General features: G+C 42.4%; 3 protein-coding genes, 1 long non-coding RNA gene and 1 other non-coding gene across 13 annotated transcripts in view; 2 read left to right on the top strand and 3 right to left on the bottom strand.

Annotated features, from left to right (window-relative positions):
* zbtb16a (zinc finger and BTB domain containing 16a) overlaps nucleotides 1-55,968 on the bottom strand; it is a 276,188-nt gene extending 220,220 nt beyond the window's left edge. Inside the window, exons 1-2 of one of the 5 annotated variants that reach the window (XM_043676535.2) lie at nucleotides 55,705-55,968; nucleotides 39,706-41,025 (exon numbers count right to left, since the gene is read on the bottom strand). In XM_043676535.2, coding sequence (XP_043532470.1) covers nucleotides 39,706-40,928 — 1,223 coding nt within the window. In that variant the 5' untranslated portion in view covers nucleotides 40,929-41,025; nucleotides 55,705-55,968. Of the gene's footprint in view, nucleotides 1-39,705; nucleotides 41,026-49,766; nucleotides 49,907-50,745; nucleotides 51,084-52,079; nucleotides 52,344-55,704 lie in introns of those variants that run through there. The other 4 variants (XM_043676534.2, XM_043676533.2, XM_043676540.2 and 1 more) reach the window with 4 other exon arrangements.
* Nucleotides 55,969-130,924: 74,956 nt separating this feature from the next.
* LOC122540604 (uncharacterized) lies at nucleotides 130,925-175,223 on the top strand. 2 transcript variants are annotated; one of them, XM_043676532.2, is made up of 8 exons: nucleotides 130,925-131,192; nucleotides 151,286-151,434; nucleotides 158,251-158,449; nucleotides 162,896-162,955; nucleotides 163,194-163,256; nucleotides 165,645-165,771; nucleotides 170,096-170,147; nucleotides 174,100-175,223. In XM_043676532.2, exons 1-8 carry the CDS (start codon nucleotides 131,141-131,143, stop codon nucleotides 174,382-174,384), a joined length of 987 nt encoding a protein of 328 aa, XP_043532467.2. In that variant the 5' UTR covers nucleotides 130,925-131,140; the 3' UTR covers nucleotides 174,385-175,223. The 2 variants fall into 2 exon arrangements, with proteins under 2 accessions (XP_043532467.2, XP_087832475.1); XM_087976349.1 differs by lacking the exon at nucleotides 162,896-162,955.
* A 13,052-nt stretch (nucleotides 175,224-188,275) lies between these two features.
* trnal-caa (transfer RNA leucine (anticodon CAA)) lies at nucleotides 188,276-188,395 on the bottom strand. Its single transcript has 2 exons — nucleotides 188,358-188,395; nucleotides 188,276-188,321 (listed from the first exon to the last, which is right to left on the bottom strand). It is a non-coding gene; the product is annotated as a tRNA-Leu (tRNA).
* Nucleotides 188,396-191,745: 3,350 nt separating this feature from the next.
* LOC122540542 (uncharacterized) lies at nucleotides 191,746-206,107 on the top strand. Its single transcript, XR_015752038.1, has 5 exons — nucleotides 191,746-192,046; nucleotides 201,346-201,419; nucleotides 201,509-201,562; nucleotides 203,646-203,782; nucleotides 205,207-206,107. It is a non-coding gene; the product is annotated as an uncharacterized LOC122540542 (long non-coding RNA).
* A 1,415-nt stretch (nucleotides 206,108-207,522) lies between these two features.
* bco2b (beta-carotene oxygenase 2b) lies at nucleotides 207,523-279,519 on the bottom strand. Of its 4 annotated transcripts, none has more exons than XM_087976348.1 (13): nucleotides 278,811-279,519; nucleotides 273,994-274,105; nucleotides 238,013-238,217; nucleotides 233,540-233,751; nucleotides 233,341-233,456; nucleotides 229,105-229,207; nucleotides 225,667-225,795; nucleotides 224,648-224,808; nucleotides 223,048-223,215; nucleotides 218,087-218,224; nucleotides 217,134-217,316; nucleotides 212,069-212,179; nucleotides 207,523-209,690 (listed from the first exon to the last, which is right to left on the bottom strand). In XM_087976348.1, exons 1-13 carry the CDS (start codon nucleotides 278,871-278,873, stop codon nucleotides 209,577-209,579), a joined length of 1,815 nt encoding a protein of 604 aa, XP_087832474.1. In that variant the 5' UTR covers nucleotides 278,874-279,519; the 3' UTR covers nucleotides 207,523-209,576. The 4 variants fall into 4 exon arrangements, with proteins under 4 accessions (XP_087832474.1, XP_087832471.1, XP_043532463.2 ...); XM_087976345.1 differs by lacking the exons at nucleotides 273,994-274,105; nucleotides 278,811-279,519 and adding exons at nucleotides 242,770-243,649; nucleotides 255,200-255,314; XM_043676528.2 differs by lacking the exons at nucleotides 273,994-274,105; nucleotides 278,811-279,519 and adding an exon at nucleotides 255,200-255,436.
* Nucleotides 279,520-288,358: the final 8,839 nt, after the last annotated feature.

Genomic DNA, 288,358 nt, shown 5'->3' with positions numbered 1-288,358 from the left:
AGTGTCCAGACATGTGTAGGTTGGCTATAGGAAATGCAGAGAGATAGGAATGGATTTAGGTGGGATATTTTTCAGAGGATCAGTGTGGACTTGCTGGGCCAATTGGCTTGTTTCCACACTAAAGGGATTCTATGATTCTATTCTATGAGAAGCAGAATCTTGCAGATGCTGGAAATCCGGAATAAAAACCGAAAGTGGAGAAACTTAAGTCTGACAGCATCTGTGGAGGAAGAAACAACCGCCATGAGTCAAGTGTGACTTTATTTCAGAATAAGAAAGAAAAATCTCAATCTCTTTGCAAACTCAATGTTCTGCATAATTAGTGATGTAGGGCAAAAGCCAAATAATAAGATGCTGAATTAGAAAGGAAACCACAAAATACAAAGTCAGTTGAGATTGGGTTTCATTTATACATTGTTTTAGTCAGATAACAGCTCAAATATTATACCAGGTTCAGATGGCTAAGGAATGACAGACATCTATGTATTGGAGGCAACAGAGATAACAGCCAATGCTCCCACCCAGCCTTCTATAAATACCTGATATTTATTGACGTCAGCTCCCTTTCCCACTTTTGTCAACGTAATCCTGATGGTTAGTCATCAACCATCAGTTTAATAATTCAGTGGAATGATTTTAATTTATTGAAAGCTAAATGAGAGGTGATCCCAAAATCCCACCCACCCAGAAAGGTTGAATTATTCGGCCACCATGACACGATGGGCTCCAGTCTATCATTGTTCTTAACCAGTCTCGTAGAAAGTAGGTCAAAGGTAATTTCAAAACATACATTTGTTTTCAAAAAAACATGCCACACCACAAAACAAGCATTTCAAATGTAGTCAATTAATAGATTCTAATTAATTCTTCAAAATAAAAATCACTGATTTATGTTTTGCTCTTCTCTTCCCTCAAATAGTATGTTAATTATCTTCCTCTATTGTGACTGCTTATTCCATCCAGCTAAATCACTTTAAATCAAGGAAGCCAGACTTGGGAGATTGATTTTTTTTACTCAGTTTGCCACTGAGCTGATCAGAAAGGCCCCCGTTTAAATCTTAGTCTGTGCAGTGTCAAATTTTGAGTTGTTTAGCACTAACAGCTCTAGAACTTGGAAAGGGACAAAGAACAAACAATAAGGGTTTACTTTCTATCCATTACCTCTGGCTGCATATTTTAATACCAGGCCCAAAATCTGCATTTTCCTTCATCAACACACAAGTAGCTGGGAATTTGTGTTGCAGACGTTTCGTCCCCTGTCTCGGTGACATCCTCAGTGTTTGGGAGCCTCCTGTGAAGCGCTTCTGTGATCTTTCCTCCAGCATTTGTAGTGGTTTGAATCTGCTGCTTCCGGTTGTCAGTTCCAGCTGTCCGTTGCAGTGGTCGGTATGCAGTGGAACTGACAACCGGAAGCGGCAGATTCAAACCACTACAAATGCCGGAGGAAAGATCACAGAAGCGCTTCACAGGAGGCTCCCAAACACTGAGGATGTCACCGAGACAGGGGACGAAACTTCTGCAACACAAATTCCCAGCTCGCGAACAGAACCACAACGAGCACCCGAGCTACAAATCTTCTCACAAACTTTGAACACAAGTAGCTACTGGACTGTAATCTGTGTGATGCACAACTTTACTTCAATAGTACTTCCCTCTTCTGTAACAAAGATAACACCACCAGCAATGAAGTTTCCATCCAAGTCTCTTTTGGTCTGCGGGTTCCTTATTGTAGCAGCATGGTAGAATGTCAAAACCTCGGAACTTTGGCAGTATTGTGGGGCAAGAACAGGAAGATTGGGAAAAATTGGCTTGCTCAATAAGCCAATACCACCACAAATAGGCTGAATGGCCTCTCCTTTGTAGAATTCAAGATGAAGATGGAAGAAATTGTTTACTATTTTTTAAAAAAAGGGCACATAATTGGAAAAATGCTGAAATTCCACAGCAGATAATATAGCAAAGTGAAAGCAAGAAGATTGATCAACAATTCACGTGTACCCCTTTCAGTAGTCCCTGCACATGAAGGCAGCATCCGAGAGGGAGGTGAGAATCTTTCCAACCACTGACTGACCTGTATTCCCAACTCTCATGTTTATGTCACACTTCCATTCTGCTTCCTGATGGATACTATTTACGGTCAGGTCGGAAACCACTGCACATCCTCCCCATGCAACAACTCTAGAAGTTTACTCTCCTTCCCCCTCCAGAGATGAAGAATCACATAGTCCAGCAGCTGCCTACTGAGCTGACCCTCACTGTAAAGCATGAGCTTGGAGCTACATGACACACCATAACAAATAACTGGCCAGAAGATAGCTTCATCAAGAGATTATCAAATGAATGATCTTTTCAGCAGATCTGCATTGTCCAGCCAACATGCAGCAGATGTTGCAAACAATGGGAAATGGCCGAAAAGCAGCATATTCATGACTTGGCTTCATCACCCAGCAACCAACCTTCAGTTGCTAGGCAGATTTTGTACATCATTTACAACCCAATAAAAAAAAATGTCTTATTAGAAATTGTTTAAAGCCAGTAAAACATTGAACTATCCTTTTCGCAAAATCTTGCCAAAGAGGTACTTTAACTAACTGAAAACAGTTGGCAGGTATTTGTCCATTTCACACTTTAATAAAGGAGGTGCATTGTCACACATTCTAAAACTGTGTTTAAGGGGTTCAAAGATGAAATTTGGACAGGAAAAGGCCCCTTGACTTGCTCTAGCCACGATCTTATTAAATGGCAATCTTCGACATGAAATTCAACCTCATCATGATCTTTGCGCATTCAAATATTATTTGATGGCAAGTAATTGCCAGTTGATTACAATATTGGAGTAAATAGGAGGTACCTACAACAACCAGAAGGCTGACAACCTTGTGCCCAGGCACGCTAAGGATGAGTACAAATGATAATTCAGATTGAATCGAAGATTGAATGGAATCTTGAGGTCATTCATTCATCTCAGTGTCTCATGGCACAAACAGTTTATAAATGCTTGGCAATGTGGAATAAACATCATTAAAAGGAGATGGAGGACAACATTTTTTTTGTCTTGTGCTCATCGGGGCTAGAAGTCAAGAAACCAACTTAACAAAACCAAAAGGGACACCCTTGTACAGGATAAGGCGGCTGCTTTGGGTCATCGTTGGTATGATGATGCAGCAGGAACAGTTAACTATCATAACGGTCAGGTTAGACTGAATGGATTGGTCAGTGCCTACCCACAGAGATGTAGCCAAAATTGACAATCCACAGAAGCCATTTTTCTCCCCAAAGAAAATATACAATGTATGTACATGGCCCTTGCCTCCTAATACTGATCAAAATCCCCCACGCAGCCCTCCCCAATAGTTTGTTTTTTTTCTTCAGTGAAAGGGGAAATCAATGCTATGGCACGCAGAGTGCCCAGAACCTCGGAGCAGTTACGTGGTTAGACAGAATGTTGGTCCTGATGTGTATAGGACAAAATGTTTAGATTCCTTGTCTCCTTTTAGCAATGCTTAAACAGTCAATTGTAACAAGTTTAAAATCTTGCTTTGACAGTAACTAATTTATTTTTGATTTTAATGTCTTTTTGACATCAGGCATCCTGTGTTCTATTAAAGGGGTGGACTAGTTATGATCAATGAGATCCTCAGTTCTTGATAGACTCAGATCAAATGTCAACTCCCCATGACATTCCTTTTCTTCTGCAGATCACAGGAATATTCTTCCATAACTTCGATGGAAACCTCCCTTTTGGGATGCGAACAAGTACACTTAGATTCATGGAGTGCTTCAGAACTAGAGGGAGATATCTAGTGCTAGAAATTGCAAGAATAGTTTGGGGTCAATAACTGCAAAGTTGCTTCAATGGGGCATTTTATCCAGTACCACCTCAATGCATAAGAAAATCACACAGAGCTGTGAAAAAAAAAGCAGACAGGAACTAACATACTGGATTTAACTATTGTAAGCAAATAGACCTTAATCATTACTGTAGATGTTTAACAGCATTTGATGTTGGTGCTGTGGACAAAACGGTTGTGATACTGCATGGAACTCCTTTAATCTGCCATACTGTCTCGTATTAGGATGAAAACCGATCAATTTTGATCAAGCACATACACAGGATCAGGACTGAGCGAAGGCTGCTCAGACAGTGCAGAATTTATAGACGGAGAGATCAGTTCATCTACCGGGGGAATGGATGAAAACAAGCCTTGTGGCTGACTTGAAAGCAGTGAATGAAAAGGCACCTCTATTCAGGTTAACAGACTGTACTACAGTCACCTCCATTTGTAATGAGAAACTTCACACTCTCTGAAAGTCCTTTGCCTGTATCCCATTCGCCCATCTCCTATGTTCACTGATCTATGTTAACTGGCAATGGCTTGATTTTAAGGTTCGGATCCTTATTTTCAAATCCCTCTATGAATATTGGCAGTTCAAAGGTACTCTCTCAAAGCTCAAAATGGAGTGGACGGTAGAGCCAGTGGTGAGCATTCACTATGGTCTCAGCCCTCTCCATCTCTGTAACCTCCTCTACCACTAACATAGACGTTTCTGCTCTCCAGCAATTCTGACTTCTTGCACATGCACAAATTTGCTCTGAGTAACTGGATGCAACAAGAACACAACCCCAGCAGCAATCACTTACAAACTAATGTCCCAAGATCACTGCTCAAAAAGTTTTTCTTTTCTCCCACATGATGGAAGTGTGGAAACTGTGTGGAAACTGGCCCTTTGGCCCAACAAGTCCACAACGACCCTCCGAAGAGTAACCCACCCAGACCCATTTCCATCTGACTAATGCACCTAACACTATGGGCAATTTAGCATGGCCAATTCACCTAACCTGCACATCTCTGGATTGTGGGAGGAAACCAGAGCACCCGGAGTAAACCCACACAGACACGGGGAGAATGTGCAAACTCCACACAGATAGTCGCCCGACGCTAGAATCGAAGCTGGGTCCCTGGTGCTGTGAGGCAGCAGTGCTAACCACTGAGCCACCGTGTCGCCCCAATCAATTATTGTTTCAATTATTTTTAAAATCATATCACCATACCATAATAAAAAGCTATACATCCAAATGGTGATTTTTTTTAAAAAAAGTATGATACTGCTTAGGAATAAATTCAGGGCCCGTGTTTACCTTAATAGACATCATCAGATAGTAGGACGGAGATGAGACCAGTGTGAGTTGAAATCTCCAGCTGTGTCTGAGCTGAGTAACAAAGCAATCCTCCGTATAAAAGGCACAGCAGCATTCGCAACTCTCTCATTCCTACCACATGGAATTGATGCAGATGGCACAAACAGATATGAACAAGTATGGTGCGATCACCAGAGAATCAGTTGCATGTTGATACATTGGGATCTGAACAGCACATGACATTCAGAAAGGACAGGAATCTGGGTAAAATGGGGACCGGTGGATCTGTTAATTAACAGTTTCAGCACAATTCCTAAATTCAGGAAATCTGGATATGGAAACAGTTTGGGTATAGATGACAAATAAGGCAAGAAGTGGGAGTGGTGTACATACCTCGAACAGAAATCACTTGGTAACAAGATATTAAGGAAGAAATAATTAGTCCTTGCCAGAAAGAATCAGTGATAAATTTAATTCGAGATTTTAAACTATCTACCTACTGGAAAAGACACACAAGGATAACCTGGAGGAAGAGATGACAAAATAATTTTTTACATAGTTTCTTAGGACAGAACATTCTGGGGCCAAGCAGAGACTGTTGTACAAGACCTGATAGTGCAACAAGATGAAATTAATGAATGATCTCATCATACAGGTGCCCGAAGATAGCGGTAAAAAAATAATTAAATTTTATATTCAATTTGTGGGAGAGAAAAGTGGGTCTGGAATTAATGTCAAAATAAGTGTACAGGCAGTTCTTCCAGAACACAATAGCTGAGTTCTTGTGTGACCCTGCGCTATACAAATAACACTTAAAGTGCTGGCAATACAATCTCACTATAGGCAACACATTTAAAAGTTTGCGCTTTAGAAACAGCATCCTCTATTCATCAATCGTGTTGCAGTGAATTCATGTTGACAAAATGTGCATTATATCAGATCTATAATTATGAAGATATGAAAGCAGAGCTCATTAAAGTGAAATGTCAAATTAGGCTAATGAATTGGTCAATAGAGATGCCGTGGCAGACTAACATTTAATAGGATATTTTAGAATAAATTCATTCCAACAAGAAACATTCAAGGGGATTTCAGCACTAATGTTTTTACTCCTTTTTAATCACTTTAGATGTTTCACTTGCTGTCTCTCATCATTTAAATAGAAAACACTTACCAGTCAGTTTTTTAAAAAATTTGTAAAGCAAGAATTGGTCCTATTAAAAGTGAGTCTGGGGAAACTGAGTGGATGGCAGATGAAATGAACAGGTAATTTGCATAGAGAGCATGAAAGTAACATCTCAGAAATAACTGAAGAGCAAGGAATGGAAAGGGAAGAACCCAAGGAAAGTAAAACCATCAAGGAAGTGATACTGAACATGTTTTTGGAGCTAATAGTCTCTGGGTCCTTTTGGGATCTTAAAAGAAATTGGCTAGCAAGATATTGAAGCATTGGTTTTAATTATCCAAAATTCCCTAGAGTTCGGAAAGGTTTTATTAGATTAGAAAAGACCAAACACAACTCAAGGGGATCAGAAAGCAGGAATCTACAGGTCGACTAGCTTATTATCTGTTTTAGGAAAAATATTAGAATCTATTAAATACATGACAGCAGGGTGCGTAGAAAAATTCAAGTCAGGCAGAGTCAACATGGCTTTGAGAAAGTTAAATCATGCCAAACCAATCTATTGGAGCTCTTTGTGTTGGTACATCCAATTGATAAAGGGGAACCAGTAAGATGCACTGCACTTCAACTGGCGAAGATATTTAATAATGTGCCATAAAGGTTCGTGTAGAAATCAAAATGTCATGGTGCTGGGAGTGACATTGTTATGCAGTGAAGATCGGCTAACTGGAAAGAGTAGGCATAAATGTGCCATTTTCTAGGTTGGCAAGATGTAACAAGTAGCATGCCACAGGGATCAGTGCTATGGCCTTAGCATTTTACAATTGAAGTAAGTGATTGGAAAAGAACGGAAGGTATGCTCACAAAGTTTTCGGATGACACAAAAATAGGTCAGGAACTAAGCTGTGAAGAGGACATCTATTAAGATTAAGGGAGTGAACAAAATTAAACACGTAGAAAAACGTTAAAAACAAAAAGCATTTTATCTAAATAGTGAGTGATTACAGAATTCTCAGCTGTGGAAGGATCTTGGCCTCCTAATGTTTGAATGGCAACAAATAAGTGTGCAAAATACAGCAAATAATTAGGAAATTTAATATTGTTATATACATAAAAAGAATTGAAGATTAGGCAGTTATACTTTAGTTATACTGGTAAGATTACAGCTGGAGTCCAATATCCAGTGGATACAAGCCTGGTCTGTTAAACCTTTTCTGAAAGACAACTAACCCATTCTAGGCATTAGTCCAGTAAACCTTTTCTGACTGCTTCCAGTACGCACTTATCCTTCATTAAAATAAGGAGATCAATATTCATAAATGTATTGGTCTCCTTAATTTAATGAATGATGGGAGTGCACTGGAAGCATCAGAAAAGTTTTCCTGGACCAATACTCAGAATGGGTTAGTTGTCTTTAAGAAAAGGGTGCAGTTTCAGCTTGTATCCACTGGAGTTTACAAGGTAACTTGACTGAAATAGAAGATACTGAATCTTGATCAGGTTAATGTGAAAAGGACATCTCCTCTTGAGGGAGAACCTGGGGGGTCACAAATAAGCTGCTGACCATTTAAGTCAGAGAAGAGGGATGGACTTTTCTGAGGATAATGAATCTTTAGAACTCTCTTCCTTAAATGGAATTGGAAGCAGAGTCCTGGAATACTTTAACAGAGATAAGTCCATTCTTGCTAAGCAAAAGGAGTCAAAAGGTTATCAGAGGTAGGCAGGACTGGGGAGCAATCAGAGCAGCCATAATCTTACAGCATGATGGAGCGAGTCAGAGGGGCCGAGTAGCCAACTCTTGTCAATTCATATTATTATTTTGGAGTACAGAAATAGATTCTGTAAACATAGAATGAAAATACCCTGAGCCTCCACTATATATAATGCATTCCAATTCATACAATATATATTAATTACATAATTGTGATGTATGGCATTCACAACTGGGCTACCAAATACAACTATTTAACCTAAAAAGTTAACAGTGTGACCTTGAACAGTTTATCTTCAGAGATATTGAATACCTCCAGAATGTATCTTTCCCCTGGCATCAGGAACTGTGGTCTTTAACAGCTCCCTATCATAAATCTTCCATCTCTTAATCTTTCCAATTGTGAGCACACAACAATCCTGTCTTCCCAACCTTCCTGTTAAACCAGACATGACTTCCTCGCCTGCTTCACCCTGACCCAGAACTGCCTTGAAATGTGTGGCTCCTGTTAAGACCCAGTCCAACAGCTGAAGCAAGAGATTCCAACATAAACACAGGCGTACAAGCAACCAACAAAACGTTACACACGTCGCAGGTAAATATAATTACAGTGCTCAAAACTACTGAGAGAATAAGAGTGTTCAAGAATCCCAACTACATACAGCCTTTTACCACTCCAAACAGTTAAAACCTGTATGTGCCTGGCTCTCCCACTACAGTACAGTGCACACTTTATTCCATAATATTTATTAAAACAGTTGACTGTTCAAAATGTTGGCTAAGGTCAAAATAAGCAGAGTGTATGTATTTAGAAATAAAGAAGAGTACTGTACCAAAGGAGCCCATTTGGCCCTTTGAATTTGTGCCAGCTCTTTCTAAGAGCACTCAGCTTCGCCTGACTCTGCTGCTCTTTCCCCAAATCACCGGAATATTTTCCAACTTCAAGTATTTATCTAATTCCCTTTTGAAGACTAATATTGAATCTATATCCAGTGCCCTCATAGGCAGTGCATTGCAAATCCTAACCATGATGTGGAGGTGGTTCTGTTGGACTGGGGTGGACAAGGTCAGAAGTCACACAGCGCCAGGTTTCTCAGGAGCAGCACTCAAAGCGTGTCATTTCCAATGATCCTGTTGGACTAACTCCTAACCAGGCACTGCATGCTAAGTTTCTTCCACATCCTCTGATTCTTTAGCCAATCACTCCAATCTGTGCCACTGGTGATCAAGTCTTTAGGTATTAGAAACATTTACACCATTTAAACTCTCCATTGATTAAACACCTCTACCACATCAGATCTGTGCATGGCATTCTCTGCTTGAAAAATGCCACCATCATCTTCTCTGATCTATCCACATAACTGTAGCCTCTCATCCCTGGAATCATCCTTGTAAATTGCTTTCTATCCTCTCCACAAGCCTTCATTTCCTCCCTAAACGGGGCTGCTCAGAATTGGACAGAACACTCCAACTTACTCATTTTTACTTTGACAAGTAAAAACATTGGACACATCTAGAAGTTGGAGGTAGTAGGCCATTCAGCCCATTGAGCCTGCTTCGCCACTCAATAAGCATGTGGATTATCTCTTTGTGTTTTGAATTCTGCATTCCCATATGCCCCCAGCAACCTTCAATTCCACTGACTGACAAGAATCTACCTACCCTTGGTCTTAACAATATTCAATGATCCCACCTGATGCAGTAGCTCAAACATTCCTCCTGTACAATATTGTGAGGATAGCGAGTGTTTTCAGCTGTTCTACTAAACATTAGGCTTTACCAGCAGCACAATCATTATGGCATTTGAGTGACTTCCATGAGCAGTAATCAGGAGTAGGATTATTGCCTAATTTTCACCTCATTGTCCCGGGGATACAGGCACTAAATGGAGGAAAACAATGGCATAGTGCTAATTTCAGTGGACAGGCAATCTGAAGGCCGTGAACATGCTCTGATTGGGAACAGTTTGAATCCCATCACCACTGCAATTAAATTTAGTTAACAAATCTGGTGTTTAGTATTGGAGATGCTAGTTAACATCAACAGTTGTAAAAACTCATCCTCTGGGGAAGGATATTGTAAGCCTGGCCTCCAGATACCGAGCAATGAGGTTTACTCTTAGCTGCTCTCTGAAATGGTTTAGCAAGGCAAAGGCAATAAAGGATGGGCACCAAATTACTGACCTTGCCAGCAATGTCCACATACCATGAAAGTATATGGAAAAAGACTCTACACTCCACACTGCCTAACATTTCAGAAACTTAGCAGCAGCATTACTTTGTGAGAAACACAGAAACAGGATTGTAAATATTTTTACTAGAAATTAATTGCAATTTGTTGTATTCATTTATTTTTCTAAACCACACACACCATATTGGTGTATTTCAGAAATACTTGCTATAAAGTATTGTCAGAAATTGCAAGATTGTGCCACATAAAATTACAACTTCTTTCAACCACTCTTCACACGCCCCAACATCTACATCATAACTTGCTGTAAAAGTACTTAAATGACCATAAAGGGAGAACAGAATTGGTATTAGTAATGATAACTTTTTATTTTAAGATGAGATTAGATTCCCTACAGTGTGGGAACAGGCTCTTGGGCCCAACAAGTCCACACCGACCCTCCAAACAGCAACCCACCCAGACCCATTCACCTAACACTACAGGCAATTTATCATGGCCAATTCACCTAACCTGCACATTTTTGGACTGTGGGAGGAAACCCACGCAGACACGGGAAGAACGTGCAAACTCCACACAGACAGTTGCCTGAGGCGGGAACTGAACCCAGGTCTCTGGCGCTGTGAGGCAGCAGTGCTAACCACTGAGCCATCAAACACTCTCCCAATATTCAGTTCCTTGGTTTACTCAAAAGAAAAGGTCTCTTAACTATCAAAGCTCAGAATTAGCCTGGTTAGAGCCAATACCATCAGGGGAAGAGAAAATTAAATGGTCAAAGTTGGCTGGTTACAGGCAAAGAGAGAAAAGTGATGGCAATTCCATTTCATTCCTAGACACACAAATAAAAACAGGCTGAAAATTAATTAATAATTAGAAACAGAAGATAGGTAGCACTTTTCAAAGATTAGAGTCACTAACTTCAATCTTTAGACCAAATTTTCAACACGGAATTCCTGAAGTCATAGAGATTGACAGAGACGTACAGTTTTAATTTTAGTGGTGGCTCTGTAGGATGAAGTGCCTGTTGCTGACTCAGAAGGTGGAGGCTTTGTACAAAGGTCTAGGTGGACTCAAAATAACATGGAGGAGAAAGTCAGGTCTGCAGATGCTGGAGATCAGAGTCGAGTGTGTGTTGCTGGAAAAGCACAGCAGGTCAGGCAGCATCCAAGGAGCAGGAGAATCAACATTTCGGGCCGGAGGCCTTCATCAGGAATGAGGGATAACATGAAGATCACAGCAAGTCAGTCAGCATCCATGGAGGCAGAGTGCAAGAGTAACACTGAGTACACGTGACTCTGTGGTGCATTGCTGAAGGATGGGTGCACTGGCAGAGAATTACAACAAGATCCTCCTTGCCCTCTCAGGTAAATGCAAAGATCCCATGACAGCAACTGCTTTATCTGGGAGTACTCTTTTCCTAGAATTATGTAATAAGGTAGAAGGAAAGGAGAGTTCCAAACAGAGACCCCCACACAGGCTAAAAAAAACCTTTTGTAAACTATTTTTGAAAACTACTGGAAGCATATACTACTTTATCAGTGCTGGAGGGTAAATGTACTTTTTAAGTAAAGATTCTATTCATGTCTGCAACAATATCCCAGAATCTTTGCTGTATTTCAGGACTTCAAGATTCCCAACTCCCTTCGTGTCCAAGTTCCAGTTTTTGTTGGACTGAACAGACCACATTTTAATTTTAAATGTTAACTTCTGTAATAGCTTGTGGGTCAACTGAAATACGATACTTTGCCCTTTAAACAGCAAAAAAAGGAGAAAATCATGACCCCTACCACTGCAATTGCCTTTTTTAAAAATAAATAAATACAAGCCAGCTAATTAAGAGTTTCCAGAATGATATAATTAAATCTTGCACTAATTTACTGACCGGACAATGACAGCATTCTGGAAGCTGTACAATTTTGACAAAAGGTGGTAGATATATTTTGGAGGGAATTTGACCCTTGCTCTTGCACAGATACTTGACACAGCCCCCCTCCCCCATCTCAGAGACCCATTGTCCTGTTCCAAAAGGAGTCCCACACCCTCGTCAGGCCTGACTGCCCTGTACAATGAACTGTTTTGGTCCATTTTGGAGCTAGCCAACCGCCCAGCTACCCAACCCCCCACCTCAACCTTTCCCTATGCACTATGCTCCCAATCCCATAAAGGCCTGACTGAACAAACACAGTGCCCTTTCCACATGGCCTCCCAGGCTCCCATTTCAGTCTAGGAATGAAAAGGACTACTGTAAGTAAGAGAGGCCGCTTTGACCTGCTATTGTCTACTCTCAAACCCCTGCATCCACTCTACTGTAACACAGCCACACTCTATACAATAGACTCTCTGATGCTGTGCTAACCTTTGCTGGAAAGGGGTAAACCCATAGTTTTAGGATTTAAAATGAGCACACTGCCTAATAGTCTCTACCCACTGTGCGCTCAAATTCTTAAACTGCAGGTATCCCCACTGATGTAGACTCTGTGATAATAAAGTCCCACTAAAAATGTTTTGTTTTTTTAAAAAAGGTCTTCTACAATGTTTGTTTTTGCAAATTAAAGCTATGCCTATTTTAGCAGTCAAATTTAAAAACATGACTTAAGCAACATTTAAGATTTCAGTCAAAAGGAATCATGGATTAAAAGCGTTCAGGAGTTTCATTCAAATTAAGTTTTCCTTTTTCAATAAAAAGTGACAAAATGCAACCATCCATAGCACTCGAAATAAAGGCAATGTATCCCAAAGGTTGCAATCGGATTTCTCCAATCCAAAACCAAAACTGGACACTATGAAGTATTTCAGCTGCGCTGTTGGATTTAAGAAAGTCTGCAAAGAGTTTGCTATTCACTGAACTTCAGAAAGCTGAACTGTCCCTAACCCTTATGTAGTGTTTTTAACATCAGAAACAGTTCTATTTGTCAAAGTTGTGTTTTGTGCTCTGAACTCTGTCACGCTTTACACACAGAGTGTATTTCTTAGAATTGGCAGCAATGGCTAAACACTTATTCGGACAAAGTTCTTTCAAAACTCTCAATTGCAATATCCATTCCCCCCAGCTGGACATTCGGACACAGAACTGAGCAAATGTGTCAAAACACTAATCTCCTTCTTGTATAAGGAGAGGCAGGGAAGGCAACAGCAACACACAAAAAAAAAGAGATTGATGAGAACAATGCCAGAATTGAGAAGTTGCAAATATCAGGAAAGATTGAACAGGATGCTTCTTGAAAAAGAATTTACAAAGAGGCTCATCAGGGAAGAGACAATACAGCAATGACATTTCCAACAGCAATGAGTCAAAGCCTCAAAACACAAATATAAGGGGCTATTAACAAATACTAAAAAAGGAATAGAGAAGAAATGTTTTTACCTAGTGTGCGCAGAACACAATAACAAGTTGGAGCAGTTGAGATGAACAGCATACATGTAAAGAAAGCTGCCTAGGTACATGAAGGAAGGAAGGAATAGAGGATAGAAATTAATTCACTCCATAGTAAACTCATTAACCCACAGGAACCCACCAGATTGGGAGGGGGAGGGGCTTTATTGGCCAAAGGCAATTAAGAACAAACCTAATTCATGAATATACACAAAAATTAAGGTGCGTTAAAAACAGGATGGAGGGAGTGGTGATTGAGCAAGAGCTACTGGACAAAATTGGATGCTCAGATCGCACACTGTTTTAATTTCCCCTTGTGTAATAGACAAGCATTGCAGGCGATCACTTTATTTGGGGACTGTACAAGGTAGAAAGGAAGTTCTAAACCAGCAGGGGGAATCAATTTAATGTAGGAGAGGATTTTGCCTAACCTTCCAAATTACGCCATTACTCATAAAGCACGAAGGCACATATAATCACACGCTCCAAATCAAAACCAGACTGAAGGCTATCGTAAAAAATGGCCAGAAAGAGTTTCCATTTTTAAATCATTCAAAACCAATATTACAGCAAGAGCAGGTGGAACATGTGAATTTAGTGGAAAATTCTAACCTTTTATTATTTTCCTCTCCACAATAGCCAAAGTGCTAAGCTGGTTTCGAAGGGTAATCCCCTTTACAGCTAATCAGATCCCTGCCCCCACAGCCCCAAACTGCATACAGATCAGGTAACAATGTTTATCAATTCCGTTTACAAACTGGATGGAAGCTAGGTTTCAGGAGGGAAACTGGTTGGGAAAAGGAATGGGTGGGGGAGCAACCGGTCCTTGTCCCTGGCCCCAGTCATATGACCATTGTATTAGGGCGAGCAAATGAAAGCTGGGTGACGGTGGGTTCTAATTCTGTGCAACAATGTTGCTGTGCGGCAATTGTTAGCTATTAGCCATTCCTCCCCCAGTACTGCCATGGCGAAAGCAGCCGGTTTCCACAGTTGCCTCTTGGCTGTCTCTCACACACCGACTCATTCAGCCATCCACAAGGAGCCAATGAGACAAAGATCTCCCATTTTGTGCCAGGGTTGAGATATTGCGCTGACGTGCGCAGCACTACGACATATTTCTATAATGTGCTCCTACCACTGAATGTGAAAATAAAGCCAATCATGCCATGTATCAAGCACAAGAGAAGGGGCTTGAAGTACTGTTTTGAACAACTAAAGTCATTTCTAACAAAGTCAGTTTGCAGGCCATGGAAGGCCTCATTAGACCTGACTGCCTTTCTCTCCTCTTGGAGTGGGGCTACACAGCTCTCACTGATATGCTCAAGGCCTTCTGCAACTAATGGGCATAGCAGGGACTGGGGCCCATTCTCCCCTCCCCAAAATATTATTCACATTTAAGAGGGTTGGTTTAGCTCAGTTAGCTGGATGATTGGTTTGCAATGCAAAGCAACACCAACAGCATGAGTTCAATCCCCACACTGGCTGAGGTTACCCTGAAGGGCTCTTTCCCAACCTCTCCCCTCGCCTGAGGCATGCTGACCCTCAGGTTAAAGACCACCAGTCATCTATCTCTCATGAGACAGCAGCCAGAGATCTTTTATTTTAGTTTAAAATTACATACCCTCTAACTGTCTGTTTTTGTTACAATGCCCCTTCAATGGGGTTGTGTTAGTTAGTTAATTTAACGTGTTTTAAAAATGTTGCTCATAGCATCTACATTCTCTTCTGCATGGATCAGTGAATGGCATGCTTGGCTAGACTTCCATGTTCAGTGTTGGCCCAAGAACACTAAAGCAGGAAAGCAGAGAAAACACTCAAATAAAAGCAAAGTACAGCCGAGACCGGAAATCTAAAACAACAAAATACTGGAGAAACACAGCTGGTCTGGCAGAGAGACAGTTAGCACTTTGAGACTGATATGATTCCTCTTCAGAAGAGAAGAATTGTCATACTGGACTCAAAAAGTTCAGAGTCTCTCATTTATACAGCACCTATCATCATCCTGGACATCTCAAAGCACATTACACCCAATGAAATAGTTTTGAAATGTGGCCACTGTTGTAACAAACAGAGCACAAAACTCAATTTGCCACACAGCAAGGTCCCACAAACAGCAAGGTGATCAAGACCGGGCAGCCCGTTTCAGATGTTGATTGAGGAAGAATCATCAGGATATCGCAGGGAAATATTCCAATACTTGTCTTCAAAAATAGCACCATGGGATCTTTGTGTTCAGCCTGATAGGTGAAACAGTAAATTGAGACCCTAAAAGACAACTCTAAACTGTGCAGTGCTCTTCCATTTCTACATTATTAGGGGAGGCATTGGTGTTGTGGTAATGGCATTAGACTACAATCCAGAACATCAGGGAAATAGGAGTTTGAACTCCACTATGGCAGGTGGTGAAACTGGAATTCAACAAAAATCTGAAAGTTTATAAAAAAGATAGCCACTGATGGTGACCATGAAACCATTGGCGATTGATGTAAAAATCCACCTGGCTCACTAACATCCTTTAGGGACGGACCATCCTTACCCATTGGAGACTCCAGACCCACAGCAATGAGGTTGATGCTTAACTGCCCTCTGGGTAATTAGGGTGGGGCATAAACTGCTGGCCTAGCCAGAGGCAGCCTCAGCCTGAGATTGGAATCAAACGAAAAAGCTCAAGAGAAACTATTTCACCCAGAGATTGGAATTTGGAACCACACAGGTTGGCTGAAGTAAATGGCAATTATTTAAAAGGTACCTGGATCAGCACGTAAGGAAGGACGAAAGGGAGAGGTATGCTCCTTGGGGCAAGTGAAGGTGGTTTGGAGGAGATGCAACTGAATGTAGAGAATGGCACGTCCAGTTGGGCTGAATAGCCTGTGTTGTACATATGAAGGAATTCTCTGTTGAAAAGCAAATTAGGTAGCCAGCCTTCATAGCTGAGGGCCATTGGCTCTGTCAGGCTGGAGGGGAGAAGCAACAAAAGGGTCCGTTCCAGAGGTTCAGGAGTAGCCTATTCAGCCCCTTGAGTCTGCTCCATGCCTGATCTTTGGCCTAACTCCATATACCTGCCTTTGGCCCACATCCCTTAATACCCTTGCTCAACAAAAGTCTATTTACCTCAGGCTTAAAACAAAGTAATCTGGAATCCACTGCCGTTTGTGGAAGAGATAGAAGTCTTCCTAACATCTCTCCTGAATGGTCTGTCCCCCATTCTCAAACTGTGTCCCCATGGAAAACATACATCTTTCTCTCCCATCGTTTCCTGTTATATCTTGAAAACTTCGATCAGGTCACCCCTTAACCTTTTAAATTTTAGAGAAAACAAGCCTACTTTGTATAATCTCTCCTGCTAACTTAATCACTGAAGCCCAGATATCATTCTTGCAAACCTAAACTGTACTCCCTCCAAGGCCAATATATCCTTCCTAGGTGTTGCCACGTCAATGCAATACTTAACCTTTAAACCTGGCAATCAGGGCATTATGGATAAATTATCAATGCACACATGGAGCCAGGTCATTTCACAATCACTTGGCCAAATCTGGCTGCATCTGGATGACATGATGCTTAATCAAACATTAGATGCTCCAACTTCCAAGATGGCAGTACAGAGTTCAACGTGATTAACCAAATGCTAACAAACACAATGTCAGGAATGGTTATTGCAACAGACTTTGCTAGAAGTCACAGAGTACACTGCATTTATAACAATTTTTTATTTCAGTGTTCTCATCTAGGTACCTTGCATTTCGACCTTCACCTAGAAACAGAGTAACCAATTCTGTAACCACTTCAGTCTCTTTCTCTCTCACAAACTATATGTCTTTTCACTGATGCATAGATGTACATAATCAGCTAATTGCTTCAATAATCTTGATGTCTAAGATATCTAAACAGAAGAAAACTACACATCACTGTGATCCTTTAGATAAATTGTCCCAAAATAAACAATTCCAAAAAGGATGAATAAACTGGGTAAATCAACACAAAAGAGCTTGCTGATATTTAACAGCTTATGGCAAATAAGATTGGAATATTTCAAATGGAATAATGAACAGGCTTAATAAACAAAACAGTTACAGCTGTGATCCACCATCGCACCCAACTCTAGCCAATTTGTTCCATTTCCCTGGTTTTAACTCAAACTTGTTTTGTTTTTGTTTCCTTCCTTCAAGTATTTATTCAATTCTGCTTTGAAAGTTATTGTTGAATCTGCTCCACTGTTTACTGACAATATGCGCCAAAAAAATTGCAACTATTAGCTGTTGAGCAATAAACCACATTTTGTGGTTCAAAACAATAATGGGTCAGCAAGCTTACACAAGTCTGTTTTTATTATGTCCAAAGGATACAATGTCAGAACATCTAGCAAGCCTCTGAACCGAGCAACTAGTCACAATGATGTGAATCATCTTGGTCTAGTGTAACCAGGCTAAGACTTTCTAGCTTATCGATCACAAGTAGTGACCCTAGATTACTTGGTTATCAATTAAATATCCTATAGGTGCTCGTTCCATGTCTAAATGCAGGCAAAGTGACAGCTTGAGGTGGAAGACAAGTGGTCCATAGGATCCCCAGTGTGGAAGCAGGCTATTCAGCCCATCAAGTCCACACCGACCCTCCAAAGACCATCTCACCCAGACCCAGCCCCCCTACCCTATCCCTGTAACCCTGCATTTATCATGGCCAACCCACCGAGCCTGGACACCATGGGCAATTTAGCATGGCCAACCCACCTAGCCTGCACATCCCTGGACACCATGGATAATTTAACATGGCCAACCCACCTATCCTGCACATCCCTGGACACCATGGGCAATTTAGCATGGCCAATCCACCTAACCCATTTAGTGCATGAGGCACAAGACATGAGGAAGGTTTTGGAAGAAGTTGGGATTGTTTCCCTGAGAGGGGAGAAAGCCAAAAAAGGTAGAAATTTTGAAAATCATGGAGTCTACCACAGCACAGATGGGAAGAACCAGTTCTTATTTGTAAATGGATTGTGAACCAAAGGGCAGAGTTTTAAAAATAAACTGTGAAAGAAACAGATGTGAGGAGAGAAAACAATCTTTTTTCCTCACAGCGAGTAGTTTGGACACAGTGGAGGCATCTTTCATTGAAGCAAAACACATTGCTACTATTGATATAACCATCCAATGGGAAGGGGCAGGGGGGTATAAAGACAGGAGAGGGGTACAGAGTTAAAATGCTCATACAGCAAGAGCAGAAGTGATGGACTGAATGGCCACTTCCTGCTACAATTCTGTGGGGGAAAAAAAGATCGATGAGTAGAAATTAATGTGCGTGGAGGATTTAAAAAGCTAAGTGTTTTGATGTTGGCATTGCGTTTCCAATGCAAAAATCTCACTAATAGACAAAATGCAGCCCTGGGTCAGTATTGGTTAAAAAGTTGAAGCCAGGATAAAAACAAAAAAAAAAGCCCTATTACACTAACTAGATGGATAGCAAATTCAACTTACAGGTCGTTCTGCTATAATACGTGCTTTGTCAGCACAAATTGGCTATAACACGATTGACGAATTGTGGACGCTGTTTGGATAATGCAAACATTCTACTGAACTGGGGTAGCGATTTTCTATTAGTGATCTTCAACAGTGCAGTTTTCTATAGCGGTTTTCCATAGCGGGAGGGTGCAGAGAAACAACCTATACTTTGCACTTTGACTTTGTAAAGAAAAACTTTGAAAATTCTTGCTTTAAACACAAAGTTACTCAAGTGTGAATACTGATTCCTGTTTAAAATTATAATTGCTCTGCAAGTACTTCCCCAACTTCCCCAATTTTAGTTGAGAATGGTAAAGGCTGAATAGCATCCAAGATCCTCTGCTCTCTATTGGGGGCTTGTCTTTTGACCTGCTCTTGGGAGATACGGCCTGTTGCAGCTCTTCATATGACAAGGGGTTGTGGGTGGCAGAGTAGGAGGGGGTACACACACAGGGTCCAGGAGCTTGATCCCACAAGGCAAGATTACTGCCAGAGAACTGACTGGCATAGAGAGAGCCACTTCCCTACAAATTGTGAAATTTAGAGGGAGGGGTCAGGGAGGTGGTGACAGGGGGAGAAATCAAAGTGGGCAAAGACAAAAAAAAAGATTTACAAAATAAAATTAAACTAGGCACAACACATATTGGCAAGTGTACCATATTGGAAGAGTTGCGTCAGAGCTCATTGTTTCAACAAAAATCGGTGAAAGACTGCTCCAGCAGAGATATAGAACATGCTGATACTGTTTCTTTATCTCTTAACTTCCCTAACTAACCACAAGCGCACGGGTTCTGTGCCATTTGGGCTGTTTCACAATTAGCACCCTCACTAGGAGGAGGCCTAAATCCCCATTGAGGTTTCAGTAATCGGTTCACGTTGGAAAGAAACTAGCCTAGAATTAAAACCGTTGTTGCACAACGACACCATTTTATCGCTCCCTGGACCTCAAATATCTGCACTACTTCAACAAACCACATTCTATAACCAGTCTGGGTTACCAGATTAAGCGTCACATTTCTAAACTTTAAACAATGTGTAGCTGTCTTTGGTCAATACATTGAGCTTTTATCTTGAAACTAGAAATTAAGAGATAACTACTTCGTCAGAGCTTTTTATTGTATCAAGCCGTTAATAGTGCAAACCCACATTTAAGTTCAGAGAAAATATTTTTCTAATGTCTGCATCTTTGGTCTCATCTTATACCAGCATTCCACTCCCATGCACCATTCTCTCTTCCTAACTTGACTTACCCTTACGGAGTTCTTCTCAACCCATAATTCCATTTGTTTAAGTTGTCAAATCTCGCTCAAATGCTACAATGAGAAAGGATGGATTGGCACTGGAGGCGGTGCAAGGGAGGCTCACTACGTTCATTCTTATGTTGACAAGATTGGCTTACGGAGAGAGATTGAGTAGACTGGGACTATGCTCATTCAAGTTTAGAAGAATGAGGAAGGATCTTACAGAAACATAAAATTATGAAGGGAATAGATAAGAGAGAAGCAGGGAGGTTGTTTCCATTGGCAGATGAAACTAGAACTAGGGGCCATAGCCTCAAAGCAAGAGGAAGCAGATTTAGGACTGAGGAGGAAACTTCTTCAACCAAGGGGTTGTGAATCTGTGGAATTCCTTGCCCAGTGAAGCAGTTGAGGCTTCCTTGTTGAATGCTTTTAAAGCAAAGGTAGATAGATTTTTGAACAGTAAAGGAACTAAGGATTAAAGTGAGCAGGCAGGTAAGTGAAATGGAATCCAGGAGAAAATCAGCCATAATCTTATTGAATTGCGGAACAGGCTTGATGGGCCAAATGGCCTACTCTGGCTCCTGTTTCTTATATTTTTACGTTCAATAAGAAGCCCGCAGAGAGGATGCAGCTTTTGGAACATTGCTACTAGTGTTCAAGTTCAAATCCTGGTCTTCGTTGATATTTCTAATGGAATTCTCACGAAAAATGGCTTGGAATATTTCACTGCATTAAAGGCACCATATAAATGCAATTTTTCCTCAAGAGACAAATGGATCAGATACCCATCTGCCGCATTCAGCCCACAAGCAACACTTCATTCCTTTTGATACAAAATCTTTGCTGGTCTATGATACATCCCCTCATGGCTTGACTGACTGCATAGCACACTGTATCTACGTATTGTTGTTCACACTCCTTTTTAGGTTAAGCTATCTTCAACGTTTTTGGGAAAGGGCTCACGTCAGTCTGCACTCTTCTTCGAGGGGGGAGATCTCTCCTGTCTTGCCGTCATTCAATTCAACCACACAATGAGCCTCCAAACCAGTCTCCTACACAGTCTCTCCTCTCCCAAAGCAGTCAGTTTTGCTTCATGACCAGGACAGTGCGAGGAAAAGTGGAGACAGAGGATCTCGGCAGCCTCGTACAAAGTCCAGGGAATCGTTAACTATTGTAGCACCAATAAAACAGACAAGTGTTACAACTGAATGAAAGGCAAGGAATCGAGCAAAGCAACAGCTGTACAGGAAGTTTTTTTTTTAACCCCGTGCCTTAATTCTTCCAACATTAAGCAACACTCCAGCACTTCAATGATTAATGGGTGTTTTTGACAAGAGGTTTCTATTTAAAAAGACATGAAACGTATCCAGTTTTCTCCAATATTCCAAAGGCAATTTTGATAAATAATAAAAACACTTAGCAACGTGAAGGGTAGAATGACTGACTGTTGATCATAGAGAAAAAATACTTTTTTTCTAAACACTGGGTGAGCTGTGGTCATCCACATGAAGAAAGGCATTAATTTAATGTTAATTTTGAACTCCATTTGAATCTCTGCTGCCATGCAGCCCAATGTTCACAAGATCCTGTTCATCCATCCCTGTGCTCACAAGAGGCCAGAATCATGAGAGATATGGGAGGATTGAAGTAGGATATTGAATTGGGGGCAGGGATTGTGGAAGAATTAACAAAGAAACACAAGAATTATAAAAAGCAAACCATTGCTGGGCCAGCAGCCAACGTCAATTAACAAAGGGGTGTCAGAACGTGATGCGAGTTAGAAGAATCAGCTATGATCTCACTGAATAACAGAGCAGATTTGATGGGCTGAATAGCCTACTTCTGTTTCTACATTGTACGAGGAGAGCTTTAAATAAGCTCAAAATCAATTGTTTAACGTGCCCAAAAGGGTGACCAAGTGCAGTAATCCACAACGATCTTGTGAGGACTTACTGGGAGAGCAGTGTAGGATCGCAGACAGAAACCGAGCTCAGTTGGACACACTCAAAAGTCTGTGCGATCATGTAAAGTCTATTCTGATACCCTACAAATAGTTGCAGACTCCATTAAATAATACCTTGTCTACTCTACAAGACTCTCATCAGACCTGAAGTTGGCTACTCTCACACAATAAACCAAATCCCTAAAGCAGCCACACGTGGAAGAAATAGATGGCTGCTCACACAAACATATCAATCCTTTCCAAACCATATCAGTCACACTCCTCCATCCTGCCTTCCTTCAGTTGAGACTGGGATTGCAGTAGAAACTAATACTGAAACCAGAAATCCTTCTCCAATGAGCCTCCATGACACAGAGTGAGAAGTTGTTGCAGCCAGAGTGCATCCAATTGGTGTCCACACTTCATAAATATACTGAAAGCACGTCACAACAGTTCATTTCCTACACGTGGAGATTGGAATTTTAAATAAAAAAATAAAAGGAGAATCGGAAAGTCTAACAAGTTCAGATCAGTCCTTTGAAGCTTTCAAAAAAATCTTCTGCCCTCGGGATATCTGAAATGACCTTGCAATTCCACAATCTCCTACATCCCCTGCTCCCCAAGAAAAAGAGAATAGAATTGAGCACACAGTAGGTGCGACCCAGGCTACACTCTGCTATCGGTGTGTAACCATTTTCACAACAAATACTTCCTGGACATCAGCCAGGTTGTGCTCCACAGCTTTGGAACCAGAAGTATTCAAGCAAAGTTTCAAACTGGTTTGTCAAATCTCTTATTCCTATGTCTTCAGTTATCTAGGTCTATGCTCTGGAATTTTGTCCTTGCACTTTTCTGTCTCGGTCTCCTTCTTTTGTTAACAGTGGTCCTTAAATCTCATTTACCAAAGCAAGCTCAAACACCAATCCTAATATCTCATGTGGGTTGGTGTCATATTGCTATCCAATAATCATCCAAGTACATTTTGTGCTTTCTGTATTAATTAGAGATAATACTCAGCTCAGGTTTTTTTCTGCATATTGGTGGATAGTTATTTGCCTCTTGGCAAGATTAGTCAATATTGGATTTCACATCTGGAGGTTCAGGGACAATATAATTTATGGTCGGATATCAATGGTGACATTTTTACAGTCCTTGCTCATTCACAGAGTAAGGTGAAACAATCTCACTGATCTTCTGAAACTTGGCCTGGTGTAAAAGTCTTCTTGGAACTCTCTCTTTCCTGCTCATATGGACTACACTTTCCCCCATTACCACTACCTTTTAGAATCCCAGGACTCTTCCCCATTTTATCAGCCTTCGCAAATTAAATCAAGATTACTATGTTCTTCTCTTAGTTATTCAAGAGTCACCAAATCACGACTAGTGCTATGATTTTATTATGGGGTAGGTCAAGGTGGTAGGTTCAAAGCCAGTTCTGCCAGAATGGAGATGGTCTAGTTGGTGTTATTCTGAACCACACACTAACCATCTTACCAATCGGGTTAACTGGCTCGCCAACCCAACTTTTTCTTCCAAAGTAAGGTCAATTTTTCTCATTTATCAGCAAATTACATGAATGCTGAACTCAACCCAGTTTTCAACACACTTCAAATTGGGCAAATTCCACAAAGTGACTTGGTTTTATAAAAATAATACAAGTTGCCACAACCATTATCTTCCTAGGTCTAAAACACATACATAACAGCACAAGTGAATCCTGAGGAAGAGGACGTATCTGAAACACACCATCTGTTTTCTCCTGGGCTGCTGTCTGGGAATTATACTTGGAAGGCAGATTACTCGTGCCAATATTGCGAGTGCAATCCAGTTAAAGCCCCTGCACCTGCTCTCGAGTCACTTTCTCCAGCCAGCTGGTTTTAATAGTTTTACTAGCAAGTTATCCAACGTCACGCACAAGCCTATTGCAAAATGGCTTGATGTCTAAACCCCTAAAATGGCACTTTAGACAAAGTGTAACATCCCTGTGTAAATAACACCAACACACATACGTGTTCCACATCAATCGACCTTTTGAAACACAAGAGAGAGAATTTGATGATATAGCATTTAGTATGCTGACCTTTCACCTCAACTGGGTTCCAAGAGATCTCAAATGGTAGGCTGGAAGTCTCATCTCCGCATGGACGGTTAGAAAGGGCGGAGTCTGGAAGGGTGCCACTGAACTTTAATGCAGAGATGAAGGCCTTTTGGTCCACCAGCGCAGTGCTACCTCTCAAAGTCCTACCTGCTTGGACCATTCCCTTGCTGTCTCATTTAAAGAAAAAAGTTCCAACTTTATGAATTCTGACTGTCACTATTTCTGGTATTTTGCAGGTTAACAGACCACTATGTTAAAAATATATTTCTATGCCCCACCATTTGTTCTTTTAATTATCTAATCTCTTCAAGTCACTATTTTGCTGAACAATGCGATTGGTGAGACCCTTTTAAAATGCTCATGATGTAGTCTGGTTCAATCAGGTTTCCTCTATTGGAACAAAGAGAGTTCCAGTTTCTTTAGCCCATGCTCATAACTGAAAGGTATCAACCTAATTATTAATCCAGTGGAACTCTGCCACACACTGTCCATTGTGTATTAACCTCAAAAAACTGGGCAGTATTCTAATTTGAGCATTACTGAGACCTAACATTAAAACTTTGTCTTGCATTCATCAGAACAGAATTGCAAGAATGTCTACTCTCAAATGAGGACTATTATAGCACAGGGTTCGCTTCCCTACTCTGTTTTAGAACATCTGGATTCAAGTCCCATTTGCCCATTATGTGCCATACAAGGTCTGACAGGTTGGGTAAAAAGATCTATCAAATCTCAAAAAGGGAACGACAACCTAAAATGCATGAGAAGAGGGCTCCAAATGATTGGTGAAGGCACTGCCATGGGAAACGCACCAAGATTTAGGTAGCATCTGTCAAAATAATCCTTATTGTGCTTAACAGTCCACTTAAGATTGGACTGGACTTGTAGTGTGGCATTCTTACATATGTAGCTACATTCAAATGCAAGGTCCTAGCTTTCACACAGAGGAAGCAGCAGTCCACATGTTGCATCTTTTTCAACTAAGCAAAAGCTTGGGAAGCAGTCAATTCCATGTTGCATTCCCCATGGCAACATCTTTAAATTCAAACAAGTCAGTTCTGATTGGTATAAGTTGCCAGTTAACTGTTGCCCAGTGTTTTTGCGAAGGTAACTCCTCTACTGATCACAATCTATTCACACATCATACAAATTGATGTTCCCTCCAAAGAACTGGCATTCATAGGATCCCAACAGTGTGGAAACAGGCCATTCAGCCCAAGTCCACATCGACCCTCCAAAGAAAACTAACACAGACCAATCCCGACCCTGTTATCCTACATATACTTTTGACTAAATGCACCCAACCTACACATCTCTGAATGCAACGGCAGTTTGGCATGGCCAGTTCACCTGACCTGTACATCTTTGGATTGTGGGAGGAAACCGGAGCACCTGGAGGAAACTCACACAAATGAGGAGAACGTGCAAACTCCACACACAGTCGCCCGAGGTTGGAATCGAACCCAGGTCCCTGGCGCTGTGAGGCAGCAGTGCTAACCATTCTATCCTTAATGCATGCTGAAAGGTTTTGACAGCAATTCAGCAATACCCTAGTCCTGTACAGCCAAGGGACTACTTAATCTAAATGTTAATCCAAAATTAGAATAAATTTGGTTTAACACCATTTTATTTCACTCAGTGCCTCCACTGGAAAGGTCCATAATTCACCCTGAATTGTATCATTATTTTTAATCATCCTCTCCTGAGATGTTATGACACAGATCCAAGGAAGGTGGCATATAAACCCAAGCCTTCTGATTCAGTGATAAGGATACTACCACTGTGCCATAAAGAGCCTTCCCCAAAGATGTATAAACTAGCTCCAATCCCCTGCTGACATGAACCCCACAATACCAATTAATCTCAATGAGTCAATATTTCCTAATCTGACAGACCTGTTCAGGTAGAGCCAAAACCCAGAAGTGGAGGCTTTTTGTCAAAAAAAAAACCTCCACAAGTTGTGATGTCACTAGGTTGGCCAACATTTATTGCCCATCCCGAACTGCCTCAGATAGTTTTGGTCAGCCTGCAGTCCATGAAAGTACCCGGCGCTCATTCCTGCCTGGGATTTTCCCAGTTTTGGGATGAGGTACGTCACTGGATGTTTAGTTGCAGTTTCATGAGAATGGAATGAGGCTACTTGGCCAGCTGAGTCTGTTCTGCCACTCACTTATAATCATGGCTAAACTGTGAAGAACTTTCATTACTGCTTTGTTGCTGAAAGCTTGACATACTTGGGCCACACAGAAGATCAATTTCAGTTTTCGATGCTTTTTAAATTGACTCCAATACACAACTCCTCTTTGCAGAAGGTTCTAGATTTTCACAAATCTTCATAGTTACATGCGTGTGCAGTTGAAATGCAAAATGGTGTAGTCCCTGGAATGAATCATTCTCACCTGGTTTGGATTTATCTTATTAATCCTGTGCCTTCAGTTAAGAGATAAGCAAAGTAATCAAGGCTGCATACAGTGAAACATAAAATGATCACTTGCCAATTAATTAAAAGAAAACCACAGTGGAACCACACAGCTGTGGTAGAGAGCAATGCCTATTATTCAGTTCCTAAGTTATGAAGTTTGAGGTCTCCACAAAAGGGAGTCATCATATTTGCAGTTCACCTTTTAACAATGGCACACATGCCTTTATCAGAGAAGCAGCTCTCCATATATTGTATAACAGACCACAAGGTTATCAGTTAGATTGATAATATGTCTGTGGAGAACCTGTTACTCAAATATATGCACAGTCAAAAACTGGGGCACATACCAAATAAAGTACCAGTTATAAGCTATTCCTGTCCAGCTCTCTTCAGCATGCTCAATTCTGCAGGGTACTTCCACAGTCTCCAGGAATTAAAGATTAATTTCCAAGGTGTTTCATCACTGGAATACTTTAAATTGTATTTCACCTCCATACACACAACCCTATTTTATTTGAGGAGAAAGTGAGGTCTGCAGATGCTGGAGATCAAAGTTGAAACTTTATTGCTGGAACAGCACAGCAGGTCAGGCAGCATCCAGGGAACAAGAGATTCGACGTTTCGGGCACAGGCCCTTCTTCAGGAATCAGGAACCTATTTTATTTGAACCAATGGATGTCTTACAATATTTTGGAGGAGATGAAGCCAAGTTGCTGGGTATGGCAGGATTGTGTTAGAAGAAAAGGTTGAGAATTTTTCTTCCCACTGAAGGTGGTTGAAGGGTGACTTTGCAGAGGTTTATAAAACCATGAGGGGCATAAATAAGGTAAATGGCAGGTATCTTTTCCCTCAGATTAGGCATTTCAAGACTAGGAGGCATATTTTTAAAGGTGAGAGAAGAGAGATTTAAAAAAAGACATGGACTTTTTTTTTAAACAAAGTGCTTCGTGTGTGGAATGAACTTCCACAGGAAGTGGTGGATATGGGTACAGTTACAATGTTTAAAAGACATTTAGATAGGGACATGAATAAGAAATGTTTGGAGGGATATGGGGCAAGTGCAGGCAGGTGGGACTAGTTTAGTTCGAGATAATGGTTGGCATGGACTGGTTGGACCAAAGGCTCGGTTTCCATGCTGCATGACTAAATCAAAATGTTTGCACATAGATTTCCTAAATTGAAGGGGAAAGTAGGGGGATAACCCATGAAAGATTTACAAAGCACATGACCAATAATGAGAGGAGTGGGATGTGCAGAGTTAATATTCAGACTTGCCACACAAGAGACAGATCACAAACAAGCCTCACTATTTGGAACTGTGGAAATAAAAGCATTTAATGGAGGTGGTGGTCACATAAGCAGGTGGCTAGAATTTAGAATGATCTGTCTGAGGGGGTGCTGAAGGAAACAGGGTCAGTAAGAGGTTTCAGGAGAGTTCAATAAATACATGGAGAAAAATACTGTCAGGAAGTGAACCTGACTGGGTGGCTCTTTGAAAAGCCAGTGCAGATCAATAGGTTGATTGGCCTCCTTATGGGCTATATCATCCCAGCCTCTCTCATACAGGAGAAAGTGAGGACCCTCCAACCACAAGGGATGAACTCAGATTTCTCCAGTTTCCTCATTTCCTCTCCCCCCACCATGTCTCAGTCCCAACCCTTGAACTCAGCACCACCTTTCTAACCTGCAATCTTCTTCCTGACCTCTCCGCCCCCACCCTCACTCCAGCCTATCACCCTCACCCTAACCTCCTTCCACCTATCGCATTTCCAACACCCCTCCCCCAAGTCCCTCCTCCCTACCTTTTATCTTAGCCTGTTTGGCACACTTTCCTCATTCCTGAAGAAGGGCTCATGCCCGAAATGTCGATTCTCCTGCTCCTTGGATGCTGCCTGACCTGCTGCGCTTTTCCAGCAACACATTTTCATCTCTCAATGAGCCTAACCAATGAAATATGGCTGGGCTATTGCATCATGGTCAGTATAACAGTTGGCAGCCAACAAAATGGTAGAGACTTGTCACCTCGTTCATGCCCAATATCCTCACTACACAATAATGTGCCAATCTAACTGTGCAGACCCAACAAGAATTAATCAACTCAACAGGAATGGAACTTGGAGTCTGACTTGTCAATTCATCTTAGGTCACATAAAAGCATCGGAGGATCCTGTTTCTGTTTGCGCTCTTGAACCATTTTAGTTGGTCAATGTTTCTATGTTAATGGCTGTTCAACACATTGAATAGGTTGAGTTAAGTTAAACGAGGCCAGTGCAATCCAAAAGTAACACGACTTTGAAACATGAACATTCAGAAATAATTCCACATAAAGAGAGAGAGAGAGAGAGAGAGAGTGTGAGTGTGAGTGAGTGAGTGAATTGTGGGAAATTAGGAGACGAAAGTAATCGGTCTCCAAATTACAGAAGGTTGAGATCATAGATTGAAGACAGAACACTTCTAGTCACATAGAACAAACTGCTCCTTCTCAAGAGTGACAACACACACTGCGTGCTCCACTCCAAGTAAACAAATCCAAATGAGCCAAAATAAACAGAGTAGGAACATTTCTGCTCTAAAAATGAGAGGTTAAGGTAGCTGCAAAAAGAAGTGAAAAGGCCTGAACAGCAAAACAAATTGTTTTTACTTTATACATTCTCTTCCTCAGTGATTTTCATGACTGCTTTGCATGGTTTTGGGTACACATATTCATAAGGAAAGGAAGGTTCAGGTTTTTTTATTCCCCAGGTTACTGAGTAATGCATCATGTACTAGATTCCAAGCCACTACCAATTCTGCTCTTACACAATAGCATAATCTTTGCACTTTGAAATTTCCCTTCTTCTTTTCCCTCAGCTTCAGTTCCCAATGTCCCAACTCCTCTCCCTTTGCAGTTCACCCTCTTAGTGTTGAGAAGCAAGACTCAGTGCACTATTTTCTGAACTTCTCTTCCAAAATCTCAAGTTTAAACATTGTGTGTTGGTCAGCTTTCTTTTCCTCAATCCAGAGGAACAAAACAGGCCTATTCATCCCTTCAAGCCTGCTTGCCCACTCATTTAATTAGATTCTGGCTGTTCTCACTCAATCATTTATCCACCTTAGATTGTCAGCGCCCAATGTCATAAACAGGCAAAAGTCTAGTAGCCTAAGTTTTGAAAGGGTTCAATTATTTGCCCTCCAAAGTGGTCTGGTTCAAACGTTAAGGCTATATCCCAGGAAAATAGTTTCTCCCTTCATACCAAATCCTACAACAACCTCCATCAAATCATATTTCTACCTTCATATTCAACTGAAAACATTCAAATGCAAAACTTTGCTGGTGCTGGAATAATATACATTAAATTGGTCTGGTCTTTTACCTTTATGTTATCCATTGCATGACAGCCAAGATAATGAGGCATTTTATGAACAAATTCTTTCATTTCCCCTGCATCCCCTATTCTGCACCTCCCATGTTCACGTTCCATTCATTTTAAAAATATATGTACTTGGGGAGACAAAATGAATCCAAGATAAGTCCCAGTGCAAATTCCTTTGTGGACAAGATCGCTTGAAACAACCTAACCAGCAGCAAACATCTACCCTTCAAGAGGGTCATGAGCGCAACCCTTTATTCAATAACTTGCACCTGGGAGCTCCGACCTGCACACGCATAACCACAAGTCTAGCAGTTCTTCAAACAAAAAAACGCACTATCACTCCGCCTGCCTTCAGGAGCTCTTACAGGGATTACAAGCTGCTGATAATTGCTGGCTTTCAGATCTTCGAGATGGTGCATACATCCAGGAGGGGATAGAAAGCCCGAGTGTGTGTATGGAAGAGAGAGGAATGTAAATATTGGGCCCATGCCAGAAAAACTAAAACTCAGCCACAGAAGCTGTAAAAAGCAGTGCTCTGACATACAAATGCTACAAGTGGCAATGATCTCAGCCGTTCAGGGAGGGTGCTGCAAGTGGGGCAAAGCACTCTACGGGGCTTAGCATAATAGGAAGTGAAAAAACCATTGCTTGAATCTTTGAAAAGATAAACCATGCAGACTGTGCAGTCTTAACCCATTAGTTTCCAAATATCACTTTTAATGTTTCCTAAAATTTATCACCAATTTTTACAATGTTCAATTAAGTTGTGGTTTTAAAAAGGAACAAATCCCTTTTGCTCCCTCAAGTCTATATTTCTATATCTATCAAATTGAACTAATGCTTTATGTATCCCATTTAACCCTTGGTTTCAATCAGTGTTAAGCATGCACCCACAGACAGGTTACTCATTGCATAGGAATATAAAATGAATGACCGACAAAATCATTTTTATATCCAGAACGCCATTGGCAGATAAGACGATGTACACATCCTGCAATATGAAAAAAGCATGATACCAAACAGAAGATAAGTGAAATTCCATTCCCACATCTTGCGGTGGCCATTCCAACTCCATAGCATCTTTAAAAGTAGCAAAACGTCCCACAGCACTTTGTGGGCATCTTGTCAAAAGAAGGTTAACAATCCATGTAAGATGTTCGGACAGATGACAAAAAGCTTTATCAAAACAGAAAAGCTTTAAGAAGCACCTTAAGGAAGCAAGAGACATTCAGGAATTTAGGGAAGAAATCCCAGAGCTTGTGGTCTGGACATCCGGGCCACGAGTGACAGAGTCATAAATTGGCCATGAGCAGTGGGCCAGAAGGGGAAGGGTGCAGACGTGATTGACAGGATAGTTAGGGGCAACACCCTGGAGGGATCTGAAAATAAAGAGGGGAATGGTCACCTGCTTCCCTACCCTCTCCAAAGATGTGCAGGCAGGGATCTGCATGGGCTGCTCTTTGAAGGGTCAGTGAGGACTCGATGGACCGAATGGCCTGCTTCCACGTTGTAGGGATTCTAGGATTCAATGAACAGAGTGGAGCATTGCAAGCAACTCCATGGAAATATAGAGGGTTAAGAAAATAAAAGTCAACATTGAAAATGTAATGTACACATGCTGTTAAAGGCACCTTTTAAGATTTTCTGCTGAAATTTCTGATTAGATTAGATTAGTTACAGTGTGGAAACAGGCCCTTCGGCCCAACAAGTCCACACCGAGCTTCCGAAGAGTAACCCACCCAGACCCATTCCCCTCCATTTACCCCTTAATCTAACACTATGGGCAATTTAGCATGGCCAATTCACCTGACCTGCACGTTTTTGGACTGTGGAAGGAAACCGGAGACCCGGAGGAAACCCACGAAGACACAGGGAGAATGTGAGGTTGCAGAGGACAGTAAACTTGCAGCTACTGCAATACAGAGGCAACAACATAGGAAAGCAAGATGAAAAAATGTGATTGACAAGTATCCTAAGAAGAAACAGCAACTTAAGGATTGAAGGCAAACAAAATTAGGACAAAATTGTTGAATTTTGACTCGAACTCTTTAGTTTCTCTCTTCTGGAAATCACAAAGTTATTTGAAATCTAGTCAAGTTATTAACTCAGTCTGAATTAATTTGTGCTCTAGCACTAACCTGGAAAACACTTTTGAAAAAGAATGACAGAGTCCAGGACTGCCCAGAATGAATAGAATAACCAAATTTACACAGGAAGCTAGCACTTACCAGACCCTTCATTCTAACACACATAACCCTGTGTTATATCTGGAAGCAATTACATAGAGTTGAACATGATATACCTTCAAGCTGCCATCCAATAAAATTAAGTCCGAAGAAATATTTTAAACATTTGTAAAAGGAGTTGGCGTGGCCCGTACAGACTGCCTGGTTACGTTTGCTAATTTGCCACTCAAAACAAATCGACAATGCAAGATTCCATCTGCATAACTACCTAAATTTTAACAGAAATTTTGCCAGGTCAATTGTGGAAGTAATTAATAGGATTCTGTTTTACATGTTGTACGATGCAATTGATACATCCACCATTATATAAAAGTTACAACTTAAAGACAAATCAAAGGCACTAAGAAATTAATGATTTTCTCACTTTCATTCTTTCTAATATTTTGATTATTTAAATTTTGAAGATCATTTCTCCTGGTCAAAATAATTCATTAGTCTGGTATCTCGGAATGCTTAAATTCATTCAAATATATTTGAAACAAAGTGCAATTTTATATTTTAAAATTACAGCTATTTTCAACAATCCAGTCCTGATAATAATGGGTGGGGGTGCTGATTAAGACAAAATTTACTTGAGGTTCAGTAATTAAGTCATCATTAAATCTTACTTGTACAACAAACTTCCTTTCAAACAGCACTGAATTGACACTGAACCAAATAAACATGAGCATTTCAGCTAAAAATGTTTCAAATAAATAAGTTTATGAGGTTTCAGTACCTTACTACAAGCCCGCATCATCATTTACACACACTGAAATCCCTTTCAAGAAATGTTCAAAGAGAGACAAATTAGGGAAATGCAAGTCAACAGCAAAGAGCATTAAATTATACCATAACCCAGACTACAGGAACAGAGAAGCAAAGCTGCCTGAAAACTATTATTTCCTGAACTGAACTAATGTGAAAGAGAAAACAGCTTTTAAATTTAACCTGCTCAAAACCTGTCAAGTATTTCTAGGGCTCAATTTTTCTATGGACTTTACTGAACTCTTTAATGCGCTGTTAGCTTTTCACCCAACAAAACAACAAATCTGCTTCTCACTCATCAGTCTAGTTTATTTCAGAAAATACCAGTTTGACCTTGTGAATCCCAGATTCTGTAATGCAAATCCCAGATTCTGTAATCTCAGAGAAAATGCAAAAAAAATTATCCTGCATTTGCAATTTTAAAATCTATCCAAAATCAACTCATTGTCCCCAAAATAAAGTTACCAAAACCAACCTAGTTGGAATTCACAGCCCATCCTTTTGAATGAGTAAATGCTTAATTCAGCAGCACTCCATGAAAAATAGTGCAGTAGTTGTTTCATTATAAAATCGCAACGACGCGGCACAGAAACAGGCCACAACTGGTCTATACTGAGGTTTATGCTCAACACAAGCCTCCCCACAACTTATTTCATCTCCTGCCCTTTTATTTATTCTTCCCTCAATTTTATCTAGCTTCCCTAAAATGAACAATAATGAATTGATGTGGGAAATGAATTCCAAATTCTCAATATTTTACAGTCTCTATATTTCACATTTCTAACATTTTCGATGAGCATAAAAGGGAGACAATCTGCACAGTCTGATCGATGGAAAACATAGAAAATGCTCAGATTGAACTTTTCCAGTGGACAATTTAAGGACAGCGTCAATACAAAACCAGAGTTTTAGAGGAAATAACTAATCTCCAGACACAATGATTTATGAAGTAATGCCTTTTGGGTTAGAAGCATAAAAGCAAATTTTGAATGAGTTGATCTCCTTTACCAAATATTCCAGCCTGAACATATATATAAATATATAAGGTGACATGGGCAAGTCAGTGTGTATCAGTATCCTGGTAGATATCACCACGAGGTGGTGAAGTTGGTGATGGTAGTGGTGGAGGTTGGAGCAAGAGTGTACTGGTGATAGTGGGGGATGGGGATGAGTTATGGAGGGAAGAGAATATTTGAAAAAAAAAAATTCAGTGGGATATGTTCTGCTCTACAGTTCTATTTTAACACTATTTGAAAATCTAAGTGGCTACATTACCACAGGTCTTAAATTATACATCAAGTTTCAAAAAAAAAATAAACACCTCATGCTTCTCGTAGAAAGAATAAATCAGAGGTCACAAGCTGATTTCTTTCCAAAGGAATGTCAATCTATAGACTTTTTGTTAACCTCAGGACTCCAGACGAGAACCAGAGTAACAGAAATCCCCAGTGTGTTGACAGAGGTCTTCCCAATGACCAGGGGTTACACGAGCAGGTCAGGATTTTGTGCCTAACTGCAGCACTCATTTCCTGAACAGCTCAGGATCTTCCAGCAATAAAGCTAATGGGACTTCCTAGCATTGCATGTTCGGACTGACAAAGCTGTCTGTCACCGGCCAGGCAGAAAGAAAGAGAATCCTGGTTTCGATTAGGAGGCTCCATTACCAGGTGCCACTAATAAGGCGAGCAGTGAAAACACAGGGAAGGGAATGGTAGCGGGAAGGGAGAAGATTAAGGGGGGGTGGAGATTAAAGGGGTTTCTCGAAGGAATCTCATTCAAAATCCGGAAATCATCAACAGCAGAGGTTACACATGCCGAACGGAGAGAGTTCCCATAAAGCTGCATCTTCAAGCAAATACCAATGCATTTTAATTTGCAGCTTCACAACAGCAAGTGACCCTGTATCCTAAGCTCCTAAACAACCGCAGAATCTTGCAGCACAGGAGATGGGCACTCCGTCTTGCATTGCTTTTTGAAAGAGCTATTCAATGAATCCCATATCCCTATGGTTTTCCCCATGACCTTCAATAGTTCTGTGTTTAAACATATATTCACCTGTCCTGTTACTATTTTATCTAGTTCCAGGGTCTCTTCAGGGAGTGCAGCCCAGACTATTACCACGGACAGCTGAATAAAAAGTGGGTATGCTGCGTTCTTCAAGCAATAAATTCTGAGTTCCCTGATGAGATCACATGCCAATTGCTCTTAAAACGGTGATTTTTCTTCTCCAAAATTGTTACATTTTCCACTGATGCATTAGTTCAAGTTTCACATTAGTGTGTAACTCATGATACAACTCATATGCAAAGTCGCTCAGCCGAATGAGATGCTATCCTCAGAAGATATGACACCATCAGAACTGCCCCCAGTGAAATTCGCAAGAATTGGAGCAAGATTTCAGTCTGTCATAGAAATGTATAGTACGGAAACGGACCCTTCGGTCTGTCTCGTCCATCCTGACCAGATAGCCTAAATTTATAGAGAATCCCTACAGTGCAGAAACAGGCCCTTCAGCCAAACAAGCCCACACCAACCCTCCACCCAAACCCATTCCCCTATCCTGTATTTACTACTGACTAATGCATCTAATCTACACATCCCTATACACTATAGGCAATTTAGCATGACCAATTCACCTAACCTGCACAATTTTGGACTGTGGGAGGAAAACGGAGCACTCAAGAGGAAATCTACGCAGACACCAAGGGAACATGCAAACTCCACATAGACAATCGCCCAAGGCTGGAATTGAACCCGGGTCTCTGGCACTGTGAGGCAGCAGTACTAACCACTGAGCCACTATGCTGCCCCAATTTGCCAGCACTTGCTCCATATCCCTCTAAACCCTTTCTATTCAGGTACCCTTCCAAATGCCTTTTATATGTTGTAATTGTACCAGCCTCCACCACCTCCCCTGGCAGTTCATTCCATCCATGCACCACCCTCTGCATGAAAAAGTTGTCCCTTAGGCCCCTTTTAAATCTTTCCCCTCTCACCCTAAACCTATGCCCTCTAGTCTGGACTTCCCCATCCCAGGGAAAATACTTTGTCTATTTACCCTATCCATGCTTCTCATGATTTTATAAACCTGTCAGGTCACCCCTCAGCCTCCGACGCTCCAGGGAAAACAGCCCCAGCTGTTCAGCCTCTCCCTATAGCTCAAACCCTCCAACTCTGGCAACATCCTCGTAAATCTTTTCTAAACCCTTTCAAGTTTCACAACATCCTTCCTATAGAAGGGAGACCAGAATTGCACGCAATATTCCAAAAGTAAGGATGATCTGATTGATCACATCTTATCACCTTGAGAAGTACTGACACTGGTATAACCATGATGTGGAGATACTGGTGTTGGACTGTGGTGGACAAGGTCAGAAGTCATATGATAGCAGGTTATATGACAACTGTTTTGGTTGAAATCACAAGCTTTTGGTGGATTGCTCTTTAGGGGCAGCACTCCAGAAGCTTGTGATTTGAAATAAACCTGTTGGACTATAGCCTAGTTTCATGTGACTTCTCAACTAGTATAACCAGATCTTGCAAATACTATCTGCAGTAGACACACAGACATGACGATGACGTACCCAGCAAGATATTATGGAGTTGGCACTGTTACCCCACCATGGTCCTGACTATTACAAATTAGAGTTTAAAAGTGTGGCATTGGAAAAGCACAGCATGTCAGGCAAAACCAGAGGAGCAAGAGAGTCAACGTTTTGGGCATAAGACCTTCATGAGGATTCTCCTGCTCCTGGGATGCTGTCTGATCTGTTGTGCATTTTCAGCGCTACACTTTTCGACTCTGACTCTCCAAGATCTGCAGTCCTCACTTTCACCTATTGCAGATTAGAGTCACCACAGTCCAGTCCTCGGTAACTGGATTCCAAAATACAACACTGCTCGTTGTAAACTGTGCTAATTAGACTAACTTACACCATCACCCTTGGCAGCAATATGAGGAACAAATGAAACCAAGGCATTTGCTCAGGAACAAGAAGCAATCTGCACCTTCAGCAAGGCCTTAGCGACCAGATATCAGGGTTCCAGTGGCAAGCAAACCCAACCTGAAAGTGGACTTCCACAAACTAGCTTTGGCTCTACTTGCTGACCAGCCCGGGAATTAATAATGCCTCCATTTCAAACCCCCAAAATCCCCAGCCTACACTCCCCACACTTATTTCTCAACTCCAACGGTGGAACATGCTGTCCTTCACAAGTCAGTAAAGAAAGGTCTCACAACGTCTGCAGATGTGTTAAGAGGAGCCACATCATTTGTGGGAGGGGAGGGGAGGGCTGGAAACCCACATCCTCCCCGTCTAGCGTATTTGTAACCATTCGCTCTGGCGTGAGACAGCCCAGCGTTGTAAACCTGCCTGTGCGTGCTGCACATTTCACACCACACTCTTAGCTGTATGTTCAGCCACCTGTCACAGGTGAAGAGATTGGAGAAAACCTGGAGCTGACCTCTCTGAGGAGGTTTCAAAGAATCAAATTGGACTTGTAAAGTTAACTCTTTCTCCGCTGCTTTTGCCAAACAAACCTACGGAACTTCTCCACACTGGGTTTGTATTTTTAACAATCACATCATGCTGCTTCTATTGAAGCTCAACTCTGGTGGGTTATACACAAATGTCTTTGACTCCAGGTGCAAAGTCTCCACGCCACCGCTCGCATCTGAACATGGTCAAATCAGAGTGGGCAGCACAGAAGATGGCTATTCAACCTCTTCCTCTGTGTTGCTCAGTATTAATGCTGCAAGAGAAAGTATTTTCAATGTGGGTCACTTCATGGTCCACATTACATTGTCAGCAGGAGGAGTGTGCCAGACTCCAGCTCAGAGTGAATGAACGCTTGAGTTGGAAAAGGCACAGCAGGTCAAGCAGCAGAGGAGAAGGGGAGGCGACGTTTCAGGTTAGAATCTTTCATCAGGATTCAAAACTATTCTCTACTGCCCTAACAGAGATATGTCAGACTGGTGTTAGACTGTCTCAAAGCAAGAACGTTTGGCGTTGGTCAAAATTAAGCTGAACCACACCCACCAGCAAAATGGACAACGCCTCTATTTTCGACTCAGTCAATTAACAGGCTCCAAATCTCTGACAGGGAGATCTGTTACAAGGCAAATCTGGTTGATGGTGGGAGGCGTGCATTGCAAAATGCACAAGGGCCTCTTCAAAATTGGGGAGGATGCTGACAGTAAGCGCTTTCTAGAACCATTAAATTGACAAACTGATCCAGAAAAATCCAATTTTTGACCCCTTGCTCAGAGAAATCTGAGCTCATTTGGTTCCTGTTTGAGTGACATTCTTGCTTACACCACAAACATATCCCAGTGTTGTACAACTGTAGATGTGTGCCCAACAACACTGTGCCTCCATTCAGAGAGCACCCTGTTTTACTGGAATTGACTTATACCCATCAGTGCTGTCCCCCAGCTGGTACACTGCAACAGAGCTGAAGTCCTTTCGGAACATTGTTCCATTATTGCCTCACATTAGAGAGAAATTTGATCAATGAGAGACTGAGAGAAACAGTGACACAACATTCTACTGCCTGCTACATACAACCTGCATCCTTCAGAATACATGCATTTTGTACTCGCTAAACCTTCCTTCAATAACGAAACCAACCAATACCAGTTTTTCACTGTGCAGTCCTGGATCCCACGAGATAATATCCAGGAAAAGTTGAAGGACAGTTTGGTTTCAGGATTAAGCAATGGTTGACAGACTGTATTACCCTCACTCATCCCAAGGAATACTACTAACAGAAACAGATCTTAAGGATAACAAGTATGGACAAGGAAAACCATCTATTTGGATGCCCGTACAATTTCTATGCTGTGCTACCTTTGGTTGGACCCATCAGTTCTTGAGCCTAGGAGCACTCCTTCTACTGAATCTTCAACAAATCCTACGGCATTCATGGAGTACATATGCGGTTTCATTTTCCATCTTGTACTTTACGTTCATCTATGTTAAACAGAGTCTTTTACAAATCTTCTCCCACTCCAAGCTGAATGCTAATGAGACCATAGGAATAGTAGACCATTTAGCCCCTTAAGCCTTCTATACCTAACCCATCTAAGAGGCTCCCATTAAAACGAAAACACCGGTCAGTTTTAGTTATATTTTAAAAAGATGTTTGTCTATCTCCACTGTTGCTGGTTGTAGACTATCGGAGAGACAAATGGGGAGGTCAGAAAAAAAAAGAATGATTTTTGCACAGAAGCTGGTTAGAGCAGAGAGTGGTATGCTATAAAACATGTCGTGGAGTTCATAAATTATTTAAAAGGGTATTAGACAGCTGCTTGTAAAACGGGAAACTTAAAAGGGCCTAGACTGTGAGCTGGCGACCAGGATCAGAACTGACAGTTCATGGAGAAAGATACAGGAGCAAGATTGAGGAGATGGACAGGCCTTAAATTTCAAATTAAAGAAAAAAGCCTCTTAACATCCTATGACTCTGTAAAGATCCTTCTCATTTTTCTCGTAGCTGCCCATTTGTAACCTCTCATCAGTTCCCTTTGCCAGCACCCAATAATCGGAATAAGGACTGGGTGCATTGCCACTGGCTAAACAACCCTTCAAGGAGTGCCACAAGGCATGGTCGCAATGTCTTTACCTGTGTTGTTCAATGGCGTCATTATCTGATAGCTCCATGCCACAAACGTTACACCTCTCACTGGCAGATCTATTCTCTGTCTTCATGCCCACTGCAAGCTCGCCCAATTTGTTGAAAAGTTCCCTCTGAATGAAACCTTGAGGCAGAAGCCCCCCATAACCAGTAAAGTCCATAGCCACAGAGAGTGTAGGCTGCACGTGGAGAGCAGAGGATAAGGAAGTAGGCACCTCCAACAGACCGTCAGTTCTGCGGTTGAATTGGACAGGGTACAACGTGCCATGTTTCTCAGCCTGCATGTTGGGGTTGCTCTCCAAGCTGCCTTGTATACCCAGCCCTGCCTCGTGAGCTTGCTCTCCAGAGTTTTCCTCACGAACATAGTGCAGCTCACGGGCACTGGTGATGACACTGCTACGTGTTGGCGTGCCAGGGGCTTCTTTGTACCTATCTGTGTCAGATAACTTTTCACCTGCTGAAGAGCCCGATTCGCCAGTCTTGGGACTGGATCCCTCCTCTACCTGCATCATCTCGTGCTTGACTTCAGTTAGCATGGTATGCCTCTCCCCAGCAGTGAATGCTTCATCTGCTGAGGCTTGTTGTAAAGACCCTTGAATAATTGACTGTCCAATACTCATGAGACTATCTACAGCAGCTTTGGTGGGGCTCATTGCTGAAAGCCCAAATGATGTGGAGACAGAAGGGCTTTGTTCTTCCATTGTCCTGACTGGTACAGCCTGATTACTCATATAGCCAACCTCTTCACCAGACAGTTGTTTTGTCACCAATATATTCTTGTTAAACTTGGTCTTGCCTCCATCCTCGTCTTCGGTGACTGTCATTTCTGCATCATTATCATCTGTGGTCTGGATAGTCTCTAGAATCTTCAAACACTGTTCCTCCAGATACTCAATCTCCAAGATCTCAGCCGCATACAGTAGATCGTCCAAGTCTTCAACTTTCGCCTGGAGCGTGGCAGTGTAAGCATACTCGAGAATCTGTTGGAAGGTCTTTGGTGAAAGGAAGTCCAAGGTGTAATGCTGACTGTTGCGAAGAAACAAAATCTCAAACATCTTGCTCGTACAAGCTAAGACAGTCCGATGGGCATGAAATTCTTGACTATCCACCAAGATCACCACATCACACAGAGTCCCCAAAAGTCGCATCTGGTTGGCCTTGTGAAGGAGCGCCGAGGGATGGCTGGGGTTCTGAAGCTTTATTAATCCCATTTTTAATCAAATCCACCACTCTGCTGTACGCTGGACCAACTCATGAGGATGTCTGTGGCAGTTAGTTACACGGCTTAGCGTACAGGTGTTCAGTTATCTGCAGGAACAAAAAGTCAACAATTTTAGAACTGACTAATACTTTGACGGAAAGCAAGTTCCACTGTCAAGCAACTCCCTCTCACCTCCCCCATACCCCACATAGCCCACCCAGACTCCGAGGCAAATTAGATTTAGATATTTGTCTCCAAGTCCTTTCATGACCCCACCCCATCCACTTCAGCGCGACTGCCCAATCCTATGAAATCCTCCATTCTGTTGCTCAGGATTCTCATACAATTCAATACCCCATTCCCTGATCTCAAATCACACCTTCAGAGGCAAAACCTTGATATAATGGTTCCTAAAAAAATACTCTCTCCTCTTGTCATCTTCCCCTCCTATTTCAAAAATCTCTTATTTGGCCATTCTTCTTAATTTCTCCTTTGCTGCTCAGGTGGTGGTTATTGCCTTAGCACATTTGTGATATGCCTGGGATTGGTTACAACATCACGAAAACTCTGCCACCCCATACCAGAGCATGAAACATCTCCCAATCACCCATCACCCCCTGATGAGCAATATTGGCTCCTGGTCCAGCAACACTTCCAATTGGAACTTGTCCCTCTTATTTACGTTGCCTCACCTCTCTCCACCTTCTCACTCTCCGTAATCCCTCAAGTCCTTTAGGGAAAGGAAATTTTTGTCCTTGCCTAGTCTGACTTACATGTGACTCCAGACCTACAGCTATGTAATTGACTCTAAACTGTCTCCTAGGCGATTGGGGATCAGTAATAAATGCTGGCCTAGTCACTGATGCTCACATCCTATGATTGAATTTTTTCAAAGTGAACAAACACAAACTGTAGCCTTTTCTAGAAAATGAGAATTTTTAAATAGTTGTTTAAGGTAGCCCTTTAATTTAAAGTACCAAAACTGTGCTATAGTTTTATTTCCCCTTGCAGAATTCATCCTAAACTCTGGTTATTGTTTATCATGTGCTGGACTGTAGAACATTAAGTGCTTTAGTCATAAATCAATATAGCCACAAATATAGTATTTAATCCATGGTGACAAATGCTTTTCGTGAAGGTTATTTACTACCCTGCTTTTTTCCCAGATGCAGCACTAGGCAAAACCTTCCATCTTCCTAAATTAATTACCAGCCAATACGATCACTATCCCTGATAAACTTTGATAGCCAAGATTAATTATTTGAAATTTCCACAGGACAAAGAAAGGTGGTAATTTGATTGAAGTATGGCATGAACAAAATGCAATTTAGTGAGTGCCCAGAGATATTATCGGAATCCAGCGTAGGGACAATACCCACCTTTATTGACCACTGCAATCCAACTAAACCCCAAGAAGAAGGTGTGCAGAATGCAAAGAACAAGGGCGTGAAAGAGAAGAAAGAGACAGCACGAGAGGCAGCAGCCACAAAAACAGCAGTTTTAAAAGATAGTTGGCAAAAACGGTGCGTTTTTTGTGACCTGAACTGCACTGCCTGCAAGAGTGGGGGAAACAAATTTAATCATTAGTTTCAAAAAAGACACACTTAACCCTATATTTATTATTCCTTTTTGAGAAAAGAGCAGAGAAACCGGATGAATTGATAGCTCTTTTAGACAGAGTGTTAGCAGTAAAGGGCTGAATGCCTTCCTTCTGTACCATAGAATTCTATCGTGTGAAAGACACAAACACAAGTGTTACATAAAACCTGAAACGAAGGAGTCACGTATCCCCTGATGCTTTCCATTGGTACCTTCACTTTCAGTAATTTGATATGGCTCCATTCCAATTGGCTCCAAATCGGCTGCTAACATTTGGCTCATCAAAGCCAAATATTCTTGGGTAGAACAACTAACTCATCTTGGCCTGTTGTATCCAGCTCCTGATTATACTATCACCACACGGAGCATGTCTTGAGAACAACCTTCAACCCACGGAGCCATATTTCGATTAGAATTCAGGCGGTATTGCATGGTCACTTGGTGGTGGGATCACATCAGAACAACGTGGACCACAACATGGATTTTAACACCCCAGCAACAACAAAAACATACCAAAGGTCACTCAGCATTACTAATGGTTAAGTTCACAGTGAGAAACTTTAATTGCATAAAATGGAGGAAAGGTGTGGGAGCAAGCAATACATAGCGTGAGCAAAACAGGCCATTTGCCCCACCTGCTTTACATGAATGCCTCCCCTTCTCCTATCAAGTTACCCGTCTAGCTCTTTCCCACAATCTTGTCTAGCTTTCCCTTAAATGCATTACCCAATTTGCTTCAACTATATCTTATAGCAACAAGTTCCATATTGTCTGGGTGAGAGGACTTTCTGTCCCATTGGATTTATAGCCATCATATAAATATGGTTCCAAGTTTCAAACCCCTGAGTGGAAACACTTCTACAGTTTAAACCTTGTAATAGGAGTGACATAGTATGAATAGATTTCCATTTTATCACCCCTTCATCTATCTCTCTTCTACAGGAGAGCCCCAATGTCTTCAATCTATCCAGATCTGATCATGTTATTCCACGTTATTCAAAAGGACAATCACCAATTCACACAACCATCTCCAGTTATCCACTGGCTGAAAGAACTGAGTGATTACATGTGAATGCACAATACAGATGGGTGCCTATGCTCTGACACTGGTTTCACACCATCTCTAAAGAGGTGAAAAACATGACCGGAACAGACAGGACAGAAAGGATGGCAATAGCAAACATTGCTGAAAGTATGATGAGCGACAGTTTTGCACAGCACACAGTCATTGATGTCTTGTCAAGGTTTTCACCAAACTAGCCAAGTTCATCAGCAGAATCCCCAGCAGAAAAATGGAATCTTTGAATGCCCTTCATCCAGGAAGAATTTACAAGGAGTTTGAGACTCCAGGAAAAGTGAGAATATTGCACAAGTAGATTACATCAGAAGAGTTTAATGTGTAACACCCACACAACTCACTAGCAGCGTTACCAAAGATTTTGCTACTCTCCAAGCCTACAAACTCCACCACCTCCAAGGACAGGATGCAACAGGTACACGGAAATGCCACCACCCTCGGGAGACAAATCATCTATAATAACCATTTCATCACAAATTTATAATTCTGAATCGCCCTCCCCAAAGACACTGTGGGTGTACCTTCACCATCTGATTTACAGCAGCTTAAAGACGGCACCCACTGTAAGCTTTTTAAAGGCAATTAGAGATGGATGTGAACGACTGGCTTTGCCGACAATACTTAAATCCCATGAATAAATGTATTTTATTTTAAAATGTGGGATCCTGTGTCTTCATGGTGACACAGTAAATGTAGAAAAAGATAAAATGCAAAGCAGTAGTATTTCATCAGGCTCTGTGAATTATTGGTTGATGAGCGATTTCTGGATTGTGCAACACCGGTAGAGAATGGAGCGAGATTAATGTTCAGTGGGAGCATTTCTGCTGCAGAGTCCAAACAGTTCCACCAAGAGCTGACAATGGTCCCACTCAGAATTCAGAGTTGATATCCAGGATTCTTGGGCTCTGTGGGTTCAATCTCACTTCCCTGCTGCATACACGTCCTCCACTCCTACCCAACTGTATAGTATGGTATGTATACTACTTACCCATCATATTAGCCTGCAAATTCCTCTCTGATCCACCGTCTCCAAAACAGAAGATTGAAAAAAATATGAAAACCGCAAACTATTAATATTGGTGACGGAGTGAGAGATAGAAAAACTGACCTCAGTCAAAACGTACATGTCCCACCAACATTGGAAATGTATCATGTTAGTGGACTCGTACTAACTGAACCTAAATTGAAGTGACATTCAGCACACACAATTCCCTTACATCCAGTCATTATTACTGACATGACCTTGATTAGCAATATGCTTTGTAGACACTGAAGAAAACAAGCTTTCCAAGCAGCAGGTTTCATAGAATAGTCCGGGTTGGAAGAAGGCCATTCTTGAAACAACTGCTCTGCTCACTCCCTCTTTTCTTTAAGTATTATCCATTATTCCCAAATTAGAAAAAGGTTACTATTAAATCTGCTTTCACTGGCCTTTCACACACCATGTGCCAGGTCACAACAACTCTGTATTGCATTCAATTTCTCATTCTCTCGTTCTCTATCTAATTCACAAGAGTCTATGTACCCTGCTCAGCACAAAAGTTTCTTAAGTTACTCTATTAAATCCTTATAAGCATGGAGTATTAAGTGGAGCCTTAACCTTCTTGACTCTAAAGAAGAGCAGTACAACGCCACCACAATCCTAACTTAGACCATTTAAAAGATGCAGAAGCAATCTTGCTAAGTGTAAGTAAAATCCACGCAACTTCATTTGTTTCCAACTCTCTCATTTAGAGAAAGTATTTTCACTCCCAGTATTTTCATCCAACTGAGTCAAACTCTCACCTTTGAGAATCAGAAGATTGTGATTTCCAGTCCCACACCAAGGCTTAGATTGTTGGACATGCTGTCAGAATGTTATGTTGAGACTCATTTACCTAGAGCTACTTGGTGTGGAAGGGATGTTCTCCCTGGTCAACATTTCCACCTCAAAAACCTTAAATGGGGATTCATCATTCACATCACTAGTTAAGATGATTCTTGGTTTTCAAATCCCTCCATACCCATCGCCATCCTCAACTCTAACAGCTTTACAATCCTCAAAGATCGTGGTGCACCTCTAATCAGAATCAGAGAGATGTATAGCACGGAACCAGACCCTTCAGTTCAACCTGTCCATGCAGAACAGATATCCCCATCATGAGGGGCATGGATTGGATAAATAGGCAAAGTCTTTTCCATGGGCTGAGGGAGTCCAGAACCAGAGGGTATAGGTTTAGGGTGAGAGGGGAAAGATATGAGACCTAAGGGGCAGTTTTTCATGCAGACGGTGGTACGTGTATGGAATGAGCTGCCAGAGGAAGTGGTAGAGGCTAGTACAATTGCAACATTTAAAAGGCATCTGGATGGGTATATGAATAGGAAGGGTTTGGATGGATAGGGGCTGGTTGCTGGCAGTTGGGACTAGATTTAGTTGGGATAATGTTGACTTCTTAAGCAAACTTGACTTTTACAAGAAAAAAATCCACAAATGGCGTCCATGTTATCAGCTTTTTGGATCTTAAACTCTAGAATGCCCACTAAACCCCACATCTGACCAGGCTTTTAGTCATCCAACCAATATCTCCTTACATGGTCAGTACTAAATTTTATTGCATTTCCCTCCTCAAATCTATTTGATGTACTACTCCATTAAAAAGGCTGCTTTATAAATGCAAGCCGTTGTTGGAGCTTGGTATATTGGTGTCCACAAAATGCATTTATGTTTATCCAACATATCCAGTAACAACTTAATAGTTTGTGAAATGCTTTGGCATGTAATAAGGTGCTGTATAAACACAAGAAAATGGCTAAACCAAATGAACTGGATAAGAGTTGCATCTTCCTGGAAATGACTTCTTGTCTAACCATTCCTTTATTTTTGTGATGAGACACAATCAATATTTACATAAGCAATTCCAATAACACTAAGGCACATATTCTGCAATGAAATAAAAATAATTACTAATTTCCAGGGGGGAGAAAAAGAACAGCATCTCATTTTGAGCACAGGCTGTAATTTCCTTACAAAAGGAACAAAAACATGCAATATGGATGTCTATTAGGAAAGGTCATTGACTTTTTAATTTCTAAAATCTACTGGTCATGGAGCTCGTGAAAGACTTGTTGTTTTCTCATTCACTAGGACATTACACTCTCGATATTTAAATTTTGTCCGTAAAACAGGACTGTTTCAAGACACCCCAGGAGTACAGATGGTGCAAGTAAAAAAAACTATTTAGAAATTTGATCATGTCTGTACATTGTAATATGGATAAGCATCCATCATTCCTCAATGTGTGCACCTTGTTACAAAAGAAACCACTGCTTCCAAAAGCTGTATCCTCAAATCTTTAAAATTATTTCTAACTCAATAGCCAAGTTGCAATTAACAAATTTACTGTTAAATCTCATGTCCTTGTTCCGATAACTCTCCTTCCTTTTCTCACCCTTCATGCACTCAATGACAAAAACTTTTCAACTTCCTGTTCAAGCACTATTATTCCTGACTACACACAAAACTTTAAAGACAATGATCACTAAAAGTATATTGTAAGGATTTCACACCATGGAACAGCGTCTCTCACCTGATACCAAAACAATCCCTCACCAGTGGAAAAGCTCAACTGTTTTCATTAGGTAGAGAAATAACTAGAATTTAATTTTTTAAAACATCAAATTTTATTATGGATTTTACAAATTTAGTTGACAAAATGGAGCAAGATTTTGGCCCCAAAAAAAAAATCTTAAAGCTTCCATGCTCTACAAGAAACAGGGACTACACTTCAGATAAAAACTTTGCACAACACTTTGGAACACAAGGTCAAGACAGACTTTATAAATGCATGTATTGAAAATCATGCACTGAAATAACCCCAACATTTTTGCCTCCATAACATTTTTGGGTAGGTAATTGCAAGCTTCTTTCTAAAATTCTTTCAGAGGATCTGGGTGTCGCTGACTGGGCCAACATTAGTGGTCAATCACTATTGGCCCTGGAGAAGTTGATGGCAAATTGTACTCTTGAACCACTGCAGACCTTGGGGAGTAGATAAACCCACAGTGCTGTTAGGGAGGGAGGGCCAAGAGTTTGACCCAGCAACAGTAAAGGAATGGTGATACAGTTCCAAGTCAGGATGTTATGATGTGGTTTGGAGGGGAACTTGTTCATTTCTGGAATTCTTATTCTTTATAATAAACAAGTTTTTCTGAACAAACTGCCCTAAATTGGCCCTTCACTCATTCCCATTTAAGTTCCTTAATCTGTTTGTGATTTATTGTAAGAATGTTACAGTCTTCATTAATCTATAATTTTTGATATTTCACTGTATCTTATGCAAGGAATTTTTTGTTTAATCATTGCTCCAAAGAGAATTGAATCTCTTTCAAGTTTTCCTTCCCAAATCACCCCCTTCACATTTGGGAATCTGTCACATTGCTCCTTTGAGCAGGTATCAGACTTGCTTTGGGAATCACTTTATTTGTAGCCTAAAGGAATGCGTCAGAAGTTATTCAACCACAAGGTGCATCACAGACTCAAACATTCAGTGACAGTACTTTCCCAACAATCACAAACAGTAGAGATGTCCATCCATGGGAGCACAGAGCCAGGTACACAATTTTCAAATAATTGAGCTGGGAAGAGTGAGGACAAAATGGGAGGCTGGATAAACAGGGGGGAGCGAGAAAATAATTTGCAGATTGGGACATAGCACAGATTTTTTTCACAAAGCATAATGGCCATCTTCAATTTCTTGGGATGCATAGACTACCTAAACTCTGAATATGAATAATCTTCACATCATTCAAATATTTTTAAATATCCCTGGGTTTCCACTTTGAGGACAGGGATCACAGAAGAAAAAGGAATGTCTGGGACAATTGAAAGTAATAGAGGTGAGGGAAATAATAGAGAAAGAAGGGTCAGAAAGTTGGAAAAGACAGAAGGCAAAAGACAAAAAAAATTGAGAAGGCATTAAAACAGTAAGAAACAGCATGAATATTTTCAATTTGAAAATAATTCCATCTGCATGTTCACAAGAACACCAAAACAAAAAGGTCTTGGTATTCTTGTGTTTTTTTTGGGGGCCAAAGACCGTAGAACGTGAGGGAAACATCAAGTGGAAGGAAAACTAGGGATGGGCAATAAATGCTGGTCAGCCAGCAGCACCCACATCCCACAAAAGAATAAAAAATTCTCTAACACAGTAGTTAGAGAGTCAGGAGTAAAAAAGGCCCTTCGGCCCATCCTTTCCACAGCAGTCATCCACCTATTCTGGACAGTTTTTCGTCACTTGCCTGTCGTCTTGCACACTCTATCATATTTCAAGTTCTCGTCCAGATAGTTCTTGAATGCCTTGAGAATTCTTTCCTCTACCACCCTTTTAAGGCAGTGTGTTCCAAATACCCACTAAATGAAATACTTCAAATTCTGCCTAAACCTCCTGCTCTTTATCTCAAAACTGTTGAGGTGACTGACATTGAGTCACTTAAGTCATGAGAGAAAAGAAGGAAAGTGCAGAGATTAAGATAAAAAGAGATAGGAGGGATGTGACATGACATTGATGGGCCAAACAGCCTGTTTTATGTATGTATAATAAAACAGTAAAGATCTGATCAGATATTGGAGCATTGATGAGGTTTGAGAAAGGCTAACAAGTACACACTGGGCTGAAAAGGCAATGCTATCCTCAGGGAGGTATTTATTACAGTACTCTACCCTGTGTCATTGCAGTACCAACACATTACACAAAAACAAAGCTTCCACTTAAATCTAATGTCCTTCCACAATGTTGAAAGAGACTAGCATCATAATTATGCAGTACAGAAGAGAACCTTCGGCCCATCTGTGCCACCAAACTACACAATCTACAATAGATTCTGCTGCTCAATAGAATCCAAAAGGATGGCACTGGAAAAGCCTAGCAGGTCAGGCAGCATCCGAGGAGCAGGAGAGTTAACATTCCGGGCATAAGCCCTTCATCAGATCTCCAGCCCATCGGACGCTGCCTGACCTGCTGGGTTTTTCCAGCTTTTCGACTCTGACTCTCCAGCTTCTGCAGTCCTCACTTTCTCCTACCTGCTGCTCAATAGGTTCCACTAGTGAGGAGTCTCTGGCCTCTTCAAACATATTGTACTCTGAAGGTGAGAAAAGCCACAAAGCTGGGCAAAAAGGCAATGGGTCATCCATACCTGTGAGTGATTGATTGATTGATTGACTCCTGGCTGCAACTCAAAGCGTTGGAGGGAGGGAGGGGAAGCAGGGAGAGAGTAACAGGTAGAAAATGAGGAAGGTATTGGCTGCTGTTGGTGAGCCCCCGACAGAGCTCAGACCCGGGGAACTGGCCCCTCAATGGGAGAGACTGAGATGGAGGGAGAGGGAGCGAGAGTCAGAGATCAGCTTTACAAATCCATTGCATCTCCAAAACCACACACTCTACTGACAACAGATTCGTTTATTAACATATTTGTGAGCGTTTAATGTTGACAGGGGTTGGGGGGCGGGGGTGGAAATCCGCCCCATTACAGAGACGGATCCCTCAAGGAGGTTAGCTAAAGCAACATTATAGAGCAACTTCTCCCACAAGCGGAAAATGAGGGTGAGGGTGGGGGGCGGGTGGGATTAAAGTCAATGACAGATGAGCATGTGTCCTTCCCGGGCCTCCCCTCAATCTTTGTCAGAAGGCGGGGGATTTCCCCGTCTTCTCTCTCCGAGTGTACCGGAGAATCCCAGGCAGGCCACGGTGACCCGTTCACCCACCCAGCAGGCGGCCGATCAGCCCATCGCGGCTGCTGGCAGCCCTTCAAAAAGAGCAGCGTTCCCCACCTCCTGCTTCCGTCCCTCTACCCCCCCCCCCCCCCCATACCCCGGGGGAGTTTGAGTAACAACGATGAGGGGAGTTCAAGCTCTTTCTCTCCCCCCCTCCACCCCCCCGTAACTCGTTAATCATCAGTTCATATCCCGGACGAGCACCTCTCCTGGATTCGGAAGGATTGGGGCGAAAATGGAATGATACACAATGAACAGAAATGGGTAAATGATTAAGTTAAAGTCGGCACATCTCGCACTCAACACGTAAACTCTCTCACTGTAAATTGTGATCATTAACTGAGCCAGGAAGATTTCAACCCTCCCCTGAATGTAGTCTGCCACCTGTCTGCGGTGGGTTACCTCGCCTCGTCACCCTCCAAGCGCAAACACATCGCGTTTTAGCTCCGAAATACCATAACCCGGCGAGGCTGGAAGTTATCCTCAAAATTCAGCGACTCTCTTTTTTTTTAAATGTCAAAAGCTCCATCAGATCTCCAATTCTGATTGAAGTAAAACACATCCTGAAAACGCCCAACGTTTTACCCCAACAGCGGCAAAGGCTGCTGTATTAAACAGTTGCAAATTCAGATCAGCACTAAGTTCGCAAGTCCTGTGTGTGTATGTATGTGGGAGACAGGGGAGAGAAATAAAAATCTGTCCCCGACCACAGGCACTCGGCGGAGCTAGCTGTAGCAAGTGTGTGTGTATCCTCGCCCCGTCTCTCTCCCACTCACTCCATACCCATCCCTCTCCCGCATCCTTAACCTTCCCCGTCTCCCTCCCTCCCCTAAACTCACCCGAGGTACATTTCAGGTCAGTTTCACACCCGGTGGGATTCGATTCTTGTTGATTTCACAAACACAAATCGGACGTGTCAGATCAGCACCGTTGAAAAATACAACGGGTGGGGGAGTGAAGAGGAGAAAATAAGAGGGTCGTAGCTGGAGAAAGGGAAAATAAACAAACATTGTACAGAAAGAGATGTACAAATCTGACTTAGCTCGCAACCCTTCCGAGATGTCAAAAGGGATTTAAAAGGACTACAGGGAAATGTGTTTATAACGGTACTTTCCCGGGGGGGCGGCTCAATCTCAGCAGCAAGAGATTTAAAAATCTAACACCGTCCCCACACACAAAGATGCTGAAAGGCCACCGGGATCTCAGCTGGGGGATCTCAGCAGCGGCTTCTCGGTCGCCCCTCTCCCGGTACTAGTTCTAAACGGGAGAGCCTCCGCCATCAGATTAACAGACACACACACATACATACATCCAGCCAGACACAGAGACACACAAGCGGCTGTAAACAGGAGCCGGCTCCGCGTCCAAAGGCTGAACACAGCCGCAGGATGGAACTGGGAGAGAGACAGAGCGGAGAGACTCACAGAGGGAAGAGAGATCCCATATCTGTGCCGGGAAACAGCTTCAAATTCCAAGTGCCGGCTAACAAAGACGGATCCGCCAGCTCTCACAACACACACATTTACAAATGTACCTCACTGTTTTTTTTTTAAAACACACTTTCACTGTTGGTTATTGCAGGGATGCACACCGGTATCTCATCAGGAGAGTTCCCCGGACAAAAATGTATTTCCTTCGCAAACAAAGCGAGCCAAGAGCAAAAAAAAGGCAGAAAGTCAAACACCATTAAATTATCACAAAAGCTAAATAGTTGCATTATTTTGGTTTTTGCATACCTTATCTTTTTGCCTTCCCCCTCTCTCCAAATCAACACGGTTTTTTTTAAAAAATATATATTGATACAATCGTTTTTTCATTCAGTAGCGGCCTCAGTCTGGAGGTACTCACCGAATTATGCACGCTATTATTAGCACAGCATACAAAACAGTTCACAGTGCGCGCCGCACTCGCTCACATCCACCTCTCCGGCTCCATGTAGCAAATCAGCAGATTGGAGACGTCATCGCTCCGCGTGTGTGTCTCTCTCTCCCCCTTCCTCCCTCTCTCACTCACTCAAGGCCACATCAGAGAACCGCAGCCGAGCCAGCCCCAGCTCCCTGTGACAACTGCTGCTTCGCCATCTTTGATCCTGGCACCAGCTGCCACTACACCAACTCACCCCCCCCACCCCCCATCCCCAATCCTCACTCCACTGTGTCATTCCCCCATCCCCCAAATCTCCAATCCAGCGCGAGCCTCAAACACGTCCCGCATCTCTGCGGGATAACCTCGACAATCCTATCCATTCAACAAAATGAAACGCAAAAAGTGCTGGGAGAAAGAAACTGAGCAATTCAGGCAGCGGAGTGTTAAACGTTTGCAATCTAGTGACTCCTCATCAGGACTGCCTTTTAAAATATAATCACACGTTTATTGGAAGAGTCTGTCAACCTTCCCCAAGCTTGGGAGGGAGCAGAATCTCGGGGTGATGATATTATTTTGCTACTGTTTCAATCCACAACGGAATTTATGACAATAGACAATAGGTGCAGGAGTAGGCCATTCTGCCCTTCGAGCCTGCACCACCATTCAATATGATCATGGCTGATCATCCTTAATCAGTATCCTGTTCCTGCCTTATTTCCATAACCCTTGATTCCACTATCCTTGAGAGCTCTATCCAACTCTTTCTTAAATGAATCCAGAGACTGGGCCTCCACTGCCCTCTGGGACAGAGCATTCCACACAGCCACCACTCTCTGGGTGAAGAAGTTTCTCCTCATCTCTGTCCTAAATGGTCCACCCCGTATTTTTAAGCTGTGTCCTCTGGTTCCCACTTTTCGTCCCACTTCTCAGACGCTTTACTGGAGAATTCTCACATGTAGCTAATTGGGTCAGATATCCAGCCATTATTCCTCGCCTAATACAAAGCCAAACTTCAGGGGTGGAAACTTCATGATTTTCAATTCCGCCCTCGCAAACCCCGTTTTTAATCTTGGGCTGTAAGTCGGGAACATATTCCAATTCCGCACTGTCCAAAACACGGTGTTTCTGTAACCGTACAGACCTGTCGCTGTATCCATGAGTGAAAATTGCATTCCCTGCACAGTAAGTAAAATATATTTTAAAGTCATACCCGAAACTGCGTTAGTAATAACCAGCTCCATATCTAATGAACCCACGCTAAACACGTGGCTAAATCCTGACCAATTTAGTTATCACTATCATTTACTGTAGCCCATTATAAAAATATCTAAAGAAATAAATCCGATATCTTCAGGAACACGCACTCAATAATCACATCTATCGAATTAAAAAAAACACGGAGGGTCACTGGAAGGACTCGATTATTTTAGCTTTTTTAAGAAAAACAACTTAATAAAAACATTTCGAGCCAGTATTTTTGTTTTTGTCTGCGTATGAGGGAGTGTTAGAAATCACAACACCAAGTTATAGTCCAACAGGTTTAATTGGAAGCACACTAGCTTTCAGAGCGACGCTAGTCTCTAAATCATGAGAGAGAGAAAATATCGCTGGAGTGTTAATTCCAATACAGGAGCTCAAATAATGCAGTAGGCTGCCTTATGACAAGGCGCTAGCTCTGTGGAAGTAGATTACACATTGTTCACGCAGGAAGTCCGTGGCACGAATATACAGCAAGATGCCGTGAGCGAGTGTGTGTCTGTGTGTCAGGGCCAGACCAAGTTTCACTGAGTAGGTGGACGCTGTGCTTGTAAGTGGCCAAATGAGCTACTCACAACTTTAATGAGGCCAGTCATGATGTTTTATTGAGAATGTCATATTAGGAACCATCCTGGGGAGTCACTGACTACAATCACACCACTGCGCTTTGAACGCCCGCTACAGAAACCAGAAGAAAACAAAATTACCGCGAATCGGAAACATTTTAAAAAAGTGAAATGGCTGGATAAACTCAGCAAGTCTGGCAGCATCTGTGGAGAGAGAAACAGTTAACGTTTCGAGTTCAGGGACCCTCCTTCAAGGTGGTATATTCCCATTACACACACAGCTTGGCCAATGGCTTCTTCTATGTGGTCAAGAGTGTGCTGCTGGGAAAGCACAGCAGGTCAGGTAGCATCCGAGGAGCAGGAGAATCGACATTTCAGGCAAAAGCCCAGACAGTCTATTTAAGCAGACCAGTTTTTAAGTGCAAGTATTCTGTATACTACTCAAGGTCCAATACTATTAACAGGTTTTTTAAAAAATGGATTATTACACCGTAGCTGATTGGATGGACCGTTACACTAGCCCTATTTCCCACCCGTCCTGGAGTTGAAACATCCGGTGGTCCTACATTGCATCACAGTAAAATACTGCCAGACCTGCTGAGTTTCTCCAGCATCGACAATTCTGTCTTACTTTAGCCCCGTTGGTAGTGTGTCAGGACAGTATGTGTGAGAGAGTTGATGGGTTGGCGTGCACAAGCCAAGGCTGAATCTCTCTAGAGTCATTTGCTACCACTTAAAGCCTGGCGCTGACACGGTTTATCACGGGGGGGGGGGGGGAGAAAAAACACCGTACGAACTATACATCAAAATACACGCGAAACATGACCGAAAGCAATTGAGGCAGGTTTTTTTTTAAAAAAGACTTCTCTCCTGGGCCAGTATTTATTATCTTCCCTAGTTGCCCTGGGAAAGATGGTGGTGCGCAGCCTTCTTGAACACCCTTAGTCCATTTGGTGTAAGGACACCCACAACTTAGTTACTGGGAAAGTTCCAGGACTTTGACGGAAAACAGTGAAATATTTCCATGTCAGGCTGGTGAGTGACTTGGAGGACAACTTGCAGGGTGGGTGGTGTTCCTATGTATCAGCTGCCCTTGGTCCCTCGAGATGACAGAAGTCACGGGTTTGGAAGGTTTACATGGGGGCAGATAGTCCGCAATGAGGAAGGAATCCTCCACCAGAAACAGGAACTCGGGTTGCTCTCTCCACACCTGCTGAGCTTTCCCCAACTATTTGTTTGGTTAATCAGGTTCAATATTGCGGGCTCAAACAGAAAATACATTTGAATCACTTCTCCACTTGAGAACCAAGAGGTGGGGGAAGGGGGAGACAAGAGTTGGGATCGCTTCATATCCGAATTAACCCATTCTGTAACTGTTTCCATCTCGTTAGTTCGGAATTTAAGAACTCGAATTGAGATTCCCTCTAGTCAGTAATTAATCCTCAGTTTCTGTTGGACAGCGCCCTCTCCATTTAAAACACGTACTCCAGAAACATGAATAGCGTGGAGCATGTTGCTGATGTACCCCGTGACTAGAGTTAATCACTAAACGATTTAATTGTATTTTTAAATAATTTATTTGCCACTTGACTTTTGCACCCGGAACAAATATAGAGACACAGTTGTAGCCCCCCCAAAAACAAACCCTGGACGAATGAATTGTGTAACTTACAGAAACCATCCCTGAAACGTTGGAAGAGTGACCAGTTTTAAAACGAGCTCGAAGAAGTTCAAATCACTTAACGTTATCCTGAACGAATTAATTGTAAAACATTTACTAGGCAATATTGCGTTGTCACCTCAATTTCTGATTTTTTTTTTAAATCAGGGGAAGACTAACAAAAATTTTTCTCTCCCCTCGGAGTCTTTTTTCAAAAGAAAAAACTTGTTTTAAAAAATAGCCAAATTTGAAATCAAAACCAAGTTGGGGGAGTCTACTAGAATTCCTACTTCATCTCAGTACTTTCCGAAACCGTCTCTCTCGAGAACGCCTACACAGCAAATGGAATTGAAATGACGTTTCCTATTATCTAACCTGCTTGTCCACTTCCAGATTTTAATTTAAGGCGTAAAGTTTCTCTCTGCTGCAGTCTTTTCATAGATTCCTAAAAGAGTAAAAAGGAGTTGTTGTCAGTCGATGCGGTTGCTATTTCAGAAACCAATGGTTTCTATGCATCCCCTCGGCTGCCTTGCTCCCTTTACTTGTTGTACCAGCCTTAGTAGAGCTTGCTTCACTTTGTGTAATGTGGAGCTGCCCCTTTTCTTCCTTAATGACTTTGAACGCCACACTGACAACCCCCATATGTTGCAAGACTGAGGATGTGCTCCAAGCGCTTCTCCTGTGATCTCAGCTCGTGGCTGCAAGGATAGACTATTAATTATTAAGCCTTGTTCGATCATGCACGTGCCTCTGCGGGGGTCATGTTCACTTATTTCAATGGTTCAAACACCTTTAGCATTCATGTACGATTTCCAGCATCCTCCTCAGCCCAGTTTCTGGGTTTTTTTTCCTTGTCCCAGAGCCAGTGATTTGCTGACTAGCAACTGTCGATCCCTAATTGGCCGTAAAAGAGTCAACCCATTCGCTTTCGGCCTGGAGTCACGTGTTGACCAGGGCCGGCAAGGACAATGGAGTTTCCTCTCTGAAGAGCCAAATGGGGTTTCATGATAAGCAGCAGTGATCACCTGAATACTATTAGGCCAGCCTTTCGGGTTTTTTTCTAATTAAGTTCCACCATTTGCCATAGTTAATCAACAAGAAACAGATTTTTCAGTCCAACACACATCCTAAATTAATCTAGTCCCATTTGAACTGTATCTCTCCAAATCCTTCCTATTCATGTATCCATTCAGATGCCTTTTAAATGTTGTAATTGTACCTGCCTCCACCATTTCCTCTAGCAGTTCATTCTATCCAAACACCACTCTGTGATAAAGTTACCCCTTGGGTCCTTTTTAACTCTTCAAACCTAGAACAGGAGTTTGGGATTCTAGATTTCTAGTTCAGTGACACTGCAACTATTTTCCCCCTGTGCTCAGTTATGTGTACTGTACAATGTGGCACTGAATAGGTGGATATTGAACACAAATGTCATGTTCTGTCCATTGTGTTGGGTTGCTTACCTTCAGGTTTGTTAGGAGATTGAGCAGAAACTTTTGATATTTTAAATTAGGATTTTGAAAGGAAATGCAAGGATAGAGAGAGAGAGAGAAAAGCATTAAAACAGAAGGAACTGTGCATGCTGTAAATCAGACAAACAAAAATTGCTGGAAAAACTCAGCAGGTCTGGCAGCATCTGTGGACAGAAGTCAGAGTTAACATTTCAGGTTGAGTGACCCTTCCTCAGAATTGTGTTGGTAAAGGAAAGCATTGTTCTCTATTTCTCTATGGGGGAGTCTAGCCCAAGGGGAATATCAAATCTTAAAACCAGAGTCGTACTATTCAGGAGAGAAATTGGGGATGCGCCTCCTCCCACACAGACTATGCCATAACCAAAGGTCCCTTTTAAATCTTTCCCATCTCACCTTAAACCTATGCCCTCTATGCTTAGACTCCCCTATCTTGGGAAATTCACCCTATTCATGCCCCTCATGACTTTATACGCCTCTCTAAAGTCACCCCTCAGCCTCCAACGCTCCAGGGAAAATAGCCCCAGCCTCTCCCTATAGCTCAAACCCCAGCAACGTCCTTGTAAATCTTTTCTGAACCCGTTCAGGTTTAACAATATCTTTCCAATAGCAAGGAGACCAGAATTGAATGCAGTATTCCAAGATTGCCCTAACCAATATCCTGTGCAGCCATAACATAACCTTCCAACTTGGTTAACAGTTCAATTAGTGGTGATTTCTTATGGAAAGTTCAAATAAAGAATTAACCACCTCTTGCAAAATCCAGGTTTCTGGGGAATAACGTGTAAACTGACAACATTTATCAAGAAAAGTATTTCTTTATCCAGTAAAGCAAACTGATCAAGTTCTTGTGATAAACCATCCTTCATTTTGGATTCAGTCTATTGTTCTGCCACCAAAGTATGATAGACCAGGTATTAAGAAAAAATCTCATTGTCTATGTGGCATAATGTGACAGTTACAATAGAAGAAATACTTAACATTCAAGTATGCAAACATTATCCAATGATAGAAGCTCATGAATTGATTTTGAAAACTATTTAATGATTTACCAATGCAGCAAAGAAACCAAATATGCATCAATTATTAGGATTCCTGTAAATTCAAGTTGCTTAATGAAGAGCTGATTTATTCCATTGGTATTTATGCTAATGTTCAGAAATTAGAATTTCAAGTGCCCAAAATAGAACATAATGATCATTTGCAAAATCTTCCAAATTGAATCTTTGCTTTTACATTCTTCGTAATACAGGAAGGTAATGATTGAGATTGGCGTAACTACTGAGTGAAGCACATGATGTAACTCGTTTATGAGCAATTAGAGGAATTTATATTTTCATTCTTAAGAAACTGAGGTGCATGACTAAATGCATGGAACGTTTACTAATGTTGAAAGGAATTTAAACAAAGATAAATTACTTTGGGAAATAGTCAAGATGATGATTAGATTTGGTTCTACAAAAACTTGCATGATAAGAATTTGATTTACTTTTGTCATGTGTACCTAGGTACAGTGAAAAGTTTTGTTTTGTGTGTAGTACAGGCAGATCATACCATACAAAGTGCAGTTGGGTAAGAGAACAGAGCAAGGACTACAATGTTATGGCTGCAGAGAAGGTGCACGCAAAGCGAGATTAACATTAAATTTAAAATTTGAGAGATCCATTCAGAAGTCTAATAACAGCGGGGAAGAAGCACTTCTGAAATCTGTTGGTACATGTGTTTAAGCTTTTGTATCTTCTGTTCGATGAAAGAGGTTTGAAGATATTAAAATTGGGGTTGATAATGTTGACTGCCTTCCCAAGGCAGCAAGAAGAATAGATGCAGTGAGTGGATGGAAGGTTGGCTTGCATAATGGACTGCGTTGTGTTCACAGGAAATTACTGCCCTGTGTGGAAAAGGTTAGAGAGGTCCTACAATCAACAATGATCTAAATTTTACTAACTTCTTTATTGAAGTGAAAGGCCAGGGCACATTGAAGGAGCATTATCAAATAAAATTTAACATGAAACCACATGAAGAAATTTGAGTGCAGCTGACTGAAGGCTTGGTCAAAGAGGTAGGTTTAAGGACTATCTTATTGAAATATGATTTTCCCAGATTGGGTAGAGGTGATTGTTTGTTTCCCCATTGATTCTGCTGCAGCATGTTCAACATTTTCTTTTTTCAGTAAGAAGCCATTGCGCCAGTTAACCAATGGCTTGTTTGAAGAATTGGGTAATAACATTATGCTTCTTTCAAATGTATTCATTTGTTGTGTGTGTTGCTGGCTGGGCCAGCATTTATTGCCCATCCCTAGTTGGCCTGGAGAAGATGGCGGTGACCTGTCATCTTGAACCACTGCAGTCCATGTTCTGTAGATAGACACATAATGCCATTAGGGAGGGGAGGGGGAGGGGGGGATTTCAGGGCTTTGACCAGTTCAAGCTCATAAATCTGAGTAGGAGTTCACAAAAGTAGTAAATTGAAAGAAGGCAAATTTTAACATACAAATAGGTTGAAATCTTAATTTATTTTATTTAATGATTAGCATCTTGACGATAAAAGAAACAGGCCCTTGCCATCTCCAAACGATAGAATCTGTCCATCAGGCTAGGAATTCTGTTATGAGTACTTGACTTTCTGTCTTCCAAAGCCTATCCCATGTCTAGAAGGTAAAAATGAAAGTGTATGATGGAATACTCTCCACTTCCCTAGAGAGCTCTAACACCACCCCAAAAGCTCAGTGTTATCCAGAACATAGCAGCCTGCTTGATTGGCACCCTATCCACTACCTTTAACATTTACTCCCTCTAGTACCAGTACACAATCATTGCAGTGTGTATCAATTTTAGGATACAGTTTTACAATTTTAGGATTAATTCACTAAGGCTCCCGTGACGGTACCTTCCAAACTCATGACCTTTACCAAATAGAAGGACAAAAAGGCAGCAGACACATGGGAACACCACTTCCTGCAAATTCCTCTCCAAGACCCACACTATCCTGACATGGAATCATATCACTGTTCACTCCCGCTGGGTCAAAATTCTGGAACCCCCACAACCAAGGATGACTGCAATTCAAGAAGGCAACTCATCACCACGGTTCTCCAGGCAATAAAAATGATTGCTGCCCCAGCCGCTGATGTTCATGTTCCCATGAATACATTTTTTAAAAATTCAATAGTCAGATGAAATTGACACATGTTTTAAAAATCTCCTGCTCTCAGCAAGGAATTCACAATGCATTGGGTACAAGGTATGGGCACATGTCTTATTATGCAGATGAGAAATACCTATATTTCCGATTAGTTTCCTCACACTATATAGTCAGCCATAAAATTAAACTAACAACAGAAAGACAAAATTATGGCAGGGCAGAGCAATGACTACACTCACTGGAAGAAATTAATGTTACTTTCCCCTTACCCTACAAAGCTATGGCTGGTTAATTGCTTCAAAGTGAGATTAATGCTGGCATTTACGAGCTATTCACAATAAACACAAGCAGACAGGAGGCTACATGCCAAGATCTGGCACGACTTGAGTTGCAGTGATTCACAGGCTGGGCTTTGGCCAGTCTGATAAGCACTTATTGGCACAGATTAGACACCTAGTCAAGCAGGATTGCTCAACAGCAATAGGGTGTGTGTGGCGAGTGTCACAAGGTACACAGCAATGTTAGTTAGTGAGCTTCAGCTAATTATTAGTCTAAAAATGTTATGATTTGGAGATGCTGGTGTTGGACTGGGGTGTACAAAGTTTAAAAATCACACAACAGCAGGTTATAGTCCAACAGGTTTAATTGGAAGCAGGAGAAAGTGAGGACTGCAGATGCTGGAGATCAGAGCTGAAAATGTGTTGCTGGAAAAGCGCAGCAGGTCAGGCAGCATCCAGGGAACAGGAGAATCGACGTTTTGGGCATAAGCCCTTCTTCAGGAATTGGAAGCACACTGGCTTTCGGAGTGATGATCCTTCATCAGGTGGTAGTGGAGGGCTCAATCCTAACACAGAATTTATAGCAAAAATTTACAGTGTGATGTTAGATGAAAGGCTTAACAGACAATCAATTTTTCACTGTATAATTTCAGTTACATCACACTGTAAATTTTTGACATAAATTCTGTGTGTTAGGATAGCCCTCCACTACCACCTGATGAAGGACCGTCGCTCCGAAAGCTAGTGTGCCTCCAATTAAACCTGTTGGACTATAACCTGGTGTTGTGTGATTTTTAACTTTATAAAAATGTTGTTAGTTTCAATGTCGACCATTTAGCAGTGTTTTTTTGGGGGAATGTGATGTATTAGTTCATCGCATTCGGTGCGTTTTCACTGTTTTATTGTTAAATCAGATGTAAAATTAAATGAAAGTGGGACCCATGATTCACATAGAAAACAACTACAGAAGAAGTCACTGTAGTCTCAGAAATCCATAGGGCTATCTCTCATCGGAGAGAAAGATGACTGGTGGTGGTTTAACCCGAGGGTCACCAAACCTTAGGCAAAGGAAGAGATGAGAAGAAGTGTCTTTTCGTGGTCATCTCAGCCAATGCAGAATAAATTTAATTCTTGGTTTCTTGATATGATCACATAGATATAATCTTAAAAAAAAATGGGAATGTTTTCATCCATGTTTCCTGCATCACAATTTTCATCATTAAATATCAATTTGAAAGCACCAAATGTCAGGAATCTCAGTTCGAAAGTCAGGCTCCCACTATATATGTTCAGTCATCCAGACAGTTTCTATTGGAAATCTCCTCCAGCCCCTCTGAGAACTTTGCATTACATCTTAGGAATCCCCTAGTTCTGTCACCTCAGCATGGAATCCCCTACTTACAGAAGTCTCGATCTTGAGTTCAGGAATCTTGCCCTAAACATCTCCACTTTGCCTCCTTCAGGACACATGCTAAAAATCTACTCTTTGAGGAGCTGCTGGTCACCTGTACAAATATCTCCTTCCTTGGTATAGTGTGAATTTTTGTTGGATTTCTCTCATTTTAAAGTGCCTTGGTTGAAGTGTTAATTGTGCCTATAAACACAAGTTGTTTATTGTTGAGTAGGCAAAGACCTGCGACAGAATTGAAGAATCCGAAAAGTTTATATCTTGCTTCCAGGAGTCCACTGTCCATAATCGGAATGTGTTGATTGATTTAACTTTAAGAGCATCTTGCTTGAGCATCGAACCAATGCTCATGGTGATTATTATTCTCCTGTAATTTACTGTTTGTGATAACATCAATCTGAGAATCCAAATGGGCATTAAATAGCACAGTCTGCAATGTACCTCTGGAAGCTATTGGGAAGAGCAGGGTGTTCCTAATATTTTGCTCTGGACTTCTTGCTCCTGAAGAAGGTCCATCACCAGCACTTCAAGATCTGAGTGACATGTAAAATTTTTTAAAATATGCATTCACAAGATCAAGTGTCACTGGCTAAGTCAGCATTTATTGCCCATCCCAATTCCGTAAAGACAATTAAGAGTCAATCTCATTGCCGGAGTCACATGTAGGCCATGCTAGACCATGTAAGGATTTTATTTTTCATTTATTCATGAGATGTAGATATCAGTGGCCAAGGCAAGTATTTATTGCCCAGGGGGGAGTTGAGAGTCAACCACACTGTGGGTGTGGAGTCACATGTAGGCCAGATTGGGTAAGAATGGCCAATTTTCATCCCTAAAGGGCATTTGTGAACCAGATGGGTTTTTTTCACAAATAATAGGCATGATTATCATTAGGATCTTGATTCTAGATTTTTATTATTCCAGCTCCACTATCTGCCCTGCTGGGATTCAAACCAGGCCCCCAGAACATTACTTGATTCTCTGGATTAATACTCTAGCGTAGTGAGAATACCGTCTTCCCCAGTCATGTGAGCCCTCCCCTAATTAGATGGTGTGGGTGTGTCACTAGCTCTGTGGTTGGTGGGTGAGAACCCCCCCCCCCGCCCCCATTGCCTGCCTGAAATATCACCCATAGGTGTAGAAATCAGTAGGTGCTGTGGCCGGTTTCTTTGATGGGGAGACTTGAAAGAGAGCTCGATCAGTAAGATGGGTTTCACACGGGGTCTTAAGACGAAGCTGGCTAAGTACAGAGATGAAATGATCTGGAAAGACAATGCCGTAATGGAGGTAGGAGGGACCCGTATTGTGTAAGGCAACAATGATGAAATAAAGAGAGAGTAATGTCCACAGAAGGCCAGAATCAGAGGAATCTGGTTTGGAGGAGTAGCATAATATCAGAGAATGAAACAGAGACTGGGAAGAGTCAGAGCTGTGCCAGGATTTAAATACAACAAAGTGAATTTTAAAGATCAGGACTACAAAGAGACAAGGGGCTAGTGTTGGTCAGCAAGTACAAGGGTGACGAGCAACTGGAAGTTGCTGTGGAATAGGATACGGGAAGCAAAGTCTTGGATGAGCTGAAGTTTACAAAAGGTGGAGGATGGGAGGCCAACCCAGGAGGCTTGAGGAGTAATCAAGTGTGGAGTTGACAAAGGCATTGCTGACGCAATCTTCTTTACTGCAATGCAATCACTAGATCACGTGTAACATTAACAGTCAAGGCGAGTTTGGCACAGTTGGTGATTCATAAAGACAGACACAAATGCTCCTACATGCTACATGGATACCATTACAAACAATTTATTACATTTAAATATTTTTATTAAGTGCATAACTGTACGAAACAAAGTGTTCTTTACAGCTCATATTTTAATAAGAAAAAGTACAATTTATTTTTACTTTCATTGAGATGTACATTACATATTGGACATTACATTACAAATGTAGAGGCTGCAGATGTCAGTTCCTGTACTTTAGATTCATCAAGTTGTAGAGCACAAAAGAAGGCCAACCTGTCTTTGAAATAACTATCAAATTCTGCCCAGTCAAGCTCTGATGAAGTGTTAAGGATTTTTTATCTTGTTAAAAGCACTATATATGTGCAAGGCGTTACTGGAGTTTTGCTCCTTTCATATCTTCTTGTTATAAACAAGATTAAAAGACTTCACAACGTTTACATTTCCCTGACTGTTAAACACTAATGATTTGTGACACTTTATAGTGTCTTCTCAGAACAATGTGCTGATGTCAATTTAAGTCATTTATTTTTTAGACATATTAGTCATGGAATTAGCACTTACAGTTGACTATTTCATTCACCAAATCATTGGTTTATTTGACTGGATGTGTCTTCATTTAGTACAGAGTTATTCTTCATGGATACAGCCAAAATCTTCATTGCTTTCCCAAAGATTCAATGCCAGAATTCATTCTCCAGATGTAAAGAACAATGAACAGAACTTGTTGCTCTTGAAGAAACATGATTTGTATTCAGACAGTGATCTGGTCAGTCAACCCACTTGGCTAACAGGGTGATGCCAACAGACATCAGCTGAGGCTACCTTAAAGGACTCTGTTTCTCAACCTCTCCCCTCACCTGAGGCATGGTGACTCTCAGGTTAAACCACCCCCAATCACCTCTCTCTGATGAGAGAGCAGCCCAATGGTTACTGTACTTTCCTTTTTCTTAGGAAGGAGTTGAATTCCTTGAAATAAGTCTGTGTTAGCATTTGAGGAATAGAAGAGAAACATTCCTGTGAAATCATTCTAAACCGTTTGCATATGAAAAGGAATTTAGGATGCAAAAAGCAAATGTCATTTCCACAATTAGATTCTTGACAAATGCAAAAAAAAGAGCAAAAACATGTTCACTGTTTTTGTTACAGTTCCGTTTACTGCACTATGTCTTACTTCAGTTCTACGATGCACGTGAATTACATTACATTTGAAAAACATGGTCTTATTTCTGCTACATCGAGGGAAAGTCAATACAAATATAAATATCAGTCTTTTTTTCAAATACTTCCATATAAGAGATTCTTTAAACAGAAATAAAAAAAAATCCTTTTCTCTTGGATTCCTGTAAAATATTCACTGTTCCTTAACCAAGGGCCATGGGAGATATTTATCCTTTTGAACCTGAACAGCTAATCAACTTGGTTATTACTACTCAGTGACCCTACTCCAGATATCCACCTTCGCCCCACATCTGTTGGTATATTTCAGTTTACTAAAATATCATATTTAAACTGAATTAAAGATTAATAAAAAAGAACAATTCAGGGAATACAATTGATTTGTACTGTAGTATTTGTAGCTCATCTGGTTGCGAGGAGAAAGTGAGGACTGCAGATGCTAGAGATCAGAGTTGAGAGTGTGGTGCTGGAAAAGATATATTGGTTTTTGAGGGACAGCAATGTTGACTTTTTAAAAATGGATTATTTCAATGGATGTGGGCATCAGTGGAAAGGCCAGTATTTATCAGCCATTCCTAATTGTCTTGGACTGAACGCCTTGTTACGGCCATTGCAGACACCAGAAAAGAGTCAACCACATTACTATAGCTCTGGTGTCATATGTATGCCAGATGGGTCGAGAGTGTGGTGCTGGAAAAGCACAGCAGATCAGGCAGCATCCAAGGAGCAGGAGAATCGATGTTTTGGGCCCTTCTTGATGAAGGCGAGGTGATTAGCCATAGGGAGATAGTGATATAAAATCCATTAATGCCTCTGCTCTTGAGAACTATCCAGATGTCTCAGCTGGTGAGGGATACTGACAGAGCTAGGATCACAGTGTGTGTTGGTATTGACTGTAGAACTCACCATATCCACCCAAAAATTGTCCGTGACCTCTTCAGATTGATCACCCCTCATAAGCAGTCAATAAATCATCTTTTAGATGAATTTTGTCCATGAAAATTAACCATCTGTCTAAATCTTCATCCATGTTCAAATGATCAGGCTCCAATTCTGAAAAACTCTTATTGTGCTTCTGTCTGGTAATGAAAATGCTAAAGCTGAAGCTTGCTTTTTCTTTGGTAGAAGCAGCCCAGGTCCATATTGTAACTTAATTCTTTCACTGGTCTTGAGACTCATTTTCAGAAAACAGGGGTGGATAATCATGCTCTCAATCTTGGCTCAACCATCCTCTGCTACCAATGTTATACATAAGAAGAGCCTTGAAAAGCTCCATGGAGCTTTATTTCTGTTAATGACACACCATAAAACTTGCACCTCGCTATCTACTAACTCCCTATATTTACATAACTAATTCAAAACTTCTTAACCATTCGTTAATATATCCATCACAGGTTCCCTCATTCTATTAGGTCTCAGACATTCCTTCAAGACCATATTAAAGATAGCACCTATGGGACACTTTCATTGGGTCAATATTCTGGAACTCCATCTTCAACAGCTCTATGGATGCATCTACACCACAGGGACTGCAGTGGTTCAAAAAAGTGCATCACCTCCATTTTCTCAAGGACAATGAAGTATTAGGTACAAAGTTTGCATAGATAGCGATGTCCACATCATATACAATAAAATAAAGTCTATATTAATTGAGACACAGAATAAAAAAACTGGGAAGTTCTTCTCAATACACCAGTTAGACTGCAGCTGCATATAGTTATAGTCCCCACATTACAGATTGGGTATTGGGCCCTCGATGACACTACCTCAGGGGAGGACCAGGTTCAAATCCCACTTGCTCCAGAGGGGTATAATAATATCTCTGAGCAGGTTGATTAGCAACATAGATATAGAATGGATGTGGATGGCTCTTCTGTTGCAGCTGTTGTATCCCTAACTCTGAGCCAGGAGGCCTGGGTTCAAGTCCTACCTGCTCCACATGTGTCATAACATCGCTAACATGTTGTGATTGTGGTAAAGAGTTGACAAATTTGCTGCTGGTTAGAGAGTAGCCATGCAGGAAGTCTATGTAGGTTGGAACTATTTCCTTTGGAACAGAGAAAGTGGTAAGATTTAATTGAATTTTCTAAAGTTGTGAGATCAGATGGTCAGAAACCAAGAGGCAGAAATGTAAACTACTTTCTGTAATATTAAAGTGGAATTTCAGAAATGTTTTCACCCAGACAATAATGAGAATATGAACCTGCCTCAAACAGGTACCTTTAAAAATTATTTGGATGTGTTCTTGATTTGCTGTACTGTTGTATATACACCGGGCTGCAGACCAATAGCTGGAAATAAGATTGTTTTGGCATGGATATTTGGAGCCAGAGGTCTCCCTTTGTTAACATACATTTCTGTGATTCTGTGATTTTTAAAGAAGGAGATAAAAGTGGCAATGTTTAGGGAGCGAACTCCAGAGCTTGGCAACTGGGCAGGTGAATGCAGATTTACCAATGGTTGTGTATGTAAGAGAGAAGGGAGCATAGATATTGGAGTTGTGTAAAACTGGAGGATTTTGCAGGGATAGGGAGTGGCAGTTGGGGGGTGGTGGAGCAGTGGAGGTAGTGAGGCCATGCAAAGACTTGAATGCAATCCTGGGAATTATAAATTTGAGATATTGTTGGATTGGCAGTCGCAGAGCTCAATAAGCACACAGATAATGGGTGATCAGGATATGCAGAAAGTCACGATTAATTGCTTTCAGGAAAAATTGAAGAAAATGCAAAGATTCTGTTTATTCTCAATTAAGAAACAATATTCCTCTGCCAGGCATCATTCATCTGTTATTGCTGTAAAGAATGCCTTGGTGGAATGTTGCTGCCCCACAGGCCATGCAAAGGTTCCCATTATCCAATGATCCCATTTAAACAAACATTGTCAGATAGATACGGAATGAATTGGTTTGATCAGTAAATATTGCCTTTAAACAAATGACTCCATTAACAGGGCAACTATTGACTGACAGACATTGAATGTTTAAATAGTAACCAGTTACACCTGCTGTTCCTGGTAACTTTTGCTTAGAAATGCATTTGAACTGGGCGATAGTGAGTGATTTTCATTCTTGGTGAGTGGGGTGTTGCTGGAGATGTCTGCCCCATTTTTGAGGTGGGGTGTGAGATTGGGGAACAGACAGTCAGTTATATGACTATCTGATAGTGATAAGCTTGTGAATAGATCTTTTCCACCTGTGTGCACAGGTAGGGTTCTCGGGTGTCAAATACATTCCATTGTACTCTGACCCCTGACACCTGACCCCAGTCTTAATCCCTCTGCTACAAACACATTTACATTCCGGCTTGATTTACACACCTGAAATGCCTCAGAATTTGAAACCCCAATCAGATTGCAAACCCTAGCAGGTGAAGTGACGGAGACGTTTTTTAATGTGTCATTGGTACATGTGTTTCTGGCACAGTTGACCTTTTCAGTAATCCTAACCTGTGAGCACCAATTTTTTTAAATGATAAATGATTTTTCAATCCAAACATTGTCTTTACATGACAATTGAGCACCAAGTTGGCATTTCCAGTGGTTGTTCTCAGTAAGGACGACACAAGTCTGGATTTTTTTGTCTTCTTCTGTCAGGGTGGTTTTCAATCCCAGATGTACATCAGGGGCCATGGAGCGGCTTTAGAGCAGTTATCAGCTTTGTTCATTAAGCTTGTTGTCTGCTTAGTGACAACCCTCTATTTGTGTTGCAGTAGAAGCAGTTCCAAAACATGGCAAAGCCAAATGTTTCCAAATTCTCCTTATTCATAACATAGGGTCCACTTCCTGCATTACAGCAATCCACATCAATAGAATAAAGTATCTGATCATTATCACGCTTCCATTGTGGATGCTGCTGTGTGCAAATTTGCTATTGTGTTTCCTACAGCAACTACACTAACAAAGCATTTTACAAATTTTCAACCTGTAAATTCTCACAATCAACACTAAAATAAGTGATCTGTTTTAATAATATGTGGTTATATGAAAAATGCTGGCTGGGATACAAGTTGTGGTTCCTGGATACAGAGCTGTAGGTAATATCCTGTTGGGATTAAAGAGGACCAGGTTAGTTTTGTACACGGCAGTTGGCCAGAAAGGGTTAACTTATAAGTTTTGGAATAGTTCCACCTACTGATCTATAAATGACTATATCTGAGGGGAGCTAGTCAGTTGTAATTTGTTTTACCACTTGCCAGATTTCAGTCACTGTGCTACCATGAGTGAGTTGAATAAAAGCAAAATATTGTGGATGCTAGAAGTCTAGGATTAAAAATGGAAAGTGCTGGAGAAACTCAGCAAGTCTGGCAGCATCTGCAGAAAGAGAAACAAAGCGAATGTTTTGAGGCCAGTATGACTGTTTTTTAAAGGTAGTTTAGGTCTAGCCTTGTATCTGTTAAGAGATAGCACTGTCCCTTACCTAATGCTAACGTTGATAAGCAGTTAAATGTTAACTTAGCATGTTCATTATTACCAAGTACTAAACCAGCTAATATAACTTAAGCATGTGTCACTTCTGCTGAAGACATGTTGTGGTTACTGCTTCACTATTTAGTTCTTAGTATTACCAGAAGTGTGAATGGCAACAAATCTAACCAAAGAGGATCCTATTACATTTAGTGGTCATCCTAGGTAACCCTTACAAGTTAGGGAGTATTATTTGTTCATTTTTTTGTGAGGTGCTTATGGAAGGGATGTACCATTTTGTCAGAATATTGTGGAAAGTTGTTCTCATAAGATCTCAGTATGAAGGCATTTTCTTGCTTGTTTCTGTAGATCACCAGTCACACACTGACCAGCTTCTTACAAACGTAAATTACTTATGATCGTTTGCATGAACCACCTTGTTCTTGATTTTGTTGCATGTTATCACTGCTCATAATTAATTTTAGTATTTTTAGATTTGGGGCTGTTGTTTTAAGTCCATGGTCTTTTTCATGTAAGAACTCTTCATTTACAGCAAGATTCTCTTCACACGAGGTTAGAGTTTCTGATCTCTCTAACTTCTTCTATGTCTGTCATGGTCATTGTATCATCTTCATGATATCATCTCCTGATGTTCACCCCATTAATCTACAACAATTCCCTTATTGTAAGATGTTGGAGCAGAAACAGGCCAATCAGCCCATAGAATCTGCTGCACCATTCAATGAGATCATGGCGGATCTGATAACCCTCAACTCCACTTTCCTGCCTTTTCCCCCATAACCTTTGATTCCCTTACTGATTAAACATGTTTCTTAAACTTTGAATATATTTAATGACCCAGCTTCAACAGACAATGAACTCCACAGATTCACTACCGTCTTAGAGAAGAAACTCTTCCTCATTGCTGTTTTAAGTGGATAACCCTTCACTCTGAGATTATGCCCTCTGGTTCTAGACTCTCTGGACAAGGAGAAACAACATCTACCCTGCCAAGTCCCCTAAGAATCTTATATGTTTCAATAAGTTCACCTCTCCTTCTCCTAAACTTGATGGAGTGATTCTTGCTACGAAGCCAAACGAGTTTTCTCGTTATATTTGACAAAACTTATCGCATCAATTGGTGTTTAATCCCTTGCAATGAGAAACACATGTGATTTCTGCCCCAACTTATCACACACCATTCCCAGAGCAAAGTGCCACTCACTGGAGATCCTGGGATTGACAGGAATCCTGATGCCATGGGCATTTTTTAAAAGCCCGTTGTCCATCCAGAAAAGTACTCAGTCCTGACGTGCCCTGCATGGTTCCTGACGTTTGTCCCAGACATGGCAAGCAGGGGGGAGTCGACACCCTGTTTTACAGGAATGGTTATGGTTTTCTGCCAGCGGTGTGATGCGCAGACAGGACTTCCCCTACCCCGACCTATGACTATCTGTGGAGACCACACCATGCCAGCCTGGTCCAAGGTTAGAGCAGTCTGTTGTCTGGAGGAATTCCCAGCACTGTAGACAGAATTTCAATAGCCATTTGCAGTCCACCAGCATCAGTGCCACCATCTTCTCTCTGACACTGGACCCACTCCTACCCAAGATTCATGCTGCAACAGTCTCACTGCAGCCCATCACCCTGCTAACCCTGAATGCACCCTACATGGCCAACTCACTCCCTCGGGATAACTCTCTGCCTGTGCCACCCGTGATGGCTGTGCCAAAAACAACAACAGAAGTTGCTGGAAAAGTTCAGTAGATCTGGCAGCATCTGTGAAGAGAAATCAGAATTAACGTTTCAGATCCGCTGACCCGTCCTTAGAATTGTTCTGAGGAAGGCTCACTGGGCCTGAAACGTTAACTCTGATTTCTCTTCACAGATGCTGCCAGGCCTGCTGAGCTTTCAACAGTTTCTGTGCTTGTTTCTAATCTAGAGTATTCACGATTCTTTCTGTTTTTACTTTGTAATAGCGGTGTCACCCACTCTTCTCTCTGTAATACCTGCCTCTCTCACTCAAGGAGCAAAACAGTTCAGAATTGGGCATGATTTGGAGATGCCGGTGTTGGACTGGGGTGTACAAAGTTAAAAATCACACAACACCAGGTTATAGTCCAATAGGTTTAATTGGAAGCACACTAGCTTTCGGACGCAGCTCCTTCATCCGATGGTGTCAAGATGGATGGTGTGCTGACTGTCATTTGAACAGAGGATATGGGTTACTCAAAGCAGGAACTGGACTGGTATCAGAGACTGCCCTAGACTTAACATGCTGGGAGCCCCTAGGGTAGCCTATGCTGCACTGGATAGAGGCCTGAAGACAACCCGTAGTAAGCTCCCTGGCTTTGAGAGCAAAATGACACAGTTAGAGCAAAGTAACATGAACTTGGTATCTCCAGCTGAGTGGAGAAAGCACAAGCAAGGCAATGCAAGACAAAAATATGGTGACCAACCAGGTAGGCTCAGAGTATGACAGCAAGCAAACAGCCCAGAGATGCAGCCTGGTCAGTCTCTGGGCTGGGTATTTGTCCTTGAGCATAGAATCACACAATCCCTATAGCTTAGAAGGAGGACATTCTATCCATCGAGTCCACACCAACCCTCTGAAGGCATCCCACCCAGACCCAGCACCTACCCAATCCCCAAAAACTCTGCATTTCCCATGGTTAACCCACCTAGCTTGCACGTCCCTGGACACTATGAGAAATTTATTATGGCCAAACCACCTAACCTGCACATCTTTGGACTGTGGGAGGAAACCAGAGCAACTGGAGGAAACCCACACAGACACGGGGAGAACATACAAAGTCCACACAGACAGTCGTTCAAGAGTCAAATCGAGCCCAGGTCCCTGGCGTTGTGAGGCAGTGGTACTAACCACTGAGCCACCGTGCCACCGAAAGCACACTGTGTTCTTGCTGCAGCATCACATTGAGGGGGTACCCCAAGGTGTAGCATTGAAGTGTAGAATTGTGCTGTAATTGGATCAGAGATTAGAACATAAGAGCGTCAGAACTAGGAGCATGAGTGGGCAAGTCAACTCCTCAAGCCTGTTCACCTGTCGAATATAATATTCTGAGAGAGTTCATAAAGGTGTGTGAGTGTGAGTGATTGATGAAGCATGCATGAATACAGTCTTTTTACCATCCTTTTCCTGTTGACCCTAATTGCTGCTGTTCTTTTATGTTTGCACACATTGTCCCTTCCTGTGCTCCCAGGTATCATTACTTAAATAGATGCCCCACAATATGGACATATCCTTTAACTTTGTAAACCAATGAACACCGCCCCCCCCCTTACAAACCAGAACATCCCAACCTCCCATTTAATTTGACTTTAGCTGTTTTGGTTATAACCATGTGTAAGTAGATGTTTTATCACAAATGAATGTAATTCTATTCTGCCATTCATGTTCTGATCATGCTCATGGCCTTTGGACCAACAGGTAAGAAAGGAGTGGTAGGGCAAGATGTGAAACGATGGGGTAGATTGTGGGTTCCAGCTTGTTTTGAGATGTAGGCTATGGGCTTCAGAGGTTTGAACGAGATTTGTGATTGAGGGAGAGATTGGAAATCGAGACAGCTCAGAAACAGATGGGGGCATCAGGTCTGGTAAAAACTGGAAAAGGAAGGCTTTCTTATGGTTTGGGATTTTTGGGGGGGTGGAAGGAACTGTAATTTCAGAGCTATTTGAGTAGGGAGGGCATTAGAGCAATGTCCAGAATGACCAGAGGTTGGGGTTTACATAGTTGGGCACCATAGCACTTTACAACATCCAGACAAAATCTTATTTATCTTGTGAAAAATTAATAAATAATCCACACACTTCATGCCAACTTGCATGTAGTCAAATATTGCTGGGTGAGAGGTACACAAGTAGCTAAGGGACGGACAAGAGAAATCAGTACTTTTTAAGAAATTAAATCTTTTAGCATAGGTTTGCTGGGACCATTCAAGTCACCTTGTTAGTTTTGATTTGGCTGAGATGAGCACAGAGCTAGGACTGTCCAGGAATCCTGCTCTGTATATTCAGTTTCACATTGAGCAAGACATTAATCAACTGAGGCATCAGACACTGTTCCTGTTTTTCCATCGTGCTAATCGCTGGTTAAGAATTTGAAACAAAATATTTCCAGAATACAGTTCTTTGTTTCCTTCCCTCCTACCTCCACTGACCCCTTTGCAGACTGTGTACAGCTGTAACAGGAATTACAGACACTCCCCAAACTCTAGGTAATAAGTAATTACTGTACATACTGTTGAACAATGATGCTTATCTCTGACCCCAATAGAACGGAGAGCCCAGTGGTGAAAGATCACAGTGTAGCAAGTCCCTAATGGCTGACCCCACCTGCACATTCTTCAGAAGGTCAGTTAAATAAAAGGGAACTTTATCTCAGTGAAGGATAAAGAGACTGAATGTGGGGAGGGTGGTGAAGGGCGGGGGTCAGTGGGTGGAGGGATGTGGAGTTTTGGGTGGGGTGTGGGGGATAAATGAGGAACATTTTTGCTTTACAATCAGGTTTGAAATGCTCCTCCTTCAGTCCTCGCAGTAATCCTAACAGAAGTGGGGCATTGCTTCTTGGGAGAAGAACATCTTTGGTAACATTCAGGAGGAGCCTGTGGAGTAGGGGAAAACCCCTTCAGAATTTCAACATATGGTGAAAAAAAGCAACTGAAGGAGTTCACCAATGCTATAAAAATTCCAGCACTGATATGCACACCTAACTCTCTGGATTTCCCAACAGGAATCTGGGAATTATTTTACTTTAGTAATCTTTTCTTTCTTTCTTTTCTCCTGCTCCTCTTACCGATTTAATACCAGATCTATATATCGAGGAGGGCTGCATTGGTCTAACTATTTGCCCAGAGTCTGTCCTTCGTTGCTGAGGACAGCACGTCACTGAACTATTCCACATAGAAGCATCGTAACTTAACCCAATGAAGCCCCGATATGAAAAAAAACAGAGATTGCTGGGAAAACTCAGCAGGTCTGGCAGCATCTGTGGAGAGAGAAAGCAGAGTCAGTGTCTTAGGTCCACTGACCCTTCTTCAGAAGCTTCTATATGAGAATTTTTCTCACCATCCCACCCCTTACTCAGAGGTCATTCAATTGCAGCTCTCCATCTGATAGTTTGAGATTAGTTAATTTTGCGTAGCACCTACTTGGATGTCACTGAATATATTTAATAGAGTCAGAGGTCTATAGTGCAGATCATGTATTTGAATTTGTCCCTTTCCCTGTTATCTGGAAGCTGACATCATCCTGACTATTATTATTAATTCATGGGATTTGGGAGTCACTGGTTAGGTTTGCATTTACTGCCTATCCTTAACTCTCTTAGAGAGATGGTGGTGACCTGCCTTCTTGGGCTACTGCAGTCCTTGTGACGTAGGTACATCCCACAGCGTTCCATAGGAACACGAGCAGGCCATTCAGCCCTTTAGGCCTGCTCCATCATTCACTGTGATCATAGCTGATGGTTTTGCTTACACCCTGCTCCTGCTTTTCCCCCATATCTTTTGATCCCTTTAGCCCCAAGGACTGTATCTAACTCATTCTTGGAATCATTCAATGTTTTGGCCTCAGCCACTTTCTGTGACAGAATTCCACAGGCTCATCACTCTCTGGGTGAAAACAATTTCTCCTATCAGAACTCAGTCCTAAATTGCCTATCCTGTATTCTTAAAGAGTGATCCTGTGGTTGTGGACTTCCTGGTCATTGGGAACATCCGTCCTGCCTTTATACTATCTAGTCCTGTTAGAATTTTGTAGCTTTCTAGGAGGTAACCCTCATTCTTCTAAACCCCAGTGAATACAGTCCTAACCAATATAGTCTCTCTTCATACATCAGTCCTGCAATCCCAGGAACCAGGGCAGTGAATCTTTGATGCACTCTGTCCATAATCAGAAAACCTGGCCTTCCCTTTATATTTGGTTTGTTGCTTTAGATCAGAAAGAGCACCTGGGATAGTACTGGTAGGACAATGGTTGATGTCTCTGAAACATTCTCCGTGGCTCAGTTGATGTCCTTTCAGCATTGGAGTTGGAATGTTGTGGGTTCATGTTCCACTCCAGGGACTTGAGCAGGCAGTGCAGGTCTGAGGGAGCATTACTGTCAGAGGTGTCAATTATCAGATGAGATGCTAAACGTAGGCCCCCTTGTGCAGATATAAAACATTGCACAGTGTTATTGCAAAGAAGACCCAAGGAGTATCCATAGTGTTCTCGCCAATATTCACCATTCCGAACTGAACAGAAAATGTGGTCATGATCACATTGCTATTTGTGGGAGCTTGCTCTATGCAAATCAAATGGTGTATTTCTTACATTACAAGAGTGGCAAGACTTGAGAAGTATTTAAGTGCTCTGAGGTGTTTTGGGATATCTTGAGTGAGGCCTTGAACCACAAGAAACACCAAATTTGCTGAGGTTCACTAGTGAAGGGAAAGCGAGTTGTAGTGGACCTTGGGCAGTGCTATGACTGGTATATATTATGCTGTGAGTTTATAGAGGCAACTCTGAAGAGATCTCTACAAACTTTAATTGGAAAGCTTACATCTGAAGAGGGAAATAATTAAGCAGAGCACAGTTATTAGGGGAGCCTGTTTTAACTGATCTTGCCAAGTGTAAAGATGCCACACTCCATTAAATTTAATTTTATTCTTTGAAATGGGATACAGTAAACTACATCGCCATCATACAAGGGTAATGAGGTGTGACCCATAATAATGCTCAATTAAGGTATTCTCATTTACAACATGCTTGTACAATATATGCACAACTCCTGGATTCTAAATAATCTCTCAACAAAAACAGCAGTGAGATTGATTTTAATTGATTATTCTCATTACTAGAAAGGCTGACATTTATTGACCATCCCCTAACTGTCCTTGAGAAGTTGGTTGTGTGTCTCCTCAAACTGCTACAGCCTGAGCAGTGAATGTGCTCCAGCAAAGCTGTTATTGGGAGCAAGTTTCACAATTCGGACCCAGTAACAGTGAAGGATTATGATTCATATAATTCAATAATATATATCCAAAAGTCATTGTGCAACTATTTAGAAGTGAGTCAGAAAAGATTTACAAAGTTGTTGCCGGGGTGGAGGGTTTGAGCTATAGGGAAAGGCTCAATAGGCTGAGGCTATTTTCCCTGGAGCATCAGAGGCTGAGGATTGACCTTATAGAGGTTTATAAAATCATGAGGGGCATGGATAGAGTGAATAGCTAAGGTCTTTTCCCCAGGGTAGGGGAGTCCAAAACTAGAGGGCACAAATTTAAGGTGAGAGGGGTAAGATTTAAAAGGGATGTAATGGGTAACATTTTCATGCAGAGGTGCATTTTTGGAATGAGCTGCCAAAGGAAGTGATGGAGACTGGTACATTACAAAATTTAAAAGGCATCTGAATGGGTATCTGAATAGGAAGGGTTTAGAGGGATATACGCCAAGTGGTGATAAATGTGACGAGATCAGGTTAGGGTACCTGGCCGGCATGACCTATTTATCCTATCTGTCAGTACAGTGCAGGCTCAGAGTGGATAACACATAAAGAGAGGTGGTCACAATGCAGGCTCATACTCTGGAGGCAGGAAGGAAGTAGGTGACCACCAGATAGAGCAAGAGAGATAGGCAGGTTATTTATTCGTTCACAGGATGAGGGCGTCACTGTCGAGGGCAGCATTTATTACTCATCTCCAGAGGATTATTAAGACTTAACCACATTGCTGTTGGTCTGGAGTCACATGTAGGACAGACTGGTATGTTTCCTTCCCTAAAGGGCATTAGGGAACGAGATAGGCTTTTCCCCACAACTGACAATGGTTTCATGGTCACCAATACATTCTTAATTCCAGACATTGATTGAATTCAAATTCCACCATCTGCCATGGCGGGATTCAAACTCGGGTACCCAGAAGGTTATCTGGGTCTCTGGATTAACAGGTTCCTGAAGAAGGGCTTATGCCCGAAACGTCGATTCTCCTGCTCGTTGGATGCTGCCTGACCTGGTGCACTTTTCCAGCAAAACATATTTCAGCTCTGGATTAACAGTCCAGCAATAATATCATGAGGCCATCACCTCCCTAGTGTGTGCAGGAATCCCCTGATGCCATTCCCCTGCAAAACCGATACATCGTTTTGGATTGAGGGGAATGGCCTCTCAGGGGCAAGCAGCTGCATCCAAATGTGTTGCATCACGGTTGGTTGTGCTGCAGAGGGGAAGGTAAAAAGTGTGACAAGGCAATAATTATAGGGGACTCAACTGTAAGGGGAATAGACAGGTGTTTCTGTGGTTACAAACAACAATGGTAGGTTGTCTCCCTGGTACCAGGGTCAAGGATGTCTTGGACTGGGCACAGGTCATTCTGGCCAGCATGACCTATTTATACTATCTGTAAGTACAGTGAGGGTGAATAGCCAGTGGTCGTTATACACATTGTTACAAACAACATAGGTTAAAAAGGGATGAGGTCCTAAAAGCAGAATATAGGGAGCTAGGAAGAAAGTTCAAAAACCAGACCTCAAAGGTGAGATGCCAGTCAGAGTAGAAATGATAGGAGGGGTTGGATGAATTCGTGGCTGAAAAGATGGTGTGGGGGGGAGGGATTCAGATTTCTGGGATATTGGGAAGTGGACCTGTACAAATTGAATGGGTTACACCTGGGCAGGACTGGGACTGATGTCCAAGGGGAAGTGTTGGCCAGAGTGGTTGGGGAGGATTTAAAGTAATATACCAGGGGATGGGAACCAATATAAGGAGTCGGAGAAAGAGAGAGCAAGGATAAAAAACAAAGGGTAGAAAAGGGAATAAGAAAAGTGATAGACAGAGAAGCCAAGAACAAAATTCAAACAGGGGAATTGACAAAGTATTGGGAGCCAGACAAACAATGTTAGAAGGACAAGCTGAAAGGGTTTCTGTCTTAATGCGCGGAACATTTGCAATTAAGTGGATGCACTCATTGTGCAGATAAATGTAAGTGGGTCCAATATAGTTGGGGTTACGGAGACATGGCTGCAGGGTGACAAGTGATGGGAACTGATTGTCCCAGCGTATTCAGTATTTAGGAAGGACAGGCAAACAGGAAAAGGTGGTGGAGTGGCATTTCTGGTTAAAGAGGAAATTAATTCAATAGTGAGAAAGGATATTAGCCCTCCAGCCCGGCACCGCCTTCCTGACCTGCAGTCTTCTTCTTGACCTCTCCGCCTCCATCCTACTCCGACCTATCACCCTCACCTTGACCTCTTTCCACCTATCACATTTCCAACGCCCCTCCTCCAAGTCCCTCCTCCCTACCTTTTATCTTCTCCTGCTGAACACTCTCTGCTCATTCCTGAAGAAGGGCCTGTGCCCGAAACGTCGAATCTCCTGTTCCCTGGATGCTGCCTGACCTGCTGTGCTGTTCCAGCAATAAAGTTTCAACAAGGATATTAGCTCGGACAATGTAGATTCTGGATGGATAGAGTAGAGAAATTTCAGGGGGATAAACACCTATATAGACCCCCAAACTGCAGTGGTGATGTTGGGAATGGCATTGAACAGGAAATTAGAGATGCATATGATAAGGGAATATCGGTGATCATGGGTGATTTCAATTTGCACATGGATTGGCAAATCAAATTAACCACAATGCTATAGAGAAGGAATTCCTGGTGTGTATTTGGGAAGGTTTTCTTGACCAAATATGTGGAGGAACCAGTTAGAGAGCAGGCCATCTTAGACTGGGTACTGTGTAATGAGAGGGGAATCATTGCCAATATAACTGTGTGAGACCCCTTGGGGATGAGTGACCATAACATGATAGAATGTTTTATCAAGATGGAGTGTGAGCTAGTTGACTTGGAGACGAGGGTGCTGAATCTTAATTAAGGAAACTATGAAGATATGAGGCATGAGTTGGCCTTGATAGATTGGGGAGAGTTACTTAAAGGGAAGACAGTGGATAGGCAATGGCAAACATTCAAGGAATGCATGGGGGAACTGCAAGAACAGTTTATTCCTGTCCTGAACAAAAGCAAAATGGGTAAGAGGGCCAAATCCATGCATTACAAAAGAAATTAGAGTTAATATCCAATCCAAGGAAGATGCATACAGATTGGCCAAGGAAAATACTTGGTCTGAGGATTGGGAGCAGTTTAGAATTCAGCAAAGAAGGACCAAGGGATTGATTAAGGAGGAGAAAATACATTACGAACGTTGGCTGTCAGGGAATATGAAGACTGACACTAAGAGTTCCTACAGGTACGTGAAGAGAAAAAGATTGGTGAAGACAAATATAGGTCCCCTGTAGACAGAAATGGGGGAGTGTATAATAGGGGACAAAGAAATGGCTAAGCAACTGGATACATAATTTGGTTCTGTCTTCACAAAAGGGGATACAAATCAGACACCAGAAATGTGAGAGAATGCAAGATTTAGTGAGAGGGAAGGACTGAGGGAGATCAATATTAGTAGAGAAATGGTGCTGGGAAAATTGAGGGGTTAACGATGGATAAATCCTCAGGGCCTGATAATCTAGATTCCAGAGTAATGAAGGAAGTAGCTCTAGAAATAATAGGTGCATGAGTGATCATAGAGTCATAGAGTCACAGAGATGTACAGCATGGAAACGGGCCCTTCGGTCCAACCCATCCATGCCGACCAGATATCCCAACCCAATCTAGTCCCACCTGCCAGCACCCGGCCATATCCCTCCAAACCCTTCCTATTCATATACCCATCCAAATGCCTCTTAAACGTTGCAATTGTACCAGCCTCCTTCATATCCTCTGGCAGCTCATTCCATACATGTACCACCCTCTGCATGAAAAAGTTGCCCCTTAGGTCTCTTTTATATCTTTTCTCTCAACCTAAACCTATGCCCTCTAGTTCTGGACTCCTCGGCCCCAGGGAAAAGACTTTGCCTTTTTATCCTATCCATGCCCCTCATAATTTTGTAAACCTCTACAAGGTCACCCCTCAGTCTCCGATGCTCCAGGGAAAACAGCCCCAGCCTGTTCAGCCTCTCCCTGTAGCTCAGATCCTCCAACCCTGGCAACATCTTTGTAAATCTTTTCTGAACCCTTTCAAGTTTCACAACATCTTTCCGATAGGAAGGAGACCAGAATTGCACACAATATTCCAACAGTGGCCGAACCAATGTCCTGTACAGCCGCAACATGATCCCCCAACTCCTGTACTCAATACTCTGACCAATAAAGGAAAGCATACCAAACGCCTTCTTCACTATCCTATCTACCTGCGATTCCACTTTCAAGGAGCTATGAACATGCAATCCAAGGTCTCTTTGTTCAGCAACACTCCCTAGGACCTTACCATTAAGTGTACAAGTCCTGCTAAGATTGCTTTCCCAAAATGCAGCACCTCGCATTTATCTGAATTAAACTCCATCTGCCAATTCTCAGCCCATTGGCCCACCTGGTCCAGATCCTGTTGTAATCTGAGGTAACCCTCTTCGCTGTCCACTACACCTCCCATTTTGGTGTCATCTGCAAACTTACTAACTGTACCTCTTATGCTCGCATCCAAATCATTTATGTAAATGACAAAAAGTAGAGGGCCCAGCACTGATCCTTGTGGCACTCCACTGGTCACAGGCCTCCAGTCTGAAAAACAACCCTTCACCACCACCCTCTGTCTTCTACCTTTGAGCCAGTTCTGTATCCAAATGGCTAGTTCTCCCTGTATTCCATGAGATCTAACCTTGCTAATCAGTCTCCAATGGGGAACCTTGTCAAACGCCTTACTGAAGTCCATGTGGATCATATCTACTGCTCTGCCCTCATCAATCCTCTTTGTTACTTCTTCAAAAAAACTCAATCAAGTTTGTGAGACATGATTTCCCACGCATAAAGCCATGTTGACTATCCCTAATCAGTCCTTGCCTTTCCAAATACATGAGGAGAAAGTGAGGTCTGCAGATGCTGGAGATCAGAGCTGAAAATGTGTTGCTGGAAAAGCGCAGCAGGTCAGGTAGCGTCCAGGGAACAGGAGAATCGACGTTTCGGGCATAAGCCCTTCTTCAGGAATGAGGAAAGTGTGGAGGAAGAGAGCTTCTTCAAGGAAGCTCTCTTCCTCCACACTTTCCTCATTCCTGAAGAAGGGCTTATGCCCGAAACGTCGATTCTCCTGTTCCCTGAATGCTGCCTGACCTGCTGCACTTTTCCAGCAACACATTTCCAAATACATGTACATCCTGTCCCTCAGGATTCCCTCCAACAACTTGCCCACCACCGAGGTCAGGCTCACCAGTCCTATAGTTCCCTGGCTTGTCTTTACCGCCCTTCTTAAACAGTGGCACCACTTTTGCCAACCTCCAGTCTTCCGGCACCTCACCTGTGACAATCGATGATACAAATATCTCAGCAAGATGCCCAGCAATCACTTCTCTAGCTTCCCACAGAGTTCTTGGGTACACCTGATCATCTTCCAGGATTCTATACACTCTGGTACAGTCCCTGCAGTAGCTAATGTCACTCCAATATTCAGAAGGGGAGGTAGAGAGAAAACAGGAAATCATAAACCAATAAGCCTAACGTTGGTAGTGGTGAAAATCCTCGAATCCATTATCAAGGACTTTATAGCAGAGCATTTAGAAAGCAGTGGCAGAATCAGACTGGGTCAGCATAGATTTATGGAGGTCACATGCTTGTCAAATCTGTTGGAATTCTATGAAGTTGTAACTAGTAGAGTTGACAAGGGGGAAGCCAGTCAATATTTGGTCTTTCAGAAATGTTTGACAAAGTCCCACATAAGAGATTATTGTGCAAGATTAAAGCGCGTAGGAATAGAGGAAGTGTAATGAGATGGATAGAAAACTAATTGGTAGAGAGGAAACAGAGTAAGAATTAATGGGTCCTTTGCAAATTGGCAGGCAGTAACTGGTGGAGTGCCACAGGGATCGGTGCTAGGACCCCAGCTATTCACAATATATATTAATGATTTGGATGAGGGAACACAATGTTACATCTCAAAGTTTGCAGATGATACCAAGTTGGGTGGAGGGGTGAACAGTGACGAGGATGCAGAGATCCTTCAGTGTGACCTGGACAGGTTGGGTGAGTGGGCAAATCAATGGCAGATGCAGAATAATTTGGATAAATCAGGAAGTTATTTACTTTGATAGTAAAAACAAGGTGGCAGATTACTACCTGAATGGCTGTAAATTGGGAAAGAGGAGTGTGTAGCGAGATCTGGGTGTCCTTGTGCACTGGTCGCTGAAGGTAGGCATGCAGGTGCAGCAGGTGGTAAAGAAGGCCTTCATTGCAAGAGGTTTCGAATACAGGAGCAGGGATGTGTTGTTGCAGCGATACAGGGCTTCGGTGAGGCCACACTAGAATATTGCGTGCAGTTTTGGTCTCCTTTTCTGAGGAAGAATGCTCTTACCCTGAGGGGAGTGCAGCAAGGGTTTACCAGGCTGGTTCCGGGGATGACTGGACTGATGTATGAGGAGAGATTGACTCGGTTAGGATTGTTTTCGCTGGAGTTCAGACGAATGAGGAGGGATCTCATAGAGACTCATAAAATTCTAACAGGATGAGACAGGGTAGATGCAGGAAAGATGTTCCCAATTGTGGGTGTGCCCAGAACTGGGGGTCACAGTCTGAGGATTTGGGTAGACCATTTAGGACGGAGATTTGGAGACATTTCTTCACCCAAAGAGTAGTGAGCCTGTGGAATTTATTACCACAGGAAGTAGTTGATGCCAAAACATTGAATGTATTCAAGAGGCGGCTAGATATAGCACTTGGAGTGAATGGGGTCAAAGGTTATGGGGAGAAAGCAGGATTAGGCTATTGAGTTGGACATGATTGTGATGAATGGTGAAGCAGGATCGAAGGGCCAAGTGGCCTCCTCCTGTACCTATCTTCAATGTTTCTATGTTTCCTTTGACTAAGAGCATGTGTGCATCAAAACATTAGTAAAAATACAATCAAACAAGTGTCAACACACCTTATTTTCATTTAACAAACGTATTTAACAGAAATCATCATCCAAACGATTTGGAAACCATATAGATCATCTGAAGAAATATTTTATTGATCCACTGCACTGATTGAGAGTGAGTTTGAATGAGAATCAAAAAACTCAGTATTATTTCCAAAATCTCAGAGCCCAAAGGGAAGCCATTCACCCCCTCGTGCCTGTTCTCTAAAAGAGGTAACCAATTGGTCTCACCTTACTTGCCTTTCATCTATAACCCTGCATACCTTTTAACTGTTAATCCCATTCTATTTGAAAGTTACTGCTGAATTTGCTTCCATTGCCATTTTGGACAGTACAGTTCAGATTACAATTCACTACACTTAAAGAAAAAAAGATTTCCTTCTGTCTGTTTTGCCGTTTCAGATGGTTTTCCAATTCCTGCCGCTTATCCTGGTTGCTGTGGACTCCAATGGCTTCAATTGTGGGCTCCTGCTCCCACTCTTTAAAAAGGTCATTCTCTGCTCGAGTGTCAATCTGAGCCCATTTCCAGTGAGTTGTTAATTAGGACTGCACCCATGAGAAAACCCTAATGGATTCCTTCTCCCCCAATTTATCAGGGGTCTATAACTCTGCCAGTTCTGGACTGTCTCTCAGGTAACTAAGCACAAACACCGAATCTAGGATCTTACTGGTTTGAATATCTGGATTCTGGTTGGTATCTATTTGAATAAATGACCTTGAGATTATTTTTTGGGCTTTGTCTCCTTAAAAGCAAACAGTGTATCTGGGCAAAGATACAGTATCTGTCTGCAGACAATTTGCCACTGCACATATATCACCAATGAGTCCTTATTTAAACTGCATGACAGTCACAGGATTGGGCAATGCATCATGTGCCCCAGAATCCACCTCAGATCTTAATAACAACCGCCTGCATCTACATAGCACCTTTAATGTTAAATTTGACTAAAATCTCGCAAATTGACAACTTTTAAGGAGAGTCTTAAGGAAGGAGAGTGACTTGGAGAGATTTAGATATTTTTGACATGTAAATTAGCTGCTATGTCACACTGTATTAATGATTACAACACTGTATTCAAACAGGACCTCAATGGGTCCAAAGTGGGTTTCTAGGGCTACAAAGTGGTCCTAAGGCTACAAAAGGTACTATAGGAATGCAAGTTTTCCTTCTGTGCTGCATATGCCCAGCAGGATATTTGAGGATTACACATAGAGTCATAGAGATGTACAGCATGGAAACAGACCCTTCGGTCCAAACTGTCCATGCCGACCAACTATCCCAACCCAATCTAGTCCCAACTGCCAGCACCCAGCCCATATCCCTCCAAACCCTTCCTATTCATATACCCATCCAAATGCCTCTTAAATGTTGCAATTGTACCAGCCTCCACCACATCCTCTGGCAGCTCATTCCATACATTTGCACATATATCACCAATGAGTCCTTATTTAAACTGCATGACAGTCACAATGTATCATGTGCCCCAGAGTCCACCTTAGACCTTAACAACAACCACCTGCATCTACGTAGCAACTTCTAATGTTAAAAGCTGACTAAAATCTCTGGCAAATAGGCAAGTTTTAAGGAGCGCCTTAAGGAAGGAGAGTGACTTGGAGAGATTTAGATATTTCCTACATGTAAGTTAGCTGCTATGTCACACTGTATCAATGATTACAACAGTGTTCAAACAGGACTTCAATGGGTACAAAACGGTTTCTGATACCCTAAGGCTACAAGAGGTACTATCGAAATGCAAGTTTTTCCTTCTGCGCTGCACATGCCCAGCAGGATATTTGAGGGCTACACATTTGCCCTTACGCCCTTTCCAGTAAAGGTCACTGGATACCAAACACATGTTCCTTGCTCTTTGTAACTTAAAGGGGGCTGTGGATAATGCCAGTGCAAATTGCATCTGTCTCAGCTGCTAATTCAACTCTGACCCATAATTGACCTTGGCTGTGCAGTTTTCCTATTTTTGCACCAATTGATTTTGTTTGCATAAGTTGCTGCCTTTTCTTTCCCTCCTTTTTTTAATTTATAAGTTTCCCTCTGCAACTTCTTGGTCTATTTTCTGTGATAAGCTGCACAATGGCACCGCCTGTGGTTAGTCAGGGAACTGCAACATTTTCAAACACATCCACATTCACATACAGTACAGTACACAGATGGGCAGGGAGAGATTTTGAAATTGTAATTACAGTGAGACTCTCAGCGTACATCATTGTGGCTCCTGTGGCAGTTCTAGAATCTGCAAGCATGCACCTGGATGTGAAATCCCTGAGGGTGTGCCCTTTGGTTCTTTGCTGATCTGGAGACGGCACCGTTGGAGGAACATTTTTCTATTGTCCGTTCTGGGCATGTGGGCTTTGCTGACTGGGTCAGTAGATATTGCCTATTCCTGGTTTTCCATGAGAAGATGGTGGTGAGCTGCCTTCCTGAAACCCTACAACCCACATGCTTTCCAACAAGTAGTCTATCTGGTTTCATTCCCTTCTTCAGAATTTCCATAGTTTGATACAACTGAGTGCCTTGCTGGCCCAGTTCAGAAGGAAATTAAGAGTCAGAGAACCCCACTTAGCTCTGCACTGACCCTCCAAAGAACATCCCACCCAGACTCACCCTATCGCCATAACCCTGCATCCACCATAGACAATCCACCTAACCTGCACATCCCTGGATACTATGGGCAATTTTACCTGGCCAATCCACTTAACCTGCATCTTTTGAGGATACCAGAGCACCCGGAGGAAACCAGCGCAGATATGGGGAAAACATGCAAACTCCACACAGGCAGTCACCCAAGATTGGAATTGAACCTGGGTTCCTGGCATTGTGAGGCAGCAGTGCCAACCACTGTGCCATCATCACCTGAATTCCTTGATACGTTTTTACTGCAATCAGTTATGCTTTTATGGTTATTAGAATTTTAATTCCAGAATTTGTTTAAAACTCAAAATGCCTGGTGGAATTTGACCCCAGGTCCCCAAACCATCACCTGGGTCACTGGATTACTAATCCAGTGACAATACCACAACACCATCATTTTCCTCATAGCCCCTCCCAAGTGTCTAATAAATTAGAAATCTCTGAATGGACAAAAGTGTATCCTTTACTGCCATTATAGTCTTACTGTAAATATTGAAAAGGTCACACCTTATTGAATGAAGTGTAACTGGATTTATAATATAGTTTTTGGAGAGTACTAATTTTGTAATTATGGGCAAATAGTATTACTGGCTGAAATCATTTTTGCTTGTGAATTATCAAATTTATTGATGATATAAGAACACTTTTTTATTGAAAGAATACGTCAATTTAAATCTTATTCCCGTATTATGGCCCTATCATTTATTCCCATCTCTGTAGGATGCATGAAAACTCAATACAATTTACTTCCTGGTTTGCTCTCTGTGAATATATTGAATACAATTGGCTCCTTTTTCTTTTTGATGATATTACTGCTGCTGGATACTTGGAGATTCTCCTCACTTGGCATCAGAGGGAAACTGATATTGGGAAGGGGAAATCCATAGCACAGAAGCCATTAAGCACTTGACTGCAGATTGTGAAATTCAGACCATAGAATTTCCAGCAAAGCAACTGGCATTTGGCCCAACAGTTTCATACACATGTTTATCCATCACATACCTTTCCTCTCCCTATTCATCTCATTCACTCAGAATATCCTTCCAATCCCTTCTGTGTCAGTTGTTTGTCTAGCTTCTCCGGAGGTGTATCCAGAACTAATCACCTCAAGTAATGCATGAGGTACTGAGCTCCCCCAGTCAAATCTTTCCGTGAGTAATAACATTTCTCCTAAATTATTGGTTTTATTTGTGACTACTGTCGATGCATAACAGGGTCCAGGGCTGGAAATCACAAGGCCCAATGCTGCCCCTGACCCAGCCACCTGACCTAACCACTACGGCACTTCTCCCAACCCTCGCACGTTGGATCCTAACTGTCCCAAGCACTACTGCAAACCGCCACCCCTTTTCTAACAAGAACATGGTAGGGTTCCTAGAATCTGTTCTATGTTATTGGTTCCTGCTGTACCTTCCAACCACCCCCCCCCCCCGACACTGTCCTCAACCTTGACTTATGACCTCTAGTATGGTCTCACCCACCATGGAATCGAGTCGATCAATCCCCTTCAGAATATGGAAGACTTCTTTCAGGTTAATCTTCAGCTGTCTCTCTTCTTTAGGGAGAAGAACCTCAGCCTGTTCAATCATTCCCGGCATTATAACCGTGATCCAAATCATTTTGGAGAGGAGCAGATGATCTGTGCTTGCTCTCAGTGTCTTGACCATCACAAACATTGTAGATCTCCAGTTGAAATCGTCAAAGTACCAACGGACCAAACAGGTATTTCTGAAATTCAGATGAAAGAGTTATCATGCTTTACCATTAGTTGGAGGCTTTGTCACCTGTCTGTCCCCCTTGTCGTCATAGACAACACAAGAAATACCAAGTTAGGCTGTTCCACCCATCAAGCTCCTGCTTTCCACAAACCATGTATAATCTGATTTATCCTCGATTCAAATCCAAACTAGGAGCCATAATAAGGTCGTCATCAAGAAATCCAATGGAGGATTAAGGAGAGATACATTTTAACCGGAAAGTGGTTGGAATGTGGATGTGGACCTTTACCACAGGAAGTGGTTGACAAAACAACATATGCATTTAAAGGACAGGTAAACAGATATGGGAGTGAAGGGTCGGAAGCTCATGCTAATTTATCATGTTATTTGGTGTATGTCTGTGCTATAAAGTCTATCTAATTCCATTCCAATTAATTTTTCTTGCAAATATCCTTCAGAAATGGGATAAGTGGAACTGTTTCCATTGACATGCTTTGAGCACCCGTTCAGAGCCAACACCCCCCTACCATTCTCTCCCCATCCGTAAAAGGGTGAAGGATTTGAATTGCTGGGATCCACCATCCTACCCCAATTGGATAGTTATCCAGCTCCATCAGCTTGAAGCAATCGTTCAGCAGAGTCAGTGTCACAGGAGTCCAGACATTTTCTAATTAACCTGCTTGGAAGTGCCACTTCACACCTCTGGAGCAGGGTTATAAGTGACATTGAATCTGGGTATCCTGGCTCAGAGGTAGGGACACTACATCAGCATCACGACAGTCCTGTCCGTGGGAGTATAAATGATTCATGTTTCGGGGTAATTGAAATTATGGCTGTTAGAAGGTATTCAATTCATACACTCCAGTTTGATAACAATAAAGCCAAACAATTGCCCTTAAGACGCACACCATTCTGCCTCGTAATCTGTTCTTTTATCAGCTCTGGCCAAAACCTCTACCATCCAGCAGTTTGGGTATAACTAGACCACATGAACTGTGAAGGTGCAAGGAGGCAGATCGCTACTGCCTCTCAAGGGCAAATAAGAATGGGAGGTAAATGCTAGCTGTATATGTTGTGTGTTTGGGGAGGCAATGTTGAGAGGTGACTGCAGTACATCATGTAGTTAGGCCAACTGCAGCCACAGTGGTGGGTTGGAAGCTGACGATGCTGGATGGGGTGTTGATTAAGTCTGTTCCTTTGTCCTGGATGGTGTCAAGCATCTTAAATGTTGTTGCAGCTGCACTCTGTCAGACAAATAGAGGATCTTCTATCATTGCACTGCTTCAGTAAGTGTTGTTTGGAGACCTACTGCTACTTATAGTGCAGTCCCTTTCATTACAAAGTATAAATTCTGTTTTTACTTCATTACAAAAATAACCTTTCCTTCCTACCTATGGAAGCCATTGAATTCTGGCCTCCTGACATACACTAAGAACACTGAAAAATATATCAGCAGAATTTAAAGCTTTACATTTCCACTACTGACTAAAGCTGATTAGTGTGAATATATCACAGCTGACTTCACATCGAGACATTAAAAGCTGAGTGGTAGATAAAAAACACTTTATTAACAACAGATTCTTTTTTTCTACAGTACGAGTCACTTATCTTTACCTGTGTCAGTTCTTAATGCTGCTTTAACCAGATCTTTGTGTGTTCTGTCATCGTTTGTACAACAGCTTGTAAGGTTGATTAACTCCATGGAAAGGGATTGTATAAAGGCACTCTCTGGCTTAATCTCTGGCAACGACTACACCTCCTCATAAATCTTTTGCTCCCATTGTGACACTCGCACTCAGGAAACACTGACAAAAACAACACTTGCCATTTGGTTCCGATACACGTTCAATAAAAGAGAAACATTCGCTCTGAAGACGTTGGGAATCCCTGCTGATTGTCCAGATGAAGAATTTCACAGTTTGCCTTCTGCCCTTTGAACACTTCATTGTCTCAACAGAGGAATTCTGTTTGGATGGCTCTGCAGTGGAATGGGCTTCACTCTTCAAATGCGTCCCTGTGTTAATGACATTATAAGAGTCATAGAGATGTACAGCATGGAAACAGACCCTTCGGTCCAACTCGTCCATGCAGACCAGATATCCTAAATTAACCTAGTTCCAGTTGCCTGCATTTGGCCCATATCAGAGGAATTCTAAACCCTTCCTATTCATATACCCATCCAGATGACTTTGAAATGTTGTAATTGTACCAGCCTCCACCACTTCCTCTGGCAGCTCATTTCGTACACGCACCACCCTCTGCATGAAAAGGTTGCCCCTTAGGTCCCTTTCAAATCTTTCCCATCTCACCTTAAAATCTATGTCCTGTACTTTTGGACTCCCTGACCCTGGGGAAAAGCACTTGACTATTCACCTTATCCAAGCCCCTCATGATTTTATAAACCTCTATAAGGTCACCCCATAGCCGCTGACTCTCCAGGGAAAACAGCCCCAGCCTATTCAGCCTCTCCCTGTAGCTCGAACCCACCAACCCTGGCAACATCCTTGTAAATCTTTTCTGAACCCTTTCAAGTTTCACAACATCTTTCTTATAGCAGGGATAGCAGAATTGAATGCAGTGTTCCAAAGGTGATCTAGCCAGTATCCTGTACAACTGCAAAATATATAAACAAACAGCAGGAATAGACCATTCAGTTCCTCAGTCCTGCTCCACTACTCATTAAGAATATGGCTGATATGATTGTGGACCCAACTCCACTTCCCATCTGACCTCCAAATCCCTCTGGTCCTTCTTCATCAGACAACACATAGTTTTGATTTTCTCTGAAGCCATTGAGCTTTCTTTGATTATTATTGTCACGTTTTTCTTTATCGCTGCTGCTCTTTCACCCTCTTCAGGCAGAAATCACACACATCAATCCTCCCCCCTGACACTTTCAACCACACCACGTACTATACTAATTGGAAAGAAGTGGCCTGTCCAGTTAACTGGTGATGTAGCACATCGGACAGAAGTCTGCCTACCCACATGTTCAATTGCCAGCCTCCTCCATTCCTTGAGGCACTGATTCTTGCTGAAATTTGGACTCTTGTTGGTCATCATGAGACCAGTCTTTACACGTGAGTCCAAGGAGTCAGTACTCTTTGGCTATCCAACTATTGGTGTCATCATAAAACATAAAATCTCCTTGCAGGCCATTCAGCCCAACCAGTCTCCAAAGAGCATCCCACCCAGATTCGCCTCCCCTACTGTATCCCAGTAACCTTGAACGTCCCATGACTAACCCACACACCGCTGGACACTATGGGCAATTTAGCATGGCCAATTTACCTAACCTGCACATCTTTGTGACTGTGAGAGGAAACCAGAGCATCCAGAGGAAACGCAGGCACGGGGAGACATGGGGAGAATGTGCAAACACAGGCACGGGGAGAATGTGCAAACTCCACACAGACAGTCACCCAAGGGTGGAATCGAACCTGGGTCCCTGGCGCTGTGAGGCAGCAGTGTTAACCACTGAGCCACCGTGCCACCCTTTGGTGGTACCTTTCTCTCTGCTAGGGTCTGTATGCTCTGAGAAGCAGCAACCAGGAGCTAATTAACATTGTTTTGCACAGCTTGTGGGCTACATCAAATATCGAGTAAAGAAACAGGCCACCCTGGCTGCTCTAACCTCTTCCTTTATCTAAATCTATTAGTTTCTATTTGTTTCTTCCTCATCAGCATGTCTAGTTTTCCCCTTTAAATATTCACTTCAACCACCCCCTACAAGTCCCAGAAAAGCATATCAGAAAAGTTTCACCAGACACAGAGATGGAACAAGTGGATTGCTATATGAGGAAAGACCAGACAGGCTGCATCTCTGGAGTTTAGAAGAGTCCAAGATGATTTAATTGTAACAGATTAGATCCTGAGGGGATTTGACCGAGCGGATGTGGAAAGGATGATTCCACTTGTGGAACAATCTAGAACTAGGGCTCATGGCTTAAAAATAAGGAAGGGCAGGGCACATTAAAAACAGATTAGGAAACTTTGTTTTTCTTTCAGAGGGTTAAGATTTTTGGAATTGCTTTCACTGAAAGGCAGTGAGTGTTAAAATTTTTAAATATTTAAAGGCAGAGATCGATACATTCTTGATTCCTACGGGTGAAAGGTTTTTGGGGATAGACAGGAATGTGGTGTTGAGGTCATGATCATTAGATTAGATTAGATTCCCTACAGTGTGGAAACAGGCCCCTCGGCCCAACAAGTCCTCACTGACCCTCTGAAGAGTAACCCACCCCCCTCTGGCTAATGCTCCTAACAACTACGGACAATTTAATGATGGCCAATTCACTTGACCTGCACATCTTTGGGATCATTTTGAAGGGCAGAACAGACTGAAAAGGCCGAGTGGCCTACTCCTGCGCCTTTTTTGTACATTTGCATTCACACCTCTCTTCAAGTGATGAAGCTGCTTCTGAGGTCCCTGCTGGGTTTCCTGTGTCTATCGTGTATCGACATGGTCTTCCCTGAAAGAGGGAATGTTCTCTCAGTATCCACTCTATCAAAACTTCTGATCATTTTAAAGATCTCCAATATGTCGCCAGCCAGCCTCTTTTCTTTGTCAAATCTTTCCCAATCTGTGTTATTCCCAGTTTTTCTGGTGTTACCCTTCTCTGCACCCTCTCGAGTGCCTTGCTAGGTTATCCTATCTCAGGTAAATGGGCAAAAGTGAGGACTGCAGATGCTGAAAATCAGAGTCTAGATTAGAGTCTAGATTCTGATGAAGGACTTTTGCCCAAAACATCGATTTTCCTACTCCTTGGATGCTGCCTGACTAGCTGTGCTTTTCCAGCACCACTCTAATCTATCTCAGGTAAATGTCCACCACAGCATGTGATACTGTAACTGTGCTGAAAATGTGTTGCTGGAAAAGCGCAGCAGGTCAGGCAGCATCCAGGGAACAGGAGAATCGACGTTTCGGGCATAAGCCCTTCTTCAGGATTCCTGAAGAAGGGCTTATGCCCGAAACGTCGATTCTCCTGTTCCCTGGATGCTGCCTGACCTGCTGCGCTTTTCCAGCAACACATTTTCAGCTCTGATCTCCAGCATCTGCAGACCTCACTTTCTCCATACTATAACTGTGGCCTAGCCAATGGTTAGTAGGGGCTTGGCCTAACCTCACCTCTTTTAAAAATTTTATCCTGCCAGACGCAAAGGTGTTTGGGTTGCTTTTTTGGTTGTTGACTTGCTAACATTCAGCACATTATTGAGCAAATAAAAACCGAAAGAGCTGTAAATCAGAAACAAAAACAGGAAATACTGGAAAAGCTCAGTGGGTCTGGAGCATCTGTGCAGAGAAATCAGAGTTAACGTTTCAGATCATTCTGAGGAAGGGTCACTCAACCTGAAAAGTTCACTCTGATTTCGCTGCACAGATGCTGCCAGACCCACTCAGCTTTTCCAGGAATTCCTGTTTTTATACACCAGGTTTAACGATGGGTGCATTTGTACTGAGTAGACTGTCATACTCAGCTCCACTTCGGATCAACAGAGTTGGCCCACACACCCAGAATATCTCTGCTCTCTCTCATGGTCAATAGCACATGTAGCAACCACTGCATACATGTGGCACTTTGCACAGGCTGTTTAGTGACGGCCTGAGTAGTCAAATAGCCCTCCTTCATAAACAATAAGGGGCCAGTGTCTTGGGACAATTACAGGAGAGGATCCCATGCCTCAGTGAACTGCGCTCTCATCTAAATTGGATCTGCAGCAAAGGTGGGAAAATAACCAAGGAGGAGTTAGAGGGTGAGGATGGGCTGCTATCACACACCCTCTTAATGGGAAGCTGAAGAACAGCAAGAAAATGCAGGAACTAGGTTTCGTCAATGGGTGGAAATGAATGCTTTTGAAGGACACTTTAATTGAAAATTAGTTTTCTTTGAAAACTTTGCCAGATTTAATAACAAGGATCATTTCTTGTCAGCAGTCAGAAAAGCTCTGGGTTCAAATGTCACTCCAGGCACTCAATCATGAAAATCAAGGTTGAAGTCCTACTGCATTACTATGGGAATGTTGCACTGTCAAAGGACCCACCTTTCAGATGAGCCACTAAACCAAAGCCTGGTCTACCCTCTCGAGTGAATGTAAAAGATCTCATGGCACTGTCTGAAGAAGAACAGTAAAGCTCCCCATGGTGTCCTGATTAATATTTGTTGCTCAATCAGATAGATAATTCATCTCCCAATTCCCCAAAGCTCACCATCTACAAATCACAAGTCAGGAGTGTGATGGAATACTCCCAATGTGCCTGAATGGAGCCAGCTCCAACAACATTCAAGAACTTTGACACCATCCAGCACATAGCAGCCGGCTTGATTGGCACTATATTCACAAGCATCCACTCCACCATTGACGCTCAGTAGCAGCAGTGTGCATTATCTACAACAGTGTTCCTCAACCTTTCCGTATTCAATGCCCCCTTCTTATCCTTGAAATCATGCAACGCCCTCCAAATCACCAAAGTCTGTTTTTGCACATATAACTGCAATACATTGTAGACAATACAAGAACTAGTTGGATCCTCGTTATTTTGAGTAAAGCCATCTCGCAAATAGTCTATGCTATACTGCCTGCACTTCTTCTTACTCGATGAGGCCATTTTTACACTGTCGCTCGAATACCCTGATGGAATCTTGGGTATTACCTTATCACGATGATTTTAAGATGCTCAGACAAGTGGCAAACTTTGATTGGCTAATTAGCTGTAACGTGCATTCATTCTGCCGCCCAGTAGAACAATTGAAAAGCTGCCTTTCGTCTTCCTAGAAACGACACGAGTTCGGTGATATTGATCTCGGCAGTAGAATCAGTGCCAACTGCGAACAAGTTCAAATGGTTTGCCATTCACAGAGAAGACTATCAATAATAGCTCAGCAACCAATCAGAGCGCACGCCTCTATGGGTGCAGGGAAAATAACAGACTCGTGTTATGCGACTATCCATCTGCACACAGCAACGTCCTTCAAGGACACAGCAGTCTTCCAAGTGATTGGTAAGCTCTCTACAAAGTCATTCAGTGCCCCCTTGCCACCCCCTTTGACTTCAACGCCCACTGAAAGAAGGCAAACGCCCCTCAGGGGGCGCTTCTGCCTCATTGAGAAACGTTGATCTACAAGATGCACTGCAGGAATTCACCAAAGATCCTCAGACAGCACCTTCTAAACACACAACCACTTCCATCTAGAAGCAGATACGTGGGAACACCACCCCCTGCAGAATCCCCTCCCAGCCACTCACCATCCCGATTTGGAAATATATCGCTGTTCCTTCACTGTCGCTGGGTCAAAATCCTGGAGTTGCCTCCCTAACAGCATCGAGGGTCTACCTACAGCACACGGACTGCAGTGCTTCAAGAAGATAGCTCACCTCAACTAAGGATGGACTATAAATGCTGGCCTAGCTGACAATACGCACATTCTGTGACTGAGTCAAAAAAACATAAATTCACATGCCGAGGAGAAACAAAAGCAAAGAAGAGCAGAGGCTGGAATTCTGAAACGATCACAAAAAATGCTGGACAAACTCAGCAGGTCTGGCAGCATCAAGAGGAAAGAGGGATGGGTAATAAATACTGGTCCAGCCAGTGATACCCATGTCCCAGGAGCAAATACAACATATCAGTAAAAACAGATGATTTGGTGATTTATCTCATTTCTGTTGTGAGAGCTTGCCGTGAAAATGGGCTGCTTTGCAACGGTGACCACGCCTCAAAAATTCTTCATTTGCTGTAAACTGCCCTGGGACATCCTTAGGTCAGCAAAAATGCTATATGAATGCAGGTAGTTTTTATTATTTTCAGTAAATTGTTGAGATGATCGCTTGTTTTTGAAAATAAGATTTTGGGATAATTTTGGACACCAAACGTAGCTTTTCCAATTTTGGGTTTTGGATTTCTGTTTAACTTTCTGTGATTTTTTTTTATTTACAGCTGCCTTTGAGGTAAACTGTCCTGGCAGCTTCAAACTAACTAGAGTCTTCAGATGAAATTCCTAACAGCAGCAAGGAGTCTATTGACGCAAAAATAGCCCTCTCCATGATTGTAATTGAACAGACAGCATAGAAGGTTTTGTCTGATGTCTTTTTAAATCATTTTCGTCCCTCGCTACCCTAATCCCAGCTTCCTTGCAATGGCAAATCCCCCAAGGAAGGATAGCATCATAACAAACTCATCATTTACAGATGTGAATCGATATCACAGACTTTTTACTAACATCTATAGAATAATAACTTGCACTTACATACCACCTTCCGACCTGTGATTTGTACTGTCTAGAAGGATAAGGACAGCAGATACATGGGAACACCACTCTGCAAGTTTCCATCCAAACTATTCTACATTTAGACTTGGAAATGTTTAGCTGCTCCTTCAGTGTCACTAGGCAACTCAGGCACAGCTGTCAATGTGAAGTGATTAAAGGCAGAGATGGGTAAGAGCCCAGAATTAAAGGAGTGCCAAGATGCTAGAATAAAGTCAGAAATTGCTAGAGAAAGAAACTCAGTAGATGTGGCAGTGACTGTAGAGGGAGAAACAGAGTCCACTGTGACTCTTCTTCAGAACTGAGGAGAGAGGTGAACAAGGAATGGGTTTTACACTCGCGCTAAAGGTGGGGGAGGAGCAAGTGTAACAAAAGGGGAAGGTTCGAGGCTGAGGGAGATGAGAGATCACAGGTATCACATACCAAAGGGTGTGGCAATGATTGTAGAGAAATGATAAAGCATAGATCCAGATTAGGTGTTTAAAACAGAATATAAATCTGAAGCAAAACCATGAAAACAGATGGAGGGGGAGAAAAAATGTCACAATGGAGGTAGAGTTCACAGTCTGAGACAGAAATGCTGGAGGATATTACAGTAATGGCATTGGCGCTGGTAGCATTTTCTATTTACCTCAGTGTCTGATAGGATGGTCGTAGGCCAGAGTTTAACAACAGCTGTGCTCATAAGCTCCCCTTGCTGCAAACTTGGCAGCACATCATTGGAGGACATGACAAGGGCAGAGGATGGACATCAGTCTGTTCAGAACTGAGTAGAAGCCAGCTCCAAGGGCAGCAGCAGCTGGAACACCGCACGGACTGAGGTGGAGTGTTAGCGGTGGATGGGCAGGGAGAGCAGCGTGTGTTCCTTGCTGTCTGGCGTCAGTAAGAGTCACGAGATTTACAGCATCCTCTTTTCACCTTTCCCTGCACTGACTCTGAGTGAAGTATCACAGTCTCCTATCGGAGGACTGATCGCTACACCATGCCAGGACTCACCGGGTCATTAAACTGCCATTTTCCACAGGGTAACCCCTTGCCAGGCACCCTGAGTCCAAACATGTCGCCCTGTCCAATGGAAACCATTCCCTCACTGCTGCAGGTGAGCCACAGGACTGACTGTTCTTATGAAACAGCAGCTTGTCTTTGGCATGGATTTCTGAATGCTGGATTCTTCCCACATGTTTACAGCGTTCTACCTGAACAGTCGCTGAACATCAATTTATAATAACAAGTAGCAAGAGAGCTGGTTGGAGATATGGCCAGGTAGCTACTAAAGCAGCTAGAGGGCCCCCTTAGGGTGACACGGTGGCTCAGTGGTTAGCACTGCTGCCTCACAGTGCCAGGGACTCGGGTTCAATTCCACTCTGTCTATGGGGGATTTGCACATTCTCCCTGTGTCTACTCGGGTTTCCTCTGGGTGCTCCGGTTTCCTTTGGACCCACAGTCCAAAGGTGTACAGATTAAGTGGATTAGCCATGGGAAATGCAGGGTTACAAGGGTAGGGTGAGGGATGCTCTTTGGAGGGCCGGTGTCGAAGTGATGGGCCAAATGGCCTGCTTCCATACTTTAGGGATTCTATGATTCTTTCTGAATCCAGCTGTGGCTGGACAAGCAATTGCACATCTGCAAGAATTCTGTTCAGTCCTGGGAATTGCAACAGAGGAGAGGGGTATATTGGTCTTGTGCTGGGAGGGGGTATTGCAAATCCACCAGATGGTACCAGTGGTAAAAATGGTTTTCTGTTACCTGGTTAATGCTAGATATCTAATACATGGTTAAAAGGGTTGCATTATGAGAACCAATTGCAAAGAAGAGGCTTATATACTCATTCTGAGTAAGGACTAGACTCGAAATGTTAACTCCGTTTCTCTCTCGATAGACCTGCTGAGTTTCTCCAGCAATTTCTGGTCTTGTTTCAGATTTCCAGTGTCTTTGTTTTAATGTAAGTGTAGATCTCGAGTAGGTGTATATAGCTGAATATAAATCAGCTCTGCTGAACGCAAAAGACCAGAGAAACCAGACACTGGAGGGAGAGAAAAAGAAGGCAGATTTGGAAGATAGATAAATACTCTGGAATTTAAAGTCACAGTTCACCCTGAAATCGTGTTTCACGTTTAATGAGGGAGCTTGAATTCCCACAGTACTTACCTCATGAAATCTGGGCATCTTAAAATTCAGTGAGGCAAGGTTCCATTCTGCAGAACTCTCCAAGCCTGTCCCAACATCACCACGACTTCAGATCACACTGCTCCAAGCAAATTTAGGAGAAAAAAAACATAAAACAACCCAACACTGAAGCATTGGGAACCAGATGCTAAGTGGTTACCAGGGAACCATCAGTAACCGATTACCAGGATCCAGCACGGTGGGCAGCACGGTGGCCCAGTGGTTAGCACTGCTGCCTCGCAGCGCCAGAGACCCGGGTTCAATTCCCGCCTCAGGCGACTGACTGTGTGGAGTTTGCACATTCTCCCCGTGTCTGCGTGGGTTTCTTCCGGGAGCTCCGGTTTCCTCCCACAGTCACAAAGATGTGCAGGTTAGGTGAATTGGCCATGTTAAATTGTCCGTAATGTTAGGTAAGGGGTAAATGTAGGGGTATGGGTGGTTTGCGCTTCGGCGGGTCAGTGTGGACTTGTTGGGCCGAAGGGCCTGTTTCCACACTGTAAAGTAATCTAATCTAAAGTAATCTAAAGTAATCTAATCTAAGCACTAAATGGGTAACAGGATTCTGACATTAGCCAGGCACTTGGAACCTAGTGTTAACCAGGGTACTCAGAAACAAGCCTAGCAAGCGCGTTGCTGAACAAAGAGACCTTGGAGTGCAGGTTCGTAGTTCCTTGAAAGTGGAATCCCAGGTAGATAGGATAGTGAAGAAGGTGTTTAGGGTGCTTGCCTTTACTGATCAATGCATTGAGTATTGGAGTTGGAAGGTCATGTTGCAAATGTACAGGACATTCGTGAGGCCACTTTTGCAATATTGCATTCAATTCTGGTCTCCCTCCAATATGAAGGATGTTGTGAAATCTGAAACGGCTCAGAAAATGTTTACGAGGATGTTGCTAGGGTTAGAAGATTTGAGCCACAGGGAGAAGCTGAACAGGCTGGGGCTGTTTTCCCTGGAGTGTCAGAGGCTGAGGGGTGGCCTTATGGAGGTTTATAAAATCATGAGGGGCATGGATGGGTAAATAAGCAAGGTCTTTTCCCTGGGGTGGGGGTGTCCAGAACTAGAGGGCATAGGTTTAAGGTGAGAAGGTAAAGAATTAAAAGAGACTGAAGGGGCAACTTTTTCACGCAGAGGGTGGTGCATGTCCTGGATGGGATTTATCCTAGGATTCTCTGGGAAACCTCTGGGAGGAGATTGCAGAGCCTTTAGCTTTGATCTTTATGTCATCATTATCAACAGGAATAGTGCCAGAAGACTGGAGGATAGCAAATGTCCTCTTGTTCAAGAAGGGGAGTAGAGACAACCCTGGTAATTATAGATCAATGATCCTTACTTCAGTTGTGGGTAAAGTATTGGAAAAGGTTATAAGAGATAGAGTTTGTAATCATCTGGAAAGGACTAAGTTGATTAGGGATAGTCAACACAGCTTTGTGAAGGGTAGGTCATGCCTAATTGAGTTATTCGAGAAGATGACCAAACAGGTGGATGAGGGTAAAGTGGTTGATGTGATGTATATGGATTTCAGTAAGGCATTTGATAAGGTACCCCATGGTAGGCTATTACACAAAATACGGAGGCATGGGATTGAGGGTGATTTAGTGGTTTGGATCAGAAATTGGTGAGCTGAAAGAAGACAGAGGGTGGTGGTTGATGGGGAATGTTTATCCTGGAGTTCAGTTACTAGTAGTGTACCGTAAGGATCTGCTTTGAGGCCACTGCTGCTTGTAATTTTTATAAATGACCTGGATGAGGGCATAGAAGGATGGGTTAGTAAATTTATTTGCAGATGACACTAAGGTCAGTGAAGTTGTGGATAGTGCGGAAGAATATTGCAGGTTACAGAGGGACATAGATAAGCTGCTGGGCTGGGCTGAGTGATGGCAAATGGAGTTTAATGCAGAAAAGTGTGAGGTGATTCACTTTTGGAGGGAGTAACAGGAATGCAGAGTATTGGGCTAATGGTAAAGTTCTTGGTCATGTAGATGAGCCGAGAGATCTTGGTGTCCATGTGCATAGATCCCTGAAAGTTGTCAGCCAGGTTGATGGGTTTGTTAAGAAGGCATACGGTGTGTTGGCTTTTATTGGTAGAGAGATTTAGTTTCGGAGCCATGAGGTCATGTTACAGCTGTACAAAACTCTGGTGTGGCTGCACTTGGAGGATTGCGTACAGTTCTGGTCACCAGATTATAGGAAGGTTGTGAAAGCTTTGGAAAGGGTTCAGAGGAGATTTGCTAGGATATTGCCTGGTATGGAGGGAAGGTCTTACAAGGAAAGGCTGAGAGAATTGAGGCTGGTTCCATGAGAGAGAAGGTTGAGAGTTGACTTAATTGAGACAAGTTAATCAGAGGGTTAGATAGGGTGGACAGTGAGAGCCTTTTTCCTCAGATGGTGATGGCTAGCACAAGGGGCTTTAAGTTGAGGGAAGATAGATATAAGACAGATGTCAGAGGTAGTTTATTTACTCAGAGAGTAGTAGGGGTGTGGAACACACTGCCTACAACAGTAGTAGACTTGCTAACTTTAAGGGCATTGGATAAATATATGGATGAAAATGGAATAGTTTAGGTTGGATGGGCTTCAGCTTGGTTTCACAGGTTGGTGCAACATTGAGGGCTGAAGGGCCTGTACTGCGCTGTAATCTTCTACGTTCTATGTGTACGAAATGAGCTGCCACAGGAAGTGGTGGAGACTGGTACAATTACAACATTTAAAAGGCATCTGGATGGGTATATGAATAGGAAGGGTTGAGAGGGATATGAGCCAAATGCTGGCAAATGGGACTAGATTAATATAGGATATCTGGTCAGCATGAACGAGTTGGACTGAAGGGTCTGTTTTCATGCTATGCATCTCAATGACTCTGTGATTTTATTAACTGCGTGCTGGGAACCAATTTTTACCTGGTTAACAGGAATTGGACACTAACTGGGTACTAGGAAAGAGACTGTAACAAGGCAGCAGGAATTGGACTACTATTCTTTATTAATAAGAGTATCAGAAGGTATATACAGAAGGTATAGAAGGTGCAGAAGGAGATGGGATTTAGATGCAGAGCAGCGATGATCTAATTGAATAGTGCATTGGCTTGAGGGACTGAATGGCTTCTACTTCTTTCTATATTCCTGCGACATCAACTCCTTGGCTAATCATGTTGTGAAGAGTGATGCTGCCTGACTGTGACGCATCTTACTCCTGGAGCAATGTCCCATGTCATGGGAAGCTGCTGAAAATGTGTTGCTGGAAAAGCGCAGCAGGTCAGGCAGCATCCAAGGAACAGGAGAATCGACGTTTCAGGCATAAGCCTGAATGAGGAAAGTGTGTCCAGCAGGCTAAGATAAAAGATAGGGAGGAGGGACTAGGGGGAGGGGCTTTGGAAATGCGATAGGTGGAGGGAGGTCAAGGTGAGGGTGATGGGCTGGAGTGGGGTGGGGGCGGAGAGGTCAGGAAGATGATTGCAGGTTAGGAAGGTGGTGCTGAGTTCGAGGGATTTGACTGAGACAAGGTGGGGGGAGGGGAAATGAGGAAACTGGAGAAATCTGAGTTCATCCCTTGTAGTTGGAGGGTTCCCAGGCAGAAGATGAGACGTTCTTCCTCCAACCGTCGTGTTGCCATGGTCTGGCGATGGAGGACCTGCATGTCCTTGGTGGAGTGGGAGAGGGAGTTAAAGTGTTGGGCTACGGGGTGGTTGGGTTGGTTGGTCCAGGTGTCCCAGAGGTGTTCTCTGAAACGTTCTACAAGTAGCCGGCCTGTCTCCCCAATATAGAGGAGGCCACATCGGGTGCAGTGGATGCAATAGATGATGTGTGTGGAGGTGCAGGTGAATTTGTGGCGGATGTGGAAGTGTCCCTTGGAGCCTTGGAGGGAAGTAAGGGGGGAGATATGGGCGCAAGTTTTGCATTACTTGCGATTGCAGGGGAAGGTGCCGGGAGTGGAGGTTGGGTTGGTGGGGGGTGTGGACCTGACAAGGGAGTCACGGAGAGTCTGGTCTTTTCGGAACGCTGATAGGGGAGGGGAGGGAAATATATCACTGGTAGTGGGGTCCGTTTGGAGGTGGTGGAAATGACGGCGGATGATACGTTGTACATGGAGGTTGGTGGGGTGGTAGTTGAGGACCAGTGGGGTTCTGTCCTGGTGGCGGTTGGAGGGGCGGGGCTCCTGGGCGGAGGAGTGGGAAGTGGAAGAGATGCGGTGGAGGGCACCGTCGACTACGTCTGGCGGGAAATTGCAGTCCTTGAAGAAGGAGGCCACCTGGGTTGTACGGTTTTGGAACTGGTCGTCCTGGGAGCAGAGACGATGGAATTGGGAATATGGGATGGCGTTTTTACAGGGGGCATGGTGGGAGGAGGTGTAGTCTAGGTAGCTGTGGGAGTCGGTCGGTTTATAGTAAATGTCCGTGTCGATTCGGTCACCCGAGATAGAAATGGAGCAGTCTAGGAAGGGGAGGGCGGAGTCTGAGACGGTCCAGGTGAATTTGAGGTCGGGGTGGAAGGTGTTGGTAAAGTGGATGAACTGTTCAACCTCCTCGTGGGAGCACGAGGCAGCGCCGATACAGTCATCGATGTAGCGGAGGAAAAGGTGGAGGGTGGTGCCAGTGTAGCTGCGGAAGATGGACAGTTCCACATATCCTACGAAGAGGCAGGCATAGCTGGGGCCCATGCGGGTGCCCATGGCTACTCCTTTGGTTTGGAGGAAGTGGGAGGATTGGAAAGAGAAGTTGTTCAGGGTGAGGACCAGGGTGAGGAAGCTGCTGACTTGCTCAGTGATATATCGCCAGGAAATCCTGTTGGCAACAACTGAGAGGAGAGTTTCCAACTCTTCGCCTTCCAGCTTCTCTGATTTTACACCTCAATGCGGGTTTTTCACTTTCACCATCTCCTGCTGTCTGTCACCGAATCCTCTTCTACCAACCTTCGCATAAACCAAATCATCTGCCGACATTTCCGCCACCTCCAAACAGACCCCACCACCAGGAATATATTTCCCTCCCCACCCCTTTCCGCCTTCCACAAAGACCGTTCCCTCCATGACTACCTGGTCAGGTCAACGCCCCCCTACAACCCACCTTCCCATCCTGGCACTTTCCCCTGCCACCGCAGGAACTGTAAAACCTGTGCCCACACCTCCTCCCTCACCTCTATCCAAGGCCCTAAAGGAGCCTTCCACATCCATCAACGTTTTACCTGCACATCCACTAATATCATTTATTGTATCCGTTGCTCCCGATGCGGTCTCCTCTACATTGGGGAGACTGGGCACCTCCTTGCAGAGCGCTTTAGGGAACATCTCCGGGATACCCACACCAATCAACCACACCGCCCCCGTGGTCCAACATTTCAACTCCCCCTCCCACTCTGCCGAGGACATGGAGGTCCTGGGCCTCCTTCACCGCCGCTCCCTCACCACCAGACGCCTGGAGGAAGAACGCCTCATCTTCCGCCTCAGAACACTTCAACCCCAGGGCATCAATATGGACTTCAACAGTTTCCTCATTTCCCCTTCCCCCACCTCACCCGAGTTCCAAACTTCCAGCTCAGCACTGTCCCCATGACTTGTCCGGACTTGTCCTACCTTCCCAACTCCTTTTCCACCTATCCACTCCACCCTCTCCTCCCTGACCTATCACCTTCATCCCCTCCCCCACTCACCCATTGTACTCTATGCTACTTTCTCCCCACCCCCACCCTCCTCTAGCTTATCTCTCCACGCTTCAGGCTCTCTGCCTTTATTCCTGATGAAGGGCTTTTGCCCAAAACGTCGATTTCGAAGCTCCTCGGATGCTGCCTGAACTGCTGTGCTCTTCCAGCACCACTGATCCAGAATCTGGTTTCCAGCATCTGCAGTCATTGTTTTTACCTCTTCTAGTCATGTCTATTGTCTGAGATTGTCCACTTTTCCCTCTTTGTGGTCAGTCCTAATTCCATTGTGTACCTCACTTTCTGTCCTCTGTCTTTGCTCAATAGATGACAGTAACGTTTCAATCTTTTCGGGGCTACTTTCTTCAGTGCTCCCACAGTCTTTACCTTCCCAGTGATGTGTTGCTTCCTGATCATTCCCTTTATCATCACTGCATACATCCCTCTCAGTATCCTCATCCAATTAATGTCCCCTTATCATTTTTGTCTTCTGGAATTGTTTGTCTCTGAGCTGCTAACACAATTACAACAGACAGTTATGATTGGGAGGTGCCGGTGTTGGACTGGGGTCACACAACACCAGGTTATAGTCCAACAGGTTTAATTGGAAGCACACTAGCTTTTGGAGCGACACTCCTTCATCAGGTGATTGTGGAGGACTCGATCGTAACACAGAATTTATAGCAAAAATTTGCAGTGTGATGTAACTGAAATTATACATTGAAAAATTGATTGTCTGTTAAGCCTTTCATCTATTAGAATACAGTGATAGTTTCACTTCTTTGCAGTTTTTGAGCAAAGTGCAATGTAACTCTGCACGGACACAGGTACACACAGACACGCATACAGACACCCACACACACACTCCCACACTCACACATGCACCCCCTCACAGACTTAAGACACTCTGCACTCACTACACACACACACACTTTCTCACACTCACAACCCCCACCCCAGACAGACACACACACACAGACAAAGACCCACATGCACACATATATATTGTGGGGTGAATTTTTACTTGCAGAGTTACATTGCACTTTGCTCAAAAACTGCATACATTCATGTCGAACTCTAAGCTCAAAAACTGCATGAATTTATGTAAAACTCTGTTATTTCACTTTTTAGATTAGAATCAATCTAACCATCAAGTCATAGACAGAGAACACAGGGGGCTAACACCTTCAACACATTGTCTAGCTATCACCATTGTTAACAGCTAACCTGAGAATGCAACTTTAAAATAAAGGGTTTTGTGATTTACATATGAAAGAAGTGAAACTATCACTGTATTCTAACAGATGAAAGGCTTAACAGACAATCAATTTTTCAATGTATAATTTCAGTTACATTACGCTGCAAATTTTTGCTATAAATTCTGTGTTACGATCGAGCCCTCCACAATCACCTGATGAAGGAGCCTCGCTCCGAAAGCTAGTGTGCTTCCAATTAAACCTGTTGGACTATAACCTGGTGTTGTGTGATTTTTAACGTTGTGCAGCAGACAGTGACCTCTAAAGGTGAACTGGAGAGCTGCAACCATATGAACATTGGGACTCTTCGACTGAAGGTGATTTTGCAATCTGCGCAGATTAGGGATATAAACATTGTTTTACACCAGTTCACAAATCCGCAATGCCAGAAAGGAAATCATTCCATCATCTGTGCAAATGCACAAAATTAGCCCCTCTAATTGAACATAGGAATGCAGAATGAACTTAGATTGAAGCTAATTTGACCACTCAGGAACATTGTGTGTAATTGATCATTATAGGGAACCTGAAACCCATTCTAAAAGATGAAAGACTTAATAGCAATCTAGGTTTGAGAGTGTGGTGCTGGAAAAGCACAGCAGGTCAGGCAGCATCCGAGGAGCAAGAGAATCGACAGTTTGGGCATAAGTCCTTCATCAGGATTCTCCTGCTCCTCGGATGCTGCCTGACCTGCTGTGCTTTTCCAGCATCACACTCTGAAATGTGACCTCTAGCATCTGCAGTCCTCACTTTCACCTCGCAATCTCGGTTTGTTCAATACATCATACCAGTTGCATGCATGACACTGTGATCTTTTGCTGTAAATTCTTTGTCTTATGATCCTGCTCGACAACCACCTGAAGGAGCGATGCTCCGAAAGCTAGTGCTTACAAATAAACCTGTTGGACTATAACCTGGTGTGTGATTTTTAACATTCTGGGGATGTGAGTGTATTTGCACTTTTTATTATTAATTCACGGGATGTGGATTCTGAAGATTCTAAATATAAAACATTAACTCTGTTTCTCACTCCATAAATACTGCCAGACCTGTTGAATACTAGGACCTCCCCCCTTCCCCCTCACCTTCCACCCCACCATCCTCTGGAAATATCACATCATCCTCTGCTATTTCCACCTCCTACAAACAAACCCCACCACCAGGAATCTATTTCACTCCCCACCCCTATCTGTGTTCCGGAGAGACCATTCCCTCCATGACTCCCTTGTCAGGTCCATGCCCCCCACCAACCCACCCTCCACTCCTGCCACCTTCCCCAGCCTCCGCAAAAAGTACAAAATCTCCTTGCACACCTCCCCCCTCACCTCCATTCAAGGCCCCAAAGGATCCTTCCACATCTGCCAGAGATTTACTTTTACTCCCAGACATATCATCTACTGTGTCCGTTGCTTTCGATGTGGTCTCCTCTACATCGGGGAGACAGGACGCTAACTTGCAGAATGTTTCAGAGAACATCTCTGGGAAACATGCACTAAACAACCCCACCGCCCTGTGGCCGAACACTTTAACTCCCCCTCCCACTCCGCCAAGGACATGCAAGTCCTGGACCTCGTCCACCGCCAAACTCTCACCAACCGATGCCTGGAGGATAAACATCTCATCTTCCACCTTGGGACCGCTCCAACCACACGGGATCAAAGTGGATTTCACCAGTTTCTTCATTTCCCTACCCCCCACCTTATCCAGTTCCAACCTTCCCACTCGGCACCGCCCTCATGACCGGTCCTACCTGTCCATCTACCTTCCCACCTATCCACTTCACCCTCCTCTCCGACCTATCACCATTACACCCACCTGCATCTACCTATCGCCTTCCCAGCTACCTTCCCTCCATCCCCAACCCCCTCCCATTTATCTTGGGCCACATTCCTGATGAAGAGCTTATGTTTGAAATTTCGACTCTCCTGCTCCTTGGATGCTGCCTGAGCTGTTGTCCTTTTCCAGTACCACACTCTCAGAGCTGCTGAGTACATGTGACAATAAATCATAATTCGAATTCTGAGTTTGTACGGCATTTTTTGAGACCTTTCAGAATTCTGGAATCTGCAATATTTATCCACAGAATGTGAATATATTTCTTTTTACTTATCCACAAAATGTGGAAATTGTTGGCTGGCCCAGCATTTATTGCTCAACCCTACTTGCCCTTGAGGTGGCGACAGTGAGCTGCCTTAGAATCATAAAATTATAGAATCCCTACAGTGCAGCAAGAGGCCATTTGGCCCATCAAGTCTACACCAATCCTCGGAAGAGCATGCCACTCAGACCCACTCCCCCCAACCTATTCCCGTAACCCTGCTGCAGTCCATGTGCTGTAGGTTGACCCACAATGCCATTAGGGAGGGAATTCCAGGATTCTGACCCAGCAACAGTGAAAGTACAGTGATATATTTCCAAGTCGGCATGGTGAATGGCTTAGAGGGGAACTCGCAGGTGTTCCCAGGTAACTGCTGGTCTTTCGTGTTCAGGTTTGGGGGACTGATGAGTCTTCCTAATGCAATGTTACTCTGTGAAACACAGAGGAAGGCATTGCTGCATCGGGGAGAGCATGTCGTGATGTGCTACACAGTAAATGATAGACACACGTGTAAACTGTGGGACAGGATCACGACGCAGCCCATACTGACTCCATCTCTCACACATCACATTTCCAGACGTAGTGTCTTCTGTAAGGTGTCAGAAAGTCATTGGCACAGGTAGAACTTGAAATAACTCTATGAAGGCTGGTATCCTCTCAACACAGTCACCCCTTATTTATATGTGCTAGTACATGACACTGACCCAGCTAGCACAGAGCTGGCTCCTAGAGTGAGCAGAACCCCTGACACACCTGTTTAATGCTGTCAGCCGGGATTCCCAGATTGGACAGGTTAACAACCCTAACACCACAACTCATATTAGAGTCATAGAGATATACAGCACGGAAACAAAACCTTTGGTCCAACTCATCCATGCCGACCAGATATCCTAACCTAATCTCGTCCCATTTGCCAGCACCTGGCCTGTATCCCTCTAAACCCTTCCTGTTCTCATTCCTGATGAAGAGCTTATGCTCCAAATGTCGACTCTCCTGCTTCTCGGATGCTGCCTGACTGGGTGTGCTTTACAAGCACCCCATTTATTGACTTTCTTACTATTCATATACCCATCCAGATGCCTTTTGAGTGCTGTATTTTGTTCCAGCCTGTGAAATCCATCTGGCTGACCTCATTCCAATCACTACAGAACCCAACCCAAATAAAGTAGTGCTGCAACAAAAAGAGTGACATAATGAGGAAATTCAGTCCTCAGAAAATGATCAAAATAATCTGTTTTACTGCTGCATTGGATGGCCAGGGAGGCAGTGCCACCTGGTGGTGCTTTTGAAAAATGACAAGCAACATTATGAACTGGGGTTTGCCTGCAGTGCCAGTTAGGGGCAGAGTCACCCCATGCAGCCCCAGTTAATGGCATCGTCTGTTACATCAAGAACTCTGTGTGGTCAAAACTGTTGCAATTTGAGTCTCAGTGAATAAATACAGGTCACAGTGTGGAATGGTCAAGAAGATAGGGATGGAATATATAGCCCAGGTTGTTGAGTGAGACAAGGGAGGATATAGCATAGGCACTGGCAATCATTTCCAGTTCCTCTCCGGCCACAGGGAAGGGTGATAGAGGAATGGAGGACAGCCGATGTGGTACCGTTAGTCAAGAAAAAAGCAATGGATAAACCAGTCAGTCGAACCTCAGTGATGGGGAAATTACTGGAAGCAATTCTGGAAGACAGAATTAATCTGCATTTGGAAAGGCAGGGATTAATGAGGAACAGTCAGCATGGTTTTGTTAAGGGAAAGTCACATCTGTCCAACTTAGTTGAATTTTTTAAACAGGCGACCGGGTATGCAGATGAGGGTAATCCATTTGATGTAGTCTACTTGGACTTCAGCAAGGCTTTTAATCTGGTACCATATGGGAGACTGATAGTGATGGTAAGAGCCATAAAGATCCAATGAAATTTGGCAAATTGGATCGAGAATTGGTTGAGTGGCAGGAAGCAAAGGGAGATGGTTGAGGTGTGCATTTGTAACTGGAAGCCTACGTCCAGCGGGATTGCACATGGGTCAGAGTTGGGGCCCTTGCTGTTTCTGGTACATATTAATGAATCGAGGAGGTTTGATCAGTGAGTTTGTGGATGTTATGAAAATTGGTGAGGTGGTTATAGTGAGGAAGATAGCCTTAGACACAGGAGGATCACATCAAATGGCAGAACAAGCTTGAGGAACTGAATTGCTTACTCCAGCTCCTCATTCTGATGTTCTGTGTTCTTATATAGACAGGCTGGTCGGATGTGCTATGAAATAATTCCACAAAGTCTGGTGTCCCATCACCAAGTCACCTTTTATTTACATGTGCACAGTACAAGACACAGGCTCAGCTAACACAAAGCCATGTCCGAGAGTGAACAGAACCTCAGATATAAACAGGAGTGTCAATCTATCAGCCAGGGGTCCCTGATTGGACCAAGTTAACAGCCCCAATCAGGGAACTCATATTCTAAGAGGTCCACCTGGATGTCCTCGTTCCAATCGCTACATCCCTTGCCCTCTAAGTCCAGGCATGTAGGCCCATTCTTTTTCCTGTAGCTACTCCCAGGGCATTTTCATACCAGATCTGGCTTCTCCAACTCTGCCTTGAATACAGGCAGCTTATACCACACCATAGCCTGCCCCTTGTGCACAGAGCGTCTCAGCCGAAGCTCACCTTCAGGCGGTAATGGCATCGAGGCTGCCACATCTACCATGTCCATCTCTCTCTCTCAGGGGTTTCTTCGGCACTGGGTGGAGGGTGAGGACCCACTGCTGCTGTTCTGAGGGGCCGGGGATGCTTTGCTCCCGCACTGTTTGAAGGTTGCAGCTTTTATGTGGTTTAGGCGCTTGTTCAGGACCACCTCTCCTACCTGGACTTTGTATGTCAAGGGACCTGACCTCATTTCGCCCATGCCTTTTACCCATGCAGGGCCATTCCCTTGTTTCAACACCAAACTTTGTCCCCTGTCGAAAACTACCTCTCTCACTTAGCAGAGTCTTGTGTCTAGCACTTGTGTTCCTGATGCTGTCCCACCCTCCCCTTCCAGGTCCAAGAATGTAAGATTTAACCTGGTGTAGAGTCTTCTCCCCATTAGCTACTCTGCTGGTGCTATCCCTGTAGGTATATGAGGGGTGGTCCTATAATCAAATAGGAACCAGGACAGTTTGATACCGGGGAAACTGTAGGCTGTTTCTTCAACCCTACCTTCAAAGTTTGGACTGCTCTTTCTGCCAGACCATTGGAGGGTATGGAGCTGCCCTTATTTGCCAAATGCTATTTGACTTCAGGATATACACAAAATCCCTGCTCATAAATGATGTCCCATTATTTGTGACCAACAATTCCGGGAGTCTGTGTATTGCAAAAAACACTTGCAACTTTTCAATTATGATCCTTGTGATTGATTAATAAACATCCAACCACTTTGAGTGAGCATCCACAATGACTAAGAACATTGAGCCCATGAAAGGGCCTGCATTGTTAACGTGTAACTAAGTCCAGAGTTTACCCGGCCATTCCTAATAATGTGGGGTTGCTGTTGGCAGTAACTTTTATCCTTGTGGCACTCTGGTCACTGCCCCATCAAATGCAGCCATGTCTGCATCTGATCCTGGTCACCAGACATAACGTCTCATCAACATCTTCATTTTGAAAAGCCCTGAATGACCCTGGTGGAGCTCAGCCAGTATCTGGGCTGCGACCTTTACTCGGGACAATCACTCTCGCTCCCAATAATAAAATGCCATCCTCTCCTGTGATCTGGTCTCCCCAGGTCGAGAAAGGTTTCAGTTCTGGTTGTGACGGCTCTTCGGTTTCCCCTGTCACCGCCAGCTCTTTCAGTTTCACCAGGATCGGATCTTTCTGCGTCCAAGTCTGATGTGGTCAGCTGTACCAGAAGGGTGTCCAGAAAGTTTAAAATTAGAATAGAGTCTTCCAGTGGAGGTACCAGCGGTGGTGTATCCACCATTGGGAGGTGCCTCAAGGCCTCTGCATTTGCCAATTGACCCCCCAGACAGTGTTCTAACCTGTAACTGTGAGCAATCAGAGGTAAGAATCCGTCGCTGAATTTGACCTGAAGCTATGGGTGGCACAGCCCTGTCCTCTTTGAATAGCCCTAGCAGGGGCTTGTGAGTTACAAATACACATCTATAAAGGTTTTGATGGAACTTTCTCACACCAAAGCCAAATGTTCCTTCTCTATCTGGATGTGTCTTTGTTCAGCATCAACCAAAGCCCAGGAAGCAAATGCTATTGAGTGGTCCTCTCCGTTGGGCCAGCTCTGAGCCAATACTACCCCAATACTATATCACATGTCAGCATCACCTCTCGCTTCGGATCATAGTGAACCAACACCTTAGACAGCGATAGCTGCTTCTTCACTTCCCTAAAGGCTACTTCTTGGCCACGTGACCATTTCCAAGGTCGACCCTTTTCAATAGAAGGTGTAATGGTGCCAGGATGGAGGCCAGGTTATGTATGAAGTTTCCGTAATAATTCACCAATCCTAGGAAAGACCTAAGCTCCAGTACAGACATGGGAGCCGGGGCTCCTTTGATCGCCCTCACTTTATCTTCCGATGGATGTAACCCAGTTTTGTCAACTCTGTTGTCCAAGTAGGTCACATTTTTCCCTCCTAAGGCATACCCCTGCCTTGAAGAAACATTTAAGCACTGTTCCAAAGTCTCTAAATGCTCCTTATTGGTCTTCCTGGTTATTAGCACCTCATGTAGGTAAATGGTGACCTGGGGTAGACCTTGTAAAATGTTTTCCATCGTTCTCTGAAAAAATGGCACAGGCAGCTGATTTCCCAAAAGGCAGTCTTGTATATTGGTATAAAACCTTGTGGGTATTAATTGTAGCATACCTCTGGGAATCCTCATCTAACCACAATTGCAGATATGTATTGCTCATGTCCAGCTTTGTGAGGGATCACCAGTTTTGCGTATACCTCCTCTACGTGAAGGATTGGGTATTTATCCAGCTTCAAAAAGCGGTCTACTATATGTTCAAAATCCCCACAAAGGCAAACCAACCCATTGGGCTTCACAATCAATACAACCAGTGCTGCCCATTCTGCAAACTAGACCAGTTTGATGATTCCTCCAGCCTCCTGATTTCTGCATCTACTTTTTCCTATAAGGCAATTGGCTCTGGGTGGGCCTTACAGAATCATGGACTTGCTTCCTGGTCAACATGCAAGGTGGCATTGACTCTTTTGATAGCCCTTAGGCCTTCCTGAAAAACTTCTGGATATTTAATTCGGACTTCACTCTGGCAGCCATTTTCTAATTGGAAAAGGTTGAGCCAATCAAGTTGAATTTTCCTCAACCAAGTCTGCCCCATCAAGCTTGGGCCCAAACTGTTTACTACAATCAGTGGGAAATAAACCAGCTGCTTCTGAGACACTAGTCAGTGTGCAGATATCTCCCTGAGAGAGAGAGAGAGAGGGGACTGATAGACACTAGTCAGTGTACAGATATTTTCCTGAGAGAGAGAGAGAGAGAGGGGATTGAGAGACACTAGTCAGTGTACAGCTATCTCCCTGAGAGAGAGAGAGAGAGAGAGAGGGGACTGAGAGACATTAGTCAGTGTACAGATATTTCCCTGAGAGAGAGAGAGAGAGGGGACTGAGAGACACTAGTCAGTGTACAGCTATCTCCCTGAGAGAGAGAGAGAGAGGGGACTGAGAGACATTAGTCAGTGTACAGCTATCTCCTGAGAGAGAGAGAGAGGGGACTGAGAGACACTAGTCAGTGTGCAGATATCTCCCGGAGAGAGAGAGAGAGGACTGAGAGACAGTACTCAGTGTGCAGATATGTCCCTGAGAGAGAGAGAGGGGGGGGGGGGGGGGGACTGAGAGACACTAGTCAGTGTACAGATATCTCCCTGAGAGAGAGGGGGTGGGAACTGAGAGACACTAGTCAGTGTACAGATATCTCCCTGACAGAGAGAGAGAGGGGACTGAGACACTAGTCAGTGTGTAGATATCTCCCTGAGAGAGAGAGAGAACTGAGAGACACTAGTCAGTGTGCAGATATCTCCCTGACAGAGAGAGAGAGAGAGGGGATTGATAGACAGTAGTCAGTGTGCAGATATCTCCCTGAGAGAGAGAGGGGGAACTGAGAGAGAGAAGGGGGGTGGGGGACTGAGAGACACTAGTCAGTGTGCAGATATCTCCCTGAGAGAGAGAGAGGGGACTGAGAGACACTAGTCAGTGTACAGATATGTCCCTGAGAGAGAGAGAGTGAGGGGGGGGGGGACTGAGAGACACTAGTCAGTGTACAGATATCTCCCTGAGAGTGAGGGGGTGGGAACTGAGAGACACTAGTCAGTGTACAGATATCTCCCTGACAGAGAGAGAGAGGGGACTGAGACACTAGTCAGTGTGTAGATATCTCCCTGAGAGAGAGAGAGAACTGAGAGACACTAGTCAGTGTGCAAATATCTCCCTGATAGAGAGAGAGAGAGGGGACTAATAGACACTAGTCAGTGTGCATATATCTCCCTGACAGAGAGAGGGAACTGAGATGGAGGGGGGCGGGGGGACTGAGAGACACTAGTCAGTGTACAGATATCTCCCTGAGAGAGAGAGAGAACTTAGAGATACTAGTCAGTGTGCAGATATCTCCCTGACAGAGAGAGAGGGGATTGATAGACACTAGTCAGTGTACAGATATCTCCCTGAGAGAGAGAGAGGGGGAACTGAGAGAGAGAAGGGGGGGGGACTGAGAGACACTAGTCAGTGTACAGATATCTCCCTGAGAGAGAGAGAGGGGACTGAGAGACACTAGTCAGTGTACAGATATCTCCCTGACAGAGAGAGAGAGAGGGGACTGAGACACTAGTCAGTGAACAGATATCTCCCTGACAGAGAGAGAGAGAGGGGACTGAGACACTAGTCAGTGTGCAGAAAACTCCCTGAGAGAGAGAGAGAGAGAGAGAGAGAGAGAGAGGAACTGAGAGACCTGAAATGAAGTTGTACCCTTAATCTGTAAAGGTTTCCGGTTTAGGTTCTCAGCCTGGCAGAGATCTTACGTCAGTTGGTTAAGCTACAGTTAGAGTATTGTGTGCAATTCTGGAATCCACATTCTAGGAGGGATGTGATAGCGCTGGAGAGGGTGCAGAGAAGATTAACCAAGATGTTGTCTAAGCTGGAGAGTTCTAGTTATGAAGAGCGATTGGACAGACTGGGTTTGTTTCCTTTCGAGAAAAGGAGACTGTGATAGCACATGATTGTGATGTGTGAAATGATGAGGGGCATAGACAGGGGAGATAGGAACACAGACTTAAGGAAATGAGCAGGAATTTTTGAGGGGTTGTGAGGAAAGATCTTTTCATCCAGGAGGGGGTTGGAAATCCAGAACTCACTGTCTGTGAGGATGCTAGAGGCAGAAACCCCCATAACATTTAGGGAGGAATTAACAATGAGCTCGCGATGTGAAGGTATACAAGGCCAAGTGCTGAAAGATGGGATTAAAATAGTTAGGTCGTTGTTTTTGACCAGCCTAAACCCAATGGGCTGAAGGACCTTTTTCTGTGCAGTCCACCTCTGTGACTCTATGACTCTATATCACATCCAATAGATACATGAAATACTAGCATCCAGTCACTGCTCTGCCTGGGGATAAAGCACTGAGGGTTTTTTCTTTTGGCTGTTTATGGTATGCATGTGTGTCACTGACAGAGCCAGTATTTGTGTTTATCCCTAACTCTGTAATTTCACAGGGCAGTTAAGATTTGCACAGGCACTGCCTGACCATTAGCCTAGCCTGCTGGATTCCCTGGTCAGTGATATTACCAATACCACCATCCCTGAGCGATGTAAACCCTCCTTGGGCTGAGCTGTGGCAGGAGATAAATCATTATAACGTCGGGGAGTTACATTCACTGATCTTACATTGAAATGTAAACTACAAGAGCTGGAGTAGGCCATTCCATTTTAAGGAGAAAGTGAGGTCTGCAGATGCTGGAGATCAGAGCTGGAAATGTGTTGCTGGAAAAGCGCAGCAGGTCAGGCAGCATCCAGGGAACAGGAGAATCGACGTTTCGGGCATAAGCCCTTCTTCAGGATTCCTGAAGAAGGGCTTATGCCCGAAACGTCGATTCTCCTGTCCATTCCATTTTAAGGTCAGCTCCAGGATTCAATATGATCATCCAAATCAGTGTCTTGCTCCAGATTTCTCCCCAGACTTTTTGATCCCTTTAACCATAAAAACGATATCTAAATCCTTCTTGAAAACATTCAATGTTTTGGCCTCAACTGCTTTCTGTGGCAGAGAATTCCATGGACTCCCCACTCTCTGGGTGAAGACATTTCTCCTCATCTCACCCCTAAATGGTCTCACCCATTTCCTCATACTGTGACTAGGAGAAAGTGAGGACTGCAGATGCTGGAGATCAGAGCTGAAAAATGTGTTGCTGGAAAAGCGCAGCATGTCAGGCAGCATCCAGGGAACAGGAGAATCGACGTTTTGGACATAAGCCCTTCTTCAGGAATGAGGAAGGTGTGCCAAGCAGGCTAAGATAAAAGGTAGGGAGGAGAGACTTGGGGGAGGGGCGTTGGGAATGTGATAGGTGGAAGGAGGTTAAGGTGAGGGTGATAGGCCAGAGAGGGGGTGGGGGCGGAGAGGTCGGGAAGAAGATTGCAGGTCAAGAAGGCGGTGCTGAGTCCGAGGGTTGAGACTGAGATAAGGTGGGGGGGAGGGGAAATGAGAAAGCTGGAGAAATCTGCATTCATCCCTTGTGGTTGGAGGGTTCCTAGGCAGAAGATGAGTCGCTCTTCATCCAGGCGTCATGTTGCCATGGTCTGGCGATGGAGGATGCCAAGGACCTGCATGTCCTTGGCAGAGTGGGAGGGGGAGTTGAAGTGTTGAGCCACGGGGCGGTTGGGTTGGTTGGTCCGGGTGTCCCAGAGGTGTTCTCTGAAACGTTCCACAGTAGGCGGCATGTCTCCCCAATATAGAGGAGACCACATTGGGTGCAGCGGATGCAGTAAATGATGTGTGTGGAGGTGCAGGTGAATTTGTGACGGATATGTAAGGATCCCTTGGGGACTTGAAGGGAAGTGAGGGGGGGAGGTGTGAGCGCAAGTTTTGCATTTCTTGCGGATGCAGGGGAAGGTGCCGGGAGTGGAGGTTGGGTTGGTGGGGGGTGTGGAGCTGACGAGGGAGTCGCGGAGGGAGTGGTCTTTCCAGAATGCTGATAGGGGAAGGGAGGGAAATATATCCTTGGTGGTGGGGTCTGTTTGGAGGTGGCGGAAATGACGAACGATGATACGATGTATCTGGAGGTTGGTGGGGTGGTAGGTGAGGACCAGTGGGGTTCTGTCCTGGTGGCGATTGGAGGGGCGGGGTTCAAGGGCAGAGGAGCGGGAAGTGGAAGAGATGCGGTGGAGGGCATCGTCAACCATGTCTGAGGGGAAATTGCGGTCTTTGAAGAAGGAGGCCATCTGGGTTGTTCAGTATTGGAATTGGTCCTCCTGGGAGCAGATGCGATGGAGGCGAAGGAATTAAGAATATGAGATGGCATTTTTACAGGGGGCAGGAGGGAGGAGGTGTAATCTCGATAGCTGTGGGAGTCGGTCAGTTTATAGTGAATGTCCGTGTTGAGTCGGTCGCCTGAGATAGAAATGGAGAGGTCTAGGAAGGGGAGGGAGAAGTCTGAGAGGGTCCAGGTAAATTTGAGGTTGGGGTGGAAGGTGTTAGTAAAGTGGATGAACTGTTCAACCTCCTCGTGGGAGCACAAGGTAGCACCGATACAGTCATTGATGTAGCGGAGGAAAAGGTGGGGGGTGGTGCCAGTGTAGCAGCTACACTGGCATCATTCCTCATACTGTGACCCCCTAAGTCTGGATTGCCCAGTCATTGGGAACATCCTTCCTATGTTTAGCCTGTCTAGTCCTGTTAGAATTTTATAGGTTTGTATGAGATCCTCCCTCATTCTTCGAAAGGGAATCTAGTTTTAGTTGATCCAGTCTTTCTTCATGAATCAGTCCAGCCATCCCAGGAATGAGTCTGGTAAACCTCCCTTCATCGCCAGAACATCCTTCCTCAGATAAGGAGATCAAAACTGCACACAAAAGTGTCGTCTCACTGAAGTCCTGTTCAACTGCAGCAAGACATCTCTGCTCCTGTATTCAAAGCCTCTCACTATGAAAGACGGCATACCATTGCCTGTTTCACCACCTGTTGCTCCTGCATACTTACATTTAGTGACTGGTACACAAGGACACCCGAGTCCCACTGCACCTCCCTCTTTCCCATTCAGATAATAATCCGTCTTGCTGTTCCTGCCTCCAAAGTGGTTAACCCAACATTATCTACATTATACTTCATCTCCATGCATTTATCCACTCACTCAACTTGTCCTTATCCTCATTGTGATGTGGGCCTGGAGTCACATGTAGCCAAACAATGTAGAGATGGCAGATTTCCCTCCCTAAAGGACATTAAAGAACCAGATCAGTTTTTATAACTGTCCACTAATTCTATGGTCACTGTTACTAACTCTTTCTTCCCAGTTTGTTTAATTGGCTGATTTTGAATTCTCTCAGCTGCCACACTGCCTCCAGAGTAGTCAGGCAGGTCTCTCTCCAGTAGTAGGACCAGAGACACAAATCATCCCTGAACCAACTGCTGCCTACCGTGATGCTGCAGGTCATATATGAGGGAAGCTGCTAAAGAAATAATCTTCTGAGTTCTGTTATGCATGTTCTTCACACCTCCTGCACTCTACACCAATTCAAATCACCAACATATTGCATTGCATAATAAGACACAAAAGAACAGTCAATGCAGCTGAAGGTGTGACCAGACATAACTCATATTTGCCTGGAACCCATGTCAATTTGTGTCAAACCACAAACACATTGTACAGCCCTCCCATTGTAGGAAATGATTAATTTACTTTCAAGAGCTCAATGCCAATGTAAGACACATGAGAACTGCAAATGTGAGGAGAAAGGATGTCAATGTTTTTGCAAAACTGACCCCACTCTCGCTTAACAGTGTACAGGCAGAAACATAAATAGAAAACAGTGGAAATACTCAGGAGATCAGAGAACAGCTGCAGGAAGAGGAACTAGAATCAACTGTTCAATCTCACTGGGGTGGGATTTCCAAGAATTAGGGAGGGGTTTTGACTTGACTCACTGCTGCTCCCTCACCGCCAGGCGCCTGGAGGAAGAATGCCTCATCTTCCCCCTCGGAACACTTCAACCACAGGGCATCAATGTGGACTTCAGCAGCTTCCTCATTTCCCCTCCCCCCACCTCATCCTAGTTTCAAACTTCCAGTCCCCTTGACTTGTCCGGACTTGTCCGACCTGCCTAGCTCCTTTTCTACCTATCCACTCCACCCTCTCCTCCCTGACCTATCACCCTCATCTCCTTCCCCACTCACCCATTGTACTCTATGCTACTCTCTCCCCACCCCCATCCTCCTCTAGCTTATCTCTCCACGCTTCAGGCTCTCTGCCTTTATTCCTGATGAAGAGCTTTTGCCCGAAATGTCGATTTTGCTGAAGCTCCTCGATGCTGCCTGAACTGCTGTGCTCTTCCAGCACCATTGATCCAGAATGTGGATGTCTGCTTGTCTAACACAACATCTTGCTGACATCCAGACCTTATTTTCTCAACCTTCTGTTAATTAGGTGGATCGCTGGCTGGGGCTGGATTTATTACCCATCTCTAATTCCCCCAGATAAGGTGAGAGCAAGTCACTGCAACGTGTGGGGTAACTGTCAGGAAGCAATGCCCCAGAAATGAGTCATTTTTCATGGGGAGTTAGAGACCGGGAGAGGTGGGGATGGGGCAGTTGGGTGGGCTGTTGGTTAATATGTGATATTAACCATCCCTGGATGCTGCCTGACCTGTTGCGCTGTTCCAGCAACACATTTTCAGATGTGACTATTAGAATTCGGTCTGAACGTATGAAATGAGAGACTGGAGAGTAGGAAGACATCAACAATCATGGGTAGGGCCTTGAGTAGTGTTGTAGAACAGAGGCATAGGAGTTCAGGTACACAATTCTTTGAAGTTTGAAGTTAAAAAGGCATTTAACACCCTTGCCTTGAGTGTAGGAGTAGGGGTGTCATTTTAAGGTTGCACAGGACATTAATGAGATCTCTTCTGGAATGCTGTTAGAGGAAGGATATTACGAAGCTGGAGAAGATTCAGAAGAGATATAAAAGTGTGGAACGGTTGTAAGAAATGAGAGAATAAGATCTGTGGTAGAAAGTTTGTAACAAGTCACCCAGTGTCAGCGGAAATCAAGGTTCAAGAACAGCTTCTTCCCTGCTGTAACCGGACTGTTGAATGGACCTCTCTAATTTCAAATCTAATGTTGAACTTGCTTTTGTGCACATCATGTGCAGCTGTAGCTTTGTATGCCTTGCTCAGTCTAAACTTGTGATCTGTGTGTCCTTGTATGTTATGATCTGTCCATACTGCACACAAAACTGTACTTAGGTACATGTGACAACAATAAATCAAATAAAATTAAAAGAGATTTACCAGGATGTTGCCATGTATGGAAGGAATGAGTTACTTGGAGACGCTGGTGAGGGTGAGACTTTTCACTGGAGCATAGGAGGTTGAAAGCAGCCTTATAAAAGTTTATAAAATCATGAAGGCTAGAGATAAAGTTAATGGTAGTTGTCCTTTACCTAGGCTTGGGAATTTGAAGACTAGTGGTCACATTTTTAAGGTCGTAGAGTCATAGAGATGTACACCATGGGAACAGACCCTTTGGTCCAACTCGTCCATGCCAACCAGGTATCCCAACCCAATCTAGTCCCACCTGCCAGCACCCAGCCCATATCCCTCCAAACTCTTCCTATTCATATACCCATCCAGATGCCTTTTAAATGTTGCAATTGTACCAGCCTCCACCACTTCCTCTGGCAGCTCATTCCATACACACACCACTCTGTGCATGAAAAAGTTGCCCCATTGGTCTCTTTTATATCTTTCCCCTCTCACCGTAAATCTATGTCCTCTAGTTCTGGACTCCCCCCATCCCAGGGAAAAGACTTTGCCTATTTAAAAATGACAATTTTTGTACTCAGAGGATATTTTGTATGTGGAATGAACTTTCTGAGAAAGTGGTAGATGTGGGTATAGTTACAACATTGAAAAGGCATTTGAATAAGTATGTGAATGGGAAAGGTTGGAGGGATATGGGCCAGGAGCAGGCAGGTGGAACCAGTTTAGTTTGGGATTATGTTCCGTCCTGGACTGGTTGGACTGAAGAGTCTGTTTCCATACTCTACAACTCTATGAGATTCAGGGGATACTGTATGGAAGTCTCTTTTGCTGGGAGATCTAATAGCAAAGCAAAGGATAGGTCCCATTCTTGGTTGCAGTCTGATCTACAGAGGGTTGACAGATTAGTTTGAAGACCCTGCTGGCCCACAAGCCGTGATTTAAAGAGATTTACCTTTTCCGTAAAAGAGTCCTGTCTTTCTTTTGCAGCTGTCTAATTTCCCAAGTGCTTGCAGAGATAAAATGGAAGATGTACTTGGAAGTAAACAGCCTCATGAAAATATTTGAATGAGTTTCCTACTCCTGCAAGCGGATTGGTTTCCCATTCTCTTGTCCTTGGCTCCACTGAAACTGAAAATTACTAGCTTTCACATGGGTTGCTCTGCCTCTGATTTTTAAAACTTTCACATCACAATGACCCTTATCCTGCTATTTCTGAATTATTGCATGGCCTCTGCCCTTCCTATCTCTGAACCCTCTCCAGCACCATAACCTTCTAAGATCTCTCTGCTCCATAAATCCCGGCTTCTCCCTGATCACTCCACCATTGATGGCTTCAACTGCCAAGTTCCTCAGTTCTGGAATTCTTTTCCTAAACCTTGTGAACTCTCCTTTCTCCTGTAACATAGAGTCATAGAGTCATAGAGATATACAACATGGAAACAGACCCTTCGGTCCAATCCGTCTATGCCAACCAGATATCCCAACCCAATCTAGTCCACACTGCCAGCACCTGGCCCATATCCCTCCAAACCCTTCCTATTCATATACCCATCCAATTTCCCTCTGACTATTAGGGGATCTATAATACAATCCCAATAAAGTGATCATCACTTTCTTATTTCTCAGATCCACCCAAATAACTTCTCTGGATGTATTTCCGGGAATATTCTCCCTCAGCACAGCTGTAATGCTATTCCTTATCAAAAATACCACTCCCCCTCCTCTCTTGTCTCCCTTTCTATCCTTCCTGCAGCATTTGTATCCTGGAACATTAAGTTGCCAGTCCTGCCCATCCTTGAGCCATGTTTCTATAATTGCTATGACATCCCAGTCCCATGTTCCTAACCATGCCCTGAGTTCATCTGCCTTCTCTGTTAGGCCCCTTGCATTGAAATAAATGCAGTTTAATGTATTAGTCCTACCTTGTCCCTACTTGCCCTGACTGTTTGACTCACTTCTGTTCTCAACTGTACCAGTCTCAGATCGATTTCTTTCCTCACTATCTTCCTGGGTTCCACCCCCCCCCCCCCCCCCCCACCTTACTAGTTTAAATCCTCCCGAGCAGCTCTAGCAAATTTCCCTGCCAGTATATTAGCCCCCTTCCAATTTAGGTGCAATCCATCCTTCTTGTACAGGTCACTTCTACCCCAAAAGAGATTCCAATGATCCAAAAATGTGAATCCTTCCCCCATACACCAGCTCCTCAGCCATGCATTCATCTGCTCTATCCTCCTATTCCTACCCTCACTAGCTCATAGCGCTGGGAGTAATCCAGATATTACTAATCTCGAGGACCTCCTTTTTAAGTTTCTGCCTAACTCTCTGTAATCTCCCTTCAGAATCTCAACCTTTTCCCTTCCTATGTCGCTGGTTGCAATGTGGACAATGACCTCCTGCTGGCCCCTCTCCCCCGTGAGAACATTCTGCACCCTCTGAGACATCCTTGATCCTGGCACCAGGGAAGCAACACGCCATTCTGCTTTTTCTCTGCTGGCCACAAAAACGTCTGTCTATACCTCGGACTGGAGAATCCCCTAACACAATTGATCTCTTGGAAGCCGATGTACCCCTCGTTGCATTAGAGCTAGTCTCAATTCCAGAAACTTGGCTGTTTGTGCTACATTCCCCTGAGAATCCATCACCATCTACATTTTCCAAAACAGCATACCTGTTTGAAATGGGTATATCCTGCACTAGGTGCCTACCTCTCTTACCCTTCCTGGAGTTAACCCATCTAAGTGACTGTATCTGAGACTTTCCCCCTTCCTATAACTGCCATCCATCACATAATGTTGCTGTTGCTTATTGCTTCTTACTGTCTCTCTAACCGATCCATTCGATCTGATAAGATTCGCATCCAACAGCATTTATGGCAGATGTAATCCGCAGTAACCCTTAAACTCTCTTTAAACTCCCCCATCTGACAAGAAGTACATATCACTGTACTAAAGGCCATTTTTGCTCCTTCACAATCGACAGACCCAGAAAATAACACTGTCTTATTCCTCTACAAAACGCTGCCCCAGGTTAAATTAATAGTTATGGCTCATATTTTAAGTTTAATCAAGAGACATATCTCCAAAAATATATAATCAAGAAAGAATCCACTCTACTGACTACTGCACACTCCATAAAAACCCACTGTTTCATGTTGTTTGTGTCAAATTCTGTTTCAGGTAGCAATACAAACCATCTTGAGAAGTCTTACTATTTTAAAGGCACTACTTAAATGCAAACATGATCCTAATTTTAATTCTGTGTCAGTGAATGGGCTTTCACAGGGTGAAACTCAGGCCTAAATGATTATTATTTTTGCAGATCAAACTTCCCTTTCATTACAAATCCGTGACCTTTCATAGAACTTGACAACATAATGGATGACATTTGAGGTTTGCAAATATTTTACATCCGTAATGTTTTCCAGATCTGAAATTTAACACTTGCTCATCAGTCTGACACTCTGAGTAGTTCCAATTCTTCTTGTTTATATTTCAGAAAACCAGCATATTCAGCATTCTATCTGCTAATGAAAAGTCCCTTTCAGCACATTGGGTATTACAATCATAGGCTCTTATAGTGCAGAATGAGCCTCTTGGTCCATCGTGCCTATGATTGATGGCTCATTGAAAGAGCTATTAGGGAATAAAAATGTTATTAGGGATGAGGTGTAATGGTCATGCCATTGAATGGTCATGAAACAGTAATAGACTCGCCTAGTTTGGTTCCATAGTTTGGCACAACATTGAGGGCTGAAGGGCCTGTACTGCGCTGTAATGTTCTATGTTCTATGAATTAGTAATTCTGGGTTCAAACCTGTAGCAGATGATATTTAAATTCAATGAGTAAAAGTGAATTGAAAGCTAATCTTAAATACTGATGGTCATGATAACTATTGACTCCTTTTTTTGAAAACAAAGCATACTTTGCCCATTCTGTCCCTTTCACACCATCTCTTTGTCTCTTCCACCAGCATGATCAGCCCTTTTGTCTTTGAACTGGGCCTCTATACCAACTGTTCCCTCCTCCTTATCCTCCTCTGCTTCTGTCAGAAGTATAAAATAATATTTTCTAACACTTTCAGTTCTGAAGAATGGTTCTGTGAGATTGAAACTGATTCTCTCTCCACAGTCACTGCCAGACCTGCTGAGATTCTCTAGCATTCCCTGTATTTCTTTCAGTCTTCCAGTATCTTTGGTCTTATGTGTTTAGAGGAGGGAAGGAAATCTGTCGTCCTTGGCAAACCTGGCCTAGATGTGATTCCAAACTTCCAATAATTCTTAACTCTCTCTGAAATGGCCCTTGCAAACCATTTAGTTCAATAAATTAAAATGAGTCACAAAGGCTGACCCTTCAAAGGATACCCTCATCGGATGAAAGAATAAAGAAAGAAATGTATCTGGCCCCACTAAAGTTGAATAAACTTAAATAAAAGTTGAAACATCAATAACATCAATAACTAAGGGATGTCATTTTAAGGTAAAAGGCAGGAGATTAAGAGGGAATTGAAGGAAATATTTTCTTACCGAGAGGGTGGGAGGAGGGAGGGTTCTGGAATGAACAGCCTGGGAGCCTGGTAGAGGTGAGAAATCTCACAACCCTCAAAAAGGACCTGGATGTGCACTTGAAATATCATGAATTTCAAGCCTATGAGCCAACTGCAGATTTGATGGGCCGAAAGGCCTCTTCTGTGCTCTATAGCACTCGCCCTCCTTTACCCTTTGTGGTAAGACACACTTTTGATGCAAAGTCCCACATTGTGAGGCTGGAGAAAGCAGATTGCACCCAACGACATATGGTTGTTGTAACCTTCAATTTAAAATTAACATCCACATCTTTAATAAGTTGAATTTCATTATGGAGAAGCCAAAATAAATATCAAGTTTTACTTTTGAAGAAACAAAGAGGATGTATATTGACCAGGGTGCAATGGAGAACTCTCCCCCCCCCCCCCCCATTTTGGTACTGTTGCATATCACACTCTATTCAATGGAAACAGTTAATTTCCCTGCCTTCACCCCATAACCCTTAATTCCTTTATAAATTATAAGTCTGTTCATCTCAGCCTTGAGTATATTTAATGATCCAGCATTAGCCCTCTGCATTAAAAAATTCCACAGATTGCCTTCCCTTTGAGAGAAGAAATTTCTCGTCATATGTGTCTTAAATGTGGAACTGAGATTATCCCCTCTGGTCCTTGACTCATCCACAAGAGGAAACAATCTCTCCACATCTACTCTGTGACACTCCTGAAGAATCTTGTATGGCTCAATGATGTCACCTCTCAATTGTCTACATTCCATCAAATACAGGCCCAACCAATTCAACGTTTCCTCATTAAACAGTTCCTCCATTCCTGCGATCAGCCTAGTATACCTTGTCTGGATTCCTTCCAATATTGGTATAGTTTTTCTCAGATAGGGGATGTAGTATTCCAGCGATAATCCATCAAACCTTAACCCTTCTGAAAAGAGACATAAAGTTGAAACTTTTCAACTTGCATTGATTAAACCCCAATGCAAGAAAAACAATTTAAGAAAGGGAACAACAATTTACAGAGGAACCTTGATTATCTGAACAAGATGGGTGGGCACTATTTCATTTGGATAATTGATTATTCGGATAACCAGTTAGACCTTAAACAAGGGAAAGCCATACTGATCTAATGTTGTGCTCTACCAGAGATTTTGTTCAAATCTATAATTTTGATGAGTCTGCTATTTAAACAATCTAATCTTTGCATTCTGCAAATTGCAGGTTAAACTGAGAAGGACTAAACCCTTACCATCACATAAGTACTGTATATGAAATCCCAACATTAAGCAAGGTCCCGAACAGCTTCTACAATCACAAGAGCATTTGTTAGTTTCCGCTGAACTCAGTGTCACGATAGAAAGACAGATGCTCTGTCTCACACATGTCTTTACTTTCTCTGCCATTTTTTCCATGAACGGCCCGGTAAAGTGACTGGAATAATGCACTTACTTTTGCAAAGGGCTGTGTAACTAACCCTTCTGTTAAAAATATCCAGTCTCTAATGCTTGAGCTGCTTGTGTTCCTTTGTTTTTACCAGCGTTTCCACATGTTCTTCAGTACAGGTAAATTGAATACACTTACCTCTTTGGTGTAACATTTCTGCGGGACCTTGAGATCTTCTTCAGATAATCCGATAATCGGATAATTGATATTCATATAATCGAGGTTCCTCTATATACAGCATGAGAACAGGGTGTCAACTGCTTGGACTGTGGTTAGCGTGAAGTTGGAGCAGGAACTGTTAACTGACTCCTATTTCTTTTCTGTTGTATAAATTATTGTTCCCTTTCTAAATTTGATTTTCTTGTATTTCAGTCCTGATGAGCACAAGATGAAAATCTTTGACTTTGTTTTAGCAGTATTTTAGTTCTGTACTATCAAGCAGTTATTTGCATCACGTCCTACAAGCACTGAATAAAGTTGAGTTGGCTATTATTGAATTTTGGCTATTAAGTGTTCTCAAAGGAAAATCCAACATTGTGAGGGAAGAAATTGTAAAACATCAATATGTGAAGAAGTGGAGTTGCAGGTAGATAGGATAGTGAAGAGGGGTTTGGTATGCTTTCCTTTATTGGTCAGAGTATTGAGTACAGGAGTTGGGAGGTCATGTTGGGCACTGTACAGGACATTAGCTAGGCCAATGTTGGAATATTGCGTGCAATTCTGGTCTCCTTCCTATCAGAAGGATGTTGTGAAACTTGAAAGGGTTCAGGAAAGATTTACAAGGATGTTGCCAGGATTGAAGGATTTGAGCAATAGGGAGAGGTTGAATAGGCTGGGGCTATTTTCCCTGGAGAGTCGGAGGCTGAGGGGTGACCTTATAGAAGTTTATAAAATCATGAGGGGCATGGATAGGATAAATAGACAAAATCTCTTCCCTGGGATCGTGGAGTCCAGAACTAGGTTTAGGCTGAGAGGGGAAAGATATAAAAGAGACCTAAGGGGTGAGTTTTTCATGCAGAGCGTGGTACTTGTACGGAATGAGCTGCCAGAGGAAGTGGTGGAAGCAGTACAATTGCAATATTTAAGAGGCATTTGGATGGGTATATGAATAGGAAGGATTTGGAGGGATATGGGCCGGGTGCTTGCAGGTGGGACCAGATTGGGTTGGGATAGCTGGTCGGCATGGACGGGTTGGACCAAAGGGTCTGTTTCCATGCTGTACATCTCTACAACTCTATGGCATTAGGAGACTGTTGTGTGGAGGAAGCAGATTCAGTAATAACTTTCAGGCAGTGAGCATGGAAAGGAAAGATTTTAAGGCCTATGGAGAAAAAAGCAGAATGTGTGGAACTAATTGTATTCCTCTATGAAAGAGCCAGTACAAGCATAATAGGCTTAACCCCCTTCATCTGATTCTATTTTAAGTGGGTGACAGTATGATGCATTTAACTACAGCGCAGTGAGGTATCTGTTACATCTTGCTGGGTACAGGAGCTGGAAGGAAAACCATCAAAAGCTGTGTGGCTGTCAGACAAAACAGTTGCAATGCCATCTAATTGTCTGTTAACTGATTCATCAAGCCTGTCTCAGATCTACACCCACTGCCCCTGTTAACACTATCTTCATACAATCCCAGCCTCCACAATCTCACATAGATTTTCCGCTAGGCAGTGGGGAAATTTAAATCAGTATATTAAAAATTTGCAAATATGTCACCCTCCTTTTCCTTAAATTCTACCCCTCTCCTGATCTCACACAATGTTAATACGTTGCTCTAGTTGTCTAAAATGTCGACTTTACAAATCTTGTTAACTGAGAATTTGGTAGATTTCTTTCAGAAATAGCATTTTGGAGGCTGAGGGGTGATCATATGCACACTTATAAAATCATGAGGGTTTAAGATAGGGTAAGTAGAGAAGGGCTTTTCCGTGGGATGGGGGAGTCCCAAACTAGAGGGCATAGATTTAGCTTGAGAAGGGAAAGCTATAAAAGAGACCAAAGGGGCAATTTTTTCACGGAGGGCAGCGTGTGTATGGAATGAGATGCCAGAAGAAGTGGTGGAGGCTGGTACAATTGCAACATTGAAAAGGCATCTGGATGGATACATGAATAGGTAGGGTTTCGAGGGATATGGGCCAAATGCTAGCAAATGGAACTGAATTAGGTTAGGATCCATGGTCGACGTGGATGAGTTGAACTGAAGGGTCTGTTTCCGTGCTGTATATCTCTATGATTCTATGACTCTATTTTGGTGTCATAGAAGCACAGAATCTTTCATTTGGAAGAGGGGCTTTAGTCCATCAAGCCTGCATCAACAAAGCAAAAACTTCTCTTAGATCGACACAAGTTTCATTTTCCCTGTCTGGTGTCATTGCGCAGCTCCATTCATCCATTGTCATAGTGTTTGCTTGGTCTCGCCAATGTACCATGCCTCGGGGCATCCATGTCTGCAGCATATGAGATAGGTGTTGGCCAGGTCACATCGGTACCTGCCGGGTACATAGTGGGTGGTGTCCCATGTGTAATTGTGATATCCATGTCGACACTCTGACATGTCTTGCAGTGGTTGCCATGACAGGGGTGAACGGTGTCAACAGATGAATGGACACCATGCAATGATCGCCAGACAGGGATGTTCCCTCCCAGTCGGGGAACATTTCAGCGGTCAGGGACATTTAGCTTCGGATTTTCGGGTGACCATCCTCCAAGACGGACGTGGCCTCGCAGAGGCTGATAGCTAGGTTCAGTACCTATTAGGATGGCCTCAACCGGGACCTTGCGTTCATGTCACACTGCAAGTGACCCCACCAGAGACACAAACACACACACACACACACATTCTCTCTCTCTCTCTCTCTCTCTCTCTCTCTCTCACAGGCTTATACTCTGTCACACTCACGCACACACTCTACCAAGCATGCACACTCATACTCACACACTCACGTGCATACACTTACACTCACTCTCTCTCTCTTTCTCCCTCCCTCACATGCGCACACATACATATAAGTCTATGGGGTGAATTTGCATTGGCAGCTTTCTATTTGCAGATGCATTTTATTTTTAATCAAAAAGCACACAACCTGCAGGCAGTCAATCCATGTAACATTTTATAAATTCCTACTTTGGAAATAGAACCAACCTGACTCAAGATTGGGATACAGACAGACTTTAACCTCATGCCTTCAATACATTGTCTGATCTGAGATGTCATGTTTTTTAATGAGAATGTGACTTAAAAGAAGTTCTGGGATTTACATATTAATGAACTGAAACCTGCAACCCATTCTAAAAGATGAAAGACTTAACAGCAGTCTAGGTTTGTTCAATATATCATTTTAGTTGCATGACACTGGATCTTTTGCTATAAATTCTGTGTCTTATGATCCTGCCCCACTAGTTACCTGATGAAGAAGTAGCGTTCTGAAAACTAATATTTCCAAATAAACCTGTTGGACTGTAACCTGGAGTTGTGTGATTTTTAACTTTGTCCACCCCAGTCCGACACCAGCACCTCCATGTCATATCTGATTTTAAATGAAGGAAACATCTTTTACACAGCAAGTTGCTTTGATTTTGAATACACTGTTGGAAAAGACACTGGAAAGAGAATCGTTTTGTGTAAAAGTCTTAAGCTCTGAAATGGTTAAATCTGAGGAATCTGAATTAACTACTTCCCTAAAATAACAATATCATATGAACTTTTTAAAAGTTCCCTCACAGGATGTGAGTATCACTGGTTGGACCAACATTTATTGCCCGCCCTAGTTGCCCTCAAGAAGGTGGTGCTGAGCTGCCTTCTTAAACCGCTGCAGTCCATGTGCTGGAGATTGACCAATAATGCCCTTAAGGAGGTAGGATCTAGGAGTTTGACCCAGTGACAGTGTAGGAACATCAATATAAAGCAATCCAGGAACTGAACCCACAAACAGTGGGCATCACCAGCTTAGATAGTGGCTTGGAAGGGAATTGACAGGTGGTGGTCCCATGTACGTACTTCCTTGTCCTTCTAGATTGAAGATGTCATAGGTTTGGATGGAGCTGTCTCAGGAGCCTTGGTGAATTTCTGCAGTGTATCTTGTAGATGGTACATACTGCTGCTGCTGAGCAAAAGTGGTGGCGGGATTGGATGTGGTACCAGTCAAGCGGACTGCTTTGTCCTGGATGGTGTCAAGCTTCTTGAGTGTTATTGGAGCTGCAGCCAGCCAGACATGTGGGGAGTATTCCATCACCCTCCTGACTTGTGCCTTGTAGATGGTGCAAGGCTTTGGGAGGCAGGAGGTGCTCACTGCCATATTCCCAGCCTCTGACCTGCTCTTGCAGCCACTACATTTATATTATTTATAGAATCCCTACAGTTTGGAAGCAGGCCATTCGGCCAATTGAGTCCACACCAACCCTGAGAAGAACATCTCACCCAGTCACATACCCTACCCTATCCCTGTAACCCTGCAGTTTCCATGGCTAATCTACCTAATTTATACATCTTTGGACTGTGGGAGAACACGGGAGCACCCAAAGGAAACCCATGCAGTCACAGGGAGAATGTACAAACTCCACACAGATAGTCACCCGAGGCTGGAATCGACCTCGGGTCTCTGGCACCGTGAGGCAGCAGTGCTAATCACTGAGCCACCGTGCCACCATTTATCACGCATCCAGTTCTGATTCTGTTCAATGATAACCCTCAGGATGTTGGTAGTGGGGGATTTGGTGATGCTAACACCATTGAATGTCAAGGAGTGATCGTCAGCTTGTGTCTTATTGGAGATGGTCATTGCCTGATGGGAGAATAGACCTGCATTGTGAAAGAGATCAATATACCATTGCAGTTTTCTCCATAGTCTTTGAAGGAATGTCTGGCATACCAATGAAACTTGTACCTGATTACTATCAAGCATGGAACTGTGTTTTACTTAAGACAAAAATCTCACCTAGTTAGACATAACTGGTTTTCGTTGATCACACTAGATCCTGTAAAGATAAAATCAGCATTGTCTTACCAGACATAGGACTCCTTTCTCACTGGAGAGAGAGAGAGAGAGAGAGAGAGTGAGATATGACTGGTGGTGGTTTAACCTGAGGGTCATCACACCTTAGGCAAGGGAGAGATTGAGAGCAAGTGTCCTTCATAGTGATCTCAAACAGTCCAGGAATTGAAGCCAAAAACAGTGGGCATCCAACTAACTGAGCTGGGGGTGCATAGGGCAGCCCCATCACAAAACAGAGAAACACTTGGAAGGGAAAAAGATGTCCAGGTTGTAGGGAGAAAACAGAGTAGTGAGCTTAATTAAATAGTTTCATTGAAGAGCAGTCGCAGTTTTACCATTCTATAATTATGCAATCTAATCACAGGATCTGACGTAACAATTTCTGAATCATCCCTTTGAGCAGTGAGAGTTGTATAAATAGTGGGATGTGGTTACTCATGAAAAAGCATCTCTGAGTTAACAGCAATCAGTTACTCCGTATCTCTGGTTATCAGAATGTTAGCTGCCATATCCCAATGTATCACTTGAAATGTTTGACACAAGTTTGCAAATACCAAACACCAATTCAAAAAATGATGTGCAAATGTTTCCAGTATTATTTCTAATCAAAACTAGTGACACACATTATAAAGTCAGATTCTTATCTGAGTAAGTTGAACTGGGCGTGATGTACAAAAAGTACTTTTGGATAATTAGCTTCTTCTCCTGTCTTACAACAGGTAAGTTTATTTTAATTAATCTCCTTCTTGATAGATTTGTTCTTTTAAATTTTAAAATATTGGCTTCTATTTTCTACTTTAAACATGGGTTGTATCAGAACATGAGTTTCAATAACGTTCAATTCTTTCAATAACTTACTTAAAATATGATGTGAAGGTGCCGGTGTTGGACTGGGGTGGACAAGGTCAGAAATCACACCACACCAGATTATAGTCCAACAGCTCCGAAAGCTTGTTATTTTAAATAAACCTGTTGGACTGTAAGCTGGTGTCATGCGACTTCCAACATTTTCCTAAAATAGGATCACATGATGAAATCACAATGCAATAAGCGATCAGTGAGTTGTCAGAGAATGTTACTGGCTCATCACAAATCAACAGTGGAAGAACTCAGAATACTTTATATTGATTTCAGATTCTAACAGACATTTGGCTAGAATGTTTAAGATCTTGAACCTGACATTATTTATCATCTGGATTCATCTTAAATATATGCATGTTGTTTGTGATTCGAACAGTAAGTATGCAATTTGGGAAACTTTTACAGGCGCATGTCTTTGTCACTGGCAAGGTATTTGTCGTTGGGTTCCTTAGAGGTCAATGTTAGTCTTTTGTTTTTCATAGTATATTTAGAAACTTAGAAAGAATGGAGGGGCTATAATTAAGAAATTTACAGATATTAAAATCGGCCATGAAGAGGAAGAAAAATGTGGACTGCAGGAAAATCTAAATGGACCAGGTAGCTGGCCACAAAAATAGCAAGTAGAATTCAATCCAGAGAAGTGCAAGAGTCAATGGTTTACATGGCTAGGGAATACACAATAAATGGTTAAAAGAAGAATAAAAGAATAGAGCTTCTTTGTAGAGCGTGGCCACATATCCCGGAAGATTGCAGGAAGGTTGGCTGATTTATAATGAAATAAAAATAAAGTGCCAGAGGATCTCAGCAGGTCTGGCATCATCTGTAGAGAGAGGAACAGAGTTAACATTTCAAATCTGAAATGGCACTTGTTCTGAGCTAGTTAGAAGGACATACGGGATTCTTGAATTGAATGGGCAGAGTTAGAAGTATGAACGTAAGGAGGTTGTGCTAGGACACTCAGCTAAAGTACTGCAAACAATTTTGGTCACTGTTTTAAGGGAAGAATGTGATCACATTAGAGAGTTTACCAAGAAGATTTATGAGGAAAATACATGGAGCTAATCAGGTTTGAGGGATAGGTGAGGGTTTATTGGCATGGAGTAGGATGAGGGGGGGATTAAATGGAGGTGGATAAAATCATGTTAGAATAGGGGGAGAGGAGAGATTTATTATCGTCAGCAGAAAATTTGATATCTAGGGTGTATAGGTTTGAAATAATGAATTACAGCAACATTGGTACTCAGTGTGACGGGGTTTAAAACTCACTGCATAAATAACAATAAAGCAAAAAAACCTTCAGTGTACTCAAAAAACCCTTGGGTATGTGAAGCATTGTAACTAATGAGGATAGGGACTAAGAGTTAGAATGTGGGATTAGGTTAGAGAACCTCTCATTAGATGTTGGGGGTAGTCTTCTTCAGTAGAGCAAATGATGTTTTTTACATTTCCATTTCTACCATTGATTTGCACTAAAGACATAACGATTGTTGACTGGTCAGGATCACTAGGTGATCAGAAATGTGAAGTTAATTCAGCACACCTTCACTCTTTCTCTCGTAATCTCATCTACATCTGCAGCAGTACCTTTCAAATACCTTCTTTCTAAGTGCAAATGTGTCCAAACTTTCTTCACAATTCAGATCCTGCATTCAGGAGGGCATTTTGATTTTTTTTTAGAATTAGATAGAATGTGTGGAGCATAAATAGGGTGTTTAAGGAAAAAAGAAAAAAGGCATTTATTTTGATTGCACCCTTCTCAACCACTGGACATCTCAAGTGCCTTACAGTTAATAAGTACTTTAGATTAGAATACTTACAGTGTGGAAACAGGCCCTTCAGCCCAACAAGTCCACACCGACCCGCCGAAGCACAACCCACCCAGACCCATTCCCCTACATTTACCCCTTCACCTAACACTACGACCAATTTAGCATGGCCAATTCACCTAACCTGCACATTGTGGGAGGAAACCGGAGCATCCGGAGAAAACCCACGCAGACACGGGGAGAATGTGCAAACTGCACACAGACAGTCACCTGAGGCAGGAATTGAACCAGGGTCTCTGGCGCTGTGAGGCAGCAGTGCTAACCACTGTGCCACCGTGCCGCCCATACTTCTGAAGTGTAGCCACTGTTGCAGTTTAGCAGACAGCCAATTTGCACACAGCCAGCTCCTACAAACAGCTGTGTGGTAATCACGTAGATAATTCTTATTATCATATTAACTGAAGGATAAATGTTGGTCAGGACAATGAGGATGACCACCCCACATTTCTTCAAATTAATGCCATGAGATATGTTATATTAAAAGTCACACAACACCAGGTTATAGCCCAACAGGTTTAGTTGAAATCACAAGCTTTCAGAGCGCTGCCTCTGACTTCACCCGACAAAGGGGCAGAGCTGTAAAAACTTATGATTTCAGCTAAACCTGTTGTACTATAACCTGGTGTCATGTGACTTTTGACCTTGTCTACTCCAGTCCAAGACCGATTCCTCTACATTACATGTTATATTAATTAGAATTAGCAGGAGATATCCTTGCTTTAATGTTGCATCTGAAAGCTATCTTCTCCAGGAACGTAGCTCTCACTTAGCACTGGATTGATTTTCGATCTGGACCTTTGTGCTTAAGTGAGACTTGAACTCAAGACATTCATGATTGAGAAGCAGAGCTACCAACTTAGCCACAGCTGACATATTCCATCCCAATCAGTCCATGCCAAATTTGATCTTGACAAGAATCATCCCATTCGCCTTTATGTGCTTATCTACTATCCCCTTTATCTTGCCTCAATACTATTTCTCTATTAGCGAGTTCCACATTCTCATCTTTTTCTGAGCAAAGAGATTCCTATTTAATATTTCAGTAACTGTATTAGATTGACCATGCTCTTTTGCTCTTCCTGCAAGTGAAAACATCCCTTGTTTTATCAACTCCATCAAAACCTTCCATCGTTTTTAAGACCTCTATGTGTTGCCCCACAGACTTCTCTTTTCAACTGAAAAGGGATGTTATCTACTTATCCTTCCCTCGTGGTTACAACCTCACACTAATCATTCTCTTCCATGGAGGGTTAATGGAATCAGGCCAATGGGCAACATACCTGAATCCATCAGTTTCCCACATTGTCACCAGTGTTCAAATATATAATTTTATTTCTCATTTGGCAGAAATGACCCCATTCTTTAAGGTGGGATTCAGCCAGAATGCTGTAGCGTTTGACCAGTCTCTCTTTGACTCACACTTCAGATAGAAAGAGATTTTGAAGTGTTAAACTTGAAAGGTCACAGAAAAGATTTAGAAGCATGTTGCCAGGGTGATAGGGTTTGAGCTGTAAGGGGAGGTTGGATAGGCTGGGACTGTTTTCCCTGGAGTGTCGGAGGCTGATGGGTGACCTTATAGAGGTTTATAAAATCATACAGGGCAAATAACCAAGGTCTTTTTTTCCCAGGTAGAGGTGTCCAAAACTAGAGACCATAGTTTTAAGTGACAAGGGAAAGATGTAAAAGGAACCTAAGGAACAACTTTTCATGCAGCGAGTGGTGAGGGTATGGAATGGGCTGCCTGAGGAAATGGTACAATTGCAGCATTTAAAAGGCATCTGGATGTGTATTTGAATTGGAAGGGTTTGGAGGGATATGGGCCAAATGCTGGTAAATGGACGAGATTAATTTAGGATATCTGTTCGGCATGGACAAGTTGGATGGTCGGTTCTATTTCCATGCAGTATAACTCTATGACTCTAATAGAGGAGGGAAAGCTCTCTCAGTGAGTTGTTAAAATGATCTGAAATGTGCTGAGTAAAAAGACAGTGAAAGCAGATCCAATAATAATTTTTAAAAAGGAATTGGATGTATACTTGAAGCAGAGAATTGTAAGGATTTGGAGAAAAAGCAGAGGAGGAGGGGTAATTGGATATTGTTTTGGAAGAGTTCATGTAATCATAGAATCCCTACAGTATGGAAACAGGTCATTCGGCTCAACAAGTCTACACTGACCCTCCAAAGAGTAACCCACCCAGACCCATTCCCCTAAGCACTCTACATTTACTCCTGACTAATGCACCTGATCTACACATCCTTGGATACTATGGGCAATTTAGCACGGCCAATTAACCTGACTTGCACATCCTTGGACTGTGGGAGAAAACCCGAGCACCCAGAGGAAACCCACGCAGACACAGGGAGAAAGTGCAAACTCCACACAGACAGTCACCCAAGGATGGGGTCGAACCCATGTCCCTGGCACAGTGAGGCAGCAGTGCTAACCACTGAGCAACCATTGGCACACTCATTATGAGATTCCTTCTGTATTGCACCACAGCATGAACCTAAAAGTGTGTGATTTAATTCCCCGTTGTGAGCGATACAATTTAGTAAGAATGAAGATTCGCAAAATGAGATAAATTTCTAAAGTGATGCAGAAGCACAGAGGCCTGGTGAATTAAAGGCACAGATTGCTGACAGTGCCAGGACAGGATGAGAAATTAGACAAGAAAATATGTGGGTTCCTGGGCTTCATAAATGGAGGGAACTAATGCACAAAGAAGGTTATGGTACACCTTTGTGAAACATTGGTTCAACCTCAACTTGACTGTTATATATAATTCTTGGCTCCACCCTTAGGGTTGCATGTGAGATATTTAAAGTGCATGCAGCCAACATTTACATGAGTGGCTCTGGGGATGAAGGATTTTGATTATGATGGTCAGAGAGTCATAGAGTCATAGAGATGTACAGCATAAGCTGAAGCTGTCCTCATTTGAGAAGAGGAGGCTTAGAGGAAATTTGATAATGCTCAAACTAACAGGGGTGGGCTCCAGGAGGAGAGAAAGGGAGAAACTGTTTGCATGTGAAGAAATTACCTTCATTGCTCAGATCATTGTTTATAGGAATTGAGAAGTCATGTTGAGATTGTACGAGACATTGGTGAGACTTCTTCTGGAGTACTGTGTGCAGTTCTATTTGGCCTGTTATAGGAAGGATATTATTAAGTTGGAAAGGTTTCAGAAGAGATTTACCAGGATGTTGCTGGGAATGGAGGGTTTGAGTTATAAGGAGAGGCTGGATAGGCTGGGACTTTTTTCACTGGAGCACAGGAGCTTGACGGATGACCTTATAGAGGTTTATAAGATCATAAGGCATCTGGATGAGGTGAATACTAAGAGCCTTTTCCCTCGGCTGGAGGATTTCAAGACAAAGGGGCATATTTTTAAGATTTTAAAAATACATGGGAGCAATTTGTTTTACACAGAGAGTTATTTTGTGTGTGGAATGAACAGCCAGAGGAAGTAGTGGATGTGGGTACAATTACAATATTTAAAAGACAGATAGATAAGTACATGAATAAGAAATATTTGGAGGGATATGGGCCAAATGCAGGCAGATGGGACTAGCTTAGTTTGGGATTATAGTCAGCATGGACTGGTTGTACCGAAGGGTCTGTTTCTGTGCTGTATGACTCTATAACTCAATGAAATCTTTTCGAAACAGACCGATTCAGGTTCAAAACAGCTCAGATCTGGAAAGCATACACTGAGATGTGGAGTTGGAGGAAGATTCAATCAGGGCTTTCACAAGGGAAATGAATAATTATCTAAAAAGAGCAGCTTTTCAGGGTTATGGAGAAACGTTGGGGATCTGAGATTGGCTTGGCTGCTCTTGAACAGAGTCAGCACAAACCCAATGGGCCAAATGTATTTTTGTGCATAACCATTCTATGATTCAGTCATAAATACCAGGTACAGACCAGTCGTTGGTTTCACCACTGGCTTCTGCAAAAATAGTGAGACAAATGTAACCGTTACAAGGAAGCACAAAAAGCGAGTTAGACATTTTCATATTTAACAAACTGTATGTGACAACTTAAATACACTAGCTATAGTTATATTCATGACATGCTCAAATGACATGAAGATATCTCAAGGAATTGGCTTCATAACACTAGGTGCTAATAATGTGAGGAGTCTGATTATTAACCTGAATCCTAAGCTATGCTGTCATCTTTGCACCAATATGCATTGAAAATGCTTTTCGTCAGGGTGAAAGCATTGTACTGTTACGATGATCCACCTACCAGCAACACCATTGCAATCAATATTAAACTGTGTAGATTATTCCTTTAAAAGTAAATCAATATAAAACAATCGAGAGAACGTGGAAACAACAGGCGTGCACGAAATTTAGCCAGCAAGATATTTCAACTCAAAGATTCTTTGTAAGAAGTTGCCTGCTCACTTATGAAGGCAAAAACATGGGTGTTATTCAAAATACAATTAGACTGCATGTTGAGATAGACTTGAGGGGAAATGTTTGATGAGAAAACAGTTTTTTTCTAATCAATTAACTGATTAGCAAACTCTGCCCTTATCCTAATCTGCATCAATTTCTGTTCAATTCCAATGTTTGTGGATTTACAACTGTTTTGACGTCATGGAACTAAACAAATTCAACCTGAGATTTTCTTATCATCTCTAGAAAAGATCTGGAACCAGATGTGTATGACTTTTATGCCATTTTACAAAGAATTAATTCTGCGGGTATCCAGTTAAGATCAGAAATTTTAAGAGACACAGCTAACGTGAATGGAGTTTGAAATCATTGGTCTTAGCCAGTAGGCCAAAGTGCCGAGTTGGACTAATTTACACTGGCATTTAAACTAGCAGATACCTTGATTTTAAACTTCCCATTCTTCTTTTTATATCCATCCACGGCTTTGGCTCTCCCTGTTTTGTGTTCCTCCTCCAGCCCTATAACCCTTTAAATCTCTGCACTCCCCAGTTCTGGCCTCTTGCACATCCTTAATTTTTCTCACTCCACCATTAAGTAAGTGGTCAAGTTTTAGTCATGTTGCCTGGGTGATAATCTTTGGTATTCCCTCCTTTATCCCTTTCCTACTTTAAGATGTTCCTTTTTGACCAAGTGAAATCTCCCTAACTTGCTCAAGTTTACTCAGTAATGCACTGATATACTACCCTGTGGCATTTTACCTTCAGAGCTTAAAAATGTGTTGCTGGAAAAGCGCAGCAGGTCAGGCAGTATCAAAGGAGCAGGAGAATTGATGTTTCGGGCATAAGCCCTTTCTCCTGCTCCTTTGATGCTGCCTGACCTGCTGCGCTTTTCCAGCAACACATTTTTAAGCTCTGATCTCCAGCATCTGCAATCCACACTTTCTCCTAGCATTTTTCCTTCAACCGTATTACATTAATGCAAGTTGTCAATTATAATTTTTATTCTTGATATCTACGAAGTCTATAAAAACAATGGAGCCATTTTATTTTACCAATGTGAAATACTGTGGAAGTTGAAAATCCAAAATAAAGAAAGGAAATGTTGGAAATATTCAACTGGCAGGCACTTGTGGAATGAGAAACAAGGTTAACCAGGTGACGCTTAATTTAAGATAACATGGCCTGGTGATGTGTTCCTCAGGACCCAGAAGGCCCAGAGGGATATATCTGAGGTGGACAAAGCTCTGAGACACATAGACAAGGTAGATAGGGTGAAACCTTTCCCTTTAGTAGAGGGCTGAAAATGTGTTGCTGGAAAAGCGCAGCAGGTCAGGCAGCATCCAAGGAACAGGAGAATCGACGTTTCGGGCATAAGCCCTTCTTCAGGGCTGATGCCCGAAACGTCGGTTCTCTTGCTCCTTGGATGCTGCCTGACCTGCTGCGCTTTTCCAGCAACACATTTTCAGCTCTGATCTCCAGCATCTGCAGCCCTCACTTTCTCCCTTTAGTAGAGGGGTCAATAAGGACAGAGTTTTAAAGTAAGGAATAGAAGGTTTCAAGGGGATTTGGGGAAAATTATTCCCACTCAGAGGATGGTGAATATCTGAAACTTGCTGCTTAAATGAATGGTGGAGGGAGAAACCCTCAAGACTTTAAAAAAATATTTAGGTAAGAACATTGAAGGGTCATAGCATACAAGGCTAAGGATCAATCATTAGAAAATGGGATTAGAATAGATAGTTGTTTAATGACTGTGATGTTGACATGATGAGCCAAAGGGCTCATTTCTGTGTCTTGAAACCTCCATGACTCAATGATCATATACAGAGGAACCTTGATTATCCGAAGGACTCGGGCGGGGAGTGTTTCATTTGGTTAATCGAATTCTGGATAATCGAATGCTGGATAACATTGTTTAGCCAAGCAGGGCACTTGAGATCTTGCCAGATAATCCAATATTCGGATAATTGAATGCCAGATAATCGAGGTTCCTCTGTAAATAGCAGGTTTCAGCCAGATAGGGTGGATCATCATCAGAAAATTTTGTTTCCCAATACAAACCCACTTCTGATTTCAACTGGGGCCCAGTGAGCTATCTACTAATTTGATTGAAGAGGCAAGTTGTACTCTTGAATAAGGTAATGAGACTGTCAGCAGATCAACTGTGAAGTGTCAACTTAGACTAAGGGATAAGTCCTTAAAGGAGCTTGAACCCATTGCCTTAAACCTCTGAGGCAATTCATGATGTGCATTGAATTAACTTGCTTTTTCACTTTCTCCAGCTATATCGGGTACTGGTATTATCCAAACAACAGAGATCAATGTGTCCAAAATGTAATCAGTTTGGTACCTGGTTCAATGTTACAGGCTCCGCATTAAACAAAACGTATCCCACATTTTACTAAACTTGATTGAGAAAAGGAATGAGTGGGATTAAAAATCTGGAATTTAGAATCTACTGATGACAACGAAACCATTGTCAAAAACCCATCTGGTTCTCTAATGTTCTTTAGTGTAGGAAATCAACCATCCTCACCTGGTCTGGCCTACACGTCTGGCCAAGCTGACAGCAATATGGCTGACTCTTGACTCCCCTCTGGAACAATAAAGGATGAGCAATACATGCTGGCCTAGCTAGCAAAACCCTCAACCCATAAAGGATTCTTTGTAAAATTAAAGGTACAGACATTTTGGTGATCATCTATTTTCAGAGGGATAGGAGAAGGAATATTTGTAAGTTAAGATTAGTGACACTTTTGTGCGGCATTCGATGAATTGAGTATTTCTGTACAGTAAGTACAGCATGATTCTCTGTAGGAAGTTTTAAAAAATTATTTCATGGGATATGGACATTGCCAGTGAGTGCCTTCTTGAACCTCTGCAACCAATGAGATCTGCACACTGCGCTGTCAGGAAGTTTTTGATGTGGTTTATGATGCAACTTTGGTACTATGATGCAACTTTGTAGGCCAGAGAACAATTCAGAGTCAATCACATTGCTGTGGGTCTGGAGTCATATGTAGACCAGATGTACGAACTGCAAATTTCCTTCCCTAAAGGAGTTTTGTGATCCAAAGAGACTTTTAAGACTTTTTAAAGTCTGATATTGAGAGACAAATATTCAATTCCAGATGTATTATTTGTTCACCACTTTCTAGCGTGGTGTGATTTGAGCCTGGACCCCTAGAACATTAGACCGATCTTTAGATTACTGGTAGCAAAAATCTACTAACTCAGTATGCCAACATTTGTTCACCATTGACTTTATTGCAAACTTTTCACTAGCGCCTAAATGCATAATCAGCATTAGGCAGCAACTTGCTGGGTTAGAATCGCAGAATTGTTACTGTGTAGAAAGAGGCCATTTGGTCCATCAGGCTTGGACTGGCTCTTCAAATGAGTTTCATCACCCAGTGCTAATCGCCTGGCTGTCCCCCTCAGCCTCTATCCAAATAACCATCTAATGCCCTCTTGAATGCCTCATTTGAACCTACCTTCGGGAGACAGTGATGTAAAAGTATTGTCTCTCGGTTAGTAACCCAAGGGGCCAATGCTTTGGGAGCATGGGCTCAAATCCAACAACAGTGAGCACAAGTAAGTTAAATTCAGTAAAAGTCTGGTATATTGAATAAACCTGTTACTTCTGCTTTGCCGTTCAATAAGATTATGGTTACTCCACATTCCCATCTACCCCCAATAACATTTCACCCCTTTGCTTATCAAGAATCTATCTACCTCACCTTTAAGAAATATTCAGGGATCCTGCTTCCATTGCCTTTTGAGGAATAAACTTCCAAAGGCTTATGACCCTCTGAGAAACAAAAAATTCTCTTCATCTCTGTCTTATATGGGTGGCTGTTTAGTTTTAAAAAGTGATCCCAGTTCAAACTTCTCTCACAGAATGAAACATCTGTTCCACATGCATTCTGTCAAGACCCCTCAGGAACCTATATATTTCTACAGTGTTTGGAACCAGGACCAGGCAGATTGCAATGACTACAAGATCCCTGATTGGGGTTGTTAACCTGGGCCAATCAGGGAGCCCTGGCTGACAGATATAAACAGAGGATTCTCAATTTTGGGGCTGCCTGAGATTTGCCTTGGGGATCCTCCCCAACAGGTCTGCCCCCACCACTGCGACCAAGGGCCTGCCCAGGACCTGCCAAAAAATAAATAAACAGAGGATTGAGAGAGTCTCCTCATTCTAGGGACAGGCTCGGAGCTGGCTGGTCAGAGCTCATATACTGTGCACATGTAAATAGAGGAGGACTTGGTGATAGGTACCAAACTTTGTGCAGTTATTCCAGTTTTAATCAAATCCATTCAAGTCACCACTTGGTCCTCTATTTTCCAGACAAACCAAGGCTAGCCATTCAAAACATTCTGCATAAACCAATTCACAAATTGCAGGTATCGATCTGGCAAACCTTCTGTGAACCATTTCCACAGGTTTACATCCTTCCTTACACAAGGAAGCCAATACTGTACATAATACTCTAAATGTGGTCTCACCCTGTACCATTGAAGCATAATCTCCCTACTTTAGCATTTAAGGTGTGAGAGAAAATAAACAATAACATTTCATTAGCTTTCCTAAATATTACCTGAATACTAACCTTTTTACATTTCATATGCCAGGATACCTAGATCCTGCTGCATCTCACAGCTCTGAAATCTCTCATCAATTAATGCGCTTGTTTTTTATAGATGAATCTGTCACTGATTTACAAAAACTCAACTAATTCATTGATATCCTTCAGGGAAGGCAATTTGACATCCTTACCTGTTCTGCCCTGCATGTGACTCCATACCCATAGCAATGTGATTGACTCTTAACTGCCCTCTGAAACAAATCATTCAGTTCAGGGCAATTAGCATGGACAACAAATATTACGCTTAAAAGTGATGGGCTCATCCCCTGAGATATTAAAGAAAAACATTGTACTGAACAGGACTGCCGTTCTTGAGCTGCGCTTTTCTTAAAAGTACTTAAAACATGTCAGCAGTGAACCTTTTAAATGCTTGTACACATTGGTTAAAAGATATCGAAATAGAAAATTGTGATTATAACGGAAGCTTTACAGAGAATTTTTAGAATTTGAATGTTAGAGTCAAGAGTCATAAAGCTGTACAGCACAGAAACAGACCCTTCGGTCCAACACATGAATGTTGACCAGAAAACCTAACTTAATATAGTCCTATTTGCCAGCACTTGGCCGTTATACCTTTAAACCCTTCATATTCATACATCCATCCAGATGCCTTTTAAATGTTGTAATTGTACCAGCCTCCACTACTTCCTCTGCAAGCTTATTCCATACACACACCACCCTCTATGTGAAAAAGCTGTCCCTTAGGTCCCTTTTAAATCTTTTCTCTCACACCTTAAAACTATGCCCTCTAGTTTTGGACTTCACTACTCTTGGAAAAAGACCTTGACTATCCACCCTATCCATGCCCCTCATGATTTTTATAAACCTCTGCAAGGCCATCCCTCAGCCTCTGATGCTCCAGAGGAAATAGACCCAGCCTACTCAGCCTCTCCCTATAGCTCAAACCCCGGTAAAATTGTTGTAAATCTTTTCAGAACCTTTCAAGTTTAACAGCATCTTTCCTATTGGACGGAGACCGGAATTGAACGCAGTATTCTAAAAATGGCCACACCATTGCCTTGTACAGCCACAATGTGACCTCCCTTGTATGCTTTGTGTGAAAATCAAGGGTTTGCTTATCGAGACAAACCTAACTTGATTCTAAAATTGTCTCATATTGGTGTGAAAACTATTTAATGCTTGGTGCAGGGCATGCGGTGTGCATGCAAACAATGTATAATGCAGATTTGTTGTTTCATGAGAAATATAGTGTGGGAAATGTGTGAATATAATCCACATTAAAACAAATGCATTAATTTTAAAGGTAATCTGAGTCTCCTGGTTGGGTCAGTTAGTAACAAACGTTGATCAGGAAAGTCCCAGACTTGTTTTCTGATTGGATCAGATTATCTCAGTGTACAACCGAATGCAATATCTGCTGTTGTTGCAAAACATCTTTGGGGGTGAATTTTTGTGTGTATGCATTTATTTTCGTGTCAAGGAAGGAGAGGGTACAGTTCAACTCTAACACCTTTTCCTCCCATTAATTCAATCATTGTTCACAAACTATCATGCAGAAGGCTACGAGACCAACTAAACAGCTTTCATCAGACTTCACCTCAGGATGAGTGCGGCCTTCAATATTTCTTTGCTTTAAAAAAAATTCTCTTCATTTTTTGAAAATTTGGTGGGCATCAGGAGACAAGCAACTCAGGGTTCCACAAACACAGTTTTCAGTTGCAGGTGTGTTTGGGAAGGCGTGTGGGTGCAATTGCAAGTGGCAAACCCAGAAGATGGTACTGCATCCCATCATCCCGGGGAATGTGACATGTTTTTTATTGGGTAGATCAAGTCAGGGAGCAGGGAGGTAGCACACAAAGTGGGGAGAAGTTTGTGTCAATGTTGAAAGGACTTGGAATGGGGCAAAACTTGTGCCAGATCACACACTTTATCATCACCATCTGGGCAGTGTGGTGGCTCAGTGGTTAGCACTGCTGCCTCATAATGACATGGATCCGGGTTTGATTCCAGCCTCAGGCGACTGTGTGTGCGGAGTTTTCACATTCTCCCCGTGTCTGCGTGGGGTTTTTTCCCAGTGCTCTGGATTCCTCCCACAGTCCAAAGATGTGCATATTAGATGGATTGGCCATGCTGAATTGTCCATAGTGTGAAGGGAATGTGCAGATGGGTGGATTAACCATGGAAAATGCAGGGATGGGGTAGGTTTGGAAGGGATGTTCTTCAGAGGGTCAGTATGGGCCGAATGGCCTGCTTCCACACTGTAGGGAATCTATGATTTTTATGCTTATTGTGTCAGCTTAGGCCCCTCCTCAGCAAGACAGCAGCAGGCCCCATTATGAGTCAGGATCAAGACCAGACATTGGGTCCCGAACATGAGTTGAAAATTCAACTCCACCAGTCTAACTATCATCCACTGACCTAGAAAACAACTTGAGACTGCAAAGAATCAGAGATTCAGTTTCAATTATGAAGGACATATTCAAAAGAACAGAAGTAGGAAAAGAGGAAACAATGTAAAACTGATAAAGGTTCTTTTTAAACTACTAATAAAAATAAATTTAGGATTTTGTACAATGTGAGCGGGAGATAACTTATATCTTCAAAACACAACAGGATATCGTTGGCAGGTGCAACCCAGATGTAGCTCCGATAACATTTCCTATTTCTGCAAACGACGCGGTTTAACCACCAATGTTTAAAGGGATGAACAGCCCCATGGTTCCAGCAAAACCTGCATGTCCCACAACAGTACAGAGACTGTAAAAATCTTTAAAATCCCATAAAAGATTATCAGAGTTTTCAAATACTCTTATCATCTCCTATATTGCTCTGTGCCTAGCTTCTCCAATTTATTACACAGTAGTTATTGAATTATATGCCATAAATATAATGAGCTGCCAGAGGAAGTGGTGGAGGCTGGTACAATTGCAACATTTAAAAGGCATTTGGATGGATATATGACTAGGGAGGGTTTGGAGGGATATGGGCTGGATGCTGGCAGGTGGGACTAGCTTGGGTTGGGATATCTGGTCAGCATGGACAGGTTGGACTGAAGGGTCTGTTTCCATGTTGTACATCTCTATGACTCTATAAATATTACCTAAATAGGTCACTTGCCCATCCAGTCATTATAGATAGAACATAGAACATAGAACAGTACAGCACAGAACAGGCCCTTCAGCCCACGATGTTGTGCCGACCATTGATCCTCATGTAAGGTAAACCTAATGTATGAACCCTCAACTTTCTGTGACCATATGCATGTCCAGCAGTCTCTTAAATATCCCCAATGACCTCACTTCCACAACTGCTGCTGGCAATGCATTCCATGCTCTCACAACTCTCTGCATAAAGAAACCGCCTCTGTCATCCCCTCTATACTTTCCGCCAAACGGCTTAAAACTTTGACCCTTCATGTTAACAATTTCTGCCCTGGGAAAAAGTCTCTGGCTATCAACTCTATCTATGCCACTCATTATCTTGTAACCTCAATTAGGTCCCCTCTCTTCCTTCTTTTTTCCAATGAAAAACGTCTGAGCTCAGTCAACCTCTCTTCGTAAGATAAGCCCTCCATTCTAGGCAGCATCCTGGTAAACCTCCTCTGAACCCTCTCCAAAGCATCCACATCTTTCCTATAATAGGGTGACCAGAACTGGACACAATATTCCAAGTGCGGTCTAACCAAAGTTTTATACAGCTGCAACAAGATCTCACAACTCTTAAACTCAATCCCCCTGTTAATGAAAGCCAAAACACCATATGCTTTCTTAACAACCCTGTCCACCTGAGTGGCAATTTTAAGGGATCTATGTACCTGCACACCAAGATCCCGCTGTTCCTCCACACTGCCAAGAATCCTGTCTATAATCCTGTATTCAACTTTCAAGTTCGACCTTCCAAAATGTATCACTTCGCATTTATTCAGGTTGAACTCCATCTGCCACCTCTCAGCCCATCTCTACATCCTGTCAATGTCCCGCTGGAGCCTACAACAGTCCTCTATACTGTCAACGACACCTCCAACCTTTGTGGTCATCTGCAAACTTGCTAACCCATCCTTCAATCTCCTCATCCAAGTCATTAATAAAAATTACAAAGAATAGTGGCCCAAGGACAGAGCCCAGTGGAACACCACTCACCACTGTCTTTCAGGCAGAATACTTTCCTTCCACTACCACTCACTGTCTTCTGTCAACCAGCCAATTCTGTATCCAGACAGCTAAATTTCTCTGTATCCCATTCCTCCTGACCTTCTGAATGAGCCTATCATGGAGAACCTTATCAAATGCCTTGCAGAGGTCTATATACACCACATCCACCGCTCAACCCTCATCAACTTGTCTAGTAACATCCACAAAGAACTCAATAGGATTTGTGAGGCATGACCTGCCCCTCACAAAGCCGTGCTGACTGCATTTAATCAAGCCATGGTCTTCCAGATGGTCATAATCCTATCCCTCAGAATCCTTTTTAACACCTTGCAGACGACAAACGTGAGACTGATGGTCTGTAATTGCCGGAGATTTCCCTATTTTCTTTCTTAAAGAGAGGAATTACATTTGCCTCCCTCCAGTCCTCAGGTATGACTCCGGTGGAGAGCGAGGATGCAAACATCTTCACAAGCAGCGAAGCAATCACATTTCTCGCTTCCCAAAGCAGAGTATGATCTTAATCAATCTCCTCTGAACTTCGTAATCTAATTCTATCAGTACAATCTTCAGCCGATTTCTCTCTTGTGTTATTCTGATTCTCCCTTAAATACATCTAAGCTGTTGTCTGAACTATTCCATCCCATGGTGTGTTTTACATTCTAACCACTCCCGGGGTAAAGACATTTCACCTGAATGCATTTGTTGTCTTCCATCCTATTTTTTATGAGCTCAATCATTTTGGATTCCTTGCATAAGTAGAAACATTTTCACTGCAACCAACTTGTCATAATTTGAAAGAGTCCAATTGGGTGATAATATTCCATTCTGAAAAAGCATCACTGAACTCGAAGCATTAACTCTGTTTTCTCTCCACAGACACTGCCAGGCCTGCTGAGTTTCTCCAGTATTGTGTGTGTTTGTTTTGCTTCGGTGGAATATTTGTTGGTGCAGAGTCTCTTGCATTTGGTTTGGTAATCATATATCCTATGATGACTCTGATGGGTATCTAGCAGGACTTATACACTTTATGGTAAGGTCCGAGGGAGTGTTGCTGAACAAAGAGACCTTGGAGTGCAGGTTCATAGCTCCTTGAAAGTGGAGTTGCAGGTAGATAGGATAGTGAAGAAGGCGTTTGGTATGTTTTCCTTTGTTGGTCAGAGTATTGAGTACAGGGGTTGGGAAGTTATGTTGCGGCTATATAGGACATTGGTTAGGCCACTGTTGGAATATTGCGTGCAATTCTGGTCTCCTTCCTATCGGAAAGATGTTGTGAAACTTGAAAGGGTTCAGAAAAGATTTACAAGGATGTTGCCAGGATTGAAGGATTTGAGCTATAGGGAGAGGTTGTATAGGCTGGGGCTGTTTTCCCTGGAGAGTCGGAGGCTGAGGGGTGACCATATAGATGTTTATAAAATTATGAGGGGCATGGATAGGTAAATAGACAAAATCTCTTCCCTGGAATCGGGGAGTCCAGAACTAGAGGGCATAGGTTTAGGGTGAGAGGGGAAAGATATAAATGAGACCTAAGGGGTGAGTTTTTCATGCAGAGGGTGGTACGTGTATGGAATGAGCTGCCAGAGGAAGAAGTGGAAGCAGTACAATTGCAACATTTAAGAAGCATTTGGATGGGTATATGAATAGGAAGGATTTGGAGGGATATGGGCCGGGTGCTGGCAGGTGGGACTAGATTGGGTTGGGATATCTGGTTGGCATGGACGGGTTGGACCGAAGGGTCTATTTCCATGCTATACATCTCTATGACTCTATGACTCTATGTGCATAGTCCTGTGTGCCCAACTTCATCAATTCCTCTTCCCATTCTCACTCCAAACCAAGCACCCATTGCCTCCTACACAACTGTGGTGAAAACTTGGTGGCTGTCTTGAAAGTAATGTTCTCCTGAGTACTGTACATGCCTCGACTTCTACTCTCTCCCTGGTATTCCTGCCACAATCTCTTGTCCATCTTCAACTTTTCATTTTGATTCATCTTCCATCAGTCTTTATCTTGCTATCTCTATCCTTTTTATTTGTTTTCCAATCCTAGAAGGGTTACATATTCTCTTTCCATTTGTTAACCTGGGTTGTGCTCTGGTATTTTGTTCATTTCTTATGTGTGAACTTTGACAGTGAGTGTTTTTTTTGTCTTGGAAATCCTCATTCGTTTTCTGTCATTACCTCGGTTTTTCAGATAGAATCCAAATTTTAGTCTCATTTTATATTCCTAAATATGAGTCATATTCTAGCAATGAAAAGGAATTTCCATTTACTATATTATCGTTGATGGACTTCTTCTGGAAAATACGTTTTGAAAAATTTGCTTTATCTCACAGAGAAATAAACTTTCCAAAGTGAGTGCGCACATTTTTATTCATTGCATATAAATGACCTTCCTAATGCTGGATTGTTCACTTACCTGCTCAAAAGAATAAAACAAAAACAGTTTTGGAAATGCATCTGAAAGAGCTATTTACATATGGACAGTCTTGAGTAGATGAAGTGTGACTCGATCCTGATTCATTCTTTGAGTTGATAAGTTGTTACCGCGTCATTCTGCACCTTCCTATTAGGCCTACCTCAGACCATAAAACCATAAAATGTAAAAGCAGAAATAGGTCATTTGACCGATTGTGTCCACTTCATCATTTGATGAGATCAAAGTTGCTCTAATAATTCTTAACTCCACTTTCCTGCCTTATCACGGTAATCCCATGTTCCCTTATTCATTAAAAATGTCTCCCTCAGTCTTGAATGTGCTGGACAATTCAGCCTTGACAGCCCTCTAGGAATTTCACGTTGACTATTCAATGAAGAAGGGTCACTAGGCCCTTTCCCTCCACAGATGCTCCCTATTTTTATACTCCATTCCCTTTGGAATATAGGCTAATATCCCATTTACCTTCCCTCGATAAGGACCTATAAAGAATACCTAACAACACCCTCTGTGCATGTAGTTTGGGTGCATCACCCAATTTATCAATAATGGACAGCATATTCCTGCATGATTCTAGTGTGTGCTAATGAGACATAAGAAAGGCAAACAGATTTGGTTTCTGTCCTAGATGGTGTTAGTTAATTGTTTACAGTTGCAGCTGCTCTATAATCCAACATTCCTCATGTCCACTTTGCTGCATTTTCCCTGTAACCCTTGATTCTCTGACTGATCAAGAATCAGCACAGCATAGTGCTCCATGGTTAGCACTGCTGCCTCACAGCGCCAAGGACACAGGTTTGATTCCACCCTCGGGCGACGGTCTGTGTTGCCTTTGTACTTTCTCTCTGTACCTGCGTGGGTTTCCTCTGGGTGCTCTGGTTTCCTCCCACAGTCCAAAGATACACAGGTTAGGTGGGTTGGCCATGATCAATTGCCCATGGTGTCCCGGAATATGCAGGCTAGGTGGGTTAGCCATGGGAAATGCCGGTTACAGGGATGTGATGGGGTTGGGCCTGGGTGGGATGCACTTTGGAGGGTCAGTGTGGACTTGCTGGGCCAAATGGCCTGTTTCCACACTGTAGGGTTCTATTAATATATTATATTTCTCTTTCTCAGCATTTAATATAATAAAGGACTCTGGCCCACAGCTCTCTGTAGCAAATTCCTCCTCATCTCTGTTTTAAATTGAATAATTGTTTTAAAAGTGTTTGCATATTTCTCAACTGTTTTATCCTCTTTACATGAATGTGTTTGTACAACAATAGAAGTTAGGAAAAGTCTTTGATCCTTTCATTAATCTGAACATCTTTCTGTGCCTTTGCAGGGTTAGAGAATATGAGCTATGTCTTTTTTACACTGCATTAAATTTTGAATAAATGAAGTGAATTAGCTTTGTGTGTATTAGGAAAGCACTTTTCACAATTGCAGAACATCCCAAAGTGCCTCACAGCCAACGAAGTGTAGTCATGCAATGTAAGATGCAGTGCAACCAATTTGTACACAGCAAGTTCTCGCAATCAGCAGTGTGATTATCTGAAAATTGGAAATATACTTTATTTATTAGTGCTCCCTGTTGCGATGTTTTTATTGGTATTTCTTGCTCATGAAAAGTTTCCAGGTAAAAGACCACTTCAGGAAATAAGCACAAAAATCAAGGATAATACTCCAGCATCGTACCAACAGAGCACTACAAGGTCAGGGGTCCTGTACTGAAGTTAAACTGAGGCCCTCTATACCTTCTCAGACATAAAGGATTCCATTGTACTATTGTGAAGAAGAGCAGAGGATGATTATTGGACATAGTATTGTAGTCAAATTCTATCCCTCAATCAATATCACAAGAGCAGATTATCTGCCAATGTCACTTTATCACTGTTCTCACATTGAGGGATCATGCTGTGTGCAAGTTGCCTTCATGCACTCCAGCGGTGATTTGGTTTGTGACTCAGCGTGACGCTGACAGTGTGGGTTCAATTCCCATTAGCAGCTGAGGTTACCATGAAGGACTCTCCTTCTCAACCTCTCCCCTTGCCTGAGGCCTGGTGACCCGCAGGTTAAACTCACCACCAGTCATCTCTCTCTAATGAGTGAGCAGCCCTATGCTCTGGTAAGACTATGGTGATTTCCACTAATAAAAAGATTTTGCTTGTCTGTAAAGTGGTTTGAGCCATCTGGTGATCTAAGTTCTGCTGCATGGAAGTCTCTTTTTTTATCTTTCACGTGAAAACTTCTATTTTCACAATTTTCTTTTGACTTCTGGTTTCTGTGCCTCATACTTCCACTTCTCTAGCTTTGAGCATTAACTTGACAGAAGAACATGAACATAATTCCACTTTTCTTCTTTGATCTGTACATTCCCACTGAAACCAAAGCTGGGAAGGGGAAGCAAAACCTAAGTGAAACATTGTGGTTTGAGCTACATGTGTTGGCACTATGCAGGAGAGATATAGTGCACTACACTACCCATGATGGTGTTATTCTGATAAGTGTAATATATATTTATCTTTTCTTTCTTTACTCAGCTGAAACAGGGTTGTGCAATCCCATTCAGAGGCGAGCTGGAGATAGTTTTGCCCTGCCGTGCAAATACACCCCAAGATCACATCAGAATGGCTACTTGGACATTGAGTGGGCACTCAGAAGCACAAACAGGAATGAGTCGGATAAGTTGGTAAATGAAAACATTCTGAAAGTGGTGACTGGGCTGAATTTTCAAACAGGCAGGATGTTGGGTTCAGTACAATTTCAAATTTGAACATCCAAGTCTCTTAAGTCATCACAAAACCCTGAAACAGATATGAATTTTTAACAACCAGGTTGGCATGGGAACATGGATCCCAAATGCCAATAGCCAATGTCCCTTAAAGAGCTTGTTAAAAGGCTGGGGTATGTGGGAAAACAATTTTGAATTCAGATTTTGGCAATTTTGAACCATCTGGTAAACAAGTGCCTGGATCACATTGAAGCAAAAAGACATTTGTTTCCTTTGGTGTTTGAACAAAATGTGAGAGGTCAACTTGTTCCAGGTCAGGCTCAGCACTGTCCTTTGTCATGCCATCCATATCTGTCCTTACCTTCACAGTGCTTTCACGAGCTCCTGTTCTGCACGGTGCAGCAGCAGCAAACCACAATATGGCCACCATCTGCCTTTGTTGCTGAGTACCAGAAATGATGTGGAGGGGCCGGTGTTGGATTGGGGTGGACAAAATCAGAGGTCACACAACATCAGGTTATAGTCCAACAGGTTTAGTTGAACTCACAAGCTTTTTGAGCACTGCCGCTTTGTCATGTGAAGTGACTTCACCTGATGAAGGAGCAGTGCGCTGAAAGCTTGTGATTTTAAAGAAACCTGTTAGATTATACCCTGCTGTTGTGTGATTCCTGACTTTGGGTACCAGTACCTCCTGGAGGCATTCAGTGAGTTACATTGGTCACTGAGCTCACCTCCTGCCCAGTGGGGACATTGGTATTTGAACACTATATCTGAGAAAAATAAACGGGGTTAAACGCAGACTCAGTTCTCACAATTTATCCAAATGTTGAGCTGCTGACCTGCACTGAATATCCAACTCAATAAAATAATGGTGGTTGTAGCAAGGCAAAGAATAGCGGTGACACATTTTACCTCCTTAGGTGCCATTCTTAGAGTCAGAGAGAAAATGTCAGAAGTTGGGGGTGGGATATCTTATGAGGAGAAAGTGAGGACTGAAGATGCTGGAGATCAGAGTCGAGAGTGTGGTGCTGGAAAAGCACAGCAAGTCAGGCAGCATCTAAGGAGCAGGAGAATCGACATTTCAGGCATAAGCCCTTCATCAGGCTTATGCCTGAAATGTCGATTCTCCTGCTTCTCGAATGCTGCCTGACCTGCTGTGCTTTTCCAGCACACCACTCTCGAGATGGGATGTCTTACCCATTGTACTCACTGAGAACTGGTGAAGTGTGAAGGTTTCTGTCCCCATGTGGAACTTTGCTTTCCTCAAACTCTGGCCTCTTGTCTATCCCTTACTCACTCCTCCAGGCCATTAGTGACAGAGCTTCAACTGTCTAACATCATCACTGAGATTGATGCCTCACATATCCCTTCACCTCTCTGCTATTCTTTCCCTCCTTAAGACAATGTTTAGCTCTTTGGTCAATCATTTATTGTTTTAAAATCTCCTCTTTGGCTCAGGATAAATTTTTATCTCATTACATTTTCTTTGAAGCAGTTTAAGCTACTTGTTATGTTGTATGAAGCAAGGTTAGGTCACCATAGTCCAACCAGACCATTGGGCTAGTCTCTCATTAGAGAGTGAGTTGATGGGTGTTGGGTTAACTTGAGGGTTACCATGCTGAGGGGAGAGGTCGAGAAGGGGGGTCCTTCATGATAAAGTCCGCCGATGTGGGATTTGCAACGGTGTCACAAACCAGTTGATGTGAAATGACCTACCCTTTAAACTCACTGACCTTTTGTGGACTCACTCATGCACATTTTGCCACGTGCAGAGTGGGATAAGTAACCTGGGCACCATTCTACAGAGCAAAAGATTCAAGCCATCTTTGTCTTCCAGGTAAATTTGCAAGAATTTTCCATTTTTTTGCCACAAACTCAAGTGAGCAATTGGAAAAATATTGTCCACTGGTATCAAAGCCTTTGTGAAAAGATCTGTGTGTCATCATTTTCTATCAATGGCAAATTTATTTTATCCAAATTCTTTTGAACATTTGCAACATTATGAGCTGTGTTCAACCTAGAGAATAAAAGAACAAAGTATCACTCTGAGAGTGTCTTCAGTTATTTCCAAGGTGCCAGTTTTGGTGTCAAGGTGTAAATTGCTGACAGAGATAGTGTTACATAGCACCTGCTAGGCAGCATTGCAAAACAATACAGACAGTTCTGTGGTTACCTATCGCATACGTGAAGGCTGTCAGAGGTGAGTTTAAACTGAAAATGCAGGAGAATTAAAACATCTTTGTCAAACTCATTACTTAAAATTTTAATGATGGTTAACTATAAATTAATGATCCAGCTGACCAAAGAATCACAACAAAACTTTCATTTAATAAATGTGTAATGTCAAAAAAAAAACCCTTTTCTCAGGCAGGTGCACAGAAAACATGCATTGACTAAGGAAAAGAAATGAGTCGGCAGGAGTGAAAGTTTGGTCAAAAACGTTGTTAAAAAATGTGAGGTGGAGAGATCTGGTGTGGGAATTCCAGACACCAGGACTACTGGAAAGAGTAGCCTCCAGTTGATTTGAACTGGAAGACAATGTGTAAAAGGGTGTTAAGTTCAAACAGCATAACAATTGGAGCTTATTAGACTGATGAATGCACTCTCTAACCATAAATAATGCTGATCGCACTAATGCTGATCCTACCTTGTGCACATCCTGTGCAATGTAACCTGTATGCCTCTTTCTAAGATTTTTTTTACAACTTTTGATCTGTACATCCCTGCATGCTATGATCTGCCTATACTGCTTGTATACAAAGCTTTTCACTATACTTTGATACAACAAATCAATCAATCAGCAGCTGAGGAGATAAGGTGGAATTTTGCCATGGAAAGGGAAGAATACTAAGTTTGAAGGAATGCATGGAGTACAGTGTGTGCTTAGATGAAACAGTATGGGACATGATTGGCCCAGCAGAACTTTGCAGATGATGAATTTATAGAGAAAGGGAGCATTGAAATGGTCGCATCTGGTGGTGAAATGATGGGCCGAGCTGCAAGGCTGAGGTTGGAGGCAAGATTGTGAGAAGCATCAATTTGTTCATGTGAATGTCACTGGTAAAGCCAATATTTATAATCCTCCCTAACGGCCCTTGAGCTGAGTGATTTGTTCAGTTATTTCAGAGTTAATCACATTGTTCTGGCTCTGGAGTGACATGTAGGCCAGACCAGGTAAGGATGACAGATTTCCTTCCCTAAAAGACATTGATGAAACAGATGGGATTTTTATGAAAGTTGATGATCACTTTCAATTCTCAGAATAGTCTTTAATTCATTTTGTCAATGTTATTAATTGAATTTAAATGCCACCAGTTGCAGAGGGAGTTGAACTAATATCACCAGACTATGAGCTGCTAGATTATTAGTCCAGTGACATTATTATGACACCATTATCTCCCCAGAAACTCGATTCTAGTTAAACCCTAAGTTTGCAAACAGTTTGGGACATTTGCTGGAAAGAGATTAAAATAGTACTGAGTGGTCAGCATGTCCATGGGAACAGGGAAAGATGATAAAGATCCATCCCTGCAGAAGTGGGGTGTGATAGCATGAGAATGGCAAGAGATGTTATCGGAGAATCCCTGGCTATGATCAGGTAACTGAGAGCCCCAGGTACAATGCCACTTCTGTGCCTAGTTAAGCAGGTTGATCACAAGTGAGTTACTGAGTTCAAACAATGTTAGGACCCAAGTGTCTACACCACAAATGGATATCTGCAAAGTTAGAAAGCAGTCTGGTAACTGTGGACAAGTCTGGTTAGGTCAATATCCTTTATTGAATCAGATGGATTTGTTACATTCGCACAAAATATAGCTAAAGCCATGTGCAGGGGGCATGACTGATGAAATTCCTGGAGAATGATATATCGAGTTAAGAGGTGATTGTCAAACCTGTGTTTCTGAAAGCAATTTGCTTTCCAGGGTAAACAGGTTGGCTTTGAAATGTTGTGTGAGGAATTGATAGCTTCATTTCAATTTTAAATGTCTGATTGCATTTATTCCACCACCAAGTGTCTTGATTCCTCCAAGAATCATGGTTAAAAATCACACAACACCAGGTTATAGTCCAACAGGTTTAATTGGAAGCACACTAGCTTTCGGAGCGACGCTCCTTCATCAGGTGATTGTGGAGGGCTCGATCCTAACACACAGAATTTATAGCAAAAATTTGCAGTGTGATGTAACTGAAATTATACATTGAGAAATTGATTGTCTGTTAAGCCTTTCATCTGTTAGAATACAGTGATAGTTTCACTTCTTTCATGTGTAAATCACAAAAACTTTTTTTTAAAGTTGCATTCTCGGGTTAGCTGTTAACAATGGTGATAGCTAGACAATGTGTTGAAGGTGTTAGCCCCCTGTGTTCTCTGTCTATGACCTGATGTTTAGATTGATTCCAATCTAAAAAGTGAAATAACAGAGTTTTACATAAATTCATGCAGTTTTTGAGCTCAGAGTTCGACATGAATCTATGTGGTTTTTGAGCAAAGTGCAATGTAACTTTGTACCAAACAAATTCACCCCACACAATATATATGTGTGCATGTGGGTCTTTGTCTGTCTGTGTGTGTGTCTGTCTGGGGTGGGGGTTGTAAGTGTGAGAAAGTGTGTGTGTGTGTGTAGTGAGTGCAGAGTGTCTTAAGTCTGTGAGGGGGTGCATGTGTGGGAGTCTGTGTGTCTATAAGGGTGGTGTGGGTGTCTGTGTGCGCGTCTGTGTGTATCTGTGTCCGTGTGCATGTGAGAGTGTGTGTGTGTGTGTAGGAATATCTGTGTGTGTGTGTGTAGTGCAATGGTGATCACCTGTAATGTGACATGAACCCAAGGTCCTGGTTGAGGCCCTCCCTATGGGTACCGAACTTAGCTATCAGCCTCTGCTCAGCCACTTTCCTCTGCTGCCTGTCCCGAAGTCCACCTTGGAGGATGGTCACCCGAAGGTCCGAGGCCGAATGTCCTGGACCACTGAAGTGTTCCCCAACTGGGAGGGAACCCTCCTGTCTGTTGATTGTTGTGCGGTGCCCATTCATCCGTTGTCATAGCCTTTGCTCAGTTTCCCCAAAGTACCATGCCTCTGGGCATCCCTGCCTGCAACATATAAGATAGACAACGTTGGCTGAGTCACATGAGTACCTGCCATGTACAAGGTGGGAGGTGTTCCCACGCGTAATAGTGGTATCTATGTCCACAATCTGACACGTCTTGCAGCGTCCACCGTGACAGGGTTGTATGGAGTTGTCCTGAGAGCCGGGCAGTTTGCTACGAACAATGATCTGTTTGAGGTTTGGCGGTTGTTTAAAGACAAGTAAAATTACGCCATGTTCTTCGTGACCTGCAACACATTATCAATGGAGATGAGCACCTCACCAAGACCTTCCCCACACCTCCACTACTCGCCTTTAAACAACCGCCAAACCTCAAACAGATCATTGTTCGTAGCAAACTGCCCGGCTCTCAGGACAACTCCATACAACCCTGTCACGGTGGACGCTGCAAGACGTGTCAGATTGTGGACATAGATACCACTATTACGCGTGGGAACACCTCCCACCTTGTACATGGCAGGTACTCATGTGACTCAGCCAACGTTGTCTATCTTATATGTTGCAGGCAGGGATGCCCAGAGGCATGGTACTTTGGGGAAACTGAGCAAAGGCTATGACAACGGATGAATGGGCACCGCACAACAATCAACAGACAGGAGGGTTCCCTCCCAGTTGGGGAACACTTCAGTGGTCCAGGACATTCGGCCTCGGACCTTCGGGTGACCATCCTCCAAGGTGGACTTCGGGACAGGCAGCAGAGGAAAGTGGCTGAGCAGAGGCTGATAGCTAAGTTCGGTACCCATAGGGAGGGCCTCAACCAGGACCTTGGGTTCATGTCACATTACAGGTGATCACCATTGCACTACACACACACACAGATATTCCTACACACACACACACACTCTCACATGCACAAGGACACAGATACACACAGACGCGCACACAGACACCCACACACATCCTTATAGACACACAGACTCCCACACATGCACCCCCTCACAGACTTAAGACACTCTGCACTCACTACACACAAACACCCACACACACACTTTCTCACACTCACAACCCCCACCCCAGACAGACACACACACAGACAGACAAAGACCCACATGCACACATATATATTGTGTGTGGTGAATTTTTTTGGTACAAAGATACATTGCACTTTGCTCAAAAACCACATAGATTCATGTCGAACTCTGAGCTCAAAAACTGCATGAATTTATGTAAAACTCTGTTATTTCACTTTTTAGATTAGAATCAATCTAAACATCAGGTCAAAGACAGAGAACACAGGGGACTAACACCTTTAACATATTGTCTAGCTATCACCATTGTTAACAGCTAACCCGAGAATGCAAAAAAAAGGGTTTTGTGATTTACACATGAAAGAAGTGAAACTATCACTGTATTCTAACAGATGAAAGGCTTAACAGACAATCAACTTTTCAATGTGTAATTTCAGTTACATCACACTGCAAATTTTTGCTATAAATTCTGTGTTACGATCGAGCCCTCCACAATCACCTGATGAAGGAGCGTCGCTCCGAAAGCTAGTGTGCTTCCAATTAAACCTGTTGGATTATAACCTGGCGTTGTGTGATTTTTAACTTTGTACACCCCAGTCCAACACAGGTATCTCCGATCCAAGAATCATGACTTTGGCCAATTGTTGTGAAAAGAAATTGCGCAATCCTTCATGCAGTTGTGACTGTTGTTTAACTTTGTGGCAGATCTTAACACTCTCAGGTGGAAGGGTTTACGTGACTGATGGTTGGCAGCAGAGAATCGCCTTTCTTTCCAGCAATGGCACCGAGGGAGATGCTTCACTGCATTTTATGGCATTGGCTGTGAATGACAGTGGAATCTACGACTGTAAAGTGAAGGTGGAAGGTCAGATCTATCAAACGGCTTGTAATTTGACCGTACAAGGTAGGTCTTCATATGTCGATCTTTATTGAAGTCAAGATTGTGTACACACTTTATACAATAAATTCAGTGTTACACGCATCCATTTTCTCCTTCTCAGTTCCTGTTTGGATTGGGAATCTTGTTGCTGAATTGGGACCTTTCATTACACATGTTTTCTAAAGATTGTGCCCCGTCACATGCGCATTTGTTTCTTTGTTAAGGGCACTTTCTGGGTGTGTTTGCAAGCTTGTCGGCTCCCCATAGCCCAGTAAGGTAGGGATTGATTACCTTGGATCACTGCTTTGCATTGCATAGTACAGGCTTCATTCCTGCACCAGCTGAGGCCTCTGTGAAGGTCCCACTTTCTCAACCTCACCCCTCGCCTGAAATAAGGTGACTCTCAGAGAGAATGGGTCCTCTGGGCCCAAGGCATCTTATCCCAGTAAGGTAGCATGGATGTTACATCAATTAGACCCAATGAATAATTCAGTAATTTGTGTTCAAATCCCCCATGGTTGCTGGATAACTCAACTTCAGGTAAATAAAATCTGGAACAAGGGGGTACTATCAATAATTCTTCCAGAGTTCCCTACCAATAGCCAGATCTGCCAAAATGCTGCGCTGTCCATCACTGGTCGAGTTGGGAGGCAGATACAATCTACCCCAGACCCAAATGGGTATTAATCCCCATGTTGTTGGCATCAATCTCCACTCCAGCCAGCTGAACCAACCAAACCCCAAGTCCCACCTCCAATAAGAAGTCTGAATGGCTGCAGCAACATATGTTCCAGCAACACGGAGCTACAGCGATGGTAGAGCTCCAACATTCTTTTCATCGTGTGGATGACCAGGAATCTCTTAGAAGCCTACCACCTGCCATTAACCAGGAGGATTTGCAGGTTGAGGCACAACCGTTTGGCTTCATTATGAATATACCTTCCTTGACCATCAGGCTCAGTGACAGAAAAGCTACCCACTGCACCCCAGGTCCACCCAGCTTCAGAAACAGTTACCATGAAGCTACTGGATTCACATAAAAGTCCATCTGGCTCACTCACATTTTTTAGGGAAGCAAGTCTACTATTCCAGCTTGGTCTGGTCCTTTGATGACCACAGATCCATAGTTATTTGGTTGTCACCTGTTTCCTCTCAAAATGTCTAGAAAACCAATCAATAATCAAGGTTTGCGTAAAGATTTGTAGCTTGGGTGCTGGTTGCCATGGTTATAGGTATGTTTTGCCAAGCTGGGAAGTTGGTTTGTAAATGTTTTGTCCCCTTTCTAGAGACAGCCTCAGTGCTGTGGAGCCTCATGTGAGGCACTGCTGCCCTGTGTCAGTTGGAATGTATTTGGTTTTGTCCCTGCTGCTTCCAGTTGCCGGTTCCAGTTAATTGTTGTAGTGGCCGGTGTATTGGGTCTCGGATTATGTGCTTGTTGATGGAGTCCATGGATGAGTGCCACGCTTCTAGAAATTCTCTGGCTGTCCTCTGTTTGGCTTGTACTAGGATAGTTGTGTTGGCCCAGCTGAATTTGTGATCCTTGTCATCTGTGTGCATAGCTACTGTGGACAGCTAGTCATGGGAGTTTAGTGGCCAGTTGGTGTTTGTGGATGTGGGTTGTTAGTTGTCTACCTGTTTGTCCTGTGTAGTGTTTCGTGCAGTCTCTGCATGGAATCTTGCACACCACGTTAGTCTTGCACATGATGAGTATAGGGTCTGTTGTCCTGGTGAGTTGTTGTTTGAGCAAGGCTGTTGGTTTATGGGCTGTCATGAATCCCAGTGGGTGGAGAAGTCTGGCTGTCAGTTCCAAGATGTTTGTTATACAAGGTAGCCTATCTAGTGTGTTGACTCATGGCATGTCCTTGTTTGCAGATGAAGTTGCGGGGGATATCTGTTCTTGGGGAAGACTCTGTAGAGGTATTCTTCTTCTTGTCATTGCAGATCGGGAATGCTGCAGTGTGTTGTAGCCCTTTTGAACAGGGTCCTAATACAGCTTCTCTTGTGTGTGTTCAGGTGGTTGCTGACTTTGGGAAGTTTGCCGAGTTGGGAAGTTGGTTTGCAGATGTTTTGTCCCCTTTCTAAGTGACATGCTCAGTGCTGCAGAGCCTCCTGTCCTGTGTTGGTTGGAATTTATTTGGCTTCACTTCCGGTTGCCGGTTGCTCGTTGCAGTGTTGGTATATTGGGTCTAGGTCTGTGTGTTTATTGGCAGAGTCCGTGCATGAGTGCCATGCTTTTGGAAGTACTCTGGATGTCCTCTATTTGGCTTGTCCTATTATTGTTGTGTTGGCCTTCAGGACCTGGTTGCTGTGTGTGTGGCTTTCCAGTACACTTTTGTGGTGCATTCCCCATTCTGTGTTCTTTCTACCATCACTTCCAGGAATAGGAGTTAATCGTTAATTTCCACCTCTCTTGTAAATTTGATCCCTGTGAGTATGGTGTTGATAATCCGGTGTGGGCTCTTGAACTCTGTTCTTTTAATGATTAAAGAAGTATCAACCATGTACCTGATCCATAGTTTGGGTTGGATTGGTAGTTTGTGCATCACTGCTTCTGCTATGAGCCCAGAGATAGGTGAGCCCCTGCACACAGGATTCCATGCAGAGATTACACAAAACACTACACATGACAAACAAGCAGACAACTAACAATCCACGTCCACAAACATTAACTAGCCATGAAACACCATGACCAGCTGTCCCTCATAGCTATGCACACAGATGTAAAGGACCACAAATTCAACTGGGCCAACACAACAATAATAGGACAAGCTAAATTGAGGACATCCAGAGTACTTCCAAAAGCATGGCACTCATGCACAGACTCTGCCAATAAACACACAGACCTAGACCCAATATACCAACACTGCAACAAGCAACCGGCAACCGGAAGTGAAGCCAAATAAATTCCAACCAACACAGGACAGCAGCGCTTCACAGGAGGCTCTGCAGCACTGAGCATGTCACTTAGAAAGGGGACAAAACATCTAAAACCAACTTCCCAACTCGGCAAACATACCCACACAACAGCAAACAGTTTGGTTGAAATCTATTCATGTGATCTATAACCACACAGTCATGTTTGAAATGTAGTTTCAAGATCTATAACTAACAAGGACTCTGCTTTCTCATCACCATCTTCTCAACAATAATTGGCCTTTACCAGTAACATCCACATCCTGTGATTGAACAAAAATAGAAACACAGGTTGGCATCCCATGCCCATCAGACACAAGAACTGAGATACAAAAACCTCACATTGGAGATGTTCTGACAGCCTCCCTTCGATGTAATATTTCAGCTGAAAATTAGAAACTCTACCCGTGCAGCACTCACTCAATACAGCAGCAGTGTGGCAGGTAGGACCAATCTCACTGAGTCAGGCAGCTGGCCTTGTGTTGGGGTGAAGCTGGTCAAATTCCATTTCAAAGACATGCCACAAAGCTCCAGGTTAAGACCTTGAAAAGGAAAAGAAAGATTAGCATTTCTGTAGAGCCTTTCAACCAGTCGCCCCCCCCCCCCACAGCCAGTGAAGTACTTTCAGAGAGCAATTGCTAGAGTAATGTAGGAAGTCTTGCACCCATTTGACACACTGAGAGCTCCCACAAACGGCAATGTCATAATGACTCAATAATCTGTTTTGACTGAGGGGCAAATAATATTAAGAATATTATTAAGCTGACCTGAGAGAGGTGGCATAGTTTCAGTTTTGCATCTCATCTGAAGTACAGAGTCTCCAAGAGTGCAGGGCTCCCTGCTGAGAGTGTCAGCCTTTGATATTTGTGCCCAGGTCCTGGACTGGGGCTTAAATCCATAGCCTTCTGGCTCTGACACCAGAGGGCGACCAGCCGTGCCTCAGCCACAGACTTCATTTTATTGTCAATTGAGAGTAAAATCTCACAATGCACAATTTGAAAGAAAAGCAAGGAATTTCTGGCCGACCAACACCTCAAACAGATTATCTGGGAGCAAATTACTGCAGATGCTGGAATCTAAATGCTGGAGATGACAGCGGGTCAGGCAGCATCCATGGAGAGAGAGAGCAAGCTAATGTTTCGTGTTGAATGGCTCTTCATCAGAAGTGAAGACGAGTCATCTAGACATGAAATGCTAGACTATCTGGTGTCTGTGGGATCTTGCAGTACAATAGCTACCACGTTACTGCATTGCTACTGTAGCAACATTTCAAAATACTTCATTAATTCAGAGCTTTGCACACTGTTATGGGCGCAACATGACGTCAGTGAAAGCAGAAAACATTAAATACTCAACAAATCGGGTAGCCTCTGTGGAGAGGGAAAAATAGAGTTAACATTTTCAAACTTGAGCAAACAGCTTGAGTTTCAAAGGAGGAAGGAATGGCCAAGGAAGCTGGGAATGTCCACAATCTGTAACTTATAAGACTATGTTCTACAGTATCTGTTGAAATCCTGAAGGATATTAATATTATTTATAATTGATGTTTTTCTTTAGATAATCAGAATGCTACGGAAGTCACATCTGTCCCTTCAACAAACCAGGAAACTCAACATGGTAATAATAAGTAGGCGATGGCCTCTGATTTCTCATTATTCTCTAATGCTGTTTCACACTTAATCATCTCAGAGCGCTATCTCCTTGAACCAAGTGTCAACTAGGAACTTGAATTATCTGAGTTTTTGTAATTTCTCTCCCAACGATGTATATTCAAGCCCTGTCATTGTCCCCAATGTTTTTAACTAATTCACTGCTTTTAACAATTTTTTTTTAAATTTCTGAATTCTTGGTAAAGAGCTATGGACTGCGCAACAGAACAATACAAATACAGGCGACAATTCAACTTCACCAACAAAAGGTAAATCCAATACCTGGCTTCAAAATGTTGACAGAATAAGACTTAGAAGGTGAAGAAAGAAAGATTTGCATTTCTATAGCACCTTTTGGTGGCAGCTGAGGATATCAGATTTCTTCACAACTCGAAGCACATCAAAGCACTAAACAACGAATGAAATATTTTTGAAGTAACTTCACTGTCATAATTATTTTTCTTCATTTCGTGGGATGTGTGCCTTGCTGGTAAGATCAACATTTGGTGTCCATCCGTAATTGCCCCTGAACTAAATCGCTTGCATTTAAGAGTTAACTACATTGCTATGGGTCTGGAGTCATACATAGAGTCATAAAGTCATACATGGGCCAGACTGGGTAAGGTTGGCTGATCTCCCTCCCTAAATTGTCATTAGTAATGAGGGAAATGTAGTCACTGACATGGGCACAGCAAGCTGCTACGAAAAAACAATGTGACCATGATAATCTGTTCTTGTGATATTGATCATGGAAGATGTTGGTCAGGAAACTGGAGATAATTTGCCTGCTCTTCTTTAAAGCAGTATCATGTATTCTATCAGACTCACTTCAGCAGTTAACACTGAGTCTTAGTTTTGACAATGCATCCAAAAAGATGTATCTCTGACAGTGCACTATTCCCTAAACATTAGCGTGGAATTTTGCACTGAGTCCTGGAGTGGGACTTGAACCCTAAGTTCTGGCACTCAGCAACATGAGGACCAGCAATTGAAACATAGCCAGCATAGAAATGGATTTTGCAGTGACAGAACTGCAAACAGAGACACAGTTAGGGATAACTGAAATTGAATTCTTATCATTTGTATCATGATGAAATATCTATCCTCAATCAACATCATTACCACCAACTATCTGGTGTTGCAATTTGTGGAACTTGATGTGCGCAAATTATCTGCTGTGTTTCCACAGCAACTACATAAGGTTTGAAAAGTGTTAATACAGATCTAAGTTTTTTCATTTACCATATTACAGCAGCATTAAAAAAAATGTTAAATAAAACCATGCAAACATCTAGTTGCAAAAAGGCCTTCAAAAGGGTTTTCATCTGTTTGTTATCTGTTCGGTTTGTAAATTGCTTCTGTAGAAAACGTGGGCACGTTCTAAGCTTTATAGCATTTGAGAATTATCACACTTAAGGAACAATAGGCTAAAATCCTACCATTCGATGTGATTAAAGGGTCTGTGAAATGTTACTGAACTGGTTACTAGATCATTTTTCACACTTAGATAAAACCTATCAGTTAAAAAAACCTTAACACAGCTTCAACAAGACAATGCATGTTTGTTGAACCTTTGCAAACCAGTTCACTGTATCAAGGTTTGTGTCAAGGTTTGTAGCTCAGGTACTGGTTGCCGTGGTTGTGGGTATGGTCGCTGAGCTGGGAAATTGATTTGCAAAAGTTTTGTGCCCTGTCTGGGTGACATCCTCAGTGCTGTGGAACCTCCTGCTGTACTGGAATTTCAGAAGATTGTGAACATACCCACAACCACGACAGTTCACGGTGTCTTTCACAAGGACAGCTATGGACTAAGAAGATACAAAAGGCAGATTTTCAATATTTTTATATTTTCATTGTTCTTTATTTAAGTAGGCTTAAAACTATTAGAAATTAGTCGAAGACTGCAATGAGCTGATAGGAATTGGGAGTTCATGAAGGAATATGTCCTCCCAGAGCTGGTAACCAGATCTGGTTAAATCTCTCTTGCTTTATTTCATACCTGACATCAATGAGTTATCTTCAATACTTTCTCTTCCCTCACCTCATGTTCCAATCGTGGTCTTTTCATCTTCATTCTTTAAATGCTTTGTCCTCATTTTTATTCTGGTATTTGGGAAAGGCCAGGATGAACATGAATGGCTAAATCTGTCAATCTCATGGGTAACTGCTGGACAAAGTATTGCACCCCTTCACAGCACCATCAGCAAATGTGCTTTCAGCTGCCTAGATCCTAAGTCCTTGAATTCATTTTCCAAAGCTCTCTGTCTCTGTCTCTGTCTGTGTCTGTCTGTCTGTCTGTCTCTCTCTCACACACACACACACAGACACACACACACACACCTCCATTAATCTGCTTGTTAAAATAATCTGTGTTACAAAGCTATTGGTCTGCTGACCATGCTCAGTCCCAAATTTTCTTCGATAATGTTGCTCTGAAGGACCTTAAGACCTGTTAGAAAACTAAAGATAAGACCATAAATACAAGCTGTTAAAGTTGCATGAGAGAGATGGAAAAATGGTGAAGAAAATTTGGCTTGCTCAGACTAATACAATTTTCATGGACAGAAATATAAAGCATCCTTTAATCTCTTTCACTAGACCTTGAAACAACTGAATTCATCAGGGCATCATGCAGTAACATCTCACTCTGTACACAGGTGATACAAATGCATCCTTCCACAAAATATATGTTGGAATTGGGTTTGCCATTTCTGGATTCATCGTTTTGCTCATCGTATTAATTACATGTTTAAAACACAAACCAAGTGCTGCATGTCTACACAGGTAAGCTTCAAATAGCATTTAATGATGTATGATATTTTGTTGTTAATGATTTTTTTTAAATTAAAATATATCTACAGGAGGCTGGATATTCTTTCTGACTTGAAAATTCATTCGTCCAACTGCTTATCAAATGTGATGCACTGGGCTCATTCGGCCATAAATAAGATGCCCTCAGTAAATGATTTGGAGGAGCCGGTGTTGGACTAGGGTGGACAAAGTTAAAAATCACACAACACCAGGTTATAGTCCAACGGGTTTATTTGGAAGCACTGGCTTTTGAGGCCCTGCCCCTTCATCAGGTGGTTGTGGAGCAGGACCATAAGACACAGAATTTATAGCAAACGAGTTACAGTGTCATGTGGCTGAAATATATGAAACAAATTTAGATTAAGTCTTTCATCTTTTAGAATGGGTTTCCTAATTTCAGTTCATCAATATGTAAATCCCAGAATTCCTTTTACATCACCTTCTCAAGATAACTTCAGATTTTGTAACAAAAGGTGTCATTCTGTAAATCCCACTTTAGAAATAGAACCAGTCTGACTCAAGATGGGGACACAGACAGACTTTAACCTCACACCTACAATGCATTGTCTGAACTGAGATGACACCTTTTGTTAGAAAATCTGAAGTTATCTTGAGAATGTAACTTAAAAGGAGTTCTGGAATTTACATATTAATGAACCGAAACTAGGAAACCCATTCGAAAAGAAAAAAGATTTAATTTAAGTTTGTTTAATATACTCCAGCCAACATGACACTGTAACCTTTTGTTATAAATTCTGTGTTTTATGGTCCTGCTCCATACCATCTGATGAAGAGGGAGCGCCTCAAAACCTTGTACTCCTGAATAAAGCTGTTGGACTATGACCCCGTGATGTGTGATTTTTAACTCAGTCAGTAAATGAGTTATATGTTGGATTTTCACCAAACGTTTCCCTCATTGATGAAAGTGTCTCACCTTGGATACAATACCAAAACCTTACTGTACTCTGCCATCTCCCACTAAGTTCCATATGCTTGCTGACCGACACGGGTTCGCAAAACTCTGAAATTTTCAAATCCCTCCAAGGCTTCACTACTCCTCATTTTTATAACTTCTTTAGGCCAATAAGATCTCAGTAGCTGATGTCCAATTCTAACCTCCTGAGCATTCCTGATTTTAATCACTCTACCAATCACCTTCAGCTGGACAGGCTCTGCAATTCACTCCTTCTGTAGCAATCTCTCTACCTACCTCTCTCTCTTCACAAGACATTCCTTGAAATCCACTGTTGTACAAGTTAATGTTCTGAGAGGATTAATGTTTGTGCTACGGTGGCTTGACCCATTCAATTGAAGTCATATACAGTGTATAAGTAAAGGAAAAGAGTTTTCAGAGGGAGCAAATGTATTTGTCTCAGCTCCCTAATAATTATTCCTGACCAAATGTAGGTGTACTTGCTACCATGCAATAATCCTTCTATTATCAAAGAATAGTCCCTCTTCTGCAAATACTCTACAGTGAAGTATCCTCTACCAGAGGAGGGTGGGGTGGGAGAAAGTAGCATAGAGTACAATGGGTGAGTGGGGGAGGGGATGAAGGTGATAGGTCAGGGAAGAGAGGGTGGAGTGGATAGGTGGAAAAGGAGATAGGCAGGTAGGACAAGTCCGGACAAGTCATGAGGACAGTGCTGAGCTGGAAGTTTAGAACTAGGGTGAGGTGGGGGAAGGGGAAATAAGGAAACTGTTGAAGTCCACATTGATGCCCTGGGGTTGAAGTGTTCCGAGGCGGAAGATGAAGCATTCTTCCTCCAGGCGTCTGGTGGTGAGGGAGCAGCGGTGAAGGAGGCCCAGGACCTCCATGTCCTCGGCAGAGTGGGAGGGGGAGTTGAAATGTCCTGAAATGTTGGGCCACGGGGCGGTGTGGTTGATTGGTGCGGGTGTCTCGGAGATGTTCCCTAAAGCGCTCTGCTAGGAGGCGCCCAGTCTCCCCAGTGTAGAGGAGACCGCATCGGGAGCAACGGATACAATAAATGATATTAGTGGATTTGCAGGTAAAACTTTGATGGATGTGGAAGGCTCCTTTAGTGTCTTGGATAGAGGTGAGGGAAGAGGTGTGGGCGCAGGTTTTACAGTTCCTGCGGTGGCAGGGGAAAGTGCCAGGATGGGAGGGTGGGTTGTAGGGGGGCATGGACCTGACCAGGTAGTCATGGAGGGAACGGTCTTTGCGGAGGCGGAAAGGGGTGGGGAGGGAAATATAATCCTGGTGGTGGGGTCTGTTTGGAGGTGGCGGAAATGTCGGCAGATGATTTGGTTTATGCGCAGGTTGGAGGGTGGAAAGTGAGCACCAGGGGCGTTCTGTCCTTGTTACGGTTGGAGTGGTGGGGTCTGAGGGCGGAGGTGCGGGATGTAGACGAGATGCGTTGGAGGGCATCTTTAACCACGTGGGAAGGGAAATTGCGGTCTCTAAAGAAGGAGGCCATTTGGTGTGTTCTGTGGTGGAACTGGTCCTCCTGGGAGCAGATCCGGTAGAGGCGGAGGAATTGGGAATACGGGATGGCATTTTTGCAAGAGGTAGGGTGGGAAGAGGTGTAATCCAGGTAGCTATGGGAGTCGGTGGGTTTGTAAAAAATGTCAGTGTCAAGTCGGTCGTCATTAATGGAGATGGAGAGGTCCAGGAAGGGGAGGGAGGTGTCAGAGATGGTCCAGGTAAATTTAAGGTCAGGGTGGAATGTGTTGGTGAAGTTGATGAATTGCTCAACCTCCTCGCGGGAGCACGAGGTGGCGCCAATGCAGTCATCAATGTAGCGGAGGAAGAGGTGGGGAGTGGTGCTGGTGTAATTACGGAAGATCAACTGTTCTACGTAGCCAACAAAGAGACAGGCATAGCTGGGGCCAATACGCGTGCCCATGGCTACCCCTTTGGTCTGGAGGAAGTGGGAGGATTCAAAGGAGAAATTGTTAAGGGTGAGGACCAGTTCGGCCAAACAAAGGAGAGTGTCGGTGGAAGGGTACTGTTGGGGATGTCTGGAGAAGAAAAAACGGAGGACCTCCAGCTCAGCACTGTCCCCATGACTTGTCCGGACTTGTCCTACCTGCCTATCTCCTTTTCCACCTATCCACTCCACCCTCTCCTCCCTGACCTATCACCTTCACCCATTGTACTCTATGCTACTTTCTCCCCACCCCCACCCTCCTCTAGCTTATCTCTCCACGCTTCAGGCTCACTGCCTTTATTCCTGATAAAGGGCTTTTGCCCGAAACGTCGATTTTGAAGCTCCTTAGATGCTGCCTGAACTGCTGTGCTCTTCCAGCACCACTAATTTGGTTTCCAGCATCTGCAGTCATTGTTTTTATCCTCTACCACTGATCACTGGATAGATGAGACATGAGACAGACCAATGCCAAAGGTGGAATATGGCAGTGAACTACCCCAAACAGCCCTTACCCAGTGCCACAAACTGGTTGAGGTGGTAAACAGGAGGTGCCAGTAGTGATCATGTGGAAAAATATCATACCTCCTTTTTCATTATATACCTCCATGTCAAATTTGGGAAAAAGTGAGGACTGCAGTTGCTGGAGATCAGAGTTGAGAGTGGGGTGTTGGAAAAGCACAGCAGGTCAGGCAGCATCCAAGGAGCAGGAGAATCGACTTTTTGGGCATAAGCCTTTAATCAGGAAAGAAATTCCTGCTCCTTGGATGCTGCCTGACCTGCTGTACTTTTTCAGCACCCCACTTTTGACTGGTGTCAAATTTTGTTTGCTACTACTCTTGAGAAGCAGCATGGCATGTTTTACTGTGTTAAAAGGTGCATATTGTGGGTGTAGAAAATGGTGTAGTTACTTTTTCCAGTTGTAATACTTTTTCTTCTTTTTGTAGCCTACAAATCTAAACATTAGATACAAAACTAATGTAGAGTGCTCATTTCCTGTAAACTGGATCTCCTAAACATTTCTCAGTCTTAACCTCAATTACCTTTTTAGCTTTGGACTTCAACTGCAGTGTTTGAGATTTGAGATTAGATGACTATCTTTTCTCTGAGAAGTCACAAGAATATAAATAAATGTTAAATTCAGTACAGCTGGTTTCATTACAGTTAAAGTCATAAGTTACAACGATAAAAGTACCAAGAAAAATATTTTAAATAATCATACGATCAAATCATCCCACACTGTGAAATATTACAGCACTCTGCAGGGAGAGAAAATATGGGAACAATTTGCTAATTTTATAATCTCTCAAAACTTCCTCCTGCTCACCAGTATTTCTTGATAGTATATAGAATGCATAGTAAAAAAGATAAAGTTCTCACCCTATCATTTTGACATTTTTTTGCTGCAGATCTAGGGCAGTGATGAATACTGCACAGCAATCAGAAGATTTCTCATTTCAGGTAAAAAAAAGAGTCCTTTAATACATTTTTATGAAATAATAAAACATTCCTACTTGCATACTCAATAGGTTTTTCTCCATATTTGTTCTGAGATTTGTTTTTACAAGGGATTTTAACTGAATGGTGGTATAAGAATTAAGAACACGGATTAAAACATGTCCCCATTTTTATCTTTGAAACTTGACTTTCAAACTCAGTTGGCCTCTGGCTTCTCGCAAAGCCAGGGCAATTGAAAAATCTAAAGCTTCAAGTATTCATCATGAAATTTGGAGATGTTGTGACATCAAAATGCATGCTATGACTGACAAACTCTGCTGAAAAACAAAAATCACTTTTTCCAAATCTCCCATCTCATGTTTCACTCCAATCTCACCACCAGAACCAAAAGCTGTTTAAACCTTGAGTCTTGTCTGCCATACAATGAGACAGTGACTGGTCTGTAACATAATGCCAAATTCCTACCATTTCCTCACATTGCTCAATACCTTTGGATAACATAAGTCAGATATTTTTAAATTTATTATTTTTTGCACTGGTGGAAAAGCTTTCCCAATATTTATCTTCCCTTGTGAAAGTTCTAGTTCTAATTTTTACACTATGGCCAAACATCCAAGACCCCACTCATCAAAAATAGCTTTTCTTTATCTTCATGATCTATTTACTTTAATATCATGGAAATCTCATTCAAAGCATACCTTAACCATTTAAATTCCAGGCAGTAAAAGTCCAGTTCACATTATCTCTCCTTGTAGTTGAAACTAATTTAGGAGGATAGGTATCATTCCAATAAACATCTCCTCCAAGGTGAGTATATTCTTCCTGAGGTGTGATGCCCAGAACTCTGCACTCTAGTTGTGATCAAACCATTTGTTTCATTGAAGAATTACTCCTATCCATTGGAATCTAGTCCAGTTTAGATACAAAGGTGGGATGGTGGCTCAGTGGTTAGCACTGTTGCCTCACAGCACCAGGGACCCGGTTTTAAGTCCAGCCTTGGGGGATGTGTGGAGTTTGCATATTCTTCTTGTGACTGCTTAGGATCTGTCCCATATTCCAAAGGTGTGCAGATTAGGTGTTAAATTTTCTGTAGTATCTCAGGATGTGTAGGCTAGGTTGGTTAACCATGCCGAATGCAGGGTTAGAGTATAGGTTGGGGCCTGAGTCTGGGTGGGATGCTTTCAAAGGGTCGGTACAGATTTAATAGGCCAGATAGCACTTTGGGGATTCTATGATTCTAAGGCCACCACTCCATTAGCTTGTATGAGCACAAAGATCCAACTGGTATACAATCCAAAGTCACAGCAAAATGGTCATTCTTCTCACAAAGGGTTGTGAATCTTTAGAGTTTTCTAACCCAGAGGACTGTGGGTGCTTCATTGTCAAGTTTAGTCAGTATGGAGGTATTGGGTATTCATGGAATGGTATTGTAATGGGTGGGAAAATTAAATTGATGTAGAATTCGTGGTAAACGTATTGAATAATAGAGCAAATTAAGGGATCACATAGCTCAAGCCTGTGTATATTTCTTATGATCTTGTTCAGGAATGACAAAGCATTTCACATGTGTGATTAAACTCAGACAATTCAACAAAATTCCATAGAAAGTAAGAACCTAAAATTTATTGGCTATCAGATAAAATACTGTATAATTAGCGAGTTTTGCGAAGATTTGTAGCTCTGGTTGAGGTTCTGGATGTAGGTTTGCTCGCTGAGCTGGAAGGCTAATTTTCACTTGGTGAATGAGTCACACATTGGATTTTCACCAAACGTTTCCCTCATTAAGAAAATACCCTGACGAAAGTGTCTCAGCTTGGATGTGTTTCAGCTCAGCGAGCAAACCTACATCCAGAATAATAGTATAATGTCGTGCGAGTTTGTAATTGTAGGGGTAAGATTCACTGATAAACTGCAGGAGTGTCGTACTGGCAGTGTCTCACCTTTGTCTCAATTCAGACAGGCAATATCTCCGACTCTAATTTCTATCGATTTAGTCAAAATTGGTTTTTGGAAAATTAAAAATTGTACTTTGTCACTTTAATAGGTCATGAAAGTTTATATGTTGTTAATATTATTTGGGAAGTAGGTTCTGAAGCAGAGTTAAAAAAGATTTTGGATTCAGTGCTGTGGATTCCTGATTTATTCTATTAAAAAAAGTACAAAAATAATTTGGAATAGTGAGATAAAAACAATCTTTCTAAGAAATCATGTCACTCAACTGTACACGTGATGGTGAGGCCATACCCAGAGTACTGCATACAGTTTTGATCCCTGTATTTAAGAAAAGATGTACTGGCATTAGTGGCCTTTCAAAGGAGCTCACTCAACTGATTCTGTGGTGAAGGGATTAAATTACCAAGAACAGCTAAACAAGTTAAGCCTTTATACAGTGTAGCATTTAAAAGAATGAGGGGCAATTTTATTGAAAAATACAAGATTCTGATGGGAAACAAAAACAGAAATTGCTGGAAAAGCTCACCAGGTCTAGCCCCATCAATGGGGCTTGACAGGTGGATGTTTAAAAGATGTTCCCACTGGTGGGGAAATCTCAAACTAGAGGATATATTCACAGGTTACGGGAGAACCCTGTTACAACTGAGATGAAAATGAGAAAGAATGTCTTCTTCCAGAGGGTAATGATTGTCTGGCATTCTCTACCCCAGAGAGTTATGGAGACTTGATCACTATAAATATTTAAAGCAGACACTGTTTTGAAATATCGGGCAGTTGATGGCTATGCTGAGCTGGCATGAAAGAGAGATCAGCCATGATCTTGTTGAATGGCAGGGAAAACTTGAGGGACCGAATGTCCGTCTGCTCCTATTTTTTGGTGGTGCGGTGGCTCAGTGGTTAGCACTGCTGCCTCACAATGCCAGGTTCAAAACCAGGTTCGATTCCAGCCCCAGACAACTGTCTGTGTGGAGTTTGCACATTCTCCCTGTGTCTGCGCGGTCCAGTTCCTCCAGGTGCTCCAGTTTCTTCCCACAGTCCAAAGATGTGCAGGTTAGGTGAATTGGCCAGGCTAAATTGCCCATAGTGTTCAAAGATTGTAGGGTAGATGCATTAGTCAGGGGTAAATATAGGGTAGGGGAATGGGTCTGGGTGGATTGCTCTTCAAAGGATCGGTGTGGACATGCTGGGCCGAAGGGCTTGATACCACACTGTAGGGATTCTATTACGGGAGAACTTATGGACGATTATAAAATCATGAAGGGCATGGATAGGATAAGTAGACAGGGTCTCTTTCCGGGGTGGAGGTGTCTTGAGCTGGAGGGCATAGGTTTAGTGTGAGAGTTGAAAGATATAAAAGAGACCTAAGGGGCAATTTTTCACACAGCGGTGGTGCATGTGTGGAATAAGCTGCCAGAGGAAGTGGTGGAGGCTAGTACAATTACATCATTTAAAAGGTACCTGGATGTGTATATGAATGGAAAGGGTTTGGATGGACATAGGTCGGGGCTGGCAAGTAGGGCTAGATTAGATTGGGATATCTGGTTGGCGTGGGTGAGTTTGACTAACGAGTCAGTCACTGTGCTGTACATCACTATGACTGTAAGTTAAATGACTAGCAAGCTACTTGGTAAAATAATTGCTGTGTATTATTTATGAAGTATAACTCTTATGACCTACAGAAAGCAAAACTAATGGTCTAGCAAGCCACACTTGTCCAATATTACCATCGTAATAAATATTTATTATTAATTCTATTGTAGTTTTGATGGCCAGTGTGATTTTAAGCCTTAGGGGTCATGGATTATCCCAGATTTGTTCTGTATTAATTGAGTTATAGTGCCGTATGAAGGGATGTATTCAGGCGAGGAACAATACAATTGTGTGTGGTGGTGGGATTGTAGGGAAAGGAATTGGAAAATTAATGTGTACACCATTCTAATAAGTTAATTGTACTTTAATAAAAAAAGATAACACAAATATTTCTACTTTACCTATACCCTAGGGAAACCTGCAGAACAGCACTGTCCGGGTATCTGATGAGGATATTGTTTACTCCGTTGTACATTCAACCAGAAAAAACACTTTAAAGTCTACAGCACATGCTCAAGATCAGGATATTGTACATTCCAAAATCCAGATACTCAATGAAGTACAGAACTGTAATGAAAATATTATCTATGCACCGGTACAGAATAAGGAAACAGCATCTCGGTTTGACACAGTAATACAACAGAATCCAGATGCTGTACATGCCAAATTTAAAAAATCCAATGTGGCTTCAGTGTGACACAGCAAGGAAGCACAATCCAGACTTTGTAACAACACGATTGACTGTTGCAGAGCAAAATAACCAAATTCAACAAAATGTCCCATTATAAAATTCATCCATTTGCGAAATGAGAATGATCTGCAGATAATTTAACTTGGTGACGTTTGTAATTATGAACTCACAGCCAAGTGTAGATTTGCGAGGCCACAGAGGGAAATGTGGGATAGCTCTTTCAAACGACGTACACTGCCACAATGGGCCGAATGGCCTCCTTTTGTGTTATATCATTCCATGTTGAGCAGAACTGATTTGCAGAAATACTGCCCCACAGAAGGGCAGAGTGTGAGCTTTTCACAACATGTTTCGCAATCATTGGGTGACCCTGAATGAAGTTTCCCAATACTTGATTCTGCCCATACAGTGCTCTGTCAGGAACTGTCATCAGGTGGAAACTTTTTATTCAGACATTGTGGATAGATTTGTGTTTCAGTTGAATGAGTGCCACACTAAAAATACAAATTTGCAAAATTTACCCAACTGAATGCAAGTTTGAATGAACACATAATGCCTCAAACTACATTAATCGAACAATGGCACCTCAAAGAATCATTGCAGTGGGATTGACTTGAGTGTATTAGCCTTTATCATATACTGTATACATATAAGAATTTCTTACCATTTTCAGTTGATAATGCATGCAAAATAAACTTGATGGATTGAAAGTTTCTCAAAGAAAATACTGTGAAAAAGTCTGTAAAAATTAAATTCTACTATCTTAAATTTAATGTGAATTTGGGATCATCTTCTAAAATACCCTAATAATCTATTAAAATAATAAATAAAGTACTTTGCACTGATTTGTTCAAGAGATTACTGTCTGTTAATTGTATTGTAGACTTAAGTAATTATGGAATTTCAAATAAATATTATTAAATGTGGTAAAAGTACACATCATGAATAAACAATAATCTACATCTTATTAAGTTTAGAAAGGAAAAATACATAATAGGACAGCATTTGACACTTTTCACATAAGCATCTGAAATTGGTGGACAGGCAGGACTGGCTTTGGGTCAAGATTAGAGTGTTGCTGGAAAAGCACAGCAGGTCAGGCAGCATCCGAAGAGCAGGAACATTAACGTTTCGGGCAAAAGCCCTTCGTCTTTCCTGCTCCTTGGGTGCTGCCTGACCTGCTGTGCTTTTCCAGTACCGCTCTAATCTTGACTCTAATCTCCAGCATCTGCAATACTCACTTCTGCCTAGGACTGGCTTTGGACTTGCCCCATCCCCATGATATACTGAAACATCACATCTTAACCTCCTTGTGCTCCTTAACCATGAAATGTCCTGTGAGAGACAAACAAAACAGAGCTGATGAGGGAAAAAGAATCTGGGCAATTCTCTCTCACCCACTCATTAAATTAAAACCCAGTTGAAAAGATCACACTGACCACTTGTTCACTAACTATAAATCCACTGAATCTTTCTCTGATGCAACTCTTCATTCCAAGTTCTGTTGTCTCTGAATGTCTTCGCTTGGCAGTTCAACAGTGAAGTGCACTTTCAGTAGATGCCAGATTTGCCCAACTCAGACCTTTGAACCTATGGGGGCAATCGAAATCTTAAGCTGTACGTTAAACCCAACAAGGAGTCTCAGTTCCTTTTAACATCCAGAGCTGGTTTAGGAATCTTCAGATTAGATTAGATTAGATTACTTACAGTGTGGAAACAGGCCCTTCGCCCCAACAAGTCCACACCGCCCCGCCGAAGCGCAACCCACCCCTACCCCTACATTTACCCCTTACCTAACACTACAGGCAATTTAGCATGGCCAATTCACCTAACCTGCACATCTTTGGGCTGTGGGAGGAAACCGGAGCACCCGGAGGAAACCCACGCAGACACGGGGAGAACGTGCAAACTCCACACAGTCAGTCGCCTGAGGCGGGAATTGAACCCGGGTCTCTGGCACTGTGAGGCAGCAGTGCTAACCACTGTGCCACCGTGCCACCCACCAACTGTTGCTTAACAGTTGCTGTAAATGTCAGGCAGCCCAGACACTTAGACAGAAACGGAAGACATCAAGAGATGGTTTGCTGGTGAGTTTCGGGGAAGGTTGTGGTGCAGTAACACCAGCAGGAAAGGGGTCGAGTTTGGAGCAGTTGGAGACAAGCAGATCCTTAATTCTTAGGGCCCAAGAAATTTTCCTCTTCTTTCTCTAGTACCATAAATGTATGTTTTGAACTGCTGGACGGTACCTATTTGGATTGATTCCACCATTGTCTCAGCTTCCCAGCTTCAAGAATATAACAGGAGCAATGACAAGACATGGTCCTCTCCATGTTAAAAGTATTATTGATGGGATATAGATGTCACTGGCTAAGCCAACATTTATTGACCATCCCTATTTGTTCTGGAGAACTGCCTCTTGAACTGCTGCAGTCCATGTGCTGTAAGAGGCACAATGCTGTTAGGAAAGAAGTCCCTGGATTTGAGCAAGGTAAGGTTAAGCAAATTTAATAAGGGCATGAAGCACGCTCACTTCAATACCCTCTTTTCCAAATCCTAATGATTCACTTACAAAGGACTCAGGTGTTAGAAAAAAAATTTTAAAAATGAAAACTTGTCTCCATATGCTTCATAACTTTGGAGTGCAGTTACTGTTGCTGAAATCATAGCAGCCCATTGTGGAACAACAATGAAATACAGAGTAAGACAGTAGTATGTGAGTTGTTTAGCACATGTGTTGAGATATATTTTGTGTTGCCCAATGCAGTACAATAGTGCTAGTGATAAACGTCTTAACACTGAAGTATCAAGGATTAAGTGTGTGACAGCTTCACCAAAGCGGTGGGCATGACCACATAAACATTTTTTAGCATCATCACAGCCAAGTCTCAGTTCACAACTGGTCTCAAAAGTAAGAACTCCATGGGGCAGTGATTAAAGGCATTGAAGCAAAAGCACAGAAAGATTTACTTGATGAATCTTCACACGGGTGGCTGTTTAGAGTCATAGAGTCCTAGAGATGTACAACATGGAAACAGACCCTTCGGTCCAACCTGTCCATGCCGACCAGATATCCCAACCCAGTCTAGTCCCACCTGCCAGCACCCAGCCCATATCCCTCTAAACCATTCCTATTCATATACCCATCCAAATGCCTCTTAAATGTTGCAATTGTACCAGCCTCCACCACGTACCACCCTCTGCATGAAAATGTTGCCCCTTAGGTCTCTTTTATATCTTTCCCCTCTCACCCTAAACCTATGCTCTGTAGTTCTGGACTCCCCGACCCTAGGGAAAAGACTTGGTCAATTTATCCAATCAATGTCCCTCATAATTTTGTAAACCTCTATAAGTTCACCCCTCAGCCTCCGATGCTCCAGGGAAAACAGCCCCAGCCTATTCAGCCTCCCTGTAGCTCAGATCCTCCAACCCTGGCAACATCCTTGTAAATCTTTTCTGAACCCTTTCAAGTTTCACAACATCTTTCCGAATTGCACTCAATATTCCAACAGTGGCCTAACCAATGTCCTGTACAGCCGCAACATGACCTCCCAACTCCAATACTCAATACTCTGACCAATTAAGGAAAGCATACCAAATGCCTTCTTCACTATCCTATCTACCTGCAATTCCACTTTCAAGGAGCTATGAACCTGCACTCCAAGGTCTCTTTGTTCAGCAACACGCCTTAGGACCTTACCATTAAGTGTGTAAGTCCTGCTAAAATTTGCTTTCTCAAATGCAGCACCTCGCATTTATCTGAATTAAACTCCATCTGCCACTTCTCAGCCCATTGGCACATCTGGTCCAGATCCTGTTGTAATCTGAGGTAACCCTCTTCGCTGTCCACTACACCTCCAATTTTGATGTCATCTGCAAACTTACTAACTGTACCTCTTATGCTCGCATCCAAATCATTTATGTAAATGATAAAAAGTAGAGGGCCCAGCATCGATCCTTGTGGCACAGGCCTCCAGTCTGAAAAACTACCCTCCACCACCACCCTCTGTCTTCTACCGTTGAGCCAGTTCTGTATCCAAGTGGCTATTTCTCCCTCTTTTACATGAGATCTAGCCTTGCTAATCAGTCTCCCATGGGGAACCTTGTCGCACGCCTTACTGAAGTCTATATAGATCACATCTACTGCTCTGCCCGCATCAATCTTCTTTGTTGCTTCTTCAAAGAACTCAATCAAGTTTGTGAGACATGATTTCCCACGCACAAAGCCATATTGACTATCCCGAATCAGTCCTTGCCTTTCCAAATGCATGTACTTCCTGTCCCTCAGGATTCCCTCCAACAACTTGCCCATCACCGAGGTCAGGTTCACCGGTCTATAGTTCCTTGGCTTGTCTTTACCGCCCTTCTTAAACAGTGGCACCACATTTGCTAACCTCCAGTCTTCCGGCACCTCACCTGTGACTATCGATGATACAAATATCTCAGCAAGAGGCCCAGCAATCACTTCTCTAGCTTCCCACTAAGTTCTCAGGTACACCTGATCAGGCCCTGGGGACTTATCCACCTTTAACTGTTTCAAGGCATCCAGCACTTCCTCCTCTGTAATCTGGACATTTTGCAAGATGCCACCATCTATTTCCCTACAGTCTATATCTTCCGTATCCTTTTCCACAATAAATACTGATGCAAAATATTCATTTAGTATCTCCCCCATTTTCTGTGGCTCCACACAAAGGTCGCCTTGCTGATTTTTGAGGGGCCATATTCTCTCCCTAGTTACCCTTTTGTCCTTAATATATTTGTAAAAACCCTTTGGATTCTCCTTAATTGTATTTGCCAATGCTATCTCATGTCTCCGTTTTGCCCTCCTGATTTCCCTCTTAAGTATATTCCTTTATCCTGTCTATACCTGACATATGCTTCCTTTTTTTTCTTAACAAAACCCTCAATTTCTTTAGTCATCCAGCATTGCAACACTATTTTAAAATGAATAGAATTATGGTCGCTGGCCCTAAAGTGCTCCCCCACTGACACCTCAGTCACCAGCACTGCCTTATTTCGCAAGAGTAGGTCAAGTTTTGCACCTTCTCTAGTAGGTACATCCACATACTGAATCAGAAATTTGTCTTGTACACACTTAAGAAATTCCTCTCCATCTAAACCTTTAACACTATGGCAGTCCCAGTCGATGTTTGGAAAGTTAAAATCCCCTACCATAACTATCCTATTATTCTTACAGATAGCTGAGATCTCCTTACAAGTTTGTTTCTCAATTTCCCTCTGACTATTGGGGGATCTATAATACAATCCCAGTAAGGTAATCATCCCTTTCTTATTTCTCAGTTCCACCCAAATAACTTCCCTGGATGTATTTCCAGGAATATCCTCCCTCAGCACAGCTGTAACGCTATCCCTTATCAAAAATGCCACTCCCCCTCCTCTCTTGCCTCCCTTTCTATCCTTCCTGAAGCATTAGTATCCTGGAACATTAAGTTACCAGTCCTGCCCATCCCTGAGCCATGTTTCCGTAATTGCTATGATATCCCCCAGTCCCATGTTCCTAACCATGCACTGAGTTCATCTGCCTTCCCTGTTAGGCCCTTGCATTGAAATAAATGCAGTTTAATTTATTAGTCCTACCTTGTCCCTGCCTGCCCTGACTGTTTGACTCACTTCTGTTCTCAGCTATACCCGTCTCAGATCGATTTCTTTTCTCAGTATCTCTCTGGGTCCCACTCCCCCCCACCTTACTAGTTTAAATCCTCCCGAGCAGTTCTAGCAAATTTCCCTGCCAATATATTAGTCATCTTCCAATTTAGGTGCAATCCATCCTTCTTGTACAGTTACTTCTACCCCAAAAGAGATTCCAATGATCCAAAAATGTCAATCCTTCTCCCATACACCAGCTCCTCAGCCATGCATTCATCTGCTCTATCCTCCTATTCCTGCCCTCACTAGCTCGTAGCACTGGGAGTAATCCAGATATTGCTACCCTTGAGGACCTCCTTTTTAAATTTCTGCCTAACTCTCTGTAATCCCCCTTCAGAATCTCAACCTTTTCCCTTCCAATGTTGTTGGTTCCAATGTGTACAATGACCTCCTGCTGGCCCCTCTCCCCCGTGAGAACATTCTGCACCCTCTCTGAGACATCCTTGATCCTGGCACCAGGGAAACAACACACCATTCTGCTGGCCACAGAAACGTCTGTCTGTACCTCAGACTACAGAATCCCCTCACACAATTGATCTCTTGGAAGCTGAGATCCAAGAGCTGAACTGGATTCAACACCAGATTCTTGGCCTCATGACAAGAGTATAGGTGGGGTACAGGTTGTGCGAATAAATGATCATGCAACCAATTATAGAGTTGATAAGGATGCAGTAGATGTGTCATGACAACTGTCCAATTAGCAGTTGATGGGTGTGATGCATCGAATCGCGTCTCAATATTGTTTTTCAACCAGCTTCAATAAGTTTTTTGCATTAAAGAAGATGTCAAGGAAACATATGATGTTTGAAAATATTCAATTCCAAGATTTTTATCTGGAGAAATAATTTGGAGTTAAAGCGACATGATGCTCAGGATATTTGTTTTGCTGCTGATGTTCTTGTTTTTTACAACAGGTAAATTCTTTTGCATTTTTTTATTACTCCTTTTGTCATTTAAGATTTGTAATTGTTTTAAAGGACATGTTAGAAAATGAGATTAACGTTGTACCATGTGGTATTAATATCAGTTTCATAACTTGCTGGTTTGCTTTCGGAAGATGAGGGTTTACATGTAATTAGCATCTTTTGCGGACAATGAAACAATATTACTACATAGAGAAATGTAGCAATCATCTTCCGCTAAAGATAATGACATTATCTGTTTTACTTATGCAGTTTGTGGGAGAAATGTTGATGTGCCCACCATAACTTCCTCACTCTTTAGCTAATGTTGTTGGTTTCTTTTTTACATCCATCTGAAAGAGCAGGTGATGACAGTCTGTTGCCTCATCAGATAGACACCATTCCAACTCCTTCACATGGCTCTCATTAATGAACTCTAACATCGGGCTTATAGCCTGTATTGGCACTGAGCCCAAGATGGCTCCATTTACAAAATCTATAGACAAATGCTTTTATTAAAATTAAGGACAGTAGACTTTTTTTATCATGGTAATGCTCTTTTTTGCTAATTTCAGACAGTATGATGACTAAACAAGTCCATCATTTATTAACATAGAAATTAGTAGCAGGAGTAGGCCATTTGTGCCTACTCTAGCTGGTTCTGCTGTTCAATAGGATCACACTCATCTGACTGTGGTCTCAACTCCATTTTTTGGCCTATTCCTGATAACCTTTAAATCTGTTGGTATTTAAGAATTCAGACTACTTCCACCTAAAAAATATTTAGTGGCCCTGCATCCACTGCTCTCTGGGTAAGAGAACTCCAAAGACTCATGACCTTCTTAGGTGAAGAAATTCTCCTAGTTTTCATTCTAAATGGGAGATTCTTTGTTTTAAAACTGTTCTGGTTCAAGTCTGTCCCACAAGGAGAAACATCTTTTCAGTATCCATCCTGCTAACACCCTGAGGACAGTCTACCCTTCAGTAAGATCACCTCTCATTCTTCTAAACTCCAATGGATACCAGCCCACGTTATCCAACAATTGACCAAGAGATATGCGCTTGTGGAAGGCTCAAATAATTTGAAATTATGTTTGAAGAGAAAGAAGATTGACCCAAGACCTTATTCCCCAATGTCTTCAGGGGGAATATGAGGAGAAGCATTCTTCCAACCAGTCAACCCATGTGGACACTCAACACATTTATGCAGTCTACCTCTGTGTCTTCGTTTTAAAATTACTGAGTTAATGCTGGCCTAAAAGCACAGAAGAAGTTGGTTCACTCATCTTAAAAACAGTGATTAGTAAAATATATTTATCCATATCAATTCCACAGTTTGTGCAGTTTTTGTTTACTTGGGTCAGTTTTCTCAATATATTTCAAATCAATACATTGTTGTCTGATAGATTGTTTAAATAGCACCAGTTATCACATGGCACTCCACACTTGCAACTTGAAGTACCAGCTGAGTAATGTTTAATCATGAGAAAAATATATTCTACTTTTGTTAAAAGGAAATTATTCACAGCTAACATTATTCTCAATCGAATGGTGGGTTCATCTAACTTTTCTGCTGGCAAGTTTGGTGGAGGAATTGATGGTAAACATATCTATCCTGGCACGTTTACCCCAATGTTGATTGTACATTTTCTCCACAGCTAACAAGATATTTAAATCATGTAAGCGATGAACGTTTTGTGAGCCCTGATGTGAATTGTGCAAAACTGAGAATAGGTGAAACCCAAACCACGAACAGAACAAACAAAACACGTATTGTCAACTGGTTGCTGATTAAACTCATCTCTAATGTTTTTATGTATTCATCTGGGGCCACGATCCTATCTTCACATTTTTTTCACAATGCTGACTAGACTTAATTTTAAGTTTCTCTCAGAGCTTTGGAATTCCTTTACTCAAAAACCAGTGGATAACAAACCTTCTATATTTTTAAGGCTGATGTAGATAGATTGTTGATTGTCAAGAGGATGAACGTATATTGGGGGACATTCAACAATGTGGAGTTGAAGTTAAAATCAGATCAGCCCTGATCTTATTGAATGACGGAACGGGTTAAAAGGATCGAGTGGACTGTTCTTATTCCATACACATACCACCCTCTGTGTGAAAAAGTTGCCCCTTAGGTCTCTTTTATATCTTTCCCCTCTCACCCTAAACCTTGCTGAATGTTACTGTTGAAATGGAGAATAATTGTCTTCAGTGCATTGTCCTAACAGTTATATTTTAAGTGTAGCTGCAATGCAGAGATATATTTATTCATATTACCGATTTTGTACCAAAATTACCATGTTCTTTTAGTGGAGTGTGAAAATGTTTATTGTAATGTTACCCAGACCCAAAATAAACGCACAGTCATGTAGAGCTGAGACAAGAAAAATTTCTTCACTCTTGGTGTTGTGAAACTTTGGAATTCCGCATTTCAGAGAGCAACAGACATTCTCGACTGTTTCTCGAGACAGCCGAAACTGTAAGTGAGTCAGTGGATGGAAAGCTGGTTCAAGTGATTAAGAATCATCATTTACTTATGGTGGTGTACCTTGCATATGCAAAGTTGCAAGGGCCTTTTGTGACCCAAAATAAATCATAATTTTTAAAAAGAACATCGTATCCAAAATGTGAGTTCATGCTATTCAGTGCACATCTTTGTTTCTCTGTTATCCTCACTTGGATAATGAATCAGCTCAATCATTGGCTAGATGACTGTGGGCTTCTGACCTGCAATGTATACTCCTGCCTCCAGCCTAGAAGGCCAAAGTTCCAAGTCCCACATGCCATAGAATGTGTAATAACATGTCTGAACAGGTTGATTAAAAATATATACGCACAAAAGGTGGCACAGTGGGTCAGTGGTTAACACTGATGCCTCACAGCGCTAAGGACCTGGGTTTGATTCCAGTCTCGAACAACTCTCTGTGTGGAGTTTGCACATTCTCCCCATATCTGCGTGGGTTCCCTCCCACAATTCAAAGATGTGCAGGCCAGGTGAATTGGCCATGCTAAATTGCTCATAATGTTCAGGGATGTGTCGGTTGGGTATATTAATCAGGGGTAAACGTAGAGTAATAGGATATGGGTTTGGGTGGGATACTCTTCGGAGAGTCAGTGTGGACTTGTTGGGCCAAAAGGCCTTTTCTGCACAGTATAAATCTACGTATCACCAAGATTATGTATTTCAAGAGAAATCTCTTTTGAAACATTTGGTATAAAGATCATGATTTGCATTCCATGGATTCTATGAAAACTGTACATCAAACCAACTGAGCTAGAAGGAGAGGCTAGATAGACTTGGATTGTTTTCTTTAGAGCAGAGAAGACTGTGGGGGGACATAATTGAGGTGTATAAAGTGATGAGGGGCATGGACAGGGTGAGTAGAGAGCAGCTGTTCCCCTTGGTTGAGGGGTCAATCTCGAGGGGCATAGTTTTAAGCTTAAAGGCAGGAGATTCAGAGGGGACTTGGGGAATAAACGTTTTTACTCAGCTGATGGTGGGAATCTGGAATACACTGCCTGGGAAGATGGTGGAGACCGAAAACCTTATCACCTTTAAAAAATGTTGAGATGAGCACTTCAGATATCATAACATTCAAGGATATTGAATGTGCAGGAAACTGGGATTAGCGCATGTTTCGTGGTCGATATGTCGGTGCAGATTCAATGGCTGAAAGGCCTTTTCTGCACTGTATAAATCTATGAATCACCAAGAAGATGTATTTCAAGAGAGATCTCTTTTGAAACATTTGGTATAAAGATCATGATATGCATTATTTCTTTAATCTGTGGCTGAGGAATATTAATTCCTCAAGTTATATTACTTGTGATATATATTAATCAGTGGCCAAACAGTATTATAAAGAAAAATAATAAAAAGATAATAAAGCTGAGAACTTACAACTCAACCAGTGCACAACAAGTTATTGTTTCTTTGAAAGGTTCTCACAGCTTTTTAAATCAATCATCTGAAAACTAGTATTTGAAAAATTATTTCATGGGCTGTAGGTGTTGATAGCTGGATAAACATTTGTTGCCTGCCACTAATTACCTTTCAGAATGTGGTGGTGAGCCAACCTTGTGAACCGCTGTAGTCTTTGGGATACAACTATAACCTCAGCACTGTGAGGAAGGAAATTCCAAGATTTTGAACACTAACAGTGAAAGAATAGCAAACTGGCTCCAAGACATCATGCTGTGTGACTTAGAGTCATAGTCATAGAGATGCATAGCATGGAATAAGACCCTTCAGTCCAACTCGTCCATGCTGAACAGATATCCAAAATTAATCTAGTCCTATTTGCCAGCACTTGGCCCATATCCCTCTAAACCCTTCCTATACATATACTCATCCAGATGCCTTTTAAATGTAATTGTACCAGCCTCCACCACTTCCTCTGGCAGCTCATTCCATGCACGCACCACCCTCTGCGTGAAAAAGTTGCCCCTTAGGTCCCTTTTCAATCTTTCCCCTCTCACCTTTAGATCTGGACCAACCCATGCCAGGGAAAAGACCTTGTTTATTTATCCTATCCATGCCCCTCATGATTTTATAAACTTCTATAAGGTTACCCCTTGGATGGGGAACATACAGTTAGTGCTGTTCCATGTATTAGCTGCCCTTGTTTTTCTAGATGGCAGAGGCCATGAAGTCAGAAATGCTGTCAAAGGTGTTGTGATGGCAGATCAGGACCCCAGATTACTCATGGACATTTTAAACATTCAATTCCACCATACTACAGCTAAAAGGTGACTGTGTATTTAAATTCAGTGACTGTCAGATAGAGTCCCGTGTGGACCCATAAAATATCACACATTTTCAGAGTCAGGGAAACCACAACTAGAAAGAGAAAAAGTGATAAGGACAGGCAGACTATACACACTGCCTCTCAGCAGGGACCTATTCCCTGAACACATGATTGTGTTTTATCCTTCTGAGTGTAAAAAGGCTAAAAACCAGCTGCAGTCCCTGGTCTGGGAGTATTAATGACTTGATTTGTCAGTATGTAGACTGTGTGCTGTCAATTAAACATCCCTGCACTCCAGGTACAAGAGAGTAAGAAATCCTTACTCTGAAGGCTAGCAGGCAGCCACTTTGAAAAGAACAAGCAGAAAAGAATTTCAGATTACATGCAAATAAGCTAAAGACCTCGGAATTGACTGTTCAACTTTAACATCAAAGTTACTGGTCCCGTCTTCTGTAACAACTTTTTACTCTTCATGAATGACTCAGAGACTGATCTGTAGACCTTTTATTTTAACTTGCATCTTTTCTTTGGAATCACTTCCTATTCCTAATCCTTTAATATGTGTGTGATATTTCTTCTCATGCTCATTATCGAATAAGTTGACTATTTTTGTTAACTCAAGGAAGCTGGCTACACTGGCTCCATTTGAAATAAAAATTTATTTGGTCTTGGAAAAAGGCACCCACGATGAAGGGAATTTTTAAATATTAACCTGTTGCTGTGGACCAAAGGGGTACATAAAAAAAGAAGGGGAGCCACTTCATTCCTCTCACTCAGGATTTACAGATTTGGGACATCCCGTCTGGAGATGTTACGAACTGAGGGAACCTCACCCAGGGACAAAACATGACAAAGGAGACTTGATGAGTTGTTGCTGTGCATCCTGTAAATGGTTAACACTGCTACTAGTGGGCATTAGTGGTTGAGTTGACAACTGTTGAATGTAACAATCAAATGGTCAACTTTTACCTGCATGGTGCCAAGTTTCATGACAGTCTTCGGAGTTGCACTCATCCACAGAATGCTGAGTATTCTATCACACTTCCACCATGTATCTTGTAGATGGTGGACAGGATTTGAGTAGGCAGAGGGTGAGTTACTTTTCACTAAATTCCCAATGTCAGAACTGGTCTTGTAATCACAGTATTTGTTTGATTAGATTAGATTAGATTAGATTAGATTACAGTGTGGAAACAGGCCCTTCGGCCCAACAAGTCCACACCGACCTGCCGAAGCGAAACCCACCCATACCCCTACATTTACCCCTTACCTAACACTACGGGCAATTTAGTATGGCCAATTCACCTGGCCCTGCACATCTTTGTGACTGTGGGAGGAAACCGGAGCACCCGGAGGAAACCCACGCAGACACGGGGAGAACGTGCAAACTCCACACAGTCAGTCGCCTGAGGCGGGAATTGAACCCGGGTCTCTGGCGCTGTGAGGCAGCAGTGCTAACCACTGTGCCACCGTGCCGCCCATAAATGGAATGTTTGGTTGTTCTAATTAAGTTTCTGATTATTGGTAATGGTCAGATGTTGACATTGGGGGAATTCAGTGATTGTTATGTCAATGAATATCAAGGGAAGATAGTTGAATACTGTTTTTCTGTCCTTACTCATTTATTACTTTGGTGTTTAATTATTAACTAGTTTGATAAGCTTTCTAACAAATCTGGAACAGCAAAGTGATAAACGTTTTCATTTCTGGATAGAATTGAAAATCAAAGAATTGATGTTGCATTTGCACAAAATGTTGGTAAAACACTTGAGCTGACTATGAAGTGTTTTTATTTGGTTTTATTATTTTTTTAACTAATGTAAAGGCACTGGAGAAGTTGCAAGAAAAAAATGTCAGCATTGTATTCAGACTGAAAGCTTATACCAAAGGGGATTTTACATAGTCAAGGCAATTTTCTCTGAAAAAAAGAAACCTGAAAGGTGGACTGGAAGAGGTCTTCCAGACTGCAAAAGGTTTGGATGGAACAAATATAGAAAATATATTTTCAATTGCTGGTGAAAACAAAAGCTAAATATTAGATATTCACTAACACATTCAATTGTAAATTCAGGAGAAATTTACTTCTCCAGAGAGTAGTTACCCAGGAAATGAAATGCATGACCACAAGGTCCTCGCTCTCCATTGGAGTCGCACCTGAGGACTGGAGGGAGGCAAATGTAATTCCTCTCTTCAAGAAAGGAAATAGGGAAATCCCCGGCAATTATAAACCAGTCAGTCTCATTAGATTTAGATTACATTACAGTGTGGAAACAGGCCCTTCGGCCCAACAAGTCCACACCGACCCGCCGAAGCAAACCCACCCATACCCCTACCCCTACATTTACCCCTTACCTAACACTACGGGCAATTTAGCATGGCCAATTCACCTGGCCCTGCACATCTTTGGACTGTGGGAGGAAACCGGAGCACCCGGAGGAAACCCACGCGGACACGGGGAGAACGTGCAAACTCCACACAGTCAGTCGCCTGAGGCGGGAATTGAACCCGGGTCTCTGGCGCTGCGAGGCAACAGTGCTAACCACTGTGCCACCGTGCCGCCCACAAAGGGGAGAATGTCAGGAGTGGGATTTGAACCCATGCCCTTAGAAAGGGACCAGAATTCACAAGCCCAGATACAGAGCAAAGACTAACACTCCTTGAGTCTGGCGCCTTAGACCACTCGGCCATCCTGACAAGCTATGTCTGTCGTCCGCAAGGTGTTAGAAAGGATTCTGCGGGAGAGGATTTATGACCATCTGGAAAAGCATGGCTTGATTAAATGCAGTCAGCACGGCTTTGTGAGGGGGAGGGCATGTCTCATAAATCTTACTGAGTTCTTTGAGGATGTTACGAGACAAGTTGATGAGGGTCGAGCGGTGGATGTTGTGTATGTGGACTTCAGTAAGGCTTTTAATAAGGTTCCCCATGGTAGGCTCATTCAGAAGGTCAGGAGGAATGGGATACAGGGAAATTTAGCTGTCTGGATACAGAATTGGCTGGTCAACAGAAGACAGCGAGTGGTAGTGGAAGGAAAATATTCTGCCTGAAAGACAGTGGTGTTCCACAGGGCTCTGTTCTTGGGCCTCTATTCTTTGTAATTTTTATTAATGACTTGGATGAGGAGATTGAAGGATGGGTTAGCAAGTTTGCAGATGACCACAAAGGTTGGAGGTGTCGTTGACAGTATAGATGACTGTTGTAGGCTGCAGCGAGATATTGACAGGATGTAGAGATGGGCTGAGAGGTGGCAGATGGAGTTCAACCTGGATAAATGCGAAGTGATGCATTTTGGAAGGTTGAACTTGAAAGTTGAATACAGGATTAAGGACAGGATTCTTGGCAGTGTGGAGGAACAGCGGGATCTTGGTGTGCAGGTACATAGATCCCTTAAAATTGCCACCCAGGTGGACAGGTTTGTTAAGAAAGCATATGGTGTTTTGGCTTTCATTAACAGGGAGATTGAGCTTAAGAGCCGTGAGATCTTGTTGCAGCTGTATAAAACTTTGGTTAGACCGCACTTGGAATACTGTGTCCAGTTCTGGTCACCCTATTATAGGAAAGATGTGGATGCTTTGGAGAAGGTTCAGACGAGGTTTGCCAGGATGCTGCCTAGAATGGAGGGCTTATCTTATGAAGAGAGGTTGAATGAGCTCGGACTTTTTTCATTAGAAATAAGAAAGAAGAGAGGGGACCTAATTGAGGTGTACAAGATAATGAGTGGCATAGATAGAGTTGATAGCCAGAAACCTTTTCCCAGGGCAGAAATTGTTAACACGAGGGATCATAGTTTTAAGCTGTTTGACAGAAAGTATAGTGTGGATGTCAGAGGTGGTTTCTTTATGCAGAGAGTTGTGAGAGCATGGAATGTGTTGCCAGCAGCAGTTGTGGAAGCGAGGTCACTGGGGATATTTAAGAGACTGCTGGACATGCATATGGTCACAGAAATCTGAGGGTTCGTACATTAGGTTTACCTCACATGAGGATCAATGATCAGCACAACATCGTGGGCTGAAGCGCCTGTTCTGTGCTGGACTGTTCTATGTTCTATGTTCTAAGGAAGAGCTGAGATAAACAGAAGAGATACAAGTAAGGGGCAAATAGCTAAAATTTGTGAAGAACAGAAAGATATGTTGATGGGGTGAGAGGTGAAGAGAGTTGGCAGAAGGTTTGTGTGCAGGATAAATCCCTTGGGTCAAATAGCTGTAAATACCAGATGAATGGCAGTTAAAAAAGAACAGTGACCTAATTTGCTAATAATTTAGATGTGTACCATTTGCAAAGTGCTACAACGCACGGCAAGGATGCGGTGAGCATTTCAAGATAGAAAGAGATGGTTTATTACTTGTAAAAAAAACAAGAAAGTATGATAAAGTGAGCTGTGGAAAAGTTTAACTTTAGAACTGGACTTTCAGAAAGTCACAGTAGAACAAATCCTGCAAAACCATAATTGAGTTGAGACCTATAGTTCACCTTTTCTGGCTTCATCTGTTACGCATGCAGGTGATAAAAGATATGTTGAAGTGTTACACTGTAATAACACATTGAGCAGTTCATGTGATCCTGATAAACCACAGCAGCAAACCAACTAAACTCAATTTTTTAATGTATATTTGTTCACGAGATGCAAGGGGGCAACTAGATACATATTGGCCTTGCAGTGTCACCCACACTATGAGAATTAATTAAAAACAGTCATGAATACATTCCAATTTGTATTCTTTTCTTGTCTATTTAGAAATAATCTTTTAATTGTTGTGCAATTTAACAAACATTATCGAGTTGCTTTGATTATGGATGCATTAAATGCTCTCTGGTCAGTCATTACTCATTGGGTTATAGTCAAAGTGTTTAAGAGTTTAAGTCTCATTCCAGAGATCAATCCAGTGCAGTACTGTGGGAGTGTTGGAATGCTGGCTATGCCACTTTTTGTTGGGTTATTAAATTGAAGCCCTGCCTACTCTCATTAAATGAAAAAAATTCTTAAAAAGGCTAATGCATACCTGATATACTGGCTAATATTTTACTCTCAATGAACATCACAAAATCAAATTGTTCCAGAGGAATATCACATTGCTGTTCATGAGAACAAATTGGCTGCCATATTTTCTACATTCCAAAACTTTCAAAAGTAAGGAAATGTTTGTGTCCCACATACACTCCAGAGAGAAAAAAAGATAATGGATGGAGGTTTAACCTGATAACCAGGCCTCAGGGTAAGTTTGAGAAGGTGTGGCCTTCCATTTGATTTCAGCCAGCACAGAAATTGAACCCAGACTGTTGGTGTCACTCTGCAACAGGGACCAGCCATCCTGCCAACTGAGCTAACTGATCCACAATTGAAGGAGAGATAGTAGTGATCTAGTAATCTAGAAACCCAGGTTAATCTTCTAGGGAAGCCAAAAGAACTCCGGATGCTGCAAATCTGTTCGGAGGAAGGGTCACTCGATGCAAAACATTCACTTTGATTTCTCTTCGCAGATGCTGCCGGACCTGCTGAGCTTTTTCAGCAATTTCTGTTTTTGTTACTGTTCTGGGGACCTGGGTTCAAATCCCACCATGTCAAATGTTGGAAATTAATTTCACTAAAAAAAACTTGAGTAGGCATATATATTAAAGTAAGAACCCATCTAGTTTGCTAATGTTCTTTAGGGAAGGAAATCTGACATGGTCCTATATGTGACTCCAGACCCCCAACAATGCAGTTCATGATTAACAACCCTCTGAGCAATTTGAGTTGGGGAATAAATGCTAGCCTGGTCAATGACACCCATGTCCCATGAGTGATTTTTAAAAGTGTTTTCATTTCATTGAGTTGTCAGACCTTTTGAACCCATTAATTGACTTTGACATTAGCGTGAATATATGCCAAATGTGTCCACACTGTGCAGGTGTGATATAACACACTGCAATACCCATTGTGTGATTGTTCTGATAAATGTAATACTTATTGATCTATTTGTCTACTTATTTATTTATGTATTTATTTACTATGTGTTGCAGTAGCTGAAACAGGAATGTGTAATCCCATTCAGAGTCGAGCTGGAGATAGTGTTACCCTGCCGTGCAAATACGCCCCAAGATCACATCGGAATGGCTACTTGGACATCGAGTGGGCACTCAGAAGTACAAACAGGAATGAGTCGGATAAATTGGTAAATGAAAACATCCTGAAAGTGGAGAAAGGGCTGGACTTTCAAAGGGCATTGGAAACCCGGCGTAGGCACAATGTTGATGCCAGAGGTCATGGCATTCAAGGAATGTCAAGGATTTTTAATTAGCCTGTTCAAATATGGTATGACACCTCTGGAACAAGAGGAACTTCAACCCAGGCCTCCTGTTTCAGAGGTATGGACACTATCACTACATCGCAATAAACACTTGCCAATAATGGTTAGAGTGAGAGCAGTTGGGGGAGGAAGCAGGGAAACTACATGCTGCCAACTAATGGCCTTTTTAGTTCCTTAAGGAGCTTGTTGGGATATTTGTCAAAGTAATTTCAAATTCATTTATAGTCAATTCTGAACCATCTGGAGTACAGATTTTTTGGATCACATTGGAGCAAAAGGAAGTTTGCTTCCATTGGTGTTTGAATGAAATGTGAGAGGTCAACTTCCTCCAAGTTATTCCCAGCATTGTCCCTTGACATGCCGTCCATGTACACTTTGCACTGCCTTTATTTTCCTTGACCTTTTGCGAGCTGCCCACTGTCTTCAGCACAGCACAGCAAACCCCCAACATGGCCACCATATCCGTCTTTGCTGTTAACACCATCAGGCAGTTCCCATCTCCTGGAGGTACTCACACCTTAAAATCAGGCACTGTGCGTATCTCCTCACAAACGAAGACATTTGTATCTGAACAAAGTAACAAGAGAACAAGGCATAGTTCTGACATGGAGTCAGTTTTTAGAATGTCTCCAGGTGTTGGATGCCTGCCCAAAATCTAAGCCAATAAAATAATGGTGACTAAAGCTAGGCAAAGAATAGCAGTGACATATTTTGCCTCCTCCGAGGCAATTCTTCGAGTCATAGAGAAAACACCAGGTGTTAGGGCTGGGAGGTCTTACCAAATGCACTCACTGAGAACTGGAGAAGTGGTGAATGTTTCTGTCCCCTTCCTCAAGCTTCCTCACGTCTGTCCATTACTCACTTCTCCAGACCACTAGTGACAGAGCTTCAACTGTCTAACATAATCACTGAGATTGATGCCTCACATATCCCTCCACCTCTCTGCTATTCTCTTGTCTTTTGAGACACTGTCTCTCTCTTTGACCAGTCATTTTTTCATTTAAAATCTCCTTCTTTGGCTTGTTTTCAATTTCTGTCTGATTATGCCCATGTGAAGAACCATGGAGCAATTAAAAATGCTATTGGAATGCAGCTGGTTTTGTTGTTTATTAACCTAGCAATGTTACCATATTACTGAGAATCCACCTTCGCTCACTGCCTGACGACTTAGTCATCCAAACCTGAGTCATGAGAGGTCCTTGGGTGTGGCAAACAGTGCACTCGAACCAGAAACCTCTGCAATGAGAGGATTTCCTCCTTACACCATATAGAGGCTCAGTCAGAACTGAGAGGGTTGAGGTACATTAGCCATTCATATTAAAGATGGATTTATGGAGCATGGTTTGTGGTTGATGTGGAGTTAGTGTGGAGGAGTGGGCTGGTGGTATGGGCAATGGGCAGATGGGAAGAACTGGATGCCAATGATAGAGAAAGGATGGCAGCAAGAGAGCACAGGAAATTGACAGCTGTAAAAGGGGGTCACTAGCACTGGAAGAGGAAGGGAATTGAATTGAATTTAATTTAATTAGTTTTCTTGTCACATGTACTCAAATAAGTACAATGAAAAGTCTACAAGCCACCATTTATAGTGCCATCTTAGGTTCAAATGTACATATGTATAGATTCTTCGGTACAAATTCTTAGGGAACAAAAACAGAAAAATTAAGAAATAAGAATTCCAACATTGCAGATTGTCAGAATAAGGTAAAAAATAGAGAAATAAGAAGTTCAGAACAATGGTCCTTCCAATCCAGTTCACGCTGGCACTGAACCTCCAATCCACACCAGGCCTTGACTTCAGGCAATGCCAAGTTTCACCTAGAGGTTCTTGTGGCCAGGAGACCACTCTGGAATCACTTTGAAACTAGAAGACCATGCTGAGGCCATGCTAGGCCACTGAAAGACCACCACGCCAGTCTGAAAGACTGCCATGTACTATGAAAAGACCACCAAACTGGGCCACTGAGAGACTGCCATATTGGGCTGCTGAGAGAACGCCACACTGGGCCGCTAAGAGACCACCACACTAGGCCACTGAGAGACCACTACACTGGGCCACTGAGAGACCACCACACTGGGCCACTGAGAGACCGCCACACTGGGCCCCAGAGAGACCGCCACACTGGGTCCCTGACAGACCACCACACGGGGATGAGAGATTGCCATGCCAGACCATTAGGCTACCAAACCAGTGCCAGTGAGAGGAAAAGTAGATGTTAACGATAATGAAAATATGAAAAGGATGGCATATAGAGGGGCAAATAGGCAGACCATGCAACAGAGAGGAATAGGAAATGGTGAGGAAAGTGTAAATACATAAGAACTGAGAGTCAGAAAAAGGATATTTAGTAATTCAGATAAGCAGGCAAGAGTAGAAGCTGGAAATTATGATTCAGAGGTAACAAAAAAGGAGAAAGTGAAACAGTGCTTCCAATTATCTGTGATGTGGAGGTGCCAGTGTTGGACTGGGCTGGATGGAGGAGCAGCACTCCGAAAGATCGTACTTCCAAATAAACCTGTTAGACTGTAATCTAGAGTCGTCCGATTATCTGGTTTACCAAAAGAAATGCTATGTCTGGTGTAGCGATGCTGCTCCTTTAATAAGATTATGTTGTCCTTGATTTTTTTTCAGGAAGTCATAAAAGACACAGGTTCCAAAAAGCTCGGGTGGGTTTTACGGCCAATTTGATTATAACTATCAGATATTGCCTCAGAAAAAGGCTTTCAAGTTTAAAATAAACACTTGTGCAATGAAAGGGGAGTGGCCAGTTCTCCCAGCTCAGCTCTTCCCTGGTTTGGTTTGGTCTGGCTATTCACTGAAAGCAGTCAGGCAGTTGTAAAAGCTGCTGGACCGAAAGAAGCAGGTCCCAGCTGATCCTCCTCAGTCTCTGACATCTCTCCTGTAAGACCCTGTGTTGGATTTTACCTTTTGCGCCAAGGAGTGTTTAGGGCAATTATTTGGAACAGCATCATTAAATTGGGATAATCTGTTGGGTTTTCAAATACGCTAAATTATTCTCTTTTGTTTGTGTTTCATTCAGAAATCTTGTAACTAAATTCTGTTTTGACTAAAACTACATGGTTTGACCAACTGCATCCCTCCTGGAATATCCGTTTAACACCTGCTTAAAACAACTGACAAAGTTAGGGTGTGGGCTATCTTCTTGAAATGCTTTGAGGGGGTCTGGCCTGGTCCATAAACTGGGATAGAACAAAATGCACCAACAATGTGTGCCATCAATACCTGTGTTTCCTCTTTAGCAATTTGTGTGCCTGTGTTTTTCTTTGTAACACCAGTTAAGTAATTTTGTGTGCAGCTATAACTTAATGTGCAAAGCCCATGTGAATTGTTTTCATATGTCAGAGCTGCTCTCAAGTTTCAGCTTCTTTGACGTTGTTAATCAACTGCTAATTTGACATGAATGCTGTTAGATAAGGTTTTATATATAGTTCATACACTACCATACATAACAGTTGCAACCACAGAACAGTGTAGCACAAAATGGGAGATAATCTCACTCTGTCATGTACATATTACCCAAGATCAGATCAAAGTTATTACTCCGACATGGGTGATCAGAGATGGAGATTTGAATGGATCAAATAGGATGGTTAAAAAATAGAAATTGATTGGCTTGTAACTAGAGACTGACTAAAAGAAAATGTAACAGTATCTATTTTCCAGCATAATTCTTTTTTTTTTGATTACCTAAGTTCAGATCAGAACAAGTGGCACATTGATTTTTTTGTGACTATCAAAACGTATGAGATATGAGCTCACACTGAACTCTGAATGCTGTTCATGCCATCACAGATACAGCAGAGAACAGAAACCAAAAGCTTTCACTATTGGAAGGGGATAAATCTGGTAGCAATTTACCCAAATGATGTCTACACCCGGGAGAACAGAGAATGAATCAGACAGAAATGACCAGACGTAAAAACAAAATAGAGATACAAACTAAGAGTGAAAGAAAAGTAAATTTCCAGAAGTCAGTTCAGGAAAAAAAAGACAAACATAACCATTTGCAGGAGGGAAATGCCTCCAGTCAGGTCGCCTGCATTTGTTTGGCAATACTCATTAATCTAATACATGGATGTTCACAGTGATCTTCCAATCTGTGGTACAGCCAGGTTTGGATTCCACTTTCCATAGCATCACACTGTCTAAATTACTTGATATTTGACTCTGCAAAGATATATGTTGTTGCAATGTTACCACAGTTAACATCAAATGTCTGTAAGATACTATTATTCTGCAAATGTGTTGACTTACAGATTTGTGCAAACTTACCTCTGGCATGATTTTCAGAAGCCTTAGGATAAGGTTCCAAATATGAGATTTGAGTGTAAAATTAAAGCACATGGTTTTGGAGTTAGTCTTCTGATATAGTCAGAGAACTGTTTAGCAGCCAGGAACAAAGAGTAGAAATAGGAATAAATGGGTCTTTTACCAAGTGGCAGAAAGTCAGTAATGGAATATCACAAGGATGTACACCAGCTATTCACAATATGTTTGATTTAGATGATGGAACTAAATGTAGTATTTCCAAGTTTGCAGACGACGCAAAGCTGGGTGAACTGTGAGGAAGATGCAGAGATCCTTCAGTATGATTTGGACACATTGAATGAGAGGGTAAACACATGGTAGATAGAGTGTCATGTGGATAAATGTAAGATTATCTACTTTGGTGGCAAAAACAGAAGGCAGATTATTATCAGAATGGCAACAGATTGGGGAAAGGGGAGGGTGAAATGAGACCTGGGTGTCCTTATAGACCAGTCACTAAAATTAACATGCGTGTGCAGCAGGGGGTGAAAAAGACAAATGGTATATTGGCTTTCAAAGAGAGAGAATTCCAGTATAGGAGCAGGGATGCCTTGCTGCAACTGTACAGAGTCTTGGTGAGACCATACTTGGAGTATTGTGTACAGTTTTGATCTCCTTATCTGAGGAAGAATATTCTGGCTACAGAGGGAGTGCAAAGGTTTACCAGACTGATTCCTGGAATGGCAGGACTCTATATTCCCTTGTGTTTAGAAGAACGAGAGGAGAGTCACATCAAAACCAATAAAATTCTAACTGGATAGACAGGGTAAACACAGGAAGCATGTTTCTAATGACTGGCAATCCACAACTAGGAGTCTGTGTTAAAGGATAAAGGTTAGGCCATTTAGGACTGAAATGAGGAGAAATATCTTTGTCCAAAGAGTGGGGAGCCTGTGGAATTCTCTGCCACAGAAAGCAGTTGAGGCTAAACTATTGAAAGTTTTCAGGAGGAGGTAGATATCATCCTTAGGGCAGAAGGGATTAAAGGGAATGGGGCAAAAGTGGGAATGGGGTCTGAGTAGGATGATCAGCCATAATCATACTGAATGGCAGAGGAGGCTCAATGGGCCGAATAGCCTGCCCCTTCTCCTATGTTTCTATCAACTAAAGGAGGAGTACAATCCATTATAGAGATCTTAACACTCTCAGGTGGAAGGGTTTACGTGACTGATGGTTGGCAGCAGAGAATCGCCTTTCTTTCCAGCAATGGCACCGAGGGAGATGCTTCACTGCATTTTATGGCATTGGCTGTGAATGACAGTGGAATCTACAACTGTAAAGTGAAGGTGGAAGGTCAGATCTATCAAACGGCTTGTAATTTGACCGTACAAGGTAGGTCTTCATATATTGGTTATGGCAAATTTTACAGCATGATGTGAAGGTAGAACTTGGCTCATATTGAAGTGTGTTGCTCATATATCCTATATTCCCAGTGATAATGAATACTGGTTTGAGTATTTCCTGTATAATTAGACCCATTTCCATAAACAATTTGATATTATTATTATCATTAATGAAATATTTGTGATGAGTACTCTCATTTCCATCAGATAAGATTTAGACAATGAGCTAAACCGTTTTCTCCCTTTACAAATTCTTGGTTCTTTGAAAGCTCTTTCACACATTGATCTCTCACAGATTTTCTACACTGGTGTAGGGTTTGCTTCTGCAGTTCATAAGAAAGGATAAACATTCCTTTATTTTTCAAAAAGTATTCTGTAGTGCATTTTTTGGTGTTATTGAGATTTGAAGTTGCTTTGCCTTCGATTGTGCTGTTCTAAAACTAACCACTAGAAAGCATACAAGAGCTATGCAACTGAATTTGACCACTCTTCCTCTCTGTAAGATGGACAATGATAGAATCCTGCAGTGCAAATAGAAGCCATTTAGCCCATCATGTCTGTACCAACCCTCTGAAGAGCATCCCACTCCCTCCACATTTACCATTGCCAAACTACCTAACCTGCATGTCTTTGAACTGTGGGAGGAAACCCACACAGACACCAGGAGAATGTGTCAACTTGACACAGATGGTCACTCGAGGGTGGAATTGAACCTGGGTCCCTGCTCACTGTGTGGTCTCTTTTCTTTGGTGAGACCAAACATAGGCTGGGTGACTGCCTTGGGGAACATCTTCACTCTGACCTTCCATTCCCTTGCCATTTTTAATAGAACCCCTATAGTGTGGAAACAGACCCTTCGGCCCAATAAATCCACACCAACCCTCCACCCGGACCCATTCCCATAGCCTATATTTACCCCTGAATAATGCACCTAACTTGCACATCCATGAACACTATGGGCAATTTAGCATGGCCAATTCACCTAACCTGCACATCTTTGATCTGTGGGAGGAAACTGGAGCACCCGGAGGAAACCCACGCAGACACGGGGAGAATGTATAAACTCCAAACACACAGTCGCCCGAGGCTGGAATTCAACCCGGGTCCCTGGTGCGGTGAGGCAATAGTGCTAACCACTGAGCCACCATGCCCCAAATTTCAATAAGGTGTTTTACTCTCATGCTAACATTTCTGTTCCAATGAAGGACAACACAAGCTGAGGGAACAAAACCTCTTTCTTTCTCCACTATTGGTAGTTTACAGGAGCTAGGACTCAACATTGAGTTCAACAACTTCAGAGCATGACCACTACACCCACCCATGTCCCCCAAAGCTGTCTTGTTGGCTTGGCTCTTAGCAGAGTGGATCAGTTTTCTCCTTTTCACACCTATCATTCTCACCCATTTCACATCTCTATCACTCCTTTACTACTCATTTCATCTTTTGCTCTGAACCTCTTCATCTGCTTCACTCACTCCTCACTCCCTACCCCCGATACCCCTCACAACAACATAAAAATGCCTGTTCTTACATTCTGAAGAAGTCATACTGGCCTCGAAATGTTGAATTGGTTTCTCTCTCCCCATAGATGCTGCCAGACCTGTTGAATTTCTCCAGCACTTTAAGATTTTCCTTTCATTACTGATACTGACTAAAAGTTGCCCTGTTTACTCATGAATATTAAAAGGTCCCTGCTTACAAATGTGATTACTGTCATAAAATTAAGCTAGAAGCATGTTGACTTTGAATAAAATGTAAGACAATTACAATGTGACTTAGTCAGAATGAAAATAACATGGACAATTCAGCAATTAACAGAAATGCCATTGATGTAAGTGTAATGCAACTTCCTTTTTAATCTCTGTCCTTATTGGGGAAGAATAACTCAATGAATTACTTGAGACCCAGGTGCACTTCATTGTTAAAGGGTTTTATCAATTTACACCAGTGGGAAGCAAATTTCTGGGATTCCAGCAGCTTCTTCACTGAACAACTTATACCTTTGTTTTAACCCAGCTTTGGTTGTTACAAATCAATCGTATTATTAATTGATTACACACACATCCAACTCGGTTAATCATGTGACTGTGCAATCAGTTAATGGACAGTTCTATATGTTCCCATGATGTTTACCAAACTCTGATATCACTCCTTCTTGGGCCTTCACAATATGTTTTATCCAATCATATTCCAGGCTTTAGCTCCTGCATTAGTTATTCAGTCCTCCCCTGCCAATCCCAAGGGGGCTCCAGTCTATTTCAGACTGAATATCCATGGGAATGCAGTTAAATCCCTTTATTTATTTTTTTTATTTTTTTTTTCCTGTTTATTTATATTTTATTAGACAAATTACAAACAAACAGTTTACAAAAAAACATTTACAGCTGTACATAAGAGACAGCAATTTTACAAGGGAGAGGAGCAGCAAAGCTAGGCCCCGAACCCTACCGTTCAACCATTTTACAGGGAGAGGAGGACAAACCTCAAATCCCAGTTCCACATATGACAAGACAGTGACAATGACATTTGTACATTAGACAATACCGTTACATACAAAAGTGCAGACAATACAGACCCAGCAAGCCCCCGCCCCTCCCACCTTCCGACCACTCTAAGGCAGCCCGCCCCTACCCACCTTCCGGTTCTCGGTCCACCCCATGCCCCTTCCAGTTCTCGGTCCGCCCTGACACACCTTTCGACCACCTCTAGGACAGCCCGCCCCGGTACCCGCCCAGGGTGACAGCAGTCAGGACGGCCTACCCACCTTCCGGCTTCACTAACCACCCTCAGCACCTTTCGACCACCTCTGGGGCAGCCCGCCCCGGTACCTGCCCGGGGTGACAGCGCTGAGGATGGCTACCCGCCTTCTGGCTCTTGGTCTGCCCCTAGGTACCATTGTTAAATCCCTTTATACCTGTATCGTTAAAACTCCTTTTTGACGTACAACCTGTGACTACAATTACCTTGAGGCCTTAATTGATGTGGTTTAGACCCTTCCCTTCTATCCCATGACCAATACTTGACTTTGGACAAGCCTGATATGGAGGCCTCTATCAACATTTCTCAAGGATGCACTTTATCAAAATCTCTCAATGCAAGTCGCTATATCTACTTTTGATTTAAAATAGTCCACTGTATACAACTCACAAGACTCTTTGTGTGTTACTTTAATTTTGTTACCTCGGATGTACTCCTTCTGTGAAGGCTACAATTTGCCTAGTTTATAGTTTAATTTCAAACATCAGACTATGGAACTAACTGTTTCAGCTAAAATACTTTTCTTAGCCATTTTACATCAACTGACATTTTATGTCAGCTATTTTATTCTGCTTCAGTCATGGGCAGCCCTGGCATCCTTAAGGAGAGAGGAGACCTATTCCTTGTGGACATTCACTCTCTGAGATAAAGCAATCTGCACTCTCTGTACACAGCTAGGTGTTCACATCCTGAACAGGAATATGTAGGTGACACTGATCATGAAACAGAGTACAGTCTCAGGACTGACAATCTGAAATCACAAATAATCGAACATTTTCTGGTTGCCAAGCTGCTTTTGAACAATTTTTCTGAGGGAAAACAATTCTGTAAAAATTTTGGTAGGAATCTATTAGAATAACTTATAGCACGACTGGTGTGAATCTCTGAGAAATTGAAGAGTCTTTAACTATTTCATTTCATTTTAAGATTATCCAAATCTTGCTCAACCAACAACAAAAGTCAACCCAATGACTGAAAACGGTATGATGTGTTAAATTTTGGTAAGAATCTCTTAGAGTAACTTCTAGCATGATTGGTGTGAATCTCTGAGAAATTGAAGATGTCTTTAAATATTTCTTTTCATTTTAAGATTATCCAAATCTTGCTCAACCAACAACAAAGGTCAACCCAATTACTGGAAAAGGTATGATGTGTTTTTCAATTTATGTTGAATTTGTGGCTACTCAACCATATATTTATAAGAATGATTCCAGGAATGAGAAGCTTCAGTCATAGATGGGAGAAACTGGGATTCTTCTCATTGGAGTGAAGAAGGATGAGAAGTTAATGGAGGTTTTCAAGCCATTAGTGGGCTGGACAGAATAGATCGGGAGAGGTTGTGTCCACCAAAAAAGGAATAAGAATGAGAGGACATAGATTTAAAATGATGTGCAAACAAAGCAAGGCTGATATGAGAAAGTTGTTTGGGTACAGAATACACTGTCTGAAGATATGGTGGAAGCAAGCTCAATTGACACATCTGAGATAGTATTCAATGATTATTTGATAGTAATGGTGTGTAGGTACAGGTATGGGGGAAAGACAGGTATGGGCACTCGGTAATAGAACTTGTGCAGACTCAGTGACTTCTTGCTGCACTGTAACTATTTTTGATTCTGAGATTCAGCCTTAGCAGGATTGCAGTCAATGCCGAACCCAACATATCAAATAGCCTCACCATTGTATCTTTTTGCTTGAGTTATTGGTTGACAATCAGAATAGAAACCCTGACTGATTCTATCTGAGCAGGTCTTACACAGTTAATGATAGGGCTGCGGGGAGTGTTGCCAAAAAGAGTTACCTAGGGGTTCAGGTACATAGTTCATTGCATCACAGGTAGCCAGGGTGTTTAAGAAGGTGTTTGGCACAGTTGCCTTCATTGCTCAGACAATTGAGTCTAGGAGTTGAAATATCATGTTGAGGATGTACAGGACATTGGTGAGGCCACTTTTGGAGCACTTTGTATAGTTCTTGTCCCTGCTATAGGAAGGATATTGGAGAGAGTGCAGAAAAGATTGACAAGAATGATACTGGGACTGGAGAGTTTGAGTTATACAGAGAGCTCTGCTAAGCTGGGATTTTTTTTCATTGGAGCGTAGGAGGTTGCATGGTGATCTTATAGATGTTTATAAAATCATGAGGGGAATAGATAATGTGAATAGCAAAAATCTTTTCCCTAAGGTGGGGGAGTTCAAAACCAGAGGGGACAATTTTAAGATGAGAAGAGAAAGATTTAAAAGGGATCTGAAGGGCAATTTTTTCACACAGAGTGGTTCATATATGGAATGAACTGCTAGAGGAATGGTTAGATGCAGGTACAATTACAACATTTAAAAGACTTTGGGCAGGTATATGAATAGGAAAGGTTTAGAGGAATATGGATTAAATGCAGGCAAATGGGACTAGTTAAGTTTGGGAATCCTGATCAGATTGGATGAGTTGGACTGAAGGACCTGTGCTGTATGACTCAGTGACTCTCTGACTCTGTGGAACACAGTCTCTTAATGACCTTTGTAACACAGAACCACCAAACTCATCCAACATAGCACTTAGTTTTATCCAAAAACGTCAATATTGTCAAATGGCTAAATCAATCCACAGGAGCATTGTCAAACAATTTTGATTAAAATCGCTTTAGGAGATGTATTCGGCAGGTAACTGAAAGTTTAATCAAACTGGTTCATTTTAAGGAGTTTCTTAAATGAGGAAAGGAAGAAACGCAGAAGGGTGTTGGAAAACATTTTCAGGACTGAGCATAGGATCGTCTCAGTATTATATATCTCAATACTGGCCAAAATCTTCACCCAATAACCTAATGTTTACTCATGGATGTTAAAGATTATCAGTTAAATCATATACAAATAGTTTATGACAAATTTAAATTGAAAGCAAATGCTGCCTTTTAGTGGAGTGGAGAAAATTACCCAGTCCACTTGAAAAAAATGTGGACAATTTGGCAATTATCCAATGCTGTTGATATAAATGGAATGTGTCTTTCTTCTTAACCTATGTCCTTAACGTAAAGATGACCTACTCATAGAGTCATAGAGATGTACAGCATAGAAACAGACTCTTCGGTCCAACTCGTCTCGTCATTGTTTGAGATAAATCACACTCCATTCTCCATAAATGGCTGGAGTTCAGATCCGGAACAGCAATATGTGGGAGATACTAAATGAAAAAGATATTTATCCATTAATTCTGTCACTTAACCTTTCTTTCTTTAGGCACAGATTCTCCAGAGAGTGATAGGACATATATTTTCCTATGGATTATGATAAATCGTGTTGCTATCTTCATTGGAATTATAATTTTCTTGTTGCTTGTGCAATATTTGATACAAAGAATTAAAATGTGCACTCAGGTAAGTTTTAACTGACTGATATAAATTTTAAAAGTATCCAATAAACATTCTGTTAAAGGGTAATTAATTCATGGAAGAGATTGTGCATACAGTGTAATCATAGAGTTCTTACAGCGTGGCAAAAGGCCCTTTGGCCTACTGAGTCCATGTTGGTCAAACATCTAAGTATTCTCATCCTATTCTCCAGCACTTGGCCCCTAGCTTTTTATTCTATGGCATTTCTAATGTTCATCTAAATACTTCTTCAAAGTCTTCTGGGCTCCCAACTCTACCTGCATTTTAATCAGTAAGTTCCAGACACCCACCACTCTCCTGGTGAAAACACATTTTCTCAAAAACTCTTGCTCCTTAGCTTAAAACTTAACCACCCTCATTATTGATCCCTCTACTAAGGGAACAATGTTATAGCATAAGAAAATAAGAATTAGGATCAGGAGTAGACAATTCCACCACTCGAGTCGTCTTCACCACTGTCTCTGCCAGAGTAATAGCTTTGTACATCTCAGATTTCCCTTCAACTTTCTCTGCTCTAAGGAAAAACAAACCCAGCCCATCTAGACTCTCCTCAGAGCTAAGTTGCTCCAACCAGGCAACATCTTACTGAATCTCTTCTGTACCCTTTCCTGAAAAATCCCATCCTTCCTATAGTGAGGAGACCAGAACTCCAACTGTGGCCTAACTAACATTATATATTGCTCCATCATAACCTCCTCACTCTTACATTCAATGCCTTGACGAATACAAACAAATATCTCATATATGTATTTTAATCAATGTATCTGCCAGTGCCTTCAAGGATCTATGGACATGCACGCTACAGACTCACTGATCTTGTTTATTATCAGAACTATTGGATGTGTAAAAATAGTATGTTTCAGCGGCATTATGTTATTACTGTTAAATAGACTGCTATATTAGTGAGTTTGTGTTCATAATTCTCCATACTAATGTTTAAATTAGAAATTAATTGAACAGCAAAACAAAGTAATGTCATCTCTGGCTCCGTGGATAGCACTCTTGCTACTGAATTAAAAGGTTACAGGATCAAGTCCCACTCCAGGGACCTAAGCACAAAAATCCGGGCTGATGCTTGAAGACATTATTGAGGAATTGCTGTGTGGTTGGCAGTCCCTAACGTTAAAACTTAGACCGACTTGCTTTCCTAAAGGGCGACAGAAAATACTCATAGCATCATTTCAAAGGAGATGAGGAGAGTAGTCCCTGGTGCCTTGGCCAATATTTATCACTCAACATCACAAAAGCAGTTTCATTGGCCTCTATGCTTTATCTCAGTGTTGTTTAGGATTGCCTTGTTTCCAGCATTGACTACACAGTCACCACCGTGTACACGTCATTGGCTATAAAATGTAACATTATGAAGTTGTGAAAAGGTGATACATAAATGCATATTGTTGTTTTAAAAGGTTGAACACATTTCCGTTTGGCAGCTGGTGAACCCTGGAAAGCGAGCCACACAAGTCATTTCACAGTCAGCTTAAAAGCAACGTTGACAGGCAAGACAGATAGGCCAACTGCTTGACCTTTCACCTGAAGAGCTGTCAATCATTCAGACATAAAGAACACGGAATTATTTCGTATAAAGAACTGGCACTGGGTACTGTAGATGGGACAAGACCATACCTCATGTTTTCTGAACTACTTACTATTTCTCTATCACCACACCTCTTATTCTTCAAATCAACACAAGTAGAAAGAATGTCAATAAAGAATGTTGAAATTAAAAATCAACTGATGCATCAGAAACCTTAGTACAAAACCTCGTGTTCAGCTTAGTTGAGAAGAGGAAAATAAAAACAAAGACATTTAGAAATAGTCTCAAAATACTTTCATGGTTTTACTCCAGGAGTCCATAAATCTATTTCTGTAAACAGCACTGTCTAGCAGTTCTGTGCTAGTTCATGTTATCTGAGCAGGTAGACTATTCCACATTAAACAGGGAAAAGGCATGGCTACCCAAATGAAATCATCATACTTTAATCTTAATACAATAAACTGATTCAGCATTCCATTTATGAGCTTTCCTGTTTATCTGTAGAATCGAGGTCAATTAACACTATATTATCAAGTGTCACATTGTTTAAGAGGTGCTTGCACTATTAATGACCAAATTTAACTGCCTGTGGCAAGGATTAATGAAAATTCAATTTACAAATCCAGCAAGTTCTTAAAAAAAATACTAGGAGGCTGCAGATAACATGTTGTCTGTGCAAAGCTGTAGTGATTAAAATGAGGGCTCATTGACTATTAGATCCCTGATTGAGCCCAGGTTAACAACCTCAATCAAGGCTCTCATAGTCAATGAGATCCTCCTGGCCCTTACTCCAATCACTACAAGAGCAAATGGCAGAAATCAACTAAAGAATTATCTAAATTTGCAACTGGGTGAATTTCATAATCCCCTGAACTTGCAAGCAAATAAATATGCATTTCTAACTCATCGCTACCTTTCCAACAAGTCAATTTTGATCCCCTTCCCCACAAGGTCAGGTGGATTGGCCATGCTAAATTGCCCATAGTGTTAGGTGCACTAGTCAGATGGGAATGGGTCTGGGTGGGTTACTCTTTGGAGGGTCTGTGTGGACTTGTTGGGCCGAAGGGCCTGTTTCTGCACTGTAGGGAATCTAGTCTAATCTAATCAAACATCCTCCTCCGTTGTTTATTGCTATTTATTTCTTATGGAGATAAACAGTGTTGGTCCCAACAGTTCCACTGTGTTTTCATCACAGCACTACCAGTTTTCATTTAGTCTAACTCTGACTTTTTACCTACCTTCCATGCATTTAAGCTTAAAGCATCCACAGCCCAGAGACAGGGAATAAGCAAATTAAATCTTGTTCATCCTATAAAGCTACAATGAAGCTGTCGTAGTTACTCCAATTAATATATTTCCCTGTCTTCAAAGAAGCTCAATTTAGATGCTCTGTAATCAATTTTTAATAGATTAGTTACAGTGTGGAAACAGGCTCTTCGACCCAACAAGTCCACACCGACCCGCAAACCACCCAGACGCATTCCCCTACATTTACCCCTTCACCTAACACTACGGGCAATTTAGCATAGCCAATTCACCTAACCTGCAAACTTTTTTTGGACTATAGGAGGAAATCGGAGCACCCGGAGGAAACCCACACAGACACGAGAATGTGCAAACTCCACACGGTCAGTCGCCTGAGGCGGGAATTGAACCCGGGTCTCTGACGCTGTGAGGCAGCAGTGCTAACCACTGCACCACCGTGCCGCCCATACTTCTGAAGTGTAGCCATGTTGCAGTTTAGCAGACAGCCAATTTTAAACCATACTTTTATTTTCATTTAGATGCTGTGGCATTACTGGCTGAATCAGCATTTATTTACCAACACTAATTGCCCAAATGGCAGTTAGGAGTCAACTACATTGTTATGGGTCTGGAGTCACATGTAGCCAGATAAGGAGGGCAGGTTTCCTTCCCTAAAATCATTAGTGAACCTGTGGATGTTCAGACAATTGCCAATGGTTCCATAGTCATCATTAGACACTCACTTCCAGATTTCTTTTTTTTTTACTGAATTCAAGTTCCACAATCCTCCATGGCAGGGTTTGAACTCAAGTCTCCAGAACATTATCTAGGTCTCTTAATAGTCCAGCAATAATCCCACAAGATTATCAATTCAAATCCCAATCATTTGCACATTAACACCTTGCTAAAATCAACAACACTTTAGTTTAATACAATATTTTAATAAGTTTTGTGTTTTTATTTTATATTCAGTGGTAAAATTAATCCATTACATATTAACATTAATACGCAAACAAGATATTTGTATACATGTGCAAAGTAGTAGTGGCATTCAGTGAAAATATTTGAAAAGAAATTATAGTTCTGTAAAAATTCATTTGTTTCTTCACAAACATTTTTAATGAATATATTAAAGCTTTAGCACATTGGAATTTTTAAATTTTGTGTATGCAAAGTGCATTAACTCTGGAAAATGAATGCTTACTGATGTCAGTTCCAAATACAAACAGTTCAGGTACATCATGAGTTAGATAAAAAAATGCATTTCCTCTGACTCCCTGAATTGCATCCATATTCAAATTTTCACCAGACGTCACAAGAAAATGATTAGGTTTACAGACATGCAGAAATTTTTCTTTTTTACTTTATGGTATAGTTCCTCTTGCTGTTTATATCAACAGATTTGACAAACAGAATAATGGAAATGTTTCTGTCTGGTTCAGTTCAATACTGGGATGTGCAGTTATAAACTGAGCTAGCTGGGGGGGATTTCTGAAATGCAGAAACAAAAGGAAGCCATGTTACACCATTCAATTAAACCGTGGCTAATCTGCAACCTAACTCCATATACCTATCATTCCCGATTCACCCTAAGAATGTTAGCAAAAGCTGAACAAGCTCAGATTTTTTAATTAACAACAGACCTAGCATCAACTACCACTTACAGAAAGACATTCTAATCCTTTATCACCCTTAGTAATATAGAAGAACTTCCTAGTTTACTCCTCATTCAACTTGCTTTAATTATGGAGTCTATTCTCCATATTCCTAGACCCTCAATTTCTTTAGTCATCCAGCATTCCCTATACCTCCCAGCCTTCCCTTTCACCCTGACAGGAATATACTTTCTCTGGATTCTTGTTATCTCCTTTCTGAAGGCTTCCCATTTTCCAGCCGTCCCTTTACCTGCCAACATCTGCCTCCAATCAGTTTTCGAAAGTTCTTGCCTAATACCGTCAAAATTGGCCTTTCTCCAATTTAGAACTTCAAATTTTAGATCTGGTCTACCCTTTTCCCTCACGATTTTAAAATGAATAGAATAGAATAGGAGGTTTACATGGGATTTGAGGAAAATGTTTTTCACCCAGTAGGTGGCGGGGTCAGGAATGTACTGCATGGGAGGGTAGTTGAGGTGGGAAACCTCACAACATTAAAAAAGTAGTGGATGAACACTTAGTGTCATTACATTCAAAACTATAGGACTAAGGCAGAAAAGTGGGACTGGTATAAACAGTAGTGTATTTTTGGTGATACAGATTCAATGGGCCAAAGGGCCTCTTCCATTCTGATTTTATGAATGATATTATGACTGACCACATAATCAATGGCTATCAATTAGTCTAAAACAGACCGTGAAATGAGACAAGAAATGTCTGAGTGGTTGTAAGCTTCAGAAACATTGCTCCAAAGTCATCTGTTTATGCCAAGAATGTTACATTTACCACATACCCCATCTCACAGAATGGAATACAAAATATTACTTGTGAAAGAAATCAGCTTAATTTAGTTCTGATAATATTAATACTGAGCCCTTCCACCATTTATCTAGGAGGTGCATTCCATAGATTGACTCACTGATGGACCATGATCATGGGTAACTTATTCTCTATTACAGAGATTGGCCATTGAGAGTAACTGATGGTTTTATCAGTTTTCTGAGAAAGATAATTTTTTTTGCCTCTTTTGAAAAGCAGCGTTCTAACAGCAAACATTTTTTTAAACATCACACCCGTGCATCAGCAATAGGAAGTCAAAAATAGTTAAAACTGAACATTAAATGTGATTTTAAGGCCTTAATTTACAGAAAGCTATAATGCTTTGGCTATTTAGCATAACTTGAGCTTACTGGGTTGTTACTAAGTGAGATCTATTGCACTAAATTTGTGAATTAATCATTACTGTTTATTCAATGTTAAGATCACTTTATAACAAAAGCATGCATTTAAATGTTTTTGGAGTTTGAGGTGCTGGGACCCAGTTGTACAATTTGTGGAAGGTCTACTTTGCTGCAAAAACACCATGAAATCCAGATGGTATACGGACAGCCACTTCTGCTCTTCCTATTTCAGTGAAGGTCCTGGCATCAAGGATAAGCAGCAAGCTGCTCTTGTTCTGAAAAACAACAACATTTTTAGTGGCAATCAGAGAGGAAATCACCAATAATGAAATCCAATCATTTTTACTCATATATAAAACATTTTCCTTCAGGTAGCTTTGATGAAGGGCTATAGCAGACACATTAACCTTCCCTGATATCCTAATTTACCTTTCTATCTTTTAGTAACTTAAAAAGAAACATTCCTGAGAGATCATTATTTACAATCCTTAATCCTTTCACTATTTTGCATTCCTAGCACTGAGCTTGATTACACAACAACAATTTCCTGTCCATTAATTTTAATGACCTGAAATTATATAAGTTGTGAATCATTCCCATGATTTTATTCATAGAAGCATTGAAAATAGGAACAGGAGTAGACCACTTGATTGGAATGTGAGAATGCCAGAAACAGTGAAATAGAGGGCAATGAAAATGTACCCATTCCGATCACTTAATCTGAGCTATCAACATCTTTTCTCCCTCAGCACCCACACCCACTACCCTCACACCCCCTCTCAAACTTTAGCATAAATGCTGTCCTCTCCACAGTTCACTTCAGCTCTGATGAAGAGTCATCTGGACTTGAAACGTTAACTTGCTGTCTCTCCAAGGATTCTTTCTGACCCGTTGTGATCGCAGCATTTGTTGTTTTCAGTACAGGGTTAACAATACACTGGGAGCTAGAACCAAATGAAATGGGCATAGTTCTGGAAATCTTCAGATATGAATTGGAGACAGACAGGCATTTTGATGACTCGATGTGGCCTAAATTGGGTTAGCTATCTCATCGATAAAGGGCCTCAGGTAGGTGAACCAGAGGGGTGTCAGCGTGGCAACTCTGTGGGATGTAAGGCCAGGAGTATAATTTCACCCCCTCTGGGCTCCATGTGATGGCTGAAAAAAAAACACAAGATGAATTTTTTTTGGTGGTTAATCATTAGGCCACAGCCATCAGTATAACCTGCAGACTGGGTTCTTGTGACTGATGTTGTTTAGGGGCCTCAGGTGTTATACCATTTCTTAATATAAACAAAAGCCTTTATGCACATTTTCAGGTTTTGTGTAAGGTGTTGAATATTGTTCAAAGCCAGTAAGCTGTTTGACATATTTCAAACATTTTTGAAATGTAAGTGGTTTAGGCGAAAATTGACGAATACCCAGACGGACTATATAACCCAGGTTTCTGTCAAAGTTCCAATATCTTCAGACAGCATCTTCCAAACCTTCAACCACCTCCATCTAGAAGTTCCAGGGCAGCAGATACATGGAAACACCATCAGGTTCCCCTCCAAGCCACGCACCATCCTGACTTGGAAATATATCACCGTTCCTTCACTGTCGCTGGGTAAAAATCCTGGAATTCCCTCCCTAATAGCATTGTGGGTCAATCCATGGCACGTGGACTGCAGCTGTTCAAGAAGACAGCTCACCACCACCTTCTCAAGGGGCAACTAGAGACGGGCAATAAAGTGCTAGCCCAGCCAGCAATCCCCCACCCCCATATCCCACAAAGAAAACTCAACCTCTGATTTGAGAAACTGGTAATGCTAGTTTTGAAACTGTACTCCCTGGTACATGATCCTTTTGCATTGTGACATTTTTACCTTGGCAGAGGTGAGTACTGCAGATGCTGGAGATTAGAGTCAAGATTAGAGTGGTACTGGAAAAGCACAGCAGGTCAGGCAGCACCCAAGGAGCAGGAAAATCGGGCAAAAGCCCTTCAACAGGAAATTCCTGGATACTGCCTGACCTGCTGTGCTTTTCCAGCACCATACTAATCTTGACATTTTTACCTTGGTCAATTTTGTCCGTTCCATTGAGAAGATTGAATATTTCATAAGAACAGGGGTGGACCATTCGTCATTTTGCTCCTGTTCCTTCATCCAATTACATCCAGATTAATCATTATTTCAATTCGATTCTTCCATATCTCTCAGTGCCCTTTCCTAGCTAAAATAAAAAAATTCATTGGCTGAGCAAAAATTAAGTTCAGCTTGGTCGCATGAAAACTTGTCCCTAGACATAACCTTCCATTATCATTTAAATACCTGAAAACCAAAATTCTTTTTTCGCTTGCCTGGCTACTCTGGGGCAAACAGCATCCTTCCTACAATTAAGAATATTAGCTTTGCTACTTCTGAAATTCAGGCAAAATAGAATGTGCACTCTCACAGGAGATTGCATTTTATTATTAGAATAGGTGGCCAGACGCTTTTGTGGAGCCAGACATAGAAAATAGCTGTTCTCTCTCTCTCTCTCTCTCTCTCTCTCTCACTCTTTCCAGCACTGTTTGGAGGGAGTGGGGTTAAACAGTATTAATTTTAATTAGATGTTCCTATGTTACTTAAAACAACACTTTTTTCCAATTAAGAATGATAATTCAAATCACCTGATTTGGCGAAACAACTACAGATAAGATAATTCCATCATCCTCATCTGCACTGTCGGGAGATGGCACAAAGACTGGCTCTGATGGATAGTACCCTTTTTCTTTCCACATCTGCAAAGAGAACATTTTTTTTACTGTAATACAGTGTTTTTGATGTACAAACTTCACAGAAATGTAAGGAAAGATATTGAATAGTGGAAGAAAGGAAAGAAGGACACATTTATTTAGTACATTTCACAACTTCAGGACAATTCATTACTTACAAAGCACAATCACTGTCTTAATATAGTTAAAAATCACACAACACCGGGTTATAGTGCAACAAGTTTATTTGGGAGTACGGACACACAATCCTTTATCTGAAGCACTCAGGACCAGCTGACTTTTGGAATTAGAAACTTTTCGAAATTCGGAATTAGTGACAGTTCAACTGTGAAATTTTTAAAAATCTTACCGAACAGCAGACTCACTGTGAACAACAGGCCCTGAGACAGAATTAAGACCTGCCATTGCTGGGCCACACAGACCCATGTTGTATCTGAGTGACACGCATCAAGTGAGTGTGGAGTTGGGTTAACTGTTTGCACACCAAACAGCCTTGTTAATGAGATAAAAACTTCACAAAAATAACCTTCAGATTTTGGAGCTTTTCTGACTTTGGGATTTCGGATAAAGGGTTGTCTACCTGTACTAGGTTGTCTACCTTTATCAGGTAGCTATGAAGGAGCAGTGCTCCGAAAGCTAGTGCTTCCAAATGAACCTGTTGAACTATAACCTAGTGTGTGATTTTTAACTTTGTCCATCCCGGTCCAACACCAGCTCCTCCACATCATGTCTTTAATATAGAAAAAACTTGGCTAAAGAGATACATATTAAGGCAAGCTTGAAAGTAATAGATGGTGGCAGAGAGGGTTTGAAGAGGGAATTCTAGATTTTGACTACACAGGGTAAGAACAACAGTCACCAATGTAAGAAAATGTGGATCAGTGAGCACAAGGAGATGGACCAGTGGGAAAATATACACTGAGGTTTGGATGACCTGATAATTACAGAAGAATTTCAGTGGAGAGGTAACACCTATTCCGACAAGTCCTGACGAACATATCCCAACAGTCACTGCAACAGAGGTCAGATCAGTTTTCCTTCATGTGAATCCAAGGAAAGCAATGGGATCAGGTGGAAAACCAGGCTGTGCACTCAGAGCACGTGCAGATCAACTGGCAGAGGTCTTCTTGGACATCTTCAACCTCTCCCTGTGCCTAAGAAGGCTCATGCAGCATGACTACCGCCCAGTGGTCATGACGTGCTTTGAAAGGCTGGTCATAGCATTAATCAACTCCAGCCTCCCCACTAGTCTTGACCCACTCTAACTTGTCTATCGGACCAACAGGTCCATGTTAGATGCCATATCACTTGCTCTTCACTCCTCCCTAGAACATCTTCTCACCAAGAACAGCTACATAAGAATCCTACTCATTGACTACAGTTCCACCTTCAACACTATTATCCCTTCAAGACTGATTACTAAACATGGTAAAAACAATGACTGCAGATACTGGAAACCAGATTCTGGATTAGTGGTGCTGGAAAAGCACAGCAGTTCAGGCAGCATCTGAGGAGCAGTAAAATCGACGTTTCAGGCAAAAGCCCTTCATCAGGAATACAGGCAGAGTGCCTGAAGGGTGGAGAGAAAAATGAGAGGAGGGTGGGGGTGGGGAGTGTCTTTACCTACCTGATTACTAAACATAGTGATCTCAGACTAAGCCCCACTCTCTGTAACTGGATCCTCAGTTTCCTGACCTACAAGCTACAATCAGTGAAGACTGGGGACAAGATTTCACCGTCACTAACACTCAACACTGGAGCTCCCCAGGGGTGCGTACTCAGCCCTTGACTATACTCACTGTGTACCCACAACTGCGCCGCCAAATACCAGACTAATGCCATTTACAAGTTCACTGATGACACATAGTCAGTTGAATCTCAGATGGCGACGCAACAGGCGGAACAGACGGAAGATGGAAGACCTGGAAAAATGGTGCACTAAGAACAACCTAGCTCTCAATGCCAGCAAAACGAAGGAACTCATTATTGACTTTCGGTGGGATGTTACTCATGCCCCCCTTCACATTAACAGCACAGAGGTGGAATGAGTGGAGCGTGTCAAGCTCCTGGGAGTGGTCATCCACAACAAGCTTTCTTGGACTCTTAATGTGGACGCACTGGTTACAAAGGCCCAAAAACGTCTCTTCTGCCTCAGGCAGCTGAGGAAATTTGGCATGACGGCGAATACCGTTGCCAAATTTTATAGCTGCACCATCAAGAGCATTCTGTCTGGATGTATCACTACCTGATATGGTAACTATACCATTCAAGAATGGAGACGGTTACAGAGAGTGGTGAACTCGGCCCGGACAATCACAAAGGCCAACCTCCCATCCATAGGATCCATCTACCAGGCCTGCTGTCAAGGAAAGACCACCAGCATTCTCAAAACTCCATCCCACCTGGCAATGTTTTTCTACAACCTCTACCATCGGGGAGTAGGTACAGAAGCCTGAACACATGCACTGACAGGTTTCACAACAGTTTCTAACCTACTGTTGTTAGAATACTGAATGGACTCACAAACTCTTAACATTTGCCCGTTCCTGTGTTTTTGTTTTTGCTGCTGTTTACCTATTATTTACTATCTATGCGACTTAATTCTGTGATCTGCCTGTATTGCTCGCAAGACAAAGCTGTGATCTGCCTGTATTGCTTGCAAGACAAAGCTTTTCACTGTGCCCTGGTATACGTGACAATAAATTCAATTCAAATTCAAATTTGAATGGACGGTCAGTCAGGAAACTGATGGAACATAGAACATAGAACATAGAACGTAGAAGAATACAGCGCAGTACAGGCCCTTCGGCCCTCGATGTTGCGCCGATCCAAGCCCACCTAACCTACACTAGCCTACTATCCTCCATATGCCTATCCAATGCCCGCTTAAATGCCCATAATGAGGGAGAGTCCACCACTGCTACTGGCAGGGCATTCCATGAACTCACGACTCGCTGAGTAAAGATGGAATGTCAAATCTCAAAGTGCCAATGAAATGGATGAGGATTCCCACATCAGATGAGCTCAGGAAAGAACTGAGGTGACATGCAAGTAGGAGCTTTAGTATTGGAGAGGATGGCGGGAGTTTCAGAGATCTGAATAGAAAACACAATTGCTCACCCAGTAATGAATGCCAAATAAGTGGTTTGAGAGCACTAACACAATGGTGGGATTGAAAAAAGTTCAGAGAAGTGGATAAAGGAATGAAGGTGACAATGTGGATGCCTGTAAATTTTAAAGGTGACAATCATGATCAGAAAAGAAGCCATCAACAGAGCTATCTGGTGACTACTGATGAGGAACCAATGGCCCCAACTGAGAGCAATTACATTCAGCTGGATGGTAGAGAATGATTGTTCTTAATGTGATTTAAAATGTGTGATTTTTATGTATATGGATTACATATTTAAAGTCTGGATTTCAGGATGGTGTTTGTTATCCTAATGAAGGGTTTGTTGTTTTTAAAAAAAAGCCTAGGTCAGACAGTCCTTTGAGAAGAATGTCCTCACCCAGTATGTGTCAGAATGTGAGGCGTCCCTGCAGAATCAATGGAATAAGATGTTTATACAAAGGAGGCTTGCATCTGAAGATTCAACACTTAAAACAATTAGCTTGCTTTTAGCTCAGCACGAACAAGGATTCATTTAAATTTTGAATGCCTAAGATCAAAAGATTTTACAGCAATTCAGAGGGGGCCCAATTGAGATCAGAAGTGAGTATAGTTTCTCTCCTAATAAGGAGATTTCTTTTTCGAGCACATCAGGGAAACATTGTTACCTCAATAGAAAGATTTAGTTTGTGCAAACCAGGAGTGTTTGATTTGAATCTGAGAAAGTTTAAGCTCTCAATTTATGAGTATTTATAAGAAAACTCTACAGTTTACAGGGCAAAAACTGGAGAGAATCTATTAAGTAGAAATTAAAGATGTTAAATAAAGATGTCATCTCTCCACATTTGACTCTTTGTATGAATAATATCAAGTAACAGGTTAAAACTTTGTTTTGCTGTTTGTTTAAAGATCTAGCTCACTGTGTTCTCTGTCTTGATAGCTTGGTTGTTTTCTTTTCGTCTAAAAAACTATTGTTGCTAAAGAAAGTCTGTAGCCTCATGTGACTATGTTTCAGTGACTGATGACCACATTAACTAAATTTTAAAAAAAATCTTATTAAGCCAGCTTTCATTCTCAGAAATTACCTGTCCAGTACTGCCATAATTTGGGATCATAACACTAACCACATCAAAGACAAAGTTACAAAGAATGCTCTCCATGATCTTGGTATCGATTATATTGGTGCTGTTATGTTGTGAAGTAAAGATCTGATCAGAGGTTCAAATGGAAATCTACAGGAGGTGAACATTTGAAAACAGGAAGAGGTAGGAATGAACTTTTGAGGAGGATCTATGTTCAGGGGGATGTACCTCAACTGAGCTCGCTAAGTTCAGGGAAACAATTTAAAATAAAGATTAGCTACTTTTAGAAGCAACTAGCAACAAAGAATATATTTGCAAAAGAACAATTCTTGATGGAAAGACAAAACGGTGTGCATTGAGAAAGATTTTGCTCTAGAAAATGTGCTACTAGAAAACAATGACTTGATAGAAAGAGTAAAGTTTCAATACAATTCTGAAGATATGCTTTGAGATTCTAATTCAATATTTTCATGATTGTTGAAAGCAGAAAGTTCCATTGGATTTACAATAAACAAACCAGCTGTTTAAAACAATAAATCTATACTGGTACTTAAGTCCTACCCAAATCTCCTTTCACTTTACTTCATTTAACTGTCACCATCTCTCTCGAATCCTCTTTCATGATCTACTCAACTATCATAAATCTTCCATACAGAATTATATTTCTAATGACCAGATACAACTCCACATGTTCATTTCAAAGGCACTTTCAAAAAAATAAAATAGGCAGCACATATTACAAAAACAGATTCCAGTCAAAGGTTTATACCTTAAATTTCTTTGTTTCCACATCCATCTTTATAAGAGAATCTACCATGATATTGTTTATTCCACATCCATACAAAAATTTGTATTTCTTCATGTTATACTTTGCATAGTTAATTTGCGGAAATTCCATTCCACCTTCATCCAATAAATCGTCGTCATGGAGGTCCTCAAACTCACACCAAATCTACAGCAAAGAAAAAAAATTGCACATTATATTTGCCTTATATTTTTTAAATGTCTCCATTAAACAAGGTACTGCCATTTTCCACAGATTATTTTATGTCAAAGAGGCTGATAACAAATAAATACATGTCCAAACTGTACTTCAAGTAATTCAACATTTGTAAAGAGAGTGTTTCAGGGTGTAGACCTTATGAGATTGTCCACCTTAAGCAATCTCAAGACAAAGATAGTACTGTCTAACATGGCATAACACTGCTCAATAATGTGGCCTAAACCCTAACTAGCAGATAATCCGACTCTGCACTTTCACCTCCTATACCAGTCTGTGGTTTTCACTTGTAAAGCTACTAATTTAGTCGAATTCAGTAATTTCTTTCCATGAGAATAACATTGAGAATTCAAAACTTACAAACAAAATTATAAAATGGAAAAATCTTTAGAAATCTCAGTTTTTTAGTTGATAATATCAAACAGCTGAAACATAATAAAATGATTTGTTTAGCTTTATTCACAATTCACTGAGCAAGTACTGCGAGAGTTTTTATTGGTTTCAGGTTCATCAGTGCAAAGGTAATTTTGTGATTTTTCTCATTTCTATATTGTCCATCCATTGTAACACCATTTCAAAATTAGGAAGTTAAAGACTATGTTTCACATTGTTAACAAGTATATATAAATTTGTGTCTTGTTATGAAATGCGCTGACCAAAGTAAAAAGTGTTTTGAATAATACTGAATAGGCTCACTCAAAGATAACTGACAGTGAATATACCTTTCCATCAGCCGTTCTGAATACAACTGCATTGCTGTATGTCAAAGTGTTGAGGTTCTGATTTATAGGTGTGTTGGAGTTGATATTCAAAGGCAAGACAAATCTGCGTGGTAAGCTTTTTGGTAAAGTATTGTAGACCTAAAATGTAGTAGAATAGATTAGTCACGGATTCACATCAAGAAGGAAGATAAAAGTTTGCAATAAACACCTGTGAAAGAAATATTGTACACAAAACCTGAAACTGCCGGAGAAACTCAGCAGGTCTGGCAGCATCTGTAGAAAGAGAAAACAAAATTAACATTTCAATTCCAGTGACCCTTCCTCAGAACACAGGTCACTGGAGTCAAAACATTAACTCTCCACAGTATACTGCCAAACCTGTTGAGTTTTTCCAGCAATTTCTGTTCTTGTTTCTGATTTTCAATATTCACAGTTTTTTGTTTCATTTTTTTGTATAATAGGCAGTTTATTTAACAATGCAGTTTCTTGCGATCTTCAAGAGTTAAGGTTACCCTATGATCTTTTAGGATCGACGTGGTTGGCATAGTTAGTCAAGAGCTGCTTTGTATCTGTCAGATACATGAATGACATTCCTTGCTTTGGTATGTAACAGTGCTTCAATTTTTTTTTCATTTTTCCTGAACTTTCATATTTCCCTGATCATACTCTGGAAAACAATAAAGCAGCCACAGTAAGGAATAATTTAACTTTTCTGATTTGTCCACTACCGAACAACCCAAATGGCTTCCTTCGTCAAAGACCGCAATTTCCCCTCCAACATGGTCGACGATGCTCTCCACCACATCTCCTCCACTTCCCGCACCTATGCCCTTGAACCCTGCCCCTCCAATCGCCACCAGGACAGAACCCCACTGGTCCTCACCTTCCACCCCTCCAACCTCCGGATACATCATATCATCCTCCGTCATTTCCGCCACCTCCAAACAGACCCCACCACCAGGGATATATTTCCCTCCCCACCCCTATCAGCGTTCCGGAGAGACCACTCCCTCCACGACTCCCTCGTCAGGTCCACACCCCCCATCAACCCAACCTCCACTCCCGGCACCTTCCCCTGCATCCGCAAGAAATGCAAAACCTTCCCCCACACCTCCCCCCTCACCTCCCTCCAAGGCCCCAATGGATCCTTCCATATCCGTCGCAAATTCATCTGCACCTCCACACACATCATTTACTGTATTCGTTGCACCCGATGTGGTCTCCTCTACATTGGGGAGACAGGCCGCCTACTTGCGGAACGTTTCAGAGAACACCTCTGGGACACCCGCACCAACCAACCCAACCGCCCCGTGGCTGAACACTTTAACCCCCCCTCCCGCTCCGCCAAGGACATGCAGGTCCTTGGCCTTCTGCATCGCCAGACCCTGACCACATGATGCCTGGAGGAAGAGCACCTCATCTTCTGCCTAGGAACCCTCCAACCACATGGGATGAATGTAGATTTCTCCAGCTTCCTCATTTCCCCTCCCCCCACCTTATCTCAGTCCCAACCCCAGATTCAGCACCGCCCTCTTGACCTACAATCTTCTTCCTGACCTCTCCGCCCCCACCCCCTCTCCGGCCTATCACCCTCACCTCCTTCCACCTATCGTATTCCCAGCGCCCCCTCCCCCAAATTCCCTCCCCCCTACCCTTTATCTCAGCCCGCTTGGCACACCAGCCTCATTCCTGAAGAAGGATTTATGCCCGAAACGTCGATTCTCCTGCTCCTCAGATGCTGCCTGGCCTGCTGTGTTTTTCCAGCACCACATTTTTCGACTCTGGTCTCCAGCATCTGGAGTCCTTACTTTCTCCTGATTTGTTTACTTGGTTTGCTGAATAATTTCTACCTTGAATAAAAATGGTAGTCACACCCATTTACACTACATGCACATTCCACCTTAAATACTCCCAAATCTAGGATATGCAACATAAGAATTCAAAACATAGCACAATACTGCATAACAAAGTGCTCAAATCCCAACTAGAATATAATCCTAATTCCCCACTTCCACTTCCCATACCAATCTGTGGTTTTCAAGTGTGAAACTAGCAATTTAGTAAAATTTAGTGTTTTGTTTGTCTGTGTGTAACATCAAGAATTCAGACTTAAACAACAGCAATATCATAGAATCATAGTCATAGAGATGTATAGCACGGAAACAGACCCTTCGGTCCATGCCGAACATATGTCCCAAACCAATCTAGTCCCACCTGCCAGAACACACGCGTATCCCTCCTATTCACATACCCATATCAAAGAAAGAAAATTATGTTCCACTATAGAAAACTAGAACTGATTGAGAATATAACAACAATTTGCATTTACATAATATTCTTAGCATAGTAAAACATTTAATGCTACATCACAACAATGTTATTAAATAAAATCTGATTCAGAGCCCCATGAAGAGGTATTGGGACAGGTGGTAAAATGCTTTTATCGAAGATGTAGGTTTCAATAAGTTTCTTATTGAACAGAGAGAGGTGAAGAAGCAGAGACGTGTATCAAGGGATTTCCAGGACAAGGACCTGGGTAGCTGTTGGCAATGCTGCCAATGGTAGGAAGCTGAAAATTGGAGACGTGCAGATGGTTCAGAATTGGAGTAGCACAGAACTCTCAGAACAGTTAGGGCTGTAGAAGGCAAGATGAAGGGATTTAAAAACAAAGATGAGAATTTTAAAATTGAGACATCATTAACAAGCTGGAGGTCAGTGTAGGTTAACAAGCATGAGAAATGGGTGAAAGAGATTTCATGTGAGTGAGGATATGAGGAGAAGAATTTCAATAAGCTCAGGTTTCCAGAGGGTGCAAAGTGGGAAGCTGATTGAAACGCTCAAAGCCAAGAGGTGAGAAACATGTGGATGAAGAAATGAGCAAAGGCACAATCAGGGATGGATGATGTTCCAGAGAGATCAGCTGGTGGTCTTGATTGATCATAAATGGACCTGGAAGGTCATCTCATGGTCAAACAGGAGGCCAAGATTCTGAAGAGTCTGGTTCAACCTCAGATCACATCCAAGAAGAGACGTCACAGTAATGGCAATGAAACAGAATTATGCAACTTGTAATTTTTTTTTAACTTTTAAACTATTTTCCTAATCAACCTGCTTAGAGATGTTATTACACACCTCTGGAGCAGGTAGCACTTGAAAACAGGCCTCCCAGTACAGGGATAGAGACACTACCACTGTGCCACCAGAGGATTATAGAATTGCAAACTGGATTAAAAATGTTGTGTTTGACAATTATCAATTTTTGTTATTGATTCATCCTTAACAATATGGAATGTTAATACTGAGACACAAGAGAGCTGTTATTTTTATGATTTGGAGATACCTGTGTTGGACTGGGGTGTACAAAGTTAAAAATCACACAACACCAGGTTATAGTCCAACAGGTTTAATTGGAAGCACACTAACTTTCGGAGCGACGCTCCTTCATCAGGTGATTGTGGAGGGCTCGATTGTAACACAGAATTTATAGCAAAAATTTGCAGTGTGATGTAACTGAAATTATACATTGAAGAATTGATTGTCTGTTAAGCCTTTCATCTGTTAGAATACAGTGATAGTTTCACTTCTTTCATGTGTAAATCACAAAACCCTTTTTTTAAAAGTTGCATTCTCAGGTTAGCTGTTAACAATGGTGATAGCTAGACAATGTGTTGAAGGTAAAAACAATGACTGCAGATGCTGGAAACCAGATTCTGGATCAGTGGTGCTGGAAGAGCACAGCAATTCAGGCAGCATCCGAGGACAGGCCTGTCCTCGGATGCTGCCTGAATTGCTGTGCTCTTCCAGCACCACTGATCCAGAATGTGTTGAAGGTGTTAGCCCCCTGTGTTCTCTGTCTATGACCTGATGTTTAGATTGTTATCTCACTTTTTAGATTAGAATCAATCTAAACATCAGGTCATAGACAGAGAACACAGGGGGCTAACACCTTCAACATATTGTCTAGCTATCACCATTGTTAACAGCTAACCCAAGAATGCAACTTTTAAAAAAAGGGTTTTGTGATTTACACATGAAAGAAGTGAAACTATCACTGTATTCTAACAGATAAAAGGCTTAACAGACAATCAGTTCTTCAATGTATAATTTCAGTTACATTACACTGCAAATTTTTGCTATAAATTCTGTGTTAGGATCGAGCCCTCCACAATCACCTGATGAAGGAGCGTCGCTCCGAAAGCTAGTGTGCTTCCAATTAAACCTGTTGGACTATAACCTGGTGTTGTGTGATTTTTAACCTTGTTATTTTTATGTTACTCTATCATTGGGCATTCTGTGCATGTCATGTATCTATTACATAGTAAGTTGAATATTTCCTTATCCAAATGGCAGCTAGATAATCATTTATAATATCTACATATGCATTGATTTGATGAGAAAATGACATTATTTTTTCATATTTATTTTATATTCTAGACACTGTTAATTGTATATCAATGCCTTCTTCAAGTACCTTCTGCCATGTATGATTTAGGCACCAAAAGGATGGAAAAGCAACCTCTGCAATGTGTTTTAATGCTTTGCTGCTTATAAATGGCTGAAGCTAACTTGTTCCACTGAATTTCTTCCCACCAGAAAGATTAGGCAGCATCCGCATCTACCAACATTCATTGAAATGGGACTCATTGCTCAAGGCATCAAAACACCAGGCAAATGATGCAGCAACATTTTACACTAATCACTTCTCCTGGCCAAATGAAAATATGAGCACAAAACTCCTTCTGTCACCAGCATATAATTTAGTTTTGTTTCTGTTTCACAAGACAAAGGTATAACTTATATCTCTACAAAGAATTAGGATTTGCAAAAAATTTCTGTAACGTGTGGTGTTTGGTGACAAAGGAGCATTGATGTTGAAACCCACAGTATACCCAATGCCAAAGATTGTATAGTGTAAAGAACCACTGACACACTGAAACCATAAAATATTATTTAATTATGACCTCATCCAATGCTTCTCCAGACTGACGTAAATTTTGCAGGTTGATGTTATTCATGATATCGCCATTATCAAGGCCGCAGAGATCAAGAACAATAAAGCCATCATCTTCAAATGCATTAATATGATGGAATGTACTAAAGGCTTTGCTGTAATACTTGAAGGGAACAATCTGTAAAAGGAATATTAAAATATTTAGGTACAAGGAAAAGCTCTTTGGTTCAAAAATAAATGTCAAAACCAATTTTTAAAATATACACTTTATTCATGAATATATTTCATTATTGCAGAATACCAAACATGTATTTTTTCTTTATCCTTGTTTTGAAAGCATCATAAATTGTTAATTCCAGCAATTTATGTAAGGCTGATAAATCATTAATATTAAGGAGCAGATGTTTTCAAAGCAGATAGATCTTATGACTGTGTAGTCAGTAAACCTACAGCCTCTATTCCTCTGTTAACTGCATGACCCTTGCATCCCTTTTTTAGAATTACATGATCTTGTTGCTCTTTATCACATATCCTGCACTCCATCCCCTAACCACACCTCACGGGTAAGATGAATAACATGTTGTCAATTCTTTCTTCATACTTGTTTTCAAGACAGGATTGTTGAGCATCTTAAGGGCAATTTTAACTCACAGCAACATGGAGTTTAAAGCCCAAGCATTGCATCCTCTGCTCACATTCCATTCCCATTGCAATGCTACAGTGTTCTCAGGAAAATGAAGGTACCATAGTCTTACCAGACCATAGAACTGATGTTCCATGAGAAAGTAAAACAGAGAGAGACAGAGAACATGTGGTGGTTTAATCTGAGGGTAACCACAAGGGTTTCTAAGGACTGTGTTTAACTCAGCTATGAGTCTAATGAATTAATGTAAATGTCATGCCATTAGGACTTTGATACAGTTTTAACTGTTTACTGAGCACAACATTCACCATGGATGCCCCACTCATTGCCACCTGAATATTCCCAGTTAAGTCCACTGAGTAAGTTTAAGACTGAACTTTGTGAAGCCAGATCTGCTCCTCTGGGCTCAACAAATGCCTGCCATATTGACTCTACACCCCTCTTCCAAATATGGCTTGAATGAGATTAGCAATTGCAGCAAAGACCAACAATCAAACAAGGATACTCTTAATTTGGATCCCTCATTCTTTAAACTGAGATGTGTATTTACAATCATCAATCGAGTTCCATGACCATCCCCTTAGTAGTTTTGCTTCTCTTACATAATTTATCATTATTTTAGTCCAATGCTGCTTTTAGATTGGCACGTCAAAGACATGCAAAACCAAAGAGTAGCCTATCTGCTCAGACTTTTCCTCCAGCCAATGGTAAACCACATCATCCCTGTGTGTAACTTCCTGTCAATAACAGGGTTGACAACAGGATATGTGGCTAGGTGAACTGAGACATCTTTGTTTTGTCACACTGACTAACTTTCTCCAGAACATAAATAGGTTTTCTTGCTGTTGAAGTATACATGTGAAATCTCAAAAAAAGGGTGAAAGACTCCCTCCATCTCACTGCAAACATTGCTGATTGCGTATTGCAAACAATATTCACAGATAGTGTAGTAAAGGAAGTGAATTACCTCTCCTGAGAGTTTATTAGCTACATGGATGACAGTGTTGAGTTCTGGCTCCCAGTTAAATGCACAGCTTAAACTTTCACCACTGAACTTGGATGTAAGAATTTTCAATACATTTATTTTCAGAGGTTGTTCGACAAAGACAACATAGTTCTCAGACATTCCTGTCATAGAAAAATTCATCATCATTACCATACTTTTATAGAGTCCAATGCATCCATTCATAATTATTCCATTTTTGTATTTGGGAATTTCATAAACCCAGTAAGCAAGAAAGGTAGCCCCATAAAAGAGAAACAATTGGTGATATGTTTTAACTGAGGGTCAGCATGCCTCAGTTGAGGAGTGAGGTTGAGAACTTTGTGGTATCCTCATCTGATGTTGGAATTGAACCTATATTATTGGTGTTTTGCTACATCACAAATGAGCCAACCCCTTTGGAGAGAGGTGCAGTGGTTTTTGTTCAAGTTCGTCCCAAGCAGCTCCATGATGCAGGGCTCTAATCTACAGGCTGTTCCCCTGGACACACAGAGATAAATGTCGAATACACCTGGAGGACCATAAATTCAGTGAAAGACACTCTTTGATCTGCCTGAATCTTGTTGGTCTTCCAGAGTGAAGAATTGACCTTGACTGAGTGTTGCAGACTGGCACACTCCAAGTTCCAGGACTCTGTGCTGAGGGACATACTAAAGCTTGGGGCAGCTGCCCCCAAGGTGCAGTGGGGAAAAACCAACATCTCAGGTCTTTGTGCCAAAGTATAACAAGAGTCTGCTCAGTTATCAGAGGTGCCTCAAATGTACGTAAATAATGTCCTACATGAGTAAGAAATGCCTTTGGTTTTGCAACTGTAGGTTATTTTAAAGGAATATATATATCATCAAACACTCCTCAGAAATTAAAATAAAACATAAAATAGAGTTACTCCTTTGGTGGATTTGTTTGTTTCATTTGGTCTTTGACAGAGGGAAATTTACAAGTCAAGTCACAATCTATGCTGGTAATTAGAAGTTATTTCAAACCAAAGCTGTGGTAGTAAGAAGGCTTCATGCTGTCGATTGGTGTTATTTGACAAACAACTCTAGCGTCTTCGAGTGTCTCCTCATCATCTGACTTCTGCTGAGGAACTGCAATGATGTTATAGGCCGTACCTACAAAACAAAACATAAATATCGATCATGGAACATTGAACATTACAGCAGAGTACAGGCCCTTCAGCCCTCGATGGTGTGCCGAACTGTGGAACCAATCTGAAGCCCATCTAACCTACACTATTCCATTATCATCCATATATTTTTCCAGTGACCATTTAAATGCCTTCAAAGCTGATGAGACTACTGTTGCAATATAAAATGATTCATTCAGCCTGGCAACTCTGCTTGGGTTTCAAGCATATGTCACTGAGCTTAATTCTGCACACACTCCATAACCTCTTTATTATTCTTCATTCATCAATGATAATCATTCTTGAAAGAATTAGTGAACCAACATGATCAATGATTTCTGGTAGAGAATTTACTTTCAGAACACCCTCAGTTTAAAAGGATATTTTCCAGTCTCACCTTAATTCTTTGCGCAATTCTCTTCCCTTTGTTGTCACATCAGCAAGCAGTGCAAACAACCTATTACCATTAACATTACCATGACCCTACATGAAGAGCTTTATTGAATCACCTCTGAGCTCCAGTAAAGGAAAAGTTTTTATTTTCTATTAAGTGCAAACTGCAATTTATTATCTATCCCCTCAGCAAATATCTATAAGGTTGTCAAGCATGGTTTGTCATATTATTAGGAAACAATGCTGTTGAAACTTGAACAAAAACAGAAAAATACTGTGCCTACAAGAATGCGTCAGAACTTAAGAATTCTGCAGCGAGCACCCATCTGCCCAAGCCTATCTATCATCCATATGGTTCAAGTCAGGAGAGTGATGATGGAATACTCCCCACTTGCCTTGATGAATGCAGCTCCAACAATACTCAAAAAGCTCAACATATCTAGGACATCCTATCCACCACCTTCAACATTCAATCCTTTCACCACCAATGTACAGTTGCAGCACAATGTACCATCTGCAAGATGCACTGAACTCATCAAGGCTCCTTAGACAGTATCTCCCAAACCCATGATCTCTGCCATCTAGAAGGACAAGTAAACAGGCAGGAGGCTGGAAGAACACTGCAAACCAGGCAGCATCAGGAGGTGGAGAAGTCGACATTTCGGGTGTATCCCATTATCAGGACTGAGGGTGGGTTTGGGGGGAGTTGCAGATAAAGGGATGGCGGGGGCAGGGTGGTGAAGTGGGGATAGGTGAGGACAGGCAAAGGGTACGACCTGGTTGATCGATGGGAGGAATGAATCCAGTTGGTGGCTGGGATGGTGGAAGGGAGGGGGAGGGGCTGAGAAGGAAGTCAGGGGATAAGAGGGGAGGTTATTTGAAATTGGAGAATTCAATGTTGAGTCCTCCGGGCTGTAGGCTGCGCAGGCGGAAGATGAGTTGTTGTTCCTCCAATTTGCAGTGTGGTTTGTTGTGGCAATGGAAAAGGCCAAGGATGGTCATGTCAGAGAGGTGATGAGGATGGGAATTGAAATGGACAGTGACTGGGAGGTCCGGTCAGCCCCTGCGGGCCTGGCTGAGATGCTCGGTGAGCTGTTCCCTAAGTTTACATTTGGTCGCACCGATGTAGAGAAGACCACATCGGGAGCACCTGATGCACTAAACTAGTTTGGAGGAGAGGCAGGTGAACCTCTATCTCAACGAGAAGGACTGTTTGGGGTCCTGGATGGAAGTGAGGGGGGATGGTGTACTGGCAGGTTTTGCAACTTTTCCAGTTGCAGGGAAGGTACCTCGGGGTTTGGAGGAGGGGGGCTGGTGGGGAGAGTGGCTCAAACCAAGGACTGTCAAAGGGAACGGTCCTTACAGAAAGCAGAGAGGGGTGGGGAGGGGAAGATATCCTTGGTGGTGGGGTATAGTTGGAGTTGGCAGAATTGTTTAAGGATGATGCGTTGGATACAGAGACTGGTGGGGTGGTAGGTGAGGACAAGGGGAACTTTGTCATTATTGCATTTGGTGGGGGGAGGTAGTGTGGTGGAGGGCTGTCTGGATAACGTAGGGAGGAAAAGCATTTGTTTAAAATAGGTGGATATCTGGCATGCTCGCGAGTGGAATGTCTCCTCGGCTAAGCGGATGTGGTGGAGGTGGAGGAATTGGGAGAATGGGACACAGTTCTTTCAGAATACTAGATACTGGGTAGGAGGAGGTGGAGTCCAGATAGTTGTGGGAATCTGAAGGTTTGCAGTAAACATCTGTCTGGAGACTGTCGCCAGAGATGGAAATGGAGAGGTCAAGAAAGGGGAGGGAGGTGTCCGAGATGGACCAAGTGAATTTAAGTGCAGGGTGGAAGTTGTGGGCAAAGTCGATGAACTGCTCCAGTTCAGCCTGGTTGCAGGACCCTGCACCGATGCAGTAATCGATGTAATGGCAGAGGAGTTGGGGTACAGTGCCTGTGTAAGTACTGAAGAGGGACTGTTTGACGTAGCTGACAAAGAGATAGGCTTAACTAGGGCCCATCCTGGTGCCACCCCCTGGATTTGGAGGAAATGAGAGGAAATAAATGAAAAGTTATTAAGGGTGAGGACTGGTTTAGTGAGGCGGAGGAGGGTATTGGCGGAGATGGACTGGATGGGTCTACTGAGAAGGAAGAAGCTGAGGACCTGAAGGCCATCTTTCTGAGGTATGGACGTGAATAAGGACTCTACATCCATGGTGAAGATAAAGTGCTGGGGACCAGGGAACTGGAAGTTACTGAAGAGATGGAGGGCATGGCTTGTGTCGCGGATGTTGGTGGGGAGTGCCTGAACTAAGGGGGAGACGATGGAGTCGAGAGAGGATGAGATGAGTTCAGTGGGGCAGGAGCATGCCAAGATGATTGGTCAGCTGGGCTTGTGGATCCTGGGAAGCAGGTAAAACTGGGCAGTGCGAAGATGGGGGACTATGAGTTTGGAGGCAGTGGAGGGGAGATTTCTGGATGCAATGAGGGCACTGACAGTTAAAAAGAGGCAGTCTTTACATGTCCCAACAACTTTACATTTGAGGCATAGCTGGCTGCATAGGACCTATGCTGATCCAAACTGTGGATAGATGGAGAACGGAAAGTCCCATAAAATGTCAAATTGCTACAATTATTGAACTATATTCAGATTGTGTGTGGTTAGTCTCTCTAAACACCATTTAACGTGCTGCCCCAGGAAAAAGAATTGTGAAAGTTAGTGTAATGGAACCTGCACAATCAACTGACTGGAAAGGGTCTGACCGATAAACTATGCACAGGACTCTCACTCTCATGAAAATGGGTATCTGACAAAGCTCTATGGTTAGAATGGGACCAGTTCCAAAGAGATTCCAGTCCATTGTTTGTAGAGATGACATATGACTATATGTTGTTAAAGGGCAAATTTACCATTTTTTCCATATGAATTGCCCATATTGTAGGTTGTCCCATCAGGATCGTAATGAGGATGGGCTGTTGCTCCATTGACTGCAATAAATTTGGTCCAATCTACCTAGCAACAAAATCATAAGTGACATAGATAAAGAGCTACCCAGCAATAAAATCATAATGGATGCAGATGAAGAGCTACCTAGCAATGAAATCATAATGGATGCAGATGAAGAGCTACCTAGCAATAAAATCATAAATGACACTGATAAAGATTACTTTTAAAACAGGAAAACATTTTGGTTGCTTGTCATGTACTTGAGAATGCATGTATAATATTTATGATGGAACAGACTGCTTGCTCACCTTAAGATATCTGAATGGAACATAGAATACAGCGATCATCTATATGCCATTGCTATCTCGGCCAGAACCTTTAGACACAAAAGGGGTTTTTTTTACAGGTACAAATTCAAAGGATTCAAAGAGAAATATTAAATGCAGAAGTAGGTGAAATGAATACTGAAGATAGACCAAGACAGAACATGAGAAAAAAGCAGGGTTACAGCAATTTAATAGATGTGTAAAAAGTCTTCACATTTTATAGTAGTTGGAGGAATGTGAGAAATGAGGCAAGCAGATGTCAATGAACTTGAAAATGAAGTACAAAGACAACTTCTAATAGTTGGACTGAGAGCTAAAGATACAAAAAAGAACTGCTTTAAACCAAGGAGGCTATAAGAATGTGTTTGCAGTTTTAAGTAAACAATTTACTGGAACCCATTGTGAGTTGCATCGACAATGTTGTCTTGTTTTGACAATGAGGGAGACATCCAGAAGAAATGGGCACTGAATGTTTTGCCCAGAGACAATGTTATGATTGGCTTTTCAAATAGGACCAGCTATTGCATACTCATGAGGGCTCAGCATAGTAACAACCATTTGATTGGTTCCTGGGCAGATGACTACTTCCTGCATTTGTGGTCAATAAATGGAAGCTTCTATCTTGTGAAGATAAAGTACCTAAATTTCTTTCTCTCCCACGAGTGTAGAGAAGTAATAGAAACGCTCACTGGTAGCTTTTCTAACTCACCATTTCCTCTGTTGGAATGAGCAAAGAGAAAAAACAACTTGAGCAGCAATGATAGTGCATATCCTCACCCAGAGAATGAAAGATTGTGAAACGCTGTGTCCATAGCCTTGTTATTAGCAAAGAATCAGAAGAAAGATTAGATTCCCTACAGTGTGGAAACAGGCCCTTCGGCCGAATAAGTCCATACTGACCCTCCGAAGAGTAACCCACCCAGACCCAATCCCCTACACTATATTTACCCCTGATATCTAACACTATAGGCAATTTAGCATGGCCAATTCACCTGGCCTGCACATCTTTTGGATTGTGGAGGAAACCCATACAGTCACAGGGAGAATGTGCAAACTCCACGTAGACAGTTGCCCGAGGCAGGAGTCGAACCCAGATCTGTGAGGCAACAATGCTAATCACTGAGCCACCATGCTACCCTAAAGCTTAAGGAAAACAATTTATCACTGTCGATGATCTAAACTGCTGCCAGAACCACGCTTCCCTGACATTCTTTGTTTTCTTCCCCATCCATAACATGTGTGTCTTGTCTTGGCTCTCTGTGTGCCTCTTTATATATGTGCATGGGAATTTTGAAGAAAGATATAGGGTTTAAGTGATAGAGCTACATTAGCAATTCATGTTTTTTGCTGTTAGTAAAAAACTGTTTAATTACAATAAAGAGTTATTTTATTGTTGTTGAGAAAACCTTTTAACTAATTAAGTGGGTGAATTTAAAGATGATTTTAGTCAAATTTCCACGTTTTGATGATTTAATCACATTTCCAGGAATAGTGGGGCATCATTTCCAGATCATTTTAAGTCCATAAGATAAATAAGGAGAATTAGGTCATCTAGTTCATTGAGTCTGCTCTGCCAATCAATCATGGCTGATATGTTTCTTAATGTTTCTCATTCTCCTCCCTTTTCCACATAATTCTTGGTACCCCTACCAATCAAAAACCTATCTATCTCTGTTTTAAAGACACTACTTACCTTGGCCTCCACAACCTTCTGTGGCAATGACTTCACCAGATTAACCAGCCTCTGGCTGAAGAAATTCCCCCACATCTCAAAGAGTCATCCCTTCACTTTGATGTTGTACCCCTTAGGCCCGAGTTTGTACTACTAGGGAAAATATCTTTGCCATGTCCCCTCTATCCAGGCTTCTCAGTATTTAATAAGTTTCAATCAGGTCGCATTTCCCCATCCCATCTCTTTAAACTCCATTGACCACAGACCCAGAGTCCTCAATTGCTTGTCATATGACAAGCCTTCATTCCCAGGATTATTCTTATAAATCTCCTCTGGACCCCATCTAACGCCAGCACATCAGAGAACAATGTGGGAAAGTGTGAGATCATACACCTTGACAGGAAGAATAGAAATATGGACTTTTTTTTAAATGGGGAGAAAATTCAGAAGTCTGAAGTGCAAAGAGACTTGGGAGTTCTAGTCCAGGATTCTCTCAAGGTAAACTTGCAAGTCGAGTCAGTAGTTAGAAAGGCAAATGCAATGATGGCATTTATTTTGAGAGGACTTGAATATAAAAGCAGAAATATACTTCTGAGGGTCTATAAGGCTCTGGTCAGGCCACATTTGGAGTGTTGTGCACAATTTTGGGCTCCATATCTCAGGAAGGATTTACTGGCCCTGGAGCATATTCAGAGGAGGTTCATAAGAATGGTCCCAGGAATGAACAACTTAACATATGAGGAATGTTTGAAGACTCTGGGTCTGTACTCAATGGAGTTTAGAAGGCTGAGGGGAATCTAATTGAAACTTACAGAATACTGAATGGCCTGGACAGATGGGATGTTAGCAAGATGTTTCCATTGGTAGGAGAGACTATGGCCTGAAAGCGCAGCCTTAGAATAAAGGGAAGACCTTTTGGAACATAGATACGAAGAAACTTCTTCAGCCAAAAAGTCATGCATCGATGGAATGTATTGCCACAGAAGGCTGTAGAGGACAGGTTATTGAGTATATTTAAGACTGAGAGAGTTAGGTTCTTGATTGGAAAGGGGATCAAAGGTTATGGTGTGAAAGTGGGAGAATGGCATTGAGAAACATTTCAGCCATGATTGAATGGCTGAGCAAACTCGATGGGCTGAATGGCCTAATTTCTGCTCCCATGTTTTATGGTCTATGGTGTTAACCTTCCTTAAGGTTAAGGGGTGCACGGTGGCTCAGTGGTTAGCACTGCTGCCTCACAGAACCAGGGACCCGGGTTCAATTCCAGCCTCCGGTGACTGTCTGTGTGGAGTTTGCACATTCTCCCTGTGTCTGCTTGGTCTGCTCCAGTTTCCTCCCACAGTCCAAAGATTTGCAGGTTAGGTGAATTGACCGTGCTAAATTGCCCATAGTGTTAGGTGCAGTAGTGAGAGGGAAATGGGACTGGGTGGTTTACTCTTCGGAGGGTCGGTGTGGACTTGTTGGGCTGAAGGGCCTGTTTCCACACTGTAGGGGAATCTTATCTAATCTAATTATTGGGTCTAAAACTGCTCACAATATTCCAAATGAAGTCTGGCCAGAGCCTTATACAGCCTCAGCAGTACATCCCTGCTCTTGTATACTATCCCTCTTGAAATGAATGCTAACATTGCATTTGCCTTCCTAACAGCCAACTGAACATGCATGTTAATTTTCAAAAATTCTGAGTGCCGTCATCCCAGTGAATTTTAATTGCTTCCCAGAAGAATTCACTTAACAAAAAAGTACCCCAGCACAGAAGATAATCATCACTTTCAGCAAACTGACTTCAATGAAAAGTAAATTTGGACAAGAGCACTGGATAATCAATGCACCACAGCCAGTTGTAACCAAAACTGAGAATTGCCTGCATAGTCTAAGACTTTAATGTAAGTGTGATAGACATGGTGAAAAAGCAAAGAGAGTTGAAAACAATAGATCACCTTTGTTGAAGTTAGCCTTGAGGTCTGAATATATATAACACAGGTATAACATATATATAAGACATAATATGCAACCTTCACATGTCTTCTAAATTATATAATGTTTCCTAAGTTTCTACACTTGAGATAATTGTACAGATAACCCAAAATATAACCAAACATGCAAAATAGAAATACTAACATCCTAAAGGTTAGTTTTTATATCCAGTGGAAGGATTGTTCTTCACACTTAATCTCATGCAACAATGAAGCAAAGCTTACCTTTTCTATGGTGTCAAGGGTATTGAGGTCCACTTTATGAATAAAATTAGTTTCAGTGGTTGCATAGTAATCTCCTTTGTAGCGTGCAAAGTTCACATTTCCATTATCACTTGCTTCTAAAACAAAATATTTCGAACATTAGTTTTGATCCTCACATGGTTCCAAAAAATGATTACTTGTCTGAACATTTGGCACATACTTGGTATTTCAAATTTGCTCAGGAATCTTGCAAAAATGTTTTTGCAAGGGTCAGGCATTGCTAAAGTTCCAAACTCAGAAACCATGATTCGGTTGTTTGCACTGTTGGTCTGATAGGTTTCACTGCGAAGAAACTTGCTCATGTAGGTTACATTGCCATCTTCAATTCTGAACTGATGCATCAATGCCATACCATCAAACCAATGATTGTACCTAAAGAGAGGACAGACCTGAAGTTTATTAAGTCGTGTTTATTTGCATATTATGTAGTTTGATTAACTATTCTTTGCTAACGTATTATAACATATATATTTATAAGAGGGTGGTTGAGGGCCTTTTTATGTGGCAGATTGATACATTTTACTAACATACAACAAAGAACAGAAACTCAGCAGGTCTGGCAGCAATTGTGGAGAGACAAGCAGAGTTAACATTTCAAGTCCAGTGACCTTTCTTTAGAACTTCTCTGACCAAGAGTCACTGGACTCAAAGCTGTGTCTCTCCCCACAGATGCTGCCAGACCTGCTGAGTTTCTCCAGCAATTTGTTTTTGTTTGCTACATTTTACTGTTCGTTTTCATTACGTAATGGGCCACCCCGCACACTTTTTGCCAGGAATAACTTCAGGTGATGAGTAAAGATCCTTTGTACAATATAACACTATGACAGCGCGCTAATGATTTTTCTCTTCACAGCACCTATACCAACTTTTCCAATCTTAGCAGCTACTCAACTTGGTTATCAATAAATCCAGTTGAGAGTGGTGGTGGATGATTAAACCAGTCTTTGGAGAAGGAGTCTCCACAAATATCCCCATCCTCAATGCTGGAGTTCCCAACACATCAGTGCAAAAGATAAGGTTGAAGTTTTCACAGCAATCTTCAGCCAGAAGAGTGGATGATCCATTTCAGTCTCCTCCAGTGGTTCCCAGCATTACAGTTACCAGTCTTCAGGCAATTCGATTAATTCCACATGATATCAAGAAATGGTTGGAGGCACTGGATACTGCAAAGTCTATGGGCCCTGACAACATTCTGGCAATAGTACTGAAGGCATGTGCTTCAGAACTTGCCGCTCCCCTGGCCAAGTACAGTTCCGTACAGTTACGACACTGGCATCTACCCGATAATGTGGGAAATTGCCCAGGTATGTCCTGTACATAGCAAAGAGGACAAAGCTAACCTGGTGAATTACCAACCCATCAATCTACTGTCGATCATCAGTAAACTGATGGACAGTGTCATCAACAGGGCTATCAAGCAGCACCTGCTCAGCAATAACCTGCTCAGTGACACTCAGTTTGGTTCTGCTGGGGCCACTCGGCTCCTGACCTCATTATAGCCTTGGTTTAAATATGGACAAAAGAGCTGAATTCCAGACAGGAGGTGAAAGTGACAGCTCTTGACATCAAGGCTACATTTGACCAATTGTGGTATCACAGTGCCCTAACAAAACTGGAATCAATGGGTATCGGGGGACAACTCTTCGGTGGTCAGAGTCATACCTGGCACATAGGAAGATGGTCGTGGTTCTTGGAGGTCAATCATTTCAGCTCCAGGACATCTCTGCAGGAGTTCCTCAGGGTAATGTCCTCGACCCAACCATCTTCAGCTGCTTCACCAATGGCCATTCCTCCATCATAAGGTCAGAAATGGGGATGCTCACTGATGATTGTTCAATGTGCAGCACCATTCATGACTCCTCAGATACTGAAGCAGTCCACAGCCAAATGAAACAAGATCTGGACAATATCCAGGATTGGGCTGACAAGTGGCAAATAACATTTGCGCCACACAAATGCCAGTCCATGACCATCACCAGCAAGAGACAATCTAACCAAGGTCGCTTGACATTCAAAGGTGTTACCATCACTGGATTCCCCCACTGACAACATCCTGGGAGTTATCATTGACCAGAAACTCAACTGGACTGACCACAAAATGCGGTGGCTACAAGAGCAGGTCAGAGGCTAGGAATACTGCAGGCAGTAACTCACCTCCTGACTCCTTAAAGCCTGTCCATCATCCACAAGGCATAAGTCAGGAGTGTGACGGAATACTCCCCACTTGCCTGGATGAGTGCAGACCCAACAACATTCAAGAAGCTTGATGCCATCCAGTACAAAGCAGCCTATTTGATTGGCACCACATCCACAAGCATGCACTCCCTCCACCTCTGACACTCAGTAGCAGCAGTGTGTTTTATCTACAAGATCCACTGCAGAAATTCATCAAAGCTCCTCTGACAGGACCTTCCAAACCCATGTCTCCTTCCATCTGGAAGGACAAGGGCAGAAGATACATAGTAACACCATCCCCTACAAATTCTCCTCTAAACCACTCACCATCCTGACTTGGAACTATATCACCATTCTTTCACTGTCGCTGGGTCAAATTCCTGGAATTCCCTCCTTAATAGCATCATGGGACAACCCACAGCTGATGGACTGCAGCGGTTCAAGAAGACAGATCACCATCACCTCCTCAAGTGGCAACTAGGGATGGGCGATAAATGCTGACCCAGTCAGCAATGCCCACACCCCACAAAATGAATAAGTGAAAAAACATGCATCTGGCAATGGATGGAAAGCATGTATCAAGTTCACCAAGCTTGACTAGGTGATCTGGACACCATCAGTTATGAAGCCTTCTACTGAAAGTATGATTTTGCATATATTGCATTTTTGCTGAAGCTTTCAGTATGGATTCCAGTGCTAGAGGTAACAGTGAACTCTACTTGACACAGGCCATTATCAAGGACGTTGAATTGAGATTGCTTTCCTGTATAGGAGACAACTCCACTCAAATCTCAGGAAGAAATGTACACATCTGAGCCAATAGGTCACATAATATTCAGATGGAAAATACCAAATGGAATGAAGGGACTTGAATTGTACGGTTTATGTTCTTGTAAAACTACTCCCCTTCTCCAGGCTAAAAAGGGATTAAATTCATTGGCATTTAACAAAGTCACTGGATTCAAAACGCTAATTCTGTTTCACTCTCCACAAATGCTGCCAGATCTGAGTTCTTCCAGCATTCTCCATTTTTATTACTCTTTACTTTTCCAGTGTCTGTCATATTTTGCTTTTATTTAAGGAAATAACTGAATTTGTGGAGTCTTACTTCTACAGATTATTCAATACTTTTAATAAAATTCTTTATTTTTTTTCCATTCTTACATCTAATTTTTCTTTGTCTTTCCTGATTTCTCTTTTTTTTCAGTTTGACTTCGAGTTATCTTATTTCCTTTCCTTTAAATAATACATTAATGGCACTATATGCAAGTTATAGGGCTGTCATAGTGCAGTGGTGGTGTCCCTACCTCTGTGCCAGAAGGTCCAGGTTCAAGTCTCCCCTGCTTTGGAGGTGTATCATAAAATGCCTGTACAAGTTAATTAAAAATATGCATAATCGCAGTTATTGTTGTTTAAGATATAGGCTGTGGTCCTGTAGTTCATGTATGATTCAAGCTGACCCATTCTCCTTGTCATGCCATTATCAAGTTACAATCCTTGGAAGTTGAAGCAAATGATTTTAAGTCAAATTTAAGAGGAAAACTGTAGCTACCAGGACATGGTGCGACATGTTGGCTATGGTTAGCACTGCTGCCTTACAGTGCCAGAGACCTGGATTTAATTCAACCCTCAGGCAACAGTCTGTGTGGAGTTTGCATGTTTTCCCCCTGTCTGTGTGGTTTTCCTCCCACAGTCCAAAAGGTGTATGGTTTAGGTGGATTGTCCACAGTGTCTGGAAACATATATAACACACACCAGGTTATAATCCAATAAACCTGTTGGACTATAACTTAGTGTGTGATTTTAAACTTAGTCCAGTCCAATCCAACACTGGCTCCTCCATATCATGGGGACATATAGGTTAGGAGGTTTGGAAAATACAGGGTGGGTCTAGTTGGGATGCACCTTGCAGGGTTGGTGTCCATTTGGTAGGTTGAATGGCTTGCTTCCACACTGTAGGGATTCCATGACATTCCACAAGCTATTATCTTGAATGTAATTTTTTCCCACTGGGAAATGGAAACTCTTTCTTTGGATGTCTAAGGTAGTCTGCAACCGAACGATCCATTTCATATTTTGGAAATTATGGCTAACAGCAGGAATTAACATAAAAACATTATTAATGAACCCATCATGACACAATTCAGAATGGATGGAAGTTTAACCTAGACCTCTAGCCCAGAGGGGGAGACACTACCATGGCACCATGAGACCTTCTGTCATTGGCATCATGCTGTAACCATCTGAACCATCCTGCCTTGCTTGTTGGTGAATACCAAATTAATGCTCATCATCTGAATACAATGAACCCCCAAGGGATACACAACTGATCCAAGTACGTCAATATAGAAGTGTCATTTCAATCAATCTGTTCTCCTAGTACTGTTACTATTGTACAACCCTCTTCAGAACACACATAGGTTTTTCTGTAATATCACACACAGAAGGACACACTTACATGTCATTTCCAAATTCAAATTTTCCAGGCCCATTTCTCAGCAGCTTTCCTCTTAACCATTTCGGAATTTCCCCTTTGACTTTCACTGGAATGGGTTCGGGGGTTTCTTCCACAGTCATAAACAGAGATGCTACACTCTCTCGCCCCTTTTTCCTGCTGTAGTATATTGGCTCCTTCTTTGCATTTGGAAAGAGCTGCCTCAGACCTAAAAAGAATACAGATCCAAACTAGATTCTGTTGTGACATAGTTCTGACATTGACAGTGAATTATAGCCTTTGTACTAGGGCTTTTCAACATTTATTCAGCATGAGAGAGTGTGCTTGTACAAAATATATTTTGCATTGTAAAATGCTTCAGACAGCAGCAGCTTAGTCTATGAAATCCAGGAAGTGGGTACTTGGCACATCATATCTTTGCTAGTGCAAGCTTTATATCAATGCCATCTGTTCTAGTCATTTCATTTCCTCATACCCTTGATTAATTTTCACCAAGTATTTGCATAGCATTTTCATCATTGCATGGTTTTCATAATCATTAATACAACCCATTTTCAACTGACTCTTTTCATGGAGAACATCTAAATAATGGCCTGGGTTTTGAACTTCAATGCAGCTGACAGCAATTTCTAGAATGTGCAAATGCAGTCAAATACAGATATCCTGAAGCCAATGCCAGTGACTCTGTGTATACCCACAAGGTGCTCAGATGACATATCTCTAATTATCCAATCAATTATAAACAAGTGAACTGTTGAGAATTTGATGTTTTATGCTATTAACATTGAAATTGCTGTCAGATTCAGAAGATTAATGAAGTCAAATTCAAAATCTAAGACCTTTTCAATGCAAGAATTATAGATGTCCCTGACTTCATGAATGTCTGACTCACGAAAGCATGTACTTACAAATAAAACCCTGTATTACTGTAAATTTTAATGATTTAATGTGTGGTTGTACGTACAAGCAGATATGTTATATTGTACTGTATTGGGTTCTAACTTGTGTACAAATCAATTTAGAAATGTGCTCAAGAACAAATATGGAAGCCCCACCAGTGCAACAATGAATGACACATGAAGACTAGAATCAAGCAAACCACAGAATGTTCAAGGCAAGAAAACGTTCCTGTGTTTGGGACTGCCTTGAGTAGTCATGCATGATTTGCAGCCTTACAATTTGGAAAGACCTGATGGTAGAATCACTATCCTGTTCCTGCTTCCTCTCCAAATGGCAGCAGAGCAGGATTGAGAGACAGTTAAAGGCAATGAGGAATTTACGACAGCAAGGGGATGTGATGGATGGCAATTATAGGAAGGGGGAAAAGTCACATAGATGGGTTAACTCCAGGAAAGGTAAGAGAGGTAGGCAGTTAGTGCAGGAGTCATCATTGGCTATCCCTATTTCAAACAGGTATGTTGTTTTGGAAAATGAAGGGGGTAATGGATTCTCAGGGGAACATAGCATGAACAGTCAAGTTTCTGATATTGAGACTGGCTCTAATGCAATGAGGGGTAGGTCAGATTCCAAGAGATCGATTGTGTTAGGGGACTCCCAGAATGGTGTGTTGCTTCCCTGGTGCCAAGAACAAGGATGTCTCAGAGAGGGTGCAGAATGTTCTCAAGGGGGAGAGAGGCCAGCAGGAGGTCATTGTACACATTGGAACCAATGACATAGGAAGGGAAAAGGTTGAGATTCTGAAGGGAGATTAGAGTGAGATAGGGAGAAATTTAAAGAGGAGGTCCTCAAGATTAGTAATATCTGGATTATTCCCGGTGATATGAGTTAGTGAGGGCAGGAATAGAGGGATAGAGCAGGTATATAGGAGAAGGATTCACATTGTTGGATCATTGGAAGCTCTTTTGGGGTGGAAGTGACCTGCACAAGAAGGACAAGTTGCACCTAAACTGGAAGGGGACTAAAATACTGGCAGGGAGATTTGCTAAAGCTGCTTGGGAGGATTTAAACTAGTAAGGTGGGGGGCTGGGACCCAGGGAGATAGTGTGAAAAGAGATCAATCTGAGACTGGTACAGTTGAGAACAAAAGCGAGTCAAACAGTCAGGGCAGGCAGGGACAAAGCAGAGAACAAGGTAGGACTGATAAATTAAACTGTATTTATTTCAATGCAAGGGGCCTAACGGGGAAGGCAGATGAACTCAGGGCATGGTTAGGAACATGGGACTGGGATATCATAGCAATTAGAGAAACATGGCTCAGGGATGGACAGGACTGGTGCTTAATATTCCAGGATACAAATGCTACAAGAAGGACAGAAAAGGAGGCAAGAGATGTGGGGGAATGGTGTTTTTGATTACAGCTGTACTGAGGGTTGATATTCCCAGAAATACATCCAGGGAAGTTACTTGGGTGGAACTGTGAAATAAGAAAGAGATGATCACCTTATTGGGATTATATTATAGATCTCCTAATAGTCAGAGGGAAATTGAGAAACAAATTTGTAAGGAGATCTCAGTTATCTGTAAGAATAATAGGGCGATTATGGTAGGGGATTTTAACTTTGCAAACATAGACTGGGACTGCCATACTGTTAAGGGTTTAGGTGGAGACGAATTTGTTTAGTGTGTGCAAGAACATTTTCTGATTCAGTATGTGAATGTACCTACTAGAAAAGATGTAAAACTTGACCTACTGTTGGGAAATAAGGCAGGGCAGGTGACTGAGGTGTCAGTGGGGGTGCACTTTGGGGCCAGCGACCATAATTCTATTCGTTTTAGAATAGTGATGGAAAAGGATAGACCAGATCTAAAAGGTGAAGTTCTAAATTGGAGGAAGGCCAATTTTGAGGTATTAGACAAGAACTTTCAAAAGCTGACTGGGGGCAGATGTTCGCAGGTAAAGGGATGGCTGGAAATCCTTCAGAAATGAGATAACGAGAGTCCACAGAAAGTATATTCCTGTTAGGGTGGAAGGAAAGGCTGGTAGGTACAGGGAATGCTGGATGACTAAAGAAATTGAGAGTTTGGTTAAGAAAAAGAAGGAAGCATACGTCAGGTATGGACAGGATAAATCGAGTGAATCTTAGAAGAGTATAAAGGCAATAGGAGTATACTTAAGAGAGAAATCAGGAGGGTAAAAAGGGGACATGAGATAGCTTTGCAAATAGAGTTAAGGAGAATCCAAAGGGTTTTTACAAAGACATTAAATACAAAAGGGTAACTAGGGAGAGAATAGGACCCGTCAAATATCAGCAAGGCGACCTTTGTGTGGAGCCACAGAAAATAGGCGAGATACTAAACAAGTATTATGTATCAGTAAAAGGATGTGGAAAAGGACATGGAAGATATAGAATCTCGGGGAATAGATGGTGACATCTTGAAAAATGTCCAGATTACAGAGGAGGAAGTGGTTGATGTCTTGAAACGTAAAAAGGTGGATAAATCCCCAGGACCTGATCAGGTGAACCCGAGAACTCTGTGGGAAGCTAGGGAAGTGATTGCTGGGCCTCTTGCTAAGATATTTGTATCATCTATAGTCACAGGTGAGGTGCCAGAAGACTGGACATTGCCTAACGTGGTGCCACTGTTTAAGAAAGGTGGTAAGGACAAGCCAGGGAACTATAGACCAGTGAGTCTGATCTTGGTGGGCAAGCTATTGGAGGGAAACCTAGGGACAGGATGTACATGTATTTGGAAAGGCAATGACACTTAGGGATAGTCAACATGGCTTTGTGCGTGGGAAATCATGTCTCACAAATTTGATTGAGTTTTTTGAAGAAGTAACAAAGAGAATTGATGAGGGCAGAGTGGTAGGTATGATTTATATGGACTTCAGTAAGGTGTTTGACAAGGTTCCCCATGGGAGACTGGTTAACAAGACTAGATCTCATGGAATACAGGGAGAACTAGCCATTTGGAAACAGAACTGGCTCAAAGGTAGAAGACAGAGGGTGGTGATGGAGGGTTGTTTTTCAGTTTGGAGGCCTGTGACCAGTGGAGTGCCACAAGGATCAGTGCTGGGTCCACTATGTTTCATCACTTACATAAATGATTTGGATGCGAGCATAAGTGGTATAGTTAGTAAGTTTGCAGATGATACCAAAATTGGTGATGTAGTGGACAACAAAGAAGGTTACCTCAGATTACAACTGGATCTTGATCAGATGGGCCAATGGGCTGAGAAGTGGCAGATGGAATCTAATTTAAATAAATGTGAGGTGCTGCATTTTAGGAAAGCAAATCTTAGCAGGACTTATACACTTAATGGTAAGGTCCTGGGAGTGTTGTTGAACAAAGAGACCTTGGATTGCAGGTTCATAGCTCCTTGAAAGTGGAGTCGCAGGTAGATAGGATAGTAAAAAGGGCGTTTGGTATGCTTTCCTTTATTGGTCAGAGTATTGAGTACAGGAGTTGGGAGGTCATGTTGCGGCTGTTAGGCCACTGTTGGAATATTGCATGCAATTCCGGTCTCCTTCCTATCGGAAAGATGTTGTGAAATTTGAAAAGGTTCAGAAAAGATTTACAAGGATGTTTCCAGGGTTGGAGGATTTGAGCTGAATTGAATTGAATTGAATTTATCGTCACGTGTACCTAGGCACAGTGAAAAGTTTTGTCTTGTGACCAACATAGGTAGATCACAGAGTTAAGTCGTATAAATAAGTAAATAATAGGTAAACAGCCGCAAAAACAAAAACACTGATACAGGCGAATGTTAAGAGTTTGTGAGTCCATTCAGTATTCTAACAACAGTAGGGTAGAAGCTGTTGTGAAACCGGCTGCTGCGTGTGTTCAGGCTTCTGTACCTTCTCCCCGATGGTAGAGGTTGTGGGAAAAGCTTTGCCAGGGTGGGATGGATCTTTAAGAATGTTGGCAGCCTTTCCTTGACAGCGGGCCTGTTAGATGGATTCTATAGATGGGAGGTTGGCCTTTGTGACACCACTCTCTGTAACCGGCTCTGATCTTGAATGGTACAGTTTCCATACTAGGTAGTGATACATCCAGACAGGATGCTCTCGATGGTGCACCTATAAAAGTCGGCACGGGTATTCACCGTCATGCCAAATTTCCTCAGCTACCTGAGGAAGAAGAGATGTTGTTGGGCCTTTGTAACCAGTGCTTCCACATGAAATGTCCAAGAAAGCTTGTTGTGAATGACCACTCCCAGGAGCTTGACACTCTTCACTCGTTCCACTCTGTGCTGTTAATGTGAAGGGGGGCATGAGTAAATCCTGTCAAAAGTCAATAATGAGTTCCTTCGTTTTGCTGGCATTGAGAGCTAGGTTGTTCTCAGTGCACCATTTTTCCAGGTCTTCCATCTCCCGTCTGTTACCTGTTTCGTCGCCATCTGAGATTCAATTGACTATGTGTCATCAACGAACTTGTAAATGGTATTAGTCTGGTATTTGGTGACACAGTCATGGGTATACAGTGAGTTCAGTAGGGGGCGGAGTATGCACTCCTGGGGAGCTCCAGTGTTGAGTATTAGTGAGGATGAAATATTGTCCCCAATCTTCACTGATTGTGACCTGTGGGTCAGGAAACTGAGGATCCAGTTGCAGAGAGTGGGGCTTAGTCCGAGATCACTAAGTTTAGTAATCAGTCTCGAAGGGATAATAGTGTTGAAGGTTGAACTGTAGTCAATGAGTAGGATTCTTACGTAACTGTTCTTGGTGAGAAGGCATTCTAGAGAGGAATGAAAGGCAAGTTATATGGCATCTGACATGTATCTGTTGGATGGTATGCAAACTGGAGTGGGTCAAGAGTAGTGGGGATGCTGGAGTTGATTATTGCTATGACCAGCCTTTCAAAGCCCTTCATGACCACCGAAATTAGGGCCACTGCTATAGGAGAGGTTGAATAGGCTGGGGCTGTTTTCCCTGGAGCATCGGAGGCTGAGGGGTGACCTTATAGAGGTTTATAAAATCATGAGTGGCATGGATAGGGTAAATAGACAAAGTCTTTTCCCCGTGGTGGTGGGGTGGGGGTGTCCAGAACTAGAGGGCCTGGGTTTAGCGTGAGAGTGGAAAGATATAAAAGAGACCTAAGGGGCAACTTTTTCACGCAGAGGGTGGTGCGTGTATGGAATGATCTGCCAGAGGAAGTGGTGGAGGCTAGTACAATTGCAACATTTCAAAGGCATCTGGATGGATACATGAATAGGAAAGGTTTGGAGGGATAAGGGGAGATGCTGGCAGGTGGGACTAGATTTTATTGGGATATCTGATCGGCATGGACAAGTTGGACCGAAGGGTCTGTTTCTGTGCTGTACATCTCTATGACTCTGTGACTCAATTACTCCTCAGCTGGAGCTCATCCAGTGTCCATTTCTTTTCCTTTTTAAAAAATTTTGCAGTTATTTTCCTTCTTTCTTACTTTCCATCCTTAAGGCTCGAATAAAGTTATTGCTGGAGGCACGGTTGCTCAGTGGTTAGCATTGCTACCTCAGAGCACCAGGGAGCTGAGTTCAATTCCTGCCTTGGGCAGCAGTCTGTGTGGAGTTTGCACATTCTCCCTGTGTCTGTGTGGGTTTCTCCCACAGTCCAAAGATGTGCAGGTCAGGTGAATTGGCCTTGCTAAATTGCTCATAGTGTTAGGTGCAGCAGTCAAAGGGGAATGGGTCTGGGTGGTTTGCTCTTTGGAGGGAAGTTGTGGACTTGTTGGGCCAAAGGGCCTGTTTCTTCACTGTCGGCCTTGAGGTGAAGAGGCTAATTGTAGTCTGGAGGCTAAGTACCAGCAGGAAGGAACTATTATTCTTAATGTTAATATTTCCGTATTTTTCTTATTTATTTCCATGATGTTGTACTTTCATACCTGAGATGGCAAGGTCTTAATGCTGGATTTTTGATTTCTTTACTCCCCTCATCCTTCCCCAAGAATTTGTGTTTAAGATTCTATAATGTTTGTAAGCTTAGATTCCCTACAGTGTGGCCCAATCAGTCACACGAACCCTCCGAAGAGTAACCCACCCAGACCCCTCTGACTAATGCACCTAACACTAATTTTAGCATGGCCAATTTCACCTGACGGTGAGTGTGAGGGGAAACACACACACAGTCACCAAAGGCTGGAATCGAACCTGGGACCCTGGTGCTGTGAGACTAATCACTGAGCCACCATGTAAATGGCGACATAAACTGTACACGGGAACACATATGACAATAAAGCTCATTCTAATTCAAAGAATGCTGAGCAGACTGATGATTGTATTACTGATGTTGGGAACTCTGCCAAGGAACCAGCAAGAAATAACTACTGTGGAAATGACTGCAGCACATCTTCGCCGACTTGTTAGTCTCAGTTGATCAAACTCTCACTCTCTCCAGAGTCTATCGATAAAGTAAAATCGTTGCTGTTCACACTGACCCTCATATTCGAACCTGAAACCTCGATATAACCTTTTTTCTCAACCGTGCTTTTTTTGTCAATCTCTGTTTGCTTTTTGTACATTGGCACCATAGAGAAAACGTTTTTAATTGCAGCAAAATTTGCAGCGTCGGTGCTGTGGGCCTAAGTTGGACGGGAGTTCGTGTTGCAGAGAGAGAGGGGGGACAGAGATGCTGAGTGTAAACCGATGTCAGGAGGAGACAGACAGTGTTCGGGTAAAGGGAACATTACAAGGTATGAGGACCAGCTTAGGTCTGCAGGAAGCATCCCTCCATGTCCATGACCAGTACTTTAAAAACAATCATCTCATGAAGCCTATTCCCAGTCGCTGAGTTTCACGAGGTGTGCTAAAATTTGTTATTTAAAAAAAAAACAGAATGACTGCTGAACTGAAAAGCGGAACATTGGAGGAACCGATTTTTTTTCTAACTTCACATTACAGCCCTTCATCTTACGCGGAGGTTGCCTTCAGGCTAAAATTGCACGTATGTGCGTTTTCCCTGATACACTTTGATAGAAGCAAAACATATTTTATCGAAACCTTACATCACAACATCTCAATTAAATCTGTCGTGACGGACTTTTCAAAATAAAAGCCCTGGCAGAGTTGCTGAAATGCTCACCTTCTGACGCACACAAATATCCTATTCCTCACATAATGCTTTAAAAATAAAACCTTAATAGTACGTATTTGTAAATTTGTTTCATCTTTTAGTTGAATTTCTCAGCATTGGTTCAATTAAAAAGAAAATAAATTGTCTTCAGTCAGGACTGTATACGCTTAAAATGGGAGATTCAAACATGTGCTATCTTTCTGCAACAATTAAAAAAGTAGAATATCAGATTGCTGCTGTTAGGGGTCTAGAAACATTCATGCCTGATTTTAATCTTATATTCATAAGATAGAGGGGCAGAATTAGGCCATTCGGCCCATCGACCCTGCTCCACTATTCGGTCATGGCTGGTATGCTCCTCACCCTCATTTTCCTGCCTTCCCTCCATATCCCTTCAACCCATCACCAATTAAAAATCTGTCTAACTCCTCCCTCAATTTACTCACTATCTCAGAATCCACTGCACTCTGGGGCAGTGAATTCCACAGATTCACAACCCTTTGGGAGAAGTAGTCTCTCCTCTGTTTTAAATTTGCTGCCCCTTATCCAAAGACTATGACCTCTCATCCGAGAATGCCCCACAAGAGGAAGCATCCGCTCCATGTCTATTTTAGCCACACCTTTTATCATCTTGAATATCCCCATTTGATCTCTCCTCCTTCTTCTCAATTCCAGACAGTATAGGCCTTTGTGCTGCAAGATGATTCTTATGGCCACAACTAAGAGACACCGCGTTGATGGGACATAGAGGACAGCCAACTCAATAATCTACTGCCAAATCTAGTTGCACTATCAGTTCCTGCTCTCCTGCTATCACATCCTTAAAAGGTCTGGGCCACAAGACTGTACATTATTCCAGGAGTATCTTGGAATGCAATCCTGGATTCCTTATTTGACTGCAAATCATCTTCTTGAATCTCTCCCTCCTATCTTCACCACCCACACCTCCAACAATTGGAAGAGCTCATGGTCTTTCTTTGTTGTTAAGATTTAAACTTCTCATGTGTATATTTCCATTCAATATGATTGATCTTCGGCCACAGCTCCACTTTGCGGATTGTTCCCTAAATTCTCTGAGGGATCCCAACCTCATCCAGACTTGAATATACTCAATGACAGATCACCTACAATATTCTAAGGTTGAGAATTCCCAAAAGAAGAAATTCTAAAATGAAGAAATTTCCCTTTATCTCAGTCTAAAATAATCTTTCACTTATTCTGAGGGTCTGCCCTCATATTCTCGAATCCCTAACCAATGCAGCTAACCTCTCTCAATATCCAGTCTACCAAATTTCTTCATAATTTTGTGTTTCATGAGAGCACCTCATGTCCTTCCAAAACCTTAAGAGTACAGAGCACTTCATTATAAGACAATTTCTCATCTCAGTGAACACTGAGAATTACCAGTCAGCTGCCACTGCCACTTCCCTTCTTTCCACTAAAACACTGGGACAAACTTATTCGAAGGTCTCTCCCTACTGCGCCTCGAACTCGCGTATCTCTCTCGATCTACCCTGTCTCCCCTTAAGGCCTCACTATGTTTAACTTGTTAATGAGATCTGCCTCCTGCTCCCTTGACCATATTCCCATTAATTTGCATAAGATCATAAGAAAATGGACAGGCGTAGACCATTCAGCCCATTAGCTCGTTTTTGCCTCCTTTAGGATTACGACTGATCCAACGTTCTTCAAATCCACTTTCCCGCATTTTCCACATAGCTTTTGATTTCCTTGCTGATCAAGAATTTACCTATCACATCCTTAAAAGGTCTGGGCCACTCAAATTCTCTTCATTAGCTGTCAATGGTTTTCTCACTTCCAGTACCCCCTCTTTCAAATCTGTTGGTATCATCCAATTGCTGATCGACACTCACCTTGCTAAATAACTGATAAATGCCCAGCATTTGACAAATTTTAAACTATACTGACAGAGCAGTAGGACTTGTCTTCCATTTGGTCAGAGCTACAATGTGATTTTCGCAAATTATGAATTTCTATTGCATTAATTTTTATGTGAATATAAAATATTTTCTTTGCAGAGGTAAAAAGGTTGATTAAGGAGTCTATGGGTTGGATCGCATTGCTGATTTTCCATTCAACATGTACTATTCCCCCATTCTAAGTAAACAACTATTGGTGTTACAAGCAGAAAATTTGCAACCATCCAAAGTTTTGGTTTTAGTTGCAATTCAAAATAGTAAGTATTTAAATGTTCCAAAAATGTAGAGTATATGCAATATCTAATATTGAGACCATTTTTGGATTTTATTTTAGGCCCTCTTATTTAATCATCTTTCTCATCTGAGAATTGATCTCTGTAACATTTCAACTGAAAGTTTTCAGAACAAATTGCAAGAGTATAATCACACTGTGATCTGAAACTCTTTACCATTTTGTGGATAAGATCACTTTAAATCTAAATCATAAAAAGGAAAAACATGTCATTGGTAGGAATTATTACCAGATGACTTTCTCATGGTTATTTTTTCAATTCCCTTTCCTCAGCATTTGCCACAACACACTTAAAATGTTAAAGGACTATCAGATAGTAATATTTTCTTGAACTATAACTTCCTCTAGCAAAATATTATGCGTTCAGCCCTTGTTAGACCCACCATACCCTTGCTGCCATTTTCATCTCTAAGTCAGAGCTGTACATTAATTTTGCAATATGGGCTTCTTACCCGACCCAAACTTGAGTATCTGACTCCACTTCCTCTCTGATGATTACCAATTTCCACATCCGCAATATTGCCTATCACATACTATTACTGCTGAAAGCCTCATTTATGTCTGTCATCTCCAGTGTCTCCTAATCAGATTCCTACCTTTTATTTTCCATATATTTTGGTTAATGAAAAATTATGGTTTACCTTTCACCAAGTCTAATTCAATTTGTTAATTCATTAAGGGTGGCACGGTAGCTCAGTGGTTAGCACTGCTGCCTCATAGCATTAGGGTCCCAGGTTCAGTTCCAGCCTTGGATGACTGTCTGTGTGGAGTTTGCACATTCTCCCCATGTCTGTGTGGGTTTCCTCCCACAGTCCAATATGTGCAGGTCAGGTGAATTGGCCATGCTAAATTCCCCATAGTGTTAGGTGCATTAGTCAGAGGGGAATGGGTCTGCGTGGGTTATTCTTCAGAGGGTCAGTTCGGACTTGTTAGCCCGAAGGGCCTGTTTCCACACTGTAGGGAATCTAAACTCTGCCCTTAATAATCTATATTACCGTCCATCTTCCCCCATATGTTAAAATCCTTATATTGCCTTTCCATCCTCCATTCATATCTTTAATTTACTTCAGTCTATTAATCTCCCCCTCCCTCTCAACTTTATATTCCCTACTTTGATTTCATAAATGTCTTATTTTTGTCCTATCATTAGCAGACATGTAAATAGCCACATGACCTCTGTACTCTGTAATTCCCTTCATAAACTCTTCTGTTTCTATATGTTCCTCTTCTCCTTTAAGACATTCTTTAAATCCACTTTTTTAATAAACTTCTGATCCTCCAATGTAATATCTCCATCTTCAGCTCAGTATAAATAATTTAATTTGGCCCTGTTATCTTTCTCCATTAAAAAAGACTCAAATTGTTCTTTGCCATCACCAACACTTGCAACTAGTTTTAGTGGCTATCTGCAATTACATAGTTACCACCTAATATTTTAATTATCTTTTGCGCTTTTTAATTATCAAAAAACCTTATTCTCTGGCTAGAGTCCATCCCATTCACTAGCAACTGCCTGAAGCTGATCCAGTCATTTTGCAGACTGGCTATTATGTTTGACAAACAGCACAAGGTTTCATGCATATTGCTACTAGAATCTCCTAGAACCAACATCAACAATTCACCTGACTTAGCCCTTGCCTCAGTTAACATGTTGCTGAAACCGTCACCCATGCCTTTGTTACCTTAGGGTTTAGCTATTCTGTCGCACCTCTATATGGAGGATGGAAACATAATGTAAGGATTTAAACATAAAGGTCAAATATTGGGGGGAGATGGCAGCCACTATAGATTATTGAGGGTAGAATTAGTGAATTGAGTTAGATTTGGTGAAAGATAAACAATTTTTGATTAATCAAAATGTATGGAAAATAAAAGATAGGAATCTGAATAGGATAGCATTCCAATAGTTGAGACTGGATATGACAGTCATGGATAAGGCTTTCAGCAGCAATAATATGAATCAATGTTATCGACTGAAAATTTAAGATTATTTGAAACTTTTCTGTATGGGTAGCACAGTGGTTACTACTGCTGCCTCACAGTGGCAGGGTCCCAGGTTCGATTCCAGCCTCAGGCCACTGTCTGTGTGGAGTTTCACATTCTCCCCGTGTCTGTGTGGGTTTCCTCCCACAGTCCAAAGATGTGCAGGTCAGGTGAATTGGCCATGTTAAATTGCCCGTAGTGTTACGTGCATTAGTCAGTGGGAAATGGGTCTGGATGGGTCACTCTTAGTAAGGTCAGTGTGGACTGGTTGGGCCGAAGGGCCTGTTTCCACACTGCAGGAAATCTAATCTGTGTGTGGAGTTTGCACGTTCTCTCTGTGTCTGAGTGAGTTTCCTCCTACAATCCAAAAATGTGCAGGTTAGGTGGATTGTCCATGACAAATGCAGGGTTGTGGAGGTTAGAAGCTCTTCAACCATGTCATGAAACAAACTCAGTACCACAGCCACATTTGCTTCCTCAGTGCATGCCTCCATAACCAACTCATCCCACACGGACTCCGAACCACCTTTAAACCAGCAGAGTTCGGACCCGAACAGGACAAACAGTACAGACTACAGATTCAAAAACACCAGCAACAGTTCTCCATCAAGATCCTCCGCTCCACGCTTGCAGCAATGCGCCGGCACCTAACCTCTCTACAGTCTGCCCTGCCTCAGCTGAGGGCCACACTCTCTCAGAATTGCAAAGGACCCACTCTGTACTACATCCTCAGGAGAATTCATACTCTCAACAAACAGTATTTCAATTCCATCTCAAACATCAAAAACTGTAAGTACAACAAACTTTTATCCACCCACCTCCATAACCAGCGCTCCTCAAATATTCCAGAAGACTCCCCTGGCCTCAGAAACACCATTAGCCATGTGGCTGATGCAGCTACCACGCCCACGCTGATTGATGGATGTCACTTCCGCCCCGTCATGGCCACTCCCACTACCACTTCCGCCCCTCACAATTCCTCATGCATCACACCCGCCCTTCACATCATCGCTGATGCCACATGCTCAGTGACTTCCGCCATTCCTACTGCTGTGTCTGCCACCACATCCGCCCCCACCAGTGCCACTCACTTGCATTCTGCTGACACACCCCTCACAGACCCCACTGTCACTATCCCCACCCCCCAGAACCCCGAGGGGAACACTACCCCTGCTCATGACTCCACCCCCATTCCCCCCACCACCACACCCATTCCAGTTACAGGTTCCGCCCCTATTCCCAGCTCCACACCCACACCAGATCCCAGCTCCCAGCTCTGCCGAGTTTTCACCATCCCTCCAGACCTCTCCCTCACTGAGGACGAACGATCAGTCCTCAGCAAAGGACTCACCTTCATCCCCCTCTGCCCACGCATCAATGAATTTAATACACGCCGTGACGTCGAACAATTCTTCCGTCGCCTCCGCCTCCGAGCTTACTTTCACAATCAGGACTGCCGCCCACCTTCCGAGGACCCCTTCGCCCACCCCCAACACACTGCATCCACCTGGACACCCCACGCTGGCCTATTACCTGCCCTCGACCTCTTCATTTCCAACTGCCGCCAGGACATTAACCGCCTCAACCTGTCTACCCCCCTCCCCCACTCTAACCTCTCACCCTCAACGCGCAGCCCTCCAATCCCTCTGCTCCAATCCCAACCTCACCATTAAGCCAGCGGATAAAGGGGGCGCAGTGGTAGTCTGGCGCACTGACTTCTACACCGCTGAAGCCAAACGCCAACTCGAGGACACCTCTTCCAACTGCCCCCTCGACCATGACCCCACCCCCCATCACCAAACCATCATCTCCAAGACCATTCAGAACCTCATCACCTCAGGAGATCTCCCACCCACAGCTTCCAACCTCATAGTCCGGGAACCCCGCACTGCCCGGTTCTACCTCCTTCCCAAGATCCACAACCCTGACCACCCTGGCCAAACCATTGTCTCAGCATGCTCCTGCCCCACTGAACTCATCTCTACCGACCTCGACACTGTCCTATCCCCCCTAGTCCAGAAACTCCCCACATACGTTCAAGACACCACCCACGCCCTCCACCTCCTCCAAGACTTCCGTTTCCCCGGCCCCCAACGCCTCATCTTCACCATGGATATCCATCCCTCTACACCTCCATCCACCATGACCAGGGCCTCCAAGCCCTCCGTTTTTACCTCTCCAGACGTCCCCAACAGTACCCCTCCACCGACACTCTCATTCGTTTGGCCGAATTGGTACTCACCCTTCACAATTTCTCCTTTGAATCCTCCCACTTCCTCCAGACCAAAGGGGTAGCCATGGGCACAGCTATGCCTGTTTCTTTGTTGGCTATGTAGAACAGTTGATCTTCCGTAATTACACCAGCACCACTCCCCACCTCTTCCTCCGCTACATTGATGACTGCATTGGCGCCACCTCGTGCTCCCGCGAGGAGGTTGAACAATTCATCAACTTCACCAACACATTCCACCCTGACCTTAAATTTACCCGGACCATCTCTGACACCTCCCTCCCCTACCTGGACCTCTACATCTCCATTAGTGACAATCGACTTTACACTGTCATTTTTTACAAACCCACCGACTCCCACAGCTATCTGGCTTACACCTCTTCCCATCCTATCTCTTGCAAAAATGCCATCCCCTATTCCCAATTCCTCCGCCTCCGCTGTATCTGCACCCAGGAGGACCAGTTCCACTATAGAACACACCAGATGGCCTCCTTCTTTAGAGACCGCAATTTCCCTTCCCAAGTGGTTAAAGATGCCCTCCAACGCATCTCGTCCACATCTCGTACCTCCGCCCTCAAACCCCACCCCTCCAACCATAACAAGGACAGAACGCCCCTGGTGCTCACCTTCTACCCTACAAACCTTCGCATAAATCAAATCATCCGCCGACATTTCCGCCACCTCCAAAAAGACTCCACTACCAGGGATATATTTCCCTCCCCACCCCTTTCCGCCTTCCGTAAAGACCGTTCTCTCTGTGACTACCTGGTCAGGTCCACGCCCCACTACGACCCACCCTCCCATCCTGGCACTTTCCCCTGCCACCGCAGGAACTGTAAAAGCTGTGCCCACACCTCCTTCCTCACCTCTATCCAAGGCCCTAAAGGAGCCTTCCACATCCATCAAAGTTTTACCTGCCCATCCACTAATATCATTTGTTGTATCCGTTGCTCCCAATGCGGTCTCCTCTACATTGGGGAGACTGGGCGCCTCCTAGCAGAGCGCTTTAGGGAACATCTCCGAGACACCTGCACCAATCAACCACACTGCCCCGTGACCCAACATTTCAACTCCCCCTCCCACTCTGCCAAGGATATGGAGGTCCTGGGCCTCCTTCACCGCCGCTCCCTCACCACCAGACGCCTGGAGGAAGAACGCCTCATCTTCCGCCTCAGAACACTTCAACCCCAGGGCATCAATGTGGACTTCAACAGCTTCCTCATTTCCCCTTCCCCCACCTCATCCTAGTTTCAAGGGAGCACTGTCCCCATGACTTGTCCGACCTGCCTATCTCCTTTTCCACCTATCCACTTCACCCTCTCCTCCTTGACCTATCACCTTCATCCTCCTAGTTTCCAGTTCAGCACTATCCCCATGACTTGTCCGGACTTGTCCGATCTGCCTATCTCCTTTTCCACCTATCCACTCCACCCTCTCCTCCCTGACCTGTCACCTTCATCCCCTCCCCCACTCACCCATTGTACTCTGTGCTACTCTCTCCCCACCCCCACCCTCCCCGAGCTTATCTCTCCACGCTTCAGGCTCACCGCCTTTATTCCTGATGAAGGACTTTTGCCCGAAACGTTGATTTCGAAGCTCCTTGGATGCTGCCTGAACTGCTGTGCTCTTCCAGCACCACTAATCCAGAATCTGGTTTCCAGCATCTGCAGTCATTGTTTTTACCTCGCTGTGGAGGTTAGTCTGGCCGGATGCTCTTCCGAGGGTTGGTGCAGACCCAATGGGCCAAATGGCCTTTATCTGCACAGTAGGGATTCTATGCTTTAACTCATAGCAAATCGCACTTCCTGTCTCCCTTGCCAATTAAAATTAGTTCCCGGATAAGCTGCACTCTGACTTCAAAGTTGTCTCACTTGTTTACAAATCCACTTGAGGCTGTGCCCCTCTATTTCCATAATCTCCTCTAGTCACACAATTCTCTGAGATCTCTGTGCTCCCCAAACTCTGAATCCCTGAGAATTCTCAAATTTTAATTGCTCCCAGTGTTGATGCCGATCTTCAACTGCCAAGACCCAAAACATCTGGAATTACCTTCCGACATCTCTCTACCTTCCAACCTCGATTTCCTCATTTAACATGTTTCTTAAAACTCGTGCTCTGACCAAAAATTTCTTGATCTGTCCTCATTTCAAGTAATGCAGTTTGATAACTCCTAACTACTGGGAGGTGATGGCTCGACAGTGTTATCACCAAAGGATTAATCTACACGTTTTCGCTAAATGTTCTGGGGACCTGGGTTCATATTCCTGATTTGGTGGAATCTGAAATCAGTAAAGAACCTGGAATTAAGCGTCTAAGATTACTGCAAAGTTATTGCTAATTGTCAGGAAAACCCCATCATGCCTTTAAAGTGATAAAACTGCTATCCTTAACCAGGCGGATGGGCAAAGAATGTTGGCGTAGCCAGAGACGGACATATCCAGTGAGTGAATTTTAAAAATGCCGTAAGATCCATAAAAGTGCCATATGAATGCAAGTTGTTGATAATACATTAAATCTAACAAACGTGGAAGGGATTTATTTAAAATCATATCATCAAGCTTTCGTTTCATTTTATCCTTCATTTAAATAAATAATCCAAAGCACAAAAGATTCTGTTGTTCGCGAGTTGCACTTGTATCAAATTTCAGTGCACCAGAATTTACTATGTTGCATTGTAAAGATTAACTGTATAAACACAGAAACAGAAACAACACATGCAAAACTCACAAGTTATTTTTGTACTTTTATAAAATCAACTTCCACTTTAAAATTAAACCATGCCTTGTTTACCTGGCAAATCCCTCCATGCCGTGGAAATAACATTCATAAAGTCCTCCATTATAATCCAGAAAAACCGTAGGACTATTTTCCCCATGACAAGTAGAATATCCATCCGTCAATTCCTTCTTTTCCCGACAATCAAGTCAATATTCTCAATAATTTATTTCTGTCAGATTTTGATCCAAACAGGGTTTTAGGCTGCTCGCTGTAAGATTGTGACCAGAGTCAGAAGCTTATGCAATGACAGTAAAAATGTCAAAATAAAAGTCCCCAACCAGATTAGTTTGCTCCTATTGCATATCACACTGAGAAATGCTAATTACATAATAGGAGCAGGAGTAGGACATCTGGCCCTTCGAGGCTGTTCCACCATTAAATAAGAGCATGATTGGCAGAGAGCTAATATCTATTCCAACAAGGCCTGATGAACCTATCCAACAGTCAATGCATCAGAAGTCAGATAAGTTTTCCTTCATGTGAATCCAAGGAAAGCGATGGAACCAGGCAGAGTACCAGGTCATGCACTCAGAGTGTGAGCAGATCAACTGCAGAGGTCTTCTCAGATACCTTCAACCTCTCCCTGCAGCAGGCGACTGTCCCTGCCTGATTCAAGAGGGCCAACGTCAACCCTGTGTCTAAGAAGGCTCATGCAGCATATCTCAATGACTACCGCCCAGTGGCCCTAACTTCGGTGGTAATGAAGTGCTTTGAAAGGCAGGTCATGGCAATAATCAACTCCAGCCTCCCCACTACTCTTGACCCACTCCAATTTGTCTATCGGACCAACAGATCCACGTCAGATGCCATATCACTTGCCCTTCACTCCTCCCTAGAACATTTTGACATCAAGAACAACTACGTAAGAATCATACTCATTGACTACAGTTCAGCCTTCAATACTAGCAAGTTTTGAGAAGACTTGTAGTTCAGGTTGAGGTTCTGGATGTAGGTTGTTCGCTGAGCTGGAAGATTCATTTTCAGACGTTTCATCACCATACTAAGTAACATCTTCAGTGAGCCTCCGGATGAAGCACTACTGATGATTCCTGCTTTCTATTTATATGTTTGGGTTTCTTTAGATTGGTGACGTCATTTCCTATGGTGATGTCATTTCCCGTTCTTTTTCTCAGGGGGTGGTAAATTGAGTCCAAGTCAATGTGTTTGTTGATAGAGTTCCGGTTGGAATGCCATGCTTCTAGGAATTCTCATGCGTGTCTCTATTTGGCTTGTCCTAGGATGGATGTGTTGTCCCAGTCGAAGTGGTGTCCTTCCTCATCTGTATGTAAGGATACTAGTGACACAAAACGACATGACCCCGTCTCACTAACCTATTGGGCAAATTTCTCCGACAGTTTGGCGTTAGTTGGCAGGCCCTTTTATTGTCTCAACAGGGTAAGCGAACCATACATTTTAAATTTAACCCGATTGGTACTTGGCGGCCAGCCTGCCCAGCAGGTCAGACCAGAGAAAGGCTGGACGACTGCGGAGGATGGCCACAATTCCGATCTGTGGCGAATTGGCTTCACCTACTGTAATTTGGAAATTGAGGAATGACCCTGGCCTGGGGATGTGGGCACTTGGCTTCTAAATTGCTGCCAGAACTTGGCCTGAGGAGGTAGTCTGGTAAGCAGCTAAATTAATTTCAAATTTAACTAATTGGCAGCTGGCTGCTGCTGAAATTTGGAACGTGATTAATGACTCTGGCCTTTGGAGGTGAGCACTTGGCTCCTTATTGTTGACTGATTTTTAAGCTGCCACAACTGGGCCTGAGGAGGTGGTCTGGTGGGAAAGTGAGTTAACTAGCAGCCGGTAATTCGGTACTAAACAGCGCTGTCTAGGCTTGTGGAAGTCGTCACCTGTGCTAAATTAATTACCTGAAATTTTACAAAAACCTTAATTTAGACTACATGTGATTCACCTTGAGTCAGAACTGTTGCCACCAACCTGTCCTAGCCAAGAGAAAGTTGGTCGGGCAGAGAAAGGTAGGCACAGCACAGGAGAGACTGCTCATCAAATTCTCACTTTACTACTGATACATCCAGCTCGAACAACATTGACTCGGGCCCAGCTGTGTTGTCCTGTCCTATGGTTTGTTTTGGGTGTGTCTGTTTGTTCTGTGCTTACTGAGTGCTGCTTTGTCAATTACATGTGTCCCATCTGGCTGTGTTTGTTTATTTTTTTTCTTTTTGTTTTTTTTCTTTTCCAAGTTCTTAAGAGCCAGCTCTCAGTGACCAGAACCTCTGACACTCCCATTTTTTAAATTTTTTTTTGGTAATGTTTATTTTTTCCCCAGCATCCATGGTGTGTGTGTGCAGGTGTGAGACAGTGAGAGACACAAAGTGCAATTCAATTTCCACCACCAGGAAGATAGGAAAACACCCGGGTGTCCAGTGACAAACACTGCCCTTCACATCAAAGGGCAATGCTGTGTGATCAAAACAGTGAAGGGGAGGGCAGGGACTAAATCAAAATAGAGTTGGAGGGGGAAATAATGCACTCCACTCCCTGCGGTGCCCACCTCTCCCTGAACAACTCCAGGGTGTTGGTGGACACCGCGTGCTCCTTCTCCAAGGACACCCGAGCTCTAACGTAACCGCGGAAGAGGGGCAGGCAGTCAGCCCTAATGACCCCCTCCACGGCCCACTGCCTGGATCTGTTTATGGCCAGTTTGGCCAGGCCCGGGAGCAGACCCACGTGGAGGTCTTCAGACCCTCCCTCCCTCCTCCGTACCAGGTGCCCGAAGATCAGGAGCGTGGGACTGAAGTGCAACCAAAAGCAGAGGAGGAGGTTTTTAAGAAAATCAAAAAGGGAGTGCAAACGCCCACACCCAATATACATGGTCCACGGATTCCACAGCGCCACAGAACAAGCAGTTGGGCTGGGAGTCCGTGAACCACCGCAATCTGCGGTTGCAGGGGACTGCTGCGTGCAGCACCCTCCACCCCAGATTCCTGAGAGAAAGGGGGAGGACTTCCGTGTAGAGAGCTCTCCGCTGGGGATCCCCACCGCCCGGTGGCAAATGGGCACGCCAAGGCGTGTCTGGACGGTGGATGAGGGAGAAGAGGTGGACGGTGTGCAACAGCAGTCTATGAAGTGTTTGTTTACTTTGTGGTCAGCGATTACACGCTTGAGTAACTTCTATTGCCTAACCTGTCAATCACTCACGCCTGTGTTCTGTTAGCTCTCTATCTTTTTTTTCCCCTTGAAACCTAAGATAGCACTTAGAAATCATCCCAAGATGTTCAGGACACCATAGGGGCACGGACATCCACCGTCTGTCGGGAGATGCCAGCTGTGGGAGCTGGGCAACCCCAACCACATGGAGAGAACGGCCCGGGGCCAAAAATGAACAAGAGTACCCAGAAAAGGCATGGTAAATACGTTGACTGCAAGAACAAGGTAGGAGATGCTCTTGTTACACCTGGGTCACCAGCAAACACCGTGCTAAAAGACGCAGGGGACAGCCGTTACGTTATCCCCTTTACAAGAGACCTTTACACCTGATCCCATGGGAACTGGTCATATGGGGAGGGGGTCCTTCAAAATTGATAAAAATTGATTACTGGATCACAGCCATTACAGTGGGGCATGGGGATTCCTCATGGGACACTGTCTACATGTTGCAATGTCTTGCAAAGTTTCGTGACATCGCCAACACCACCAGCCCCCTAAAGTTAAAGACTGCAGCAATAAAACCCCGACTGCGGAGACCCCTACCACGCTGGTCCTGTCCCACCACCCATACCCACACTCTTCTTGACCCCCTCCTTTTCCTGTTATCAACGGCCCTTCATCCCCCACTTTATCTTTCCTCTGCTGGATGATACTGACAGGATGCTTTGTGTGTCAGTTTCACTGTGCAGCTTCTGGCACACAGGAACCTGCATCTGAACATGCTGCACTTGCGGACCCCCATCTCGCCCTTCCTTCCCTGCTAGCTCTCACTGGTCTGTACTTTGTGGGACCACAGGGAGTGGCAGCAGACGTACAGCTTAACAAGCAACCTGTTCTGCAGCGGTCCGACGGCTGTTCCATACATTCCCCATATTGTTAAGAGCCCAGGGGTGCCTAAGGATTTAGGCCACATGATGGTGCACCTAAAGGGGCGCCCCCTCCACTTCACGTCCCTCGGGCAAACCCCCACCCTTCTAGTAGAGATTGCCCAACTTGAGCAGAAGGCGTTCTGTGCGCTCCTGCAACACTCCAGGCCACATTCACCAAGCTAGCCTCAGATACTACCCCCTCCTACGAAAACCCCTATTGTTCGCAGACCTCCTGACCTCACTATGGGCACAACACCTCAACCACGCAGGCCAGGTGAAGTCTGCCCCACCACACGTTGTCACACTGAAACAAGGAGCCATCCTGCCATCTATACGACAATACCCACTGTCCCCGGCAGCAGTAGAAGGCATCAAATCAGTGATTGACTCCCTATAGCAGGCTATCCTAGTTCCATCAGCAGGAGCATTAGTGCTACACATGACCAAGTCAAGGCCGCGTTGCCCACACCTCAATCAGTGCCCATTCATCCGTTCCGACCCAGGGACTATGTCATGATTAAATCACTAGAAAAAGATTCTCTCTCCCCTAGGTGGAAAGGCCCATACCTGATCATAATGACGAACCGGACTGCTGTAAAACTGGAAGGACGGCCCGAATGGACACATGCCACCTGCTGCAAGAAGGCTCCACAACCAATGAACAGGGACCATATGGAGGAAGACACCACTCCGACCACCAAGGATGGATCCAACTGCTCGTGACAGTCATCGCCATCAGCACCCTCGGCCTGATCTGTCTGACCAACACACTGTGGCTTGCTGGTAAAAAGGGACAAGGGGCAGCACGTTTCATAACCCACCGTGACTTACGGGCCAACACCTTCCTCAAAATGGCCCATGGGTATGCCCAGCGATTTAATCAGACCCACTGTTGGGTCTGCACTAGGGTCCCTGTCCACTCTCACCGGGGAATTCCCTTAGCCTCAATCCCCTTAAACATCTCTGACATGGCGGAGTGGTGGCTAGACCCAGACTGATCCCCTGAAGTTACCACACTGGCCATGCCCAACTATGGGGACAACAGACCAGCCTGCTGGAGGTCAGTGGGTTACCACTTGGACAAATTTAAAGGGTGGTTTTACCCGGCCTACAACCTCTCCCATGAGCCCCCAGCCCTGACCATTGCTGACACACACACACTGACCATCTGCGGGATCCATCTGTTTAAAAAGCACATCCAGATGGGAGCCAGTGCACTGACTCCCTGCTCCTAACTCACGCAGCGTGTCGATCCGCTGAGAAGGTAGCATTTTAAACTTACAGGTCCTCAACAGGATCAGCCAGAACCCCACCTTCCTCACTGTCTGGACAGGGAGCCAGACCTGCCATCTCCGGACCTACAACAGAGTCAGGAATCCTTCCTGGACACACCTGACAAAGGATGTTCCATGCAAACTATTTGCACGAAGGAGGTTTCAATCAATATTGGGAAAGTTAAAAGTCACTCACGACAACAACTCTGTTACTTCTGCACCTTTCCAAAATCTGCCTCCCAATCTGCTCCTTCGTGTCTCTGTTGCTATTGGAGGGTCAATAGAAAACTCCCAATAAAGTGACTGCACCTTTCCTAATTCTGACTTCCATCCACACTGATCCTGTGGACAAATCTTCCTTGACAACCTCCTTTCTGCAGCTGTTCTGCTATCCCTGATTAGCAATCACACTCCCATCTCTTTTAATTTCCTCCCCATTCCTTTTGAAACATCTAAACCCCGGAACATCCAACAACCATTCCTACTCCTGTGATATTCAAGTGTCTGTAATGGCCACAACATCGTGGCTCCTGGTACAGACCATGCTCTAAGTTCATCACCCTTATTCCTGGCATTTCTTGTGGTAAAATACACACTTCAACCTATCACATGGACTGCAACTTTGCTCAATGAACTATCCTTCCTCACCAACTCTCTGCATTCACTATTTACTTGTTCACCAGCTACTCCATCCTCAGATCTGTAGCTCCTGCTCCCATCCCCTGGCCAAATGAGTTTACACCCTCCCGAAAAACTCTAGCAAATCTCCTGCTCACGATGTTGTGCCCCTCCAGCTCAGATGCAACCCGTCCTCCTTATACAAGTCCTACCTTCCCAAAAGAGTGTTCAGATACACTCACTCTCTGTTCCTAGCCTCACAAGCATGTGGCATCAGTAACAATCCTGAGATTACTACTCTACTTGTCCTGCCTTTTAGCTTCCAACCAATCTTCCTATACTCACTTTTCAGGTCCTCATCCCATTTCCTAACTATGTCATTGGGACCAATGTGTACCATGACTTCTGGCTGTTCACCCTCCCCCTTAAGAATCTCGATCTTAGACATCCCTGATCCTGGCACCTGGGAGGCAGTTTAGAACATAGAACATAGAACATAGAAGAATACAGCGCAGTACAGGCCCTTTGGCCCTCGATGTTGCGCCGATCCAAGCCCACCTAACCTACACTAGCCCACTATCCTCCATATTCCTATCCAATGCCCGCTTAAATGCCCATAAAGAGGGAGAGCCCACCACTGCTACTGGCAGGGCATTTCATGAACTCACGTCTCACTGAGTAAAGAACCTACACCTAACATCTGTCCTATACCTACCACCCCTTAATTTAAAGCTATGGCCCCTCGTAATAGCTGACTCCATACGTGGAAAAAGGTTCTCACGGGCAACCCTATCTAAACCCCTAATCATCTTGTACAGGAGGTTTACCAGAATGCTACCTTGATTAGAGGGTATGAGTTATAACCAGAGTCTAGAAAAACTAAAGCTGTTTTCTCTGGAGCGATGGAAGCTAAGGGGAGACTTGATAGACATCTGCAAAATTAATGAGAAGCATAGAGTGGGTTGACAGAATCTTTCTCCCAGAGTTGAAATGTCTAGATTAGATTAGATTCCCTACAGTGTGGAAACAGGCCCTTTGGCCCAACAAGTCCACATCGACCCTCCAATCAGCAATCCACCCAGACCAATTTCCCTCTGACTAATGCACCTAACACTATGGACAATTCACCTGACCTGCACATCTTTGGACTGTGGGAGGAAACCCATGCACACATGTGGAGAATGTGCAAACTCCACACAGAGTCACCTAAGGCTGGAATCGAACCCAGGTCCATGATGCTGTGATGCAGCAGTACTAACCACTGAGCCACCATAAATTTAATTATTGCCTGGAGAGAGAACCCCCTAGAATGGATAGCTTGTGAATCATAGAATCTCGACAGTATAGAAGCACGCCATTTGGACCATGAAGTCCATGCTGACAATTAGAGCATCCCACCCAGACCCACCTAACCTGCACATCTTTGGATTGTGAAAGGAAACTACAGCATCTCGAGGAAATCCATGCAGACACTGGGCAAAAGTGCAAACTCAACACAGGCAATTACCAGAGGGTGGAATTGAACCTGGGTCCCTGGTGCTGTGAGGTAGCAGTGCTAACCACTGAGCCACCATGTCACCTTATTATGGGGGGAATGCATTTAAGGTGAGAGAGGGAAAGTTCAAAGTAGATGAGGGGCAAGTTTCTTTTTACGCGGAGAATGATCGGTGTATGGAACATGCTGCCAGGGTGATGTTGGAAACAGATACGTTTAAGGGGCTTTTAAATAAGCACATATATTATGTAAGGAACGGAGAGATGTTGTCCAAGAGCCCGCAGAAGAGATTAGTTTAACTTGGCATAATGCTCAGCACAACATGATGGGCTTGAGGATCCGTTCCTGTGTTGTACATTTCAATGTTCCAAACATATAATATGAAAGCATTTTAACTGGCTTGCAACCTAGATCAGAGGTGAAAGGATAAATTGATGAAATTATAAATAGGATCAATGTGAGGGCCCTTGTGGTGCAATAGTCGTGTCCCTACCTCTCAGAAAAGAAGCATGGGTTCAAACCTACTCTGCAAGTATGTCACAACATCCATGGACAGGTTGATTAAAAATACCTAAGTGGTAATGGCCCTACCTCTGGATCAGGAGGTCTGGGTTCAGTCCCACCTGCTCCTGAAGTATGTAATAACATTTCTGAACAAGTATATTAGGAAAATATCAATATAGTGTTGTGATGAGATGTGCTGATGATCTGCATCTACTATGCTATGATACTTATGTTAGCTTCCATAACATGAGTATGAGACATAGATCACATAATACTGAAGAATTCAACAAACTTTAATATCAGTTCCTGATATTTACATACGTACACCTCAATTACAGGCACTTGTGTGTTTGGGTTCAAACCAAGCAGCTGTACGTGCTGTACCATGTTTCCTCAGAATGTCACACTCCAAGCAGACAGAGCTCAGGAAGGTGGAGACTCAGAACTTTATACCATTAGGTCACATGTCATGATATAGTGAGGTCAGCTGAACTTGCATATTGGCATTGCAGTGCGATTGTACCACTACACAGAATTGATGATCTATTATACGATTTGAAACATCAGGTTGTACTGTAGATTGCCACTTATTGGAATGCATTTGTTTTAAGGTACTTAGAGGTTAAAATGTTGGCCTTATTCCTGCATTAATTCTGGCTTTCAGATGCATTTAGCTACATTTAGAGGACACATGGTGTTGATGATCATATAGCTTCAGATCGACAATGTGTGAGATATACTCTATGAAAGGTTTGGCAAAAGTGAGGACTGTAGATGCTGGAGATTAGAGTCAAGGTGTTGGAAATACACAGCATGTCAGGCAGGATCTGAGGAGGAGGAAAATCAATGTTTCGGGCAGAAGCCCTTCAACAGGAATGCTGCCTGATCTGCTATGCATTTCCAGCACCATGCTAATCTTGACTCTATGAAAGATTGAAAAGTGTGGTGCTGGAAAAGCGCAGCAGGTCAGTCAGCATCCGAGAAGCAGATGTTTCGGGCATAAGACCTTATGCCCAAAGCGTCTGCTCCTCAGATGCTGACTGACCTGCTGCGCTTTTCCAGCACCACACTTTTCAACTCTGGTCTCCAGCATCTGCAGTCCTCACTTTCTCCTCTATGAAAGGTTTGGTCATTCTAAAGGTTGTTTCTCAGTTTGCTGGCTGTTCACTTTGTCAGAGGGTTTGTGTATGTTTGGATTACATTCTGTGCAGCCAGCTTGGCTGTGATATATCATTTTGTTGGTCACCTGGGTCTTGTTCCAGGGTTTGGTTTGGCCTTGAAACCAGATTTTCTACACATGCCTACCCAATGTCCTTTGATGCCAGATGCTTGTGGATATGAGGAAATGCCAGACAACTTGTTTAGGTGTGACAAACCATGTCTAAGACAGATCTTGACAGTTTGGTGCACTTTGCTGGCGTTAGAAATGGCGTTGACTGTACCCAAAGCATGTTTGATCTTGACATGCCACCATGGCTGGATGCTGGTGACCATCTTCCAATAAGACATCAATGGTCCTTTAGCTTGCCAAAAACTCATGCCAGAAGGCTTTGATTGGAGTAGAAGTGATGAATTGAAAGTGACTGCAAGTTATATCAGTCTAGATTTTACCAATTATGACACCAGTGTCACTTTGAAAAATTGGGAGTTAAGGGAAAACTCTATGCACGTTGGAAGGAACATTGTTGTAGTTGTTGGAGATCAGTCTTCTCAGCTTCAAAATATATTTACAAGAGTCCCTTACAGTTGTGTGCTCGACTCAACCATCTTCAGCTGCTTCATCAACGACCTCCAACCCATAATAAGCTTGAAAGTTCAACTCCATTCACAAGTCCTCAGTGAAACAATGTCCTCAATGACCAAATGCAAATGACCAAATGCAACAAGACCTGGACAATATCTAGGCTTGGGCTGAGAAATAGCAAGTAACATTTATATTACATAATTTCCGATCTGTGACCATCTTTAACAAGACAGAATCTAATTACCATTGACATTCAATGGCATTACTATGACTGAATTCCCCCACTATCAATATCTGGGGAAGTGAAATGGATCAGCCATATAAACATGATGACTATAAGAAAGAGTCAAAGGGTAGAAATCCTGTAGAAGCAATTCACTTGCTAAAACCCCAAAGCTTATCTACCATTTGCAAGGCACAAGTCTGGAGTGTGATCGAATGCTCTTCACTTTCCTGATTGACTGCAGCTACTACAATACTCAAGAAGCTTGATGCCACCAATGTCAAAGCAGTTTGCTTGATTGGCGGCAAATCTGTAAATACTCACTCTATTCACTACCAATGTTCAGTGACAAGCAGAATGTACTATCCCGACGCACAGCAGAAATTCATCAGCCCATGACCACACCACCCAGGTCAAGGATAGTACCTACATAGAACACCAGCACCTGTAAGTTCCCTTCCAGTTTTCCAGTTTCCTCATCATTCTGATTTCTTCAGTGTCACAGTGACAAAATCCTGAAAATCACTCTCTGACAGCAATGTGAGTGTACCTACACAAAGTTAACTGCAGCATTTCAAGAAGACTGTTCATCACCAGCTTCTCAAGGGAAAATAGAAGTGGAAAGTAAATGTTGGCCCAACTAGCGACACATACGTCTCATGAACTAATAAAAAGAGGCCAGCAAAGGTGATTTCTGCTGAATGAATAAGTAAATAAATTTGCAATTTAGTCTGTGACCTTGAAACTATCATTAAGTAATTTACAAAAAGAAATTTGCCATCCTTTTCCAGTCTGGCCAACATACAACTTGAGACCCATAACAGAGTCATTGACTTTTAACTGCCTTCTGAAATGGCTGAGCAAGCCACTTAAGGACAATTAGGTATGAGAAATAAATAGTCATAATGAAACTCATTCATGAAAGAATGCATTTTTTAAAATTAGTAAGTTAATACTCAGATGCCCTGGGAAGAAGCAATAAATCTGTAAATTGGTCGTCTCATCTGATTATAAAATACTTACAGTGACCATAACATGATAGTTAACCTAAGTTTCAGAAGAAGAAAGATTTGTATAGAAACCTAGATAACAGTAAACTGGAATGAGTTATCAACAGGTAAATCAATAAATAAATTGTGAGGTATTCAAAGAAATGGCTCAGCACTTGAACAAGTGAGCTAATGACAGAAAGATAGCTGGTTTAATTAAAGAAGCACTCCGCTTCTTCCTTTCCCGCCGTACCACCCAGTACCCTTCCACCGACACCCTCCTTCGACTGACCGAACTGGTCCTCACCCTGAACAACTTTTCTTTCCAATCCTCCCACTTTCTCCAAACAAAAGGAGTAGCCATGGGCACCCGCATGGGCCCCAGCTATGCCTGCCTCTTCGTAGGGTATGTGGAACAATCCATCTTCCGCAACTACACTGGCCCCACCCCCCATCTTTTCCTTCGCTACATTGATGACTGTATCGGCGCTACCTCGTGCTCCCACGAGGAGGTTGAACAGTTCATCCACTACACTAACACCTTCCACCCCGACCTCAAATTCACCTGGACAGTCTCGGACTCCTCCCTCCCCTTCCTAGACCTTTCTGTTTCTATCTCAGGCGACCGAATCAACACGGACATCTACTACAAACCAACCGACTCCCACAGCTACCTGGACTACACCTCCTCCCATCCTGCCCCCTGTAAAAACGCCATCCCATTCTCCCAATTCCTTCGTCTCCGCCGCATCTGCTCCCAGGAGGACCAGTTCAAAATACGTACAACACAGATGGCCTCCTTCTTCAAGGACCGCAATTTCCCCCCCGACGTGGTCGACGGTGCCCTCCACCGCATCTCCTCCACTTCCCGCTCCTCCGCCCTTGAGCCCCGCCCCTCCAACCGCCACCAGGACAGAACCCCACTGGTCCTTACCTACCACGCCACCAATCTCCATGTACAGCGCATCATCCGCCGTCACTTCCGCCACCTCCAAACAGACCCCAGCACCAAGGATATATTTCCCTCCCCTCCCCTATCAGCTTTCCGTAGAGACCACTCCCTCCGTGACTCCCTTGTCAGATCCACACCCCCCACCGACCCAACCTCCACTCCCGGCACCTTCCCTTGCAACCGCAGGAGGTGCAACACTTGCGCCCACACCTCCCCCCTCACTTCTCTCCAAGGCCCCAAAGGAAACTTCCATATCCGCCACAGATTCACCTGCACCTCCACCCACATCATCTACTGCATCCGCTGCAGCCGGTGTGGCCTCCTCTATATTGGGGAGACAGGCCGCCTACTTGCGGAGCGATTCAGAGAGCACCTCTGGGCCACCCGGACGAACCAACCCAACCACCCTGTAGCACAGCATTTCAACTCCCCCTCCCACTCCACCGAGGATATGCAGGTCATTGGACTCATCCACCGCCAAACCACAACAACGCGACGGTCGGAGGAGGAGCGTCTTATCTTCCGACTGGGAACCCTCCAACCACAGGGGATGAACTTGGACTTCACCAGTTTCTTCATCCCCCCTTCCCCCACCTTGTCTCAGCCGAATCCCTCCAGCCCGGCACCGCCTTCCTGACCTGCAGTCTTCTTCTTGACCTCTCCGCCTCCATCCTACTCCGACCTATCACCCTCACCTTGACCTCTTTCCACCTATCACATTTCCAACGCCCCTCCTCCAAGTCCCTCCTCCCTACCTTTTATCTTCTCCTGCTGAACACTCTCTGCTCATTCCTGAAGAAGGGCCTGTGCCCGAAACGTCGAATCTCCTGTTCCCTGGATGCTGCCTGACCTGCTGTGCTGTTCCAGCAATAAAGTTTCAACCTTAATTAAAGATAACACTTGCCCAATTAATCTAATCATGTTTTCAGAGAAGTTCACTAATAATGTAGATAAGAAAATTCATACCACCATTTGCTTTCAATGCTTAGTCATTAGTAGGTATAAAAAGTGAATTTTCTTCTAAATGAAAAAACAGAAGTTAATTTCAATGCATTTGTAATTTTGATTATTTAACATTTTTCAAATAGCTAATCAGCCATTTATCAGTAACTATGCTATACAGATCAATAATCCATCTACATAGACCATGGCTATTGGAGAAAGTATGAAAAGGAAAACGTTTTTGTTCTCAGGACACATTACTCATTACAGGCTGCTCTAGCTTGCTGCTTGAACTTTTTTCTTGAGTTTGTACAATTGAATGTCTTGGCAGATCACTTTAGTAGGTGCTAATCGTTGCCATGCAGAGCGCATTAGTTATGGATGAGTGTAATTCAATAGCTTAACCACTCGTCATATGTGACTCATTAGAAATCCGGATAATTTAATTTTGATTAGGAAATAACAAAGGAACAAAAGATATTCAATGCACATGTGATACCATTATGCGTATACACAATGTATGCAAGTGAACTCTAAATACTATGGTCAAATATTAAGCTATAAAAGCAAGGCTTTTTTTTACCGTGATAAGTTTCTTACATCCTTGGTTGCTTTTAAAATGGTATGTAACATGAATGAAAACAGACCTCAGCAACCATTGAAACAAGAGGAACATTGGTAGAGGGTAGTTCTCATTATTAAGCAAAACACTTTTGTTTATTTAGCATTTTTCGCAACTTCTGGATATCCCAAAACACTTTATAGACAATTAAATACTTTTGCAATATTACCACTGATCTATGAAGGTAATGCTGCAGCTAATTTGTCCACACCAAGCTCCCTAAACAGAAACATAATAATGACAACATATTGTAGTTTAGTAATGTTGGTTGCTGATAGTCAGAACACAGGAGAACTCCCCACTCCTGTGCAAAATAGTCTGGGGGCAGTGTTGGTAGTGATGACGTTGAGCTTTGACTCAGAACCTCGCACAGGTCCAGGCAGCAGCAGATAAAGTGGAGGTGGTGATGTTCCAGGAGCAATTTCCAGTGTCAGGAAGGAGATCGCAGAGGCCAAATATGTGAATGGGAGCTGTGGCCTATGACAGAACTGTACAATTCCAAGTCTTATGCTTTAATTTCTTGCTTTTTATTTAGTTTTGCTTTGATTTCTTGATTTTTATTTAGAAATTTAAGAAGGCGCCTGATAGTGGTGTTCTTTTGCACTTTTTGCTGCATTCCTGTACTCCAGTACGCGTGATAATAAATCTAATTTAATTTAATACTGCATCTATCTGAAGACTCTTAAAGTCTTGTTTGAAATACAACACCTTTGTCACAGCAACATAACCTCAGCACTACTTTGAAGTGTTGATCTAACACCATTGAAGTGAAAAGCACTTTGGGATTGTTCTAAGATAACCAAATTGGTCTTATCTATGTAAAAAAACCTCCAGTCCTTCCAGAAGACCACCAGATGACTGCACTAAATGTTCTGACATATTTCAAGTAGGGTGCAAATGATAAACAGATCATAAAAAGTCATTAGAGATGCTAGTGAAAAATCACAAAAATCTGTTACAAATAAGACTGTAGTAGATACAGGGGAGTTCCAGCATGATTAACATCCCCCCTGCGTAATGAAAATTCGCTCAGCAAGTATCAAATCTCATGTTGTGCTTCCAAGTAATACTACACAAATTTAATAAATGTAGGTAAAACATTTATGCATTTTATTTAAAATGAAATTAATGATACATGCATCTTCTAAAAGGAGTGAAACACCGAAGGCTAGTGAATTATCAACTTCTTCCCTCATAAGTAAAACTATCACTTAAACTTCACATTCTCACTTGTGAACTATCATGTACTCCTTTCTGAAACCAATTATGTTTTCACACTATTGCCTATTATTTACAGTTAACAAACTTTAGAAAAACACTATAACCCTATGTTACTTATCTCTTTAAGGTTTATATAAATTTGAGATGATGGGTGAAAAAATGATCAACATTCAAGAGGATAATATTCAAACAGGACGTAAACAATGCTTCAGTCATTTCTAAATGTACTTGAAACTACAGCATTTATCTTATTTCAAATATCATCAAAATGTTACATCAAGCCAAATAAAATCATTCTGTATGAAGAGCATTAGCAATCATGGTAAGTTTATGTCTAAGGCCTTCTTTCTTCTGTTTCAGATATCTTTCCATGGTCCTGGCTTCCTCAAGTATTGTGTTAAGCTGTTGGACATGCTTGGCATTCACTGCTGTCCTTTGACTTAAATAAGTAGCAAGAAAGATTTAATTAGAGTCTGAATAATTCATATAATGTCCAGTTTAAATTTATTGAAAATAGTTACCTTAAAGTTTCGGTATATGTAGACAGCAGAACATTAACTACTTCATTGACATCTGTTGAAAAACATAAGAGCTGAAGTTGACAATAAAATGTTCTAAATACAATTCTGTGTCATATTCACAAAGTCAGAGTGATTGACTAGACTAACGTATTCATGAAATTAAAAATCACTGGTGCAGTATTTGTGAATTTATTCAATCACAGAAATAACTCAAGAAGAGATTAAGTATTGAATAACAATAAATATAATTAATTATAGAAGAATTAAGTAAGCTAATTATTTGTGTAAACTGGCCTTTGACCAATTTATCCGTGATGTATGCTCCAGTAAGTTCAGCATTCTTTGATGAACATGCTAATTTCTATGAATAGTTTCCAGCATCTGCAGTCCTTACTTTCTCCTAATTTCTATGAATAGTTAAGGTACTAGTTCTTGGAAGACAATTCTAAATGTTTCTTTGATTGATCCGAAGGAAGATTAACTAGAACCAGAATAATTTTGATCAAGATACATACACAAATAAACAAACACATTTTAGTAAATCAGATATGAGTAAACACACAAACAAATAAGCTGATAGACCTCTGCTCAGTGTATTGAGTGTGAAATTAAACCACTGCTGCATCAGTCAGATATTATAGATAATCATGCTTCATTGCACTACACCATCTTCATTGCACTACACCAGCTCTAGAACCATCTTCAGGACTTTCATTCTGCTCTAAAATACATTTACTGTTTTGGATGTAGGATTGTTAGCTAGGCTGCAAGGTTCGTTTACAGACGTTTCGTCACCATACTAGGTAACATCTTCAGTGAGCCTCTGGATGAAGCACTGGTGGTATAGCCCACTTTCTATTTATGTGTTTGAGTCTCCTTGGGTTGGTGATGTCATTTCCTGTTTTTTTCTCAGGGGTAGTAAATGGGATCCAAGACAATGTGTTTGTTGATAGTATTCCAATTGGAATGCCATGCTTCTACGAATTCTTGTGTGTGTTTCTGTTTGGCTTGTCCTAGGATGGATGTGGTGTCCCAGTCGAAGTGATGTCCTTCCTCATCCGTATGTAAGGATACTAGTGAGAGTGGGTCATGTCTTTTTGTGGCTAGTTGATACTCATGTACGAGAATTCCTAGGAGCATGGCATTCCAACTGGAACATCATCATCCAGAGGCTCACTGAAGATGTTATCTAGTATGGTGATGAAACGTCTGAAAATGAACCTTCCAACTCAGTGAGCACACCTACATCCAGAACCTCAACCTGAGTTACAAATCTTTGCAAATCTCACTAACATTTACTGTCATAACTAAAACTCTATTTATCAATGTTTTAGTAGAACTTCCTGATAATCCACTATTTATTATTTTAAAAACTAAGTTGCAACGAATTTTCCAATTATGTATTTTTGTCAGCAATTAATTATTTGCTGAATGTTTTCTTAAAAGTCACAGCTTAATATTGATTACTGTTCAACATCAGCCGAAGGCCCCACCTACCAGATGGAATGTGGGAGTTAGCCTCTTCTGCTGACTAAAAGCTATGGCTGGATTTAATGGTTGTCAGGCAGTTAAATGGGTACCCTAAGTAGCTATTTCCATTGGGGTGGTCCACAGTTGGGCACATCCTATAAAAAGGACATCATCTCAACATAAAGCCTTGTAATGCTGTGAAGGCAACTCCTGCCAATAGTGGAAAGAAGAGACTGTTAGGACTCTAGAAGCGCCTTGATTAGCCCAAGAGCAGAAAGATCACCCAACACCTAATTAGCAGTAAATTCCCAATTTAGATGTGTAGGTAATAGGTGCAGTGCCCTCTCTGTCCTTGATTTGGAGATGCCAGTGTTGGACTGGGGTGTACAAAGTTAAAAATCACACAACACCAGGTTATAGTCCAACAGGTTTAATTGGAAGCACACTAGCTTTTGGAGCGCCGTTCCTTCATCAGGTGGTTGTCCACACAACCACCTGATGATGGAGCAGCGCTCTGAAAGCTAGTGTGCTTCCAATTAAACCTGTTGGACTATAACCTGGTGTTGTGTGATTTTTAACTCTCTGTCCTTGGCAGGGATGTAAAATGCCAGTCAGTGGCTTTAATTATTATGCTGTCAAAGGTGAAGATTTGAATAAAGTTTGAGGGGACCGGCCCAATTCCTTGCAACTGTTGTGGCAAGCAACCTAATAACTTAACAATTACATACTGTAGATTAATATCTGTCAGTTTGCAAAAGGTAAAAACTATCCTAGTAAAAAGCAAAATCACAAAGCTATCAAAGTCTTCTTTCAGCTAATTTGTCAGTCTAAAAACTTCAGGGATACAAGCCTAGTCATAGGATTTTTATAGTTCACATGATGGTACATAACATGTCCAGAAATTTGGAGTTCAATGATAGGGTCCTTTGAAGGACACCGGATTGGAATTTATCCTGACAGTTTTCACCATTTTTAACAGGCTCTTGTGGCGCAGTGATAGATCCTTACATCTGAGCCAAAAGGCAGAGGTTCAAGTCTCACCTTCTCCAGAAGTGTTTGATATCAAATCTGAATAGATTGATCAGGAAAATACCTTACTTAGGGAAATGAGCAGGCTGAAGTAAATGTGATTTTACATGAGATGGCAAAGCGTATAAGTAAAATGATCAAAATAAAATAAAAATTCTACTTAGCAACTGCCTTTTACAATTATCAGCAGCTGCACCTGGAATCTCATTACTAAGACAACACTAATTTTTAAAATATTAATTCATAGGATGTGATGTCCCTGGCAAAGTCAGCACTTACTATCCATTCCTAGATACCTCTGGTACTGGGCTGTCTTCTTGAACTGCTGCAATCCATGTGGTATAGGTAGACCCACAGTGATGTTAGAAAGGGAGTTCCAGGATTTTGACTCTGTGACAGCGAAGGAATGGCAATATGTTTCCGAATCAGGATGGTGTGTCTTGGAGAGATGCAGGTGACAGTGTTCCCATGCATCTGCATCCCTTGTAATTTTAGGTGGCAGAGGTCATCTAGATCCTAATCTGCTTGAAACTGACAAACATTTTAAACTGGTAGTAAGCATTAGTAAACTGCTCAAAATATCGCACTTAATAAATCATAAGCTGAAAAAATATAATCAAATCCCATGGTAATGGTAAATAGAAGTATTTGCCCTAGACAATCACGGTTAGTGTGGATGGTACAAGTGGTGAGGACTGTACTGAGCAGCTGCAATGAATCACTGATTTAAAGACATGTCACGGTCTGCTTTTGGAATCAGTCAATGATCCTGAGCTCAAGGAAAAGCTAAAATAAAATCAAAAATTAGTATATAATCTGTGAAATCATTTTATAACCTGCTGTCCTAGATCAGAAGCCTGCACCTTTCAATCAAACATGACACATCTAAGTTTGTAAATACCAATTTATTTTGAAGTTGCTTTTTATTAATGTGCAAGCATGTTGCACAACACTTGTGAAACATGAAAAAAGTATTTGTGGTAAGTTATGAAGAGTTAATAAAAAATTGAGCTGACTATTTAATCAGTTTAAATTTTAAGAAAAATGTTTTTTAAAAAAGTTAGGAGTTAATCCACTTCCAACAAAAGAGGTAGTGTCATTCTGATTTATTTTAAAAAGGAAATGTTCAGGAAATATTACACCGATGCTGAATTACCTTGCAATATTTTTTCTACTGATCCTGAATTGGAAGAGCACCCTCCTCCATCTGAAGTAGAAGTCAAAGCCACATGTCTTTTGGTTTGCATGGGAGTTTCACAATATTCATTCTACGATATGCAAGATGTAGAGACATATTAGAATTATACCCTTGAATTCTGCATCATATATCAAAAACTTTTGCCTTTTCACTCTGGATCAACAGTGCAAAGATAACAGCACTTTTTTTATTTTGCTAAACAAATGTACTTTTTCTTCTTTCAGCAGCTGATTAGGCAGTACGGCCATTAGATCAATTTCATCAGTCTGTACAACAACATTAGCAGGATTGGCCTACATCTCGACATTTAATTAATGTTTTTGGTTGGATAGGGAGTATGAGAATGAAAGTACGATGATTCAAACTGTGCAGCAAACAGTCAGATCACCAGTAAATAGTCCAATAAGGTTGAATTTAGGCTGGTTTCTGATCTTTCTACTTGTTCACACAAAATATCTGATCAAAAAAGTATGATAACCTACCTACACGCCTTCAAGAACAAATAAACAAATCCAATAATGTAAGACAATAAGAGAAGTAGCTGTAGCATTTGATCCAGTGAGAGAGTGAGGTATAACCAAGGGCATAGGACCATAGGGTGAAACTATTTCAATCTTTGGAACAGGAATTCTTTCTGCACATGTAATGACAGGTTGGTAAAGGTTAGATGGGGGAAGCTTTCCTTGCTTTAGAATTCTAACCCTCAAGAATCTCTCTAAATTAATAAACTGAAATAACTGCACAGGGGCCGGTATCCTGTCACCAAGTCACCCTTTATTTATACATGCTCAATACATGGACTCGGTCCAGCAAGCTCAGAGAAAACCTTCTGAATCTCACGTTTTTACCTGTCAGCCAGGGTTCCTTGATTGGCCCAAGTTAACTCCAAGCAAGGATCTCATAATCATTGAGAAAGTTTATAGCCTTAAAACTTGTCCTTAAACATTTAGACTAAAACGTAATTTTGAATTGTGGAGCACATTTGCTGCACACTAGTCAGTGGACAGGCAGGGAGGGTAGGATGATTGAGAACATTTTCCTTAACATCAGCAAATCTGTATAAACAAGACACCAAGTGATAACATTCACGGCTGTTCCTTCATGAAATTAATAAACAATGTTTAATTCTGACCTCGGAATGAAACTCGGTATCAATTAACTTCTCTCTCGAATTATTGTCCTTCACTATTACCTGTCTAGTTCAGAACATGCAGTGCTTTCATTAACTTTTGTGTTTAAACAGTGACGCATTTGTAAACCTGTGTATAAAAATAGTCTGTTTTTGATAGTACGACAGTATGGCCTGCCAAGTCTCTTAAAGATGCTCTACTCTCCTGGATTAATAGAATCTAGTTTGCCTGGCCTATAGGTATCAGTGTTATGTTGTAACAGTGATGCTATTAGTAAATGAAGGGAATAATTAAACTAAACTGTCTGTAAGAGTTTTTTTATTCCAGACTACCAAAGAGTACAATCTCTGGGACAAACCATGAGAGAGGCTTACAGGTCTGAGTCCACAAGAGATTCCCTGAACCGTCTCAAATCTGTACTTCAACACACCTGGCCCTAGTTTGAATCATTCTGTTGATATCAACTGAATCCACGTTACTTCCACCTTCAGTGGTCAATATCAATAACATGCACAGTATCCCAGATAGGCAAACTGAAAATATTAGCTAAGCCAGTTAACATAATAGGACCTTATTTTCCTGGATAAGAGCCAACAGAACTCCAAATAACTTGCACTTGAGTTGCCTGAATGTCTCCTGACCTTCAGTTTAAACACAGGCTATAATTTCCAATAACCAATTTTCCTTTGCAAGATCATTAAAAAAAGTTACCTAATTTGATCTACCCAATTTGTCAGTCTTTTCTCTAATGATCCTTTACACAGCAATTCCCCATGTTCAAAGGTTTAGTTCTTAGTACTGATGAATGAACAATGTTCATTCTCAATCATTGGTAGTGAGAAACAGTTCACACGTATAAAGTGCCTGTAACAAATGGGCAGCTCCAGTTTGAACTGAGAGGACCAGCTGATTGTTTGAATAATCCTGGCGCAATCAGATACCATAACAGGACAATGTTTACAGAATCACAGAACTATTATTGTGCAATGGTGCTATTGCTCAGTCCATCATGTCTGCATGGGCTTGCCAATTTCTTGTCTTTTTCCCCATAATCCTGCACATTATTTGAATAGAAACAATCATCCTTTGCTCTTTTGAATGCCCCAACTGACCTGTCTCCATCAGAATTCCAGGCAGTGCATTCTAGACCCTAACTACATATCTCTTCTCAGCTTCCATTTGCTTCTTTTGCCAAACAGTAAATCTGTGCCCTTGGTTCCCAATCCTTTTACGAGTGGGAACAATTTCTCCCCAATCACTCTGCTCGGGCTCCTCATAATTTTGGAAACTTGTGTCAAATCTCTTCTTATGCTTTTCCTCTGGAAGCAGAACATTCCCAACTTCTTGAATCTTTCCTCAAACCTTAAGACTTTCATCCCTGCAACCATTTTCATAAATCTTTTCTGCTTAGTGTACAGTATGATAACATGCCACTTGAAACAAAACACAATACTCCAGATGATGTCTAACCAGTTCATTATAACCTCAAATAATAGCAAAATAATGCAGATGCTGCATATCTGAAATATAGTTCAGAAGAAGAATCATTGGACTCAAAATAATGACTGCTTCTCTCTTCACAGATGCTGTCAGACTTGCTGAGTTTCTCTAGTATTTTCTGTTTTTATCTCATAGTACCCTCCCTGCTCTAATATTCTATGCCCCGATTAATGAAACATCGAATACTGTATGCTTAGTTAACAACCAGTCATGCTACTTTTAACGACCTATTCATCAAACAGTATTATCTCAAACTTTTCCGCACTGAACCTCATCTACCTTTCCATTCTGTCTTGCCAATAATCTTTTGAAGTTCCATACATTCTCCTCATAGTTTACAATTCTCCAAAATTGTCTGTCGTCTTCAAAATTTAAAATTGTTCCCAGCATACCAAGATCTATATTATCATTATATATATAAAATAAAACAAGGATCCCAACACCAAAACCTGAGAAATCCCATGACAAATGCTCCAGCCAAAAAAATGCATTTAAACTGTTATGTTTCTTATCCCTCATTTAATCTTTATCCATGTAACTCATGTCCCTTTTATAACTTTAATATAATTTTAAAGCTGAGACCACCAATTAGTCTGGATTAGATTGGGACGTCTTCAGAGATTTGGGCGCTAGAGGATCATTTGCCTGAGGTAGACACTCTTGATTGATAAACAGCAAGAATTGAGACGTATTGGCCACAGATTCACATTATGTCATGATGAGACATTAAATTAAAATAGCTGCCCATATTATCTTATCATGTAAACGTCTTACCTATATTTACTATCACTATTAGTTTACTGATAGCAAAATCTAAACTCAGAATACAAATATATCAAAAGAACAACAATGTGAAAATAACTAATAATGAACAGATTACAATATCAATATCAAAAATGTTAAAATGGCATTACACATGATTCTCTCCAGTAGTCTTTTAGATTTACTGCTTGTATCAAGTAGTGCATACCTGTTATGAAGTTAATCGTTGCACCGATAACATCATTTATCACCCAGCCCTAGCTGTCCTTGAGAAGGTGATGGTGAGCTGCCTTCTAGAATTACTGCAGTCTATTTTCCGTAGGTACACTCATAATACCATTAAGGAGGAATTCCAGGATTTTGATCCAGCAACATTGAGGAAATGGCATCTTATCTGCAAATCAGAATGGTGAGAGCCTTGGAGAAGAACTTGCAGGTGGTGGTATCCCTATGTATTTGTTGCCCTTTTCCTTCTAGGTGGTAGTGGTCATGGGTTTAGAAAGTGCTGTCAATGGAACCTTGGTGAAATTCACCATTGCATCTTGTAGATTGTGCTCACTGCTGCTACTGAGTGTTGGTGGTAGAGGGGGTGAATGTTTGTGGATGTGGTGCCAATTAAGCAGGCTGCTTTGTTCTGGATGGTGTCAAATGTCTTGAGTGTTGTTGGAGATGCACTCATCCAAACAAGTGAGGAGTATTCCATCACATTCCTGACTTGTGCCTTGTAGCTGATGGGCAGACTTTAAAGAGTCAGGAAATGAAGCATTCACACCTTGGACCACTGATGCACAGCAGCAATGTATGAATGCTCCCCTGACAGCACCTTCCAAACTTGCAATCTCTATTATGTGGAAGGACAAGGGCAACAGATGCATGAACATTATCTCCTGCAAGATGTGCCCAAAGCTGCACAACATCCTGTTTTGATCTAAATTGCTGCTCCTTCACTGTTGTTCCAATGGAACTCCCTCCTTACCCTGACCCCAGGACCACAATAGTTCAAGAAGGCAGTTCACTATCACCATTTCAAAGAAAATTAGGGATAAGCAACAAATAGTGGCCTAGCTAGCAACATCAATATCCTGTAAAACAACACATGCTCAAAACTACTGAAAATGAACAGTTAAGAGTATTTATTTTTAACTCAGGCAAGGATCACTGGAATACAAATTTACCTTTACTGCACAAATATAAAGTTGGCAAAAGCAGAGAGAGACACTCGGCCAGAATTACATGCTTATAGCAGAATCTGTCCACTGTGGTCTCCATTTAAATTAACAGAACAGCAAGGGGGTTTGTAATCCTCTCCACCAAATACTTCATACCCAGATATTTGAAGCAAAAATCTATTCCTTTGAATAAAAGTTGTATGATGTTGCATACCTCCATTTCTTTTGTACGCTTTATCCCTTTAGTTTCAATAATTTTCACTGGAACAGCTGACATCTGACTCTAAGCATATGAAAAGAAAGTCATATGAATTACCATTCCAATACGAAAAGCATTATATGGTATCAGCATTTTTAAATGCTTACAGCACACCTTTCTCCATACTGTGATACAAATTATACAGTAAATACAATTTAACAATGGATAAAATGGTGATTTTTCTTCAGCCTACTGTTAAATTTCATGCAGCATGAGTTAACGTATCCAGCACATATTAGGGATGAAAAAGAACAAATTCATTGTGAAATGTTCAATTACACAGTAAGTTGTGCATATACTTGTTGTAATATGGAGCATTGATGTTACATGGGCTCCATGTTTGAGGCAGTGATTCTGGGCAGCTTGTCAAATGATAGAACCTCTATACTTTCAAGTTGGTATCTACACACTTTGTGACTGGGTTTCACTGCCATCATTTTCTTTTTCTTTTAGGAGAATAAACTACAAATACCTTATCCAGAAATTGTTTGACATATGAAGCAGAAGCAGCGAAGGCACATTCTTTACAATCAGGAAGTAGCTGAATGATCCTTGCTAGCTACTACAAATTGATCATTCCTAAATTCATATAATTTGGAGATGCCAGTGTTGGACTGAGGTGTACAAAGTTAAAAATCACACAACACCAGGTTATAGTCCAACAGGTTTAATTGGAAGCACATTAGCTTTCGGAGCACCGCTCCTTCATCAGGTGATTGTGGAGGACACAATTCTAAGGCACAGAATTTATAGCAAAAATTTACAGTGTGATGTAACTGAAATTATACATTGAAAAATACCTTGATTGTCTGTTGAGTCTTTCATCTGTTCGAAAATCGTGATAGCTTCACTTCTTTCATGTGTAAATCACAAAACCTTTTTTTAAAAAGTTGCATTCTCAGGTTAGCTGTAACAATTGATGTTAACTAGACAATATGTTGAAAGGTGTTAGCCCCCTGTATTCTCTGTCTATGCCATGATGTTTAGATTGATTCTAATCTAAAAAGTGAGATTACAGAGTTTTACATGAATTCATGCAGTTCTTGAGCAAAGTACAATGTAACTCTGCAAGTACAAATTCACCCCACAAAATCTGTGTGCATGTGGGTCTTTGTGTCGGTCTGTGTGTGTGTCTGTCTGGGTTGGGATTGTGAGTGTGAGAAAGAGTGTATATGTGTGTGTAGAGTGTCCTAAGTCTGTGAGGGGGTGCATTTGTGAGTATGTGTGCGTGTCTGGGGTTGGGGGTTGTGAGTGTCTGTGAGAGAAAGTGTATATGTGTGTGCATGAGTGTAGAGTGGTCTAAGTCTCTGAGAAGATGCCTGTGAGTGTGGGAGTGTGTGTGTCTGTAAGGGTGTGTGTGAGTCCCTGTGTGCATGTCTGTGTATTTGTGTGTCCATGTGTATGTGTGTGTATAGGAGTGCCTGTGTGTGTGTACAGTGCAATGTGACAGGAACCCAAGGTCCCGGTTGAGGCCCTCCCTATGGGTACAGAACTTAGCAATCAGCCTCTGCTCGGCCACTTTTCACTGCTGCCTGTCCCGAATTCCGCCTTGGAGGATGGTCACCCGAAGTTCTGAGGTCGAATGTCCAGGACCACTGAAGTATTCCCCAACTGGGAGGGAACACTCCTGTCTGTTGATTGTTGTGCAGTGCCCATTCGTCCGTTGTCGTAGCCTTTGCTCAGTTTCCCCAATGTACCATGCCACACTCTGACACGTCTTGCACCGCCGACTGTGACAGGGTTGTATGGAGTTGTCCTGAGAGCCAGGCAACTTGCTATGAACAATGATTTGTTTGAAGTTTGGCAGTTGTTTAAAGGCAAGCAGTGGAGGTGTGGGGAAGGTCTTGGCGAGGTGCTCATCTTTATTGATAATGTGTTGCAGGTCACAAAGAACATGGCATAGTTTTTCAGCTCCTGGGAAGTACTGAACAACGAAGGGTACCCTTTCAGTTGCAGCACGTCTGTCTCCTGAGGAGGTCATTACGGTTCCTTGCTGTGGCACGTCGGAACTGGTGGTCGATGACTTGAGCATCGTACGCCATTCTTATGAGGGCATCCCTGAGTACTTCCAGGTGCCCGTCACGTTCCTCCTTATCTGAGCAGATCCGGTGTATGCGCAGGGCTTGTCCATAGGCTGTTTTAATGTGTTTTGGGTGGAAGCTGGAACAAATCATTGTTCGTAGCAAGCTGCCTGGCTCTCAGGACAACTCCATACAACTCTGTCACGGTAGACGCTGCAAGACGTATCAGAATGTGGACATGGATACCACCATTACACGTGGGGACACCTCCCACCTTGTACATGGCAGGTACTCATGTGGCTCATCCAATGTTGTCTATCTTATATCTTGCAGGCAAGGATGCCCTGAGGCATGGTACATTGGGGAAACTGAGCAAAGGCTGCGACAACGGACAAATGGGCACCGCACAACAATCAACAGACAGGAGTGTTCCCTCCCAGTTGGGGAACACTTCAGTGGACCAGGATATTCGACCTCGAACCTTCGGGTGACCATCCTCCAAGGCGGACTTCAGGACAGGCACCAGTGAAAAGTGGCCGAGCAGAGGCTGATTGCTAAGTTCGGTACCCATAGGGTACCCTGGGTTCATGTCACATTACAGGTGACCACCACTCCAGTATACACACACATAGACACTCCTACACACCATTACAGACACACACACTCACACAGGCATCCTCTCAGAGACTCAGACCACTCTACACTCACTACACACATATACATTCTCTCTCACACTCACAACCCTCAACCCAGACACACACACACACACACACACAGACAGACACAAAGACCCACATGCACACATATATTTTGTGGGGTAAATTTGTACTTGCAGAGTTACATTGTACTTTGCTCAAAAACTGCATGAATTCAGGTAAAACTCTGTTATCTCACTTTTTAGATTAGAATCAATCCAAACATCATGGTATAGACAGAGAACACAGGGGGCTAACAGCTTCAACATATTATCTAGCTAACATCAATTGTTACAGCTAACATGAGAATGCAACTTTTAAAAAAAGGTTTTGTGATTTACACATGAAAGAAGTGAAACTATCATGGTATTCGAACAGATGAAAGACTCAACAGACAATCAAGGTATTTTTCAATGTATAATTTCAGTTATATCACACTGTAAATTTTTGCTATAAATTCTGTGCCTTAGAATTCTGTCCTCCACAATCACCTGATGAAGGAGCAGTGCTCCAAAAGCTAATGTGCTTCCAATTAAACCTGTTGGACTATAACCTGGTGTTGTGTGATTTTTAACTAAATTTATATAGGGTATTCAAAGATTTAACTACATAATCATGATAATAAATAGGAGGTGGGACAGACCACCAATACTGTATCAAAAACAGATTGACTATGTCACTCTAGGGAGGTGACAAAACGTCTGAAGAAAACCACAGCAGATCGGCAAATGAATATACAATCCCAATAATACTACCTAATGTTTCATTGAACCTAAAAATCTGCCTCTGGAAATCCTGTCCAATTGATTTAGCATTACAAGAAAAACCAAAGATATATATATACTCTGAACTTTGTTAGCTGCATGCTATTTTTATTCATAACAGTTACATATTCCACACAAATGTCTGAGCAAGTAGAACTAAATGTTTGGAAATAGTTAAACAAAGAAAGAATTTATAGGACATCTTCAAGGCAGAAATTTAAGTAATGTTGCCAGCTAAAAGTGCACTGGCTTTCATCCAAAACTGCTTGTGCCTGTGACCCTATTTGGCAAAATACTGAGATTCACCAGAAATTGTGAAATTCAGTATAGGATTATAATTTGATCAACATTAAACTTTTATTTAACTCTTTAACACATATAGAACTTTCTCATTGCTCCTGTGAGTCAGAATGCAGCATGAAGGCTTGCATAACTTGAGCTGACATAAAAATAAAACCTTTATGATGGTCGTGGAATAGATGTCAGGTTTGGCCAATACTTTTCATCACCTGTAAACAGAATTGATAACAGCTGATAATTGTATAATGGACTGTGGGCCATGGAAGTTGTATTAAGAGCAGACCAAAGTAATGATTTTTGAGGAAGAAGATACAAGAGTGAGATGGGGAGGAAAAATGAAGTATTTGGAACTAACAACACTAAAAGCAGAGCCACCAATACTATAGCAAACGACTAATGTTGACAAATGTGATCAAAATGTGTTTTCAGCATCTAACTTGACCTCACATTCCAGACATCTCTTCCTAATAGATCTGTAAATGGCCCCGCATCGCAGGAACTGCAACAGTTCAAGCAGTACATCGCAGCCTAGTGATGGGCAATAAAGTGATGCCTACACGGCGATGCCCAGATTCCATGAACAAATAAAAAATACCAATAGGACTTTGTGGTGCAGTGGTAGTGTCCCTGCCTCTGAGCTGGAAGGCCCAGGATTAAATCCTACCAGTTCCAGAGATTTCATCACAAATCTGAGCATCTTGATTAAAAAGATACCCTTCTTGTGACAAAGTAGTCTTCTACACCAACTGAAAATTAAAACTCATTATCCAATAAGATGCCATTTGACCATCAGCCAAACAAGCCCCTTTTCCCTACATTTTGATTTTGAACTTTGTCCATCCCAGTCCAATACTGGCACCTCTACATCATGGCTACCATTTACATTTAGAGTTCAAAGAAAATGTACAACTGAATTTTGGTTGATGTCCTTATTATATTTTCTTCCCCATAGTTTCCGCACAGCAATGTCCCAGAGATTTGTTCTCAACTCCTGGAGACTCCAGGTCAATATTGCGTCATTGGCAACCTCGGAAGAGTCATAGAGATGTACAGCACGGAAAGACCCTTCGGCCCAGCCTGTCCATGACAAACATATATCCCAACTCAATCTAGTCCCATCTGCCAGCACCCAGCCCATACCCCTCCTTCTTATACATATACCCATCCAAATGCCTCTTAAATATTGTAATTGTACTCAACTCCACCACTTCCTCTGGCAGCTCATTCCATACACGTACCACCCTCTGTGTGAAAGAGTTGCCCCATTGGTCTCTTTTATATCTTTCCCCTCTCACCCTAAACCTATGACCTCTAGTTCTGGGCTCCCCAACCCCAGGGAAAAGACTTTGCCTATTTACCCTATCCATGCCCCTCATAATTTTGTAAACCTCTATAAGGTCACCCCTCAGCCTCCGATGCTCCAGGGAAAACAGCCCCAGCCTGTTCAGCCTCTCCCTGTAGCTCAGATCCTCCAACCCTGGCAACATCCTTGTAAATCTTTTCTGAACCCTTTCAAGTTTCACGTCTTTCCGATAGGAAGGAGACCAGAACTGCACGCAGTATTCCAACAGTGGCCTAACCAATGACCTGTAGAGATGTGCAAAAGATAAGACTTTGAGGAATTGTTGGTTCAGAATGCAATAAGACCTTAACCTGAAAAACACTAGCTCAGTTTCTCTCTCCAGTCACTGCCAAATCTGTTGAATATTTACTGCTTTTATTTCAGTGTCCACAGGGGTTGATGGTTGGAAAAGATTGAATCACTGAGCGATTACAACACAGGAGGCCATTCTACCCATCATGGCCATGCCAGACCTCTGCAAAATCAACATATCCTGTTCCATTCCCAGGGCTGTTATGGTCTGCAGAGATTTTCCCTTCGCACAGCTGTCTAATTCAGTAAGAGATGATGGCTTCAATGATTTTGCTTTTAAATTCGAGGCACTGAAAAGCCAGAAACCCATTTAATTTTCTACTCCCATCATCTCTTTATCAAATGAGCAAAGTCTTGTACCCACCATCCGAAAGACAGCAAACCTCTACAGACATTTGCCTCAATAGTTTTTTTTCTCAGGTTGTGAACATAAACCAGGGAGATCAGTCACATTGCGGACTCCCGCACGCTGAAGCCGCTCGGAAAACCGTTTCTCAACTGGCGCCAAAACCGGACCCCGCGTGCGCCCCAGAAGCCCCGCCCTTCCACTGCCTCGCCCTAAAGCCCCGCCCCTACATTTCACTACGCCCCCGCCCCTTCCACCGACCGCGCCAAGAAGTCCCGCCCCTTTCACTGCCTCGCCCCAGACGCCCCGCCCCTTCCACTGACCGCGCCCAGAAGCCCCGCCCCTGCCACTGACCGCGCCCAGAAGCCCCGCCCTTCCACTGACCTCGCCCAGAAGCCCCCCTCCCTCTATTGATCGCGCCCCCGCCCCTTCCATCGATTGTGTCACTGAGCCTCGCCGCTTCTTTCGACCACGCCCCAAGCCCCGTCCCTTCTATTGGCTACGTTCCCACTGCCCCGACATAAACCCCGCCCATTCATTGACTGCACTCCACTATAGCCCCACCAACTCAATAAACACCGCTTTACTATTGACCACACCCCTGTTGTGACCCCACCCAGTCCACCTTTGGCCCCACTTACTGAATATTTACTTTTATGCCACCAGCAATTGACCACTTATTCACCGTATCCCTTCTCTTGTTCTTTATATACCCCCCACACAACTCCCTTCAGCTCAACAAGCCTGTGCCAATTCCTAATCCTAATTTAAACCCACTATTTATAGCCCATGCGAGGTTTCTATCCCATTGTTGGCCTCCCAATGTGTCATTGTCCATCATGATACACCTTAATGGTGCTAATGGGCGTACTTCCACTGCCTTCACTGGCAGCGTGTTCCAGACACTGTGTGAAAAACTTTCTTTGGACTTCTCCATGAACATTCCCCCTCTCACCTTGATCCCGTGCCCTCTTGTAGCGGATCTTTTTCACCCTTGGAAGAAACCTCTGACTATCCACCCTATCTATGCCTCTCATAATTTTGTAGACCTCTATCAAGTCAACCTTCAGCATCTGTCTTTCCAGTGAAAACAATCAGAGTTCATCCAACCTTTACTCATTACTAAAACGCTCCAGACCAGGCAACATCCTGGCAAACCTCCTCTGCATCCTCTCCAAAGCATCCACGTCCTTCTGGTAGTGTGGCAACCAGAACTGCATGCAATATTCCAAATGTGGCCTAACTAAAGTTTTGTACAGCTGTGACACAACTTGCCAACTTTTATATTCGATGCCCCGGCCAAAGAAGACAAGTGTGCTATAAGCTTTCTTGACCACCTCAGCACCTGTGTTGCCACTTGCAGGGATCTGTTACACTTGTTCTGCCTAGATCCCTCTGTATGACAATGCTCCTAAGAGGTCTGCTGTTTATTGTATAGTTTGCACCTGAATTTGATCTTCCAAAGTGCATCACATTGCATTTATCCGGATTAAACTCCATTTGCCATTTCCCTGCCCAAATCACCAATCTATCTATATCCTGCTATATCCTTTAACAAACCTCCTCACTGCCTGCAACTCCGCCAATTTTAGTGTCATCCACAAACCTACTCAGAAGACCATCTACATTTTCACCCAGATTACTTATATATATTATAAACAACAAAGGTCCCAGCTCTGATCCCTGTGGAACACCACCAATTACTGAGCTCCATTCCGAAAAGCAATCTGCCACTGCTACTCTCTGTCTATAACCAAGCCAGTTTTGTATCTATCTAGCCAGCTCATCCTGGATCTCATGAGACTCTACCTTCTGTACCAGCCTGCCAAGAGGTACGTCATCAAATGCCTTACTAAAACCCATGTAAACAACATCCACAGCCCTTCCCTCATCAATCATTCTGGTCACCTTCTCGAAAAATTCAATCAAGTTGGTGGGGCATGACCTTCCCGCACAAACTCATGCTACCTATCACTGACAAAGTTCATTCACTTCTAAATGTGAACAAATCCTGTCTCTCAGTATCTTCTCCAACGGCATCCACATCATTTACATGTAATTAACTGGATTATCTCTGAATCCCTTCTTAAACAGGATCAACATTGGCCATTCTCCTATCCTCTGGAACCTCACCTGAGGCCAAAAAGGATGCAAAGCTATTTGTTAAAGCCCCAGCTATTTCCTTCCTTGCCTCCCAGAGTATCCTGGGAGAGATCCTGCCTGGCTCGAGGGACATGTCTACCTTAATTTATTTCGAGACAACCAACACTTCCTCCTTCATTATATTGACCTGCCCAAATATATTCGCATGCCTGTCCCCCTAACCTCAACAATCCTCACGTCCCTCTCTTTGATGAATAAAGGTTATGGTTATTAAAATCTGAGATAAGAGACAAGACAGCTTTTTGATGTAGAAAATGTTTCAATGTTATTAATTCTTTCAATTGAAAAATATACTTAAATCCATCATAGAAAAACACATACATCTATCATTAATCTCAACATAATTGTACCAATAAAATGATTGATAAGACATCAGGTACCATAAACTAAAGATGTGCAATTTTCTATATATTACATTATTAAGGCAGTGTATGATCAATATGCATCTAACGTCACAGTATATTTGATTCATTATTTATATATGTAAAAACTCACAACTCATTGGGGACAGATTTTGACATTCGGGTAATTGTTTATTCCGTGACAAAGAGAGAGTAATGATTTTGCTACTTGAACCCATCAGACAAACGGCTGGGCATGGTTGCGTGGGCAGTGTAGCTTGATGTAGTAAACATGAAAATCAGGTTAGTATTTCAACCAGCCAAGCCAGTTGCTTCAAGACTCTGTAACTGTGTTTGTGATCTCTGTAGCAGCAACAATCTCTGTGATAAATCAGAAAGTCCTGGTTGCCACATACATAAAGAAATGATAGGAGAAACTTCCAAAAATCTACTATCCTAGATAACATACATTTGATGTCCTGACTGCAATCTGAATTTAGAAATTGGATTGTTCACCACCATTCCCTGCTGCCACTTGAATTAATGGTCCAGGCTTGTTCCATAGGAGGCAACTAATGAACATTTCTTGCCATGAAAGGTTACAATAAGCTTGCAGTTGAATTCACAAGTTAATCAACACCGACTTATTTTTAGATACACTAAAAGTATTGCAGCAATTATTAGTCTCAAAGAATGAATGGAACAGCCCATCAAATTTAAAGGTAGAAGATGTCAAAGCCTTTTCAGACCATAAGACCACTCTCTTATCAGAGAGAGATGACTGATGGAGGTTTAACCTAAGGGCCACCATGCCTCAGACAAGAGCAGAAGGTGAGTTCTTCATAGTTACTTCAGCCAGTGTGGGAATTGAACTTCATACTCTTGTCATTATTCTGCAATACAAGCTAGCTGTCCAGCCAACTGAGCTAATAGATCAAATTTACTTCATCTTCAAGATGACCTGAAGCAGTTTATAACCTTTGCCACTGATTTCTAAATGGTATTAGCCTGGATTTACATTTATACTAGCTGTGGGACAGTCAGGATTAACCATTACAGTACAGTAAATGAGACAATTTCTTGTATTTACACATTTGCAAATCCAGAACACAGACATCCAGAAGCTGATTTCAGAAATATCAACCTACCAGAAGATGAACTACGGCAATTGTTAATGGGAGTGACATTAAGGTAACCCAATGGCATAACGTTGGAGTAC

Source organism: Chiloscyllium plagiosum, unplaced genomic scaffold (genome assembly GCF_037043375.1).
Source record: "Chiloscyllium plagiosum isolate Xiang-an unplaced genomic scaffold, Cpla_swu_hap1 HiC_scaffold_29, whole genome shotgun sequence".
Lineage (NCBI taxonomy): Eukaryota > Metazoa > Chordata > Chondrichthyes > Orectolobiformes > Hemiscylliidae > Chiloscyllium > Chiloscyllium plagiosum.
The sequence above is the reverse complement of the archived record's forward strand: the minus strand, read 5'-3'. Positions and strand labels throughout refer to the sequence as shown.

Excerpts from the sequence above, each read along its gene's own strand:
- LOC122540604 (XM_043676532.2), top strand. The coding sequence starts at position 131,141 with ATGTACAAAAAGTACTTTTGGATAATTAGCTTCTTCTCCTGTCTTACA. Across the intron at positions 131,193-151,285 it reads CTTCTCCTGTCTTACAACAG|CTGAAACAGGGTTGTGCAAT; the intron begins GTAAGTTTATTT and ends TTCTTTACTCAG. Across the intron at positions 162,956-163,193 it reads AAACCAGGAAACTCAACATG|AGCTATGGACTGCGCAACAG; the intron begins GTAATAATAAGT and ends TTCTTGGTAAAG.
- bco2b (XM_087976348.1), bottom strand. The coding sequence starts at position 278,873 with ATGTCAGCTGTTCCAGTGAAAATTATTGAAACTAAAGGGATAAAGCGT. Across the intron at positions 238,218-273,993 it reads AGTAGAAAAAATATTGCAAG|GTCTGAGGCAGCTCTTTCCA; the intron begins GTAATTCAGCAT and ends TATTCTTTTTAG. Across the intron at positions 223,216-224,647 it reads CTAATAAACTCTCAGGAGAG|ATTGTTCCCTTCAAGTATTA; the intron begins GTAATTCACTTC and ends TTCCTTTTACAG.